The 288,358-nt window shown below is 45.6% G+C and overlaps 1 protein-coding gene, 2 long non-coding RNA genes and 1 pseudogene across 16 annotated transcripts; 1 reads left to right on the forward strand and 3 right to left on the reverse strand.

The window, feature by feature from the left end:
- Window positions 1-32,436: 32,436 nt before the first annotated feature.
- PPP2R5C (protein phosphatase 2 regulatory subunit B'gamma) lies at window positions 32,437-200,430 on the reverse strand. 14 transcript variants are annotated; one of them, XM_031667834.1, is made up of 17 exons: window positions 199,283-199,339; window positions 198,227-198,292; window positions 175,804-175,969; window positions 129,262-129,365; window positions 104,093-104,292; window positions 78,325-78,435; window positions 77,254-77,346; window positions 77,041-77,171; window positions 70,627-70,686; window positions 67,519-67,627; window positions 65,964-66,017; window positions 57,997-58,167; window positions 53,055-53,182; window positions 49,960-50,061; window positions 47,892-47,964; window positions 42,530-42,646; window positions 32,437-35,269 (listed from the first exon to the last, which is right to left on the reverse strand). In XM_031667834.1, exons 5-17 carry the CDS (start codon window positions 104,159-104,161, stop codon window positions 35,138-35,140), a joined length of 1,350 nt encoding a protein of 449 aa, XP_031523694.1. In that variant the 5' UTR covers window positions 104,162-104,292; window positions 129,262-129,365; window positions 175,804-175,969; window positions 198,227-198,292; window positions 199,283-199,339; the 3' UTR covers window positions 32,437-35,137. The 14 variants fall into 14 exon arrangements, with proteins under 14 accessions (XP_031523694.1, XP_031523697.1, XP_031523685.1 ...); XM_031667827.1 differs by lacking the exons at window positions 129,262-129,365; window positions 199,283-199,339 and adding exons at window positions 38,158-38,229; window positions 200,248-200,354 and having other exon boundaries at window positions 35,162-35,269; XM_031667837.1 differs by lacking the exons at window positions 129,262-129,365; window positions 199,283-199,339 and adding an exon at window positions 200,356-200,430.
- LOC116275683 lies at window positions 151,103-154,720 on the forward strand. Its single transcript, XR_004184764.1, has 2 exons — window positions 151,103-151,451; window positions 153,224-154,720. It is a non-coding gene; the product is annotated as an uncharacterized LOC116275683 (long non-coding RNA).
- On the reverse strand, window positions 158,347-158,446 carry LOC116276013 (annotated as a pseudogene).
- A 32,688-nt stretch (window positions 200,431-233,118) lies between the features above and the next one.
- Window positions 233,119-234,619, reverse strand: LOC101006769. The gene is made up of 3 exons (XR_002523561.2): window positions 234,507-234,619; window positions 233,991-234,179; window positions 233,119-233,419 (listed from the first exon to the last, which is right to left on the reverse strand). It is a non-coding gene; the product is annotated as an uncharacterized LOC101006769 (long non-coding RNA).
- Between the last annotated feature and the right edge of the window lie 53,739 nt (window positions 234,620-288,358).

Here is a 288,358-nt window from a genome sequence, read left to right on the forward strand (position 1 = left end):
ACAAAGCTGGGACTGCCTATACTGACTGATTTTTCTCCCTCCATCTCATGTTCCTCCTGCCCGTTCATGCAGGAACCTAGCTTGGTCTGTGGTTCTAGGACTGAAAGTAGAAGGTGCCTGTTGGTCTTTCAGGCTTTTGTTTTTTTTTTTCCCCCAAAAGTCCAAGCCCTTGAGAGTAAAAGGGCATATGGGGGAGAAAGGAGAAAGTTAGAATCCCCCATGTAGGCAAAGCGTGCTGGAGAAGCAGGAGGTGACAGAGCCATAAGACGACTCTCCAGGCTGGGGTGAGGAGAGGCAGGTGAGGGGGCCCTGCTGCCCACCGGCCCCTGGAGAGCAATGCTGGCGAAGTGGGAGCTGGCACCCAGGTGACAAGACCCCAGGCAGGCTGGCCAAAGAGGCCCTCCTACCCATTGAGGCCAGGAGCAGCAGGAGAGGTGTGGGACCAGGGGGCCAGGGTAACCGGTGGGAGACAAAGTAGCACGTGTAAGAAGCCATGTGCGCTCAGTTCTGCTTGCCAGCAGAATTTCACAAAGCCCTGCCCCTTCGGATTCTCTGAGGACAAAACGGGACAGAGCACAAGCCCACGTGTCTTGCTGGAGTCAATCTATCCTTAAAAGATAAATGGCCCTAGCCTTGCCTTTTCCTGCACGTAAGATAATGTATGACGGGGTTAGTGCTGATGATAACCTGATGTGGTTATAAATCTACAATCTATAACCAGATGTACTCTCTCTCTCTTTTTTTTTTGAGATGGAGTCTCACTCTGTCACTAAGACTGGAGTGCAGTAGCACAACCTCGGCTCACTGCAACTTCCACCTCCCGGGTTCAAGCGATCCTCCTGCCTCAGCCTCCCAAGTAGCTAGGACTATAGGCGTGTGCCACCACACCCGGCGAATTTTTGTATATAATTTTATTTTTTAGACAGAGTTTCGCTCTTTTGCCCAGGCTGGAGTGCAGTGGCACAATCTCGGCTCACTGTAGCCTCCGCCTTCTGGGTTTCAAGTGATTCTCCTGCCTCAGCCTCCCAAGTAGCTGGGATTACAGGTACCCACCACCACGCCCAGCTAATTTTTATATTTTTAGTGGAGATAGGGTTTCACTATGTTGGCCAGGCTGGTCTCGAACTCCTGACCTCGTGATCTGCCTACCTCGGCCTCCCAAAGCGCTGGGATTACAGGCATGAGCCACCGTGCCCAGCCTAATTTTTGTATGTTTAGTAGAGACAGCGTTTCACCATGTTGGCCAAGCTGGTCTCAAACTCCTGACCTTGTGATCCGCCTGCCTCGACCTCTCAAAGTACTGGGATTATAGGCGTGAGCCGCCGTGCCTGGCCTATAAACAGATACACTCTTGTACCCAGACTTTGATGTGATTTTGCATGCACTGAACCTCCACTACCTGGATATAAGCTATGATCTGACATGCTGTTCTGGAGCATTCTGACAGTACCTCTCTCAAAGACTTCTCCTGGCCTGTGCAGCCTCTAGGCTTCAGTAAGGCTTCTGAATAAAATTACATGTGTTTAAACGCTTGGGCAGGGACCAGGCACGGTGGCTAATGCCTGTAATCCTAGCACTTAGGGAGGCTGAGGAGGGAAGGTCCCTTGAGACCAGGAGCTTGAGACCAGCTGGGGCAACAAAGTGAAACCCCGTCTCTACAAAAAATTAGGTGTGCATGGTGGCATGGGCCTGTGGTCCCAGCCGCTTGGGAGGCTGAGCTGGGAGGATTGCTTGGGCACTGGGAGGTCGAGGCTGTGGTGAACCCTGATCACACCACCCCAGCCCAGGAGAGAGTGAGACGCTGTCTCAAAAAGAGAAAGACAAAAAAAGTCGAATGCTTTTCTTGCGTCAATACTGGTGTGACAGATGACAGATGACCTGGGCCAGCACGTTCTCCCCAGACAGAGCCTGTCCCTGCTGCGCTTTAGCTGACTCAGGAAAGGGCAGAACCCTGAAACTGAATCCTGGGATGTGCCGGCTGTGGAATTGCGGAGTCGTGGAATGGGAGCCTGGACAGACACTAGACTGTTGCATACACTGGAGAGGGCGGACTTGCGGGCACGCCCCGCTGCTGGAGGGAGAGGCCTGCGTCTCCGGCTGCGTCGTCACCACGCGCCGGGGGCGTCTAACGGCTTCGTCCAGCATCCCCAGATCCACCAGATGGGTTAACTCCGCAATGCAAAAGGCAGGAACAGGTTTGGAAAGGGCAGTAGCTTGCTGAAGTCTCAGAGATAACAGGAGGTTGAGTAGGGGTTCGAACCCGGAGGCCGACTGTGTCTAGAGCCTTCAAGCCACCAAGGGGCATGGGCCAGGTCCTCTCCTTCCATTTACCCCATGCAGAAGGGCTGGGAATCCTCCAACGTTCCCTCCCTCTCTCCCAAACGTCGACGAGCTCTCTGGGCAGCAGCGTCCAGTGCAGAAAGCCGGATGCCAACAGCCCGGCCGGGATGCCCACGCAGCAGCAGCGGGGCCAGAGCATCCCGACACCTGCAGGCCCCCACCAGCGCACAGCACCTGCAGCTGCCCGCTGTACTGGCATGTGGGGCTGGGCCCGGCACCGAGCAGGCGCTGGCAGATATTAACGTAGCCACTTCCCTTAATTCCATGAGACCTTTCCTCCCAGGACTGATGGAGAGGCAGCAGCAGAATCTCCTCCATCTGCCTCGCCAGCTGGTCACACAGGAAGGCCTGGAACCACCTAGAGCAAGCTTGTCTAACCCGCGGCCCGCATGCGGCCCAACACAAATTGTAAACTTTCTTAAAGCATTTTATTTTATTTTATTTTGTGTGATTTTGTTTCCCCGCTCTTAGCTGTCCTTAGTGTATTTTATGTGCCCCAAGACAATTCTTATTCTTCCAACGTGGCCCAGGGAGGCCAAAAGACTGGACACCCTAGAATGACCTAGGTCACTTGCCTAGAACAACCGTCATGCCCGGCCAAGTCTTGGTCTTGTTGCTTAGACTGGAGTGCAGTGGCGCAATCTCGGCTCACTGCAACCTTCACCGCCCCCCAGACTTCAAGCAATTCTTCAGCCTCAGCCTCATGAGTAGCTGGGATTACAGGCGCCTGCCACCACACCCAGCTAATTTTTGTCTTTTTAGTAGAGACAGGGTTTCACTGTGTTGCCCAGGCTGGTCTCGAACTCCTGACCTCAGGTAATCTGCCCACCTCGGCCTCCCAGAGTGCTGGGATTACAGGCGTGAGCCACCGCACCCAGCTTCACTTTGAAGAAATAACTCCCCACTTTACCCCAAAGGATGTGCATATTTCACAGGCAATCCGAAGTTCCCAGAGGCTTGCCTGTGTCTGCAAGACTGGGACTTTGCTGGGCCTCAGGACCGCGGTCACTTCTCACCATGGCAGTGGGGGGACATGTTGACATTTTTAGTGACAAAACAAAACCCTATTTCACCCTTAAAGGTGATAGAACATAAAAGGATTTATCAGAAAATAGTGTTACTCTTTCCCTTATCACTGCAGAATCCCCTGGTGCTGCCAGACAGCCTTATTCTAACTGTTCTTTCTTTCTCTCTGTCTCTCCTGCTTTTGAGACAAGGTCTCTTTCTGTTGTCCAGGCTGGAGTGCAATGGCACTATCATAGCTCACTGCAGCCTTCACCTCCTGGGCTCAAGCGATCCTCCTGCCTCAGCCTCCCCAAATGCTGGGATTACACATGTGAGCCACTGTGCCCAGCCTGTAACTACCTTTCGTGTATATTAAAACTCTTTAGCATTTATTTTCTAAGTGGAGTGAGTAGGAGGCTGTGCATCAGCCACTGACCTCTCTATACTTGACTTCCATTCCTCGAGCATGAGGGGAAGACACAGCGAGACCCTGTTTAGGAGCGCTGCTCAGGCTGGGCGCAGTGGCTTACGCCTATAATCCCAGCACTTTGGGAGGCCAAGGCTGGTAAATGGCTTGAGTCCAGGTATTCAAGACCAGCCTGGGTAACTTGACAAAATCCTGTCTCTATAAAAAATACGTAAAAAGTAGCTGGTCGTGGTGGCATATACCTGTGGTCCCAGCTACTGGGTGGTGATGGGGGACTGAGGTGGGAGGATCGCTTGAGCCTAGGAGGTGGGGGTTGCAGTGAGCTGAGATTGTGCCACTGCACTGCAGCCTGGGTGACAGAATGAGACTCTGTCTCAAAAAGAAAAACAAAAAAAAGTAGCACTGCTCAGACAGCCTGTGAATAGCAACTTGGAGGCCTGAGGCCTGTTGATGGATCTTGCAATGAAAATGGGCTGCTGGGGCCAAAGAGATTTGGGAATCACCGAGTTAGACGAAGCCGAAGGGGTGTCATCACTGCAGCTCCTTTCAAATCCTCTAGGAGGCCCTTCCCAAACTTACTTGGCTATGAGACTATTTTTATTTATTTATTTATTTATTTATTTGGCAGGGTCTCACTCTTGCCACCTAGGCTGGAGTGCAGTGGTGTGATCACAGTTCACTGCAGCCTTGACTTCTCAGGCTCAGGTGATCCTCCCACCTTAGCCTCCCAAGTAACTGGGACTGCAGGTGCACAAAACTGTGCCCAGCTATGAAACTACTTGTCGGTGGAGCATCTGTGGGGCTAGAGATCTACAGGTGACGTCAGCCTGGAGAACACTGTTGTGGAACATAGTATGTGTTTAATAAACACCAGTCACTACTGTAATCTTTTTAAAGAAGGCAAACAGCCCTTCCTCTTGCTAGTCCTCATTTGGACCAGAGGGCTTATTCCACAGGCAGCTGGCAGCCTCCCTCCTGGGCTTGGCCAAGGACACCTCTCTCCTGCTATTGAGGTGACTTTGGAGGAGTCTGGGAGGCCTTGCTGGCACTGACATGGGTGGTGAGAAAGAGCTCTGGTTCTGGAAGGATCCTGGTGCTGCCACTCCCAGCTGTATGACCTTGGATGAGTCCCTTAACTACCCTGTGCTATGTTCCCGTGAGCGTACCTGCCCCGGGGCTGTGTGAAGAACAGATGGCACCACGTGGTACAGCTGCTAGCACAATGATCGATCAATCACAGCCGTTGTTGCTATCGCCATTGTCATTAGCAGTAGCAATGACGGTGGTGATTTAGCCCCATCGGCACCGATCCCGGAACTCCGTTCTGGGGGTGAACCTTACTTGAGGAATGTAAAAGGCTTCCAAGCAACAGACTAAAAAAAAAAATAGTTTCTTTTACTGAAAAGCAAAAAGCAGAAGCCTTAAGTTGCATCTTTATTTCTTGAGATTTTAATTTTAATTTTTTGAGACAGAGTCTCGCTCTGTCGCCCAGGCTAGAGTGCAACGGCACGATCTTGGCTCACTGCAAGCTCCGCCTCCCAGGTTCACGCCATTCTCCTGCCTCAGCCTCCCGAGTAGCTGGGACTACACAGGTGCTCGCCACCATGCCCGGCTAATTTTTTTTTTTTTTTTTGTATTTTAGTGAGAGATGGGGTTTCACTGTGTTAGCCAGGATGGTCTCGATCTCCTGACCTCATCCGCCCACCTTGGCCTCCCAAAGTGCTGGGATTACAGGCGTGAGGCACTGTGCCTGCCCTATTTCTTGAGGTTTTAAAAAAATTGTGATAAATGATGAATAGAATTTACCATTTCAATCATTTGAAGTGTATAATTCAGTGGCATTAAGTAAATCTGTAAAGTTGTACAAGCATCACCACCATCCATTTCCAGACATTTTGTCGTCCCAAAGAGAAATTATGTACACATTAAACAGTAACTCCCCACCACTCCCAACTCAATGGGCAGTGTGGGAAGGGACACTATGCAAGGTGAAGACCCTCCCCAGCATCCTGCTAGTGCCTGCTCAGCTGTCACCCGTCAGGCAGAACGCTGAAACTCAGTCACAAGCTGCTGCTGCCATCTGCAGCATATAACGAAGGGAAAATTCAGCAAGTATGTGCTTCTTTAGCCTCCTCTCTTAATACTACACCTTCAGAATTAAAATTTTGGTGGACAACTAAACGCGATGTGGTGTTCTGCATGGGATCCTGGAACAGAAAAGAAACACGAAGAAAATCTGAACACACTGGGCGTGGAGGCTCATGTCAGCAACTCCTGGGCCAAGGCAGGAGGATCGCTTGAGCCCAGGAGATCAAGGATGCAGTGAGCCGTGTTCATGCCACTGTACTCAAGCCTGGTGAGAGAACAAGACCTCATCACTTAAAAAAAATTATAGGCGGGCGGATCACTTGAGTACAGGAGTTCAAGACCAGCCTAGCCAACATAGCAAAACCCCATCTCTACTAAAAACACAAAAAATAGCTGAGTGTGGTGGCACATGCCTGTAATCCCAGCTACTTGGGAGGCTGAGGCACAAGAATCGCTTAAACCCAGCGGGTGGAGGTTGCAGTGAGCTGAGGTTGCGCCATTGCACTCCAGCCTGGGCAGCAGAGGGAGATTGTGTCTCACAATAAATAAATAAATAAAATCATGACTATAGGCCGGGCGTGGTGGCTCACGCCTGTAATCCCAGTACTTTGGGATGCCGAGGCGGGTGGATCACCTGAGGTCAGGACTTCGAGACCAGCCTTGCCAACATGGTGAAACCCCGTCTCTACTAAAAACATAAAAATTAGATGGGCCTGGTTGCACGTACCTGTAATCCCAGCTACTCAGGAGGCTGAGGCAGGAGAATCGCTTGAACCCAGGAGGTAGAGGTTGCAGTGAGCCGAGATCGTGCCACTGCACTTCAGTCTGGGTGACAGAGTAAGACTCTGTCTCAAAAAAAAAAAAAAATTATATAGTAATGTCTGTTTAACAAAGAAAGTCAAAATTGTCACTGTTGAGCCTCTTGGGGCCCCCAGGTCATGGGTACTGGGGTACGGTACAACATTCCTTCCCTTTCAGAGGGACTTACCAGCAAAGAAAGGGGGTACTATTTTCTTTATGAACCAGTATAATTTCCCCTCCAAACCTCCCCTCATTCAGGCAGCTAGGCCAGAGCTTGCCATGGCTCTTAGCAGGGACTGTTACAACAGAACGCAGAAGAGCAAGAGCCAGTTCCTTGCTTTTGACCTTCCAGAGGTTTGTGAGCACACGAGGCCCATGGTGGCTCAGAGGTGCCTTTGTGGAAATGAGGAAAAGCGCCTCTCCACTTCTTTGTATGCAGGTCCAAGCCAGGACAGGCAATGTGCCAATTTCACCGCCACTGGCTCACTAAACATCTGCATAACCTTGTGGGGCAGCCTCAGAGCTGAGAGCTGAGCCAGGGACGGTGTGGAGGGAAGTGGATACATCAGAGCCAGAGTTTCTCTGGGAATATCCCACAGGCCAGGGTGGGGTCAGGGATGGGAGAATCAGAGGACAGGCAGGAAGGTGAGGTGCTTGAACAGGGGCAGCTGCCCTGGCCTGGGCAAAGATGATAGAGACACTGAGGGTGGTTTGGGGTTCTGGGAGCAAAGGGCATAGCTCCTTCTTGCTCCTGAGAGGTGTCCAGCTCAGTGAGAACAGCAAGAAAGCTGCTGGGGGCTGCTTGGGAAGGAGGCCTGAGACCACCTGGCAGTTACAAGGCAGCAGGGTGTGGAGGCAGCTGAAGGGAAGCTAGATGTGGAGTGGGAAACGCTGTGCCCCGTGTGGACCTTCCTGGAGTGAGATGGCCTCCACAGATGCCAGTGGAGATGGACAAGGTGACAGGGGACCAGACTCCCCACCCACACCACCCATGACTTGGCTGCCACAACCCCCAGAACTGAAGGGTGGGATCCTGAGATTGAGTTTCTGTCCCTCTGTGGAATGGAAACTTGAAGCAAAAGTGAAGGGAAGGTGCCTTCATGAAGAGGAAGAAAGGTTTCCAGGATAGTAGGCCTACGGTTGGTGATCTGGAATGGCATGCATCCAATTCTACCTTTGGAATACCTCCCAAACCCAACTCCTTTCCCCTGTTTGCACTGCTGCCACTGTGGTCCAAGCCACCCTCATCTCTGGATTATCTCTGTAGCCCCCCAACCCTCCAAAGGCTCTCTGCCCCTACTCTGGTCTCAAAGAGTTAATTCTCAACAGACCAGCAGAGTGCACCCGCTACAATGCAGAGACCAGGGCAGTCCTTAAAATCCTGCAACGGCTTTATGCCACTGAGTCCTTTTGGTAGCCACTTATTACCTCTCTGACCACCACCTAGTACTGAAACCCACGCTCACACCACTGCGTGATCACTTCCACCCCTGGGCCCTTGCACACAATGAGCCCCAGGCCTGCAATGCCCTTCCTTCACTTCCTTCATAGTCACCTTCCCAGTAAAGCCTTCCCTGCCTCTTTTGTAAATTTCTCCCCACCCTCTATACCCTTCCCACCTCTCTCCCCATCTTTAGCTTTTCCCTGTATCACTTACTTCAACACGGCATAGATTCTGTTGAAGGCAGGGATTTCTGCCTCTTGTTTAACGCTAGCTGCCCAGTGCCTAGAAAAGTGCCTGGCACCCAGTAGGTGTTCGATAGATATTTATAGAGCTACATGAACTAAGCTTGGGAGGGGTTGTTTTTCTTCGGGCCTTTGCCCATTTCACTCCCTCCTTCTCGTTCCAGCTTCTAGGTTTCTCATTCCTTCTGCTTCTCCTCTTTGCTGGCTCTGGCCTGCAGCCCTCTTGCCCCTGGTGTAAAGGGCTCAAAACACCGGACAGCTCTGCCACCGTGGGGAAGAGACCTTGACTGAGAAGCCAGGGCCCCGGCCTGCAGGGTCACCAGTATCTTGGGCAGGCCGGGCTGTCGCTGGGGCTTGGGTGACTCCACCAGGCATGGAGAGGGTGGGTACTCCCAGCTGGCTCGCCAACCCTCGCTTCTTGGCTCGCAAGAGCAAGCCGGCGGAGGGTCTGTGGGTCAAGCAGGGTCCAGCTCTAGTTTCCCCACCGCCAGGCTGTGCGCCCTCAGCTAGGCCTCTCCTCGCTTACAGGGCTTGCGGACACTTCTGACCCTCACTGAGGTCGTGAAGATGACAAAAGTCAGTGGTCCACAACTGGTGGCGTCGGGCCCGCAGCATACCCACTACGTACGACTGGCCGCTAAGTCAGCCGAGGCCCTGGAGCTTGGCTCCACAACCCAGTCCACGGCCAGCTTTCCCGGGCTGCTCCGTCCCGCGAGGCCATTGCCCCATCCATATTCGGCAGGGCATTTCCACGCGTCCCAACTCAGGCAAGCAAGCCCCAGAGAACCCTTTTTCGGGCCACACTGTGCCCACTTCACTAGAGAGGGAAACGAGGTCCAAGTCACTGGGAGAGGAACACATGACGTATTGAGCTCTTTCCTTAGCAAGTGACCTAACCCGCCTTGCCCAAAGCCGCGAGCAGAGGGCCAGGCAGGAAGTGCGCTAGCTCTGCTGTTCCGAGGCCCGCCAGTCTCCGAACCCTGGTCTCAGAACGAGGTCTCTCTGACCCTTGCCCGCCGCAGCAAAAGCCTTGTTCCAAGACTACACCAGACGGGTCACACGACCCAGGTCGGCTCGGTCACGTGTCCCGCAGTCCGGTCATGTGCACCCTCGGACCAATCCCAGCGGCCAGGAAGGAGAGACATTGTGATTGGTCCATGCCCCCAGGGGGCGGGACTCTTGCTGAGGAGGGCCCTCCCCGTTCTCACAGCTATGTTCCGCGTGAATCTCGCTCTCTCGCGAGATTGGGCGTGTGACTGGTGCCCTCAGGTCCCACAATGCACCGGCCGGAGGCGAGGCGGTCCTGCATTGGCGCAGCCTGGCGCGCCGTTTGCGTCATCTCTCGGTGTCGCCCTTGAGATTGGGGCATGTTTCGCCGAGATCCTGCACTCCGCTCTGGGGAGCCTGGAGAAGAGAACGAATTTGCCCTGGGCCCAGGAGTTTAGGCTCGTCGTCGTCCCCTCCTTGCCTCTAAGGCCCTCTCCTTGCGACAGCCTCTGAAACCGTCGGCTCCTTCCTCGTTTTTGTCACGGCCTGGCTTGCATTCCAAGCCAGGCACTCATTTTATGTTTATTGTTCCAGATGGACTAGGGATTCTTAAACCGTGGTCCGTGGCTGGGCTTCTGGGGTCGTGACCCCCTTCAAGTTATATGCACTATGTGGGTTGTTGTGGGTGCTGCTTTTGGAGGTGGTACGTGGCTGCTATCACACTTAAGTGCTGGGTACCATCACAGGACTGGCAGGGCCCTACTGTGGCCGTCAGTGCGCTCTTTGTCAGCAGAGAGCGTGACGCAGATGTCCAAAAGTGCTGATTAGACAGAAGCGAATATCCCACTGTTACCCTCTGCACACACCTCGGTCTACTCTTTTGGGACTACTTGCTGTTACCTGCACACATCTTTTTTTTTTTTTTTTTTTTGAGACACGGTCTCGCTCTGTCGCCCAGGCTGGAGTGCAGTGGCGCGATCTCGCCTCACTATAGCCTCGACCTCCCGGGCTCAAGCGACACTCCTGCCTCAGCCTCCCAAATAGCTGGGGCTACAGGCCTGCGTCACCACACCCGCCTAGTTTTTTTTTTTGAGACAGAGCCTTGCTCTGTTGCCCAGACTGGAGTGCAGTGGCGTGATTTCGGCTCACTGCAACGTTTGCTTCCCGAGTTCAAGCGATTTTCCTGCCTCAGCCTCTCGAGTAGCTGGGGTTATAGGCGCTCGCCACCACACTCGGCTAATTTTTGTATTTTTAATAGAGACGGGGTTTCACCATGTTGGCCAGGCTGTTCTCGAACTCCTGACCGCCACTGCTTCCCAAAAGTGCTGGGATTACAAGCGTGAACCACTGCGCCCGGCCTAGTTTTTGTATTTTTTGTAGAGACGGTGTTTTGCCATGTTGCCCAGGCTGGTCTTGAACTCCTGAGCTCAAGCGATCTTCCCACCTAGGCCTTCCAAAGTGCTGGGAGTACGTGTGCCACCGCTCCTGGACCTGCACACAGCTTTTGATTGTATGCCTTCCTCCTGTGATCATGCTGTTCTCTGACCGAACAAGTCTCTCTTCTTTCTATCAAACATCGATTGAGCTTGAGCGAGGGCATGGAGGGGTTGAGCACAGTGCCAGACACTGGAGACACGTTGGTGAACAAGACAATCCTGGGCAGTGTTCCCACAGAGCTCACCAGCTAGCGGGTGAGACAGGTTGGAGATGGGGGAGAGGCTGCGGGCGTTCAGATCTGGCGCTAGAGAGAGAGACTCCAGGATAAGCAGTCAATAGCTAAGTCAGGGCCTGGCGCGGTGGCTCACGCCTGTAATCCCAGCACTTTGGGAGGCTCAGGCAGGTGGGTCACGAGGTCTAGAGTTCAAGACCAGCCTGGCCAACATGGTGAAACCCCGTCTCTACTAAAAATACAAAAATTAGTCGGGCATCGTGTCGGGTGCCTGTAATCCCAGCTACTTGGGGGGCTGAGGGAGGAGAATCGCTTGAACCCAGGAGGCGGAGGTTGCAGTGAGCGGAGATGGAGCCACTGTACTCCAGCGTGGGCGACAGAGCAAGACCCAACTCTGTCTCGGGGAAAAAAAAAAAGCCAAGTCAGGGCAAGATGTGAAATAGCAGGTTGGAAGGCTCCAGGGTAAGACTTGACCTGTCACAAGAGGAGAGAAGGTGGCTGGGGCAGCGATTTGCTTTCTGGAATGGTGGTGGCTAGGCAGGGTTCTGAATGGATCAGATGGGTGTTTTTGGAGGATCACTCTGGCTGTTAATGTTAGGGGGTGCAAGGGCAGGAGGGAGTTGGGCAGCCAGAGGCGGAAAGAGAACAGCCAGAACAGAGGCTGGAGGTAGAATTCTGAACATGTGTGGGAACTTTTCTGGGCCTCAATTTGCCCATCTGTGAATTGGGAGGTAGACTCATCTTTGGTAAGGTCCTCCTGTAGCAGGACGAGCCGCAGACAAAACTCCTCAGACACCAGATTAAAGAAGGAAGAGGTTTTGTATTCGGCCGGGAGCGTCGGCAGACTCGCGTCTTAAGGGCCGAGCTCCCTGAAGAAGAAATACTTGGCCTTTTTAAAGGCTTACAACTTTAACGGATCCATGTGAAAGGGTCGTGATAAATCAAGCAAGCGTGGAAAACGTGACGGGGGGCTACATGCATCAGCTAACAGAACAAAAAGTTTTACAGTGCTTTCTCATACAATGTCTGGAATTTACAGATAACACTAGTAGTTTTGGTCAGGGGTTAATATTATTATTATTATTTTAACCACCAGGGCCAGGTGGTGGCGCCAAGGTCATCTATCTTACCTCTGTTTCTTTCCAACTTTTTGCTTTCTCCCCTTTCTCCTGTCTTATAAACTAGGGAAAAGGGGAGGTGGGGAAAAGCTGGGAAGGACAACAGGAGAAGTGGTGGTCTCATTCTATGCTCCCACCTCTGATTAAAATTTAGCAACACTCAGCTGGGCGCGGTGGCTCACTGCTGTAATCCTGGCACTTTGGGAGGCTGAGGTGGGTGGATTGCCTGAGCTCAGGACTTTGAGACCAGCCTGGGCAACACGGTGAAACCCTATCTCTACTAAAATACAAAAAAATTAGCCGGGTGTGGTGGCATGCGCCTGTAGTCCCAGCTACTTGGGAGGCTGAGGCAGGAGAATTGCTTGAACCCAGGAGGTAAAGGCTGCAGTGACGGTGATCGCGGCCACTCGCACTCCAACCCAAACGCATTGCAGGATTTGTGACTCTGTCTCAAAAAAAAAAAAAGAAAAAGAAAAGAAAGAAAATTTACTGGCCGCTGTGGCTCAAGCCTGTAATCCCAGCATCTTTGGGAGGCCGACGGGCGGATCACAAGGTCAGGAGATCGACCATCCTGGCTAACCCGGGTGAAACCCGCCTCTACTAAAAATACAAACTAACCGGTGGTACGCCTGTAGTCCCAGCTACTCGGGAGGCTGAGGCAGGAGAATGGCGTGAACCCGGGAGGCGGAGCTTGCAGTGAGCTGAGATCCGGCCACTGCACTCCAGCCTGGGCGACAGAGCGAGACTCCTTCTCAAAAAAAAAAAAAAAAGAAAATTTACCAACACTTCAGGTAGGTGAGAACTTACAAGTGGTTAAAACAGGGGAGAAAAATAATGGGAAGGAAAGGAGGCAGGAGGGAGGGAGGAAGCAAGGAAAGGGGATACCTGCGAAAGAAGGGACTCCAGTGAAAAATCACAAAGGGTTGATCAATGTCATGTGATTAGGCCAGCTGTCAATTACAGAAGTTAGGATTCTATCTTCCCACAGAGACTGGGAAGTCTAACCTTCCTCATGATTACATTTCAAAAGGACGGCTTTCAGGTCCTTAGAAACACTCCAGAGCTGAAGGAGATACATACATGTCTCAAAGGGATAGAAGCAGGATTCATATTTGCAAGCCATTTTTAGTAAATGCTCGAAGGGAGGTGCCAGGGGTCTGTCATTAGGTGTTGGCTAAAAACAAATAGTAAATTCTGGCATCACTGAGCTTCTCTGGCAGGCATTGTAATGGGGGTGCTGGGGTCACCCTAGGACCTTGTGCTTCTAGAAGCATGCTACTGTTTTGTCATCTCTTAGTGCAGAGGTTAGAATAGAGTTGTCATGTGCTGAGAAGTCTGCAGCTCTTGGTGCACTTTTTTTTTTTTCCTTTTTTGAGATGGAGTCTCACTCTGTCGCCCAGGCTGGAGTGCCATGGCATGATCTCGGCTCACTGCACCCTCTACCTCCCTGGTTCAAGCAGTTCTCCTGCCTCAGCCTCCTGAGCAGCTGGGACTACAGATTCACGCCACCACACCCGGCTAATTTTTGTATTTCTTTTTTGGTAGAGATGGGGTTTCACCATGTTGGCCAAGCTGATCTTGAACTCTTGACGCCTCTCGGCCTCCCAAAGTGCCATGATTACAGGTGCGAGCCACCACGCCTGACCAGGATGCACTTTTATTCATTTAGTAATTTCTTCACGGCTTCTGTATCTTTTTCAATATGGAGAATGGTGCTGTTGTGAGCATTCTCGGGCTTGTAGCTGTCATTCTTTTGTACAAGTGCTGGTGGCTAAATTCCTAGAAACAGAATTGCAGAGTCAAAATGTATGACATTTTAAACATTTTAAATGTTTAGCATTTTAAACATTTTAAACATTACCTAATTACCCTTCCAAAGAGTTGTACAAATCTGCGTAGCCATCAAAATAAACTAAAATGCTGTTTCCTCCCATCTTCTCCACTACCATTGTAATCTCTTGTCCCACCAAAATTCTCTTTAATTTCTTTCTTTTTGTCTTTTTGTGGAGATTGGGGTCTTTATGTGCCCAGGCAGATCTTGAACTCCTGGCTGAGCTCAGCCCCTATCCTCCTGCCTCTGCCTCCCTAGAGCTGGGGTTATAGGCAACCACCACATAACCTCTTTTTGCTCTGGTTGCCCAGGCTGGAGTGCAATGGCTGGCGATCTTGGCTCTGCCAACCACTTCGAGTTCAAGTGATTCCTGCTCAGCCTCTCCCAATGCTGGAATTACAGGCATGTGCCACCTGCGCCTGGCTAATTTTGTATTTTTGAGGCGGTCACCATCTGTCGCCAGGCTGGAGTGCAGTGGCGGATCTCAGCTCACTGCAAGCTCAGCTTCGGGTTCGCCATTCTCCTGCCTCAGCCTCCCGAGTAGCTGGGACTGCAAGGCGCCCGCCACCTCGCCAGCTAGTTTTTGTCATTTTTAGTAGAGAGCGGGGTTTCACCGTGTTAGCCAGTATGGTCTCGATCTCTGACCTCGTGATCGCCCGTCTCGGCCTCCCAAAGATGCTGGGATTACAGGCTTGAGCCACCGCGCCCGGCCCATTTTTTGTATTTTTAGTAGAGACAGGGTTTCTCCATGTTGGTCACGATGGTCTTGAATTCCTGCCCTCAGGTGATCTGCCCTCCTCGGCCTCCCAAAGTGCTGGGATTACAGGCGTGAGCCACTGCGCCCGGTCAGGGCTGCTAATTTCAGTGGACCCCTTTCCCTCTCAGAGCCTTTGTTTTCTCAGTGTGAAAGGGGGATAGGACAATGATAATAATGACAGCAGGTGTTATCTGCTGAGCTTCCTCTGCATGCTTTACGTGATCCTTCCGAAGACATACAGGGTAGGAATCATTATCTCCTTTCCACGGATGAGAGCACTGAGAGGCAAATGGAGCTGAAATTGCAATTCCACTCTGACATCAAGAAACTTCTTGGCTGGGTGCAGTGGCTCACACCTGTAATCCCAGCACTTTGGGAGGCCAAGGAAGGCGGACTGCTTGAGCTCAGGAGTTTGAGACCAGCCTGGGCAACCTGGCAAAGACCATGTTTCTATAACAAATATAAAAATTAGCTGCGCCTGGTGGCGTCTGCCTGTAGTCCCTCAGGACTACCTCAGGGGCCACATACCCCCTTCATCATATTTGCTCCCTCACCTCCTCTCTCTCTCTCTTTTTTTTTTAGATGGAGTCTCGCTCTGTCGCCCAGGCTGGAGTCAGTGGTGCGATCTGGGCTCATTGCAACCTCTGCCTCCTGGGTTCAAGGAATTGTCCTGCCTCAGCCTCCCGAGTAGCTGGGACTACAGGCATGCACCACCACACCTGGCTAATTTTTGTATTTTTAGTAGAGATGGGGTTTCACCATATTGGCCAGGCTGGTCTCAAACTCCTGACCTCATGATCTGCCTGCCTCGACCTCCCAAAGTGTTGGGATTACAGGCATAAGCCACCTCGCCCAGCCCACCTTCTCTCTTATAGATGTATAGATACATTGTCTTTATCTGATCTGATGCCCCGGCACCCTTGATTCCCCAAGTATACCTCCGCAAACACGAACCCTCTCCTACTTGACTTTCTTACGGACCTTGTGTCAGGAAATTGACACTGTTAAAAACAATGTGAATTTGGCTGGGCACGGTGGCTCACGCCTGTAATCACAGCACTTTGGGAGGCCAAGGTGGGCAGGTTGCCTGAGGTCAGGTGTTTCAGACCAGCCTGGCCAACATGGTGAAACCCTGTCTCTACTAAAAATACAAAAATTAGCCGGGCATGGTGGCACGCACCTGTAATCCCAGCTACTCAGGAGGCTGAGGTGGGAGGATCACTTGAACCCAGGAGGTGGAGGTTGCAGTAAGCCGAGATTGCGCCACTGCACTCCAGCTTGGTGACAGAGTGAGACTCTGCCTTCAAAACAAAGCAAAACAAAAGTGAATCAACATCAGACTCCATTCCATTTTACCAGATACGCACAAAGTCTTCTTTCCCTTCTGTCCCATTCTCTATCCAGAGAATTGCATGGTAATTCCTTGCCATGTCTCGTCAGCCTCCTGGCAGGAACAGCCCCTTAGCCTCACTTTGTCTCTTAGTGTCCTTGACAGTCTATCTTAGTCCGTTTGTGCTGCTATAATAAAATACCACAGACAGGGTCATTTATAAAGAAGAGACCTTTGGCCAGGTGTGGTGGCTCATGCCTGTAATCCCAGCACTTTGGGAGGCCGAGGTGGGCAGATCATGAGGTCAAGAGATCAAGACCATCCTGGCCAACGTGGTGAAACCCTGTCTCTACTAAAAATACAAAAATTGGCTGGGCATGGTGGTGCATGCCTGTAGTCCCAGCTACTTGGGAGGCTGAGGCAGGAGAATCATTTGAACCCGGGAGGCGGAGGTTGTGGTTAGCAGAGATCTCACCACTGTAACTCCAGCCTGGGCAACAGAGCGAGTCTCTGTCTCCAAAAAAAAAAAAAAAAAAAAAAAGAGCAGACCTTGATTGCTCCCAGTTCTGGAGGCTGGAAGTGCAGCATCAGGGCATTGGCAGATTTCTTGTCTGGTGAGGGCCTGGCCCCTGCTTCCAAGATGGTGCCTTGACGGCTGTGCACTCCCACAGGGATGAACTCTGTCCTCACATGGCAAACGGGTGAAAAGGGTCAAACTCTCTCCATCAAGCCCCTTTATAAGGCCATCAAATCCCATTCCTGAGAGCAGAGCCCTACGACTCAGTCACCTCCCAGAGGCCACACTTCCCAGTGCTGCTGCCCTAGGGATTACGTTTGTTTTTTTTATTGTCCTTTGTTTTAAAAAATATTTTTTCTACTTTGGGAGGCTGAGGTGGGCAGATCACCTGAGGTGATCACCTGAGAAGTTCAAGATCAGCCTAGCCAACATGGTAAAACCCTGTCTCTACTAAAAATACAAAAAACTGGGCAGGCGGTGGCTCACGCCTGTAATCCTAGCACTTTGGGAGGCCGAGGCGGGTGGATCACGAGGCCAGGAGATCCAGACCATCCTGGCTAACATGGTGAAACCCCGTCTCTACTAAAAATACAAAAAATTAGCCGGGCGTGGTCGAGGGTGCCTGTAGTCCCAGCTACTACTCGGGAGGCTGAGGTAGGAGAATGGCGTGAGCCAGGGAGGCGGGGCTTGCTGTGAGCCGAGATCGTACCACTGCACCCCAGCCTGGGCGACAGAGCGAGACCCCGTCTCAGAAAAAAAAAAAAAAGTCCCGGTGCGGTGGCTTACACCTGTAATCCCAGCACTTTGGGAGGCTGAGGCAGGCGGATCACCTGAGATTGGGAGTTCGAGACCAGCCTGACCAACATGGAGAAACCGTGTCTCTGCTAAAAATACAAAATTAGCTGACTGTGGTGGCACATGCGTGCAATCCCAGCTACTCGAGAGGCTGAGGCAGAAGAGTTGCTTTAACTCGCGAGGCGGAGGTTGCAGTGAGTCGAGATCGCGCCATTGCATTCCAGCCTGGGCGACAAGAGTAAAATTTCGTCTCAAAAATAAATAAATAAATAAAATAAAATCGTTTTCTTTTAAAGATCAGTGGGATAGCAAGGGATTACATTTCAATATAAAATTTGGAAGGGGCAAAAACGTTGAAAGCATGGCATTCTCGGCCGGGCGCGGTGGCTCAAGGGCCGGGCGCGGTGGCTCAAGCCTGTAATCCCAGCACTTTGGGAGGCCGAGACGGGCGGATCACGAGGTCAGGAGATCGAGACCATTCTGGCTAACACAGTGAAACCCCGTCTCTACTAAAAAATACAAAAAACTAGCCGGGCGAGGTGGTGGGCGCCTGTAGTCCCAGCTACTTGGGAGGCTGAGGCAGGAGAATGGTGTAAACCCGGGAGGCGGAGCTTGCAGTGAGCTGAGATCCGGCCACTGCACTCCAGCCTGGGCGACAGAGTAAGACTCCGTCTCAAAAAAAAAAAAAGAAAGCATGGCATTCTCTTACAGAATACAAACCTTTCTTCTGCGGGCTGGCCCCCCCACCTGGGTCCAGGCGATGTGTCCTCATGACCCCATTCTTGGCAAGACAACTGCAGATGTGTGTTCCTGGTGGCGCAGTGCATTGCATCAGGGGGCTCATGTTCTCCTTGCCCACTGCTGCTGATGTTAGCCTCTGTCACCTGGCCAAGGCGGTGTCTGCCAGGTTTCTCCAATGTGAAGTCACCATTCCCCAATTAATTAAATTAATTTATTTACTAGGATCTTGCTCTGTCTCCCAGGCTGTAGTGCAGTGGTGCAGTCATAGCCCACTGCAGCCTTCAACTCCTGGGCTCAAGCAATCCTCAGCCTCCTGAGTAGCTAGGACTACAGGCACTGCCCAGCTAATTTTTTATTTTTAAATTTTTTTTTGTAGTGATAGGGTCTCACTATGTTGTCCAGGCTGGTCTCAAACTCCTGGGCTCAATTCTCCCATCTTGGCCCCTCAAAGTGCTGGGATTACAGGCATGAGCCGCCGTGCCTGGCCCCCACTTTATGTTTGATTGGCATGTTGCAGAGAGAGATTCCACTATTCCACTAATACCTTGTGCCTTATCAGACATCCACCCACTAGCCTTAGCATCTATTGATGAGTCTTGCCTTTATCAACCACCTATGTAGTGGTTGCTATACCATAATGATCTATTTTCATCCTTTTTTTTTGATATTTATTAATTGGCATTCTATCATAAGGAAGACCTTTCCCTTCTCCCTCATATAGTTTTTTCATTCCTTTATTTACTAGCATGGACTCATGAATCTTATTTTGTTCAGTGGGTTGTAATCTGATAGTCTCATTATTTGTATTGAAACTCAAATTACCCTAGATTTGAAGAGTGGGAGAACCTGCAAATTGGCCCCTGTGTCCTTTTAATATGTCCCCATCATTCTTTGAGTACTTCCTTAATTTCTGGTCCCCCCCCCCAAAAAAAAAAAGTTCCAGGGTTAACTTGTAGACTCAGCCATCTCTCCAAGGCACTGTGCTATGGTTTGAATATTTGTCACTCCAAAGCTCATGTTGCAATTTCATCCCCCATGTGGCAGTGTTGAGAGGGGACTGGGTCATGCAGGCTCTGCCCTCAATAATGGAGAAATATATTCATGGATTCCTGGGTTATCCTGGGACTGGGGCAGGTGGCTTTATAAGAAGAGGAAGAGAGACCTGAGCTGGCACACCCAGCCGCCTCGCCGTGTGATGCCCTGTGCCACCTCAGGGCTCTGCAGAGTCCACACCAGCAAGAAGGCCCTCACCAAATGTGGTCCCTTGACCGTGGACTTCTCAGCCCCCAGAGCTGTAGGAAATAAATTCCTTTTCTTTATAAATTACTCAGTTTCAGGTATTCTGCTATAAGCAACAGAAAGGACTAAAACGAACTATGTTTCCTTTTAGTGGAGTACAGAACGGAACAGAATTGAGAGATGAAGTTCTTGGCACTCAGTGTGCTCAGAGTTGCCAGAGATTGGTGCTTCTAGACCCTCTTAGAAGAGGGCTAGGAAACATATATATGTACAAACGCTTTACATATATACACACAATCTATAATTCTTTTGTTATCTTTGTCTGTATATGTGTGTGTATGTACATGTCCTGAATTTGACTGATATTTCTGATTCAGCATCTCCCCGGGATCTTCCTAGCTTCTTCCTGTGTTTGCAAACCCTGTCTCAGTGAAAGATCCAGCTTTTGTTTTTCTGATATATGTATTTATTTGCTCAATCAGCGATCAGTGTATTAGTTTTCTAGAGAAGCAGAAGCAGTAGGTTATATACTGGTAAATATAAACCAGTGGAGAGTTATAATAGGAGTTGACTGGTGTGATTATGGAAGCTAAGAAGTCCCACAGTATGGCATCTGCAAGCTGGAAACCAGGAAAGCCCATGATGTCATTCAGTCTGAGTTTGAAGGCCTGGGAACTAGGTGAGTCAATGCTATAACTTCCAGTTGGAAGCTGAAGGCCAGAGAGATAAGGTGCGGTCACGGGGTGGAGAGAGCAGCCACAGGTATAAATCTCAGAGACTGAAGGTCCAAGAGCCGGGAGCTCCAGTGTCTGAGGGCAGAAGATGGGTGTCCCAGCTTCTAGGCCCTCAACGGATTGGATGAGGCCCACCCACATTGCTGAGGGCAGATCTTTAGTCAGTCCACTGATTCAAATGCTAATTTCCTCTAGCAATATCTTCACAGACACACCCGGAAACAATGTTTTCCCAACTATGTGGGCATCCCTTAGTCCAGTCAAGTCCACACATAAAATGAACCATCACAATTAGTTTATAGTCACACTTAGTGCCTGTGGGAGACTGAATCCAGGACCTCTGTGGATACCAAAATCACAGCCTACACTTTGTCCTGACCAAGGTCTGAAAAAGTTTTTATGTATTTTTATCTTTTTTTTTTTTTTTTTTGAGGCAGAGTCTCACTCTGTCACCCAGGCTGGAGTACAGTGGGTCAATCTCTGCTCACTGCAACCTCCACCTCCCAGGTTCAATCTATTCTCATGCCTCAGCCTCCCAAGTAGCTGGATTACAGGTACCTGCCACCAGGCCCAGCTAATTTTTACATGTTTAGTAGAGACGGGGTTTCGCCATGTTGGCCAGTCTGGTCTTGAACTCCTGGCCTCAAGCCATCTGCCCACCTCAGCCTTCCAAAGTGTGGGATTACAGGCATGAGCCACTGTGCCCGGCCTTCATGTATTTTTCTAATTCTGTAGTTCTTTATGGTGGGAGGGTAATTCTGGACTGCCTATGGGCAAAAGCAGGATTCGGCCTTCACATTTTAAAGCATCCGTGCCAGTTGTCTTGTTGAATTTTGCACAGTCTGGATTTGTCTGATTGTTTGATCATGGTAAGGTTCAGATTGAACATTTTTGTTAAGAATAATGTGTAGGCAGTGCTGGGACTCCCCGCTGCATTGCATGAGGAGGAGCTAATGTCAGCTTGTCTCCTTATTGGCAATGACAAGCCTGCCCACTTGAGTAAGGATATGTTGTATTCCTTTTGTAATATACATTGGATTGTATTTGTTAATTTGCTAAGATTTTGCATCAGTATGCATAAATGAGATTGGTGTATAGTTTCTTTTTGTGTGCAGTCTTTATTGGAATTTGGTATCATCATTATATTTGCTTTATTAAAAAAGCAGTTTTCCTTCTTCTTCTATGCTTCAGATCAGTTTAAGGAAAATTCATATATTTAAAGGTTGGTTAAGGCTGGGCGCGTTGACTCACACCAGTAATCCCAGCACTTTGGGAGGCTGAGGTGGGAGGATCATGAGGTCAGGAGATCAACACCATCCTGGCTAACACGGTGAAACCCCGTCTCTACTAAAAAATACAAAAAAAAAAAAAAACTAGCCGGGTGAAGTGGCGGGCGCCTGTAGTCCCAACTACTCGGGAGGCTGAGGCAAGAGAACGGTGTGATGGTGTGAACCGGCAGGCGGAGGTTGCAGTGAGCCCAGATCATGCCACTGGACTCCAACCTGGGAGACGGAGGGAGACTCCATCTCCAAAAAAAAAGGGGTTGGAAAGATTTACCTGTGAAGACTTTTGTATGTATGTAATTGTCATAAGTAGTTTTTCCTTGTTTTGTTTTTCTTTGCCACTCTGTCAGCCAAACCCTGGCAAATCTTCCAGCCTCCTTCATCTTCAGGTCTTTGAATGCATTCTCTTGCTTGGGGCATTCTCTGCTTTCATCAGGGGAAGCCCAGTGGGAAGCCTCCCTGCAGTGCCCTAGCCTCTCCCCACTGCGATGCCGGCTTCCTGCCATGGAGCCTGACTCACTGGACTGTCTCAGGACATGGAAACTGGGGCGTCTGCATTGGGTTCACTGCTGTCATTGCTTGGCATGCTCCATAGACATTGGGATGAGCGAATGTCCTCCCACGGTTCTGCCCCCTTCAGGCACAGTCACTACGGGGTGTGCATCCTGCTCTTCACGTCTCATTCACTTCACAAGCTGAGCAAGATGTCCCGTGTGCACCAGGGATGGAGCTGGGCACTGGGGCCACTTCCATGAAAAAGCAGAGGAGCTCCCTGCCTCGTGGCGGAGGCCCTCTACTAAGAAATAAATGAAATTACAAATTGTACCAGGGCTCTGATGAAAATAGGGTGCCCTGATAGAGAGTAAGGGGATGGGGGATTCCCAATTTCAGGAGGGTGGTCAGAGAAAGCCCCTTTCAAGAGAAACCACTGCATTTTAGACCTGCCATTGAAAACAGTCAGCGCCGTCACTTTGGGAGCTAGAATAGGAAGTGACAGTGACAGCGTGTGTGAAGGCCCTGGGGCAGGAAGGAGGTTGGTGGGTGAGAAGCAGAAATCAGAGATGGACCAGTGGGAGCACGGCTGGCCATGGCTGCAGAGGTCAGCGTGGGGAGGGACTCAGGCTTTATTTAAGTGCCATGTGAAGCCACTCGAGGGTTTTAAGCAAGAGGGCGACATGATCTCTATTTTAACATGTTCTGGAGAGAAAGCTGTCACTGCAGACTAGGGAAGGGGCGGGGCCGGGGCAGGAGAGAAAGGCTAGGCTAAGATGCAGTCTCTAGGATCTAAGAATCCTAGGAAGGGAAGAATCATGGCCAACCTCCGGGTTTCTGGCTTGGTGAGTCTGCTGGGTGGTGGTGTCAGTTCCTGAGGTGAAGAAGATCACAGGGACTGGGCTGGGGGAGGGTGGGCAGGTGTGACCCATGCTGCTAGCACTGACCCCTCTATGCTGTGGGTGTCCGCTCTGTCTACCAAGAGGGTGATACTGTCCAGGGCATACTGAGTCCCCAGTGCCCACATGTGCCACCCCACAGATACCTGTTGATTGAAATTCTTTTCACTGTCTTCATTTGGGTCAAATCCTCACCAAGGGGGTTGGATTTGATTTTTTCTTCTTCTTTTTTTTTTTTGAGACAAGTTCTCACTCTGTCGCCTAGGCTGGAGTGCAGTGGCGCAATCTTGGCTCACTGCAGCCTTGATTTCCCAGTCTCAGGTGTTCCTCCCACCTCAGCCTCCTGCGTAGCTGGGACTACAGGTATGTGCCACCATGCCTGGCTAATTTTTGTATATTTTTTTGTAGATACAGGCTTTTACCATGTTGCCCAAGCTGGTCTCAAATTCCTGGGCTCAAGGGATCTGCCCATCTTGGCCTCCCAAAGTGCTGGGGTTACAGGCATGAGCCACCATGTCCAGCCGGATTTGAGTTTTGACACCCTAGTTTTTCAAGGTCAACTGGTGGAAAACATGGGTACTTCTTATTTTTAAAAAAAAATTATGTATTTTTTTTTATTTAAAGAGACAGGGTCTTGCCATGTTGGCCAGGTTGGTCTTGAACTCCTGGCCTCAAGCAATTGACCCACCCTGGCCTCCTAAAGTGTTAGGATTACTAGCTGTGAGCCACCAAGCCTGGCTACTTCTTATTTATTCTAGGGCACTTTTTTAAAAATAGAAAATGTGTGACTATACATGACGGAGCATTTCTGGTACATCCTGTATGGTAGACTGAAGATGATTCCAAAGATCTTTTCTCAAGTATTCTGAGAAATTTAGCTTTTTTTTTTTTTTTTTTCTTGAGATGGAGTCTTGCTCTGTCGCCCACGCTGGAGTGCAGTGGCGCGATCTCAGCTCACTGAAACCTCTGCCTCCCAGGTTCAAGTGATTCTCCTGTCTCAGCCTCCCGAGTAGCTGGGACTACAGGTGTATGCCACCACGCCCAGCTAATTTGTGTATTTTTAGTAGAGACAGGGTTTCACCATGTTGGCCAGGATGGTCTCGATCTCTTGACCTTGTGATATGTCCACCTTGGCCTCCCAAAGTGCTGGGATTATAGGCATGAGGTACCATGCCTGGCCAAAATTTAGCTTTTTAATACAGGAAATATTTTCTATGTAAGAAATATCTGAATTTTTACTTGGTAAAGTAAAACATTTCTATATGAGATCCATTGCCTGTCTCAAATAAATCTTTCAAATGTGCATTTTCCTAGACTTTCAAAAAATTCACAACCTAGAAAGAAACCAAATGGTAGTCAAGATAAAGTACTACCCGCCAACATACAACTTTGTGAGTTTTTTTTTTTGGAGATGCAGTCTTACTCTGTCACCTAGGCTGGAGTGCAGTGGCACAATCTCAGCTCACTGAAACCTCTGTCTCCAGTGATTGTCCTGCCTCAGCCTCCCGAGTAGCTGGGACTACCGGGGTGCACCACCATGCCCAGATAATTTTTTATATAGTAGAGACAGGGTTTCACCATGTTGGCCAGGGTGGTTTCAAACTCCTGATCTCAAGTGATCCACCTGCCTTGGCCTCCCAAAGTGCGGGGATTACAGGCGTGAGCCACCACGCCCAGCTAACTCTGTGAGATCTTAGCAGATACACAACAGGGGCTGGCTCACCAGTTATGGGGCTTTCCTTTCTCTATTTCATTTTCTGTAAAACCAGGGTTTGAACTAGACCGGGGTTCCTAGAAATTGGGATTTCATAGGTCTGGAAGCTGGTCAGCATTATCGTACTATTTAAATTTTAAAATGGTATTGCCAACTTTTTTCAAGTGGAGAATTATAAAAGACACTAGTATTTACACTTGCCATTTCCAAAGGTATATTTCCATGCTAAAAGTGGAGGAAGAGCATGTCAGAAAAAGGATCCTTCTTCAAATTGAGTTTCCAGAGGAACCATTCCATTGCTCTTTTCTCTTGTTTTGTTTTTGAGTCAGGGTCTTGCTCTGTCATCCAGGCTGAAGTGCATGGCTCAATGAAGCCTCAGTCTCCTGGGCTCAAGTGATCCCCCACCTCAAGCCTCTCATATAGCTGGGACTACAGGCATGCGTCACCACACCCAGCTAATTTTTTTTTTTTGGTAGTGACAGAGTCAGTGTCACTATGTTGCCCAGGCTGGTCTTGAACCCCTAGGCTCCAGCTATCTTCCCACCTAAGCCTCCCAGAGTGCTGGGATGACAGGCGTGAGCCACCTCACCCAGCCGTCTTTTCTCTTGTTTTGATGAGGACATGGAAACACTGTCGTGCCCGGGGCAGGTGTGCAGACTGGCTGTAGGGACCCTGGCAACCACCAGGTCCTCCTGGTCATCAGAAACCCAACACTGGTTCCCGGGTCAACTTTGGTGGAGCAGATTTAGGGTCTCACCGCGGTACCATATTGACACAAGTGCGGGGCCAGGAGCTGAGAGATTGGGGTCTGCCTGACACTGTTGCTGTGCTAACTAGTGTGGAGGGTATTGGGGTTCAGTGGTCCTGGCTGTCCTCACTCATAAAGCCACGGGCTGCCTAACACAGCCGTGAGGCCTCCTCCCACCCCGAGCTCCTCATGGCGAGATGGAGTCGCGCCGGTCTCCAGGCTGGAGAAAGCAGCTAGGGAGAGCGGCAGCTGTGGTTGCTTTCCTCATCCTCAGCTGGGGCAGGGGGGCCGCGGGTGTTTTGTTACGAATGAGTGAATGCAGTCACAGAAGTTTCTTCTGCCTGAGATTTTTGCCCTCCAGAGACTCTGCTGGGCTTTCACCTTGCTGGAGAGCTCATTCAGGAAGACTCAGGCTCTTGGGTTCCCTGAAAACTTGCCACTCCCCTACAATTTTTTTTTTTTTTTTTGAGATGAAGTCTCCCTCTGTCACCCAGGCTGGAGTGAAGTGGCGCGATCTCGGCTCGCTACAACCTCCACCTCCCGAGTTCAAGTGATTCTCCTGCTTCAGCCTCCCAAGTAGCTGGGATTACAGGTGTGCACCACCACACCTAGCTAAATTTTTATTTTTATTTTTTTTGAGACAGACTCTTGCTCTGTCACCCAGGCTGGAGTGCAATGGCGCGATCTCACCTCACTGCAACCTCTGCCTCCCAGGTTCAAGCAATTCTCCTTCCTCAGCCTCCTGAGTAACTGGGATTACAGGCTCCCACCACCACACCTGGTTAATTCGTTTGTATTTTTAGTAGAGATGAGGTTTCACTGTGTTGGCCAGGATGGTCTCAAACTCTTAACCCAAAGTGATCCGTCCACCTCGGCCTCCCAAAGTGCTGGGATTACAGGCGTGAGCCACGGCGCCTGGCCCCCACTCCCCTACTTATTGCCAATTAAACCATACCAGATGCTTATCCAGCGATGGACACGCTTACCACACATTCACACTCTAAGTTGAGGGGGGGAAATAAAGCTAGGTATACCCATATGTATTTAATGTTGCTATAAAAGAACGCTCATCTCCAAGCCACTTCAAGGTATGGGATTGTTTTGTCTCTGAGTTACGGGGAGTGGTTCACATTCTGAAGGCAGGTTCTATTCCTTCTCCTCTGCAAGTTATTCTCATTCTGGAAGCCTCTCCTTTCTCAGATTCACTGGAAAGCAGACATCGCCATTTAGCTGGGAAGTCCCTTCTTGCTGTGTAGCGGGAAGAACTTTGAGTTAGGGAGGTCCTGGGTTGACTGTGGGACCCCCACATTGCCCTTAGCTACCTTGGCCCAGCAGATGAGCCTCTCTACTCCGGTTCCTCCTGTGGGGAGGACAGCTGTTCAGGAAAGGTTCAACCTTGTCCAAAGAGAGGTCTGGCCTTTTCCCCGGCTTTGCAGCAGCCGAGAGGCCCTTGGCATGCTGTGCCCGGTGAGAGCGCCTTTGTTTAGCTGGGGGCCTTGGGCCCTGCTGGCCAGTCTAGGCAAATGACATGATTTATGCTGGGGGTCTCGGGCCACACAGGATGGCTCCACCTCTGGAGGGGCTGGACACCGAGGCCACCATGTACACATGATAAACCCCCAGTAAAACTGTGGACGCCAATGCTCAGGCGAGCTTCCCTGGTGGGCGATACTCCACGCGAGCTGGTGCACACCGTCACCGGGAGAAGCCAGTGCGCTGCAGGGCTCCACGGGGAGAGGACGGCTGGCAGCTCTGACGTCTCCTGGACAGCCCTGCCCTGTGCATCTTGTCCTGTTCCTGATTTTCAGCAGTGTCTGCTCACTGGCATAATTGTAGCCATGTGTCCGAGAGCTCTGCTCACCCCTGTGAGTCCTCAGAGGGAACTCTTGAGCCTGGGAGTGGTCGGAGACTCTGGGGGGGCCCATGTCCCTCCTCTGCCCCCATGCCAGTCTCACACCGACCTCTGGGCCTTTAATTATGATGTCAATTTTCTGTAGCAGGCTTTTTATTCTAGTCTGTTTGAAACCCACAAAGAAGCAATCCCGAAGGAAGAAACCTCCAGGTTTCCTGGCAAAGCATTTACTAGAGAATCACCTGGGCTCTGACAGCACTGGAAACAAGGCAGCTTCTCACAAGTCATCTGACAGCAACAGGTGATATGCGTGACTGTTTCCTTTAGCTCAAGCCCTGGGATCAGCCTCGGTTTTGTGCGCTGTGGGGCCACGTGGGTCTAAAGAGGCTCCAGCCTCAGCATGGATTCCTGTTTGAAAGGAGGAGGTGACCCTGCTCCGAGCCTCAGGCACGGCGCTCACTCTGGGGTTCGCTCCTTGATTGAGGACCTGTTTTCTTTTCTTTTTTTTTTTTTTTTTTTTTTTGAGACAGAGTCTTGTTCTGTCGCCCAGGCTGGAGTGCAGTGGTGCGATCTCAGCTCACTGCAAGCTCCACCTCCCGGGTTCACGCCGTTCTCCTGCCTCAGCCTCCCGAGTAGCTGGGACTACAGGCGCCGGCCACCACGCCCGGCTAATTTTTTGTATTTTTAGTAGAGACGGGGTTTCACCTTGTTAGCCAGGATGGTCTGGATCTTCTGACTTCGTGATGCGCACACCTCGGCCTCCCAAAGTGCTGGGATTACAGGTGTGAGCCATCGTGCCCGGCCGATTGAGGACCCATTTTCAACAGGCACCTAAACACCCAAGAAGTACCCAGTGGACGGACTCACCTGCGTTGCATTAGACGTGGAAGCTCCGCCTTAGGGCAGCGCACAGAGGGGAACCCAAGGGAGAGTCAGCAGGGGGCTCGCCAGCAGGAAGGGAGCCTTGTTTTGGAGGCAGAAATGAAGACAGATGAGGTCACCACACCTGAGGAAGGGAGGGAGGGAGGACCCGGGGAGAATGTCAGCCTTTGACTTCTCCATGTTATGCTTCAGCGCCAGGATCCGGCCTAATCCTCCCCCTTGCTTGGCACCCTCTCTGATCCATATTCTGATTCGGGGGTGGCAGGTGTGTGTGCGAGTGTGTGCGACACTTCTGGGAGGCAGAAGCACCTGAGCAGCGCTGTTGGCTGTAAAGTGCTCATTTAGCATCTCTGGGGCTCCCGGGCACTGATTCTCCTCATTCCCCCTCCACTAGTCTTTTTCCATCACAGCTGTGCTGCATGTTTGTTCACCAACAGTATCTGTTACTGGTTGCTTTTATTACAGAAATTAAGAAGACAGGTCAAAAAACTCTTGGATTGCCAGGTGTGGTGGCACAGGCCTGTGGTCCCAGCTACTTGGGAGGCTGAGGCAGGAGGATCGCTTGAGCCCAGGAGTCTGAGTCCAGCCTGGGCAACAAGACCCTATCTCTAAAAAACACAAAAGGTCCCAAAACATAAACAAAAACCCCTCTTGGATTGGCCAGGAATCCATTTGTTACATATTATCCTATAAAAATACACAAATCAGTACAGCTGGGCCAGCCCCAGCTTATGTTTATTTACCCGTGTATTTCTAGAAGCCCCTCAAGAGCAACCACCCCACACCAGACATGATCAGGAAGACCTGTAAGTAGGAAAATACGAATTCTAGAGATTATGGAGTTATTTGGCTCGCGCCCCCACCCCCAAGTTCTGTGGAATTTACATCATGCTTTTTATACGAAGCAGAAAGTCTTTTTTTTTTTTTTGAGACGGAGTCTTGCTCTGTCATCCAGGCTGGAGTGCGGTGGCCGGATCTCAGCTCACTGCAAGCTCCGCCTCCCGGGTTCACGCCATTCTCCTGCCTCAGCCTCCCGAGTAGCTGGGACTACAGGTGCCCGCCACCTCACTCGGCTAGTTTTTTTTGTATTTTTTAGTAGAGACGGGGTTTCGGGTTAGCCAGGATGGTCTCGATCTCCTGACCTCATGATCCGCCCGTCTCGGCCTCCCAAAGTGCTGGGATTACAGGCTTGAGCCACCGCGCCCGGCCCGAAGCAGAAAGTCTTATGAGAGTAGGGGACACTTGGCTTCCAGTCAGTGTGGGCCCATCTCTGCACCTCTAGGTCTGTTCCCTTCTCTAAAAAAGAAGCTGAATTAAGCTTAGTGCATTTCAAACTTTTTGACAGTGGAATCCATTTTTTTTTCCTCCAAATGAAATCTTATATAAAACTACATATTAAATAAGAGCTGAACCTTTGATAATTTTATAGGTTCACATTAGTAATATAATGAGAACAGAGGCTAATGTGTTGGTGGTCTCCAAAGTGCTGAAATTTAGCATGTTTGTTTACAAAAATGCTGATGTTTTATAACATCTAAACTTACATAAAAACAAAAGCCTCGGGCTGGGCACGGTGGCTCATGCCTGTAATCCCAGCACTTTGGGAGGCCGAGGCAGGCAGATCACAAGGTCATGAGTTCGAGACCAGCCTGGCCAACATGGTGAAACCCTGTCTCTACTAAATGTACTAAAATTAGCTGGGTGTGGTGGTGCACACCTGTAATCTCAGTTACCTGGTGGGCTGAGACAGGAGAATCGCTTGAACCCAGGAGGCAGAGGTTGTGGTGAGTCAAGATTGCGCCACTGCACTCCAGCCCGGGTGACAGAGTGAGACTCTGTTTCAAAAAAAAAAAAAAAAAAAAAAAAAAGTTTTATAAAATCTAAACTTACATAAAAACAAAAGCCTCGGGCAGGGCGTGGCGGCTCACGTCTGTAATCCCAGCACTTTGGGAGGCCAAGGCGGGCAGATCACCTGAGGTCAGGAGTTCAAGACCAGCCTGGCCAACATGGTGAAACCCGTCTCTACTAAAAATATAAAATTAGCTGGTGTGGTGGCGGGCGCCTGTAATCCCAGTTACTCCGGAGGCCGAGACAGGAGAATTGCTTAAACCCAGGAGGCAGGGTTACAGTGAGCTGAGGTCGTGCCACTGCACTCCAGCCTGGGTGACACAGTGAGACTCTGTCTCAAAAACAAAACAAGACCAAACAAAACAAAACAAACAAACAAACAAAAAAAAATAGCCTCTGAGGAAGGGGGGCCACTGGACTGGAATCAAGCTCTTCTGGTTCTGGGCTCAGGTACACCGTCAGAGCCCGCAGCCGTCACAGCAGTCCCTTGACACTGTCTCCATAGAGGCTGCTTCCCTAGTGCAATGTCGGGGCCGAGCACGGGCTCTGGGTGGCCCTGGGTATCTCCATGGGGCAATGGTTGTGAAGGACAGACCCTGGGGTCCATGACTGTGGTTACCCCTCGACCTTGCAGGGCCCGGGGTTCTCCCCAGTGTCAAGTGATGGTGAATGAAGATGCAAGGGTTTCACGTGGAGTTCAGGATGAGAAGAAAACACTTTTTTCCTGAGGAAGGTGAGCCCCCACGCCCCACTCCCCCTCCTGCCTTGGGAGATCATCTCCTGAAGCTCGCTGTGTGGGCTGCAGACTGGCACCAGTAGCTATGCATGTACCTAACAATGCCACATGTTGGACACCGCATCTTGCGCCCTGTAGTTCAACCACGTATAGCCAATCACTCAAGTGTTTCTGTCAACCAGCGAGAACTCCTGAAAAACCACCTGAGTAACTGCCCCTTTCCCTATCTGTCCTTTCTCTCTGAAGTGCTGAAGCCTCTTTTTCTCCCCCAGAGCATTTCTCAAGGCAGCTCGCAAGTGTTTCCCAGGCTGCAGCTCTCGACCTTGGCCCAAATAAGCTCTCTCCCTGTATCTTCTTTTTGAGACAAGGTCTTGCTTGCTCTGTTGCCCAGGCTGGCATGCAGTAGTGAGATGACGACCCACTGCAGTCTCAGCCTGTTGGGCTCAAGTGGTCCTCCCACCTCAGCCTCCTGAGTAGCTGGGATGACAGACACGAGCCGTGGGGCCTGGCCTCTCCCTGAATTGTCTCCGTTTCTTCCTTTAGGTTGACAATACCATAACTTCACACTGTCCACCTGGGGGTGTTCCTATGGCCTGACATGGTGCTGCGAGCATGTCCCCAGGCCCTCACCTGTGTTCACCATCACCCATGACACTGCCCATCTAGAAGGCATTTCCACCATGTAATGTGATGGTCGGGGCTTGGACCCCAGGCCACACTGCTTGGGTAGCAACCTGGCTCCACTCAGTATTTGCGTGACCTCGGGCAAGTGACTTCACCTTTGTGTGCCTCAGTTTCCTCATTTGTGAATGAGGATAAGAGTAGTAAATTATTTGGTGGGTTGTGAGAACTAAGTAAATTAACCCAGGGAAATGAGGCACCCACCACAGCTCCTGGCATAAAGGCAGTGGTAAGAAATACGAGTTCTCCTTGTCATTACTGCTGATGGCTGCTGCCACAGCACAGGAGACACGAAGCCAGTCGTTTTGCCTTTATGCTTCTTGCTACCCCCAAATAGCAGCAGCGTGCAGCTGGGCTGGAATCGCAGCATGCCTCTGTGAGTGAGTCCTCTCGAACTCTTGTGCTGCAGGAAGTTACTAAACACCAGGTTTCCTGCAGTGTTAAGATGGGGGATAAGGACCGCAGCGGGCAAACATCTAGTCTGCGGAACACTGATCTGGGTACCGGCGCAGGAGGTGGAGTCTTCTGGCTGGCGTGCCCACTTTTAGGTGGAAGTGGAGCAGCAAAGTTACTGGACCCTTGGGCCGAAGACCACACTCTGCCTGGGTCGCAGCCTCGTCCATGTGCCCCAGCTGCAGAGTGACGGCGTCTGCACCTCTGTCAGTGCGAAGGGAGCACAGACACCACTGGGGAGAGAAGGAAGCTGAGGACAAAGCCTGCCCTCCCACGCCAGCCGGCGTGCTGACCACACGCAGCTATGGAAAGGTGAGGTTATAACCACGACACGAGGAGGTAACACTTTAGTCCTGTTTCCATGGGCTTCTCGCGAGAGCATCAGCGAGGATAACGATCTCTCCATTGAGGAGGTGGGTGAACTAGGATCCCAAATTCATACTTCCAGCAATTCCCTATTTTCAAGACTTTCATTTCTATAAATTGTATTGATTCACCTTTTCCTACTCAAAAAAGCCCCCAAACCCAAACCAAACCAAGAGGTGGTCTATGAAAAGGCACACTGCCTTTTCCACTAAGTAAAAAATCAGCGGATAGACTTAGCTTTGAACAGCTGTGGCTAGCAGCTGGTGCAGTCAGCGCTCCAGGCGGGCTGGGTGGAGATGGCCAGCCCCTCTGCAGTCAGCGTCCCTGTGTGCGGGCGGCCCTGACCTAACGGGAACCCGATCACGTCAGAGCCAGCTTGCCCAACACCATGGCTAAATTTAGTTTCATGATGAGCAATAAAATTCACATGTTCTTTATTTAGTCCATATGATACACCGTTTTCTTAGTTTTTGAAAATTAGATAAAAGAGCATATTAAATGGCAGGTGTCTGAAGTTTCTCTTGATAAACAAGGTCAAAACAAAAAGTTCTGAATTACAAAATGTTAAAAAATATGTCGGTACTTAACATTTCACTAATGCATAAAGTTACAGGTATTTTCTAAAGAAAAATAATTGTGCCACTTACCTATATTTGCTGTTTCTATGAATTTTTTTATTCTGTACATAGGACATTTTGTACAAAATATGAAGTCTACATTTTTATTACTTATTACCATAAAACAAAGATACAATGTATGTACAATATTAAAAGGAAGCCATACTAAAGCCACACTAAAAAGACACTTGGAATAGTGACATTTCTGATGTACAGATACATTCTGGAAAGAGTGAAGATGCCAAACGCAGAACTTTATGAAGAAAAACAGTCACCGGTTTATTTTCAGTGTAATACTTTTGAAATCAGTTTGGTACAGAATAAACAGTCTCTATACAATGATATGTAAGCTGACAATTAGCACAGGAGTCCAAGTACTAACTAGGGAACCTTTAGGAGGCCAGAATATTAAGTAATACTCTTGCCAAAGAAAATTGGTTTTCTCTGAAAACTTTTATTTTTCTTTTTGGTGAGTGTTTGTCTTCAATAAAGAGCAGAAAGAAAACCTAGACAAAAAGATGTTCTTACACACTGAGCTTTACACAGTCAACCAAACATTGATATTTTGCTTTTTCCCTAGGGCGAAAAGAGAGTCTTCCCAGAAACCTCTCTCACAAACATACTGAACATCCAAAATCAAGGATATTTGAGAATCTATCAGCTAAAGACGGAAGTTCAAACAATGGTATATCAAAATACATAAGACGCTGCTTTATACAATAAAAAGCACCCTTTTTCCCTCAAAAGGAGAAGGCATCGAAACTGTTTTTTTGAATGATAAGTTTTCAGAATGGTAAAATGGAGAGATACTCGTCAAGTTTCTCAGGAAGTGTTCATCTCACAAAGTGGACTTGTCCACTTTTAGCTGGGGCAGTCTTCCCATTTCATACCTGCACTTGCTCTTAACACAAGAAGTCCCCTCCCCCCAGGTGATTTTCCTCCAAGATACGAGGACAGAAGCATTGCCAGTGGCTTGAAATGACAGCAGTGGGCAGCAGGCACTAGAGCTGCACAAGGAGCAATGTCTGCTTCTCACAATCTTTAAAAGGATACCCGAGACCTCGATGAAAAACTAGATCCTAAAAAAAAGCCAGATTTTGTCTTTTATGCATCAAGACACTTAACATTAAGTTATATAATCTTATGCCAGAGATGAAAGAAACTAGAATCACGTGTTTAGAATAGCAGTACACATCTCAAGTAGCTTTCAAGCAGGATAAATAAGTCAAAATACTGGCCACCCTGAGAGAAATAAAGAATAGACAAAGCACTAAGTTTAAAGATTTTTCTCCTTGTGCTATTCCATCTAAAAAAGCTCAGTACATGCAAGGAAGTCTGTGGAATACATAGCAGCATTTGAAGACCGATGAAAACTCAGACACTGTATTTTCCTTACGAGGTGTTGATAATGTGAGCTCTTTGCAACAGAAAGAGCCCCACTGAACATCATCCTCGCTGGTGCCTCCTCCAAGCTCTCAGAACCGCGTTGCAGCCTTTGGGGAAGGCAGCGGCACTGCCGGTCCCGTGCAACGCTGTTGTGTTACTTTACGCTCAAAGACAGCTGCAGTTTGCGTTAGGCTAAGAACTGGCTTAACTCAAAATGATTTGGCTCTAACTTTCCATCACATGTGGAATTCTTAGAGACTATAATTTTATGAATTCAAGAGCCTTGTTGAAGGGCAACAATGTTTAAGTTGATGGAAATGAAATCTGCAAATAACAATATGAACACATAATTTTTAAACTCCAATTTCTGTCAAGGTAGACAGAGCAAGCTCTTTTAAGATAAATTTCAGAGCAATCTCTTTTAAAATAAATTTCTTCTACAAGCTTACTCCTGGAATCCTGGAGTACCACAGACTTGGAAATATGGCTTTAGGTACACACAAGAGAAGGAGACACGGTATTCATGTCACTCATCAAAGTGAAGAGACCCCTTAGAAAATACCAGCGGTTGAGGATTGTCATTTTCCCAGTACGTTGTGTGAGAACTCGAAAGCAAAGAGCCATTTCACTGAGATTGAAAAACAAACGAGAACTGCTGGCGTAACAATCGCGTGGAAACCATTTCAAAGGCTGTAAAGTCTTAAAAAATAGGTCATACTTTTTAAAGTGTTCCTTTGATTTGGAAAACATTGACGTTATCACAGAACCACCTATGTTAAAAGATCCTAAGTTGCATTTGGGAGAACATGAAGATGAAGGGCAGGGTGCTTTCCTATAGCTCTGACTTTGTGAAATAGTCTGACGTGGACTATGCTGGGGTGGCGACGACACTGTGAGGACACCGTCGTCAACCCGTGGCTCTGCCAGCGGGCTCTGGGAAGTCACCATTGTTTGAACTCCTAATCTCGCGCTGAGGCGGACGCACGTTATTGCCTACAGAACGGGGTCCAAGAAAGCTTTGAGTGTAACTGATTGGTATGGCACAGAAAGTATGTATTTTCTACAGAATCCAGAAAAGAACTGGCGGGCCCAGCCCCGATGCGGCACCCTGGAGGCTAGCGGCCGTCCTGGGAGGCCAGCTCATCAGCCCTGCAGTGAGCTTCCAAGGCTTTCTTGGTGTGGGGGTCCTGAGGCAGCTCGGACTTGCGGCGTGCAAGAGGACGGTCCTTCTTCGGATCTTTCTGTGCCTGGAATTAGAAATGCAATGGCGTTGGCTACAAACTAAGCTATCTGAAAAGCAAGCTTACTTCTGAGGTGGAAGTCAAAGGATAACCTCGAGGCACGTGTGCCTCACCCACTCACTGTCGGCACCCTGGCCACAGGGAAACGGCGTATGTCTTATCATGGAAATTCGCCAAAAATGTCTTGCTACTAAAAATCGTGACTCGTGTGAGGGCCTGTGTGTTCAATACTGGCGTTTTGGTGTTCTGAAATGTGCAGTGCTTATACAAAGGACTCAGTACCTCTAATTTGCAGAATTCATGCATTTTGGTAAATCTCATAAGTAACCTCCTATTTCATAAATGTCATTAAAGCCGTTTCATCGGCATGTCCCCTACAGAAGCATTTCAAGAAGTAGAAATTTCCGGCTGGGCGCGGTCACTCACGCCTGTAATCCCAGCACTTTGGGAGGCCGAGGCGGGTGGATCACGAGGTCAAGAGTTCGAGACCAGCCTGACCAACATAGAGAAACCTCGTCTCTACCAAAAATACAAAAATTAGCTGGGTGTAGTGGTGCATGCCTGTAATCCCAGCTACTTGAGAGGCTGGGGCAGGAGAACTGCTTGAACCTGGGAGGTGGAGGTTGCAGCGAGCCGAGATTGCACCACTGCATTCCAGCCTGGGTGACAGGGCGAGACTCCACCTCAAAAAAAAAAAAAAAAGTAGAAATTTCCTTGGAGGCAAAGAAAAAAAAAAGAATGAAAAACATATTTAAATTGGATTTCAAACATCTATCAAATTGAAAAAAAAAAAAAAACTCTCTTCTCCAATCCATTGTCTTCGTAAAGTCTAGGAAATTTTGGTTTCACTTAAAAAAAAATTAAGTGAATCCCATTTCTGCATGAGGATTTGGATAACTGTATCTGCAATAAAAGGGAAACTTAATTTGGAGAGTTTACATATCAAAGCATCCATTTCCACGAATAAACACATAATCCAGTTTAAAAGTAGAGACACTGTGTTAATACCAATATTTTGAAACAAAACAATAAACCATCTAAATCACCCAAACATGATGTATATGCCAGACGACTTGACGGCCAGTTAGTTAGAAACTTCTCTGGATAAAGCTTCTTAATCAGAGTTAAGTCTTCCTTTTTGTTCAGTGTATTCAAAGAGACTAAGTTACTTTGGTGGTACGTCTAGCAGACAAAATTTAAGTCAATCATTTGACAACAGAAAGAACACAAGCCTCACAGATTCCAGATGTCTGATTTTGGTATGGATGTAAAATACATTTTCCTTCGCTTTAATGAAAAATTCAAGGATCTGCAGAAGTCCTGAATGAAAAGTTCAAATTTTTGCTTAGTGTTTCCCAGCAGGGTTCTCTGCAAATGTATCGATGAAAACAGCAATCATGTCAAGGTTTAAAAAGAATTTTGTGTCACATCACTTTAGGATGATTTCTAGAAATGTTATTGGAATATTCACATTGACTCATGGTAGGGGCAGGACTTTGGATTTTTTTCCCCCTGGAAACCAGCGTGAGGGCTTTGGGAGAACCTTCCACTTCTGGAGATGGTGAAGGTCACGGTCCCCTCACCCGTCACGGTACTTGTGAGAGCGTGTTAGTGTGTGAGGATGCAGAGCATGTCTACCTTCAACCCATGAGAAACTCAGAGGTGAAATCCTACCCTGAATTTTATGCCCATTCTATGTGGATCTCTAAAACAAAGTAAAGCAAAACAAAACCAAGATTTTTATATACTTAAAATATGTAATTACAGCTGCAATAGGCACTCCAAAGAGAAGAAACATTTTCCTAGAAAAAGGCAACAGTAAAAAGCTTGGAGCTGGAACCAGTGAATGCAAACTGAGAACACACACATGACCCCAGAGCTTCTGAAAGGACAGAAAACTGGTGGACATATCTGGGCCTTTCTGCTTAGACATTTTAAATTGAACTGATGTGCAAAGCAGAGAATAATTTTACTATCCACAAGGCAAAAAAATGAGGACAGGAGGCAGGGAGAAGACAGCACGCAGACGGTGGGCGAGGAAGGGCCGGCGGAGGGGATGTGCAGGTGAACATGCTGGCAAGGGCGGAGCGGACCGCGGGAGACACAGGTCAGTGAGAGGCGGCCTCTCTTCTGCAGCCCACGGGCAGACCCGGAAGGCTCAGTGTAAACCCTAAGTGCTGAAAGAACACCAGGGGTTGGGCATACATGGCTATGCAAGTTTTCTTCCTCTTTAAAGGTGTACATTCAAACTTTACTACTTAATTTGGGATAGAAATAATCAACATTTCTTAAGGGACCAAATTTCTTAAAAATTTTTTTTTTTTTAATTAGAGACAGGGTCTTTGTCACCCAGGCTGGAATGCAGTGGCGTGATTACAGCTCACTGTTGCCTCGAACTCCTGGGCTTAAGGGATCCTCCTGCCTCAGTCTCCTGAGTGGCTAGGACTACAGGCATACACCACATGGTTGGCTAATTTTTTTTTTTCTAGAGATGAGGTCTTGCTGTGTTGCCCAGGCTGGTCTCAAACTCCTGGCCTCCTGGGTTCAAGTGATTCTCCTGCCTCAGCCTCCCAAATAGCTGGGATTACAGGCGCCCACTACCACGTCCGGTTAATTTTTTGTTATTTAGTAGAAGCGGGGTTTCACCATGTTGGTCAGGCTGGTCTCGAACTCCTGACCTCAGGTGATCCGCCCACCTCGGCCTCCCAAAGTGCTGGGATTACAGGCGTGTGCCATTGTGCTCGGCCTCCCAGTCGCCAAATTTCTTTGTTTTGACCATCACAAGCTGGAATGACATGGACAAAAGGGAAAATACTTCATGTACATGTTAACTCGTCAGTTCTTTTCCTGGAGAACAGGCCTTCCATGTGCTCTATGCGCTGAATAATGAGTACCTGCACTGACCACCTTCCGTCTCTCTACACCTTCCTTACTTGCATGGTTGGTGATGCTTTTCTCCCGACCAACTGTTAAAAATGAGAATTGCAAACATTTTAAATGTCTGTGATATAAATGCCATTCACATGATATGTGCTAGTTTTCTTTGAATGTTCTGACTAGGGTTATACTAGTTTCTTGAAGGAAACGTAAATAAAGGATAGGTAAATACATGGTTGATTTCTCCACAAAAATCCAGCCTACTCCATCCATCAGCATCAGAGCCTGCTTCCCTCTCTCCAGCTATTCCTTCAACCACCGCTCACACCCGTCCCAAGCCAACCCTCACGTCATCTCAGAGAAATGTGAAATTATTTTGGAAAAATAAAGTTAGCTGAAAATAAAATTAAAAGGGCACTGAATATCTTCAAATGACTATATATAAAAACCAAAAAAGCTTAATTTTTAGCTATAATTTCTTATGTCAATTTGGTCACCAAATTGTGCATATACATTTTTCCTGCATCCTGGTACCTTTTTTTTTTTTAAAGAAAGTTTTGAGAGTCTGAGTCTGGCTCTGTCACCCAGGCTGGAGGGCAGTGGTGCGATCATAGCTCACTGCAGCCTTGAACTGGTACCTTCTTTTTGCTTTAACAATAGTGCTTTTCAGAATTTTAGGAAAACCACTCCAAACATTTTTCAACTTAAGAAAAGTTTATTGGCTGGGTGTGGTGGCTCACGCCTGTAATCCCAGCACTTTGGGAGGCCGAGGCAGGCAGATCACTTGAGACCAGGAGTTTGAGACCAGCCTAGCCAACATGGTAAAACTCTGTCTCTGCTAAAAATACAAAAATCAGCTGAATGTGGTGGTGCCGGTAGTCACCGCTACTTGGGAGGCTGAGGTGGGCAGATTGCTTGAGTCCAGGAGGCCGAGGCTGCAGTGAGCCAAGACTGCCACTGCATTCCAGCCTGGGTGTCAGAGCAAGACCCTGTCTCTCAAAAAAAAAAAAAAAAAAAAAAAAAGGAGTAGAATTTATCATTTCAAATATTATACCTAGACACTGCACTCCATAAAGACCTTCATCTGGATATGCTGAATTCAACTGATTCAACTGATCCACAGAAATCTACGAGGAGTCAGGCCAGGCACAGGGCCTCACACCTGTAATCTCAGCACTTCAGGAGGCTGAGGTAGGAGGATTGCTTGAGCCCAGGAGGTTGAGGCTGCAGTGTGCTGTGATCGCTGTGATCGTGCCACTGCACTCCAGCCTGGGTGACACAGTGAGAACCTGTCTCCAAAAACAAACAAACAAAAACTATAAGAGGTCTTGGAATTGCATAGTGTTATTAGTCTTCCAACTTCATTCTTTTTCACAGTTGTTTTGGCTATTCTACATCCTTTGCATTTCCATGTGAATTTTAGAATTAGCTTTCTCAATTTCTTGAGGATAAAAAGCCTGCTGAGATTCTAATGGAGAGTATGTTAATTTGGGGAAAACTGACATCTCAATGATACTGAGTCTTGACTCAGGAACATAATTCATAGCGATCTAAGGATGAGGTGAGGGAATCACTGTTGTAAGAATGTCAGTCACACAGGAAACCCGGTGACAGAGCACAATGGCAAGAACTGTGAAAACAAGGAAGCAGACATGCTACAGAAGTTCTCCAACAACTGTCCTGCCTGTGTGTGTATTTAGAACTAGACAAGTGGATGGCCACAGGACCTGTTCCTTCCTGTCACCATATAAGGTAACCCTCCCAGGAGGGGACGTGCCCCTTTCCAAGGGCAGTGGACAGACCGAGCAGCTGGAAGTTCCGGGGCCCCGAAAATCACACAGATACTAGGGCTGACTTTCAAATGCAGGACAGAATGCTATTTTGGTTTGCATTCTTGATCAAGTTCTTGATCTACTACAGAGCAGGACCTAAATTGCAAATATGTACATACTTTTCAGGTACATTACATTTTGGACATAGTTTATTCTTTGTCTAGCTTTAATTCTAACCTAAGTCAAAGGCTACACCAAAAAGAAAAATTCCCTAACTCTAAGCTATTGAATGTGTAAGAATCGTTTTTTTGTTTTTTTTGTTTTTTTTTTTTTTAAACCGGAGTTTTGCTTTTGTTATCCAGGCTGGAGTGCAATGGTGCGATCTTGGCTCATTGCAACCTCCACCTCCCAGGTTCAAGCGATTCTCCTGCCTCAGCCTCCCAAGTAGTTGGGATTACAGGCACCTGCCACCACGCCTGGCTAATTTTTGTATTTTTTAGTAGAGACAGGGTTTCACCATCTTGGCCAGGCTTGTTTCGAACTCCTGAGCACAGGTGATCCGTCTGCCTTGGCCTCCCAAAGTGCTGGGATTACAGGCATGAGCCAGCACACCCGGCCAAGAACTGGCTTTTTAACTGTGTATAGCCTCGTGTCTTAACACTAACTGTGATTTCCTTCTGTGTGCAGTAACAAGAGACTGGGGCCAGCAAGTCTTTTTTTTTTTTGAGACGGAGTCTTGCCTCTGTCAAGCTGGAGTGCAGTGGCTGGTCCTGGCTCACTTGAGTTCGGCCTCCTGGTTCACGCTTTCATTCTCCTGCCTCTTCAGCCTCCCGAGTAGCTGGGACTACAGGCGCCTCACCACTGGGCGCCTCGCTCATTTTTGTATTTTTAGTAGAGACGGGTTTCACTGGTCTTGGATCTCCTCCTGACCTTGTGATCCTCGGCCTCACTGCCTCCCAAAGTGCTGGGATTACAGGCGTGAGCCACCGCGCCCGGCCAGCTTACAAGTCTTTAGCAAATTTGAAGCCACAAAATCAAAATGGCAAAAAGCTGACCTTAAATCCCTGAGTTAAAAAAAATATCAAGAAGGGAGAACATTAACACTCCCACAAAGAGAGAAATATACACAGATTTTCATATTTGTGATGAAATCTATTCATTGCTAAGAACATTCATTGTGAGGAAAGTATGGAATCCAACTGAATTAGATAGAATATTAGTTACTGATGTTCGGAGTGTTCAGTGGGCTTTTCCACTGTATTTCCAGTACTTTCAGGCTTTGATGAGCTAAAAGCAGCATTCAGTCATCTATTTTGCTCTTAACCTGAGTTGAGGAATTAGAGGGGCAGAAGAGACCAATGACCGTGGCTACCGTGGGGGCTTGGCACCACGAGCCCCTTCCTGTGCAACTCCGAGAAAGCAGCCGGGACCAGTGCAGCCCCACTGGGATATGGCGCCAGCCATGTGCTAATTCCCCTTCTAGGAGTCACATTCAAAATGTAAAAAAAAAATGGGGGGCATTCATTTAAATAATGTATTTTATTTAATCTAGTAAAGGAATAAAAGAATGGCCACTCCACAGGCAGGGTGCCTACTTTCCCTTTTCACCTCAGAATTTTAGAACAGGATGTCTTCAGGAATTATTTCCCTGGTCAAAAAGAGGTTCAAGTTTCTCAGGGAGAAAGGCCAATGTCTCCAGACCACTTGGGACTCCTTTTTTAGTTTACAGGCATTTGAAACAGGGAGGGATGCTCAGGGAAACACAGCAGTTGAAAGGCTCCTTGAACTCAAGCAGGAACTGAGTAAGTTGTCCTAAGTGTCTACAGGCCCAGTTGAGGAATAAGAGTGGTAGGAGGCTCTCTTTGAATCGGGGTGATCTACATGTTTATTCCACAACAAAGGAAAGAAAACCACTCGAGCAGGGCTGTTACCTGAGCTGGCCTGTGACATAAGCACTGAAAGACAGTGCCCGGGAGGGGGTGAGGGGGGCGAGGGGGGCAAGGGGGGGGGGGCGGGGGGGGCGGGGGGGGTGGGGGGGGGGGGGGGGAAGGGGGCAGGAGCAAGGGTGGTAAGGAGGCAAGGGGGTGAGGGGGAGGAGGGGGGGCGAGGGGGCAAGGCGGCAAGGGTGGTGAGGGGGCAAGGGGGGAGAGGGCAAGGGGCATGAGGAGGGCGAGGGGGGTGAGGGGGGCAAGGGGCATGAGGTGTCCTGGGGAAGGGGTTGTTAGCACCTGCTGTGAAGAGCTAAAAGGGAGCATCTCTGGGCCAAAGCAGAAGCCAGAGGGCTGTGAAGAAAAAAGCGAGGGGTGGATATGGCTGTGAAGCTTTCGATTTTGCTGGAGTTAACATTTAAAGAATAGTTAAGAGTTGGGATTACTACTACTGTTAGTAAATGGAGATACAAAACTTAGGCACATACTTAATCCTTAAAAACTGTTTCTAGTAATTTGATCACTAAGATCTATAGATACAATATTTCCTATAAGGCTAGCAAAATTTAATTTTTAATTTCAGCTTAAACAGAAGGCATTGATGCAAATCACATCGCCTACCAAAAGTATGTGCATTTCTTAAGCAATTATCTGTCATGGGCGCCCAGCTGAGCTCAGTGCACTTTTACCTGATGAGCCTCGTCCTTCACTGTCTTTCTCAGCATCTGCACATCTTCAAATAAAGGCCCATCTGTCTCCATTGCAACCGGAATGCTCACGGTGCTGGCTTGACTATACACTGTGTACTGCAATGCAAAGTGTGGAGTCACTCTGTTAGGTGCCCAGGCTCTGAACTCCAAGCTTCTCATCCTGGCCAGGGACGCATCTCCCCTGCCACCCCGCCAGGGCCCTCTCACTCAGTGGGACACTCGCCTACACTTGCAACACGACGTGCCTTGCTGACTTCTGAAACCAGAAAGCACTCAGTGGAGACAGCAAAGCAGCTGGTCCCCTCCTGGCCCCTCTGCACCTGATGGACAGTGACCCATACCCTGGCCCACACCCCACAGCCTCTGCAGTTCTGACCACGTGAGCAGCCAAGCGCGAGGGCGCGCCCTGGGCTCGGTGGCGGGAGCTGTCTCACCGCTGGAACCCTCACCTCTGGCCGCCCATTCTTTGCCAGCGACCTCCAACCTCATGATTCTCTTCCCTTTCCTCTCACGATCATGTCCTCTCATCAAGGCAGCTGGCATGGTTCTCTCTCCCCTTTATCCCATCTTCCCGGCTTGCTTATGAAACCCTCTCATCACATCCTGGGTGACTTGCTCTCCACCAAAACAAACACAGCCTGGGTGAGCCTGACGCTCCCTCTCCGTTCACTACGGGTGGCCCTGGGACTTCTTCACTCTCCCTGTGCTCTGGATGGAAATGCAGATGGCTCAGCCTGCAGTCACTGGGCCCGGCTGACTCCGCTTCCATGAGTGTAGTGCAGGGGTAAGGCCACCCTGGACGGTGGCTGTGAAGTTTCCATGAGACAGGGTGTGCGGGACAGCATGACTGTGACGAGCGTCTGCTCGCTTTGAGGGCCACAGGCGGAGGAAGCGGCACCTGTGTCTGCTGTGAGCGGGGCGCCTGTTTGTCCTGCATGGTCGTGTGTGTGCTGCCACCCTCACCTGGCTGATGGGGGAACTGGGACATGGAGGGGCTGGTAGCTTGCTCAGGGCCTCTGAGCTCAGGAGAGGGGAGCGGGGGTTCCTGCCCAGGCTGCTCTCATCCACACCCCTCCATTCTCTGCCCAGAGAGTCCCACAGCTTCGGCCTCTTTCAGGCTGCACCCCCGTCACAGCAGCGCCCTCCTGCCGACCTGCTTCACCCCTGCCCCTCACACCCGGCCAGCCCAGAGCAGCTCTGTTCTCAGCCACCGTCCGGTGTCGGCCCTCACCTCTGATGGAGCCTCCTCTGGCATGAGGCCTATGGGTGCCCTCTGGCTGCTAAGCCCTTCCCGGCCTTGCCTCACTGGACCTCTCTGAGGAATGAAGACCGTGAACGCCATTATTCAGCCCTGAACCTGCACCCTCTTGGTCTCTGTGACCCCAGCCTCTCCTCCAGGCATCTTGGGCTCCTTCCTCTGTGGGCCGTCTTCAGCCTTTTCCCAACCCCCTGCCCCTCCTCATTCACCCCGGCTTCCATGCCTCCAGGCCTAGGCCCTGCTGCTCAACTCTGGACCCACCTGGCTTCCCCTTCCTCCCAAAACAGCCGGGGCGCACACCTTCGGCTGGGTTCCTTCCTCGAATGCCAGTCGGACCAGGTCCTCAGCGCCCTGTGCCTTCACTCCCACAGCTCCGCCCAGCACCACGATCTCCACACATCTCCACACGCGTCCCCTACCCCAACGGCCCCAGCACTCCGTCCATGCTGCGCCAGAAGAGCTTGCAAAAATGCAAGTCGGGCTGGGCCATGTTGCCCTTATGGCTCTTTAATATCTGCTCACATTTTGAGGGAATTCTGCTCCCTCTCCACCCTCACCTCTCAGCACATCACACCAGCCCTCCCCATAACTGACACCCCACCAGGGCCAACACTTGCCACCCACCATGTCCCTGCTTTTCTCTACCTCTGCCGCGGGCACCTTCCCTCAAGTCTGACTGGGTGACCCCCTCAGTCAAACCAAGAGGCCAGGCCCCGTACTGTGTGTGTCTTTCTTTAGAGATGGGAACGAATAAGCCGGTCCTGCCATCTCCAGCACACTCCCCCCGGTGTCTTCTTAATACAATCTCATCATCTGAGCTGAATTCACCTGCCTCTCCTAATGGACTGTAAGCTCCCTGAGGCTGGGGGCTATGCCTTGTTCTCATCTTTGTGTCCTTAGAACCACAATTCAGGACACAGCACCTTGTCCTCGAGGGGGCTCACAGTCAGGTGGGGAGATACAGAAACCTAAGTGGCTGCAAGACTCCTGAGACTTGCGGGGACTGTTTCACACCAGCACTTCTAGAGCTTCTGACTACTCCAGGCGACAAGCAGTGCTTTCCACGGGACCCACCAACAGCCCTTGCTTGGAGTTTGGTTCACTTGGAGTTTGTCCTTGGGGCAAAGGACAGTGTCCCCACACGAGAATGCCACCAGATGTTCACAGCAAAATAAACCTTACATAGCGGGCACCGGCAGGAGAGGGTTCCGACTAGGAATAAAAATCTTCACTGAAGGCCGGGTGTGGTGGCTCACACCTGTAATCCCAGCACCTTGGGAGGCCGAGGTGGGTAGACCACAAGGTCAGGAGTTCGAGACCAGCCTGGCCAACATAGTGAAACCCTGTCTCCACTAAAAATACAAAAATTAGCCAGGCGTGGTGGCGGGCACCTGTAGTCCCAGCATACTCGGGAGGCTGAGGCAGGAGAATTGCTTGAACCCAGGAGGCGGAGGTTGTGGTGAGCTGAGATCACACCACTGCACTCCAGCCTGGGCAACAGAGCAAGACTCCGTCTCAAACAAAACAAAAGAAAAACCTTCACTGAGGTGCGTTCCTCACATGAGCTCCTCTCTCAAAGCAAAGGCAGGCATCCATCCCAACCCTACCCCAGGCCGCTCACGGCAGTTTTGGTCGTTGCAAACACTGAGCCACAGCTACTCTGAGTTCACAGAAGTACCTGACTTCATTTCATACGGTTCCCACAAAAGCTGGGGTAAGTGAGTAGTAAAATATTATACGGCCCCTTTTGATGGATTAGGAGAAACACATTTATGTTAGAAACTGCCAATATTTCATGATTTTAGAAAATTAAATCATGTGTGACATTAAAAACCCCAACAAAGCTGCCACAACTGCTCAAACAAGATGCAGTCTTGAGGGCACCGCAGCCTTCCCGGGTCCCCAACGCCTGCTGGGTATGTGCTGTCACGCGTTTGAGTGGATGAAGGCTCAGTCTGCAAGGACGGGGGGCATGGGGGAACACACAGGGAGTCCCTGGGAACCCACCTTAAAAACAAAGCCCGCAAGCCCATTCTCCACAGGCAGATCTGAGATGGAAAACCAAACTTTGAAAACCTGTTTTCACTACAGAAATAAACGGACTGTATTATCCACAAAATTGGTGACTTTTTGTTGCTGTTATAATGCGAAGCAGTGATGAGAATTTAGAGATTTTCTCCTGAGAATGAGAAGCAAGTACGAGGCCAGAGTTTCCAGCTCTGAGGTATTGACCCATGAAGTATTTTCTGTTTTGGAGACCATGTGCCATGCAACTAGAGCATGTGGATGAGACTCATGGGGACTGTGTCACAGATGGTGTCAACACAGAGATGAGGACAAGGCAGGGCTAAGCTCCCAGCATCACAGTTCATCAAAGCTCCTAGGCAAAACCACGGCATGCCTGCCATCACCACAGACGTTTGTAAAGAGAGCAACCAAAAAGCATACATAAAGTTACTTGAGAACATGAAGGAAAAGTTGAGAAAAAGAAAAAAGAGAGCAATACGTATTTCGGAAGAAACACTGGTTATGTACAGTATGTATGGGAGTGAAACTGGGCCATGTTTGTCAATACAAACAACCAGCTCTTGATTTGTAATGTAACGATTTTGTGCAATTTTTTCAATAAGCTATTTCTATATTCTAGGTACATAAAATCAGACCTTCTGATTCGCGTGTGTGTGTGTGTGTGTGTGTATTCATTTCTCACATGTTTTTGAGGCTATTGATTTCAACTGCATGTGTGCTGAGGTCCTTGACAATCCTGAGGACTGTCAGCACCTACTTTGTCTGTGGCTCTTCAGAACAAAGCAAGACAGGCACCGTAGCGCCAGGCAGGGCTGGGCCTTATAAACTTGCCCAGGTTTATAGTGTTACCATGTTTTAAACAAGTATCAGTATTTTAAGCACACTTTCAACATACATTCAATTCATTAAAGTAGATGCCTATAGCTATGTACCTCAATTAAGGACCACACAGTTTTAGACAGTAATCTTAAAACAGCATTTGTATGTCAGTGAGAATAAATACTGCTAGAAGAATGTTGGCTACCGGTTTTAGGTGGACTCAAGGGCTCACTATTAGAAATGTCATTCAGTTTTCCTGATCTGAGTTTCTTGATTGTAGTTTTATCAGAGTATACAAACCAATATGTTGTTATATAGGTAAATATATACTTTTAACTTTATATTCATGTATAACTTTTTATTGAATGTCAGAGAAATTTAAAAACCAACTTAGATAACTGCGCACATCTCTCGCTAAAAGAAACACATTGTCCGGTAAAATCTTTTCTGGAGAGTTGAAGGAAAGCTTGAGAATTCTTAGAGTGGCAAAGATTCAGACAAGAGATTTTCTGAAAAAGATTTTCTTTTTAAGAGGCACTGTTATAATTAGGCACACAGAACATGAAGAAACAACTGTCATAATGCTCTAAGCATTTAGACCAGTGTACATCAAACCCAAAGACCATGACACCGGCAAGCCCTCCCGGACCCCGGCAGCCCCGGCAGCCCCGGGACGTCTGGCCGTCGGCGCGGACTCACCAGAGCACACTGGCACCCGCTGCTGGGGAGGGAAGGAGGGTTAGCTGCTAACGTGGCAGAATACAGCTAATTTTTAATGATAAAAGGCTGGGCTTACAGAAACCTCATACAAAGAAGACGACATCAAAACGTCATACTTACTCTATTTTCAATCTAACTTCCTTTCTTTTAGAAATAATTTCATATGAAAAAGAAAGGGAAATGCTGTTTGAGTGACAGCATCTATGACATTTGAGAGAGGAAGCATAGTCTTGGACTGTATTCGAGTTTTCTTTTTACCACAGTATATTAATCAGATTCAGATCTTATTTAAAAAGCAGAGAAAAAAAGTCAATTCTGTGGTAAAAACGATATGGGGCAAAATAAGTACTTGTACAAGAGGAGGGTTACAAAGTTTAAAAGTACTTTTTATTGCAGACATTTTCATATACAACGTTAGTGAAATCACGTCCCCCCGCCATGGTGAAGACATATATTCCTATCTTATAAAAACATTCAAGTAACCCTGGGCGTTTTCATGTTACTCTTTTTTAGTACCTGGGGATTGGCTTTGGCTAGATTTTCTATTTTAACCCATGCTTCTTCCCGTTCTTTCATTTTTAGCTTCTCTCTGAAAAACAGTAAAATGTCATCTGTGTTAGAGATGAATCAGACACAAGAACACGCTGAAGGGGCGAAGGCACAGGCACGTTGGGCACAGCCAGTGGCTCCTCCCGCAGCCCCTCCGCTCCATCTCCCCACACTGCACAGTGCTCAGCACAGCATGAAGAATGAACCGAGATTTAAACATGAGAAAATATCAGAACATTTAACATGACCAAGAATTGGAATTCTTAAAAGAAATCTAATCTAAGTAAGTCTTATGTCTCCATCCTTGCCCTTCCCCTGGTCGGTTGTTTCTTCATGGGACCTACATACTTCGATGAGAAGCTCATATATCCACTGAAGAAACGAGACTGCAGGACAGTGTAAAGCGACCAGTGTCAAAGGAGCCAGTATTCCCATTCCTACAATATTAAAAAGGAAACGTCTTAAGAGCCAGGAGACCTGGGTTGTTGACTGACTCCACTGCGATAGGCACGTGACTTTCAGTCAATCACTTAACTTGGATCCAAGTCTTTTTTTTTTTTTTTTTTTTTTTTTTGCGACAGAGCCTCACTCTGTCGCCCAGACTGGAGTGCAGTAGCGCGATCTCGGCTCACTACAACCTCCACCTCCCAGGCTCAAGCGATTCTCCTGCCTCAGCCTCCTGAGTAGCTGGGATTACAGGCGCATGCCACGACCGCCCGGCTATTTTTCGTAGTTTTAGTAGAGGCGGGGTTTCACCATGTTGGTCAGGCGGGTCTCGAACTCCTGACCTCAAATGATCCACCTGCCATGACCTCCCAAAGTGCTGGGATTACAGGTGTGAGCCACTGCGCCCGGCCAGGATCCAAGCTTTTTAACCCAGAAAATGTACTACACAACCTTTAAGGTCCTGTTGGGAAAGCTGTGGGATTCCATGAGAGGAGGATCCGCCGTCAGAAGGCCCTGCTGCTTGTGTGCTTCCCACCTGCACACCGCTCTGAGTTGTGTGCTTCCCACCTGCACACCGCTCTGAGCGCTGAGATGAGAACGGACCACGCAGCTGGCAGCTCTAGAGGAGTGGCTGGCCTGTCTCCCCGGCCCTTTCCTGAGGGATCCGTCATCTCTCACGCTCTATGGTTCACTTAGGTGTATTCTGCATTTTTCCCCCCACACTACCCAGAATATAAACCCCAAAAGGGCAAGGATTTTTGTGGGTTTTATTCATTGCTATATTGCCAGAATCTAAAACAGGGCCTGGTGTACAGGTAAATATTCACGTATTTGTCTAAGGAATGACTAAATGGCAGTTGTTTCATATATATATATACACATATACATACGCACATATATACACAGCGTATTTTGAATTACATTCGTGCAAAGCTTATCTACCTTAGCCAGTTAAGTGACAAGCAAAAAATAAAATCTGCCAATAGTCCATACTCAACTTGGAAGAAGACCTCCAACAACTATTTAATCACATTATGACTTGCACAGCCTAGGGACGAAGTACTTTGCCACTTAGATCATCCCTGGACACATGTGGGCTCAAAGACATGAGGGCAGGACCCTGATTTTGCAAAGGACAGACTAGATTCCAGAGAACGCCCACATTACTGAGTTAATTAAATCAGAATAAAGCTACATTGAAATGAAGATTCCTGCTCTCTTGTATAAACCTCACAGGATATAATTCAAATCCCTGCCTTATAAACATGAAAATGGACTACACATTATAGCCTTTAAGCCCAATATAGCCAAGAAAAGAAAAAATTCTGAATGTTAGATTCTTGCCTACATAAGCACTTATTGCAAAGATGATTAATCTGGCAATACAAGGGGGGAGAACTGCTAACTTTAGACACCGTTCTTTCAAAATACGTTATCATAACACAGTTTTAATTTGCTCTCCAAGTATGAGAGGCCTGGTTTTGCTTTCGAGTGAAGAATAACGTTTTAGGACAAAACAGTGGAAGAGGTTTACTTAGGATTAAGAAAAAAATCCTGGAAACAGTAATTTGTGAAAGGAACAACTCACTTTAGTTTCTCTGCTTTGAACTGTTGTGTACAGTCATCAAATAGCTTTTGGTTCATCTCCATGAAGAGCTTCAGGGCGTTGTATATCAAGCCATGTATTGTTCTGTAAAGAAAACGGCACGGTGAGCCTGGGAGCACGTGTTCCTGCTGAGCCCTCGCCTCTCCACACTCAGGCTGCTCCATATTCCAACAGTCCCACATTGCACAGGTTTCCCAAGCTCTAAAAGGCAAGGCCTGCTCATTCCCAGTTATTCATTTTCTGACAGTCAGCCACGCATCCGGAGACTTTCTTCAGCGTGGCTCTCACACAGCCACGGAGGCCACTCCACTTACTGTCTCCGGCTGACAGTGGCCAAAACCCACCTTGCTCAGAAACTGAACTAAAAACATTAAAACCTGAACAAATATAATTAAGACAAAATTATAAAGAGGACAATAATGGCAATACTTTATTTCCTATAAATGTCAGTTTCTTTTCAGCTTATTCCCTGAGGACAGAAAAATTAATTTTAATAATGCCAACACAGAGCTTTGAAAAAGAAAATAAAATTAGCATAAAACAGCTTAATCAATGCTTAGTTCTCAGGCTCTGACACACATGGAGAGGGAAAGAGGCCAAACTGTCCCAGCTGAGCCTCTAGGTGACTCTAGTCCTAGCTGCCATCGGACTGCAGCCACATAAGAGCCCCGATCCCCCAGTAGACACCAGCGAAAGCCTGCACAGCAGAGCCTGCTCGGCCCGTAGGATTGTGAGCAACAATTGCCAGTAGCTAAAAAACAAATACCAAAAAACCTAACCCTCAAATCATAATTACTTCTTAATCCACTTTTTAACAAAACCCAAATCATACTTAGAAAACACTTAAAAGAACATTTTTTTCTTTGCAATGGGCAGGGATTGAGTCAGTTACGGATTGTGCTGACTTTCATACCACACTAAACCACACACAAGAAACACGGCGACGCTCCAGGGGCTTCTGTTGCCATTGTTGCGCTCAATTAAAAAAAAAAAAATCAATGCAAACCAGGCGTGGTGGCTCACGCCTGTGGTCCCAGCACGGTGGGAGGCTGAGGCTGGTGGATCACTTGAGGTCAGGAGCTCAAGACCAGCCTGGCCAACACGGTGAAACCCCGTCTCTACTACAAATGCAAAAATTAGCCAGGAGTGGTGGCTCGTGTCTGTAGTCCCAGCTACTTGGGAGGCTGAGGCATGAGAATCACTTGAACCTGGGAGGCAAAGGCTACAGTGAGCTGAGATTGTGCCATTGCACTCCAGCCTGGGCAGCGACAGAGCAAGACTCCATCTCAAAAATAAATAAATAAACAAACAAACTAATGCTACAAAGAACAGGCTGTTGAGGGTGGATGTGCTGCACTAAAAACTACAACCACCATGCTATGGCCACCAGGGTCTTGGCTGCTGTTCCACTGCTGTCAGCACGGCTGCTGGCCCTACAGACACTAAGCGACAGCAAATGCTTCCTTGGTGCCTATCATAAGCCAGGTACTTTATGCATTTTAACTGTATCGTAATCCTCCAAGTGAAGATTGTTGCAAGGCAAAGCACTTTACTTTCTCAGTTTTTCCGGCTGAGAAAGATCTGGTGAGAGCTAACTTCCCTGGGTAGCTGGTCAGGAGGAAGGCAGGAATGTGAACCAAAGTCGTCCTCACTCTGATCTGCCTGCCCTTCTTTGTTCAATTCCTGGGCGGCAACCCTCAGAGGACTTGATGCAAGTGGACTGGCTGGACCCTTGCTTGGGGGTCTGGCTCAGAGCTCCAGGGCTAACACCTGTCTGGCTGCTGCCCTGCAGAATTCTGGGAAGGAGGCAGTGCCACCGGCAGCCCCGAGCGGACAAGGAGAGAGGGTGCATGGGAGAGGGCTAGTCCGCCGGCAGTAGGGTGACTGTGCAGCACTGGGAGTCAGGAGATCGCACTGGGCCAGAGTGCCGCTCACCAGCTTTGTGACCGCAGACTGGGCTGCGGATGCCCTCCAAGTCTCCCCTTCCTCACCCGTAAACTAAGGGAGGAGGGCTGCTCTTCTTTAAGTTCTGAGTTATAATTACAATGTACATTGGAAAGAGATGAAAGAAGGTGGGGAAAGAAAAACTCAGATACTCATATTTCTTTAAATAACAGGAGTATTAGATGATACCATATTAATAAATAAGATGGCCTGGGTGCAGTGGCTCACGTCGTCCCAGCACTTTGGGAGGCTGAGGTGGGTGGATCACTTGAGCCCAGGAGTTCGAGACCAGCCTGGGTAACATGGCAAAACCCCATCTCTACAAAAAATACAAAAATTAGCCAGGGGTGGCGGTGGGTGCCTGTAGTCCCAGCTACTCGGGACCCTGAGGCAGGAGGTTTGCTTGAGCCCAGGAGGTTCAGGCTGAAGTGAGCCACGATTGTCACACTACACTCCAGCTGGGGGGACAGAGCAAGACCCTGTCTAAATAAAATACAAAATTTAAAAAAGAAAAATAAATAAATAACATGGCACCCATATCAACAGTTTCCTTTTAAAGTCTCAGAAGACTATTGCTCAGTAAACACATTTATTCATCCTCTTTAAGTCAAAAGATGAAGGAGCGGAGGAGGAGGAAATGCTTTTTGCTCCTGGGGCAATGCGGCTGTGTTCAGGTCACCTGGCTTCCCTCTTTTTCTCCAGGGAGTGGCCACTGTGGGGTGGCTCCTGGCTCTCACACAGGGGCTCCTCCAGGGTGCATGTCCGCAGAGCTCAAGAGACACCCCGAGAATTCGGCGGCCACTGTGCCCCTGCGGGGGCTGAGCTCCACAAGCTCCGCGGAGACCTTCAGCTTCTCTGCAGGGTGCTCAGGAAGAGGCCTAGAAGCTGCTGTTACTGGGAGGTGGCTGCAAACCAATGTGCCTCTCTACTGGCTAGGAACGAAGGTGAGGTGGTAAAATCAAAGGCCACAGAAACAACCCACAGTGCTACTTAATTTATAAGTCCACAAAGCAATTGACATTCTTGTTTCTTAACTGATATTTAAAATTCTGATATTTATTCTAACTGAAATAGCAGTAAAACGTGCCACATTTTAAAATGACTGAAAAAGATGGCAGCCAGTTCTTTCTTACTTGTTCCAATGGGTCTTTGAGTTGCGGTACAAGGAAGGAAACATGATGGGCAGAATCTTCGCTGCGTTGTCACTGATTAAACTCATGATGTATTCATTATTCCAGTAATAGAGAGCTCGCTCTGCCACCTGAAAGACACAAGTGGATGGCTTGCTGGAGGTTGTGCCTGAGACATTGGGCAGCTGTCCTTGCTATTAAACCTGTGAGTCGGGTAATGAACTACCTTGGACCAGAAAATTATGAGTATTTCTATAAATTCAAAATATTCTAGACTGTGACCTGTAACCCTGAAGAGCCTTCAACAAAGAGGCAGATAATTTCTGTACATCAAGCAATCAAGAACATTGCCACATATTTCTCCACTTATTCAGTAAACATTTATGCTAGACGCTGGTTAGATGCTGAGGAGACAACTCGAAGTAGGCTGCTGCACCTATCCGTCTGCCTCCCCCATCTGTCAGGTCGAGGGGGTGCGCTGTGTTCTGCTGAGCGTTCGGCACTGAACAAAGCAAGGCAGGAATCCTTGCCTCCATGGAGCTTACATTCTAGAGGGGAGGAGACAGGTGATGGATGATTATTAATTTACTAGAAACGATAAGTCACACACAAAGGGCAGCAGGGCAGGGGGACAGAGAGTGGCGGTGTGTGTGGGGTGGGGCGGCTTCAATGGGGAGGAGGGGACATCTGAGCAAGGACCAGAGGGAGGAGAGGTCCTGAGTTGTCAGCACGGGGCTGGCTGAGGACCACTGCAGAGGCCAGTGGGGGCAGGAACGAGAGGAGGGCAGGGGAACAGGGCCTGAGTGCACTGGCCCTTACTCATGGGAAGCCACTGGAGGGTGGTTCCCCCATTTTTCTTTTCTTTTTTTTTTTGAGATGGATTTTTGCTCTTGTCGCCCAGGCTGGAGTGCAATGGCATGATCTCGGCTCACCGCAACCTCTACTTCCCGGGTTCAAGCGATTCTCCTGCCTCAGCCTCCTGAGTGGCTAGGATTACAGGTGCCCGCCACCATGCCCGGCTAATTTTTTTGTATTTTTAGTGGAGACGGGGTTTTGCCATGTTGGTCAGGTTGGTCTCGAACTCCTGAGCTCAGGTGATCCACCTGCCTCGGCCTTCCAAAGTGCTGGGATTACAGGCACGAGCTACCACACCTGGCCCATCCATTTCTGTTTTTTAATTTTTTTTTTTTTTTTTTTTTGAGATGGAGTTTCATTCTGTCGCCCGGACTGGAGTGCAGTGGGGCCATCTCGACTCACTGCAACCTCTGCCTCCTGGGTTCAAGCGATTCTCCTACCTTAGCCTCCTAAGTGGCTGGGACTACAGGCACGTGCCATCACGCCCGGCTAATTTTTGTATTTTTAGTAGAGACATAGTTTCACCATGTTGGCCAGGCTGGTCTCGAACTTCTGACCTCAGGTGATCTGCCTGCCTTAGCCTCCCAAAGTGCTGGGACTACAAGCATGAGCCACTGCACTCGGCCCCCCATTTTTATTACTAAAACTTTCAAAAACAGACAAAGCTGCAAGACTAATATAATGAGTGCCCCCCACCTCCCTCCACCCAGATTCAACAACTGTTCATACCCTGCCCTATTTGCGTTTTCTCTCCATAGTCAACCAGCACGCATGTGCATGTTCCACGGAACTATCTGGGAGTTCGCGGCAGTCACCAGGACACTTGGCCTGTCCCCACCACAGCATGCGTGCCTCTGGGAAGAGGAGCTTCTCCCGTCTTACTACTATCACCACCTCCATCTGCACACAACTCACAGTAGCACTTGCAGCCTCTGAGCAGCGTGGGGCTGACGTTTCTCCTGCCAGAAGCCTACAGCTTAGAGATCCTGAGGTTGCAGTGCAGTGTGTATGGGTGGGATGCTGAGAATGGCGGGTGAGCCTGTGCCAGGCTCAGGAATCAGGGCCGATTCCTCAGAGGCAGTGAGCTGGGATGAACTTTGCAGAACAGCAGGGAGGCAGGTAATGGGGGAGGGGAGGGCACGCATGAGAGTGAGGTGTGGATTCAAAACAAGGCACAATCGTAGCACAGCTCCTGGGCTAGTTGTTACTTAAGAGTTCAATACCTTGTACTTTAAAAAGCATCCATCTAGGCCAGGTGCGGTGGCTCATGCCTGTAATCCCAGCACTTTGGGAGGCCGAGGCAGGTGGATCACTAGAGGTCAGGAGTTCAAGGCCAGCCTGGCCAACATGGTGAAACCCCGTCTCCACTAAAAATACAAAAATCAGCCAGGTGTGGTGGCAGGCACCTGTAGTCCCAGTTACTCGGGAGGCTGAGACAAAAGAATCACTTCAACCTGGGAGGCGGAGGTTGCAGTGAGCTGAGATAATGCCATTGCACTCTAGCTTGGGCAACAAGAGCAAAACTTTGTCTCAAAAGAAAACAAACAAAAAATAAAACCATCCATCCATCCATTCATCCACCCACCCACCCACCACCCACCAATATATGTGGGGGTAATATTTTAAGCCTGATTTAGAAAATAGAAGCTTAAGATGCTTGATGGTTTAAACTTTAACTTTTTCCAGTTTTTAAGACCAGTACTTTTTTTGGGTGGGAAAAAAACATCTAAAAGTTAAGAATGAGCCGGTGCAGTAGCTCACACCTGTAATCTCAGCACTTTGGGAGGCCGAGGTGGGTGGATCACGAGGTTGGGAGTTCAAGATCGGCCTGGCCAATATTGTGAAACCCCGTCTCTACTAAAAATACAAAAATTGGCCGGGCGCGGTGGCTCAAGCCTGTAATCCCAGCACTTTGGGAGGCCGAGACGGGCGGATCACGAGGTCAGGAGATCGAGACCATCCTGGCTAACACGGGGAACCCCGTCCCTACTAAAAAATACAAAAAAACTAGCCGGGCGAGGTGGCGGGCGCCTGTAGTCCCAGCTACTCGGGAGGCTGAGGCAGGAGAATGGCGTAAACCCGGGAGGCGGAGCTTGCAGTGAGCTGAGATCCGGCCACTGCACTCCAGCCTGGGCGACTGAGCGAGACTCCGTCTCAAAAAAAAAAAAAAAATTAGCTGGGTGTGGTGGTGGGCACCTGCAATCCCAGCTACTTGGGAGGCGGAGAATCACTTGAACCTGGGAGGCGGAGCTTGCAGTGAGCCGAGATGGTGTCACTGCACTCCAGCCTGGGCAACAGAGTAAGACTCCATCTAAAAAAAAAAAAAAAAAAAATTAAGAATGAGTTGGCCTTATGTATATGTGTCTGGAAAAGATTCTGGAATGTACTCTGTGCTGATCAGGTCCTCTAAGAAGCAGAAGCCAAGATGGGTGCAAGCGTGCATGGGGGACACAGATGAGGGCGAGTGGGGGCACTGGGCCTGCAGCTGAAGGTCCGGGGGGTCCTGGCGCTCAACTCCCTCATCAGAGGCACGGCAGGCCACCCTGGCAGCCTTCATGCTCTGTTCTTGGCAGGGATGTGAAGGCTTCTGTGACATGTGGAGTGGCACCCAAGCCCCTGGCAGCTGCATGGCCACCTTGGCTCTGCTTTCCCCACCTGGACTTCCCTTCCTCCTTGCCCTGTCACATGCTTTTATGCAAAACAGCACATTGTGAGTTCGCTCGTCCCTGTCTTCTCTCGGAATTCTGATGTTACCTATGTCGGTAGCTAATTTTGCATCTAGGGAAGGAGTTCAAGTTTTCAGGACACTTCCCACGACTGCCAGTGTCTCCTGTACTTCGACCAGGGCTCTGTGTCGCTGGTCTCTACAGTTTCTAGGAAACCATGCTCCTTTGTGCAAAGTGCTCACACAAGTCTTGAAAAACTATTTTCTCTGTAGGCCAGGATTGATGGAAAACAAAAAAAACAAAAAACCCAAAACATCATTTTCCTTTCTTAGTTCCTAATGTGAAAACTCACTGAAATTTATAAAATGAAAATAACCTGAATATTTGTAATGGAAGAGACCACGGCAGTTCCCTCCTTTAACCCGACTCAGCCTGGCCTCACTTTACTACGGCTGCCCACGCTCCAGAGCTTCTCACTCCTCTGTCACTTGCCTTCTTGTCTTAGTTTTGTTGGTTTCAATGACCTCTTTTCAAAACCATCTTGAAAGACTCAGTTCGGAGGACCCCTCACTCTTGTGGACTTTTTCTAACCGCTTAGACTTGTGCTGAGGTAACTGCTCATGTGCTTCCGAGAGCCTGCTGCACACGCCACCTGGCCTTTCACGTTTGGCTGTAAGGTGGTGGTGTGACACGGTCACCGTCTTCCACTGCGTGGCCTGCTCCCTGGGCACCAGGAGGTCGTGCTCATTTTGTGCCTATTTTCACCTTGTTCATGATGAGTGCACAATAAATATCCGCTCAATGATGCAAAAGCACAGGTGGCTAGCACGTCCAACAGAGGCAGGCAGGCCGGGAAGGTGGGTGGGGGTGGCCTTCCAAAGAGGTGATGAGCTGAGGCTGGCTTGAAGGGTTAAGGAAATGGGGAAAAGAAAGTAGAAAGTAGCTCTGACCAAGGTCGTCCTCTCGCACAGGAATCTGGCAGTGACAAAAGCCAGAGCTGTCAGCCGTTTTGAAAGGTAAAGGGAGACGCATTTACACAATGTCAGGAATGAAGTGCCTCAGCAGCAAGGGCATCTCAGAGCCGAGGCTCTGACCGCCTGTTGTCTATCAACATTGATGCTCAGGTGTGGAAAGGAAGGTTTGATGAACTTGGAAGCACGCTGAACATGAAGACAAAGGCAGCTTTAGAGAAGCCAGATGACTGCTCTCATTGAGAAGTATTGCAGCAGAGGGGACAGGACGTTCAAGGGTATTCTATAGAATTCATAGTTGCAGCATCGTATTTGAAGTATAATTCAAGTAAAAACTTGGATTTTACCTTTAAATTGCATGAGAGGCAAACCATGGCCAGCTACACATGGAACTTTTCCTTTCCCAAATGAACACGGGAACAATTTCATCAGGTCTCCCCAAGCCCCACATACCTGGAAGTGCGGGCTGGAGACACATTTGGCCAACTGCCGGAAGAGGGGCTCCATGATCTTCACAAATTCTGATGGTTCAATGACATCTAAAATCTCTTCTAATTCATTTAAGAACATTACTTCTTTTGGACTGTGAGTCTTTGGCCAGTATTTGAGAAGTGCCATCACCACCTACAAAAGAAATGACACATGGAGTGACTGATGCCCATGAGGCCCCAACACCTGCAGGGGAAGAAGTCTGGGTTTTCACTGAGGTTGCCCCACTGCAAGGCAACACAGGAAGATGCTGCTGTCTTCCTTACAGAGGGAACAGTGACTCAGTCACTGCACGCGATCTTCTGTATTTGAGAAATCAGTCTGTCTGTCTGGTTATCTAACTATCTGATCAATCAATTTATTCAGAGACGGGTCACACCACGTTGTCCAGGCTGGATTCGAACTCCTGGGCTCCAGTGATCCTCCTGCTTCAGCCTCTGAGTAGCTGGGACCACAGGCACATACCACCTGCCTGGCTTAATTTTACATACTTCAGAAATTATACAATTTTAATTTATATAACCCACTTTCTCTGATCAAACACCATTTCAGTAAGAGTCCATTCTTAAAAAAAATAGCAGTTGGGGCAATTTAGAAAGAATAAGATCAACGGAGAAAACACAGAGCATTATCAATTCATATGTACATTTTAGTGTGGAAGCAGCCGGTACTGAAACTGCTGGCCACGTGGACACAACCCATTTCTTTCTCAAATTTATCAACCATCCATATTTATTTATATACAAACATATGTACTTTTGTATGCATAGACAGTGTTTTCAACTGTGTTAAAAAATATGTCAAAAATAGTGATGTGAACTAAGCTGACCTTTTTAACTTGCATCCGCAGGTGCTGTGGTGGGACCCCGGGCAGGGCGCACTGTGCTCTCTGTGCTCACACTTGTAGGCATCAGATGCAACAGCTTGAGCAGTGCTGGGCCTGCAGTGAGCAGGCTGCAGTGGCAGCTGTAGCTAGGACTGTCACCACCCAGAGGGTCTGTGCCACCAGCTCTCTGCCAGGCACAGCCCGTCGGACTGCAGTGGTTTCCCAGCTTGTGGATAGTGGCTGTTTTATGTTCCTTGGCCAAGTCAGACAGCTAGAAAGGACTTCCACTGGGCAACCTTTTTTTCTTTGTATGTTCCTGTAGTCTCCAAACATCTTACCACAATCACACCAGTACAAAATACTGAATTTGAATCCATGCAGATTTCATAATATTTTTACAGTGTAGCCATCTTAGTTCTAAAAAAGTACTACAATCCAAAACAGGCATTTATATATGAAGTACATGTATGAGCTTACATACATAAATCGTACAAGTGCAGTCCAGCACGTTAGAGCAGCTGTTTGGCCCAGTCACAGCAACATCATGGGGCTTCTACGGCTCTTGTGCTGTGCAACTGCCGCAAATGCTGGCCCCTGGGACCACCTGGTCATTTTCACTCACTAGTCATTTCCAGCTCTGTAGATCACACCAACTCATGGCTTAGCAGGCCAGCCTTTTAATCATTACAGTGATTTTTTAAAAAGGTGGACATTTAACATCCATTTAGAAAAATTTTGTTTTGATGCTTTGGCATTGGGCTCCCAGATAATCTTTTATGATATTACACTTTATAAAACTCCAAAATCTACGAAACAAAGGAAATGAGGCTGGGGTGGTGGCTCACGCATGTATGTAATCTCAGGACTTTGGGAGGTCGAGGTGGAAGGAATGCTTGAGCCCAGGAGTCTGACACTGGCCTGGGCACCGTGGTGAGGTCCTGTCTCTACACAAAATTTAAAAATTAGCCTGGTGTGGTGATGGGCACCTGTGGTCCTAGCTACTCGAGAGGCTAAGGTGCGAGGATTGCTTGAGCCCAGGAGGTTGAGGCTGCAGTGAGCCATGACTGTGCCACTGTACTCCAAGACTCTAACAAACAAACAAAAACCCCAAAAAAGCCAAATAAAAATAAAAAACGAAGTGCTGCTAGTTTTGAAGTCTGACATAAAAATCTACCATACAAGTGTCTTTAAAAGGACTTATTTTGGCCAGGCGCGGTGGCTCACGCCAGTCATCCCAGCACTTTGGGAGGCCGAGGCGGGTGGATCACGAGGTCAAGAGATTGAGACCATCTTGACTAACACGATGAAACCCCATCTCTACTAAACAAAAACTGCAAAAAATTAGCCGGGCGTGGTGGCGGGCGCCTGTAGTCCCAGAATGGCGTGAACCCGGGAGACGGAGCTTGCAGTGAGCTGAGATTGCGCCACTGCACTCCAGCCTGGGCGACAGAGCGAGACTCCGTCTCAAACAAAAAACAAAAAACAAAAAACAAAAACAAACAAAAAAGGAATTATTTCTAAAAATGCATCATTTAATGGTTCTCCTACCTCAAAACTATTGAATAAATATTCGTTGTCTTCCTACCACACTCCGTGTGTACTGGAATCACTCTTAAGGATATAGCAGATGCAAATCACTTCCTACATCTATTTCTCTTCATTTGTCACATGGAATTTTATTAGAAGAAATATGTTAATTTGTGAACTATACAACACAACCGATTTAGCTATTCCATTTCTCTGGAAAAGGTATCATTTCTGGGATGGGATTCACACACGGGCCTTCCTGTTCACACCGTTTGGAATGAGCTGTGATTGGTACCAGCTATTTTGTCGCGTCAGTGCGGCGTGCTCTGTGGAGGAGGGTGTCTGCTCAGGGAACGCGAATCCGAGGCAACATGGCTGTGTGCTGCTGGGTTTTCCTTTGGAAGACCAAGGACTGCCCGCTCCCTGCAGAGGGCAGGTGAGCCAGTGGCCCCAGCCTTGAGTCTGGGGGAGCCCCCTTCCTGTCCTGGTAGACTAAGGAGAAAGGAGAGCTGCTACTACGCCATGGAGTAAAACGTGATGAGACTGAAGAGGCAGGTGGGTGAAAACGGAACACAGTTTTACTTCTGTAGAATCTCTGATGAGCTTCTGTTCTTCTTCCAACAGAGAAAGTGCTTCATGTGCCCAGAAAGCTTTTGAGCACTGCACACAATCAGCAAATGAAAAACACTAATTACAGTATTTACTACAAATGGGGCAACACATGTCCTTCATATCTCAGTCTTCTAAGTGGATCTGACTTTAAACATTCCTGAGCCTGGACATTTGATGGCTTCAGGAGTCCCTTTGGTGCAGGCCTGTGAGATGGACGTGGACACCAGGTGTCCTATGTGCTACCAAGAGATGCACACCTGCACAAAAGCCTATACTTTGATCTTATCATTAACAAGCTTTCAATGCTGAAGTAAGACAAAATGGCTTTTGTGTTTTCATAAAATAGGCATTTCAAAAGAGAGAATTTGCTGACATGTGAGTCTGAATGTTCTTAATATGTAGGAAATTATATCTGCTTTCTAAAGCTGGGACAGTACCATTACATTATCTGTACAGCAGGAAACTAAGCAGTGAAGTGTCCCTGGGTGGGAACACTGGGGCCTGGGTTGGTGAGGTTTGTACCTTCTTTGTGCTGGTGCTAAGTCAGAGTCCTGCATGTAACATTTACGCTGGAAGGACCCAACTGAAGCCGGCACCGGGTCTCTTGCCCTCTTTTAGATGTGACTGCAATTAACAGCTCTCACTCTTGCAAAGTGATATTCACTTTATTTACTATATTCATGGGAATTAAAAACATTTACAAACATTCTCTGCTTTTGTTACTTTTCGGTGGAAGAGAGAATAGGGTGGGGATCATTCACTGAGCCCTTGTTGGAGAAGGATTAGGGTCAGGCTGACAGACAGTGGATGGGGGAATAAAGATGCTGGGACAGCGGCTTAGGTGGGAGCAGCCTCTGTCTGTGGTAAATGCAATGTGGCATTTGGTGAATTCTTCAGCCACTACAGGAGTATGAGAAATACGCACAAAGAAAATTCATGAAAGAAAACTGCAGACTTTCAAAAAATCTCTCCTTCCATATCTTTCTTTTCCTTCTATTTGTACTTACTTATTTATTTGAAACAGGGTCTTACTCTGCCACTCAGGATGGAGTGCAGTTTGTGCATTCATAGCTCACAGCAGCCTTGACCTCCTGGGCTCAAGCCACTATTCCACCTCGGCCTCTTGAGTAGCTGGGACCACAGGTACGTGTCACCATGCCCAGCTAATTATTGTTATTATTTTTTCAGTAGAGAGGAGGTTGCCCAGGCTGGTCTCAAACTCCTGGCCTCAAGGGCTCCTCTGCCTTGGCCTCCCAAAGTGCTGGGATTAGGGGCATGAGCCACTGTGCCCAGCTCTCTTTTTTGAATAGGAAAACGTGGGAGAGGAGGGGAGAGAGAAATTTATTTATTTATTTTACATATTACTTTCTCTAGTAAAATCTCTGTGACAGTTAATACTCAGTGCCAACTTGATTGGATTGAAGGATGCACTGGGTGTGTCTGTGAGGGTGATGCAAAAGGAGATTAACATTTGAGTCAGTGGGCTGGGAAAGGCAGACCCACCCTTAATGTGGGTGGGTACCATCTAAGCTGCCAGAGAGGCCAGAATATGAGGCAGGCAGAAGAATGGGAAAAGACTAGACTGGCCCAGTCTCCCAGCCTACATCTTTCTGCTGTGCTGGATGCTTCCTGCCCTCGAACATCAGACTCCAAGTTCCTCAGCTGTGGAACAGGCCTGGCTTCCCTGCTCCTCAGCCTGCGATTGGCCTATCGTAGGACCTTGTAATCATGTGAGTTAATACTCCTTAATAAACTCTCCTTTATATATAATCTATCTTATTAGTTCTGTCCCTCTAGAAAACTCTGAATAATACCACCTCTTGGCCAGGTGCAGTGGCTCACGCCTGCAATCTCAGCACTTTGGGAGGCTGAGGTGGGTGGATCACCTGAGGTCAGGAGTTCGAGACCAGCTTCGCCAGCATGGCGAAACCCCATCTCTACTAAAACCACGAAAATTAGCCAGGCCTGGTGGTGTGCGCCTGTAATCCCAGCTACTTGGGAGGCTGAGGCAGGAGAATCTCTTGAACCTGGGAGGTGGAGGTTGCAGTGAGTCGAGATCACGCCACTGTACTCCAGCCTGGGTGACAGAGCAAGATCCTGTCTCCAAATAATAATAATAATAATAATAGTAATACAACCTCGCACCCTTCAGTGTGGAGAAGACCTCAAATATAGGCAGAAGAGTTAAGGCATGTAACCACTGGTGAAAATACAGTTAAACAAAAATCCCCAATGAGTTTTATTAACACTGTTCATTTTTCTTTTTCCTACCTAAACATGTCTTCAGTCAGTTAAGGAGGATAAAAATAACACCTCCTCACCCTAAGCCTTGACTATGCTTGATGCTGAAGTGTGATGAGATTTGGTACATTTCCTTGGGAGGTCCCCAAAATCTCGGGTGGAGGCATCTAGCGGCGGAGGGAGAGCGTGCAGGGATGCGACCCTCCACGAGGGCCTGGCAGGGCACGGCGGGCCCAGCTCACGGCTCTGTAGCCCCTGCTACCTCTGCAGTCATAGGACAAGAGCTCTTCTTGAATTTTGTTGGTGAAATGGAGGGAATCTACACATAGAATTTAAAAGCTTAGAAGAAAGCAGAGCCCAAAAGCCAGTTTTACTCAGAAATTCAATGTTAAGAATTTCTCATGCAATTGCACTATAAAAATTACAATGTCACAAGAGAACTGTGAAAGAGAGAAAGGGACGAGGAATGACAAGATCTACCTTTTCTAGTCTAACAGTGACTTTTAAAAGAGCACTCAAACATGTGAATTGGCTCCTAACATTCCTTACTTTGACACTCAAATAATTAAAAAAAAAACAAACCCAATTCAAAAAATGGGCAATGGATTTAAATGGACATTTCTGCAAAGAAGATAAACAATTTTTTTTTTTTTTTTGGAGACAGGGTTTCACTCTGTTGCCCAGGCAAACACCATCATGCCTGGCTAATTTTTGTATTTTTTGTAGAGATGGGGTTTCGCCATAATGCCCAGGCTGGTCTCCAACTCTTGGGCTCAAGTGATTCACCCGCCTCAGCCTCCCAAAGTGTTGGGACTATAAGAGTGAGCCACCGCACCCGGGCCAAGAAGGTACACAGATTTTGGTCAATAAGCACTGAAAAGATGCTCAACATCATCAGTCATTAGGGAACTGCAAATCAAAACCACAAGATACTATTTCACACCACTAGGCTGGCTATAATTAAAACAATAGGTTGGGTGCGGTGGCTCACGCCTGTTATCCCAGCACTTTGGGAGGCTGATGTGGGCGGATCACTTGAGGTCAGGAGTTTGAGATCAGCCTGACCAACATGGTGAAACCCTGTCTCTATTAAAAATGCAAAAATTAGCTGGGCGTGGGGGCAGGCACCTGTAATCCCAGCTACTCGGGAGACTGAGATAGGAGAATCGCTTGAACCCAAGAGGCAGAGGTTGCAGTGAGCCAAGATTGCACCATTGCACTCCAGCCTGGGTGACAAAGTGACACTTTCTCTCCCCCCAAAATAAATAAATAAATAGACAGACAGATAGATAGATAGAAAGAAAACAACAGCAGCAGCATCAGCAGCAGCAGCAAGCATTGGTGAGGATGTGGGGAGACGGGAGCCTTTGTGCATTGCTGCGGGGAATGTAAAACGGGGCAGTCACTGTGGAAAACAGTATGATGGTTTGTCCCACAGCTAAACATACAATTACCATATGATTCAGCAATTCCACTTCTGGATATATATCCAAAGGAATTGAAAATGGGGACTATAGCAAATATCTGTATACCAGTATACAAACAGCAGCATTATTTGCAATAGCTGAAAGGTGGGAATAACCCAAGTGTACACTGAAAAAACAATAGATAAACCCAATGTGTTCTATCCATACAGTAGAACAGCATTCAACCACGATGAGGAATGAAGTTCTGACATGCAACACAAGGATGAACCCTGGAAGACATTACGCTGAGTGAAATAAGCCAGGTGTGAATGGACAAGCATTCTATGATTTTCCTTATATAAAGTATCTGGAATAGTCAAATTCAGAGATAAAGCAGATTACAGGTCAGCAGGGGCCAGAGGGAGGGGAACGGGGAGTTATTGTTTAATGGGTAGAATTTCTGTTTGGGACGATGACAAAGCTTTGGAAATAGTGGTGATTGCTGCGCAACATTATGAATGTAATTAACGCTGGTGAATTGTACATTTAACACAGCTAAAATGACAAATTCTATGTTTTACATATTTTACCATTATTTAAACAAATTCAAAATGTAACATATCAAAAATTTTTGAATTGTACTCTTTAAATGGGTGAATTGTATGGTATGTGAATTATATCTCAATAAAGTTGCTTCAAAAATGTATTTAAATGTTTAAACTGGCACCTGACATGTCTCTTAACCCTGGCTATGACAGCCTTTTACTTTTAATAAACAAGATTACAAATCCTCTGACAAACTGATGGAGGCTGAAAAAAAATTCAAATCCACACACAGAACAGCAGTAATCTAACGTTCACTTGTGATTCAATGATCATAAAACAGTTACAGTGTAACTTGGGAAGTATTTTCAAGACGGTAAAGCCTCTTCAGTACAAGAATTTCAAACCCTAATTATAATTCCTCTCATCAAAATCAGTTCAATATGTTGTCAAACCAAGCAGATGTGAAACTACTGAACTGCACACTAAAATTCAGTGGCCACGACTGCTCAAGTGTTTTACGTTTGAAAGAGTAAAGTGCGATGAGGGATAAGGCAGCAATCTCATCACATAAAATAATCACTGTAATAAAGGAACCTGCAATTAAAATGACTATACTTTGAAAACCTATAACCTATGAACGAAATGAGCCTGTTTATTAGTACTGCAATTTAAGATGAAAAAGTCTCAACGGCAATTTGGTGAAGCAGATGTCGTAATATTTACATTTAGTGAAACACACACATCTTACAAGATGCGCTAGCAACAGTACTTACTGGTTCCGTGAGGGTGCTGTCCTTTTCTAAAAACTGCACTACACAGTATGCCAGCTACAAAGTAAAAGGAGAAAGAGTATTACCATTTCAACATAGAAATGCTGCTGTGCTTCTTCTAGAATTGTGGTTAAACAACTTCCCACAGCAAGACAAGGACCCACAGTATAGACAAAGCCCTCGTGTGATCATGATGCTGCCCCCAGGGTGTGCCACCCCCCGGCAGGCCCCACAGGAGGCTCTGAGTGGGACTTTCAGGGAGGGACCCCAGGAGCAATGCTCAACATTCATGTTAAAGGGCATTACCACTAATGCCCATGAATTGGTGATAGATCAGAAAGCTGAAAAATAAAAATAAGAAAAATAAATCAGGAAACAGTCTTCTTAGTCTAACTACCACTAAATCAATCCAGTATGATGGGATTTTCTTATGGTCCTTGTGGAGATTACAATCAACAAGTCACCTAACAGTGCGAAGAACAAATTAAAATCTGGTTCCATCTTAAATCTCTGAACTATTTCTTTTGTACAACAATTAATATGATAATCTGGCTGGATGCAAAGATATTACCAGTTAAGAGCAGTCAGAGAAAATAAATATTTCCGAGGAAGAATCAATTAAAGAATATACCTTTTGTCATTTAGCTCCTACCACAAGCTCTGAACGTAGGGCCTGGCAGAAAGGAGGCTTGTGCGCCCTGCGCCTGTGCTGGGGCGTGCCTGCTCAGCGCCTGGCCCTGTGACCGCCGAACGTGAACAAAGACGCTGACGGCAGCCAGAGTGAAAGAAAATCAAATCTAGGTAAATGCAGCCCACTAACCACGTACTGACCAATTTTTCAGTACAGCTGTACTTAGACTGCTACAATTTTAAAAATTCACAGTTTTGTTTATTAATTTACTTATTTTTGAGACGGAGTTTCACTCTTGTTGCCGAGGCTGGAGTACAATGGCGCGATCTCAGCTCACTGCAACCTCCGCTGCCCGGGTTCAAGCGATTCTCCTGCCTCAGCCTCCCGAGTAGCTGGGATTATAGGCACGCGCCACGACGCCCGGCTTGTTTTGTATTTGAAGTAGAGACGGGTTTTCTCCATGTTGGTCAGGCTGGTCTTGAACTCCCAACTTTAGGTGATCTGCCCGCCTCAGCCTCCCAAAGTGCTGGGATTATAGGCAGCTTTATTTTTTTAAAAAACGTTTTCATAGGCCATTCATTGGCCATGGACCTATATAGGCTTTTCTCTTAAAGGTGCTGAATTTTAGATTACACTACAAAAAACTCCACTCAGAAGTCTTCCTAGACTCCTTTCCGAGAGTTACTCCTTTCTCTATGCTTAAAACTAACTGAAAAATTCTGTATTACAGAGATTTTTCTGAATTTCTTAAAAGGAATCTCTCTTTATCCCCTTACTCTTTCAATTATCACCAGAAGTGTGTTACCAAAGTCAGTAGTGTCGTATAAAGAAGAAAGCACTCTCAGTTAAGGCTGGATTCACTATCTTGTATTCAATCCTGATCAAATGCCAACAGCTGTGTTCCTAGAGTTCCCCACTGCCCCTTACCTGGGGATGGTAGACACTCAGAGATTTCACTTTGTGCAAAGGTAGTAACACCTTCAATAAGAAAATCTTGTGCTCCTCTTTGAGTGGTAAGGCAAATCCATTAATTATACTGTAAAAAGAACATTTATTTGGTTTGAACATTTACAAATTCCAGTATTTTTTTTTTTTTTTTTTTGAGACGGAGTCTCGCTCTGTCGCCCAGGCTGGAGTGCAGTGGCCGGATCTCGGCTCACTGCAAGCTCCGCCTCCCGGGTTTACGCCATTCTCCTGCCTCAGCCTCCCGAGTAGCTGGGACTACAGGCGCCCGTCACCTCGCCCGGCTAGTTTTTTGTGTTTTTTTAGTAGAGACGGGGTTACACTGTGTTAGCCAGGATGGTCTCGATCTCCAGACCTCGTGATCCGCCCGTCTTGGCCTCCCAAAGTGCTGAGATTACAGGCTTGAGCCACTGCACCTGGCCCAAATTCCAGGTTTTAAACAAACATCTTGCTGTTTTTCTTTCAATTTTTGTTGTTTTCACCATCAAAACTCAGCAGGCAAAATATATGTAGCCAAGCATGTTGCCATGCACCTGTGCCCCAGCTAATTTGGGAGGCTGAGGTGGGAGGATCATCTGAGCCCAGAGTTCAAGGCTGTAGTGTGCCATAATCACACCTGTGAAGCGCCACTGTTCCCTAGCCTGGGTAGTATGGTGAGCTCCTATACAGGGGTCTGTGGAACACTTTATATAGCGCTCCGGTCCCCGCAACAGTCTACAAGGGAAATCCGAGGATTCTTCCTATATATATATACATATGTGTGTGTAACAGAAAAAAGAGGATACCAGCAAAAAGTTTAAAAATATTAAATGCCTATGAGGAAGCATATTTATTTTTATCCTTGTAACTACACGATTTAAAAACTCTGGGTTCATAGGTGTTACCCAGAACAGCAGGAGCTCCTGGTGGCAAAATCTTCCTCCCTAAACAGGCCAGGAAGACGGGACAGTTCACGCGGAACCCCCCACCCAGCACCTTCCCTCAGCCTTATCCATCTGTAGGAATTCTTGCTGCCTGGAGTAATTCAGGTACGTTATTCTATTACTGGTAACAGGGACCCGTGGACACTGGATGAGGGCTGGTTAAAAATCAGGGCCAGGCACGGTGGCTCACACCTGTAATCCCAGCATTTTGGGAATCTGAGGTGGGCGGATCACCTGAGGTCAGGAATTCAAGACCAGCCTGGCCAAGATGGTGAAAGCCCGTCTCTACTAAAAACACAAAAAATTAGCCAGGTGTGGTGGCGGGCTCCTGTAATCCCAGCTACTTGGGAGGCTGAGGCAGAGAATTGCTTGAACCTGGGAGGCAGAGTTTGCGGGGAGCTGAGATCCAGCCACTGCGCTCCAGCCTGGGTGACAGAGCTAGACTCTGTCTCACACACAAAAAGAAAAACAAAACAACAAAACCAAAAACAAAAACAAAAATCAGTTAGAAAGCTGTTCTCTTGTGCATGAAAAGGTGGTCCTACCTAGAGCCTCCAAAGCAAAGTTTTTGTCTCAAACAACTAGTTTATTGTCTTGGTTTTGTAATTAGGCAAACGGAAGTGACTGTCACTGAGCTGCAGAAGTAGACAGAGCTGTCTCTAACTTGGTCTTCCATTATTCACTCAGCTCGGCATAGCGGGCAATGCGGGAAGGGCGAGCCTGGAGCGGCCCATCAAGGAGGGTGTGCTCACTCACAGGGTCACCCGCAGGCTCAACCTCTTCTGGAAGAAGGATACAACTAATCAGTTTCTCGGTGGGAGCTGCACGGGGGCCCTACACACACAGGGGCCCTATGCACGCAGCGTGGCGGGCTGTGGAACACACATCATACAGCGCTCCGGTCCCTGCAACAACCTAGGAGGCAAATGCGACGATTCTCCCATCTTATAGAAGTACCTGCCCACAGTCACACATCTTGCAAGAAGCATCCTCTTCACCACTCACTGCACTGCACTGAGGAGAAACCCCACCCAAGTTTGTCTAAACTAAAAGTAGAACTGTCAACGAGGACATTTTTTCAAATTACATCTCAAATGGCAAGAATAGCTTTTCTCAGAACTACTGGGCGGGACCTGATCCACTGTGAGAAGAGAGTCTTGTGCTCAGGAGCTGCAGGGAGTCACCAGGTCCACCCAGAGCGCCAGGCTTCTCCACCGCAGACTCCCGAGAACCCTGAACTGCCCATCTACACTACTTCCCTAAAAAGGTGCAGGAAAAAGCACTTCCACACTTACTAGCCATGGGACCCTGAGGAACTCTGGCAAACAGTGGGTTAGAAGGTCTAATATAAAATCTACGGGTTATCAATTAAATAAAAGTGGCCGGGCCTGGTGGCTCATGCCTGTAATCCCAGCACTTTGGGAGGTGACGCGGGCAGATCACCTGAGGCCAGGAGTTCGAGACCAGCCTGGGCAACAAGGAAAAACCCCATCTCCACTAAAAATACAAAAATTAGCCAGGCATGGTGGCGGGCACCTGTAGTCCCAGCTACTTGGGAGGCTGAGGCAGCAGAATCGTTTGAACCAGGGAAGCGGAGACTGCAGTGAGCTGAGATGGCACCACTGCACTCGAGCCTGGGTGCCAGAGCAAGAGTCTCAAAAAGAAAAAGAAAAAAAAAAAAAGGCGAGTAAAAACTTTACTTGGATAAAGATGATGAAAGTTTTGAAATGTTAATTATTTTATAAATATACATATAAAAACCCAAAGTAATTGAAAATATTAGCATTTACATGATACCCCAAATGCACAATCTATTCTTCTTCCAAGCTTCTAATATAAACCTTCTTAGGTAACTATTTTTAACATTGCTCTTGAGGAAATAACCGGAATTGTTTCCATAGTAATGATATTGAGGTATACGAAGCAGAATCTACGTACAGAACCCATAAAAATGGGAGAGATTTGTCATTTGGCATGTTCTAATCTAAGAGCTCACCAACTCCTGCTCTAAGTGAAATTTTATTTGAGTTCTTTTAGAGAATGGTTTAAACTGCCTTGCTTTAAAGGGGGCAGCCGAACTCAATGAAATGGATCACTCTGGTATAAATTCCATCTACAGCCGTTTGCTACCCATAACACAGAGGCTTACCTTCCCAATATTTCCAGTAACTCTGCTATGCCATTATGATGCTCTGTTTCATAAATAAACCTAGAAAAAACAATTTTCCAATTAGAATTGGACACCGAACTAACGTGAATAAGAAAACAATGCTCTAGGGGGAGCCACGGAGCCAGGCAACAAGAAACGCATCTATCTGTGCAAACACACAGCCTGTCAGGAACCAAAGAAACTCCTCAAGGCCTGCAGCTGTAAATGCCTCAAGGGCAGGTCTTGCACAAATTTTTTTCTCAATATTTTATTTTGAAAAATTTCAAGCATCTAGGAAAACTGAAAGAATTCTACAGTGAACACCCATTTCAACACCCAGATTCGACCACGAGCAATGCGCTCCATCTGCTTGATCACATACACATCTGTTCATCCACCTTTTACTCATTCATTAACCTATCTTACGTTTCTGCCATATTTCAACATAAGCCTATGTCTTAATTTTAAAGCCTGCAATATTTAGCACAGTTCCTGCAAAGGGCAGGAGTGATTCCTGAACACCTCTTATTCTACCTGCCCAGTTTCCCACTGACACCCACAGACATCCTCCGTGCTGCCTCAGGTGTGATCTTTCTGAAGCACCCATCTGCGACAGACCCAGCTCCCTTCCTCTGAGATGTCTCTGTCCACTGTACCTGCTTCTAGGGGACCCCCGGGACATGCACCCCACCCTCTGTGCCAGCCCGTCTCCCTTCAGATGGGGCCACCATGAAGACAGGGCCAAGGACTTCTCGTGACTATGTTCCCGGGACTAGGAGCAAGCCTGGCATCTGTTTGATGATGAAAACACGTCTGCTGAATAAACTGGGGACAAGGAGAGGGAACAGGGACATGTGAGGAAACAGGAAAATGTCCTCCCCAAAAAGGGGTCCTTAAGAAACAAAGAAATCTCTCCCGCCCCAAGCCTTGTGCACCTGGGGTTGGTCTAGAGCAGTCCACGAGGGGTGTCCTGCATGAAGTGAGAGGGTCTGAAAGATCCCTGCCCATCAGATGAAAACCATTTGATTAGAGACAGCTCTAAGTCAAAAATAAGTTTGAGAAGATTAAAAAATTCAACTCCGAAATTTCATTTATTTTGTTTTAAACAAATGAAATAGAGTGACCTTAACGTCCACAGGCGTGAAATATTTTTGAAGAATGGGTCTTAACATTTCTATGTTCCCAAACGATCAGAATGCACTGAGAGGTGGTGCTTGAATTGGGTCCTGAAGGAGGATTTTAACAGATTTTTTTTTTAAATGGCAGTGTGGACAGGGAGAAGAACTCTGGCTGGAACAAAGGTCGGTGATGTGGAGTTGGGTGGGCAAGATGCGTGGAGAGGGTGGAAGGCCAGCTTAGAAAACCGAAATCTGGCCGGGCAGTGGCTCACGCCTGGAATCCCAGCACTTTGGGAGGCCGAGGCAGGCGGAACACCTGAGATCAGGAGTTCGAGACCAGCCTGGCCAACATGGCAAAACTCCATCTCTACTAAATATATAAAAATTAGCCGGGCATAGTGGCACATGCCTGTAATCCCACATATTCGGGAGGCTGAGGTGGGAGGATCACTTGAACCCGGAAGATGGAGGTTGCAGTGAGCTGAGGTGGTGCCACTGCACTCCAGCCTGGGCAACAGAGACCCTGTTTCAAAACAAAACAAAACAAAACAAAACAAAACAAAACAAAACAAAACAACCTGAGATCTGCTCTTGCAGGCGCCAGAAAGCAGAACCTTTAGCAGCGAGACGCAGCAGCACAACAACGCATGTGGCCAAAGCCTGAGAGTGAGGGAGAAACGTCACGAGGGCAAAGCTTGGTGCCGTGGGTGACAGGAACGACAGTGGTGCCATGACAAGAAACAGAAAATGCTCTCCCCTGGTGTCCCTGGGCCTGCGACTACCCTGACGTTTGGAAGCTGCGCCCAAGCAGAGGTCAGTGTGTGTGTCTACACTGAGAGGTGCTTTAATTTACCAAACTCACCCTGCAGGCTCCCTTGCAGCCGTGTGGCTTCAGTTTACTATTCCTCTCGCAGGGGCCTTGGGGAGCTGTGCTCTGGGCCCCTCCGAGGCAAAGAGCCCTGAACCCCTTCTGGTCTAGCTCCATCAGCTCTAACATTTACATGAGGGTGCCTTGCTGTTACAAGCCATTTTGTTTTCCTAAATCAGTGTTACTACATTCTTACTGATAAATTCTTAATTTCTAATTTTTTTTTTTTTCCAGACGGAGTCTCGCTCTGTCGCCCAGGCTGGAGTGCAGTGGCCGGATCTCAGCTCACTGCAAGCTCCGCTTCCCGGGTTCACGCCATTCTCCTGCCTCAGCCTCCCGAGTAGCTGGGACTACAGGCGCCCGCCACCTCGCCCGGCTAGTTTTTTGTATTTTTTAGTAGAGACGGGGTTTCACCGTGTTAGTCAGGATGGTCTCGATCTCCTGACCTCGTGATCCGCCCGTCTCGGCCTCCCAAAGTGCTGGGATTACAGGCTTGAGCCACCACGCCCGGCCAATTTCTAATTTTTTAAACCTGCTTTGAAGTAGGCAGAAGAAAGAGAAAATAAAGACAGTTCTTTTCCTTCTTCCTTTCCCAGCAGAAGACAAACAGGGACACCATGGGAGGGAAACAGAGATTCCTGGGAGCCGCGAGAGCGTTTCTCACTCTTTTAGCAGAACGGGAATCAGACCCCCCAGACACTGAGCTGGGAACCTGCTGGCTATGGGAGTCTCCAGAAGGGATTCTAAACGCCTTTCCTGCCTGTATGGTGTGTTCTGGACTCACGGGAAGAGGCGAGGCCAGAACAAAGAGTAGAAGTGACTCCTGAACACCTCTTATTCTACTTCTTTCTTATTTACTTATTATTCTACTTATTTCTCTGAAGCTGGGCTGTCCTCGTGCCCTGCTTTGACCAATACAAAGGACAGAAGTCACTCTGCACCAGTTCCAAGCCAAACTCTTAGGAGGACTGGGGGCCCTGCTTCTCCCCTCTTGGATGTGGCCATGGCTGTAGAAACTGCCACAACCTGGAGGAGCTCAAGGCATCACAGAGGCAGCGTGCGGACCTGCTCAGCAGCCCCTGGGAACCCTCCGGCCCCAGCACACGCCACGGAGCAGAACCGTCTGGATGAGCCCTGCACAGAGGACAGCAGCACGAGGAGTGACGGACCATGCTGACGGAAGCCACTGAGCTGGGGGCGGGTCCTGACTCCAGGATGGTGTGAGATAGTGGCACATCCTGGCGATGATGGGGACAGTTTGATGGCATCTCTCTGTGAGATAAGAGCATGAGCAGGTGCTGCACAGCCTCGCTGCAGGGCCAGGGTGAGGACGGCGCATGACCCATGGCTGGTTATGCAGCAAGAGAAGGAACGGCACACTGCCCTGCCCGCCCAGCCTCCAGGTCCCACTGTGTGCCACAGCAGGTACCATGGGTTATGGACAGCACCGTTTAACTCACACTTAAGCTGACGATAATGAGAAACTACAGAAATAAACAGCAACCTGATATTTACATTTTCAGTTAAGTTGAACCAAATATGTTCAAAATGTTTTTTTCTTAAAAGACACAGCTGTACGATATTGAACTTAGATGAGCTGGCTGGGTGTGGTGGCTCACACCTGCAATCCCAGTGCTTTGGGAGGCTGAGGCAGGAGGATCACTTGAGGCCAGGAGTTTGAAACCAGCCTGGGCAACACAGTGAGATCCCCATCCCTACAAAAACTTAAAAAATTAGCCAGATGTGGTGGCACACATCTATAGTCCCAGCTATTTGGGAAGCTGAGGTAGAAGGATCCCTTAAACTCAGGAGTTTAAGGCTGCAGTGAGCTATGGAGTATAGCATCACTGTACTTCAGCCTGGGTGACAGAGTGAGACCCTGCCTTAAAAAAAGAGAAAAGAAAAGGCAAAAAAAAAAGTTAGATGAGCTGAATGCATCTCTCAAGATCTTTCTTATTTTTTTCTCACATGAAATGAGGAGGTAGTGGTACCGACAATGAGGACCCAAATCAATTATGGAATCTAGATAGTATGCTTGCTTTTGATTGCATATATCAGGACAATTACAGAAAAGATTAAACGCATGCACAAAGACACAAATGCCATACTCTAGCACCAAACCTTTAGTGAGAACTGAACTAAATCATGTGTAATAACTTTTGAATACTCATCTATATAAGTATTTCATAAGGTTAAGGTATGAAACATTTTCTACTTCTTAAATGCAGGTGTTCAATAGATTTGTGATTCTGCTATCTGAACAAAACCTACTAAGATTAAGAAAACAGAAATAGGTAGAGCTTTAATTTTAGGTCAAGACGACTGAAATTTAAATTATACCTGTTGTATGTTAATTAAATCATGTATATTATGTTTTCATAGACAAGCACACAAGGCAAGTAATGATCTTGTTGAAAAGGAATCATGATACCAAGAAACATAAACCAGAAACATAATGTTTAGGAAAGTGACGCCATTCTCTGTTACAGTTAATGTGTCAGGTCTGGGCTATGCCCGGCACCGGGCTCCATTTTATAAATGAGATGTGGGGAACTTGGAAGGAGTTCAAAGGAAAGTCACACACAGAGTCAAAGGCTCTCATGCCAAAATGCCCTATCAGGTGTGGAGGCCGGGAGGGAACGTGACCCTAATGACCGCAGAGGGGAAGGGCGGGGTGCTCCCGACATGCGATCCCAGCAAGGGATAGGAAGGGCCGGGGCTGTGGGTCTCGGCGGGGGGGGGGGGTCTCATCTGCCATCTGTCTCAGATGCCCCTGTTCTTTTCCTGTGCTTGGTCACTGTGACTAAGAAAGGACCGTGAGGTCTATGTTGGCCGTGGCTGACACCTGGCCCCTTCTCCAGGCCATGGCCCATGCTCTGTCCACACCCTGGCCCTGCAGCGAGGCTGCGTAGGACCTGCTCATGCTCTTATCTCGCAGGAAGACACCGTCATACTGTCCCCATCACCACCAGGATGTGTCACTACCTCGCGCCATCCTGGAGTCAGGTGCCTTAGAGGCAAGCTGACCCGAGAAGCTACAACTTGTAGAAGAAACTGCTCATTTAGTGAACTTTCTAGGAACAGAAAGAAACGACAGGAACTGTTTCCTCTATTAACATTCACTTGGTGCTACCGCAGGGGGCGGGGCATGAAGCTGGCAGTGGGGCGGGGCGTGTGACAGACCAGCCGCGAGACCAGACCCACCGCCAAGTCAGGCAGAGCCTCCCAGTGAAGGGATGTTTCAGGAAACCTGGGAGGCTGAGGGAAGGGCTGGTGAAAAAAGACACCCCAGGAGGCTCAAACACTGGCTGCAGAGCCCTGGCGTGGAAGGAGCCTGGCACCGAGCAGAGGCTGGCTGGGGAGGGGCGGGCCTGGAGGTGGGCCTGCCACTGGACGCTGTCCTCCTCCATCCGCTGCTCCAGCGGGGCTCTCCCTCCCCGGTGCACAGTGGGAGTCTCCAAACCTTTAACCGAGGTGCACAGATCTCAGGCTTTCTACAGATGAATGACATCACTCCTCGCCCTGCCTCCTCTCACTGAGACTCCACGGGAAGAACGAGGTGATGCACAGGTAGAAGGAAAAAGCTAGTGTGAGGGTTAATACTGAGTGTCAACTTGACTGGATTGAAGGATACAAAGTATTGTCCCTGGGTGTGTCTGTGAGGGTGCTGCCAAAGGAGATTAACATTTGAGTCAGTGGACCCATCCCTAATCTGGGTGGGCACCATCTAATCAGCTGCCAGTGCGGCCAGAATAAAGCAGGCAGAGCAACGTGGAAGGGCTAGACTGGCTGAGTCTTCAGGCCTCCACCTTTCTCCTGTGCTGGACGCTTCCTGCCCTTGAACACTGGACTCTAAGTTCTTCTTGCTTCTGGACTCTTGGACCCATACCAGTGGTTTGCCAGGGGCTCCTGGGCTTTCGGTCACAGACTGAAGGTTGCACTGTCCGCCTCCCTACTTTTGAGGTTTTGGGACTCAGCTTGCAGACGGCCTATTGTGGGACTTCACCTTGTGATCGTGTCAGTCAATTCTCCTAATAACTCCCCTTCACATATTCATCTATCCTATGAGTCCTGCCCTTCTAGAGAACCTTCACTAACACAGTTGGATTGGATGGAACCAATTTATCCACATTTCTGGGAAACTAGACCTTTCAGTAGAAACAGGAACGATGGAGGGACCCAGGGTGAGGCACTGGGGAGGCTGGTGGCTCAGGAGGGAGCTGTGGGGAGAGGGGAGGGAGGCAGGGAGGATGAGCCCAGCGGGCCCACCGCACACAGTGCACGAGGGGGTCCACCTGCACATGACAGACAGGCTTTGAGAAACCCCTCCATGTGCTGAGTCCTGTCAGAGACGATGGGGTGGGGGAGCACTGAGGGGGAAGTGAGCATCACCACACGCGAGGACAACGCCATCCACAGGTGACTTACCTATAAAATATATTATTTATCTGTTTTCTGATGTAAGCTCTCAAGCCTAGGAATTTCCCATAGATTCTGTGAAGGGTGGTTTTAAGAAAATCTCTCTCCCGAGGATCTTCACTGTCAAAGAGCTCTAAAAGCTTTGAGAAGAAAAAGACACTTAGTGTCTGGCTGTCACCACTCCGTCAGGGCTTTCAGAGTGTCAGCTAATTTGTACCTTACCTGCAATACAAACTTCTGATCAATATATTTCTTCGCTATATTAGGTTGGAAATCTGGAGACTCTAAAAATCTTAAGAAAAATTCATAAACAAGCTAGGAGAAAAAAACAACAACAACGCGTCAAATAACATGAGATTTTATTGAATGGAGATTAAAATATACCAGGAATTGAATCTTTACTGATCTGCAAATATTAGCCTCTTAAAGCCACATATCTACAGAATTAATGCTAAATTACATGGCTTAATTCAATGATAAATGGTGATGTAACTATTTTATTTGGTGAGACCCACAGACGCTTAAACAGCATTTAAACAAAATGATCTCCATGGCTGATGTCATCAGTTATAGTACACTGTTCAGAGACTACAGGGCACAGACGCCACAAACCAGGCCATGACCCAACTCTGTGGGGGGGATTTGCAGCCTGTCGCCCAGGAGTGTCCCAAAATGCCAAGGCACAGAGCCAACCAAATGCACAGGAACTCTGGGGCTGGCAGGTAAGAGGGCCCTAAGAGGCGGACCCTGAACCGTGGCCTCCTGGAGCTGGGACGATTCTTCCCCTGTGCAGACATACTGGGTAGGACAGCGTGGGAGGCCTGTCACGGGTGGATGGCCCTCCCACTCGCATGCCTGGCTCCTGCTCTGCTCTCGCTGACCCTGGTGCCTCCTTGCCAGCCACCCTCCTGCCTTGCAAATGCCCTGGGGAAAGGCAGTGGCCAGCGCGGGACCTGGGGGCCCAGCAGGCACACATTAAATATGAGTACCAAAAACTGGGAGACTGTCGCTTAGGACCTCTGAGCCTGAATTCAACAGCCATCAACAAAGTGGCCATTTCCACAGAGAGCACACCGACAATTCCACATCTTCACTGGCTGTGTAAAGTGGTCAAACACACGCATTAACTGTATTCTGCCGAAATCCTCTTCTTGTACGTATGGGTTTGCGAGGACCATGCTACTGAGGGGGAGAGGTCCATCTGCCCAGACCTGTGCGCCTGCTCTGTGGACCCCAGGCTACTCCCATGCATCACTGGTGCCCTCCGATTCCGGTCACCCCAGAGCCCCATACCTGTAGATGAGGCCAGGCTGCTTCTAACGTTGGTTCGTCTTCCTCTGGATCAAATTCTGCTCCCGTAGGATTGGAGGAAGGTGGTAATGTTCGAAACATGTTAACTGCAAACTAAAATCCACATATTCTATAATTACAACCAGGGCATTTAAAATATTGACAGAGAACATTTTAAAAAGTCTTAGGTAATTCTAACAGTAGCCGCTTCCCATGGTAACTTAGCTCCTCCATATCCTCAAAACACAGAAGCCGTGTGGGTCCTCAAAGAGAGCCCGGATCAAAACTACAGCAGGAAACGTCACTTTGGACAGGTGAGCATGAAAATTTACCACCAAAGTCATTTGAACCCTTGACTGTCAAACTTTAAATGATAACCAACACCAACAAAGGCTGATGGCACAGTGATGACTTCTGAGGTCTTACACTATCCAGTGGCTACAAGAGCAAGGAGAACGTTCAAAATGAGAGTAAGAAAGGGACGAGATGAAGAAGGACACAGCAGAGATTCACAGCTGAAAATGCTGGAAACAGCAAGGGCTGCATGACGCAGGGAGGACCCGTGTGACAATGGCACCAACACCCTCTGCAAACTGCAACGACGAGGAAAGCAACAGGCAGGGTGGGACGACCTCTGAGTCGGCAGCTAGGATCATTTCCAGAGAAAGGACTGCTCAGGCGCACAGAGGATTGTTAGGGGCAGCACAGCTGTGCGTCCAGGCATGGGCTGTTAGATTTCTCTCAGTCTGTTTGGACTTGTATAACACATACTGACAGATCAGTGACATAAACAGAAAAGATAAGTGTTTCTGTGTCATACATTTATAACTTACTTTTATTCTGTACTAAGTCTATTTATTTATTTATTTATTTTTTGAGGCAACGTCTCCCTCTGTGGCCCAGGCTGGAGTGTAGTGGTGCGAACTTGGCTCACTGCAACCTCTGCCTCCTGGGTTCAAGCAATTCTTGTGCCTCACCCTCCTGAATAGCTAGGATTACAGGCGTGCACCACCATGTGTGGCAAATTTTTGTATTTTTAGTAGAGACGGGATTTCACCACGGTTTCACCACGCTGGCTGGGCCGGTTTCGAACTCCTGACCTCAAGTGATCTGCCCCCCTCAGCCTCCCAAAGTGCTGGGATTACAGGTGTGAGTCACCGTGCCCAGTCCTCTTTTGTACTAAGCCTAAATATGATTGGTTACCTTACTGAATCTCTGAACGGATCATATGCCAGTTATATAACTGGGCTCTGGTGAATGGCTCTTACAGGTGATCACAAAAAGCCCCAGTTCCACCACTCTTAGAAGCACAAAATTAAAACCTTTGACATAAAAGATTAAAATTTGACTCTACAACAACAATGAGAAGATGTTTCTAGAGAGTCCAGGGCAAACTTGGCTGGCTTTAGATACCCAGTCTTGTAAAGACTAAGTTAATACTCAATGTTGCCACTGTTGTTTCTTCCCTTCTTTTTCTTTTTTCCTCTTAAAGACAGGGCGTCACTCTGCTGCCCAGGCTGGAGTACAGTGGCCATCATCGCTCACTGCAGCCTCCAACTTCTGGGCTCACACGATCCTCCTGCCCCAGCCTTCCAAGTGGCTGGGACTACCAGCATGCACCACCATGCTCTGCTAATTTTATTTATTTTTTGCAGAGACAAGAACTCACTATGTTGCCCATGCTGGTCTCAAACTCCTGGGCTTAAGCAATCCTCCTGCCTTGGCCTCCCAAAGTACTGGAATTAGAGGCATGAGCTACCGCACCTGCCTGCTTCTTCCCTTCTTTACTGGTATTGATACTGAATTCCAAACCTTAATATCATTTTTCAGAAAGTCATCAGCTATAAAAGCTCTGAGCATCAAGCATCTGAGCTTGTTCTCTGTGTCATCTGAGAGGGGAGCTGACGTAAAGACCACCTGTAATGACCATCACGGATAGTGTAGAAATGCAGGGATGAAAAAAGGGGCTGAAAAGCCAGAAACAACTAATTGAAAAAACTTTTATTAGTAAAAGTATGAGTAACGTTCCTGAGACACAGGTACAAAGAAAAAAGTCTGCAATCTAAAACCAAGAGTTAGCCTGACTCTCACTGGTGTATGATTTCTGGCAATTTCTACCCTCCAGGGACTGTCCCCTCCTCTGTGAAGCTGATGTGTGTACAGGTCACCGCAAGGAGCCTCCCAAAGAACAGTGATTGCCAGGTGGACGGTCCTGCCTCAGTCGCTGGCCCACAGGCACTCGGTGCAGACGGGGACTAGTCTGCCGCTCCTGGCACCCTGACCCCAAAGCCCACAGATGTGAACAAGGAGATGCTAAGAGCTCAACTACTAAGGAAAGGCCACACACACACTTTGGGCGGGCCGCCGTCTCCTCCCAGGGTGTGTGGAGACGTAACAGAACTGGTCCTGTCAGCAGCAGCCGCTGCCGAAGCTCTCCATATCTTCTAGGGCCATGAAGGGTGAGAGAGGAAAGTCTGAATTGAGTCTTTAGCCCCTATAGGGAGTGTGGCATTCGTGAACTGGGGTTTTCTATCCTCTCTCTCAAAGCCCAAAGATTGGGGTCAGGGTCCAGCCACCCACAGGACAGGGTCACCTTCAGGAAAGGGAGATGGCACTTTGTTATTCGGTGGGTTAGAGCTGTGAGCCCTGCCTGGTACCGACAGGAGCAGAGCACAGTGTGGGGAGGGCAGAGCCTGGGCATGAACTCTGGGTGGCAGAGGAATCTGTGAACAGGACCATGCCCGGCAGGAGACTCTGGGAACAGCCTGTGACATCAGGGCCTGAGGAACCATGGCGCCTGGAAGGAAAGCAGGGCCGCCGCTTCTGAGGTTTCTGGGGCTGCCCATCAGGGATGCAGAGGCCAGAGCAGGAGCTGTAGGGCCACACCACCCAGGAAGCTGCAAGGGAGAGAGATGTCAGCTCACCCAGAGAGGAGGCTGTAGGCCTCGGGGGAGAGGAAACAGCTGTCCCTCTGGAGGAGGCCTGCTGCCGGAGAGTCACAGACATGCCACAGAGGAAGAGACCACCATTCTGGCCAAGGCCACAGGTAGCAAGTGAGCAGAAGAACAGGCAGCTGCCCCTCCCCTCTGCTCCGGGCTCTGCTCAAAGCCCTGGGGAAGGGCGGGCAAGAAGGGCTCGGAGCCAACCCTGCTTCACCTCCTCTCCCATGGCACGTCCCTCCCTGGCCAGGCTGCCTGGGGTGCGGTTTAGATGCCATTTGGAGAGGGTCTGAGAAGAAAGCTTTAACCTAGATTGGATTTCTGTAACCAGGGATTACTAAAAAGTTAACCAACTTGCCCAAGATGTATTTAGGGTCAGGAAAGTGTGACTGCACCCATCATGGTTAAAGGCGATAACTGAAAAAAAGTAAAATGTCCCCTACTGTGCCAGCTGGCCGTATGTGTCAACCTGGCTAGGTCACAGTGCCCAGCTGTCCAAACACTGCTGTGGGTGTTGCTGTAAAGGCATTTTACAGATGTGGTTAACACCTAGAATCAACGGACTTCAAGTAGTGATCACCCTTGAGAATGTGGGGGCTACCAGCCAGCTGAGAAGTCCGTGAGACCCAAACTGCAGCTTCTTTGAGGAGAGTCCACCTGTGGCCTGCAGTGTCCGCCACGGCCAAGTCTCCTGCCCGCTGCCTGTCCGCGGAGTCCAGACCTGCCCGCTGGACTCACCCACTGCAGAAGGCAAGTCCTTGAGATCTCCATCTGTCTCTCGTGCTGTTTCTGTGGACAGCCCTGAGGCACCCAGTCAGCTGAGATTTCTGAGTAAACTGGTGGTTTCTACGAGCAGGAAAGCTAGTGATTAGGGTGTCCAGTTGAAGCTCTCCCGCACAGTGACAGTCAGTCCAGCAGTTAGGCCCCGTCTCAAACACCTGCACACTCACTGAATCCTTGATGCTGAGCTGAGGGCTTGCAAGGCGACTCACATGGCTTGCTCTTAACACAATGTCCTCTCTTCAGCATCTGTCATGGACTCAATGGTTGTGGCCTCCCTTCCTCAAGTTCATGTTAAAGACCTAAACCCTGGTGTGGCTGGATTTGGAGACGGGTCCTCAAAGAAAACAATGAAGGGTGAATGAAGTCATAAGGGGGGCCCTGGCCCTCCAGGATTAGTGTCTTTGTAAGGAGGGATAGTAGAAGACTCGCAATCGCCTTCTCTGCACTTGCTCAGAGCAAAGGCCATGGGAGGGCACAGTGGCCGTCTGCAAGCCAGAATGAGGCCCTCAGCAGGGAACAAACCCTGCTACACCCTTGAGTTTAGACTTTCCAGCCTCCAGAATGGAGAGAAGATACATTTCTGTGGTTTAAGCCACTGAGTCTGTGGTATTTTCTTATGGCAGCCTGAGCAGACTGATACAACGTCCTTGACTGATGACCAAGCTAGGTCCAGGAAGGTTCATTCCAGCCAATTCTGATTGATCGAAAGTCATTTCTCATGTGTAAGGAAAAAATCTTGCACTTCTAACTTCTACACACTTTTCTTACCACATTACATTGCATTAATTTAGTACACATCTCTAGAAAAGGTTAAATAAAAAGTAATATTTTGGGGGGAAAAAGGAACAGAAAGCAAACAGTGTATCACCTCAAATTATTCTCGGGCTTCTAACCTAGCAACATTTCTTAGCACAAAAGCTTCAGGGGCAAATCAGGGGCAGGAGCCTCAGGTACAGAAACCCGGGTCACTGCCATGCTACCTGGATGCATGGATCTGGTCTGAGGAAACAGGGAAGACATCAACATCATGCAGTGAACACCGAAGAAGCTCTGAGGTCTAGGGAGTACTGGGTCTTCTGTGCAGCACACAGGTTCACTGTGATCTCTCACATGAGACCTACGGATCCAGTGCACACCCAGAGGTACGGACGCAGAATCACGCTGCCCAAGAAAGGCAGCACAGCCTCATGGAAACAGTCCCTCTACATCCTCTTCCCACCTAGAAGAAGGACCTCAGAGCAAACAGCCTGCCTGAGCCTCAATTTTCTCCTCTGTTGGAAAGGGTAAAGGCCAGGCGTGGTGACTCATGCCTATAATTCCAGCACTTTGGGAGGCCTAGGTGGGTGGATCACTTGAGGTCAGGAGTTCAAAAGCAGCCGAGCCAACATGGTGAAACCTCATCTTCACTAAAAATAAAAAACTTAGCTGGGTGTGGTGGTGGGTGCCTGGAGTCCCAGTTACTCGGGAGGCTGAGGCAGGGGAATCACTTGAACCTTGGAGGTGGAAGCTGCAGTGAGCCGAGACTACACCACTGCACTCCAGCCTGAGCAATAGAGTGAGACTCCATCTCAAAAAAAAAAAAAAAAGGTAAATCCTTTTTTAAATTTTTTGCATTGGGCTGTAGTGAGAATCACAGAAAACGCATGCAACAGCACGTACTAAATGGGAAAACATTATGCACAAACAGTTAGCATTACACAGCACTTCCCAAACGTTTGTGACTGTTTGACCTGCACACGAAAATAAAGGCACGCACGTGAGTGCACACGTATGTCTGCATGTGATTCACACAGCCCCATCTGTGCCAGGACCGGCTCTGGTTAATCTCAGGAAGCACCTGCTTCTGCTGCCTCCCTGACACTTCCACTTTCAGTACTTACATCAGCCCCGCAGATGTTCTCCAAATTGCTAAATTTATTAAATTAGATGTAAACTAGAATGGCCCAAGAAGCAACTTTACGGAAAATTCTTACAATTCAGCAATATCCTGCAGCCTTTCTGTATGTGTTATCATTCATTACCAATGAGTGAAGTAATAAAATATTTATGCCATAACATAACTGCAGCAGTGTAACATATAAAAATTTTAAGACATGAAGGGATACATTTCAAAAAAAACAAAACACTGATAGTCTAACTTTAGAGGCAACAGGAAAGAAAGGTTTGATTATTTACAGTTCTCTGTTCAAAACCACAAGGGTTATTGTGTTATTTATTCTCTGTTTTATTCATTTCAGCAGGATTTATAACAGACGAATTCATCAAAGACCAAACTACAGTTACTGCAGAGCACTTGCTCCCGTGATAGAACTGTTAGGTTCTACAAGCCACATTGCTAAGAGATACATTTCTGGGAAGGGCAGAATGTGTAAGCCCCTTCACAATATATGTATTTTTAAACACAAAATTGTCATTTGTTTGCAAATGATATAGCTGGAAAACAGAGGCAACAGACAGACCGTCACAACTAGACTACCACATGCAAATATCAAAAATACGAAACCAACAGCAACCACCTCTCCACTAACAATTAAACAATTACAAAAAAGAAACAGAGACAAAGACTCCAGCTACCCAGACACAAAAACTATGAAGTGCCTGGGAATTACTGACCTAGTTATAAGGCCTTGATGGAGGAAGCAGAAAACTCTAATAAAAGGCACTGAAGAATGCCCGAATAAACGGAGGAACCTTTGATGTAGGATGACATCATATTACAAAGATGGAACTTCACAAAGCAATGTAAAAAGTAGACACAATCTTAAACTAAATTTTTGATGAACTCAATGAACTTAACATGTAGGTAGAATAGTAAACATTGTAGTAGCATTCGTAAAGGGAGAAACTACCCCTTTCCCCATTTGTAAAGTGAGTTTGAATCTGCTTTCATGGCGCCAGAACTCAGCTGTCATCTAGAGAACGTAAATGTACAGCAATCCCAGCACCTACCACCGTGCCTGGCACCTAGGAGGTCCTCAAACACTTGCTGAGAGTAAATGGATCCTGGGAAAAGCACACATCAGTCACCTTATTAACTGCAACACCAATTAATTACCTGGAAGCTGTGAAAAATGTCTCATTAAACCTTTACATCTCAGCTGCAAAGTAATTACAGTCCTAATTGGGCCCCTAATTTTAAGCTCTTCCACGATGCTGTACATTTTCTTTGGAATATTTATCTCAAGTACGACTCGGGGGCTGGGAAGTCCCTGGTTTAAGGTCTCCCCGGCGCACAATGTGTACTCGGCAGTGCCGCGAGGCTAAGGGAAAGCAGAGGTTTCTTCCCACAAATCCACCTCTCGCTTCCTCCACAGCAAGAGCTGCTTTCAAAGAATCGATTTCACCTCCAAATAGATGCCATGATGTGACAGTCAAGAAAAGAACCACATTGAAAATTCTTACTTTGAATAACTTGCTATTTTTACAATCTATTCAAATACGTTCCTAAATAGCAGTTAAAAATATGGAAATAAAAATTTACGGGCAAGGTGCAGTGGCTCACCCCTGTAATCCCAGCCAGCACTGTGGGAGGCTGAGGCGGGCAGGTCACCTGAGGTTAGGAGCTCAAGACCAGCCTGGCCAACATGACAAAACCCCGTCTCTACTAAAAATACAAAAATTAGCCAAGTAGGGTGGCGCAGGCCTGTAATCCCAGCTACTCCGGAGGCTGGGGCAAGAAAATTGCTTGAACTTGGCAGGCGGAGGTTGCAGTGAGCTGAGATCGTGCCACTGCACTCCAGCCTGGGTGACAGAGCAAGACTCTACCTCAAATTAAACAAACAAACAAACAAAACAAAACAAAACAAAAAACTTACAAACCTTTGTAGAATACTTAATGAAGGAAATTTAGTCTAAACTTTTCAAACAATGAATATTTTAACTTTCTACAATTTCATAACAATATACGGTATCATCTTCAGAGAGCAAGAAAATAAATCATTTATAGTTATGAGCCTGAGTTTAAATTTTTTTTGAGTTTAGAACATTTATATGTAAGAAATGATTCATAATACTTATAATTCAATTCAACTAGTGTCATTTAAAGATAACACTGGATTTGGAAGTGCTCTTATTTACTCTGGGCCAAAGATTAGTTTTGCATAGATTCTGAATGATGTATTCCCAATGTTTTTATGATGAAAAATTTCAATGCAATAAAGGTGAAAGAATTTTATAGTGAATAGCTATCATCTAGATTTCACCATTAACATTCAAATATATTTGCTTTATCATGTATTCTGATTTCTTTTTGCAGTAAGGTATGAGAAAGTTTAATAATGCTTTAGAATAGCAGAACAACATACTCTGTATCCAACGTGATATAAATCAACTGAGAAGGGAAGTTTCAGAGATAAACTCCTTCACTTCCCAGTCATGTATGCACAGCCATGCCCCCTAACCGCCAAATGATGTATGAGATCATGGCATTATAAATTCTGCAAACAGTCTTTCATTGTGATAATAATTGCTAGATCCCCTGGGTGGATGGAGTTAAGTGTTTATTGAGTATCTATTATAAATGAGGCCGACTTATGCTTCCAGATGAGATGGAGTAACAAGGATGAGGTTTATGCTACTGCCTGAAACAATCAAATATGTGGGCAAAAAAATATAAAATTATGGTTTTCAAGATACTGGATTTCAGACAATGAAGGATAAGGACAGTGATCCCTGAGAGATGTGAATAAGTGAGGTGCGTCCCACACTGCCCCAGGCTCCTGCCTTGATAGATTTTTAGGTTGTAGTACAGGGAGAAAGAACCCAGGTGGGATCTAGCAGTCAGATGGGATTAGAATTTGCAAGGCAGAGTTCCACAAAGGAGACAGTTGCACAGAGAGAACTACAGCGATTTGTGGAAGTCGCTCAACTATTCAGCAGAGTACAGATCAGCATATGTGTGTGAGGAAACTACCAGAGGCTGGGAAAAGCAGCACCTGAAAGGATTAGTGAGAACCCAGTACTTGCTCAGGGCTGGGAACAGTGTCTGTTCCCACCAATCAGATGGGAAAAATTCATGATTCATGGGGCACTGGCTTCCTAATCAGAAAGGTCTCAGTGGTGGAGAATAATTAGTTCTGGTTTTAATATAACTGTTCCTGCCTAAAACATCTTAAAAGCAAGAACTGAAAGGATCAAACTGTTTCCAAGTAACTTAATTGCATCCCCAAACAAATCTCATGAACATCAATAGAGCTATGTAAGCATACAGCACTCAACAAACCAAAATTCACAACGTCAGACATCCCATTAAAAATTACCAGACATGCTAAGAAGCAGGAAAAGGATTTATAATGAGAAGAAAAACCAATCAACGGAACTAAACTGAACTGACACAAATGTTAGAATTAGCAGACAAAGATATTAATACAGCATTCGGTGTCCAAAAAGTTAGGAGGACATGAAAGATATTTTAAAAAGACGCAAATCAAACCACTAGAGATGACGTGACAACAACAATATATACCCATAGATCTCTAGCTGCTTAAGTAAACTCGGTCACTTAATTAAAAAAAAATGTGTGAAATGAAAAATTTACTGTAATAAGAATTAACAGAAAAGACGCGGTGGAAAAGATTAAAGAACGTGAAGACAGCAAAGGAAATTATCCAAATGTAACACAGAAAAAAAAAAAAAAAAGAATTAAGAGAAATAAAGCATCAGCATCAACTCTAAGAAGACTAATACACGTTATTGGGGTCCCTAAAGGAGAGGAAGAGTCATGGGACAGAAAAAAATATTTGAAGACACGATGGTTAAACAATTTCCCAAATTGATGAAAATAATAAACAAGTTCGAAACACAGGAAAAATGAAGTAAACCGTGCCAAGGCCCATCATAATCAAATGGCTTAAAAAGAGCAATAGAAGAGACAATTTTGAAAGCCCCCAGAGGGGGAAAGGGTACATTATGTCCAAAGGAACAAAGAAAAGAATGGCAGGAGACTTCTTGTCAGAAATAATGCAAGCAAGACAACAGGCGAGCAAAAGTTTTTCAAGGATAAAATGGTTGACATGCAATTCTATACCAGCAAGCAGATCTTTCAAAACTGAAGGCAGGACCAGGCTCATGCCTGTCATCTCAGTTCTTTGCGGGGCCAAGATGAAAGGAGTGCTTGAGCCCAGGAGTTTGAGACCAGCTTAGGCAACCTAGTGAGACCCTGTCTCTACAAAAAGTAAAAAAATTAGCTGGACATTGGCATGTACCTGTCATCCCAGCTACTGGGGCAGAGTTGGGGTTGGGGGGGTGAGGTGGGAGGACTGATTGAGCCTGGAAGTCAAGGCTGCAGTGAGCCGTGATTGCACCACTACACTCTGGCCTGGGCAACAGAGCAAGACCCTGTCTCAAAAAAAAAAAAAGGCAAAGAAAAAGAAAGGCTTTTTCAGATACACAAAAGCTAAAAGAATTCATCATCAGTAGACCTGTGCTATAAGAAATATTAAGACAGTCCTTCAAGCAGAAGGTAGTTGATATCAGATGGATATCTGAATCTACACAATGGAATGATGAACACTGAAAATTGTAACTATCTGGGTAAATATAAAAGATTTTTAAAAATCACTTAAATTTCTTTACAACAAAAACAATAAGATTGTGGGGTTTATAACATACTAACTAAAATGTATGATAATAGCGGAAAGGCTGGAAGAGGAGCAATAGAAGTATACTATTGTAAATTTCTTCTAAAGGAAATAATTTTTATTGCTCGGCTTGAAGGTAGAGTGTGATAAGTTAAAGGTGTATTCTAAAAAAGAGTAACAATTAAAATCAAACAATATGGAGTTATCTTTAAAAAGCCAACAAATGAGATAGAATGGAATCATAAAAAGTACTCAATTGATCCAAAAAAAATGCAGACAAAGAGGAAAGAGAAACGATAAACAGGTGGGACAAATAGAAAAAAAAATAGGAACGTGGTACATTTAAACCCAAGTACATTCATAATCATGTGAAAAATTAATAGTTTGAACACCCCGAAAGACAGGGATTGTCTGATTGAATAAAAAAGCAAGACTCAGCCGGGCACGATGGTTCACGCCTGTAATCCCAGCACTTTGGGAGGTTGAGGCGGGCGGATCACAAGGTCAGGAGATCGAGACCATCCTGGCTAACATGGTGAAATCCCGTCTCTACTAAAAATACAAAGTTAGCTGGGTGTGGTGGCGGGTGCCTGTAGTCCCAGCTACTCGGGGGAGGCTGAGGCAGGAGAATGGCGTGAACCCGGGAGGCGGAGCTTGCAGTGAGTCGAGATTGCGCCACTGCACTCCAGCCTGGGCGACAGAGCGAGACTCCATCTCAAAAAAAAAAAAAAAAAAAAAGCAAGACTCAACAAGATGCTATCTACCATAAGCCCACTTGATGTATAAAGATACAAACTGATCAAAAGTAAAAGGGAAGAAAAAGACATACCATACCAACACTAGTCAAAAGAATGCTGGAATGGCTACATTAAGGTCAGAGTAGATTTCAGAGCAAATAATATTACCAGGAATACAGTCATCTCTATTGTGGTAAAAGAGTTAATTTACCAAGTGGATATACACTAAATATTTATAACATGAAGCAAAACCTGATAGAATTACAAGAAAAAAGACAATACACAATTACAAATGGAAAATAAACAGATCTATTTACAATGACAACTAAAAACCAAAATACTAATTTATGAGTCTAAGAAGATATTTATAGCATCTGTTTGCTGACAACTACAAAACAAGACCAAAATGGGGAGACATGCTGTGTACACGGGTTGCAAAGCTCATACTGCTAAGAGGTCAATGGTCTCCAAGTCTACATGTTCAGTGCATGTGCGGTAAACCCCTGGAGAACATTTTGTAGATAACAAGCTGATTTTAAAATTTATATGGAAAGGTAAAAGAACTAGGATAGTCAAAACAATTTTGAAAGAGAAGAAAGAGGTTATAGCAGAGTCACACAACCTGATCTCAAAATTTACTATTAAGTACCACACTGAAGACAGTGTGAGACTGGCAGAGACACACAAACATGCAACAAGACAGAGTCCAGAAGACTCACAACATGCTCAACTGATTTTTAACAAAGGCACACAAACAGTTCAGTGGATGTTCATTAGTCTTTTCAACAAACAGAACAATTGGAAATCCATACGCCAAAGAACGAACTGCAGACAAAATAGATCACACAGACCTAAATGTAAAACGTGAAGCCATGAAGAAAATATAGGAGAAAGATCTTTGTGAGCTTAGATTTGGCAGACTTCTTAGATATGATACCAAAAGCACTACTGATAAAGGACAAATCCTAAGTTGGACTTTATCTAAATTAAACATTTTTGCTCTGTACGAGACACTTAAGAAAAAAAAGACAAGCTACAGACTGAGAGAAAATACTTGCAAATCATTTATCTCACAAAAAAATCTGTACCCAGATACATAAAGAAGTCTCAAAACTCAAAAAAAAAAAAAAAAAAAAAAAGGCCGCCCAACTAAAAAACAGGCAAACGATTTGAACAGACACTTCATCAATGAAGATATACAAATGACAAAAAGCGCAGGGAAAAAATGCTTGGGCCAGGTGTGGTGGCTCACACCTGGAATCCCAGCACTTTCATAGGCTGAGGCGCAGGGGATCACTTGAGCTCAGGAATTTGAAACCAGCTTGGAACAACACAGTGAGACCTTGTCTCTACTAAAAATACAAAAATGAGGTGGGTGTGGTGGTGGGCGCCTATAGTCCCAGCTACTCAGGAGGCTGAGGTGAGAGGATCACCTGAGCCTGGGAGGTAGAGGCTGAAGTGAGCCATGATCGAGCCACCGCACTCCAGTCTGGCTGACAGAGCGAGATCCTGTCTCCAAAAAACAAAGAGACAAACAAACAAAAAAGCTTGGCATCATTAGTCATTAGGGAAATGCAAATTAAAATCAAAATGAGATAAAAGGACTGCTGACACCAAATACTGACAAAGATACAGCAGGCACGAGAACTCCTGCACTGCTGGGGGAATCACAGGGCAGCTACTTTGGAAAACGGTTTGGCACTTCCTTAGAAAGCTCAACACACACTTACCATTCACCTAGCGACTGCATCCCTATGTTTACCCAAGTTAAATAAAAGCTTAAGTCTAAAATCTGTATATAAATATTTATAACAGTTTTATTACCCCAAACTGGAAACACCTCAAATATCCCGCAACTAGGACATGGATAAACAAATGGTGTTATTTCTATATAATGAGACAACACTGAGAAGGAAAAGGAACAAACTGTGTGACAACATGGATGAATGTCCAACGCATCATGCTAAGCAAAAGAAGCTAGACCCAAAGGCTACACACTGAATCCATTTCCATGGAGTTTCCATTCTGGAAAAGAAAAAATGATGTGATAGAGAACAGACTAGTGAGGGGCAGAGATAAAGGACGGGGAAAGCTCTGACGACAAAGTGGGCAGAAAGCCATGTTTCTGGAGGTTAAAGAAACTGTTCTACTCGGGAGGCTGAGGCAAAAGAATCACTTGAACCCGGGAGGCGGAGGTTGCAGTGAGCCGATATTGTGCCACTGCACTCCAGCCTGGGCGACAGAGACTCCGTCTCAAAACAAACAAGCAAAAACAAAAGAAACTGTTCTATATCCTGACTGTGGTGGGGAAGAAATGACTATACACATTTACCAAAGTTCTGAGAACTGGCCACAAAAAAGAGTGAATTTCACTATATGTAAATTAAAAATTAATTAAAAAAAAGTTATGGAAAGATATTCACTAGGTCATAAGTTCCCAAAACGTCTTGGTTCACAATGCCCTTGGTGTCTTAGTAATTTCTTCACTGCACCCCTAGACCAAAAGAAATACCTAACAACTTTGGACATCTGAAAACACCCAGCTTTACTGAGATATAATTTATATACAATTAACTGTACATATTTAAAGTGTACAATTTGATATTTAACATATGCATATACCTGTGAAACAATCATATAAATCAGATAATGAACATACTCATCATCCCAAAAGTTTCTCAGTAGCCTTCTGAAAATACAATAAACATGAATTGGTTGACTGGAGGTAGAGATGGCTAGAACTGGGGAGGGGTGAAGTAGGAAAAAGACTAACTTTTTTTTTTTTTTTTTTTTTTTTGAGACGGAGTCTCGCTCTGTCACCCAGGCTGGAGTGCAGTGGCCGGATCTCAGCTCACTGCAAGCTCCGCCTCCTGGGTTTACGCCATTCTCCTGCCTCAGCCTCCCGAGTAGCTGGGACTACAGGCGCCCGCCACCTCGCCCGGCTAAGTTTTTGTATTTTTAGTAGAGACGGGGTTTCACTGTGTTAGCCAGGATGGTCTCGATCTCCTGACCTCGTGATCCGCCCGTCTCGGCCTCCCAAAGTGCTGGGATTACAGGCTTGAGCCACCGTGCCCGGCCAAAAGACTAACTTTTTAAAATGTTTTCATATTTGTTTCATTTGTTATCACATAAGCATGTATTTCTTTTATAATTTAAAAATATCAAAGGAAAATCTAAAAATCATAAGAACAAACAAACCTCTAAAAAACGGCTTACTTTGGGAGGCTGAGGCGGGCGAATCACGAGGTCAGCAGATCGAGAACATCCTGGCTAACACGGTGAAAACCCATCTCTACTAAAAATACAAAATATTAGCCAGGTGTGGTGGCGGGTGCCTGTAGTCCCAGCTACTCGGGAGACTGAGGCAGGAGAATGGTGTGAACCCAGGAGGCGGAGCTTGCAGTGAGCCGAGATCGCGCCACTGCACTCCAGCCTGGGCGACAGAGCAAGACTCCGTCTCAAAAAAGAACAAAAAACAAAACAAAACAAAAAAACAAAACAAACAAAAAAACAAAAACAGCTCACTGATATTTAAAGTGGAAAAATCATTCTTTGGATTTCAAAAAGTACTTGGGAATGCATGATTTAAAACCTCACTTGAAATAAATTTGTTGACTGAAACTCCATTGGTCAATATACTATCCCTTTTAATTCAACACATTCTTTCCTCTCCCAAACTATCATCACCCTTACAGCAAGTAAAACTTTCCAGAACACACTGTAAATATCAGCTATAAAAATAGAAGAAGGAACGTGCTCTACATCAGTCCCTAAGTGAAGCACAGGACACCCATCTCGGAGTGCAGGGTGTGAGACCTCCCCCAGGCCCTGGCCAAGAGATTCTAAGAACAGTCTCATGCTCATAAAACGTGTAAGTCAACATCAAATCACTTACAGACAGTGCGGATTAAAATCATGTGATGAACTAGTTTTCCGTGGAAACCCACAAGAGTCCTGATAAAAACAGTACTACGATTATATACAGATAGCTTTTTTTTATTTTATGTTTTTAATTAATTAATTAATTTTTTTGGACAGAGTTTCGCTCTGTTGCCCAGGCTGGAGTGCAGTGGTGCGATCTCGACTCACTGCAACCTCCACCTCCTGGGTTCAAGCAATCCTCCTGCCTCAGCCTCCTGAGTAGCTGAAACTACAGGTGCCCGCCACCATGCCTGGCTGATTTTCATATTTTTAGTAGAGATGAGAGTTTACCATATTGGTCAGGCTGGTCTCGAACTCCTGACCTCAGGTGATCCACCTGCCTTGGCTTCCCAAAGTGCTGGGATTACAGGCGTGAGCCACCATGCCTGGCCGCTTGTTTTTAAGAAAGAAAAATATCTTTACTGGTTTTTGATAACAAATGTGGTATATAACTCTTAATTTTTTTTTTTTTTTTTTGAGGCAGAGCCTTGCTCTGTTGTCCAGGTAGGAGTGCAGTGGCACAATCATATCTCATTGCAGCTTTAAGCTCCTGGGCTCAAACAAGCCTCCCGCCTCAGCCCTGAGTAGCTAGGCATACAGGCGCAGGTGTGCCCACCACACCCAGCTATTAACAACTTTTCTTTCTTTTTTTTTTTGAGACAGTCTCGCTCTGTCACCCAGGCTGGAGTGCAGTGGCATGATCTCAGCTCACTGCAACCTCTGCCTGCCGGGTTCAAGCGATTCTCCTGCCTCAGCCTCCTGAGTAGCTGAGATTACAGGTGTGTGCCACCATGCCTGGCTAATTTTTGTATTTTTAGTAGAGACATGGTTTCACCATGTTGGCCAGGCTGGTCTCGAACTCCTAACCTCAGATGATCTGTCCGTTTCGGCCTCCCAAAGTGCTGGGATTACAGGTGTGAGACACTGTGACTGGCCTAAAAATTTTTCTTTGTAGACACAAGATCTTGCTACATTGCCCAGGCTGGTCTCCAACTCCTGACCTCAAGTGATGCTCCTGCCCTGGTCTTCCAAAGTGCTGGGATTATAGGCATGGGCCACTGTGCCTGGCCCATTGAGAATTTTTTTTTTTAAATTGCAAAAGTGTATAATAAAAGGGAAAAGTTCACATACCACCCAAAGGCACCTATTATTAACAGTTTGTACTATATTCCTTCAGCTTTATTATTTATTTATTTTAGATGGAGTCTTGCTCTGTCATCAGGCTGGAGTGCAGTAGCGTGAGCTTGGCTCATTGCAACCTCTGCCTCCAGGGTTCAAGCGATTCTCCTGCCTCAGTCTCCTGAGTAGCTGGGACTACAGGTGCACCACCCCATGCCCAGCTAAGTTTTGTATTTTAGTAGAGAGAGGTTTCACCGTGTCGGCCAGGCCTTCAGCTTTACTTTACAAATCTATTGATAAAATGGAACCAAATCAGTCTGCGGTGTGGACGGTGCTGCAGGGCTGGGTCACTGTACTCTGCAGAGTATTTCACAAGTTGCTTTCTCTCCCTAAGTTTGATTTTATTTTCATGAATTTATTTATATGTTGCAAACATGAAATCATACTTCAGACCATGTATTTTTAATCTTCTGATTACCACTTAAACTAATCTGACTAACTCTTTATGAAGTAGTTCCACAGCATGATAACCTTCTAAATAAGAAAACAGAGGCCAGACACAGTGGCTCACGCCTGTAATCCCAGCACGCTGGGAGGCCGAGGTGGGTGGATCACCTGAGATCAGGAGTTTGAGACCATCCTAGCCAACATGGTGAAACCCTGTCTCTACTAAAAATACAAAAATTAGCTGGGTGTGGTGGTGCATGCCTGTAATCTCAGCTATTTGGGAGGCTGAGGCAGGAGAATTACTTGAACCTGGGAGGTTGCAGTGAACCCAGATTACACCACTGCACTCTGGCCTGGCGGCAGAGCGAGACTCAGTCTCAAAAAAAAAGAAAAGTAACCTCAAGGTATCAGAGTCTGGAGCAAGAATTAGAAATAAGTCCCATACTAATACGAAGAAAGAAGGCTGCACTGAGGCGTCCCCCTGGTAAGCGTTCTGAGAAATCTTGGAGGCTTGTCCCTTTCTGGCCCACTTCCAAGGACACTGACAACTTTGTCACGGGGGCTACCCAGCTTTCCATGTGTTTCCCCTTTCATCCTAGCTGCTCTGAAAGGCAGAAGCATTACAGCTATTTGTCTGCAGCACTAGCGGAAGCTTACAGAACCAAGCCGCTCACTGGAAGTAACACAGTTAGTGGATGAAAGTTGGGTACAGACCCGACCGTCTCATCTGCCCAGAGAAGCACACAACTCCCTCCCTTCTGGGGAATTCTTGCTCCTCGACTCTGTCGCGTGGTTTGGTGGGCACATGACGCAGTCTGAGTCACAGCCATAGTACCCCACCTCCCTAGCTACAGCAATGGGCTCAAGGGCAGGCAGGGGACAGGAGGCATCAGGCCTCTTCTGGCAAGCCAGCAAGGGCCATGCTTTCCTGTCGTCATAGAGGGATGCCCCAAAGAAGGAAGGCTGCATACAGGGAGCGGGGGACATGGGACATGGAAGGAAAAGCTGTCCCTGTGAGTCTGTGGACTAAGTGTGAGTGACCCAGTGTCTGCCTGGTAAACTCCCTTGTGAGGGTAAACCACAGTGAATTGGGTGTTGGCCCCTGTTAACCCAAAGAGCTCTAAATAATGTTAACAGATAACACCCATCTCAGGCCTTTCCCACACCAGGGCCCATGCTGTTTCCCGGAACCAGCATTCCACTTGCTCAAGTCAGAAACCTGCATGTTGGTTCCTCTCTCCAAGTATCTCAACCAAATCCACCCTGAATTGTGTTTCTACCTTCTCAACATCTCTGCATTTGCCCATTTCTCTCTACCATCAAAGCTGCTTGGCTCATTCCACCATTTCTCCCCTGAAATGCTGCAGATGTTGAGCTGGTCCCTTCATGCATTATTTTGACACCCATTCCCATCTATTCTTCACACTGCAGCCAGAGCACACGGGGTGGTCCCAGCTCTCCCAACGAGCTCAAGTCCTCAGTTTCCGTCAAGCTCCCCAGGATCTAGACTCCAGCCCCACCCAATTGGGAGCTCCAGGCTTGGCTCAAACCCAAACACGTCTTACTCTGTCTAGTCTTTGGGCCTTGGAGGAGCTGTTCCTTCTGCTGGGAACACTCCTCTTCCCTTCCCTCCTCTATATTGCTTTCACTGAGCCAGCTAGTCCTGAAGCGTTGGCCGCTGGTGTAGATGCCACTTCTCTGGGGCGCCCTGACAGGGGGTTAGGCCTCCTATGCCTGTGCTCTTACCAGACCTCACACTGACCGCCACTGCAGTCCTTGGCCCTCATATCACAACGTCTGCTGCCTCTTCTCGTCTCCCAGACCAGTAAGGGTGGATATCATACAGGTAGAGACTATATTGTTTTCTTCCTTGGGGTAGCCCCAAGCGGTAGCATGGCGCCTGCAATACACATTTCTTGCATGATTGAGTGAGTACAACAGGCTGCCTTCTCAGTGGTCCAGCACAATAGATTTGGGTAATTCTAGAGAGGTCCACCCTAATGCGAAGTACTTCTGAGTCATCCGACTCATTCAACCACCAATCCAAGCAATTCCTTTTCTGATCTTCAGGTTATTTTCATTGGTGACTATGAAGACTAGTCTTAACGCCCAAGTCTATGCAGAAAACCTCATATCGAATGAATATTTATTGAGTCTATAAAAGGCAGTGTGCTGAATTCAGTGGAAGAAATGCAAGAGCATAATAAGTTGTTCTCTGAGGGAATTGACAATCCAAAGATGGGACAATGCAGGACGTTATTCAAAACAGTTTTTAAAGTTTTGGCTTGCCTGAGGATGACCTGGAGAATAGTGAAAACACACAGCACTGTGACACACCCCCAGAGAGTCCACAGGTCTAGGGTGGACCTGAAGAATCTGCATTTCTTTTTTTTTTTTCAGACAGAGTCTCACTCTGCCGCGCCCAGGCTGGAGTGCAGTGGCGCGATCTTGGCTCACTGCAACCACCCACTGCTGGGTTCAGGTGATTCTTCCACCTCAGTCTCCCGAGTAGCTGGGATTACAGGCACCTGCCACCACACCCGGCTAGTTTTTTGTATTTTTAGTAGAAATGGGGTTTCACCATGTTGGCCAGGCTGGGTTTAGAACTCCCAACCTCAGGTGATCCGCCAGCCTTGACCTCCCAAAGTGCTGGGATTACAGGTGTGAGCCACCACACCCGGCCAAGAATCTGCATTTCTAACAAGCTTAAAGGCTGTTGAAGCTGCAGCCTTTGAGTAGCACTGTTTTAGAAAAGTAGCTCTCAAACTTTTTGGTCTCAGGCCCCTATTAAACTCCTCAAAACAGTTACAAATCCTAAAGAACTTTTGTTTACAAGAATTGTATCTACTGATATTGGCCATATTAGAAATTAAACCAGAGAAATTAAAAAAAAATTCCCAACTTGGGAGGCTGAGGCAGGATGGTTACTAGAGGCCAGGAGTTCAAGACCAACTCAGGAAATGTACCAGACTCCATCTCTTTTTTTTTTTTTTTTTTTTGAGACGGAGTCTCGCTCTGTCGCCCAGGCTGGAGTGCAGTGGCGCGATCTCAGCTCACTGCAACCTCCGCCTTCCAAGTTCAAGCGATTCTCCTGCCATAGCCCCCCAAGTAGCTGGGATTACAAGCGTGCACTACCAAACCCAGCTAATTTTTGTATTTTTAGTAGAGACGAGGTTTCACCATGTTGGCCAGGTTGGTCCCGAACTCCTGACCTCAGGTGATCCGCCCGCCTCAGCCTCCCAGTGGGCCATATCCCATATGCCTTGGGATAACAGGCGTGAGCCACTGCGCCGGGCCCAGACTCCATCTCTTAAAAAAAAAACCAGCTAGGTGTAGTGGCACACACTTGTAGTGTAGACTCAGCTACTTGTGAGGCTGAGGCAGGGGTAGGGGGAGGATTGCTTGAGCTCAGGAGTTTGAATCTGCAGTGAGTAATGACCATGCTGCTGTACTCTAGTCTGGGCAACAGAGCAAGACCTCATCTGAAAAAAAAAAAAAAAAAGAAAAAAAAGAAAAAATATCATGTCTTAGTATAAATGATATATATTTATGCATGATAACTATATTTTCCAAAACAAATAAGTGAGCAAAGTGGCATTGTTTTACATTTCTGTAAATCTCTTTAACATCTGGTTTAATAGAAAAATGCTGGATTATCATATCTGCTTCTGTGTTCAGAATGCTTAGGTTGAAATACAGGATGAAAGTCTGGTCCCACACAGACAACGTAGTTGACAAGGAAGGAGTATCTATCTAATAGTGTTTTCATTGTCTACACCAAAATTCAACCAGTAGTAGTTTATTAGGGTGAGCTCCTGCATGGGTGCTGAAACCCATCAATGAGGGTCTGTCCTTTCACATTCAAATCCAGCACTGGATCGTGCGCTCTGAATGGCTCTCTTGCCACAAATGACTCTGTAACCTCTACTGGTCATTTGGAAAATACTCGTTCACTGAGTTATGTGGCTCTTCCAAGTGGTGACTCACTTCATATCTATTAAAAATCCTGCTCATTCCCATCACCATTGAGCTCAGCAGGAGTGTCTGCAGCTTTGGGAGGCTGAAGCTCACCCTGCTGCATATACATTTTCCAAAAATCAAGATTTCTGGCTGGGTGTGATAGTTCATGCCTATAATCCCAGCACTTTGGGAGGCCGACGTGGGTGGATTGCTTGAGCACAGGAGTTCGAGACCAGCCTGGCCAATAGAGTAGAGACCCTGCGTCTACAAAAAAATAAAAAATATCAGCTGGGTATGGTGGTGCATGCCTGTGGTCCCAGCGACTTAGGAGGCTGAGGTGGCAGGATCACTCACGCCCAGGAGTTCGAGGCTGCAGCGAGCTATGACTATGCCAGTGTACTCCGCCAGGGCAACAGCGCAAGACTCCATCTCTAAAAACAAAATGAAACAAAACTTCCCTAGAAAGCTCAAATTTTATCACTGACAACAAATGCTGTCAGTTATTTTCCTTAAAGTGACTTTCTCATTTTGCTTCTTTTTTCAGAAGATGCCCGCCAAATATTCAAAGTCTGAATAACTGGTCTGTCTGCCAGTTTTCAGGTAAAAACGGTGTTCCATGAAAACAGTAGCAAGTTTGGCCGACAGCGCCACTGCACAAGCGCTTTCCCTCCTGACTATTGCACCAGCAGCGAAGAGTTTTATGAAAACTTCACATTTCATCATAGAGTCCTAAGGCCATGTGTGCACAAGGGTCATGAAACAATAAAATTAATCTATTAATCTATTCTATTGCTTCATTCAGGCCACTAAGTGAAACTGGCAGTTTTTGTTTCTACTGGGTGTGTGGTTGTCAGCTTGGTGCCACCCCTGTGCTTCTTGCTAAGGTGCCAGATGTTGTACCTACTACTGCCTCTGCACCATCGGTGCAAATTTCAACACAGTGAAAAAGTCAATGAAAGTCTTAGCAGTATGATGGAAATAGTTCTAACATCACAGACCCTCTGAAAGGCTCTCGAGGAGACCAGGTATCTCTGATCCCCTGATGTGGATGAGAACCCTGATTTAGAAGATAAGAGACTCTACATTTCCTAATCTGGGGTCTACTGTAGGCTCTAGGAGGCTTGCACCCTCTGAAATCATGTAAAAACTGCTAGATATGTCAATTTTTCAGATTTTGAAAGGGTGCAACCCCTAACCTTAACTCTTTAGTTACCGTTAACAAAGCAGCTTTACTTTTACCACACTGAGTTTTTAAAAAGCTACAATTAGTTTTGCTACTGGTGTTTTGACTATCAGAAGAAGGTCCATGCCCGAGAAACAGATTAACTAGATAATTTAATTGAAAAAAACAGGTGGCTGATTATATTTAAACACGGCTGAAATTAATGATGGAGCTGGTATAACTTAGACCTGGGAAACTGCACGCCAGGAGCTGGCTCCCCTGGGAATTGCTCCTCACCAACCGCATCTCTCTGAACCCAATAAGCTTTTTTATCTGGAAAAGAAAAGGGTCAAGCTAGATGATCAGTATGTTTCCATTAATTTCTAGCTCTAAAGTCTATGATGTATAAAAATACACAACACACAAGGAGCTGCTCAGCATAACTGGCTGTCGGGAAACACACATCAAAACCACAATGAGGTGCACTTCATACCCACTAGGACGGCTGCAATAAAACAGATCATAGCAAGTGTTGAGGAGATGGAGAAACTGGAACCCCCGTACACCGCTGATACGAACGTAAAACGGTGCAGCCACTGTGAAAACAGTCTGGTAGTTCTTTAAAATGTTCAAGTTACCACATGACCCAGCAACTCTGCTCCTAGGTATATGCCCAAGAGATATGAAAACACACGTTCATACAAAAGCTTGTGTATCAGTGTTCACACAGCAGTCATTCATAACAGCCCCCAAATGGAAATAATACGGCGTCCATCAACAGATACATGGATAAATAAAATGTCGTATATCTGTACAACAGAATATTACGGGGCAATAAAAAGGAATGAGGTACTGGCATGTGGATGGACCTTGAAAACATTATGCTAAGTGAAGGAAGGCCGACACCAAAGGGTACATATTCTGTAATTCCACTTATATGAAATGTCCACAACAGGCAAATCCATAGAGACAAAAAGTCAATCAGTGGTTGCTCAGGGCTAGGGGCGGGTGAGGGAGGAGGGAACAATGGCAGTGACTATTAATGAGTGCAGGATTTCTTTTTGAGGGGATGAAACAGTTCTAAAACCAGATGTGAAAATGGCTGTACAATCCCATACTCATATTAAAAATCACTGACTCACACACTTTAAATGGGTGAATTCTAAGCTATGTGAATAATGTATCAGTAGATCTGTTAAAAAAAAACAACACATCTAGCAGTCCAGTCTAATAAGCAGGATACTTAAAAGTAGCAGCATTAGGAGTACAACTATAAAGCTTTGGATTTTTCAAAAAAAGTGGAAATTAATGTCTCTAAAAATATTATGACCAAAATATACACACTCCCACCCCCAACAAGAAACAAACAGAACAACAGGCATGGCTAAAGGCTGCTTAAGTGTTGAGCACACAGGGGCTCTAAGCTGCAGAGCTTCTCACCAGACGTGAACCATAAAAAGGCCCAGGCTTTTGCCACCTGCCACACCAGGCCCAGGCACTGCTTGGGACAGACGCCTTGTACAGGCTGCTTAAATTCTTGACAAGAGGGTCACAAACCACGGCCAGGCACCACCCCACCGCCTGTGTTCTTCCTTCTTTCACTATACTTCTCATCAACTCTGCTGAACTTAGAGCAGAAAGGAAAGGAAATGAACTGTCCCCTGCTTTCACAGTGACCACAGAAAAGCATCTCATGTGCCTCCATCTTCACGGGACAGTCTAATTCATCACCAAGTTTCCACTCCGTGCCTTCTTCCCGCCCACGTGGGCAGAAGGCAGAAATCACATTCCCAGTCTTGCAACTCTGTTTCACCTGGATGACTTTTATTCACGGCATTACTGCAATCTAACATGATATATTATTGGTTGGCTTATTTTATGGTTGTCTCCCACATGAAAATGAAAGCTTTAGGAGGGCAGAAGTCTTGTTCGCCATTCTATTTCCTCACCCCAAAACGTGTCTGGCCCACGGTGGATGCTCAGTCAGTGTCTGCTTACTGCTTAGGGAGCCCGGGGCTGACAACACTCTGCAGTCTGGCGTGAGGTTCGGGTGGGAAACAAGTTAAGACAGCAGGAGGAGAATCAAGTTAGGAAACAATTATAACAGGGAGAGGAGAGGCAATGACGACTTCATCTATAAAAACAGCCTCAAGGGCTTTTAAGTATCCTAAGTGGTGCCAGTAACCCACACTGCTGCTGTGAAATACAGAGGAGAGGCAGTGGGGAGCACACCTGGTTCAAGGGCAGGCATTTGACCTGAACCAGGCCAACAGGAGCCTTGTCATTCTTTGTAGACTCTTTCCTCTTAGGTTAAAGAGTGGGAATCAGAGACTTTCTCAAACACAGGAAAATCTTCCACACACGTAAACGTAATATAGAATTTATATACTTATAAATCTAACATATAATACAATAAAATGAATACATAATAAGGAAGCATTAAGCAACAGGGGGAAATGAAATATTCAATACATGATGTAGGGAGAAATAATTTTTCAATAATTTTAGAAGAAAATAAATTTAAAAGAAAAAGAAGTTCTACCCTAACCCACATCATAAAAAAAAGACAAAACAAAACTGGAATGTCCTAACACAAAGAAATGACAAACGCTTGAGGTGATGGAAACCCCAATTACCTTGATTTGATCATTACAGATTCTATGCTTCCATCTAAATATCACACGCTCCATAAATATGTACAACTATTACATATCCATACTTAAAGAAAAATGATTATAAAATGCAATGTGCAAAACAAAATTATGAAAGTAATAGGAGAAAATATTAAAGATTTTTATGATTCTGGGGCTAGAGTTGGCTTCCAAAGTAATTGAGAGTTAAAATTAATGAAAGAAAAAGAAAGAAAAAAAGCTATTCCTCAAGTGTCATTAGTCTGAACAGGTAAGGTTTTAGGGTTTATATTCTCTGCTCAGTTTATGCCTATAACTATTCTTCAGGCACAAGTCTGGGACAGGAACCCGCATGGCTTTTGCAGTCCTTAGGCTGACTACACAGTAGCCATGCCAGTGAATTCTGAACGTTAAGAGTTAACAACAAGTTAAAACAATCAAGTTGATCTCAGCCTCTGACACAGTAGACTGAACTACAACAAAGAACATTACTTTCATCTTTTTCCAAAGCAAACGTACTAAAGAAGGAAATAAAAGTATTTTAGGTCAAGAAGTCTAGTCAATTCTGAAATATATAGCTTTGGAAAAAAAAATCAGTAACTTAACAAAGAGCTCAATGAAAATTGGATTTAACATTTTACACTAAGCCACACTGACTCCCCAGTAAGTGTGTGTGGGGGGCACTAGTTTCAAAGGCAGATAAAATATCAACACTTCAAGAAAACTCAACAGAAAACTGGATTTCAGTGTCAAACAGCAAATTTTGGTAATGGCACTGAATTAAGTGTTTCCAGGTGGTACTGACTGAGGAATGGGCTGTAAAGTATGACACTTCAGAGGACTGAGATCTGGGGGCTGAAAAAAACCAACACGGAAGTAACTGCAGGATGATAAGACTATCTCAGCCAGTCAGGACCTACTGTCATTGATAGAGGAATGACAGAGGAAGCATTGATAGAGGAAGGCCTTCCCAGCCAATCAGCATGGGCTGTCCTGATCTCAGCACTGACAGGCGGAGGCCTTCTCAGCCAATAAGTATGAACTATTCTGACAGCAGTTTGGTTCTGTCAATATTTCAACTCTATCCCATCATGAGAATTTTCCTGCACATGGATGGACAAAATTTTTACTTCTGAACTATAAAAGGGCACTAGTATATTAATGTTAAATACGTTTTAAAAAAATTTAAAGAGCATAAAATAATACATAGAAATACAAATTCTAACATTTCTACCCCATAGGGTAGTTGTGAGGATTAAATGAGTTAATAAATGCAAAGCGCTTAGACTGGTCCCTAGAAGGCAACTGACTTCCCTTACTATTATTATCATTATAATCCAGGATACAAAGAAAATTTTCATTCTTCAAGTACAACTACAAATTCTGGAACAGGAGGATGCTTCTCCTGGGTAGCACTGTGTTAGGCTCAGATGTCTTGGCCTGTCCTGTTTCTAAACCAGAACCGGGACACACTGGTTAACCTGCAATCACTTACCATATGGACTACTTCTGGGTAAATAGGCTCTGTGATCACATTCCGATTATGGGTGATATATTCCACCATTTCACTTAAAGCAGCTCGTTTTACCTCCTTCCACTTTAGGTCACTTAGTGGATCAGAAACAAAGTCAAAGAGGACGCAACACTGACGTAACTTCTGGATAAAAAGCTTCTCTTGATCAGCAGGAGGAACATCTGAAAAGCAGAACGCAAAGTATATCGATCACAAAAGTGCTTAATGCAAAGTTATTGTGAAACACATTTAAGCTTTCTGCTATTTTTATTTTGGTAGAGGTTCAAGAAAAAAGGAGATGGCGTGGGGTATACAAAGGTTAAATATTCCCTAAAGAAAATAAAAAGAAAAAAACCAGCTAGTTGCTGGTCATACTATATGTTTGGTATGATGAAGTTTTTACGCTTTTTAAGTCTTTCAAACCATGTTGAGAGCACTGTTCGAAATAAACTCCATCTACATGTGTTCATTCAACAAGTACTATCTGAGCAGCAATCATCACAGGCACCGTGTTGGGCAACGGAATGAGAGGCAACCAGTAAGGTCCATGTCTGGGGAAAGGGTGTGGACACATTCACACCAGGTGATAGCTGCAGAATTTAGGTTCAGGCAGGGTAAAAAAGACCAGAGGGGGAAGGGTGCCTCCTTCTGTCTGTCTATAGGCTCTCAGCTTACAACATGGGAAGGGCAGGTGGTTGTCCATGCTTGCTAGATGACAGACAGAGCAACTGGCATCAGTCCAAAGATGTAACAGTCCAAACTGATGTTCCTTCCAAACATTCAAAGAGTTAGCACCTTAGAGCCCCACCAAGCACATTGCATTTCCCTCACCCTGGTCTACAGTCAAGGCTTATCACACACGATGACTGACGTTAATGATGACGGCAATTTAGAAACAGCAGTAACGATAACGATTACTTAGTGAGTGCTTACCTGGGCCAGATATCATCCTAAAAACTTTACACAGATTGACACTTTCTTGTCATTTAATCTTTATAACTGCACAACAGAGATAAAGAAAGAGGTTTAGAAAAATCACTGCAGGGCTGGCAAGTGGATGAAGCTAAATTCAAACCAAACTCTGAATGACTGTCCAGTATTCTGGGAAGTCTGGAAAACTGTCTGCCACTGGGAGTATGACAGCTTCCCCGGGCTGAAGAGGAGATCAGTGGTGATATTAATAAATGGCACTGACTGATACACATACTGAAATGCGTCAAAGATTTGCAAGATGACTTAGGAGATTTGCATAACTCGGTGAACAAGTATTTTCCAAATGATGAATAAATAGTGTTAACACCATTCCAGAGCAAAAGAGCCATTCAAAGGACAAAGTAGACCACTTGATTTAAAGGAATAAAATTTACAGACAGCTTTCACTGATACGGTTTCAGATTCCACATTACAGATTCCTTTAAGAAACTACCCATGCTAAGTTCTGGCGTAATATCAAAGCAAATGTCCACGACTATCTGAAAAGGCTACTAAAATACTCCTCCCTTCCCGACCATGTTTTTCCAAACTTCCACCAGAGCAATATATGGCAACAGACCAAATGCAGAAGCGGACAGGGGAATCCTTGTCTTAATGTCTCTTATTAAGCCAGACATTACAGAGATTTGCAAAAGTATAAAACTATGCTACTTTTACCACTAAATTAGGTTTTGTTTTGGAAAACATGGGTGTTTTCTTTCTTTCTTTTTGAGACAGAGTCTTGCTCTGTTGCCCAGGCTGGAATGCAGTGGTGTGATCTTGGCTTACTTCAACCTCCGCCTCCTGGGTTCAAAAGATTCTTGTGCCTCAGCCTCCCCAGCAATTGTGACTAAAGATGTGCGCCACCACACCCAGCTAATTTTCGTATTTTTAGTAGAGACGGGGTTTCACCATGTTGGTCAGGCTGGTCTTGAACTCTTGGCCTCAAGTGATCCACTTGCCTCGGCCTCTGAAAGTGCTGGGATTACAGGTGTGAGCCACTGCTCACCAGTGTTAGCCACTGGTCAACGTGGCTAAATCATTAAAAATGTGCTATTTCTGTTAAAATGTAATAGGTTTATTATATTTTAATAAATTAATACATGTTTAAACATTTTTCCAGTTTAATTTCAAATTGGTCAATAGCAATAGCTAAATTCACATAAAGAGTGCTCTTTCGGGTCCTGCATAGTTTTTTAGGAGCACTGGGGCCCTGAGACCCACTGCCTCACGCCAGCCTGGCTCCAGGGAGCGTCCTGGGGGTGGCGGGGTTTTCCTGCTTTCCTGCAGCTCCTGCGCTTCCTCTGGTGCTGAGCATTTCCACACTCCTCTTTCCCTTCCCTGCCCCTACTGTCAACTTCCTGTTGAGGTTTCTTCTACAAAGCCTTTCCTTACTGCCTAGGTAAGATGTATGACTCTGAGCAAGTCATTTGGCACTTGTTAGAGCTTTCAACAGTTAGCGCTCTGCTTAGTACCTCTTACTCCCAACTAGATGCTTTTTGAGGGTAGGTGCCGTGTGATTATGTCTTCTAGTTCTCTATATGCCCAAATGCCCAACATTGAGCCTTGCAAATAACAGGCACACACACAGACTCTCCTGTCTGAGCAGACCCATTCTGTAGGAAGCTACCGCTTCAGTTTCCTACACTGCATTCAGAGACCAGAAGCACACACGCAAGGCCACGGGAGTGGAGTGTACTGCCTGTAGGATCCTAAAACACCACGAGAACAAAAACTTGATTCCTAAACACTCTAAGAACTCAGTGGCTGCGCAACTATTTGAAACGAGTAACCGTCATTACAACGTTCAGGACTCTTCACATTCAGATATCCAAGCCTTTTTCGATGAAAAAAGTTCATTTTTGGAATTACCTCTTTGCTTGCCTTCAATTCCCATCAGTTCTACCCCTTTGTATCCTAATTTGCCAGGATTACCTGAAATGAGCTCATGTGTGCTGTCGCGGCCTGTGTATTTGGAGCTGTTTGGCATTCTCACATTCTTGGCACTACGGAGAGCTGAGAGTCCACCATTCCCCCTATGAGCCATGCTATGCACAGCTTGGCTCCTAAGGAGTGGTCAGTTAAGTTCTTCAAGAACATGTCCTCGCCAAATCCTCCTAACAGCAGTCCAAGCCAGTGCCGTTACCCCATCTGGAGGCAAGGACACAGGTACGAGAGCCAGCATAGCTTGCCTAAGGCCGCGCTGCGATGAAGTGGCAGATACAGACACGAGGGCCAAATGTACCCTTTTCAGGGAACTGAAACTCAAAAGGATGTTGGATCATTCAGAGTGGAGTTAAATAACTCATATGCCTTGAAATGCCCTAAAAGCATCCTTCATTTTATAAACACTGCACAGGAACTGATACTCAGAATAAAGACTAAGTTGTCATCCAAACACAAAAGCAAATTTATTACAATTAAGAAGGAAGAGCAGAGTAACACTGTTTTTAATAAAATTTCTATCCAAAATGTTCTAAAAGGCAAGTGAATTTCAATTATCCTAGGCTTCCAGACAGGGTGTTTCTGTACTATTTTTGCTTATAGACTATAAGCAGATACGCTTGTGATTATAATCTCATGAGCTCTTTTTTTCATTTAAAAAATCTCATTTGACCAATTTTTTTTTTTTTAAGAATTTTACTGTTTTTTTAAAAAAACCTGTAACAATGAGTTGGGTACAAAAGTAAAAAACTGCATCCTTGGGCCTATCAAATATTTCCATATTTTTTTTTTGAATGCAAGTTAACAACTTCTTTATCAACATATTTAAAAAATCTTATTTTCTGCTGTGTTAACAGGACTGCAGCACTGGGAAATAAAAATGGGTGAGGTGGTGGAAGGATGTGCTTTATACCATTATGCATTCTGATTTTTAACAGTAAAGTGTTATTACAAATGCCTTATACTTGTATAGATCATTTTAGCTTTTCCCATTATTCTAATTAACATGTTATTGTGAATTTGAGACAATTTCCAAATAGTTCAAGATAAATCCTCAGTCATACCCAGGAGCAATATACATGGACATACTCATGCAAAACCTGTAGGGGGAGAGGAGAAAAGACCCAGGACACCCAAAACGACAGAAAGAAAGTGGAGATAAGAACGTGCTACTCTGGCTGGGCGTGGTGGCTCATGCCTGTAATTCCAGCACTTTGGGAGGCCGAGGTGGACGGATCATCTGAGGTCAGGAGTTCGAGACTAGCCTAGCCAACATGATGAAACCGCATCTCTACTAAAAATACAAAATAATTAGCTGGTGGTGGCAGGTGCCTGTAATCCCAGCTACTTAGGAGGCTGAGACAGGAGAATCGCTTGAACCCAGAAGGCAGAGGTTGCAGTGAGCTGAGATCACACCACTGTATTCCCACCTGGGTGACAGAGCGAGACTCTGTCTCCAAAAAAAAAAAAAAGAGAAAAAAAAGAGAAAAAATGTGCTATTCTTTAAAAAATGTATTTACTAAAAGGAAGCCTGTTATTAATCAGTGATAAATAGAGATGCTTAACAAAGGTGTCCTTTAAAGTAGGATGGGAGCACTCCTGTCTAGCTTTCTACATGCCCCTGGCTCCAACAGTCAGGGAGGCACAGGAATTGAATGCATTTCACTGGCCACTGGTCTCCAGAGTGCGGGGTGAGCCTGGGGGTTACTCAAGATTGGGATGTAGAAAGAAAACAGCAGAGTGTCTATTTATACTTTTTTCTTCTAGAAAGAACAAGAAATTACGACATACTAATACTCAATAGATGAATTTGGACCCAGTGGAGGTGTGTGCTGGAGGTTGTTTTTGCTTCCAGGCAAGCGTGGACAAAAGAGTTTGGAGACCACTACTGGGCGGTGAAGGCTTTTGTAAATGAGTCCTAAATGGTGAATACCACAGCCAGCTTCACTGATGCTGCTAGCAACATGCACCTCAATTACAGAAGGGAGTGAGAGCTGTGACATACATGCTTAGCCACCAAATCACAGACTATGAGGAAGTAAGGCTGAATCACTAAATCGTCACTATGCACCAAGAGGCACCATGTGAACTGCCTGTGGATAGGAAACTGATTGAAAAAAAGAAGCCAAGCTCACATTTACACGACAAGTCTTGGTGGTCAAAAGAAATGCTCCGAGAAACCATAAAGGATCAACTTTCAGCACGGCAGCTGCAGAAAGGCAGCAGAACCAGGACTTTCTGCTGCACAAATGTTGGGGTCTTCCAAATAAACATTACCCCGATGGAGCAAGGAGACACAGCTGCAAAAACCACCAGCCTAGACAGTGACAACTCAAAAGATACCCCAGGAGGTGCAGGCTCATAAGGGTGGGAAGTACTTCCTGGTCACTCAGGTAGTATTCACTAAGCAGCTGACGCAACCAAGTTTCAGACACAGAGACCACAGCGTGATCAGGTCAAGCACCACCCTCAGCTTCCATGTATGTTTTTACTTTTTTAACTAGAGACAAGGTCTCACTACGTTGCCCAGGCTGGAGTACAGTGGTATAATCCTGGCTCACTGCAACCTCGACCTTCCAGGCTCAAGCCATCCTCCTGCCCTCCCTTTGAGTAGCTGGGATACAGGCATGCACCACCACACCCGGCTAAATTTTAAATTGTTTATAGAGACACAATCGCACTGTGTTGGCTATGGTTGGTCCTGAACTCCTGGGCTCAAGTGATTCTCCTGCCTCAGCCTCCCAAAAATGTTGGGATGACAGGCGTGAGCCGCCACGCCAGCCCCACACGCATTCTTCCATGCACGGTGCTCCCAGGGTCCTGGGGAGGTCTATGCAAGTGGCGAGTCCACAGACAAGAGATCTCACGCAAAACAGAAATAAGTGCTCAAGCTCTCGGAAAGGCAGGAGCCAACCTTTAGCGACGGTGCCATCTTGTCTTTCAAATATATTTATTCTTAGTACAAAGCGAGTAGGAACAAAGTTGAACTAACAACTTGAGGCAAATTTGGGATTCGTCATTAATATGTACTAAATTCCATTCCCCTCTGTGTCCCAGATGAGGAAACTTAGCAGAGGATGAGTTTCCCCCACCAAGTAAACAAAAGCTCAGCAGTACTATTTTGTTTTTAAAGATAATATTTACATGCCATTTTTTGAAATGACCATTTCTCCATGACTTCTAGTGTCTCCTCTGTCCTAGAGCACGGTCTGCGCAGACAGGGTTCTCTCTCTTCTTGGCCACTGCCTCATCCTGCACCACCTGGAGTCTCAGTTTCTAGAGCCCTAAAGGACTTAATGTCTGGTTGACTCCTGTGCCTGGTCCTTCCTCATGGTTTCACTGCTTGTGGCCCTTTGTATTTCCCATACAGATCTGGGGAGAACTTAAGAATTTGGCAGGATTGAGTCTTCCAGTGCACGAACATGGACTATTTCGCCAATTACTCAAGTTCTCTTTAAATGTCTCCCAACAAAGTCTTCTAATTTTCTTTCAAAAATGTGCGAAGCATTAATTTTTAGATTTTTAGGTATTTGCTATGTTTTGATGTCATCATCAATGGTATCTTTAAAAACATTTAATTTTCTAACTGCTGTTGCAATAGAGAAAAAATGGTTTTTGAGTATCACTTCTATATGTAGCTATCTTGCTCAACTCTTATGCGTTCTGATAACATATCTGTAAATCCCTCTGGTTTTCCTTTCATCTGCAAGTCCCCACACTGTTCATCTCTTTCTTATCTACTGCGCTGACCAGAACCTCTGCGCAATGCTGACAGGAGCAGTGAGAACGCCCCGTGCACCCATCTCCGACTCAGAGGGCAGCTTTTACTAGCTAACCATTGATTTGATGCTTGCTCTGGCAGCCCGTGGATAACAGTTACCCGAGTCAGAAACTGACCTATGGATTCAATGCTATCCCAATCCATATCCCAACACACACTTCTGTGGAACTGAATACATGGATTCTAAAACGTACGTGGAAATGCAAGGGGTTAAGACTAACTAAGACACCCCCGAGAAGAACAAAGCTGGAGGACTTGCTGTTCTAGAAATCAAGACTTCCTGTAAAGCTTCACGAATGAAAGCAGCCAGGCTCTGTGCTGTCACACAGGCTTGTGCGTAAATCGACACCTGACTTGTGACAGCAGCAGGCTGCAGAAGAGTGAGGAAAAGTCGGCCTTTCAACATGTTGTGTTGGGACAACTAGGTACACAGTGACAAAAAAGAAAGGAAAGAAAAGAACAAAGAAAGAAAGGAAGAAACTGGATCAAATTATATACGTATATATTAAAAAAAAAACTGCTGGTGGGTTAGACTTAAATCTGAAAGGCAAAACTCTAATGCTTTTAAAAAATAATATAGAAGAATGTCTTACGTAGGGAAAGAAGTAGAGAAGGACTTCCTTAGACACAAAGCCAGTAATCGTTAAAAGACTGGTTGATCTATATTAAAACTAAACATTTTTCTTCACCAAGACACCCACAAGGATGAAAAGGCAAGTCACAGGATAGAACTATTTGAATACATATAACCCACAGACTCATTCCCAGAATACATAAACATGTCCAATAACTCAGTAAGAAAGCTTCAGAGTACAAACAGAAAAACAGGCAAAAGTCTTAACCAGGTTCTTCACAAAATATATCCAAATGGCTAATCACTATGAAGGGATCGTCACTCTTAATAATAACCAGAGAAATGCAAATTAAAACCACTACTGCGAACACCAAATAGTGCCTCAAGGAGCTGCTTTGTGGCTGGAGCCCGAACACCACCCATGGGCGGGGCAGTGCGTTATCAGTGGTGTTGAGGATACACGCAGCTGACAGCTAGGACAGCACTCCTGGCGTGCCACCTCAGGACACTCACACACATGTGCATCGCAACTGAGGTAAAAGAATGTCCACAGCACACCGTCCTAACAGCTCAGACTAGAAACAACCAAATGCCCATTAGTGGTGGATTAGGTAAATGCAAATGCAGTCTATGTAACATTCCAAAGCGATAGAGATGAATGAAATACAGCTATACACAATATGGATACACCTTACAGAATACTGTTGCATCAAAGGGGCCGATAAGGAGGATTTATTCAGTATAATTCCATTTATAGGTAGAAACAGGCATCCCTAAAACTATAAAAGACTTACGGGGGCTTTTAGGGTGCCCAGCCTGAGTGGTGGTTATGTGGGAATTTGCTTTATAATTATTCACTACATATTTGTTTCATATGCTTCTGTAAGTAAGTTATATTTCAAATACAAAAAGGCTAAAGATACCTGCATATGGCTAAAAAATGAAAATGGAAAGAACCTAGTGAGACGTGAGTCTCTTTGCACACACCCACCCTCTGGCCTCCCTCTCTTTTCCCAACTCCCACTGTTGCCAATCGGGGCACCCCTGGGCTGCTCCAGGGCTGCACTCAGGCGCAAGATCGTCAGCCATTTCCTGCGTGGTTTTAGATGCGTCAACACCGACGACCTCTAAACTCACCTGGATCTACCTGAGACCGGAAGACACACTTGCACACACAAAATCCCAACAGTTTTTCTCTTTTTTGTTTTTTGTTTTTTTTTGAGACTGAGTCTCGCTCTGTTGCCCAGGCGGGAGGGCAGGGGCTTGATCTCGGCCCACCGCAACCTCTGCCTCTTGGGTTTAAGCGATTCTCCTGCCTCAGCCTCCTGATTAGCTGGAACTACAGGGGCCCGCCACCACACCTGGCTAATTTTTGTATTTTTAGTAGAGATGAGGTTTCACCATATTGGTCAAGCTGGTCTCGAACTTCTGACTTTGTGATCCGCCTGCCTCGGCCTCCCAAAGTGCTGGGATTACAGGCGGGAGTCACTGTGCCCGGCCCCCCAACACAGTTTCTAACGTTCCTCTACATAGTGTTTCATGTTGAAGAATTAAAGCTTCGATTTTTTTTTTTTAATTGAAAAACTTTCCCAATTAAGATAAGGAGATCTAGGTGATCTCTATTTTTTTTTCTATTTATATGAAGATTCTCTCTTAAAAGAAAGATCAGTAATTATGCTCGCAAATGGATAAAATAAAAACTGTGGTATGACGTGTTTATCAGATCTAAAGCATGGGTGGGCAGCAATTGGGATATAAGAACTAAAATCTCAAGGCCAGGCGCGGTGGCTCATGCCTGTAATCCCAGCACTCTGGGAGGCCGAGGCGGGTGGATCACGAAGTCAAGAGATTGAGACCATCCTGGCTAACACGGTGAAACCCCGTCTCTACTAAAGATACAAAAATTAGCTGGGCATGATGGCATGAGCCTGTAGTCCCAGCTACTCGGGAGGCTAAGGCAGGAGAATCGCTTGAACCCAGGAGGCGGAGGTTGCAGTGAGCTGAGATCACGCCACCGCACTTCAGATTGGAGAAAGAGTGAGACTCTGTCTCAAAAAAAAAAAAAACAAGAAAAGAAAACTACAGTCTCAGAGCAGCCCCAACCATGAGGACACAGCCTGCATCACTAGGAAGTCTTTCGCAAATGCATCCCATACATACACGCCAGGCACTGTGCTAGGCACTGATGATACAGAGATACATTAAAACACAGTATCTGACCTAAAACTACCAGAATATGGGAGGTGATGAATTCTGCTGGGAGACCTGGGGATGAAGGCTCAGGGAGAACAGGAACCACAGCTGAGGAGAGGCTGAAGTTGCTGGGAGGGCACTGAAGGCCGCATTAAACGGGGGGACTGTCTAGAGGCACTCACTTGTCAATCATGGGGGGCCTGAAGTTACAGGAGAGATTAATCAGGCTGCATTCTCCTGGAAAATCAATTTTCCTCAAAAGACAGTACCTTAAAAATGAGGACAATTGATTATATTTTGCATACCCCCCATTAATCATACTGGATGCTTAATTATACATTTTCCCAGAGGACGACCTTTTGTCTTTTCACCATTTTTATCCTCGGTATCTAAAACTGGCCAGCACATAGTGGGACCACAGATGTTTGCGGAATGAACAGATCCATCTGAGGAAAACAAACTCAGGAAATTTAAATGAGAGGTACTGTAATTTGAAATATATTTATATCAAAAGAACATCACCTATATCAGAGTAGAATGCAACATCTACATAAACTTTTAAGATAAAACTCAGGTCTTCAGAGAAACTGCTCTTAGGCATTTCTCCTCTGTGGAATCTGTAGTCAGAGGTGCCCTGATAGAAACATCTAAAAAGTACTGTGGGAAGAGAGATTCGAACCAGGGGATCTGAAGCAGATGAGTGATCCAACTTGATCTCCTATTTCAGGAGAGACACAGGAGAACTGAAACCAAGAAGCCAGAGGCAGGCAATTCTTCAGAAGAGAAGGGCCTTAGCTACAGCCCATGAACCCAGCCCTCAGCCCTCTTCTAGGCAATCCCGACTTGCCTTCCTGGGTACAGGAAGGGGTACCTGGGTACCTCATTTTTGGTAACAAGGATCTCTCACTCTATAAATCCAAGCTTCTACCACTTGAAAGCTCTATAAACATAACAATGAAATGCGCACTTCTATATATCTACGAAATGTCAAGACTCACTTCTACCCTGACCCTTAGCACCTAAATAACTTCAAAATTGGGTTAATCTTCTCACACTGTTTGTAACTCAGTTGATGACTTCTGAAATTTACAATAAATCTTTCTTAATTTCAAAGTGCAAGTGTCTTATTTTATCCATTCTAATACATACATTTTCCATATTAATGTTTCTAAAATCAAGTTACATCTTTCACTTTTTTTTTGGTAATTCTTTAAAAATGGTTTGGGCTACAATTAACAGTGCCTTAGGTGTGATGAGATATGGTATCTTAGCTTCCCTACACATGTGACTCTGCTCAGGTTTCTAGATGGATATCATTTCATTCAAATGAAGCCAATGCCCCGCCTCCCTCCGGGTCTGTCTGTACCACCCAATGTGAAGGAGTTGAAGCAAACTGGCTGTAGAAAGCAGACAGGATTTTAGAAGAGGCCGTGCCCACCCTAAGTGTTCCCCGTTCCAGCGTGTGGCTGCCTGCAGCTAGGTCTGTTTGGCCGGGCTCCATGAGAAACCAGGAGAGGCAGTGCACAGCCCTTCCTGTCACCAGGGACGCTGAAACCATCTTTCCACTCTGTGTGGGTAGATTTCGGGCAAAAGGAACAGTACCGCCAGGTACACTTCATTTGGGTATAAATTCGGTAACATGGGGCTGGTTCTGCAGTTTCTGCACTGACACTCTTATTTACATGTTTGGATAGAGACAACCCGTGGCTCACAATCCACCATGAACGTTCCAATGCTGTGGTTTATCCAGCTTTGTTGTACACATTTACCAAGGTTACATCATCTTTCCTGGAAAGATCTGCTAACCACAGGACCAAGCTGGGGTTCCCTCCCAAACCTGAGCTGCTCCTACCTTAAGCCCTTTGGGTTTTTCTGATTCGTTTGCCTGGTTTTACTTGCATACGAAGAAAGGGGTAATATTCACTTTCCCCACAACTTTCTACCACCAACCCCATCTTTCCTTTCTCACGAAATTAACAGTATAATTTAATAAGGCAGAGATTTTTCATTTCAAAAAGCAGTGGTTGAAGCCAAATTCTAGTTCATTCATGCTTTCTGCCCACGAAGACTGGCAGCCTCTACCAGAGAATAGGTGGAGTGGGGTGGAGTGGAGTGGAGTGGAGTGGAGTGGAGTGGAGTGGAGTGGAGGGGCGCCCGGATGGAGAGAGGTCAGGCTGAAACGTGGAGTGGAGTAGGGTGGGGTGGAGTGGGGTGGAGTGGAGTGGAGTGGAGTGCAGTGGAGTGCAGTGGAGTGCAGTGAAGGGGCGCCCGGATGGAGAGAGGTCAGGCTGAAACGTGGAGTGGAGTAGGGTGGAGTGGAGTGGAGTGGAGTGGAGTGAAGTGCAGTGGAGTGGAGTGGAGGGGCGCCCGGATGGAGAGAGGTCAGGCTGAAACGGGTGAAGGCCAGGAGTGGCTGCTTTCCTCGGAAAAGCTCTTCAGTGAATTTTTCGGTAGAGTCATGCGGAAGAGCAAACGGACTCCCCCCGGTTCAGACTCCGCTAAATCAGAACATGGTAAACTCATGAAATTATTCTCAGCTTCAGGCTCCTCATCTGTAAAATCTCCTGTGGACACACGCACATTCAGAATGAACCTTCACTCCGGCTGCAGGACAAGAGAAATTCAACGGCGTTAGCTGAACTGGAAGATTCAGCTTTTTTTTTTTTTTTTTTTTTTTTTTTTTAAACAGGGAAAAGTTAAGACAGGTCAAACAAACTCTTAGGGATAAAGATATAAATCCAGCACAGCATTATGTCCTGATACAGGCCATTATTTCCCACTTAGGACTCTAGTTCTAGCAAGCCTTGTGGAGAACAGACACTCAGGGCACTGATTAGTAAACGCTCAACACCTTCTGTGGAGCCCGTATCGCTTCACCTTCCACTCACACCAGCACGCCTGGTGAAACGCTGACTATTAACACTATTACTGCACCTGGTGACCAGAAGCTCCAGCAATGCAGTAGCTCATTTACCCAAAGAACAACGGCAGGTACCATCTCAGGAAAAGTAACAGCTCTTAACATTTGACAAGAAGATGTAATAATATCTTTTCAATTCCATCTTGAAATTGATTCCAGAACCTTCAGTGTGTTTACCAGCAGACAAAGCAGTGCAGGGGTGTGAAAAAGATACACTGAAAATACACACACATTTTTTTCAGTCCCTTTTTATGTTCTCTACTTCCTTTCTCCATGTCTCCGACAGAGGAGGTTCAAGTGCTTCCTTCTAGACACGAACTCTTGCTGAAGCTTGGCTCTTCCTGCAAATGACGTCCAGCCCGGGAATGGCAGCAGGGAGGGTCGGTGCAGGACACAACCAAATGAGCATGTGGCCTGTGTGCCAGGACCTACTGGGCCCTGGGCTGCTCCCGGAGCTCCAGCCTCACAGAGGCAGCCTGGGGATCAGGGCCACAGAGAAACACAGGTACCATGTCACATGCCAGAAACCACGATATCAGGACTGTGTGCATGTACACGTGTGTCCAATCTCTGGGGAGGTGAGACAGAGAGAAACCAGTGCGAGAGCGCTCCGGCCCCTCCCGCAAGCTACCAGCCTCCTCAAACTTGTCACATACCCACCGCTCCACTCTCTAAGATTCGAATTAGTTACCTGGTATTGGTATTAACCTACTCTGTGTTCCAGCCTCCACCTCACCTGCCTATCAACTCAAAAAAAAAAAAAAAATATGATGACCACTTTAAGATGGATGATGATGAAAATGAGTACCAGCTGTCTTTAAGAACAGTCGTAGGGGCTGGTGCAAAGGATGAATTGTGCATTGTTGAAGCAGAGGCAATGAATGATGAAGGTAGTTGGATTAAGGTAACACTGAGGGCTTTGAAAACATCGGTACAGCCAAGGGCTTCCCTTGGGCTCTGAAATACCACCACCTGTGGCCTTGTGGGTGAAGTGTGGTTCAGGGCCCGTGCGTATCAATGGATGGCACTTAGTAGCTGGGGAGGAAGATGCAGAGTCAGAGAGACAGGAGGATGTGAAACTCTTCAGAATATCTGGAAAGCGATCCCGCCTGGAGGTGGTAGCAAGGTTCCGCAGAAAAAAGTAAAGTTGGCTGCTGCTGAAGATGATGACGACGAAGATGAGAAGGAAACTGAGGACAAATCTCCAGTGAAGAAATCTATACGAGACACTCTAGTCAATCACGCACAAAAATCAAACCAGAATGGAAAAGACTCCAAGTCACCAATGTCAAGAAAAGGTCAAGAACCCTTCAAAAAATAGGAAAATACGCCTAAAACACCAGAAGAACCTAGTTCTGCAGAAGACATTAAAGCAAAAATGCAGCCAAGTATAGCAAAAGGTGGTTCTCTTTCAAAGTGGAAGCCAAGATAATCAATTATGTGAATGGCTTCTGGATGACTGACTGGGGGCTATTGAAGATCTCTGGCAGGGCAGGAAGTCTCTTTAAGAAAATAAACAGTTACAAATTTTCCATCTTATTTCCTATCTCTAACAGTTGATATGTGGCAGTCCTTTTTATAACGCAGAATGAGAACTTTCCCTACTGTGTTTGATAAATGCTGTCCAGGTTCCATTATCAAGAGTATATTGTCCAAAATGCCCATTTGTTTTAGACAAGGTCTTGCTCTGTCACCCAGATGGGAGTGCAGTGGTGTGATCACAGCTCACTGTAGCCTCAACTTCCTGGGCTCAAGCGATCCTCCCACCCCAGCCTTCCAAGTAGTTAGAACCACAGGCACATGCCACCACTCCCAGCTAATCTTTTTATTTGTTTTCGTAGAAGACAGAGTCTTGCTATGTTGCCCAGGTTGGTCTTGAACTCCTGGGCTCAATCGATCTTTCCATTCTGGCCTACCAAGGTGCCGGGATTACAGGGGTGAGCCACCACGCCCAGCCCAAAATGCCTGTTTAGTTATTAAAGACGGAACTCCACTCTGCTTGGTTTTAAGTAAGTATGGAATGTTATGACAGGACACAGTAGTAGCAGTGATCAGACATGGAAATGGCGGGGAGATTAAAAAAAATATGCAAAATAAAACTCACTATTTTAATAAAGTAAGAAAAAAGAAAAAAGACACATCACTCCCATCCATGCCCTCCCGAGCTAAGGCTGGTCTACCCATGCCAGGTGTGAGCAGGCACCACAGCCACGCTGCTATCAGGGGACTGACCGCACCTGGGGAGGGCTGGACACAGATCCGTGATCTGGAGGATGATTTGGGGATAGAAGATAAGCAGGCACCCCTCGGGTGGTGACTGTCGGTGACACGCAGCTCCCCAGGACAGTACCCTCATGCCTGTCGCCAGCACACCTGGGTGGAGACCCTGAGGAGTGCACGCAGAGCACCCCGGTCGGGGCCGAACCCCAGCTTGCTCCTCACTCCCCTTTCCCCAGGATGCTCAGTGGCCGCTCACCAGAGGGAAAGCAAACCAACAAGCAGAGTAGCCACTGAGAGCCCACGGGCGCTCCCGCCCTCTCCTCCTGTTTCAATGGGGACTCGAGGGGGCAGGCTGCACCTGGAAGCCTTGGCTTTCCACCGCTTTCTCAAAGGGTCCATCGAATCAGACTCCCTAAGTAACACGACTGTAATACAGCTGGCAGGTTATTCAAGAGGCTCACCAGCTAAAAGGTTCATTTTTCCACTGGAGAAGAATATGTCACCTAAAGATTTGATATGTTTATTATTCATGGAAACGAGGAACATTCTAGCTTTCGGGTAAGTGTTGAAAGACAGTGGACCCTTTTCTACCCATACGTCTGTGCTGCCACTGAATTCGTTTTCTTGACACAGCAGGGTTTGGTGTGGGGAACCTGCAGGTATAAGGAGGGCTCTGGGGGACCTCCACGAGCTGGACTCTTCAGAGCAGCCGCAAGAGGCGGCACTAGAAATCGGGTGCCAAGAAGCTCCATGGGGAGCTGAGAGCTCAGTGGTCTCTGAAGGAGGTGCTCCCTGCCTTCCAGACTAAGCCTGGGTGGCCTGTGAAGGACTGCATGACTCCAGCCTCCTGGCTGTCCACCTGGCCCTGGAGCCCTGCTCCCTGACCTGGCCTCATTGCCCCAGTTGGCCTCAAAGGGCCCCCTTTGACAGGTGCTTCTCTCCCCTGCCTCCCAGAAGCATGGGCGATCCTCTGCCTTACTCTCTACGGCTTTTCGTGTCTGCGGCTGGAAGGTTTCATTTCAAAAAGAACACCACAGTGACCGTGGGCAACCCCCTCCCCTCGCCCCACCTCCTCAGGTGAGGACTGACCACTCAGCAGGGAGCCTGCTGTCCGGAGGCAGAGTGAAAGTGTCTGTCTGAACACGGAACGAGCCGGCCCCATGTCTTTCAATGTGGAAGCCCGGTTTGGTGATCTGAGAGGTGGTGGCATTTGGGGAAACCTCCACAGGCCGTCCTCTAGATTCTACTTTTCTACATCCAGTACTTCCTAAGATTTGCTCTTTATGGTCCAAGTTTTATAGCTAAACTAAAAACTTAACATTCATGGCCATTACTAGGCACAGTTGCCCCCTTCATTTCTAACTTGGAATCCTTCATTTAGCAAGTATCTGGAAAGCCTCGAAGACAGGAAGCAGCAGTAAAACAAAGGTGTTAAGAACTCGGGCAGAAAGCCGAAACCTGTGGGTTGGAATCCCAGCTCCATCTCTGACTACCTTAGTGACCCTGGGCAGAAAATGATCTCTTTGGGCCTCAGTTTTCTCAACTAGAAAATGGGAATCATTGTCTTTACTGGGGTTGATGTGAATTAAGAGATGTACAGTGCTTAGAAAAATCCCTGAAATATAGCGTGTCCTCAATAAATGTTGCTTTTGTTTTTTGTTAATCATGTATCAAGTGACTTACTAGCATCTGTAACTCAATCTTATTACCTTCCCGATGGTAACGGAAACAACTAACAGAAGCAACATTTTCACCCTCTCCAGGCATGTCCGAGCAGGCCTCGAATGCACTGCACTCAGCAACTAAATTTGTACCAAATGAAAGGCGGAATCTCAATTTGACAATGTCTGGTTCTGCATAACACAATTATGCATATGCCCTGATAAACAGCACAGCAATAGTGCTTTGCTGTTCTTGATCCTGTAACAGGGCAGTGCAATAGGAACTACTTAAATGTTGGCTGAAAGAGGCTGAATGAACCCCAGATCCAATTATTACAGATGTACCCACTAGGTCATGGGGGAGCCAGTCCGTTTGGTGAGTTCACAGACATCTTAGTATTATCAATCTGTGGCATAACTAGATTTGAATGGAAAAATATCCTTAAAGTTGGATAGGTTATAAAAGACCGGTGGAGTGGAGCTTTTTTTTTTTTTTTTTTGGTGAGGCAGAGCAGGTGTTGCTGGAAGCTCACATGGGTAAGAGGATAAAAACCAGAAAGTAGCAAGCAGACGAAAAAGGCAAGAGACGCTGCTATTAACCAGCTGCAAACAGTTGCTTGACCTTTTTGGGCCTCAGTTTCCACATCTGAAAAATGAGGTTCTTTCTGGTTCTTTTGAGACTATGAGAGAAAGTTTCTTTCAGGAGCTCGAGTGCCAGCAGCAAATCCCACAGAGGGCAAAAAACGAAAATACAACAGGGTCTCTAAACAGGAAAAGAGAAGAGAATAATGTGATATATATGTTTTTAAATCCAGGAAAATAACGTACAAGGTGGGCACTACAAGAAGGACCATATAAAAACCTATAAATGAAATCTTTCACTCTGTGTATAGGTGACCATTGGTCTTTACAGGAAACAACTGAGTATTTGATGGCTAATGTGATATGTAAACATGTGTAACTTATTTTGAAGAATTTTCTTTTCAGAAAAATAATACATGCTCACTATAAAATAGAAAAAAAAAAATCCAAACAACACAGGAAAGGCCAACCCAGAGAGAACACTGTGGACGTCCCCGGGTGCGTGCAGACGAGTGCACCACTGGCAGCCAGGCTTCATGGGCTCCTCTGTTCACTACCCACACCCCGGGTCCAGGATGTCTCACACGCCAACAAATAGGTAATGTCATCGTCACCTGTTTGAAATTTCACTTGACATGTGTGCCACGATTCAATAAATCAAGTCGGGCTTCTCATGGTGTTCTTTAAAAAATATTACATCACAAATAACGCTTTGCTTTATGATTACAGATGGAGGATGGAATATTTATCTGAGTCTACTCTCTTCTAAAACCCACTAAAAAGACAGGGAATTTTGTAAAGAGTTTACACTTTCCAGGATGTGGGATCACGGGGCCGGAGGGCAGGCAGGGAGGCAGCCAGGCGCGCACTGATGAAGCCTTACTGGCTCAGGTCAGGGTGTCCACAGGTGCCCGTGGAGTAGGGACACAGATGGGCAAGAAGAGGACTGGCAGGAAGTCCTTGTAGGCTGTTCTCACAGGCCCTGTGCCAGCTGTGATCACATAACTTGACTCTGGAAATGAGTGTTTTTTTTTTTTTTTTTTTGGAGACAGAGTCTTGCTCCGTCGCCCAGGCTGGAGTGCAGTGGGGCGATCTTGGCTTACTGCAACATCCGCCTCCCGGGTTCAAGCAATTCTCCTGCCTCAGTCTCCTGAGTAGCTGGATCACAGGTACATGCCACCACGCCCTGTTAATTTTTTGTATTTTTTCAGTAGAGACAGGGTTTCAACATGTTGGCCAGGCTGGTCTCGAACTCCTGAGCTCAGGCAATCCGCCTGCCTTGGCCTCCCAAAGTGCTGGGATTACAGGCATGCACCACCACGCCCAGCTAATTTTGTATTTTTAGCAGAGATGGGGTTTTACCATGTTGGCCAGGCTGGTCTCGAACTCCAGACCTCAGATGATCCACCTGCCTCAGCCTCCCAAAGTGCTGGGATTACAGGCATGAGCCACTGCCCGGTTTTTTTTTTTTTGTTTTTTCTTTTCTAATTTGAGACAGAGTCTTGCTCTGTCACCCAGGCTGGAGTGCAGTGATGCAATCTCGGCTCACTGCAACCTCTGCCTCCTAGGTTCAAGTGATTCTCCTGCCGCAGCCTCCCGAGGAGCTCGGATTACAGGCACCCGCCATTGCACCCAGCTAAATTTTGTATTTTTAGTAGAGATGGGGTTTCACCATGTTGGCCAGGCTGGTCTTGGCCGATCATGGTCCGCCTTGGCCTCCCAGCGTGCTGGGATTACAGGCATGAGCCACTGAGCCCAGCTAAAATAGTGAAGATTTATACAACCAAGAAGAAAGGACAATACAACCCTCAAGGGATAGGCTGTGTGCAAGGGGCTGCCTCCTCTTTCCCTGGGGCTCCTCCCTTCTGAGAAGACCATGTGCCTGGGAGGCACAGCGCTTTGCTTTTCACAGCCGCCTGGGGCGAGGGGGACAAGAGGTGAGTCCAGGGCCCTGAAGGTAAAGGAGGGGCTGGTAAGACCGCCGGCTTGTTACAACATATAGAGAAATGTGCAGCAAATATGGCAAAATATTGACAAATGGGTGAAATTCGGATTAAATTCTTTACATCATTCTTCCAACTTTTCCATGCTTTTGAAATCATTTCAAAAAGTTAACAAATACGCAAACAAACTACAAATCAGGAATGGAAAGTGAATTTTACCAAATGCCATCTTCAGATTCACGAGACGCTTGCATTTACCTTCCTTCGACGATTACTACTTCTTGCACGCTATGATTTCTCACCGTTTTCCACCCCACTGGCTCCAGGTCTACTTGTCTTTACTCTCCCCACTTCAGGGGCTGTCTGTCCCCTTCCAAAATCTGCTCTTTGGTTTCATTCTCTCTTTTCCTTAGTTGAATCATTTCTGCTTTTGTCTTTAAAGAACACAGTAATTCTTCAACTTACTTTGGTTCTTTTCTACCTCTTTAGTGTTTAAATCATTTCTTTTCATTCTTATTTAATAACAATCTTTACACTCTGTAAGCCATTACCTTATCTCATTTTTTCATACATTTGGAGGCAATGGTGGTTCTGCACATGACAACACAGCCAAGTCCGACAGCCTGGCCTGAATCTCAGTCTCCCACTTATCAGCTGTCAATTCTGGGGCAAGTGACTGAGCCCACCCTTCCCATTCCCCCATCTGTGAAATGGGGATGAGGACAGCACCTTCTTCAAACAGGGACTGTGAGGAGTGAGTGACATAATAAATGTACAATGCTTACAACAGTGCTTTCGACATATTCATTAGGATTATTAGCTCTTACTCATTTAACAAGATTTGTTGAGTCTACTCAGTGCTAGTGTTCTAGAGGTTGAAGATAAAGCTTCCACGAAGCCTACGGTCTTTGCCTCCGTGGACATTTTGCCCGAGTGACGAAGCTCTTCTCGCCCCAAGGGACTCGCAGGGATGCCTGGTTTCTGCCTGTGTGTTTATTTCTATTTTTATTGCATTATAATGTGAGACTATGGTTTCTAATTATGTCAAATTTTTGGAAATCACATCTGTTTCCTCTGTAAACTATTATATATTAAGTTTAAAAACGTATACCATGAGCATTTGTTCTCCAGCCACCAAACCTGAACGTCTCTACTGGCTCACAGTAATAACAACTCACGTCTACTACACGACCTGTAAAGGGCCAAGAAGTCCAGGCGCGTCTCCCACCAGCACCGCACTCACCAATTTTGTCTTTAACTCCCTACACTTCTTGCTTTATATGTTTCAATGCTCAATCATTTAGGCCACACAAATTCATGGTAGTTATATCATCCTATGCACTGTAGGCTTCAGCGTAATGAGTAACCCTGTTTCATTGATTATTGTTTTGTCTTCACAATTTAGCTTTGCCCGGCATTCATGTCATGACCCTTGCTTTTCTTCTGCATCTGCCTGACATATACCTTTACTCTCTATTTCTTTTTAATACTCTTTTATATATTATCTATCTCTTCTTAGGATTTAAAGCCAAAGTTAGAAGATCCATGTTTGTTTAATTTGTTACTTAGAGTAACGCATATATAAAGGTAAATATAACTGAAATTATAGAAATCATCTTTTAAGCATTGCTAGCCTAGAAAAATGCATGCAACACCCCAGGCATTTAAAGTAGGGATATTATATATAAAGAAATTTATTTTGTCTAAACAGTATTTTGAAAAAGAACTATCTGCAGATCCTGGCATGAGACGTAAGTTTCCAAAATAACAGAATGACTCATTTACAATACAAAACCAGTTACAACAGTGTGTGTGAGTCTAGTAGCTCTGATTTTAGGCTAAGGTTGGCAGGTCGGGAGTAGAGAGAGAAGGGCAAGGGAGAGAAGGCTGGCAGCTCCGTCCATGCCTTGGGGGCTGCTGGGGTCTCGCCTGAGCTTGGGTATGCTCTCCCTGCTGCTCCGCAGGTGGCCACAGTCGAAGGTCAGGGACTTCCAACCTTAGCTCAGCTGAAACCCTGCCCAGCTTTATAGCCTCAACTGCAAAAGACCTTTCAGCTGCTAGGAAATCTAACTTTCTTACTGTTCCTTGTGGATTGAAGAATTTCCTTAAGTAATTAAAAAAAATTAGTTTCCCGTTGTATTTTATCTTACTAATGTTTCCTACTATTTTCACCTTTAATTCTTTTAAGGAATACTAATAGTTCATCATTATTGGGTATTCTCTACATGCTGGTAATATATTACCGTAACTTTTCTCAGTCCACTAATCCTAGTAAGAACACACAGAGGGGCTACCATCATCCCCATTAGACAGACAAGGACAGAGGTGTACCGAGAGGTTAAGGCAACACCTCAGATAGGACAGTGCTGATGCCTGAGCCCAGGCAGGGCGGCTAGAGCACCTGGTGACCTGCATGGGCAAGAGGCACCCCATGAGGGGACACCTGTGCAGGCAGGGTGGTCCCACACATGCTACTGGTCCCTTACGGGGAGAAGATGGTCTCATCATTCCTGGTCAAGATGAAGACTGTGTCTGTCCCGGGAGACCTCAGATGCCTTAACGAGAATATTACTTCTAAGACCTTTCAATTCCTCAATGGAAAAAGCCCGTGAATTGAAATCAATGGTTCCTAATACAAATCTGACATGGGCCAGGTTTCCCACTAGCCGGTATTACAGATGAGAAGTGGGAAGGAGCCCTCTGAACAAACGTCTGGGACACCACCTTAACTGCAAATCTGACTTGATAACATGATCACCAACCAAATACCTAAATCATCGACGTTCCCCTCTACTGAGTTCTCCTGAGCACTCGCTGACTGTAAACTGCGTTCCCAGGTGGCAGTCACTGTGGAGTTCAGGCCACATCAGTTCCTCGGTGTGATTCACCCCCCAGCTCTGTGCCAACACCCTGCCCTGGGCTTCCCTTATCCCAGTTCATCCCGCTCCCCCAGCCGCAGGACAGCACCACATCTTTGCTTCCTTAGATGGCCCCAGCTGAGCAGCCCATGCTCCCACCACCGTGAGGAGCAGCCCAGTGTCAGCCTACCAGTTCTAGGGTTGCCGGGCAGTTGGCTGTGCTGGAATCAGAGACTCCCAGTCCCTAAAGACACAGGCTGCATTTTTTTTTCCTTACTGTGAATATGCTTTGAATACTCTCCCAAAAAGTAAACAAAACAAAACAAAACACTTCTCCAAGCCCCTGGCAAGCAGGTGGAGCAAAGCAGGACTCTGGCCAGAGCTTCTCACCTTCCTCTGAGGCTCTGTAGCCACAGGCCCACCAGCGAGCTGGGTATCATCAAGTACCAAGTCAATCTCTGAGATTTGAGGACTTTTTCTCACAGCTTTTTGGCAAAGTCATCTTGGGAGAGGAAAGAGTAGTAGCAATTAGAGCTGATTTCTGACTTTCCCAGCATGTAATAAAGATCCCCTCCTCTCATCCCCATCCAGACTCCTGATAACCAAATTAATATCTTAATAAATCCTCAGTATGAGTATCTCCAAGCAACTTGACAGGCCTGGGGCTTTAAGCATGCATTCTATGACCTCATAATTTACAGAGATTTGGAGGCCGGGGCTGGCAATGAGCCAGTGAAATGTCACCCCCTAGACACTGAGTCTGGGAGGAGAATTTCTCCTTGAGCCATTTCTGCTGGAACAGCCTCCTGATTGCTAGAGGAAAATGCCTCCTCAGATTAACTTGCTGGTGGCCTTGTGAGATACCTCAGCAGCTGTACTGAGACGCCACATCAAGGGACCATCTTTAGTTCCATTTTTTTAGAAGACTTTTTGTTTGGCTTGAAGACGGTCCCCCTGAAGCTGACCCTCAGTGCTGCCATCACTGCTGCAGCCTCAGCACCTCAATGGCCTGCGTGTGCAGACAGGAGAACAGGACCAGGTCAAGGTCCCACCAGTTCTGCAGACAAGGGTCTGCAGTCCAAGTAACCACACAGCATGCCCCGCTCAAATTCTTAGGGTGACTCTTCACATGGGATATAATCTGTCCTGACTGGATCATGTTTGCCACCCAGAGGAAGAGACAATGTTAAAACTTTGATTCAGGCTGGGTGTGGTGGCTGACACTTATAATCCCAGCACTTCGGGAGGCTGAGTCAGGTGGATCACTTGAGGTCAGGAGTTTTGAGACCAGCCTGACCAACATGGTGAAACCCTGTCTCTACAAAAATACAAAAGTTAGCCGAGCGTGGTGGCGGCTGCCTGTAATCCCAGCTACACGGGAGGCTGTGGCAGGAGAATCACTTGAATCTGGGAGGCGGAGGTTAGAGTGAGCTGAGATCGCACCACTACATTCCAGCCTGGATGACAGAGTGAGACTCTGTCTCAAAAACACAAAATGCCAAAAAAAACCCCTTTGATTCAATAAAGCCGGGAAGTGAAAACCCCTAGTCATGTTAGGGAATTTCACATGGCCTGTTACCACAATGCCTTGAAAAAACAGTTTTGGAACAGTGAACTAACTCGGCAATTCATCTGGCTGGGGGTGGTGGAACTCAAGTTTAGGTCCACATGCTCCCTCAAACTGTGTCCTCTCAAAATGGAACCCAACGAAATGCATCCTTTACAAAATCGCAAGGGGGCGTGTCTTTGGGGCCAGACAACAAGAGCAAAAAATGAAGGGAAAATTAAGAACAATGGTTCACCCAAGGTGGTGGTTTCTGAAGAATGATCAAACCATATAATTAAACCAATCATTTTTGGTAACTGTGTGATCCTCTACCAACTTCTGCCAAACTTGGAGAGTCTAGGAATCTTTGGCAACCCTATCTTCTTCAAACATCTGACCAATCAGAGCTGGCCAAGACATATCAGGCAAGACTCCTCATTACCAGAATGGCTGGGAAGCTCCACCTTGAATTAAAACCCTGACACTGGCCATGTGAACAGCAGCACTGGTGGCCTCTGGCCACGGCTGGCCAAGGGGCGGACCTAGGCGCCCATGTTTTTCCTGGACCACACTCCAGGGCGGCTTGGAGCAAGAGTAAACAACTTGATCAAGGACAATGTTTTGACCAAGTCAACGTTTTTCTCCTGAAAATTGAACCTACCAACGACTTTTCACTAGATAGAACATGGGAAGAATCAGGCAACTCTAATCACTGCCAGGGTAGACGTGACTGATTCTAGCACGTTTCAGATGCTGTGCCAAGTGTTCACACCCCAGCCTCCCTGACCATCCACAACTGTCCTGTGAGAGAGAAACTGTTATCACTCCTATTTTACAAATGAAGAACAGCTACTCAACAGTTCAATACTTGCTGGAGGTCCCACACTGCTAACTGTATTATGTCCCTGAGTAAAAGCAAAAGAGCATGCAGAGAAATTACATGGTCAAGTGTGGGGAAGAAGGGGCATGACACACAGAGACTGGGAGTGGCGGGGTGGACAAGGACACAGAGGGGTCACTCACGCTGCTGGAGTCTGGACCCTTCTGGCTCCACAGTCCAGCTCCACCCTGCTCCTCTGTGTGGAGTCCCTCCATGACTGTGCCTTAAAAACACTTGTGTTCATCAAAGCAAGCCCAAGTGCGTCTCCACTGCTTGTAACCCAGGAAAGAGATGGGAAGGTGTCTTCAGAACAGACTCCTCAGGTGGTGCCCAGAGTCACCCACCCTGAGGTTTCTCGTACTTCAGTCCTGCATGAACACCTTCAGATCGTCACAAATCCGTGTACAGTCATGCTTTTATTTACTTGGTATTTTGCTTTAAATGGATACACTTTTTTACTAAGACCTGTCCTAAGTAACAGTAATTCAAGAAACCATGGATTTGATGTGCTAATTATATAGTTTCACATTCATCGATACATAATTATTAAAGTAAAATAATACTCAACTCTGAATCACTTAAAATAACTGCCGTAAGTAGTGGTGTACACTTGCTGCACTTGGAGGAATCCTGGGCTCTCCCACAGCATAAAGAAAGAAGATAACAAGAAATCCTCTATTTGGCCTAAGCTGTAGATTTCTATGTTGACTATTATTGCTCAACAAATCTCCAATGATTACCTGAATGAGGAGCAGGAGAATCACTTTACCTCTGTTGTTCTGTTCTGCTCCTTTTCATTATGAGGACAGACAGACCACTTGCTCTCAGCCTTTGCTAATCCCCTGCTAGTCTTTTGTTCTATACATGCAATACTATTTAGAAGCCCAGGATTAGAATATTTCCATGGATCCAAGGCTATCCATGGGTTCTTTTAAGTTTTGCCTTCAAAGCTGTATCATAATATTGCTGCTTAAATAAGAATGTCTTTGGACAAGTTAAACTCAACTTTAAAGCCAATGTAAGTAACAGACCACAGCGGTCCATGTGGGGGATTGGTTCTAGGACCACCACGCTTACCCAAATCCACGCATATTCAAGTCCCACAGTCGGCCCGCAGAACCCGTGCGTATGAAAAGTTGGCCCTCTGTATACATAGGTCTCGAATCTTGTGCATTTGCAATCTGCATTTGGTTGAAAAAAACCCACATATAAGTGGACCTGTGCAGTTCAAACTTGTGATGTTCAGGGGTCAACTGTAATTCTTGTACTTATTTAAGGAATGTACTACGATAAGGAGTAGTACCCCATCTTACAACTAGACAGGATGATAAGCATCTTCCTTTATGCATCTGCAATGGTTTTAGTACCACTAACTGGAAGGAAGCTTAAAAAGATGCTATGCCCATTGGCCCATTAGTAGCGTAAAAAAAATTTCTGAAACTGTTGAATAGCCCCATTCAAAAGTTGAACTGGTCCTCCTAACTGGCTTCTAGTTATTTTGTTTCCTTTAACACACGGTTGCACATATTTTAATAGCTTAAGCCTTATCAAATTGTTTTCTGGATGTAGCCAAAAATAAACATAATGTCATACATAAATATAAGCATGTTTTATACATTAAGATATCTATGCCAACATATCACAGATAACATATTAAGAAGGCTCATATTTCATTTATGGTAAAACAAGCACAAATAAACAAACAAAAGTCAGCACACCTCTTTTCTCCCCAGGTGTGGAGTGAGGTGCCCTTCTGCTGGGCTCTGTTAATGTCCCTGCGTAGCTGCCAGCCCTGCACATGACACACGATGTTGTCATTTGCACATGGGTTGTTAGTCTACAATTTTCCACCAGCTATAACAGGATCAGACACAAAAGTGCTCGGAAGTGTTTGCTGAATGAAGAAACTTACAATAAAGCCCCAATACCTGCAAATGCTGCTGTGATGGTAATGTACTTATCACTCTAACTGAAGGCAATCTTTGCATCCTCTTGCCCCCTTAATGACACTTCCATTTTACTTTAAATTATACATATTTATGTTCTCTTAGACTGCAAGCTCCCTGAGGGCAGGCAGGTACTATTGCTGCTTCTCTGTATTCCTTGCTGGATGAAACTGAATTTTTTTTTTTTTTTTTTTGAGACGGAGTCTTACTCTGTTGCCCAGGCTGGAGTGCAGTGGTGCGATCTCTGCTCACTGCAAACTCCGCCGCCTCCTGGGTTCATGCCATTCTCCTGCCTCAGTCTCCCCAGAAGCTGGGACTACAGGCGCCCACCACCACGCCTGGCTAATTTTTTTGTATTTTTAGTAGAGACAGGGTTTCACTGTGTTAGCCAGGATGCTCTCGATCTCCTGACCTCATGATCTGCCCGCCTCAGCCTCCCAAAGTGCTGGGATTACAGGCATGAGCCACCGCGCCCGGCCGAAACTGAATTTTCAATTTACATCTTTAAACCCCAGTATCTTATATTTGACCCAACTTAACAGAAGCTGCAGGTTTCTTTTAATAGAATGACATGTTTATATTAATTATAACTAAGTACCACTGCTAGAATGGTACTTAAAATGGTCCAGATACACTTCAGGATGAGTGTTTAGAGCAGAGACAGAAGCCTGCCTCAGGATTCATTCAGGTGCAGGCTGGGGACCTGTTGTCCAAAGCATATCCAATCCGGGGCCCCACCTCGGGTGGATTTTCTGTTGCTCTGATTTATGCTGACTTGGGCCAACACTTGGCTGTCATCAGCCTCAAAGCAGGACTGAATCGGGTCACAACTACCAAGGGTACAATGTAGCATTTGTTTGCAATTCTGAATGGATCATCCTTTGTTAATGTAAGTGAAACCCTGTGTCTTGTCTGGAGACAGCAGTGTAGAGTTCCCAAGTTCTACTTGTGATAACTAAAAGTTTCACTGAAATAAAACTTTATATGGGCTGTAAAATATAAGTTGGTAACAGGAACCCGAATTAATGAACTTGGAAACTCTCATTCTCCTATGGATTAGAACATATTTAAGTCTTGAAAAATGAATGGGAGAACAATTTGGCATTTTTAGGAATTATTTAGATCTACTTTGAATATAGATGCTTTTCTTTACAAAATGGTATTGTACACACTCTGAGGGTTCAGAAAATACCATTCACGTCCTAATCTCGTTTCTGGCTCTTACCAGGAAAGAAAGCTAAGCAATAACTTGGGTCACAGAGGACCAAATAGAAATAAGTTTTGAAAAAAAATTTTTTTTTTTTTTTTTGCCGCTATGGACACTAAAACCAGTGTTCGGTCCCTACGAGTAACATTTCAATACTGCAAAAAAGAAAAATACGACAGTAATAGAACAACCAAACTGAGACTAAGCAGCACCTTTGAAGACACTCAATTTGAAGGCACTGCGTAAGGATGACCTGCGGGCAGGAAGGCCACCGTGTGGAGCTGGATGTCTGATGAGGGGCATCTCGCGTTGCCTGCTCCCGCTGTGATCAGGGTCCGTGCATGGAAAACTGTCTAAACACTGACCAAACACACACACACACAGAGGCAAGGTTAAGAGGAAAAATCGTCTTCCTCAAAAAAATATCCAGCCTTATGGAATATTATAAGAGGTCTTCATGCTCAGTTAAAATTAAGCACAATCAGTATTTTAACTGAAATTAAGGCAACAAGCTCAATTACTTCAGGAAACTAAGAAATCTGTGTTCAGGCTGCCCAGAACCCCAAGTCCAGGTGGGGCCCCTGGCCCGGCACTTTCCTGATGTAGGTTCCTTCTGCTTGGCCTTCTTGCCTGGTAAGAGCTATAAACGAAATCAGGAAATGAATGGTAGCTGGAGATTGAAGAAGGAAGCAGGAGAGGGAGAGAAAAGAGTTAAAAAGATGTTGTACTAAACTTAAAAATAATACAGGGTTGCTTTTTATTTTCTCTTCCTTTCCTTTCTCTTTCTTGGAGGAATGGAGAAGGGGAAGGCAAGTCTCATGCTCCTATTTCAAGGTTAGAACCCCACAGAGAGAACCCCACTGACTAACTTCAGCCTGTGTTGATCGGAGTTCCACTAAATACCAGGAACACATCGACCAGACTCAGCAATAAAAGAAACACAATTCAGATTTATCCTGAAGATATTTTCACAACTTCAACTTTCCAGTGTGAAAGGTTGAAAAACATAGCTTCTGAGGTAAGATAAAGAGTATCTTTTGAGGCCACAGTGGCTCGCGCCTGTACTCCCAGCACTTTGAGAAGCTGAGGCGGGTGGATCACTTGAGGCCAGAATTCGAGAACAGCCTGGCTAGCATAGTGAAACCCCATCTCTACTACAAATACAAAAAATTAGCCAGGTGTGGTGGCGTACGCCTGTAGTCTCAGCTGCTTGGGAGGCTGAGGCAAGAGAATCGCTTGAACCCAGGATGTGGAGGTTGCAGTGAGCCGAGATCGTGTCACTGCACTTCAGCCTGGGAGGCAGAGTGAGCCACTGTCTGAAAAAACAAAAAAAAAGAATATCTGTGAATTTCATTTAAGTGTTAAATCTTTCTGCTTGTCCCAAAGCAGAAAGTTTATTTACCTAATCAGCTTCTAATGATCATACTTAGAAACATAAATTAATAATAGCTATGTTCTTTGTGTATATGTATTTGTGTGTGTGTACAAGCATACAGAGTATCCTTGCCTTGATGTATATCCTCTGAATACAACACTCCCCCACACCTTCCAGTCTTCTTATATATCATTAATCCACTGAATAAAATGGGCTTTACAAAAAAATTGAAAATTTACATAACATATAATGAACCATTTCAAGTACACTTCCGGGGCATTTAGTGCATTTACAATGTTGTGCGATCAGCCCTCTGTCGAGTTTCAAAACTTTTTCACGATCCCAGACGAACTCCCCGTCCCTGTAGGTAATTACTCCCCCTTCCTCCCTCTCCACAGCCCCTGGCAACCTCTGATCTGCTTTCTGTTTCTATGGATTTGCCCATTCTGGACATTTCATGTGAAAAGAATAAAAAAATGGGCTTTTAGGTTACACAAATCATTTGAAATATGATGTGGTTACTACAAATGTAAATGAGGTACAAATCTGGGATTTGCGGTCTAAACTGAAATTCTAGAGTTAGAATTTCACAGACGGGGAACATTTCATAAAGAATCCTGAGGACTGATGCTGGGTTGTCATCCTAACCACAAATAAGATCCGTTACAAAAAAAAAAATCCTACAGAAAAGACATTTTAATACTGAAAAAGACAGTATCTCACTTCCAAGGTTATGGGGAACAAGAAGACAATTTCGGAATAAAAGATAGTCCTGTACATTGTATAAATTTAGCTTAATGGAAAACTCATACGACATCACCCTTATTTTTGCCTTTGACAGGTAAGTCCTGTCACAGAGCACCACAGGCGCCTGGGGTGCCCTCCTCAGCGCACCTGAGCCTGCACTTACGGCCGAGAACTGATTTCCCAAAACAAGGTAATTTAGGAACATAATGGATTTAATCCTGCAAGAGTTCAATCTTTTTGATGGCCAAAATTGACAAGATCCAACTCTGTTTTAAGAATCAGCAGAAAAAGATAGTGGCTTTGAGAGAGAAAGCAACAGCTGTGAGTCAGGTGAGGCCATCTTGCCCAGTGCAGATGGCAGCAGATCCGTGTCGTCTCTGCCCTTTAGTTCGGCTCTGCTAGCTATGGTCTGGAGAGGTCAGAAGGCAGACAGTCAAGGAAAGAACTTTTATAAATCCGAGAACTCCAGCAGGCAGGTTTCTCCCTAACTTGGCCTTTTATGCTGGGGTATGCATTCCGGAGGATGCATAAAGCCACAGGATAAACTCAATATACATCCTAGAATATCAGTTTTCCATGCAGTTGAAAAATGTTAAATAAGGCTGGGTGTGGTGGCTTAAGCCTGTAATCCCAGCACTTTGGGAGGTCAAGGCGGGCAGGTTACTTCAGGTCAGGAGTTCGAGACCAGCCTGGCCAACATGGCAGAACCCTGTGTCTACTAAAAACACAAAAATTAGCAGCGTGTGGTGGCACACACCTGTAATCCTAAATACTAGGGAGGCTGAGACACAAGAATTGCTTGAACCCGGGAGGCAGAGGCTGCAGTGAGACGAGATCACTCCACTGCACTCCAGCCTGGGTGACAGAGCAAGACTCCCTCTCAAACAAACAAACAAAAAAACAAAAAGAAAAAAAAAAGTTAAACATTTTTACACTTAACTATAATAATCATGAAACAGAATACTAAATTCAAATAGCTTTTTACAATAAAACCAGGGATTTCAGAAACTTAAACATTTTAGGGATTCCTCATGGACCATTTCAGATTAAGTACCCAGATGGCCCATGGGTTCTCTACTCACAGTCAGAGCAGCTACTGGGCAGATTCCAGGGAGCACTGTCCTAATCTGATTCTAACCCAGGAAAGGCTACAGAATTAAGAGAAAGAGACAAGGAACATTGCTAAGCTGATCCTAAAATTCACATGGAAATGCACATATCGTTACACCACTGAGTAAAATGGACCCAATATACCAAAAGGGACCCAAAATACCAAAACAATTTTGAAAAAAAGAACAAAGTTGGAGAGTTCACACTTTCTGATTTTAAACCTTACAACAGAGCTATAGTAATCAAGACAGTGTGGTACAGACATAAGGATAGACATACAGACCAATGGAATAGAGAATCCAGAAATAAACCCTATTTATGGTCCACTGATTTTCAACAAGTATGCCAAACCCATTCAATAGGGGAAATAATAGTTTTTTCAATCAACGGTGCTGGGAAAACTGGATATTCACATGCAAATAAATGAAGTTGGACCCTTACCTCACACCCTATATAAAGACTAACATGAAATGGAACAAAGACCAAAATGTAAGAGAGCTAATATTAAAAAACTCTTAGAAGAATGTATAAGAGTAAATCTGGATTCAACAATGGTTTCATAGCTATGACACTGTAAGCATAGGAGACAGAAGACAAACCAAGATAAACTGGTCTTCCTGTAAATTAAAAACGTGTGCTGTAAATGATACCACCAAGACAGTGAAAAAGACAACCCACAGTATGAGAAAAATATCTGCAAAACATATATATGATAAAGACTTGGTTCTCGGAGTAAAGACTTTGCTGTGATAGCCGAGATAGCCACCTCTGACCACGCCCTCTGGGCCACCTCCTACTCTCACTGATCCTTGGTCAGTTCCCTCTTCATTCTTCATGCTTGTCACTTATTGTTCCCCCTCAATTCTCCAGAAGCCTCCTCCCTTGGACCGCCAGAAAAACCAAAGCCATGAGGTCCTATCTTCCCCAACTTCCTTCTTAAGTTTCCCTTCCCGCCCCAGAAGTTTCTGATAATCCCCTCTACCAAAGATGACACTGAACATTTTGATTTTTCAGCAGATCTGGTTTTGACAGCTTTGCCGTTCACCTACAAAAACTGAACAGGTCTGACCGCACAGTGAGAATATCTGAAATACAACAAAACTGGTTCATTCAACTAAATGAAATGCCAACATGAAAGTTCAGTAAAATCCAAATGATGGAATCGGAGTGAGGCCCTGGCTGGGAGGTGGAGTGGTGACTGACCTGCACAGTTCCACCTGCATGCTGTGTTCTGTTGCCCTCACTGATGAATGTGTGCACCCCAAACAGGGTGGGCAAAAGCTGGGAGCGTGCACTCTATGATAAGGACTAGGAAAGTTACCTCTTGGTCAAGTCTCAAATCTTAAACCCATGATCTTGGCCTTTCAAAACTGTTCTAGCCAGTTAAGTGGCTAAAATCATAGTAGTAACTTCTAAGACACAGAAAGATAGTAATGCCCGGATTCTATTATCAGTATATGTCTCCCACTTTTAATGCTATGACTTCTTTATATTTTTTAAATAAGTCATACATTCATCAAGACACACACACACACACGGTGAAAACTCTCTTATCCTATTTCTCTGCCAAAAGTATCACTTTCAGTTTCTTCTGTATCTCTTGAGTTTCATCCTGGAACCAAAACAAATTTATTCTTAGCCCAACTTCCCCTTGTGTAGTGACGAAGATGGTGGCACGAGACACCGCTGCTGTGTCCTGCCTTCCACTTAACTGCTCTCTGCTGCTCTCCTTTCATCAGTCATAAACGGATGCTACTTATTTGATACACACCCTTTTCCAGGATTTCTCTCACCACAGTGCGACACCCACCCCCAACACATATCCCAGCAGGCTACATCATCCCATCTTCCCAACTGCATCCTAGAACCACCAATTAGTAACTTCAGCTAATGCACTGCTTCTCCTGGGAGGCCTTGCTGGGCCCCACAGGGCCTGCTCTCTCCTGAAGCCAGCGCAGACACGCACCCACAGCACCTATAACATGGCCAGTTCTTAGCACTAAGCACAGTTGATTTCTACATATTAGTGAGTGAATGAAATACAGCTTTAGGTGGACATAGGGCAGAAAGTCAAAACTAAATTTTGTTCTCTTCTGTGTTAGGTATCATGTTGTCCTTCCACTTGAAATGAACTCAGAAATTTTTTTAGTCTTAATTTTAACCTTGTTTGGCACAACAAAGGACATAGGGTCACCAACACTTAAATTAGCAACAGGACATACGCAGAGTCAAAAGCAAAGAATGAGGAAGGAAATCTCTGCAGAGCTTTATTAAAATCAGGAACATGCATGCGGAGGTTTTCTTTCACTACAATGTAAACAACACCTCAATTGTATACATCAAGAAGTATTTCTTGATGCTTTCCTACTGTTTCCCCCGTAGACAAATGTTTACACTAAAACACAGCCAGTTTTCGGATGAATGCCTCTCTCCCCCACCCTGCAAGAACTCCATGCTCTATCATTACCAATAAAAAGGATATATCTAATTTTGTACTGAATCCTAAGAATTACTCATTAAGAATCTTTACCAATAGTAAGTTTATGTTTAGCACGAAAATACCCTTGTCAGCTAGGTCTAAAATGCAGCTTGAACATGAATCTCTTGGGATGTGCGAGCTCCTAAAATCAAGTGGAAAGTCAGTCCTGGAGTCTGTTTCTTCAACAGGAGTTCTGGGGCTGTGCCACGGAACAGGTGGGCACTGTGCCTAGTGAGACAATGTAAGGCTCAGATAAGTTAATTTCACCCATAACCACAAACCCTCAAAGTACAGTCTTACCTTCATGACCCAGAATCTGCATCTCTTGTTTTTCTAGATGACACCATAAGATCAACTAACCTGGTTTCAGCTGCACTGCACCCTACACCACTGTAAAAAGCTGAGAGCAGAGAGTACCGTGTAGATAGATCCCTGTGATAAAGAAACCTGCAAGAGCAGGCTCAGTGCATGCTCTGAGAGGGGTGAGCCCAGAACCGTGAGTCAGAAAACCCAAGCGCTGGTTCGGTATCTGGTCTCTGTCACCAGCTCCTTCTCGGACCTCAGGCAAGTTGGAGAACCTCTCTGCTTTGGTTTCCACCACTGTCAAAGTAGGACTAATCATACATGTTTACTGTCTCCTAGGAAAGAGGGCGACGGCTAATGAACCCTTTTGCAAGGAGCTTTGAAGATGAAAAAGGTTCCAGGGTGCTAATGACAAACAATAACAGCCTCTCTATTCTCATTTGGGTATCTATCGTGCTGTGGGGGAGGGGGTACCGAATTACTCCGAGTAAACTGGTCCTCTAGGATTATTTTTCTTTTTCTTTTTTTTTTTTTGTGATCGGTAACAGTTTTTTTTTCTTTCTTTTATTTATTTATTCTTATTATTATACTTTAAGTTCTAGGGTACATGTGCATAACATGCAGGTTTGTTACATATGTATACTTGTGCCATGCTGGTGTGCTGCACCCATCAACTCGTCAGCAGGATTATTTTTCTTATGGCTAAACTATTTTGAAAAACCCTAGAAGAGATGAATGATGCTGTCATGATTGGAATACCGGATAATACAAAAGGAATCAAACATTGGCGGCTGATGCTTTAATTTCACTGGCCTGAACTGCTTTGCCTGGGTTCTGCAGCACTGCTCGCTGGCATAAATCTTGACAACAAATATTTACATCGGCAGCATGTGTTAGTTACTATGGATGCCATAGCTAAGGCTATTAGCTTGGCTGATAAGTCCCCATTTCCTGCCAAAGAACTCTTTACCAAACATGCTTCTTAAACTTTGCTTTTTTAAAAAAAAAAACATTTAAATGTGAAGTAGTGTTCAAAATTATTTTAGGGGTTCCAAGTTTAGTTTACATTTTACTTAAGGGCTCTCCTCCTTTTTACAAATAAAGGGTGAAAAGGCTCAAATAAGCAAATGTCTCAGCCCGTATGTTACACTAAACAAGACTGTAAGACTGAACTGGTTTTTGTAAGTTGGTATTTGGTTTTACATAAACACGTGTGCATATACACAGCCCACCAAAAGATATTTTTCCAATCTATGTAGGCAGTATAATTTATGTTCATTTAATTGGACAATGCCAACTCACACAAAAATGTGACAATTCAAGATTAATATTTTGAAAGTTAACATTTAAATGATGCATAAGATTTAAAAGTAAAAACATGCAGAGTTCATATCCACTGATATTAGACTATTTGAATGAGAAAAGTCAGTCCCCAAAAAGTTTACATGTCTTCAAAAGGTCGGTTTCAATACCTGACAGCCTCATCTGGGATATAAATGAGAAAATAAGAATGGGGTTCTTAAGGGAAGGAAGTAGGGAAGAGAGGAAGGATAAGTAAAAAATTTCCCAAAATCACAACTTTAACATTGGCTTAAATTTAAATGTTGTTTATGATAAATCATAAAAACACTTATCAACATAACGTCATTTGTGACTTTGTGTAAAAAGAAAAAGTATCTGAATTTATTAGATTCTTTAAAACACCCTACCCATTGGATAGTCATTTAAGGTTTCTCCCGGCAGAGCATTTCTCTTAACTAAGAACAACATAAAAGGAGAAATATGTTCATTTTCATTCGTGTTTTCATCTTCGGGGGATTAGATCGGAACACCAATCACAGTCTCTTTCTTCCAATTCCCTTGAAAATAAGTAATTTAATCGAATGCATTTTTAATGTAACTTATTTGGAGATTCAGGAAAGTATCGTGACTTAATCAAGAACCTCAGTAACTAGTGACACTATTAGGCCTTAACCCTGGCTCTGATAGCGCCAGATTCCTGTATGATTTGATGTAATAATTCAGGAAAGGATGTGGGGAGGGGCCGAGGGGGGCTGGGGGTGGTGGTGGTGGGGTCATTAAATTAATAAGATCTCAATGTTTTCAACATCTAGTAAAACACTTTTAAAAGCATCAATGATGTTCTCTAAAGGGAAACAACTCCTCAGGACCAGGTCCAAGAATTGAGAAACAAAATTCCACATTTCCAGCAGCTTGGTGAAGCATAACTGACCTCTGTTCTAAAATCAGACAACATGGTTTCACTCTGGCCTGGTCATTACACCTGTAAAATTAGCCTAGAGCACCCATGCACAGGCTGTAGAGGCTGAGTGTCTGTGACAGCTCCACGTTCCACTTGCCGCCGCCTCCTAGACGCCTTGCTAGTCTGAAAGTTTAAGCCAAATTCACAGAAAAACATGCGAGACCACATTAAGCATTTATGCAATGTATGTATACACAGTATAATACAGGATATATGACGTAACACCAGGTCAGAGCATTAAGAACCGAGAGGGCTAACAAGATACTAAGAACGTATAAAAGGTTTTTGTTACTAAAACTGCTCTCATGTCAATTTTTTAAAGAGATGAAACAAAAAATGCTATATACTCTGTGAATAAATATATATTTATATTATTTATGTGGATACACACACACAAACACACCCCCCACCCCACAGGGAGAAAATGGTCTGGAATGACATACAGCAAACTCTAAGTAGCAGTCACTTTGAGATGTGGGGATGGTAGACCAATCTCAGGGGATAAGGTTAGCGAAAATTTCAGTTTTATTTGCAATGAAGAAAAAATGTAAATGTGGTTGTATTCACATATTAACTGATGACTTGAAAATGGCTTTAAAAAAAAGATTTGACGAACACAGAAGGAAACTGACCAAGGCAGGAGGAAGGACCAGGGTTAGGTGGGCTCCGGATGCTCTCAGCTCTCATGGTCCCAGAGACCAATTTAGATGATTCTGCTGACTACTTAATATTTTTTTTTTTTTTTTTTTTTTCCTAGAGAAAAGAGGGAAAAAACCAAGGAGGCTTGGTAAAAACAGGGTAAGGGTCACATGCAGCCCATTCTAGAAAAATTTCCTAGGCCAAGAGTTTTCCATTTTTTTGGTGTCAAGACCTATTTACGTTCTTAGAAAGTATGGTGAACCCTAAAGAGCTTTGATTATGGGGGTTATATCCATTGATATTGACCATATTTGAAAATTTTAAAAATATTTACTTATTCATTTAAATTAGCAATAGATTCACTTCATGTTAAGTAACATTTTATGAAAATAAACTTATTTTCAAAAAGAAACCAGTGAGAAAATGGCCCTGTTGTACATTTTTGCATGGATCTTCAATACTCAACAGAAGACAGGCGGATCTGCCGATGTGCTTCTGTGTTCAATTTGCTGTGATATGCTATTTTGGTTCAAGTATATGTAAAGAAACACCCCAGGCTCAGACAGACATGTCTGGTGGGAAAAGGGAGGTTTCAATAGCTTCTCAAAAAATTGCCGATGTTTTTCTTTGCCTACGCTAAAATCCAACAAGTGATAGTTCCTTAAAGATTAGTTGCAATGAGGAATCTGAAACCGTATTGATGAACCCGTCAGTTACATTAACACCCGGCAGTATCTCTTACACTTGGGGCGGCTCTTCGCCCACGCTTGTTTGTAGCATCGTTTGTCGGTCACTGAGAGCACACTGCTGCAAGTATTGTGTGGCCTCCCACCGTATACATCAAGAAACTCCACTTGCTAATGTCGCCACCCCTCTCGGCAGAAGAGTCTGTGGCACTGGGAGCTGCCACACTTACACTGGCAGATAAAAGTTCTCCAAAGTTCAGATTTTTCTTGAAAGCTCAAATTTTATCATGGGCCAAAAACAGTGGTGCAGTTGTTTTCCCCTGCATTGATAAGCTCACTTCATAGATTTGCTAGAAAATATCAGCCAAATATTTAAGTCTTAATATCTACCGTTTGTCTGCTTTTTGTTCTGTCAAGTAAAAATGATTTTACATTACTGTTCTCATAATTTATAAGTTCCTGGAAAAAGTGGCTATTTTGGCTCATAACTCACACATGAGCACGGGCGCTTTTCTTCGAGACGCCCATCACACTCCAGCATGCTAGAAGGGCTTTATGTGAACTCTGCATTTCGTCACGCAAAATCAAAAAGGAGGCTGGCTGCAGTGGCTCACGCCTCTAATCCCAGCACTGTGGGAGGCCAAAGCAGGAGGATCATTTGAGCCCAGGAGTTTGAGACCAGCCTGAGCAACACAGTGAGACCCCAGCTCTACCACAAAAAAAAAAAAAAAAAAAAAAGTTGGGTGTGGTGGTGCTTCTTTGTAGCCCTAGCTACTCAGGAGGCTGAGGTGGGAGAGTGCTTGAGCTGGGGAGGTTGAGGCTGCAGTGAGCTGTGATTGCGCCACTGCACTCCAGCCTGGGCAACAAAAAAACCTAACCAAAACAAACCCAAACAAAAACAAAAGTAAAAAGGTATACAAAACAGTTGAGACTTAAAAAACTAGTAACTTCATGCTTCATCAAGGACATCCTTGGTCAGACTGGTGTGCTGCTAGCTGAGCACCGCTGTCCTGCTTGATGAAAGAAAGGCGCCATGCTACTCGCCACTGCCTTTGCACCACCAGGGCAAACATCCACACAGCAAAAGAGGTAAATCAGATCTTGGTGATCTTACGAGACAGTGATGGCCTTGCAAACGCCCTGGAAAGCAGCTCTGTGACCCCAGGGGCCACGGGCTGCCCAGGGTGAACACTGCTCCACGCAAAGTTTGGCTTCAGAATTCCAAGAGAACGATTAACCAACGCTACCCGCCTTTGAGAAGTCTGACCAACTACATAAAGCTGGGGGAAAAAAAACAAAACCAACAACCCATTCCTAATTATACATGGGCAGAAACTGTCTACAAATGTGAACACACATATACAGACACCCTCACCGCCCACCTCCTCCTTGAAGCCCGCAAAGAATAAAGAACCAGCAGCTTGGGAAGAAGTGGAGGTGGTTCTCTGGGGCTTAAGGTTCTCCAGGACTTGTTCCCTAGAGTGAAACATTACTGGTTTCACAAGTTACACGTTAAAATACCATAATTAGAACACATTGCTCGTGAGCAACACAACCAGCAGATAAAAATCCATGTGTATTATAACGAGGTTACAAACGTCGATGACAAAGAAACTGAAAAAACCTAATCAAACACTGTTAACAGCTCAAATTCTACTGAAAACACCAAAATATCAACATTTAAAAACAGTAAGATACAAGGTTAGAGTTGGGATCCCACTTATTTCAAATATTATTTAATTAAAGCAACATCTGCACTTAAAAACAACTAAAGGGAAATGACATGTAAAGTCACCCTATTTGAGATTAACCACAGATATCTGTAATTTTTTTTTTTTTTTTTTTTGAGACAGAGTCTCACTCTGTCACCCAGGCTGGTGTGCAGTGGTGCGATCTCGGCTCAGTGCAACCTCCGCCTCCCAGGTTTAAGTGATTCTCCTGCCTCAACCTCCCAAGTAGCTGGGATTACAGGCACTTGCCACCACGCTGGCTAATTTTTATATTTTTAGTAGAAATGGGGTTTCACCACGTTGGCCAGGCTGGTCTTGAACTCCTTACCTCAGGTGATCTGCCCACCGTGGCCTCCCAAAGTGCAGGTATTACAAGTGTGAGGCACTGCGACTGTAACACTAACTTTTAAATATGAAATTTCTTATGAATGTGATACTGAAACTCTTCTTCTAAAGATGAGGAGGGGAGATGTATATAAATGCTAATTTCTTATTTTACTCTAGACTTCACGGACTGGAGCACAGGAACAGAAAGACTGAATAGGGAGCACTAAGTATACTCTGAACCGAGGCTGTGGACATGTGCTTAGGACCATCTTAGTAGGTAACTATACACAATCTATAAGCAGAACATAGTGCAAACTCCAGAGGTACTGATGATACTAATTTCTTCCAAATGGTGAAATGCCAAGCAAACTGCAAGAGACGAAAAGGCTGGGTAAAAGAGAGAGAGACAGAGAGACAGATGAGCTTTGAGAGAACAAATACAGATAATACAGCTGGAGAAAAAGAAAACAGATCATGGCTAAGTGGCGGGGCTCTGGAATACCACATACAACCTGCGAAAGAGGTAACCACAGACACCACAAACACTGAGTCTCACGACACTCCAGGCGCCATTTTAAGCTCTTTACGTGCATTCACTTAACTTTCAAAAAAACCCCAAAGAGGTAGCTTGTATTATTATTCCCATTTCACGTTCCATTTCTAGAAACAGAGAGTGAGTCACATGCCCTGGACAGCTGAGCTTGCCTGGGGTGGGCGGGGTGGGGGGTGGTGGTGATCTGACCCTGGCATGTGGCTCCAGGTCCTACCCTTAACCACCAAACACCCTGCCTGTTAAAGTGTGCAGGAAACTTTGGTTTTATCTTATCTTCCGGTGTGCCTTAAAGGCAGTTACACTCCAAAAGACCAATAAAAATGGCAATAAACATCAAAAATGGTGATGCATCCCAAAAACGCTGTTTGGTAAGATGGTGCGGTAGTCTGTGCAGCTACTGTGAGTTATAACCAGAGGACCAACACTGGCTGGCAAAGACTCAAACATGAAAGGCCACTGCTCATGGCTTAGGAAACAGTAGCTAAGTTATTACATTTCCTTTGTACGTTGTTTCCAAAGCAGAACCTTTTTAAAGATATTTCCTTCACCAGTGAATATTGAAATGATAAGAGAGCGAAACAGCCTTATTTTTAAAAAATATATTTCTCATCCTGGGGCAGTGGCTCATGCCTGTAATCCCAGCACTTTGGGAGGCCGAGGTGGGTGGAACATGAGGTCAGGAGATCGAGACCATCCTGGCCAACATGGTGAAACCCTGTCTCTGTTAAAACACAAAATACTAGCCAGGCATGGTGGTGCACGCCTGTAGTCCCAGCTACTTGGGAGACTGAGGCAGTGGAATTGCTTGAACCCAGGAGGCGGAGGTTGCAGTGAGCTGAGATTGCGCCACTGCACTCTAGCCTGGCGACAGAGCAAGACTCCATCTCAAAAAATATATATATATATAATATATAATTTATATATAAAATATACTTATATATAGTTTATATATTATATATTTATATATAATTTATATTTATATATTTCTATATATAAAATATATATTTTATATAATATGTATACATTTCTATATATATTTTTATATAATATGTATATATTTCTATATATATAAAATATATATTTCTATATATTATATATAATTTATATTTATATATTTCTATATATTATATATCATTTATATTTATATATTTCTATATATTATATATAATTTATATTTATATATTTCTACATATATAAAATATATATTTAATTATCTCGAACATTATGAAAAAGTTAAAATCTCCATAGAATTTCAATGAATACTTGTATACTCTATATCCACTCGCCTAGATTCAACAACTATTCATGCTTTGACTTGACATACTTGCTTTTTACCCACTTTTCTCTTTATCATTTCAAGTTGCAGAGATCATGATCCTTCACTGATTACTACTTCATTCTGCATTCCCTAAGAATAAGAAAAGTCCCTCACAAAATTTGGACACCTTTTTACATCAAGAAAGTTTGCAGTAATTCCACACATCCAATGTCATTCTGCACTCCACTTTCTCCAGTTGCCTTCAAAATGTCTCTAATAGGTTTGATTTCACACTTTTTAGAACAAGGATCTAATCTAGATTCACTCACTGTACCAAACTATTGTATCTCTTCAGTCTTTTTTTCTTTTTTAAACTAGAAGAGTTTTTGATTTATGTGTAATTCAAGGGCCTAAAATAAAGCCAGACTTCTACCTGCTGTAGGAGTATTGGTTTGTCCCCACGCATTTTAGCCAGTGTCTTTTTTCCAAGATGTCAGTGAGAGAAACGATTTACCCCACGTTTAGAAGTTCTCCACTTGGCGGTCCTATTTCCAGTGCGACAGGGTGAGGAAACAGCGCCTGAGCAAGGCGCGGAGTGGAGTGGGCACCTGTGTCTGCTCTTTCAACCAGCCACCTTGTGTAAAGTCTGGCACCTTTTTGGTAGTTAGTCTTACTCTTGAACTTGGGTATAATGTCTGCTCAGCAGGTTTCTGCCTTGCAGCAAAAGCCATCTCCTATACGTTTTTCATTGAAATACATCAACTGCATAGAGGATTGAGAGAAAAATAAAGTACAGCTTTTTATGAGCTTTTCATTCCACTGATCAGGTATTTATCTAAGAAATACACTAGATAGGCCAGGTGCGGTGGCTCATGCCTGTAATCCCAGAACTTTGGGAGGCCGAGGCAGGTGGATCACCTGAGCTCAGTAGTTCGAGAGCAGCCCGGCCATCATGGTGAAACCCTGTCTCTACTAAAAATACAAAAAATAGCCGGGTGTGGTGGCGGGCACCTGTAACCCCAGCTACTTGGGAGGCTGACGCAGGAGAATGGTGTGAACCTGGGAGGTAGAGGTTGCAGTGAGCCAAGATCGTGCCACTGCACTCCAGCCTGGGTGACAAAGCGAGACTCCATCTCAAAAAAGAAATAATAGTAGATAGCTATTTCCTGAGTGATCACTCAGAAATAACTTTTAATTTTCAATCCACTGACACTAACTTATGCTTCTACTCTAGGAATAATGCTCAGTGTCACCAGAGAACAAGTTCAACAGGACTGTCCTAAGGATACTCCTGATTTTGTGGAGGAGATAAGTCAACAACTACTGGCTGGCAGATTTGGTAAGTGAACTGGGACAGCAGGTAAGAAGATTATCAACTTTCTCCCTGCACACCAAGAACATACGCATGTAAACCTTTAACAAACTCCTATTCAACCCTGAAATGAGTTTTGAACTCCAGACACTCAAATATATTACCACTGTATAGAAAACAGTATAAATCAAAAAGTACCTATGAGGTGAGAGCTTCCACCAGCATCTCTCAACACCCTGATGTCTGCAGAGCAAAGAACATGATCTTTGCTATCAGACTGATTGAGGCTCAAATCTTGTTTCACTACATTCTCGGTGGCCCTGGGCAAGAGGCTCCCTTTTTTTCTCCCGGGGGGGAAAAAAAAGGCAGGGGTGGCAGTGAGTGGGGGAGGATTATAATGCCTCACAGTGCTGGGCAGGTTCAGAGAGAGAACAGAGGTACAGGGTTTCAGCCATGACCCAGCACGCTGAAGGCACTCAATGCACACTGCTTCTCTTCTGGGATAGCCACCAGCAGCAGCTTCGGGACCTCATACTCGGTGCTGCCAACAGCCCTGGACTGGGCCCTCTAGGCTGGGTGACCTTGGGGAGGGGAAATGCTAGGATTGTCCTGCTCACCTGCCAGGCAAGAATGCTGGGAGGAAGAAGTACATGAGCGTTCATAACAGCTTGTCATAATTGGCAAAGAGCTGTAGGATCCAAAAAGAACCACTTTGCAATTTCATTTGACATGTGGAACCAAAAGTTAGGATGTATCCCAAACCACTCTGTCTTTGTGTTTCTGTCTGTTCTTTTCCTGGGTTTAAAAACACACACCCTATTCTTGACTAATAACCTTACCTTTATTTTTCTTTCATTTCTCTACACAACATACTTTAATGAAAAAATTTTAGAAGATAGCTTTTGCTGCAAGGCAAAACCTCCTGAGCAGACATTAGACCCAAGTTGAATGGTAAGTTTTTGTTTTTGCCTCTGAGATTGAGAGCGTATGGATAAGGGAGATGGATGAGAGTGTGTCTGAGCATAAATGTGTGTGTAACGAACAAAAAGGTGTATAGACTTTACACAAACATACCCACCCGTTTCCCCAGAGAATTATCTGTTACTCTGGTTACCTTCTATACCACCAGGAATACAGAAGAAACAACTTCACATATAGGAAACAGGATTGGACACAGGATAAGATACAGGTTTAAGGTTAAGGCTGTATTTCTATAAGGTCACTTTGCAGGGAGCTACAGTTACATAGTACATACATGTTTGTGCAGCAAAAATCTTGAGCTGAGGCACTGTTCAGAGAATCACCGGTCTAATCATTTGAAGAATCTGTTTAGTCATCATTCAAACATTGTTCCTTCCTAATTTTAGGGAATAAAGATAACAAGGGGCACCCATTCTCACTAGGACTTACTGACTTCACACCATGCAGGTGTGTTACTAATTTAGTAACCCATGTGCATTATGTATAATAGCTATTGTTGTTATTATTAATATAGGTTAAGTCACCAGATTTAGTGCAGCAGGAAATGAAAACCATGGGGTTTGAGTTCTATGCTTGCTTCTTGCATGTTTTTAAATGAATTTTTATTGGAAAGGTGAAGACCTTCAACAAACTGGTGACTCAGGAAGTACTTGTGAGAAAATAAACTTTTCCATTAGACCTCCACTTCCCAAGAAAAAACGGGTTTACATCAAAAGAATGATTTGTTCTCCAACATCCCACCAGGCTGGAGCTACTCCTGAGTCTTTCAAAGACAGACTCATCCACTGGATAAGTTTGCTAATGACTAGAACAAGATGAGAGCAGTTAATAACATTCTTGAAGCCCAGAATAAAGGCCAGCTGGAAAAGGCTCAAAACTGTGTGATTCCTCTCTGGCCATTACCATCCTTCTGGCTTGGCTGTCACTGCCTTAAACCTGGCTCCTGAAGTGAGCATGCGCTGCAGGGTGGGAAGCGGGCCCGCCCACCACGCCTCGCAGCATCACAGCTGGCTCAGCTTCCCAGCATAGGGAGGAGGCACTAGACCGAAGGCCTGCAGGAAACATGCTTTCCTATCCTTAACAGGCAATTCCAAAAGTCGAAGAGCAGTCTAGAACAGGGTGGGTGAACTATGGCCCATGGGCCAAATCCAGCCTGTCACCTGTTTGTCAATAAAGCTTTACTGGACCACAGTTAGGCCTATTCATTTACTGTCTATGGCTGCTTTCACCCACAAAGCCAGAACTATTTACAATCTGGCCCTTTTCCAAAAAAAGTTGAACAATTCCAGTCTAGGACTGTGCTGTCCAATATCGTAGCCACTAGATATGTGTGTCCACTTACATTTACAATAACTACAGTTAAAAATTCACTTTCTCAGCTGTACATGTCAAGTGCTCAGCAGTCGCAGTTGACCAGGGGCTGCTGCAGAGGACAGCACAGAACATTTCCACCACAGCAGGCAGGTCTCCTGGACACAGCTGAGGGTAAGGATTGACGTCACCAAGCCACATTCACAGTCATCAAGTTCCAGGTGACTCTCCTTCTACAGACAGAAGGCCTTACACTAACCCTCAAAAATATGTCCCTTTCACACTTGAACTTATTAGGTTATGCAAATTCGCCATTTTAATCGCAAACTCCAGACTACTTGGTAGACAATAACGGTCAAAGCGATCGTGACAACAAATCAGGTGATCACTTTACTTGCTTACTTGGTCCCCACCCCGGTGGATGGTAAACTGGGAAAGCTGGGCCATAGCCCCTGCTCATATCCACATTAGAACCCTGCCTGGCATGTGGTATGGATCAATCAATATTTGTAAAATGATTAAGAAATGAGCCCAAGGTACAAAACTGTTACACAAAAAGAGGCCACCGAGCCAAATAAATGATAAGGCATTGGGGAAAATACCACTATTGTAATCCTGTAGCAAAATATTCTTCAAGCAGCCAACATTCCTGTTTTAAAATGATTTTTTAAAAAAGATTCAAAACGAAACAACACAACAATCTGGGTTTGGATTCTGGCTCCACCACTTCTAGGCTGTGTAACCTTGGGTAAGTTATTTCTCCTTCAGTGGGAAAGACCCCTCCTCCCTAAATAAACGGGAAGGACAGTACATCCCTGCCCCATTCGCGTGGGCAGGGTAGCCCAGGGCGCAGCTCTCCTCAGTTCCTTCTGCTCCCGGCATCACAACACCAGCCCCTGCTCTCCCTGGCACCCTGCCGGTGCGTTCTTGCTCTAGCCCTCTCGTAGCAGAGCTCCTATGCTGGGCCTCTCCATGTAACCATTCGCTCCTTTGGGACAGGGGCTGCGACTTAATCACTTCAATGATCCTCAGCACTTGGCACACAGGAGCTGCTCAATGGATGTTAAGCTAAGACTCTAAGGCCCAATAAATAAATCAAATTTTGCTAACTCTCACATTAACATGCTTGCTGCACAAAGTCTTTATGAGTAAGTCAAGCGTTCTTCAAATTTTGAAGTTAGAAATCACCCCCACTGTTTGAGTCAGAAGTTAGTTTTAGGTCTCCAAAGGTTATCAAAAACCCAAGTCTCTTTCAGGCTAATACATTTCACTACTTTTTCCCTCCACAATTATATAGCAAGCAACAAACTACCCAACCAACAGCAACAAATCCAAACTGACCATAATAAGGTCTTGGAATTAAAAAAAAAAAAGAAAGAAAGAAAATCAATGTGGTTCAAGATACAACACGACATGATTCTATTTCAGAATAAGTTCATAATTCAAAAACTGAGTAGTATATTAGGCATCTAATAAAAACCAGAAAACTCAAACCAAAAAGATTTATGTTATTTGTAAGTGGATACCTTAAAAGTATAAAAATTTACATTTTATATGCAGTCAATTTGTCTTACTGCTAACTAGTTCGTTTTTAAGAACTAACTTGGCAGGGTACAGTGGCTCTTACCTGTAATCCCAGCACTTTGGGAGGCCGAGGTGGGAGGATCGCTTGGGCCCAGGAGTTCGAGACCAACCCGGGCAACATGGCGAAACCCCATCTCTACAAAAAATATTAAAAAATTAGCTGGGCATGGTGGTGCGTGCCTGAAGTCTAAGCTACTCATGAAACTGAGGTGGGGGAAATCAGCTGAGCTCGGGGGGTGGAGGCTGCAGTAAGCTGTGATCATACCACTGTACTCCAGCCTGGGAGACAGAGTGAGACCCTGTCTCCCAAAAAACAAACAAAAACTATTTAACTTAAATCCAAACAATTACATTTTATTCTTGCCCATTTGGTTCTTGCAGCTAAAATACCTGAATGTTACCTATAGGCAACCTTTGCTTTTTACTAGGTGCACTACAAAAACAATAAATTCACAGCCTGCCCTATAATATGGTCATTGAATGCTGGTTTCCACCTTCATGAAAGATGGTGTGGAGAGAAAAGCACCACCCATTTTATTCCAGTAGATTGGGTATGCATGTGCCTGGTACACCCTGCGATCTGAAAAGTCTGGTCTGGCATTTTAGTCAGAGAGATTATTAGTCACCTAGAAATCTTGCTCCCACCCTTCCTTAAACATGTCCTTAAAAGAGATTCTGAGAAACAGTTTTGTTGGGGCACAGCTCTGATACTATAAATTCTAAAGTGATCTGATGAAACTTAAAATCATTTTTCTATTTCACTCAATTATGACCAAAAAAATTCATAGATCTTAAAATACCAAGAATAAGTAGGCTACTACCCTGATGCCTGTGGTTCAATATAACCACTATTAATTACTAGAGTAGCTGTGCTTTTAGGCTCAGTTTTGAAACCAAAATATGCATAAAAAGAGGCAAACTGTAATTATTAATAATGATCTCCATATACCTTGAAAACTTGTTGCCATTTAACATTTTAAAAGTCAAATGGCAATACATAGCCTATTTAAATGCAAAATATTTCCTAATATTCCACGAAAACGTTAACATTTCAAAAACGATGACCCAGGACAGATTTCAGTATTTCAAAGTGGAGCATATTTCTCTCTCAGGCTCCACGGCAAGAATGAAAACAATCCTTTTAAAGGAAGTTCTTTTCCAATTCATTGTGCATATTTTCTGACTGCAATTCATCTTTAATTCTGAGATGTGTCCTCGACAAAACCTTTGCAGCATTAAGCAACACAGATGTAACAGAAACTCTGCGTACGGACAACTTGGCCAGGCGCGACGGGCCCGCCTCTCCTTCCTACCCCCACCCAATACCTTCCCTGGGCAGTGACTTCACATCCTTTGACATCAGCACAGCTTTGAAAGGGGGATGGGAGAGCGAGCAGAAAGCAGAAAAACCAGCTTTGAACTATGCATGCAAGGCCTCTTTCAAGCCTCAAATTCTGTAAGTAGTTCGTAAAATGCCAAACTGCAGTTGACACACCCAACCTCCTCTGCTTCAGTCTGCAGCGAAATGGGGGGAATTCTGCTAGAAAGGACTTCCTGCTTTTCTTATCTGAAGCACAATAGCCATTTATTAACTACCCACGGAAGGTTCCGATTCAGTGAAACACACAATAACTTACCTCGAATATGGAGAAGGGCCACGGGCTGGAAAGGCCCATTGGAGTTGGCCGCATCCACCACCATCCTGCTGCCCGCTTTATTACATGTCAACATCTAGACTTCAGCGGGAAAGGCAATGGGCTCCTTAAGGCAAGAAACCAGCCTCCATTTTAGTTTTAAAAAAAAAGGCAAACTGAAGCTCTCTGCAGCTGGAGGGAACTGGCTGGTTCGTGATGTCAGCAGGCATGAAGCGCGCTGATTGGCCGGAAGCTGCAACTTAAAATGACACTAAAAAAAACTGCAAACGGAAAGAGCGTTCTGTTTGGCTGTCAGTGTGCATTAAAAGCTTGGACATTTTCCGGCTTTCTGCAGCCTTCGTTTCTCAGTAACTTTTAGGCAAAGGTCCCATCTCTTAGGGGAAGTACTGGAGGCCACAACCCTGGCCAGACTGTAAACAAATGATTCCGAGGGAGCTACCAAAAAAAAAAAAAAAAAAAAAAAAAAGTGTGTGTATACGTCTGCGTGAACTTCAGCATTTCCCAGTTAGGGATCCCAAATTCATTTTATACCCACCTGTGCAACTTCGACTTGCTAGTTCTAATTAATATCTGCATCTTAGGTAGGATTCTGGCAACTCAGTGTTTGTTTTGTTTCGTTGTTTTTTAACAAATGGCTAATCAAATATTACACAATTCTAACCATTAGTTTGGACTCTTATTCAACTTCCTTTACCAATAGGACATGTTATTAACTTATGATCCCAAACACTTTTTTTCTTGAGATCTATTTTTTCCTGAAAAAATTAAGCTTAAAAACTTACATAGAAAATGAAAGCTGTTTTATAAATTCCATAGCTAGAAAGTGACACAAATTGAAATATTTGTATCACCTGGCCTTGGGAGTAAAAAGGCATAAAATGAAATTCAGTGTGTTTATTTTTGTATTGCAAAGATGCTGACATATTAAATACTTTTTAAGTTTTAGATATTGTTCAAATTTAAAATTAAAGATATTTCAGTTATTTTTATGGGGCTATTAAAAGCTACTATTCAGATCTTAGTTTTCTATCTTCAAATAAGCTTAATATAAAAAGCTATTCCAAGGAGAAAAACACTATTTCTGAATTGGAGTATTGCAGGATCCCATGAGGGGGTGTGGTGAGATGATTCCCTACAAAAATCAGTGTTATTAGTAGTTCCAAATGAAAACAAACTATAAGAAAAGCCTCTTTGGCAGGTAGAACTGAAAAAAATTCCTCCTTTCTTCACACCAACAAGAAACTTTGTCCAAACTATGGCTCCTCATTTTTAATAGTCTCTCACACAACTCCTCTGCTCTTTTCCCCCACTTGTGAACGATACAAAAGCCCTTTAGTTCCTAAACATAATTCATAGTAGAGTAAGAAACACCTGAGACATAGCTAGGGCTCGCAGTTCCAGCTGAGGGTTTAGCGCCAGGTACATCCAATGAGTAAGGGACCTGCCACCACCCTTCAGGGCTGCTAATCAAGTCCTCCCTCGCAAGAATGTAGCTTTTATTGTATCAAGAGCAATTAAAATAAATAAATAGATAAAAGCAAACCAAATCCCTCTCTTCCCCCTCTTTCCCCAGAGCTGACAAGACACTGCTGGATTCCATAGCTGGCCAGGAGATGATGTGATTTCTGACACATGTGGGCAGTGGGCACGCACCACCTGAGCAGCCTGCTGGCCTCACACCTGCCCTGGCTTCGCTGCTATCTGAAGAGCAGAATTAATTTTTTTTTTTTAAAAGAGCACGTGCTTTCAGCTGGGTAACAGGAATTTAGATCTTAGCTGCTCTTTTGCCTCTGGGCCTTCACTGCTGACCTGTGGGTTGTGTGTCTGGTGGGGACGGCCACCGATCACCAACGACCACTACGAAGCAGTGTTGATGGCTCTCACTGCCACATACCCCAGCCGCCTCCTCCTCCTCCGAGTGATGCCAGATGAACTCAGACACAATTAGGAACGAGGCGTTCAGTGGCTCAGGAAGGAGCCCAGGAGCAGATGCTTATTGAAGATCTGGGCTTTAAAGAGACAGAGACCTGCTCGCCAATGATTTAATATTTCATATGAGATAAGATGAAAAAATGTGCCTAGCCTATGACTGTGCTGATGAGTGGGAATACAGAAATAAGGGGGAAAGGCTCCTGAGAGCTTTATATCTAATATACGGAACAGCAGTCAAAGAAAGTGAAGACACTTTTTGATGTATTTTTCCTAATGATCTCAGATCTAAGGATCTCGCCTTTATTAGTGATTTACCCCACGCTCTTTTGAAACCCTATGCATGTAAGTAGTTCTTTAAAGAATACCAAGGCTGATCTGGCCATCACTGATAAAACAGACTCTAAGATAGAAATAAATTAAATAAACAAATAATATGAGGGAAGAAAAGAAGACTTGAATAAAGGTAAGGTGTACTTCTGAATTGGAAATATAAAAATATAAATACTGCAGCTACGCTGATAATTTTCCCCCAAACTGATCTACAGGTTTAAAGTATTTCCAATTAAAATTCTGGTGGGCCTCTATTTTTCCAGGTACTTAGCAAAAGTATTCGAAAGTTCACCTGCAAAAACTAAAAGAACAAGAAGAATGAGAACACTACTAATGAGAAAGGCTAGTCCTACCAACTGTAAAGCTGTATGAATTAATGACAGTGTGATGGGGCAAAAGAGGCAGATTAATGGAACAGAAGCCACAGCCCCAAACTGAGAAATATGTTGACACAAATGTAATATAATAAAGAGTGTATCTCAAATCAGTGGAAGGGGAAGAATTAGATAATTGCTTGGCAATCTTGGGGCAGACAACTGATTAACTACATGCAGAAAAAAGTCAATTAAAGTGTTTTCACATCACACCAAAATAAAATTTGAGATGGCTTAAACAGTTAAATAAAAATCAATCAAAACCACCACCCCCAAATCCCTATAACTTTTAGAAGAAAGGGAAAGTGAATAATCAATTCTCAAGCAAAAAAAGAACATTTAAATACTTCTGAACAAACCCCTCAGGAAGAGTGCTCATATTAAAAATGACAAATTTCTGTGGTTTGTTTTTTTGGAGGCAGGGTCTTGCTCTGTCACCCAGGCTGGAGTGAAGTGGTATGATCTCTGCTCACTGCAGCCTCGACCTTGTGGGCCCAAGTGATCCTCCTGCCTCAGCCTCCTGCAGAGTCGGGACCACAGGCTTGTGTCACCACACCTGCTCATTTTTTTCATTTTCAATAGAGATGAGGTCTCTACTATGTTGCCCAGAGTAGTCTTTAACTCCTGGGCTCAAGTGATCCTCCAGCCTCAGCCTCCCAAAGTGCTGGGATTGCAGGTGTGAGCCACCATGCCCGGCCTTAAAATCACAAATTTCTGTATGTTCTCTCCAAAAGCAAGCAAAAGGAAATAAAATGCTATAAATACAAGGAGTTAATAATATTATAATGGATTAAAAAACAATCATCTAAAAATTGTGCCACTATTTACAACAGCAAAGACTTGGAACCAAGCCAAATGCCCATTAATGATAGACTGGATAAAGAAAATGTGGCACATACACACCATGGAATACTATGCAGCCATAAAAAAGAATGAGTTCATGTCTTTTGTAGAGACATGGATGAAACTGGAAGCCATCATTCTCAGCAAACTAACACAGGAACAGAAAACCAAACGCTGCATGTTCTCACTCATAAGTGGGAGGTGAACAAGGAGAACACATGGACACAGGGAGGGGAACACTACACACCAGGGCCTGTTGGGGGGTGGGGGGCAAGGGATGGGAGAGCATTTGGACAAATACCTAATGCATGTGGGGCTTAAAACCTAGATGACGGATTGATAGGTGCAGCAAACCACCATGCATGGCACATGTATACCTATGTAACAAACCTGCACGTTCTGCACATGTACCCCAGGACTTAAAGTAAAATAAAAACAAAAAAATAAAAAAATTGTGCTAAAATACACATCAACGCAGAATTTACCATCTTACCTGTTTCCAGCATACAGTTCAGTGGCATTAAGCACATTCACAATGTGTTGCAACCCTCACTACCATCCACCCACATAACTCTTCATCTTGCAAAATGGACACTCTGTCCCCATTAAACAGGAACCTTCCATTCCCCCTCCTTCCAGTGCTGGCAACCATCACTCTATTTTCAGTCTCTATGAACTTGTCTACTCTTGGTACTTCACATAAGGGGATCTTATAGTGTTTGTCCTTTTGGGACTGGCTTACTTCACTTAGCATAATGTCTGCGAGGTTCATCCATGTTGTAGCAAGTGCTAGAATTTCTTTCCGTTACAGGGCTGAGTGACATTCCACTGGCACACACTGAAGTTGTTTATTCACTCTTCTGTTTACGGACACTTAGGTTGCTTCCACCTTTCGTCAACTGTGAATAATGCTGCCACGAACATGGGGCTACAAGTATCTGCTCATGCCTCTGTTTTCAGTTATTTTGGGTGTATACCCAAGAAATGAAATTGCTGGATCATATGGCAGTTCTATTTTTATTTTTTTCCCATTCTATTTTTTATTTATTTTTAATTGATGCATAATAGCGATACATAGTTGCAAGGTATATGTGTAATATTTGGAAGAACTGCCATATTGTTTTCCACAGTGGCTGCACCATTTCACATTCCCACTGACAGTGCACAGGGCCGGGCGTGGTGGCTCACACCTGTAATCCCAGCACTTTCTTTGGGAGGCTGAGGCAGGCAGATCGCTTGAGGACAAGAGTTCGAGACCAGCCTGGCCAACATGGCAAAACCCCATCTCCACTGAAAGTACAAAAATTAGCCGGGCCTGGTGGTGTGTGCCTGTAGTCCCAGCTACTCGGGAGGCTGAGGCAGGAGAATGGCGTGAACCCGGGAGGCAGAGTTTGCAGTGAGCCAAGATCATATCACTGCACTCCGGCCTGGGTGATAGAGCCAGACTCTGTCTCAAACAAACCAACCAACCCTAAAAAACAAAAAACAGTCCACAGCAGCGGTTCCGATTTCTCCATGAGGACATTAACACTTACTTTTTAAAACTTATTTTTAGTTTCTGTGGGTACGTAGTAGGTGTATATATTTAAGAGACACATGAGATGTTTTGATACAGGCATCCAATGTGAAATAAGCATATCATGGAGAATGGGAATGGGGTATTCATCCCCTCAAGCATTTATCCTTTGAGTTACAAACAATCCAATTACATTCTTAATATTATTTTAAAATGTACAATTAAGTTATTGTTGACTATAATCACCCTGTTGTGCTATCAAGTGGGTCTTATTTATTCTAACTTTTTTTGTACCCATTGACCATCCCCCTCCCCACTACCCCTCCCAGTCTCTGGTAACCATTCTTCTACTGCCTCTGTCCGTGAGTTCAATTGTTTTGATTTTTAGATCCCATTAATATGTGAGAACATGTGATGTTTGTCTTTCTGTACTTGGCTTATTTCACTTAACATAAAGATCTCCAGTTCCATCCATGTTGTTGCAAATGACTGGATCTCATTCTTTTTCATGACTGAATAGTACTCCATTGTGTATATATACCATATTTTTTTTATTCATTCATCTGTTGATGGACACTTAGCTATTGTCAATAGTGCTGTGACAAACATAGGAGTGCAGATATCTCTTTGATATACTGATTTTCTTTCTTTGGGGTATGTGCCCAGCAGTGGGACTGCTGCATATATGATAGCTCAATTTTACTTTTTTAAGCAACATCCAAACTGTTCTTTATAGTGGTTGTACTAATTTACATTCCTAACAACAGAGTACGAGGGTTCCCTTTTCCCCACATCCTCTCCAGCATTTGTTATTGCTTGTCTTTTGGATAAGCCATTTTAACTGGTATGAGATAGTATCTCATTGTGGTTTTCATTTGCATTTCTCTAATGATCAATGATGTTGAGCACCTTTTCATATGCCTGTTTGCCATTTGTCTGTCTTCTGAGAAATGTCTTCTCAAATCTTATGCCCATCGTTTGATCAGATTATTAATTTTTTTCCTATAGAGTTGTTTGAGCTCCTTATATATTCTAGTTATTAATCCCTTGTCAGATGGGTAGTTTGCAAATATTTTCTCCCATTCTGTGGGTCGTCTCTTCACTTTATTGATTGCATCCTTTGCTGTGCAGAAGCTTTTTAGCCTGATGTGATCCCATTTGTCCCTGTTTGCTTTGGTTGCCTGTGCTTGTGGGGTACTGCTCAAGGAATTTTTGCCTAGACCAACGTCCTGCAGATTTTCCCCAATGTTTTCTTGTCGCAGTGTCACAGTCTGAGGTCTCAGATTTTTTTTTTTTTTTTTTTTTTTGAGATGGAGTCTTGCTCTTGTCGCCCAGGCTGGAGTGCAGTGATGTGATCTCCGCTCACCTGCAACCTCCACCTCCCAGATTCAAGCAATTCTCCTGCCTCAGCCTCCCGAGTAGCTGGGACTACAGGTGCCCGCCACAATGCCTGGCTAATTTTTTTGAATTTTTAGTAGGGATGGGGTTTCACCGTGTTAGCCAGGATGGTCTCCATCTCCTGACCTCGTGATCCACCCGCCTCAGCCTCCCAAAGTGCTGGGATTACAGGTGTGAGCCACCGCGCCCGGCCGAGGTCTTAGATTTCTTTAATCCATTTTGATTTGATTTTTGTATACAGTGAGAGAGGGGTCTAGTTTCATTCTGCATATGAATATCCAGTTTTCCCAACACCACTTATTGAAAATATGCAACTGCTTCACGAATTTGCATGTCATCTTTGCGCAGGGGCCGTGCTAATCTCTGTACCATTCCAATTTTAGTTTATACGCTGCTGAAGCGAGCACTAGTTTTATTTTTAGAGACAGGGAGGGTCTTGCTCTGTCACCCAGGCTGGAGTGTAGTGGCATGATCTTGGCTCACTGCAGCCTTGACCCTCTGGGCTCAAGCAATCCTCTCACCTCAGCCTCCGGAGTAGCTGGGACCACAGGCACGTGCTACCACACCCGGCTAGTTTTTGTATTTTTAGTAGAGATGGGATTTCACCATGTTGCCCAGGCTGGTCTCAAACTCTTGAGCTCAAGTGATCTGCCTGCCTTGGCTCTTTTTTTTTTTTAAATTAGTAGCCATCCTAGTGGGTGTCAAGTATCTCACTGTAATTTTTATTTTCATTTTCCTAATGACAGAGATGTTGAGGATCTTTTCATGTGCTTACTGGTCATTTGCAGATGTTACATTCTTTGGAGAAATGTCTATTTAAGTATTTCACACATTTAAAAACTCAAGCTGTGTTGCTGAGTTGTAGGAGTTCTTTAGATATTCTGGATATTAACTCCTTATCAGTTATATGATTTTCCGAGTATCTCCCCCATTCTGTGGCCTGCCTTTTCTTGCTGACTGGCCCCTTTAATGCAGAGGCGTTTTACATTTTTATGTAGTCCAATTTATCTATTTTTATTTTTGTCGCCTGAGCTTTTGGTGTCATAGCCAAGAAATCATTCAAATCCAATGTCATGGAATCTTTCCCCTATGTTTTCTTTTCAAACATTAGAGTTTTAACTCTTAGGTTTAGGTGTTTAATCCATTTTGAGCTAATCTTTGTATGTGTTGTGAAGGTAAGGGTCCCACCTCATTCTTTATTTTTATTTTTATTTTTGAGACAGAGTCTCGCTGTGTCACCAAGCTGGTGTGCAGTGGCGCGATCTCGGCTCACTGCAATCTCTGCCTCCCAGGTTCAAGCGATTCTCCTGCCTCAGCCTCCCGAGTAGCTGGGACTACAGGCACCCGCCACCACGCCCGGCTAATTTTTGTATTTTTAATACAGACAGGGTTTCACCATGTTGGTCAGGATGGTCCCTATCTCCTGACCTCGTGATCCGCCCACCTCAGCCTCCCAAAGTGCTGGGACTGCAGGCGTTAGCCACCGCACCCGGCCAGGTCCCACTTCATTCTTTTGTATGTGAGTACCCAGTTTTCCCAATACCATTTGTTGAAAAGACTGTGTTTTCCCCATTGAATGGTCTAGGCAACCTTATCAAAACTCATTTGACCACCTGTGTGAGGGTTTGTTTCTGGGCTCATCTTTATGCCAGTACTAGAGAGTCTTGATTACTGTAGCTTTGCTGTAAGTTTTAAAATCAGGATGTGTGAGTCCTCCAACTTTGGTCTTCTTTTTCAAGATTGTTTTGGCTATGCTTATCTCTTTGACATTCCCTATGAATCTTAGGATGGACTTTTCTATTTTTGGAAAAGAATATTGTAAAAGTTTTAATAGGGATTGCACTGAATTTGTAGATTGCTTTGGGTAGTATTGACATCTTAACAACATTAAGTCTTCTAATCTATAAACAAGAGATGTTTTTCCATTGATTGGTGTATTCTTTTGTTTCTTTCAGCAACATTTCATAGTTTGCAGTGTGCACGTCTTTTCTCTCCTTGATAACTTCATTTCTAACTATCTGACTCTTTTTGAGGGCATGTTTTATTTATGGTTCTAAAATACTGGAAACTACTTTAATGCCAAAGGGATTGTCCCACATACCTAGTGAAATATTCCACATCCATCAGAAATACTTATAAATGTATAAAATGAAAATATAAGTGAAAGAGGCGGTGTATAATCAGAAATAGTATGATCATAGGAAGAATCACTCCCCAAATATCCACAGTGTCATCACTGGCTGGTATGGGTACGAGTTTTTCTTTTTTAAAATTGATATATAATAGTTGTGCATATTTGGAGGGGACATGTGATATTTTGATACCTGTTAACAGTGTGTCATGACCAGGTCAGGGGAACGGGGATACCTAACACCTCCAGCATGTATATTTTCTTTGTGTTGGAAACATTACAATTCTTCTGTTCCAGCTACTTTGAAATAGATAATAAATTATTGTTAACTACAAATCAGCTACTGTACTGTTGAATTCTAGAACTTATTCCTTCTGACTGAATTTTTGTAGCCCTTAACCACCTTCTCTCCCTACCTTCCCTTTCCAGCCTCTGGTAACCACCATTCTCCTCTCTACCTCCATGAGATCCACTTTTTTTTCCCAGCTCCCACGAGTAAGATTACATGGTATTTGTCTCTCTGTGCGTGGCTTAGTTCACGTAACACAATCACCTCCAGTTCCATCCATGTTGCTGCAAATGACAAGTTTCTATTCTTTTTTACAGCTGAATAATATTCCATTGTGTATACGTCCTACATTTTGTTTAGTCATTCATCCACTGATTGACACTTAGGTTGATTCCATTTTTTGGCTATTGTGAGTGGTGCTGCAACAAATACGGCAGTGCGGTGTCCCCGGGATATACTCATTTTCTTTCTTTTGGATATATTCCCACAGCAGTAAGGCTGTAGGATCATATGGATGTTTTTTATTTCTAAAACTTCCCTGTTTTTTTTTTTCAGTATTGCTAAAACAAGCACATATTACTTTCAGAGTAATTAAAAGTAACAATTTTATTTTATATATTTTTAAAATTTTTATTTCATTTTGAGACAGAGTCTTGCTCTGTTGCCCAGGCTGGAGTGCAATGGCACGATCTTGGCTCACTGCAACCTCTGCCTCCTGGATTCAAGCAGTTCTTGTGCTTCAGCCTCCTGAGTAGCTGAGATTACAGGCACGCATCATCACACCTGGCTAACTTTTTGTACTTTTAGTAGAGACAGGGTTTTGCCATGTTGCCCAGGCTGGTCTCAAACTCCTGAGCTCAGGTGATTCCCCTGTTTCGGCCTCCCAAAGTTCTAGGATTACAGGCATGAGCCACCATAAAGTAACAATTTAAAAAAATACATATATTTTTTGAGACAGGGTCTCACTCTACCACCCTGGAACCTAGTGGCACGACCACAGCTCACTGAAACCTTGACATCCTGAGTTCACGTGATCCTCCCACCTCAGCCTCCCAAGTAGCTGGGACTACAGGTATGCACCGGCATGGCTGGCTAATTTTTAAATTTTTTGTAGGGCCAAGGTTGTCCGGGCTGGTCTCAAACTCCTAGACTCAAGGGATCCACCCGTCTTGGTCTCCCAAATTGCTGGGATTATAGGCGTGAGCCACCACACCTGGCCTAAAAATAATTTTTACAAAGAGATATAGATTAAGTCACTGCAGGGAGAATCCCTTAATGAATACTGTCTCTTAGGCACAGGCTAGGAACAAAGGAAGGGCTGTGATGAGAACCAAGAAAATCTGAACCAAGGAAATCTGGATAAATGAGATCAGGCACGTAAAAAACACAAACAAAAATTAGCTGAAATGAGGCATGAAAAATGGAACCAACATAGATTAGAGGAGGTTGACTCCCCGTCTCAAATCAGTTTTGAACTGCCTGGACCTTCTGCTGTAAGCCCGTCACCTTTGCATTGAGACTGTACGCTCACTGAAGCTATCAGGGTTCAACTGGGTCTCCAGAGTACTTTCCTCACTGATGAAACAAACTCTCAATAACTGCAACCCAGAAGAGGCTCATAATGCAACCACGCCCCTCGCACTGGGCCATGTTTTCATCACCTGCTCAGGGAGGGGCTAGACAGGGGGAGCTCAGCATGGGGAGCAGGGCTGCCTTCACTAAACCCTGCTGGTCCTTTCCTCACCTGTAAACGGGCGTATATGTGATCTCCCTACCCCCTCACGTTTAGGTAAGCCAGCGTCAGATACGGAGTGCGCTCTCCATGCTGAGCTGAGGTGGACAGCTTGGGAGGGACTGAGGCAGTACACACCTAAATGCAACTCCGGCCATCAGAGCAGAGTGCAGGAAGCAGTGGGCATTGTCCCACTAGAAAAAGACAGGCCATCAGCCAACAGAAAGATCCCTTCAGCTGCCGCAGGGGGATGCAGCAGAGCCACCTGAGGACAATCTCTGCTTAGATGACCCTCATCCAGGCAGGCTTCCTCTTCCCTCCGGGTCTGTGGCTCGGTCCACAAGCTCTTCCTTGGTCCAGCTCCTAGAGAATGGCTGGCATGGAGATGTTCCGTCAAATGTACTGAATGAATGAATGAATCAAGCAGTCGCACCCAATTCTGATCTTACAAAACCACCTCACTACCCTTTACACCTCTTCCAGGTAGCATATAATTAAGAGGGATATGCCGTCAAATCATCCCAAGAACAGCATTTCCCTCTCCCCTGAACGCAGACTCCATTCCAGGCTTCCCATGATGCACTTGCTAAGGAGTGGACGCCTTCCACTCACCACCTGTGACATGCCTACCTGCCTTCTACGCCGGCCTCACAGCAATGTTCTGAACCTTTCCTGAAGCTGCGGCTGCCTGTGAAGGGCTTGAGCGAGGACCAAGGAAGGGCGCTTTGCTGGGCCCAGCCCACCTAGCATGCCTTCCACAGCTCAATGGGCCAACAAGCCCACAGTGCTCAATATGGTCTCCCATCAAATGCCATAACTACAATAATCTATATACTAGACAATAATGAAGAAATAATTCTTTATTTCATTTTTTTTTTTTTGGACACAATGTCTCCCTATTTTGCCCAGGCTGGGCTTGAACTCACGATTCTCCCCCTCCTCAGCCTAGTGAGTAGCTGAGAAATCAGGCGCACACCACTGTGCCTGGCTTGAAAAGGAATTATTCTTTATTCTTTGATCCCTCTGTCACTGTTTTATTCTTTACGTAGAAACAAACTGCCTGTAAATACATCCCACTGATTTTATTTCTAGGTAGTATTTCTGAATAAAACTTTCAACTTTTCCTTTCTACATCATTCAGCTGAAGGTTTTATTTTTTAAGTCTCTCCAAGCAATTTTGAAGGCAAATTAAATATGCTTCTATTTTAGTGAAGACGTTTTATCGTAATTAACAGAAGGCTGGTGTTCTGAACCTACAGAACTGTGGCATCACGAGCACAGTGCACTGACACTGCGCTGGCCAGCACTATTTTTTTTTTTTTTTAAAACTGGAAACTGTATGAGCATGGATGATGTATGCTTTGTTGGGTAAGAATCTGACCTAAAAAAATGGGCTTCACTTCACAGTTTAAAATAGACTTTTTCCTTAGACAGATCAAAGATACCTAACATTCAGCCATGTTCAAAGGCTGCCAGGGAACCTCTGCTTGCCAACAGCAAGGACACAGGGACAGGCACTTGTTGCTGTGTGAGCGAGGCCTGGGAGTGATTAAAGAGGACGGACGAGCTTGTCCACAGGGAAGCTCAGCGTAGGCGAGTGGAGTAGATGAAGTGAAATCTACCCAGAGTGCTGGGGCTGTGTGTGAGACCTTGGTTACTTTCATACTTCCTACAGCTAGTCTGGAAAACCTTTCAATCCAAAGCAAGTACTCACACTCCTTCCTTGTTCTAAGAATGTAGGGAACCAACACGAAGTAAAAGTATGCATACATCAGAGTGCTTTCATGCTAATGGTTTGTTTTTTTTTTTAATTTGCTGACACCCTTAGGAGCCTACACAGTAGGTCAAGTGAGTCAGAAGCCTCATTTTCCAAGAGGAAATCCGAGGTGGAGGGAGGTGAAGGGAGTGGTGGGCCAGGCTGAGGTTTTGGCCACCCTCTGTGAAAATGGAGGGGGCAGAGAAAGAGGGCAGAGGGGCTAGGAGGGCTTTTCATTCCTTCGGGGGACACACTGTGTGTTTCCTGGGTCCTTGGCAGATGCCCGAATGGACGACCCAGGCAGACCAGCGCACAACTGTTAACACGTATACTGAGTGAATGTGTGTGGTGTGCTCTGCGACCCACGCATCCATCCACTGATGAGGGGATATGCGGAATGGGTCCAACCACACAGTGGGATGGCATCAGCCTTCAACGGGAGCGAGGGTCTGGCACATGCTACAACGTGGGGGGACCTGGAAGATATTATGTTTAGGGAAATAAGCCAGGCACAGAAGGACAGATACTGTACAATTCCGCTTATAACAGGCTGCTACCCTGGGCAAAATCATAGAGACAGAAAGCAGAATGGGGAGACAGCAACTTACTGTTTAATGGAGTCTTTGTTGGGATGATGAAAAGGTTTTGGGTATGGATAGTGGTGATGGGTGTATAGCATTTTGAATGTATTTAATACCACCAAGTTGTACACTTATGAATGGTTAAAATAATAAATAATATGTTTTAACATGTGTATTTACCTGTTTTTTAGTTTTTTGTTTTTTTTTTTAGATAAGGACAGCTTGAGCCAGGACAGTTCAGGAAACACTTGAGGAGCAGAGGCAGCAGGTTCTGGACCAGATAGAGGATGGGAATGTCCAAGGAGTGGTCTCTGTGTGTGATAATGAGCTGAGATTACAGCTGGCATGTGGAAACCAAACCCTGTGGGTGCCACCCAGAAAGAGCTGAGACTGACCATGGAGTAACGGTCAAGGTCATGTGTGTGGCCCCTGGGCCACACATGGAGAGAGGCTGGGCTGGCTGGCTGGGCTCAGGCTGTCTGACAGGCAACGGGCTCCCCAGTGTTCCAAAGAGGGAGCGGCCCTGGTGGTGCCTCTCTGTGGCTTAGAGGGGCTGAAGCTAGAACACCACTGTGACTCTGGGCCCACTGGTTCCCTGAGGGCAAGGGCCACCTTGGGTCATTGCTCTGAACACCTCCCCTTGCTTTGAGCAGCACAGACGGCCAGTGTGCTGCCTCACCAATCCAGGGACTGTGTCCTCTCCTCAAGATACTAGGGGTAATCACGAGAAGAAACAAAAATCAAAACGTGAGAGAAGAAAAGACTAACGAAAGCAGAGGTTCCCTGCTTGGCTCCTTCTAAGCCAACCGGAAGAGCAGCAGGCACTCGATAGCTTCCGCACAGTCCATTTTTATTATTCTTCAACTAACAGGCCAGAAGCCAAAGTTCCTGTAAATATATGCATAATTCATTTGTAAGCAGTTAAATTTATGGTAAAGCTTTCAATTGTATCAGAAAATAGGCAGGGTGCAGTGGCTCACGCCTGTAATCCTAGCACTTTGGAAGGCGGAGGTGGGTGGATCGCTTGAGCCCAGGAGTTCGAGACCAGCCTGGGCAACATGGTGAAACCCCGTCTCTACTAAAAATACAAAAATTAGCTGTGCATGGTGGTGCACACCTGTGGTCCCAGCTACTCAGAAGGCTGAGCTGGGAGGATTGCTTGAGTCTGGGAGGTCCAGGCTGCAGTGAGCTGACATCATGCCATTGCACTCCAGCCTGGGAGACAGAGTGTCTTTTTCTTTTTTTTTTTTTTTTTGAGACGGAGTCTCGCTCTGTAGCCCGGGCTGGAGTGCAGTGGCCGGATCTCAGCTCACTGCAAGCTCCGCCTCCCGGGTTCACGCCATTCTCCTGCCTCAGCCTCCCGAGTAGCTGGGACTACAGGCGCCCGCCACCTTGCCCGGCTAGTTTTTTGTATTTTTTAGTAGAGACGGGGTTTCATGGTGTTCGCCAGGATGGTCTCGATCTCCTGACCTCGTGATCCGCCCGTCTCGGCCTCCCAAAGTGCCGGGATTACAGGCTTGAGCCACCGCGCCCGGCCGACAGAGTGTCTTAAAAAAAAAAAAAAAAAAAAACAGAAAAGAAAATAAACTGCTTTGAATGAGGATGAAGTATTGTATTTGCACAAGAGGAAGGCAAGAGATATAAAATATTTAACTGGTATTCAAAAGCCAATTTTAAACAATTCAAGTAAATTCTAACAATAATGCAACGACTTATTTCACAAAAGGCCAAATACTCAGCAACTCTTTTACCCCAGGGTTTCTAATTAGCCAATAATAAGTCTTACATTATTCCGTTATAACTTTGACTTCTCCCAGTCTTTTCTTTTCTAAAAATGGCCTCAAAAAAACAAGTCCCTGATTAACTTACTCCTCCTATAAATATCTTTTTAAAAAGGGTCTCTTTATTTAACATTTAACTCTTCTACATTCTGGTCCAAAAATGTTAAATGAAGGCATTCATTCAGAATAATATTTCAATGAACAGGTCTGAGGGCTATATTCAACCTCACTGTTAAAAAAAATAAAAATATGAAATACCTTTTTCTACTTATCAAATAACTACAACTTTTACATGATCTCAGCATTGGAGAGATATGATGGACAGGCAGTTCACACACTCTGCGGAGAGTATGTGGTGCCACTCTCTGCAAAGTGTGTAGACAATATCTATTAAGGGTTTTTGAAAATCCCTGCTCTTTGATCCAGTATTTCCTTCATCAAGTTTAAGGAAAGGTTCAAAGATGTGAACAACAATGGTAACAAAAGATTAACAGAACAGTATCATTTATAATGGCTGAAAAACTGGGGTATCCACAGAATGAAATAATAAACGGTTGCTAAAAATAATGCCTTTCATTCCCACTAATGTCAGAAACAAGACAAGTATGCCCACTCTCACCACCACTATGTAACATTTTACTGAAATTGTTTTACTGAATTTTTTAGTAAATTCAACTGGAGACAAAGACATGTGAGTTTACAATTATAAACAGAGGTGAAATTATCTGCAGATGCTCTAATACCTGAATATTCAAAAGAATCAACTGAAAAACTGATGAAAACAATCAGGTAATTCAGTAAGGAAGCACGTTATGAAAGCAAGCCCCCCAAATTCAATAGCCTTCATATAAACAACTAATAACTAGAAGACACAATGGAAGAAAAGACCCCATTTACAACAGCAATGATAATTGATTATCTAGGCATTAGCTTAGTAGGAGACATGCAAAACCTACAAGGGAAACTTAAAAACAGCCATAAAGGACATGAAAGTGGCCTTGGAAAATAGTCACAGCATACTCTCAGAGGAGGCAAACATCACAAGATGCCAGCCCTCCCTCAGATAGTTGCAAAATGTAACAGGATCTCAACAAAAATGCCAACAGTAGCCAGGCATGGTGGTGCATGCCTGTAATCCCAGGTACTTGGGAGGCTGAGGCAGGAGGATCATTTAAGCCCAGGAGTTCAAGACCAGCTTGGGCCACATCACATGGCCCTGTCTCTAAAATAAATAAATAAATAAAGTCAACAGCCATTTCTTTCTGCAATGACTATGGGTCAATTCAAAGTTCCAGCTGTTTGCAGTAATATCAATATTGTTTTGGGGAACTGTTTAAGAGAATATACCCATAATTATATTAATGATGCTAGAAATCAACATTTTCAGTGTAAGACAGAGATAAAACTATGAAAAGCCAAGAAATGAGTGAAAATGATAAGAACAGGAGGCAGGGAAGTTCTGGGCAGAAGAGGGCAGGTCCTCAGTGAGGGCCCCAGCCTCAAGCCGAAAAGCCTGGAACCTTGGCCCAAAGTGAGAACATGCATCCCTGCTTTCTCAATTGAATGTTGCCTTTTCCAAAACCACCAAAGGCTTGCCCCGTACCTCCATCCCGTGCCCATAAAAACCCCAGGCTCAGCTGGCAGAGAGAAGAGAAGCAACTGGACATTGCAGACTACAGTTGGATGTTGGAAAGAAGTGGCTTGACTTCAGAGGGACAGCTTGATGATGTAACTTCAGAGATGAATCTGGATGGAGATAGCTAGACTTCAGGGGAAGATGACCTTCCCACTCTGTCTCCTTTCTAGCTTCCCTTCCCACTGAGAGCCACTTTCACTGGCAATAAAATCTCCTTCATTTACCATCTTCAATTCGTTCGTGCAACTTCATTCCTCCTGGATGCTGGACAACAACTCGGGTGCCATGAGTGAGGGTGTAAAACGTGGTCACACTGACCCTCCACTGAGCTGTTAACACTTAAGTTGTCCATGGATGGCAGAGCTAAAAGAGTATTGCCATACTTTCTCTGGGGCTTCAGGGATCACAGGGACCCCCGAAGACGCTGCCATGGGGCTGGTATGGGGTTTGCTCCTGCTGATGCCCAAAAGTGCTCACCCTGGCTCCTGCACCAGCTCACCTGCCCTCCCCCTCCCATAGGGGGTGGAGCAGCGAGTAAGTGGAGTTCGCCTCTGCTGCTGCTGAAGAGGCCAGCTAGTTCCCACACCCATGCACTCCAGTTTCCGCCGTGAAGTGCTCAGGGAAATAACCTGCTTCAAAAACACTATAATGTTAAAATTAAATTTAAAATATCAATATGAATGTACAATTCAGAAAATTTATATTCTAGCTCCTCCACTGAAAGCATTTAAAAGTAATGTCAGACCAGTAGCAATAAACATCCCTCTGACCCAGATTTTGGTTGCTAATATATTTACCACTGAAAGGAACCTGGGCTCTTTGAAAAATGTCTGATTTGGCCAGGTGTGGTGGCTCATACCTATAGTCTCAGCACTTTGGGAGGCTGAGGTGGGTGAATCACTTGAGGTCAGGAGTTTGAGACCGGCCTGGCCAACATGGTGAAACCCCATATTTACAAAAAATACAAAAATTAGCTGGGCTTGGTGGCACACACCTGTAATTCCAGTGACTTGAGAGGCTGAGGCAGGAGAATCACTTGAACGTCATTCTGCCGGTAGAGGCTGCAGTGAGCCAAGATCGCACCACTGTACTCCAGCCTGGATGAGACAGCGAGATTGTCTCAAAAAAAAAAAAAAAAAAAAAAAAAAAAAAAGATAAAAAGAAAAAAGAAAAAGAAAAATGGCTGATTTTAAGTCTGGGGAAGAGAAGGTACTAAATGAGCCCAAGGGACATCTCACTGTGTCAGAAATCAAGGAATCAAAAATAAACGAGGCTATGTAAAAAAAACCACAGTAGCACTGTGGCACTCAGTGATTGAAATTATGCCATCTGAACACCAGAAAGACTAATGATTTTAGCACACAAAAACGCACTGAAATCAACAATAATACATTAGTCCACAATGATATTAAAACAAAGAGAAAGCTAGAAAAAAGCTTCAGCTGTCACCATTAGAGGGAACTGGTAATAAAAGGCAAAGAATTAGGCTTATCCTTCTTTTTCAGTAGGAGTTCCATTTCAAGATAACCAAGTATCTCTGGTTGGTAAGAAAAATCACTGCTTTCAGAAGAATATTAGAGTAAATGTTGAATTCTCTAGTGAAACTACTGACTCAGGAAAGGATTATCAACTGTTGTTCAAGACATTAGCATATGGTTGACAGGGAATACACATTGGCAGGACGCCAAAATATACACTGCAGATTATTACTAGTACTTTTTGAGTTGTAAAGGGAAATACGTAATTGTTCAATAGAGATATCAATCTATCATCAACTGAATTCACTAGTAAAATTGAAAATTTAGCATCATTTCTGATGATAGGCAACCAGAGGCTATGTATCTCTCACAATAATGACACTATCTCCTAAGTTATAAAGCATTGCCATCGATGTACTTCAGCCAAAAAAAAGGTTTCCATTTACAGGAACCACAGGGGGGTAAGTGGGATGTATTGCAGAACAACTGGGTCAGTTAATTTAACAAACCAGTGTTGTGGTTTAAGGCACTCCCAGATTGGCAGTGCCTCCAGGTATCCGGCAGAGCAAAAACAAATCCCTATTGAACAAGACACTTTGATTCTAGGTTTCAATTTATTTCAAATATCTGAATACAATGACCAATATACAAAAAAAAAAAAAAAAAAAAAATCAGGTACACAAGGAAATAAGACATCATGAACAAAATGTAACAAACACCTCAGATACTAGTATGACCTGACACAGGCTATAAAACAGCTGTGTTTACTATTCTTATGACAAGTTTTGATGGTGTGTTCAAGAGAATAGGAAAATATTTTAAAATGACACTGCAGACTGAAAAAAGAACCAAACAGAACTTTCACCAATGAAAAAAAAAAAAAAAACCCTGAAATTAAAAGCTCAAAAGAAGGGTTTAACACATATAGACACATCTGAAGATTTACAATGAATAACAAAAATTGAGAAGTATGCGTTTTGAAACTTTCATATCAACTTAACAGGGCAATCTTATGTTTACTGAATAATAAAAACCTTGTGGGTGTATTTTGTACTTCACTTCTGTAATAATTTATTTTTATTGTATTTTATTTTCTGATAAAATAAAGGACTCATAGCTGGGATAACATACTCTTATAATTCAACAACAAGAAGACAACCAACTTAAAAATAGACAAAAGATACAAGTAGACATCTCATCAAAGAAGGCAGACAAATGGCTAACAGGCATATGAAAAGATGCTTAATATTTCCAGTCACTGGGGAAATGCAAATTGAAACCACAGTGAGACACCATTACACACCCACAAGAATTAAGCTATAATTAGAAAGACAATAATAATATTGGCAAGAATGTGGACACATCCTCACACATTGCTGATGGAAACGTAAAATAGTGCAACCACTTTGGAATACAGTTTGGCAGTTTCTTTTTCTTTTTTTTTTTTTTGAGACACAGTCTTGCTCTATCGCCCAGCAGGAGTGCAGTGGTGTGATCTCAGCTCACTGCAACCTCTACCTCCCAGGTTCAAGCGATTCTCTTGCCTCAGCCTCCAGAGTAGCTGGGGCTACAGGCGCCCACCACCACACTCGGCTAATTTTTTGTATTTTTAGTAGAGATGGGGTTTCACCGTGTTAGCCAGGATGGCCTTGATCTCCTGACCTGGTGATCTGCCCGCCTCAGCCTCCCAAAGTGCTGGGATTACAGGCGTGAGCCATGGTGCCCAGCCAGCAGTTTCTTAAAAAGCTAAACATAAACTTACCATACAAGCCAGGAATTCCACTCCTAGGTATCTACTCAAGAGAAATGGAATATATGCTCACACAGACTTCTATGCAAATGTTCACAGCAGCAGTTACTCATACCAGCTAAGAAACAGCCCGAATGTCCATTAACTGGTGAATGGATAAACAAAATGTGGTATATCCATCTGACTGAATATGACCCAGCATTAAAAAGAAACAAACTACTCAACACAGATGAACCTCAAAAACATTACAGCAGATGTAAAAGACTACCTATGGTATGATTTCGCTTACATGAAGTGTCCGGAAGAAAGTAAGTCTAGAGACAGAAGCAGATCAGTGGGTGCCTGCATCTGGGGTTGGCGTGGAAATTAATGGTGAATGGGCACAAGGTAACTTTTGGAGGAAGATGGAAACATTCTAAAATAGAACTGTGGTGATGGTTGCACAACTGTATGTATTTGCTAAAATAACTAAATTTTCCAGTTACAATGGGTAAATTTTAGGATATGTAAATTATGCCTTAATTAACTCTAAAAAAGAAAAGCCTATGACTTGAAAAGTTAGGAAAAAAAGAAAATCTAGGGATAGGGCTGAAAGTTACACTCAGAATGCATACATGGCTTTAAATTCTTTTATTATTAAAAAGCAAACTAAAAATAAGTGAACTCTCTACTCAACTTAATAAATGACGAAGAGGTTAAAATAAAAGACACAGGATAATTAAAGATAAAAGTGCAGATGAATAATATTGAACACAAACAGAACAGTCAAAAGAATAAATGAACTTACAAGGAGACATAACCACCACAGATGGGGAAGAGATTAAAAGGGCCGTTAAACAATGACCATGTACTAGTGAACAGACCCCCCCCTTCTAAATGAACCCAGTGTGGAAAGAAGCTACAGATGTTTCATAGAGAAAAGCAACAGGCCCGCTGAGTTCCAAGTCAACCTTTCAACCCTATTTCATGGACACATTCCACATTGTATTGTTTCTGAAATCTGGGTCCATCTCATCATCCCTGTCATCAGGTGGCAGTGTGAGGGAGCTGCGGGAAAAGCTTCTGCAGGGCACCCCAGGAACCATCACGAAGTGCTGGTGACAATGAATCTTAGATGGGACAAAATACAGGTTTATGAAAAAGAAGTAAACCATAGACCAGCTCCATGTAGTAAATATGGAAGCAAATACTCTAAAGAAAATTAGTTCCAAACACTATGAAAACACACTGTGACAAAATTGACAAAATGCAAAGATATTTCAAAACCAGAAAAAGCTGTCTTAAAGAGAAAAATCATGTGGCATTTGACCAAATTCAGCAGCGGTACCCACCCAGCATGCACTGGCATGGCGCCAACCCGCCTGCATGGGTCCAGGAAGAGTCCTGTGAGTGTGGACTCTGGAGCACTGGCAGCCTTGCAAAGACCACTTACCAGAAACCAAGAGCCACTTTCCCATCAAATTAGGAAATGCCGAAGCCATTTACTGAAACAGGAGAAAACAGGAATGCCTGCTATCACCTCTGTTCTAGGTTTCGTTGGTCCTTCTTAGTGGCAGAATAAAATTAAAATAACTGGTGTATGTTGGCATAAATAGTGGAAGAGAGATAAAAGAATCCATTGCAAACAACAGGACTATATATGCAGACTGTGGTGGAAACATTAAGACTAACATGAAAATGTGGTAAGGTGATGGCAAAATATTTAAAAACCAATAGCTCTAGATGAGATTAGCAAAAACCAATCAGAAGTGGAAATGGGAAAAAATATAACCCAGTCACAAGAGTGACAAGCAAAAGCTATAGAGTATTTAGAAATAAATTTACTGGAAAGTTAAAGATTCACAAGAAAACCATAAAATTTTATAAGTCAGAAAACAAGACCCAGAAAAATGGGGGATATATACCATCCTCCTAGATGGAAAAAAGATCTCAATTTTCACCAAATTAATATATAACTTTAATTCCAATCAATTATTTTTCTGAACTAGACGAAATTATTTTAGTATATATACAGAAACATTAATGTTTTAGAACAGCCAAGAAATAATTATCAAACAAGACCAGTGAGGGGAACTGGCTTGATCCATGTGAAATTCTCCTGGATATGTGGATTTACTATGGAGAATTTACTCTTTTCGGGAACAGTGAAAATGTAAGCGTCAGTGGAAGTACATTGCATGCCATTCTTACTAGGTATAATAAAAAATGAAGGAAATGGAAATTGAGAATAGAAAACAGATGTAGAACAGATGTAGAAAGAGGCTTGTGCAGAGACTCCTCAGAAAAGGTAAAGGAAGTATGCTGGAGGCCGGCATACACCGGTACTTGCATGGGCTGTGCCCCGTGCATGGAATAATATACGACGACAAAAGTGACAAATGCAAAGCTGGTTCAAAACCGGAAAAACCTATCAACACAGCAATTATAATCTTAACATCTTAAGGAGAAAAATCATATGGCATTTGACCAAACTCAGCAGCAGTACACACCCAGCATGCACTGGCTGAGGCAGGGCATGCATGGAAAGGTGCAGCACATGGCCAACCTTCTGTATCATGGCAGATCCAAGCCCCAGCTGTGACGGGCATTAGGGACAGGGCTTGGGATACGAAGGCCCAACGATGGTTATACAAAGCCTTTTCCCTCCCTCTGACTCTCGGCCTCTGGAGGGTACTGGAAGGAGGAGTCGGTACCTATCCCTTTCCTTGCTGTCTCACCAATGGGTTGCTCACTCCAGGAGAATAGGGGCTTGGTTTTGTTTAATTCTGTACCCCTAGTACCTAGAATAGCTTACACAGGCGCTCAACACATATTTGCTGAATGAATGAACAGCATGAGAAACGTATATTCTATTTGGGAAGACAAATAAAAAATGACTTAGCATGCATATTATCTACCACAAAGGTAAACCAATTATAAGCCAAATACAATACAAGCTCTAGAAAATGCAAGCGAGAACCTGAATTTCTTTTTTTGTTTGTTTGTTTGAGACGGAGTCTCGCTGTCACCCAGGCTGGAGTGCAGTGGCACAGTCTCGGCTCACTGCAAGCTCCGCCTCCCGGGTTCACGCCATTCTCCCGCCTCAGCCTCCCGAGTAGCTGGGACTATAGGCGCCCGCCACCACGCGCAGCTAATTTTGTTTTTGTATTTTTAGTAAAGACGGGGTTTCACCGTGTTAGTCAGGATGGTCTAGATCTCCTGACCTCGTGATCTGCCCTCTTCGGCCTCCCAAAGTGCTGGGATTACAGGCGTGAGCCACTGTGCCCGGCTGAGAACCTGAATTTCTAGCAAGTGGGGCGCAAGAAAATTCATCAACCCATAAATCCACCCATCCATCCACCCAGCTCCCATCCTCCCTCCCTCCTTCCACCTGGCAGATCTGCCTCCCGTCTTCCCTCCCTCCTTCCACCTGGCAGATCTGCCTCCCGTCCTCCCTCCCTCCTTCCACCTGGCAAATCTGCTATCTGCTTCACAGTGTGCAAGGCCTGGGAATACAGCTATAAACACGACACACTGCTGCTCTCACTGAGTTCATATTTACTTTTTTTTTTTCTGAGACAGGATCTCACTCTGTCATCCAGGTTGAAGTGCAGTGGCATGATCATGGCTCACTGTAACCGTGGCCTCCCAGGCTCAAGCAATCCTGCCACCTCAGCCTCCCGAGTAGCCGGGACCACAGGTGTGTACCACCATGCCCAGCAGATTTTATTTTTTTGTAGAGACAGAGTCTCCCTGTGTTGCCTAGGCTGGTCTCGAACTCCTGGGCTCAAGTGGTCCTTGTGCCTCAGCCTCCCAAAGTAATGGGATTATAAGTGAGAGTCACTGGACTGGTTGCTGAATTAATATTCAGTGGAAATTAATTATAAAAGATCCATTATTATAAATTTAAGGTATGAAAAACGATATTTTATTTAGTATATCTGTCTTATATTTTAGTAATTATAAAGGCTTTAAGAGGTTCACATTTGACTTTAAGGTCCTTACTCTGTTTTCCTTGATAAGGTTTTAAGCACCTCAATCTCAAAATCTAAAGGAAGACTTTTAGGGATTAAACAACCTGAGATGGAAAGGGATGGCTGTGTCATTTGGGGGGAAATTCAAAGTAAAGAGCACTTTTTCCTAATTTCATATAAGGAACGCTTGAGGTAATCCCTAATGACTCATAACAAAGCAAGTCCATAATGTACTATAGCTACAGTCCTTACTTTAGAAACGTAGAGAACTTCAACGATAATTTTTACAATTATTCTACTTGGAGTAATTCCTTTCAGAATTGCTACAGTTCTAAGACAAACAAATGAGAAGTAATTTAAAAGAAAAACTGGCTAGCTTAATACCATAAATAAAAAAATGTTCAGCTTTTCCTGTCTTCTTAGTGTATTATGCCTATATTGTGTTGTTAAACTTTTATCTTAAATAGCTCTGGAACTTAAAATGTTAATTGAGTAAACAAGTTAATGACATGCAACCTAAAAAAAACAAAACAAAACAAAAAACACCTCAATACAGAAAAGACGACCCTGCAAAATACAAACACAGCAAAGGAATAAGTTAGCACACTATCAAAACATTGCTCCTTCACTCCAATAGCCACAATTTAACTTTTAAAAGACAGATAAAAATTACCTTTTAAGGATGGTAGTTTTTGAAGTTCTCTATTATTGCTTGCGCTAAACCTTGAAGAATTTTGCCGTTTGTCTTTCTTCACTATGGGCTGAGAGACTGGTACTTTTATTTTAGCAGATACTGTAGACGGGACAGCAACAAGGCTGTTTTTCCTGACGGAAATTTGCTTCCAAAACAAAAACAAAAACAAATGAATATGTACAATGGTTGTATTTTTTAGCACTATTAAACTATAGAAAAGCATATACACGAGTCTGACTCTGGGGCATTCCCCTGCACTCCATGGAAGACATCATTCCTTACAGTGGCTGGAGTATGGGGCTTATGTCCCACCTTCAGCAATGCTAGACTGAGAGATTCAAAGATACACCTAATTTCTCGTATCTTCCTTCAAACTTTTGATTGCTAAATATTTACCACATAGGTTGATGTGGCAGACTAAATAATGACCCTTAAAAATGTCCACATCCTAATTCCTGGAACCGGTGAATATGGGACCTTGCTTGGCGACAGGGACTCTGCAGATGGGATTCGGTTAAAAATCTTGAGATGGGAAGATGATCCTGGATCATCCAAGTGGGCCCAAGGGAATCACACAGGTCCTTACAAGAGGGAGGCAGGAGGGAGACAAGAGAAGGCAATGGGATGACAAAAGCAGGGGTCAGAGAGAGATCCGAAGATGCTACATGGCTGGGTTGGAAGATGCAGGGAAGTGGCCACGAGCCAAGGCAGGCAGGCGGCCTCTAGAAACTGGGAAAGGCTGGAAATAGATTCTCCTCTAGAACCTCCAGAGCCATCACCACCCTGCTGACACCTTCATTTTGGCCTCATTTCAGACCTGCATGCCAGAACTGTAACATAGTAAGTTTATGCTCTTTGGAGCCGCTGCATGTGTAACTTGTACAGTGGTGCGAGGAGATGAATACAGCTGAGTATCTCACAAAATGCTAGATGCTCCCTGCTGGCTCACCACTCAGCCTTGAACACACGGAGAGCAGGCCTCTGAGTGCTTTCCCTTGAGCCCCAGGAAAAGGCTCTGCTGGAGCGGTTCTGCTGCCATTGTCCCAGGCTCCTGGTGTGTGTGCTCATTCCTAGGCTGCACCATAGCTCCAGGGCTGGTCAACACCCCTGTGGCCAACCTGCAACGCTGCCATCTGAACTACTCAATAGAGGCGGAGAGAGTCTGAGGATGCACGAAGCAGAGGAACCAGGGGTCCCCTGTCATCCACACAGGCCAAAGGAGCTCACCAAGGGGGTCTGTGGAGCTCAGCAATCCTCTGGGCCCCCCAGCTGAAGGGCTCTCTGGGTAGCAAGCAGTGACCTGGCCCACAACTGTTTGCTGCCACCACTGTCCAGCAGTGACAGCCAACAGCTGCTGTGTCGACCGTCAAGATGATTTACACAATGTGCTTGTTGCCCACCCTTCTTGTCTGCCCAAAGAAAGGGAGTCTGTGTCTGCCTATGTGCTCTTTAAAAAGGCTGTCCCACTCCGAGACAGTTTGCTTCTGTGTCCCCACCTAAATCTCATCTCAAATGGTAATCCTCAGGAGTCGAGGGAGGGACCTGGTGGGAGGTGACTGGATCGTGGGGGCAGTTTCCCCCATGTTGATCTTGTGATAGTGAGTTCTCACGAGATCTGATGGCTTAAAAGTGTTTGGCAGCTCCCCCCTCCCTTTCTCTCTCTCTCCTGCCACCGTGTAAGAAGTGCCTTGCTTCGCCTTCGCCTTCTGCCATGATGGTAAGTTTCCTGAGGCCTCCCCAGCCATGTGAAACTGTTAGTCAATTACACATCTTTTGTTTATAAATTACCCAATCTCAAGTAGTTTTTTATAGTGAAAATGAACTAATATAGACTCCATCCTGGAGACACAAACCCATCCAGTTTAGGGTCAAGGAGAGCAGACACACCAACTGCAGCCCCAAACATTAATTTGTTCTCATCCTTGAATGAAATTTTCATAAGCAGTAAGAGCTGCTTTACTTTCTACTAAGGTGCTTAGGAACTCCTGCAAAGCGCTGTCTGATGTGACAGACTGTTGGAACAGCAGGCAGACTCTGACCTGGGAGGCAGGGGCCTCAGTTCCCTTCCCTTCTCTCCCTCAGTCTGTGGCTTTTTTCACAAAAGGTACTTTCTTGGGCTCTGAGCTTGACATCTGTCAATCTTTTATCATGAAAGCCTGGGTCTTTCTTCCCTAAAAGCCCCTCCATAACCAGCTCCTCCACAGATCCCCCAGTTAGACAGTTTCTGCTCCGCCTTCTCTGGGTGCCCCTGGCATTGATTCCACAGTCTGGAGGAGCTGCTCCTAGGAGCTGTCCCGGCTTTAGATGTTCAGTCACATATGTGCGTGCTCCAGTAGATAACCCTCTCCATCTCCTTTTCATTTCACTATAGTGCCAGCCCAGCACTCACAGCGAGGACCTTGGGTAGAGGCCAACGACAGGGCTCCCCCGTGGCTTCTGACCCCAGCTGGAAGGTCAGCCACAAGGAAGGTGGCCCGGCCTGGGTGCTGGGAGGCGAGCCCATGGGTCCTGACTGCCATGGGGACACACTGAGGATAGGCTTCTGCCCCTGAGACAATAAGAAGTCAGCCCTCGGGCACAGTTCTGAAGGGGCCCTTGGCCCTTTGGCCACCACGCCCCACTCCTCTCTCTTGTCAGGGCCAAGGCCAGAGAGAGGAGCCACTCTGCCGGCCCTGCCCAGACCAGCCACCCACTGCCTGCCCCACAACACTGTGACTTGATGCTCCCACCAACTCTGAGGGGACATCTTCCTCCCTGATGGGACATCAGCTCAGGAGGACAGGCTCTGTCTGCATGAGACACTGTCTGTCCCTGGGAAGGTGAGGTCACCTCCCTGAGGAAGGAGCTGCAGAGCTGCCCAAAGCAGATGCCACCAAGAACTTGGGCTCAAAGAGGGGAAGAAGGAGAGAGGGGGAGAGAGAGGGAGGGGGAAGAAAGGGGAGGGGGGGAGGAGAGAGGAGGTGGGGGAGAGAGGGAGGAGGAGGGGGAGAAAGGAGAGGAGGTGAGGAGGGGAGAAAGGAGAGGGGGAGAGAGGGAGGGGACAAGGAGAGAAAAAGGGAAAGATCCGCATGTCGATGTGATGCCGATGATTTTGATGAAATGTGATGATCATTTGCCGATGCGACAATATTACGACGATGATGATGCATCATGATGACAATGACACCGAGATGCCAAAGAATGATGATGCGACAAAGATGTGATGCATTAAATGACGATTAATGATGCAACGTGATGCATTGATGACGACATAAAGAATGATGACGATGATTATCATTGATGAGCATTGTTCATGATGATACCGTGACATGATAAAAGAAATATTGATGATGGAAATGCATTGTCGATGATGGAATGATGATGACGTGACCTGTGACGTCAATACTGGTTATGAGGAGGGAAGAGGGAGACAGATGTGGAGGATAAGAGAAAGGAGGGAGGAAGAAAGGAGAGGGAGGGGGACAGAGGAGGGGGAGGTGGTTGAAATGGGGAGGGGGGAAGAAAGGGTGGGGAGAGAGGGAGTGGAAAGAGGGAGAAAGAGAAAAGGAGAGGAGTGGGAGGGAAGGAACACAGGGAGAGAAGAATGGAGGGAAGGAAGGGAGGGGAAGGGTGGTGGTGGAAGGAAGGGGAATGGACACGGAAGGGAAGGAAATGGAGGAATGAAGGAAGGAAGGAGGCAGTGCAGATCCGCATCCTCTGCTTCTTCCCCGGGGAGCCGGCTCCCCTCCTCCGGGCTCCGGGGCGAGGCGGGACCGCGTCCTGGGGCCCATGCCGGAGGCTCTGGAGGCGGCCGGTGGGAGCTGAGGGTCTCCTTGGAAGGCCGCGACAGACGACACTCGAGAAAACGTGGTTGGGGCAGAGGGGTGCGTCAGGCGCCCAGGAAGGCGCAGGCTAGCTAGGACAGGGGCGGGGAGGCTGGGGGGCGGCAGGAGGGCCCGGCGGGAGCCCACGCGGGTCCGCAGCGACAACAGGAGTGAGGTCGAGCCTGGCCCCCCATGTACAGCGCGCCCGGCAGCCTAGCGGCTCAGGGGCCAAAGCCGCCAAGGTCGCTGTGCCACCGGGAGACGCAGGGCGGGTTGAGGCTTGGGAGGGTGGGGAAGGTCTGAAGGGGTCCCTGGGCAGAGGACAGAAGCCAGGGTCCCGGGAAACACGGTGGCTGTAAACAAGCCCTCCTCCTGGGTGCCAGACACCACCAACACAGCTGGTTCGCGGACAGCCCGGAGGGGACCCTGCCGCAGCCCCGACACCCGGCTCCCTCCCTGCTCCTCGGATGTCCCGTAAAACTACTCCTCCGGTGGCGGCACTGCAAGGCACCTGTAGCTTGAGGGAGACAGCTAGGGAGGAAGGCTGGGGAGCGGCTGCCCCGTGTTATTCCATGGTTCAGGCCGAGCTGGTGCATCCTTAGCTTACAGAGAGGAAAGCAGGGCTCAGGCTGTGGGGTGAGCGCCTGAAATCACCCAGTCAGTGCTGCAGCCAAGCCCGAGCCTCAGTCCCTGGACTCTGGGTCTGGGGTTGAGCCAAACGCTGGGCCCCAACTCCCCCTTACCCCCCACACCCGCGCAAGTCCATGCTCCAGTGCCTCTCAAAATCCTCCCTCTCTGCAATTTTATCATAAACGGAACAAACTGCCACCACTTATGTGCTAAGGACTAAGTGATATGCCACTTAAGAAGTATTTTTAATGCCGGAAAGTCCAGCCTGAATCTGATCAAGCCCTGAGGTCTAACCACCAGTTCTTAGGAAAATACAACAGAGAGGGGAGTGTGTGAACCAACAGGGATGCGATCTGCACACGGGGAACGTGGGGGAATGGCAGGAGCTGTCCTCCCCGCAGCACCCCGCAGTCGCGCCACCACACTTCAGCCCAGGTGAGCCTCCGCTGTGGGCTCTGACCCTTACATGCAAGCAGCTCCCCCCACCAAGCGGTGACAACTAAGAACGTCTCCAAACATTGCCAAATGTCCCTTGGGGGGCAAAATCACCCTTGGTTGACTATCATATCCCTCAAATGTATGGGAACAACCTGATTTAACAATTAAATTTCAGGGAGAAGAAGGAGAGGAGGAACCAGCACATATCACAACCTAGTGTATGTACCTGATTTGGATCTCAGGACTCAATTCAATTCAGGACTCAAACCAATCAACTGAAAGAGGGAGGAGAGGAGAGGAGATTTAATGCTTACTCCTGAGACTAAGCAATTGCAGTTAATATTCTTAGGTGTGACAATCACGTTCTGGTTCTTAGAGTCCTTGCTGGAGGATACCACAAGTGGGACTTACAAATAAAATATGATGACTGAGATTTGCTTCAAAATAATGTAGTGTGGGAAGAGGGCCATGCCCGTGGAGGAGGAGGCCTGGATAAGACAAGCCGGGTTGCATGTGGATGACGGCCAAGGCTGGGCAACAGGGACCTGGGGCTTCCCTATATGATTCCCTCGACTACTGTGTTATGTGAAAATAGTTCAAATGTACACGTTATTCCGCCCTGCATTAACCCCAGCTCCTGTAGACCAGACAATCAGAACACCTTCCCTCATCTTTCTCCCAATCATATTTTCAGTGTTGGTGGTACAGTGGTGACCACAGCTGCCTCCGATCATATTTTCATACGGTTACCGGACTGACTTTTCTAAAGGTCCATCAGACCACTGCCCTGCTCACGAGATGCCAGCGGCTCCCTGCAGGAGAAAGTTCAAACTCCAAAGCATGGGGTTGAGCTCGGCCGCTGTCTCCCCTACACTTATTTTTCCAGGACTCATCTCTCCTTTATTTCAGGAATGCTGGGCCACTCTCAGATTCTCAAATGTCTTCTGACCCTGCCCTGTTTCAATGCCTGTTTCTCCAGCATGAAATGCCCTCTTCTCGTTTCCAAACTCTCACCCCCACACAAAGCTTTTGATCTACTCAGCCTTCAGCTCTAGCTCAAACGCCATTCTCTTTAACGTGTTCCCCACTCCTCACACATGCAGTCAGGCCCCACCATCTCCTCAGTGTTCTTAGGAGGGTTCCCTTACACTTACGTCAGGCTTGGAATCCCACGTCTGCTTCTACAAAGAGATTCTGAGCTTGTTGAGAGCACGGACACATCTCATGTCCCCGTTATCTGGCAACACTCAGGAGGCTCCAGAGCTTGCTGCATCTCCTTCACACAGTCACCGTCACTCAGGTCTTTAATTCCAGCCTTCACACAACCACTTCCATGCACACCTGATGTTCCAGCAATACCAAACTTCTTGTCCTCCCAGACAAAACCTAGTTTTGTATGTCTTTTCAGATATTTTATTTATTTTTAATTAATTTTTTTTTTTTTTTTGAGACAGGGTCTGTCTGTCACTCAGGCTGGAGTACAGTGGCACAACCATGGCTCACTGCAGCTTCAACCTGCTGGGCTCAAGTGATTCTCCTCCTTCAGCCTCCTGAGTAGCTTAGTCTACAGGCACTCGCCACCATGTCTGGCTAATTTTTGTGTTTTTTGTAGAGACAAGGTCTCACTACGTTGTCCAGCCTGGTCTTGAACTCCTGAGCTCAATCTTCCCACTGTGGCCTCCCAAAGTGCTAGGATTACAGGTGTGGTGAGCCACTGCACCCAGCCTCAGATCTTTTAAAAGTGCATTTGGCTCAAGGTAGTATGATACTGGCATAAGGATAGACATACAGACTGATGGAATACAATTGAGAGCCAAGCCCGTTCACTGGGGAAAGAACAGTCTCTTTAACAAATGATGCTGGGACAAATGGAGAGCCACATGGACAAGAATGAAGTTGAATCCCCCCTCACACCACAGGAAAAAATCTAATTCAACATGGATCACAAACCTAAACAGAAGAGCTGAAACCACACAACTCTTAGAAGAATACAAAGGTAAAGCTTCATGACCCTGGATTTGATAATGGTTCCTTAGCTATGACACCAAAGGCGCGAGCAACTAAAAAGAAAACAGATAAACCAGACTTCATAAAAATTAAACATTTTTGTGCAGAGGACACTATTAAGAAAGTGAAAAGACAACCCACAGAATGGGAGAGCATATTTGCAAATTACATAAGGGTCTAGTATCCAGAATATGAAAAGAACTCTAACAACTCAATAACAAAAAGAAAACCCGATTAAAAAATAGGCAAAGGACTTGAACAGACATTTCACCAAAAAAGATATACAAATGGCCAAACAAGCACATGAAAAGACGCCCACCACCTTTAGATGTCAGGGAAATGTAAATGAAAATTACAATGACTTCACACCCGCTGGGATACCTATTCTTTTTCAAATTGAAAAATAACATGTTAGCATGGCCAGGCTCACGCCTCTAACCCCAGCACTTTGGGAGGATTGCTTGAGCCCGTAAGTTCAAGACTAGCCTGGGCAATATAGTGAGACCCCTTTTCTCCATTAAAAAGAAAAAAATAGCCAGTTGTGGTGGCATGCACCTGTAGTCCCAGCTACTCAGGAAGCTGAGGCGAGAGGATAGCTTGAGCCCAGGAATTCAAGGCTGCAGTGAGCTATCATTGTACCATCGCACTCCAGTCTAGGTGACAGAATGAGACCCTGTCTCAACAAAAAGACAAGTGTCATAAAGGACGTGGAACAACAATTGGAACCCCTGTGTATCGTGGTGAGAATGTAAAATGGGGCAGCTGATAAGGAAAACAGTTTGGTGGTTCTTCAGCAAGTTAAACTTAAAATTACCATCCAAAGCCAGGTACGGTAGCTCATGCTTGTAATCCCAACACTTTGGGAGGCCGAGACGGGAAGATCACCTGAGGTCGGAAGTTCGAGACCAGCCTGGCCAACATGGTGAAACCCCATCTCTACTAAGAATACAAAAATTAGCCGGGCATGGTGGTGTTTGCCTGTAATCCCAGCTACTTGGGAGGCTGAGGCAGGAGAATCGCTTGATCCCAGGAGTCAGAGGTTGCAGTGAGCTGAGATAGCGCCACTGCACTCCAGCCTGGGCAACAGAGAGAGACTATCTCAAACACACACACAAAAATTACCATCCATATGACCCAGCAATCTCACTCCTAGGCATATACCCAAAAGAACTGAAAACAAAGTGTTCAAACAAAAATCTGTACACAATGTTCACAGCAGCATTATTCACAATAGCCAAAAGGTAGAAACAACTCAAATTTCCATCAACTGATGAAACGAAATGTGCTATATCCAAACGATAGAATATTAGCTATAAAAAGAAATGAGGGTTTGGGAGGCCAAGGCAGGCGGGTCATGAGGTCAGGAGATCGAGACCATCCTGGTCAACATGGTGAAACCCCCTCTCTACTAAAAATACAAAAATTAGCTGGGCGTGGTGGTGTGCACCTGTAGTCCCAGCTACTCAGGAGGCTGAGGCGGGAGAATCGCTTGAACCTGGGAGGCGGAGGTTGCAGCGAGCCGAGATCATGCCATTGCACTCCAGCCTGGCAACAGAGCGAGACTCCATCTCAAAAAAAAAAAAAAAGGGAATGAGGTATGACACTTGCTACAACACGGATGGACCCTGAAAGCATTCTGCGAAGTAAAAGAAGCCAGACACAGAAGGACAAATATTGCATGATTCCATTTCTATGAACTATTCAGAATCGGCAAATTCATAGAGAGCAGACTGGTGGTTGCCAGAGGCTGGGGGAAGGGGAGTGAGGAGTGACTGCTAGTGCGAATGGGGTTTCCTTTTGGGGTGAGGGGGGCTTTCTGGAATAGGTGGTGGAGAGGGCTGCACTACCCTCAGCATCCTTGAGTCTTCGGGGCTTATGGTGACAACAGCAAGGGCCCCACGAAGCCAGGGAGACACACATGCTTTGGGAGGATCAGCTGTTCTCGGCACAGAGAAGGCATTAGTGTTGGCTGAACGCGAAGTGAGAAACAACAGGTGTGCCTCCTCAGTTTAAGTGCTTACTCCTGAAATAAAAACCGGATATCTATCTTAAAGCGATAAGAAATCGCTGTAAAGAAGTATGATACTGTTTAGCGATCCGGCTTGGGCAACATCTGAAAAAAAGGACTTGATTCTTCCCCATTCGCCCTCTTCTGGAATGCTGGTTATGGGGAGTTTTATTTTATTCTACCCACTCAGTGAGGGGAGAGATGACCTAGAATTTACTTTAGCCTCTTGATGTCTGGCTTAATGATGGGAAATTATTTTTTGAACTCAGATTATCTGTCAAACCCAAATCAAAATAGTTGGCCTTTCCCTTCAGTAGAAGCCACTGAAAGTCGGTGATCTCGGAGGGTTCCAAGAGAGCACTGCGGCCCCCACCTGTCTGAACAGTGGCTGCACCCGAGCAGCAGCTGCATTTTCTAGGAGGAAGGCGGGGGTGGAGTGGATGGGGGGGCACAATCTGAAATGCTATTTGAAACACTTGTCGGCCACTCAAATGGAAGCTACGGGAATAAAGAGGAAGTCGTTCCCTCCCCTTCCCAGAGCCTCTCCACTGAAGAGACACGGGGTCCCTGGGGGTGGAGGTGTCTATTGCTGTGAGGATCTGGGATTCTGGAGTCTGTGGCTGGGGGGAAGGATGTGGTGGGAGTGTCTGGAGAGGATGGAAGATGAGGTGGCCAGTCCACATGGCAAGGCAAGGTGCTGCCCAGATGCGCCTTGAAATTATGCAGGAGTTCAGGTTCCCAGCCAGGGTAGATGAGCTGCTGGCCCTGAGCCCAGCCCCGCTGCCAGGCCCAGGGAGGTCCAAAGGCAAAGGGCGTCGCCTGCCTCAGTGGTACATGGCCCTCTCCCAAGTCTTCCCAAAAAGCGTGGCCGCACTTCCTCAGGTAGAGGAAACGACGCCAGAGGCATCCCTCACGCTCAGGCACAACGTCCCATTAGTTTCTAACAGAGACACAGCAAGTCCAAGTGTCCAGCTGCCCTCACAGCGCACAACCTTCCATGCAGCCAGGCAACAGCACCCCAATATATTTGGAGTAAAAAGGCAATCTGTGCAGCAGATACATGGATGTCTATTAGTCTCTCTACTTTGAAATATTTCATGGAAACAGCAAAATGGGCAACTGGATTTGTGACAAAGCCTCTCTCCTAGATGTTTTATCATGTAAGGGATTACCAAATGAAACAAGCCGTTCTTTCTCTTCATTTAAACACTGCAATTCTAAAAATTCACAACTAGATATAAGATATTTATTGTTCAGGTGGGCAGGGCCAAATCACTGATCTCTCAGTATCTCTTAGATGCTGAATAGAGTTAAACACAAAAGATACCTCTTCCACAGACCATAACTAGTACTGGTTTCAGATACGGGCCCAGGGATCCATAGCAGCAGCTTCTCCAAGTGCTGAACCTGATTTGGATTCCAGTAGGCCGGGGCTGGGGAAGCCACAGCCCATGAGCCACATCTGGCCTCCTGGTTATTTTTGTAAATAAAGTTTTATTGGCATACAGTCATGTCTATTTATCCACCTACTGTCTACGACTTCTCTCTTGCTGCAACAGCAAGAGTTAAGTAGTTGCAGTAGAGACCACGTGCCCCCTAAAGCCTTAAATATTTACTATATGGCCCTTTACAGAAAAAGGTTTACTGATTCTTGTGCCAGGACAACAGTTTCTGGATGAGAGGAAGAAATAATGGAAAACAGGACAGATTTCCCTGATCAAGTCTGATGATGCACTCACAATCAGCAAACCTCCTGAGCCTGCCTTACAAGTGACAGTGAAGGAAGAGGCAAGTTACGACCTCCAGTAATAAAAAGATCTGCGGAGGCAGTCACTGGTGCATCTCAGCATAGGAACAGTCAACAGATGCAACTTCCATCTGGCAACCACAAAGCAGGGTGGGGCTGCAGGGAGAAAGCAGGTGCTCTGTCCCTACAGAATCCCCCTGAGGCCACGCACTCGGAGACTGGGTATAGCAGAGGATAGGAGTGAGATATGCAGCTGAAAAGGAGACTGACGTTAGGTCTGAATACTGATCTGTCCATAGCCACCTTATCCCCACACACCTCCTCTGCAGAACATCAGTAAACTGAGTGGTTGTGACAAGAAAAAGGGATTCTCCAAAGAAACCAGTCTGTCGAGGAAAAACTAAGGCTGCTAATGCAGGAGCCGGCACCTCAAAGCAAATTCTCTGCAGTTTAGTCTCTAGGGGCCAAAAGTCACAAGAGCCAGCTCTCAGCCAAGGCCTCTAAAGCAAGTGGTCAGCTGACAAGCCCGCCTGCGGCCAGCTGTGCCAGTGCCTCATCCTTGCCTGTGTGAACAAAGAAACCCTTCATCTGAGAAGCAGAGTCTTCCAGTTGGTCTCCTTGTTCAGCTCTTGCCCCTTGTTCCCACACAGCAAATAGGAAGATCCTCTTACTTCCCTACTCAAAACACCCTAGTGGCTTCCCTCAGAATAAAAACTCAAAGCCCAACTAGACTCAGTGGTTCATGCCTGTAATCCCTGCACTTTGGAAGGCTGAGGTAGGAGGATCGCTTGAGGCCAGGAGTTTCAGACTAGCCTGGGAGACGCAGTGAGATCCTTTCTCTACAAAAAAAAAATACAAAAATCAGCTGGGCATGGTGGTACACACCTGTAGTCTCAGCCACTTGGGAGGCTGAGGCGGGAGGATTGCTCGAGCCCAGTAGTTCAAGGCTGCAGTGAGCTATGACTGCACTACGGCACTCCAGCCTGGGCAACAGAGTGAGACCCTGTCTCTAAAAACAAAACCCCAGAACAACTCCCCCTCCTCGCCAAAATCCCAAAACCCTGCATAGGCAGGCTGTTTATAAGACCCTACCCCACCTTGTCTGTGCCTGGCTCCCTACCTCCATCCCTCCCGCTCTGCCTACCCTCACTTCTCCTTAGCCAACTGAACACCTGGCAGTGGACACGACACACTCACTTCTTCCATGGGGCCTCTGCACTACCTGCTGCCTCTGGCTGAGTGAATATCTTGCCCTAGATCTTTGCACTGTGGCCTCCTTCTTGACATTTACATTTTCACTTTTCATGTCACCTGCTTGGTGAGACCATCCCTGACCCCTTGAAGCAGCCTCCCAATCTCCAGCAGAGGGGCTGCCAGAGGGTCCTGTCCAGCAGCAGTGTGTGGAGCCATGTGAGGGGTTTTGGTTGTCACCATGGTGTTGAGATCCCCAGGGCCACTGCTCTGCAAAGGTGAGACGCTCTCACGCCCAACGTCACTAGTGCCCTGCGGAAAACACCTGCAGCACCGCACTCTGTTTTTGTGCCCTCACTGGAGGCACAGTCCACGAGTGCAGGAACTCTGCACTCTCCATGGTGCTCAGCACATGCTGGATCTCAGAATGAACCTGCAGGATGACTGAGAATGAAGGAATCCCCTGGAGGGAAGCCGCAATGTCAGAGAAAACAGCCAAGATAAACAGGAACATGATACAGAGAGAGGGTATGATCCCTCCAGGGGACAGAAGGGGGACCTGACTCCAGAGCCCAGCCTCTGCCACACTGCACAGCTTCCCTGATCTGGACAGTGGCCCCATTCCTAATCAGCAGGACAGTCAAAGCGGCTGTGCTCTGTGAAGCAGGTCTGAGAACGGGAGGAAGATGAAGGGAGAAGCTTGATTTCCGTATTATTTATTTATTTATCTATTTATTTTTTGAGACGGAGTTGCACTCTGTCACCCAGGCTGGAGTGCAGTGGTGCAATCTCGGCTCATTGCAACCTCTGCCTCCCGGGTTCAAGGGATTCTCCTGCCTCAGCCTGCTGAATAGGTGGGACAGCAGGCACATGCCACCGCGCTTGGCTAATTTTATTTTTTATTTTTTAAAAAAAATTTTTAGTAGAGACGAGGTTTCACCATGTTGGCCAGGCTGGTCTTGAACTCCTGACCTTAGGTGATCCGCCCGACTCGGCCTCCCAAAGTGCTAGGATTACAGGCGTGAGCCACTGCACCCAGCTGTATTACTGTATTTTTTAACCATGTGTGTTTTGGCCCCAAAATAAATAAATAAATAAGAGAAAATGTCTATAAAAGACTAGGAGGACAAAAGGTCTTAACCGCTCTTGGGTCTGTCCAGGTCCCACTCTTATGGGCAATGGAGTCTTTCTCATATGGGTATCAGGTGTAGGCCAACCACAGACCAACCAGCAGACAGGGCCTCCCTCCCGTCTCACCACACACTCCCTCTTCTTCTCGCTCTTCTCTTTTGCCAATATATGCCTTCTCTTCCTTTAAATTTAACCTTAAATTTGATATTTCATATGAAGAGTGATAGCTAACAAAATACGTTAAACTAAATTAAATACACTCACATAAGAATTATTTTGGAAAATACTGTTAGGGTCTGAAGTAGCTCTGTCCAATAGAACTTTCTGTGAAGCTGCAAATGTTCCACATCTGCTGGTCCACAGAGTAGCTGCTGGCCACATGTGGCTACTGAGCATCTGAAATGTGGCCTGTGCAACTGAGGGACTGAATTATTTACATAATTTTAACTTTCATTAATTTAAATTTAAATTTAAAATAGCCATATGCAGCAAACAATGAACATCTTGGCCAGGGCAGGTCTAACCCCTTCAGAGCCCCTTAGTACTTTGATTTTACTACTGGGCAATGCCAGCCCTTGGTCAGAGCTAACACCTGCAGGCTGCAGGGTATCTGAAATTAATCTCTTGAGGGCCATTTTTGTTGTTGTTGCTGTTGAGGTGGAGTCTCACTCTGTCACCCAGGCTGGAGTATAGTGGTGCAATCTCAGCTCACTGCAACCTCTGCCTCCCAGGTTCAAGCGATTCTCATGCCTCAGCCTCCCGAGTAGCTGGGATTACAGGTGCCTGCCACTGCGCCCAGCTAATTTTTGTAGTTTTAGAGGAGATGGGGTTTCACCATCATGCCCAGGCTGGTCTTGAACTCCTGACCTCGTGACCCACCCGCCTGGGCCTCCCAAATTGCTGGGATTATAGGCATGAGCCACCGCGCCCGGCTGCTCAATCTTATATTAAAAAAATATATACCAGACAGTGTGGTGGCACGCACCTGTAATCCCAGCTACTTGGGAGGCTGGGGCAGGAGAACAGCTTGAACCCGGGAGGCGGAGGTTGTGGTGAGCCAAGATCGTGCCACTGCACTCCAGCCTGGGTGACAGTGTGAGACTCCATCTCAAACACACACACACACACACACACACACACACACACACACACACACGATGAAGAAAAAGCCAAATGTCCTTAATAAAGCAATTTTTTCCCCTTCTGGAGAGCTTAATTTCCAGGCTTGTTCTCTCACTCCCCCAGGTGGAGAACATGAAGATGACAATGTTGTCTGGGTTTGGGAAGCAGCACTTGTTTCACTGCAGGAGCACTGGAGAGTCTCTGCTTAACACAACACACTGATAGGAACGTGCGAGGTGCTTAGATAGGACGTTGTGCTAAACCAGACACCGCTGTGCCCTGCCCTTCGGCAGGTACCCAGTGTTTTAGGAAACACTGGAGACCTGTCTTCAAATGGAAATATTCCAGATGAATCTTCCTGTGATTTAGGAAAACATCACCGCATTTCATGTTGGTGGCAGACGGACTCACTCAGCTCCACTAAGGATGCAGGTGGAAACCCTTCCACCATCACATGGCAGGGCCATAAGCTGCTGTTCACCCTGCTGTTGCTTTAATGTAGGAACTTTGAGCATCTTTCTTGAACTGGAAAACTTCAGATTTCATATCATTTGCTTGATGAGCTCTTTCTAGAATTGCATATACTGTAGCGAAGCTTTTACTGAAAGAGGGAGAGGAATGCTGATCTTATCTACTGGTCTTAACCATAATACACACCCTAGGATCCACTGGCTTTCTGGAGCTCCATAATTTAGTGGTGAGCCTGTGTCTGCTTAGATGCTTTAAAGCATCTGATTTTCTCACCCAAAACTCCAGGTGGCTCTTTACATGAAATGGCTTCCATCTTGTCCCATCCACTCAAGGACAACAAGATCTAACTGAATGGGGGCCAAGTTACTCCTAAGTATACTGGATGTCCAGAAGCAACAGGTGCTACACTTCAAAAATGATGGGAACGGCCAATACTTCCGTTCCTAACAGGTCAATACTTCCTTATTCTTTTTTATCTCCTCAATCCTCAACACAGTGCTCGCACAGAACAAGACGTGCTCAAAACAAAACCTATCTTATAAAACACATTAAATAGATATGTAACTACGCTCTACTGAGAAACATTCCCAAAATAAATTTAAATTAAGATATACAAAGCACAAAAGATCACAGGGAAACCTTTACAGTCACTGCCACATACCAACATTTAACAACAGACTGCACAAATGATGCTGGTGCCTTAGATTATAACACCATATTTTTATGGTATCTTTTCTATGTTTAGATATACAAATGCTTGCCATTGTGTTACAGGTGCCTACAGGGTTCAGTACAATGACATGCTGCACAGGTGTGTAGCCTGGAGTGACAGGCTATTCCCTAGGCCCTAGGTGTGTAGCAGACTGTACCACCTGTTTGTGTTAAGCACATGCCATCATGTTTACAAAATGACAACATCGCCTAACAGCGGAGCTCTCAGAATGTACCCCCCTCATTAAGCGATGCGTAACTGTATTTAAATGGAAATCCTATTTTGAAATGCTTTAATTAAAATAAGATCTTATGAGGTTATACTTTTTACCACTGACCTTTTAACCAAGATCTTATGAGACTACACTTTTTTCCACTAAGTATGTAAAAGAAAACTAAGAAAAAACCAAAATACTCTAGTTTTTAAATTTTTCACCAGACATTAGAAAAAGACCTAAATACCACAATCTTCTGCTTTAGAATAATGTTATTTATTTAAAATGAATTACACTGAATAAAAATTCTACATTAAAATTCCCTTATTGGATCAAAAAAGTGATATATAAGCCTCTTAATAAACAAGTTGTTTTATTGTTGTTGCTAATTTACAGTATCAGAAAAATCAGCAACCTAACTGATTTGAAGCTCTCCTTTTCAGTACTTTCAGAACCCACCAACTCAATACTTCTTGACTCTAGGTCCTAATATATACGGCAAGATCAAAGAAGAATCAAACTCAACTGATGCCTTCGAAGACTGAATGTAGCTAGGAAGGCAAGTCACAGGGGAACAAAGGTCATCTAACACAGGATACGTGGCAGAGAACTATGCACAGCCAGCCACTGGTCTAGTAAGTAATTGCTATAAGCATTTAAAAGATGGAAAACGCATAGTCCAAGATGGTGAGAAACAGCTTCACTGACGTTTCTGGATAGATGAGCTTAAGTTGGAGCTACAAAGATGAAAGGGGCCGGGCACGGTGGCTCATGCCTATAATCCCAGCACTTTGGGAGGCTGAGGAGGGCAGATCACAAGGTCAGGCGATCCAGACCATCCTGGCTAACATGGTGAAACCCCATCTCTACTAAAAATACAAAAAAATGAGCTGGGTGTGGTGGCAGGCGCCTGTAGTCCCAGCTACTTGGGAGGCTGAGGCAGGAGAATGGCATGAACCTGGGAGGCAGAGCTTGCAGTGAGCCAAGATTGCGCCACTGCACTCCAGCCTGGGTGACACAGCGAGACTCCATCTCAAAAAAAAAAAAAAAAAACCCACACACAAAAAAAACAATGAAAGGAGTCAGATGGCCAGCAGAGGATGGGGGAAGAGTATTCTAAAACAGTGGTTCTCAAAGTGTGGTCTGGGGACCGGAGGGTGTCCCTTGACCCTTTCAGGGGTCCACAAGGTCAAAACTGCTTTTATGATAACATGAAGACGTGATTTGCCCTTTAAAGTGTCATTATGGGGAGTTTTTCACAGGCTACACATACAAAATCAGAACAGCTTGCGTGCAGGGGCAGACAGCTACCTTCGACAGAGCCAGATGTTAAAGAGATTTGCAAAAACAGAGCCATGCCACTTTTCTCAGCAAATTAAAAAAAAAATTCTTTCCACATAAATGTTTTTTATGCCGACATGTGATGGGTGTTATTGTTATTATTAGCTGAACTATTTAAAAACTTTCAGCTTTAATTTCTAAGGAAAAATATCAGTATATATACATAACCCACTAAATAAAAGCTCTTTGGGTGCTCGATCATTTTGAAGAGTATAAAGGAGTGATCCCCCTTCTGTGTAAGCACTCACTGCTGTTCTAAAGGAAATACAGTGCTGAGATGTATATGTGCCAGGCATGGTTTGTAAGCAAATGTACATACTCCATAGTGCAGTGGCTCAACAGGGGGCGATTTGATCCTCCAGGAGATGTTAGGCAATGTCTGGAGGCATTTTGGTTGTCACACTTGGTGGGGCCCGTGGGCCACTGGCATTGAGGGGTAAGGCCCGGGACGCTGGTGAATGTCCTACAAAGTACAGGGCCACTGGGCAGCCCCGCGACAAAACATCGCCCCACAGTCAAGTATTCCGTTTGGAACCCTTGGTCTAGAGCGGTGGAGGTCACAAAGGAGGTACCTGGGGTCTACCGACCTTGCAGCTTGTGATGTAGGACGGGAATGGGGGCTAGAGGAGGGAGCCACTTAAGGAAGAACCCACCACTCTCTCATGCCCCAAGGGCAGCAAGCTCAGGACAGCTGCCTGCTAACAACCCCAAAGCTCGGGGCTGCGCTGGGCTGCAGTGGCCATGGGGGATGGATCCGCCCTGCAGCACCTCTTTCCCATGCCCCTGGGCTCTAAGGAAAGACCATGGGGAGGCGCTGGGAAGAGTAAGCCAAGACGCGGCAATTAAAAGCAAAGGATTCCATTTGCTCCATAATCATTACATATGAATTTCAAAAAGATTTTTAAAGTATTATTTCTCTTGGTCTTCTCTGGGTTTCACTGAAGTTCAGCTTAGGGTTATATGGAAAAAGTTGGGAAAAGACTGATGGAAGCGAAGGCATGGGAGGTTCTAGCGCAAGCCCCAAGCTCAGAAGTGAGCCTACAGGGTGTCAGGAGCCCTCCTTGGAGGGGTCATACCGAACAAAAGGACTGTCCTTGTCTTCCTCCCACTAACTCAGGTGAAAACTTGCTACAGAGACTGTGAAAAGAAGGAGTATTTCTTGCAAAGATATTTTTCATAAAAATGTTGTTAACATTTAATGGGTGTATTATTAGATAAATATTTTTTAAATTTCAGTTTTAATTTCTAAAAAAATTACTCCTCGCCTAGCGCCTATGTGACCCAAGGCGACTGTCAGTCTCCCTAGGTCTAGACCATCAGAGTGGTGGCACCGGAATGTAAAGGGAGAGATTATAACAGGAAAAAAGTTGTTACTAAAGGTAGAAGGTGGCAAAGCTAGCTAAGGAGTTGGAGAGAGGACTGTTCTTTCTCTTCAGCAACAGATATTATGTAAGAGTTGCTGTAGAGACTTTCAAACAAAACTCAGCTGAAGCAGGTGTAAAATACATGACAATACTCAAACAACCTTTAATGTGTTTAAAACAAATCACTTTACAAAAAGCATGAACACTTTTAAAAATGTAACATTGGACACAGTACACAAACTTAAAAGAAACAACACCCACCTATGGTCTGATCTTACAAAATGGACTTGAGGAATCTCAGAGCAATTTATTAACATTCTAAATAATCAGAAAATGTGCCTAGTTATGTTCCCACAGATTTGAAAGTTCCACTGAGAACAGATGCTCAAAAGTGAGTCTCCTTTGTTAATCTCCACAGAATTTTCCAACTTCAGGTGACCCATGAGCCCATTTGTTGCCTCGTTCCTTAGACTTCCTATGAAATAAATCAGCAATAAGGAGTGGGAAGAAACTTTTATTTCCAGGACACATGTACATAAGCAACAAGTCAAAATTAACCATTCTATCTGAAAGAGAAGAAACATGTACCAACACATGTCATTCAAAGAGAAGTTTCTAGAATAAGGCAAAAGTTACAGGGCAGCAGTTATGACCTTTAACAGAATTTTGCTACACTGAAAGATACAGCCTGCCATACCTGCAGGGAAAATGTCTTTCAAGAAGGATAGCACCCCATCTGTCCCATACATTTAAAAAGAGCCTAATCTTAAACTCATCCAATCATTTTAGGGATGACAAAACAGGGTCACACAAATTAGGTGACATCATTTATGACAAAGCAAGAATCGGCATGTTTATTTTCTAACCCCCAGGCTGAAATATTTTCCACTCTACCACTCTATCCTGTACTCCAGGACTTTATCTTTCTTACTGAAAAACCCAAACCATCAAATATCCCCTTGTTCTACCCAAGAATTGTTCTGCAACATACGCCACCTGCTTTCTTGCTTTCTACGAGGCTGAAGAATAGCCAGGCAGGATTTTATTATACGGACTCGCCATATACTTGAAGTAGTGTGTTACGTCAACCAGAGGCCAGCTTCTTGAATGCTTTCTCTGTTGGGATTATTTCCATGCCGTCTGGCTGCTCTGCCCCGGGCAGGTCCCTGCTTTGCACATCTCTTAAGGCTGTGAAGCCCCAAGTAGGGTAACTGTCCCATCAGAAGGTGAGTTCACTGGGTAATGGGAGCAACTGCTCATTGTGAAGGTGACATGATGTTAAAAGGCTTGAAAGGGGCTGTGCGTGGTGACTCACATCTGTAATCCCAGCACTTTGGGATGCTGAGGTGGGAGGATCACCTGAGGTCAGGAGTTTGAGACTAGCCTGGCCAACATGGTAAAACCCTGTCTCTACTAAAAATACACACACACACACACATAAATTAGCTGGGCATGGTGGCGGGAGCCTGTAATCCCAGCTACTTGGGAGGCTGAGGCAGGAGGATCACTTGAACCCGGGAGGTGGAGGCTGCAGTGAGCCGAGATCACGCCATTGCACTCCAGCATGGGAACAAGAGCAAAACTCGGTCTCAAAAATAAAATAAAATAAAATAAAAGGGCTTGAAAGCAGCATGGGACTGTCAAGCCTATTTAAACCGTTCAGGTTAAAATATTCAAGTTAAGAGTAATACTGAAAGAGAGGAGAGGGAAAAAGTGTGCAATAATGGTTTAATTCACCTGCATGAGTCAATCATATTTGGTAAGTGGGTGGAACTAGAAGTGAAGCAGTCAGCTGAAGACTGAGGGGAAAAAAAACAATAATAAAAAAGTTAAGGGTCAACTCAAAGGTCAAATGAACAGAAGTGTCCCAATTTGTATTCCTGAAAAACAATTTACACAGTGATCTGCCAAGTGTCAAGCTTAATATGCCATGTTGCCTCTGGTATCCTTATGAGGAAGCAGTGAAGGGCCCAACATTTCAGTATTTTTCAGTGGTAATTTCAAGCTCTGTAGCTCCAGCTCTTAGACAGTAGCACTAGAAAAAATACAAAAAGACAAGTGGGGCATCATACTCAGGCACTGCAGGCTACACCGCAGGTCTTACATGGCTGGCAAACTGCTTTCAAAACACACATTTCACATAGTAGTGGTTTTGGTATCTTTGAGTTACTGACAGACTTTTCAGGTTTAAACTTAACATTATTCATCCTTACAGCCAGGATCTTCCTACTAAAAATAGGAATAAATGAAATATACACATTGATGCTCCTTTGTATAAGGAATATCCCTAAAGTAAGAGGATATAGGTACGTTAGCAAGAAAGTTATGGGGAGAAGAAATCTTAGCAGTTTTAATGAAAGATCAAAAGACCAAAAAAAAAAAAAAAGGCATATCGCATACACCTCCATGAAGCACCTACATTTCGTCTTCATCTAAATGAATTTAGTCAAAAGGGTGACAGGGAAGAAATAAGCAAGTGAAATCCAAGCATGGCATAGTAAACCTCAGTTGTCTGCTATAAAGACAGGGAGGGACAGACTGGCACAAATGATCCTAACTATTGACATTTAAGGAATCTTTTGGATTTATGCTTTTTGCTTTGGGGAGGGCAACAGATTTGCTGGAATAAACCACCTGCTGAAGAGGAGGGAGGTTCAGAATACACCAAGTGATAGAAAAGAGAGAACGCAGAGCTAAAAAAAAGTCCACTGCAGATCATCGCCAGTTCACTGTGCCTCCCAGACAGAACTGAACTCATTCTAATTTGGCTTACAGGAGGAAGTCTGACACTGGCAAATAAATGTCGTTTGTGATAAGACTGGGACCTCAATGATCCAGCTCTGGAGAAATGACACTCTATTAAGCCAATTATCTGCTACCCATGGATTCAAAAGGACCCATCAGCTCTGCCTGGGTCCACGCAGCTCCTGAACCCTTGGCCCCAGGTGCTCCAGTTCAACAATAAGTCACAAGGAAGAAAAGGCAAAGGAAAGTGGTGACTCTGCAAATCCTCTGAAGGCACTTCACGGTGTGAAGGAACAGTATCAACCTTGTTCAAGTAGATGCAGTCCTCACTTGGCATTCCAGCTGTTGCTCAATGAGGCCAAAGCCAAGAAGCAAAGAATTCACAAGTGGCCAGTGCACGCGCGTGCACGCACACAGGCGTGCACACACACACATACAGAATGTGAACAACAATAACATATCAAAATCAGGTAAATTTTTCAAATACCAACATTACGGGGGAAAGAGGCCAAGGAATCATCAACAGAAATAGGGAGCTAGCCCAGGACGTCAGTAGCAGAGATAGTATGAAGGAAAACAAAGGTGATGGAAGAAAAAGAACCAACCACTGAGTCGCCTGGCAGCTTTCAAAGAAGTGGCGGTGGTGGGGGGATGACCCTAAAGCTAAAAGCAACATAGCAACACCCACCATAGACCCCATAACACCAACCTATACAGGAGGGCTGCTGGGTTTGAGGTGTGGGAAATGAACTTAAAAATACCAGTTCCAGGCTGGGCACAGTGGCTCAGGCCTATAATTCCAGCACTTTGGGAGGCTGAGGTGGGCAGGTCACAAGGTCAGGAGTTCAAGACCAGCCTGACCAACATGGTGAAACCCCATCTCTAATAAAAATACAAAAATTAGCCGGGTATGGTGGTGGGCACCTGTAATCCCAGCTACTCAGGAGGCTGAGGCAGGAGAATCGCTTGAACTCAGGAGGCAGAAGTTGCAGTGAGCCGAGATCGAGCCACTGCACTCCAGCTTGGGTGGCAGAGTGAGACTCCATTAAAAAAAAAAAAAATTAGCTGCATGTGGGGGCATGTGCCTGTGGTCCCAGCTACTTGGGAGGCTGAGGTAAGAGGATCACTTGAGCCTGGGAGGTGAGGGGTAGCAGTGAGCAGAGATTGAGCCACTGCACTCCAGCCTGGGTGACAAAGTGAGACCCAGTCTCAAAAACAAACAAACAAAATACCCCCAAAAGACCCACAAACCAACTCCATAGGCAAGCACAATTTTCATAAAATCATTAATAGTTTTCCAAAGCAAAACAGTAAATACCTAAACAACTAAAATTGAGGGTTATGAAAGACACCACAAAAAAAAACAACCTCACAGAGAGAAGCATTTTAGAAGATTCTAGGCTTTATCACTCTCAGTTTTTCTACCTTAAGTTAAAAGCTGTGTATGAAATACAAAGTCAATATTTGATGACAGTTACCTCTGATTCTACTGTGTCTTGTCCTTCTTTTGAACTTTTTCCACTCTTCCCTGCTTTTGGTGATTCCTGGTAAACATCAAGCAAAGGCAATTAGTCTTCTCACTTTTTAGACAGGTAAACATCAGATAAGCCAAATGCAGTTTTAAAAGTGATTTATACAACTTAACGGAGCTTCTGATATTTTTAATTCATCCCATTAGGAAATTCTATATCACATTGTTTAGGATTCCAGCAGTGCAATGCCCCCCACCCCCCATTCAGATTCCTTTCGTTTTATCTGCATTTGAGGTTGAAAACTTCAAGCAGAAAACAGATATATCCAATTTTACACAGTGCTGCTGGCATTTTGAGATCCATATCACATCCCTTTCTTCCTTCCCACCCTAAACCCTATGAGTGAGGATTTCTGGGGTGATAATGAAACGCTACAGAGCTCCACCTGAAGCAGAAACATACCCGCCCCCCTCGAATGCAAACGCAGCACCCTTGCTCGCAGCCCTCACCGCCGCCGCCACCCAGGATAATAATAGTGTTTGAGAGCCTCAGAGCGTCCCTCTGGGGCGGCACAGAATTCCTTACCAGCTTTCAGCGGGGCCCCTTCCCGCTCCCTTTCCCCCGTCCAGGGGTCCCTCCCCAGGAGTCTACAGCCCCCATCCCTGAAGCTCCTTTCCGGGAGACTGCGAGGCTGCGAAACCCCTCGGCGGCCGCACCTGCCCGCCCAGGCCCACGGCGCGCTGTCGGGGGCCGGCGCCCCTCCGACCCTCTCCCCGAGCCGCGCCCTCCCTCCACGCTCAACCCCGGCCCGTCACGAAGGTCCCCGCGGCCCGGGCCTGGGCCCCGCGGTTCCGGCGCGATCCCCGGGCTCCCCGCCCCCACCAGGCTTGAGGGCGAGAGAAGCCAGGGTATGCCTGGCCCGGCCGCCCTCGGGGACGGGGAGCCCGCGGTGTCGGGCGGGGAGGCTGAGCTGGGGCCCGGGCGCAGGACCCCGGTGCCGTCGCGCCCTCCCGCGGCAGTCCCTCCCCGCTACCTCCGTCCCGCGGCCGGGCCCGGACTCACTTTCTCCTTCTTGTTTTTATTCGGCATGGCTGGAGCGGGCCACCTCCGCCGCCGCCGCCCCTGCCGCCGCCTGCCTGCTTGCCCCAGCCGTCCGCTGGCCACCGCCACCACCGCCGCCGCCGCCGCCGGGGACTGGGAGTCGTTCGCTCGCTCTCGCTTCCCCTTTTCAGGCTCCCAAAGGCTGCGGCAGCCGCGGCGGCAGCGGCGGCAGCGGCGGCGGCAGCGGCAGCGTCTCCGCCCTCCCCAGCCGGCCCGCCCGCCCCTCCCACCCCGGCCGGCCGCCCGCGCCCCGCCTGCTCGCCTCTCGCCCCGCCCCCGCGCCCGGGCCCGGCCCGCTGCCCTCAACTGCGCCCTGCCATTGGTCGACGCGCCCCCACGTGCCCTAACGCTCCCCGCTCCCCCCACCCTCTCCGCGCGACCCGTTCACACCCGCGCTCTCCGTCGCGAGTCGCCGCGAGCCGGCCTAAGGCAGGCCGCGGCCTCAGGGCACGGGCCTGGCCGCAGAGCAGAGCCGAGCCAAGTCAGGGGAGGGAGCGTGTGGCTGCGATTGCGGTGATAGGGCCGTGGCCCGCTGTGGAGGCGCAAGACAGAGCGTGAGACGTAGGAAATGCACATTTGAAATGTATGGCAACAACTTCTGCAGCCGGCGAGGCGTGAACCGTGGCCTCCTGGCCTCGCCCCCTCACCACCGCAGGTCTCGCTGCAGTCAAGAGTGCCCCGCACGCTTTGCACTGAGGCGCACAGAGAGGCCCGGGAACCGAGAGAGCGGCTGTTTCGCAGGACCCCGCTAGGCCCCGCCTCCCCTCCCCTTCCCTCCCCTCTCCTCCCCCCCACCCCGCCCCCCCCCCCCCCCCTCCCCTCCCCCGCCCCCCCCTCTCGACCGGCTCCTCCCCTCGACCAACCCCTCCCCTCGACCAGCCCCTCCCCTCGACCGGCTCCTCCTCTTGACTAGCCCCTCCCCTCACCAGCTCCACCTTCCGTAGATCCTCCCTCGAGGTCTCGCCCATCCGACAGGCCCGCCCCTCCCTAGTTGGTCCCGCCCTCCGCAGTTTCTCTCGTAAGGTCCCGCCTACCCGACAGCCCCGCCCTTTCCTGGTTGGTCCCGCCCTCCGCAGCTCTTCCGGCGAGGTCCCACCCACCCGACAGCCGCGCCGCTCCCCGTTGGCCCCGCCCTCCGCAGCTCCTTCCGCGAGGTCACGCCCACTCGTGCGCCCCTCTCCTCCGGCCTCGGCCCCGCCCACTGAGGCCAGGCCTCGAAGACTTGGTGGCCGCTGCGCCAATAGGATTTTATTTTTATTCTTTAATTTGACTGGATCGTAAATGGTAAGGAAACCTCTGCATGATGACTGGGAGTCACCTGATTTCTGTCACCTCGTTAATAGCTGTGAGGAGAGGGTGTCCCAGGGAAAAACGTTAACTTTTTAATACAGTACTTCCGCAGTCCACCTCGTTCCCAGAACTATTGGAGACGCTAATGACAGGCGTCCCGGATTGCGGAAATGCATTAGGTAGTAAGACTCTAGGAGTGTACGGATTTCACGTGCGAGAGGCATTGGTGCTTCACCTGTGATGATGAAGGAGCTACATCTTAACTGGCAGCTTAAAAATCACTGCATTCTCTTAGTCCCTGGGGTTTTGTTCTTGGAAGTTGCCAGGCAGAGCATTTTCGATTATTCTCAGCAGTTCTGCAATGGGAAAGCTGAAAGACAGGGGATAAGAAAAAAAAGATCTAAAGTGAAGAATGTTGTGGGAGGTCCAGAAAGTAAGTTGTGTTTGCGGGTGTCTGAATGTCTATGGGCTCTTAGACGAATATCTGTAGGTAAGCAGGACAGCCTCAAACAGCTATTTGTGTGGAATAAATGGCTTTTTTAAATTAATAATTTAGGTGGGTTAATGGTGTCTCCAAAACAATTTTGAGGATGGAGCGATGCCCCTAGTTAACTTAATAACATTTTAAAAATAAAATACATGCTTTCAATTTAATAAGCCCAAGATATATCCATATCAAAAAAGGAGTAGCTCTGAAACTATTGGTTTATGGCCATGAACTCTTAGGGAGGCTTAGAGGCTTCTCTGAGACAAGCCTATGCCACCAAAATACTTGTATCATAGCTCCTGATCTGGTATTGCATACAATTCATTCATTCGACCCACATTTGTTGGATAACTATTATGTGCAAAGCATGATGCCAGAAATTTCATGGTGAACAAGGCACTACCCTTGTCCTCAAGGAATTCACATGCTTGCATGGAAACAGAAGAAAACCAGCAATCAGAAGGACATGACGTGACAAATCTGCAGGACTGGGATGAGGGGGGTCAGGCTTGGAAGCATGACAGAGCACTGCACAGGACGTTTTGTTATGGCCAGAGATTAGACTGAAGGAACAACGACGCTGAATTAAGACTGGTAGACCTTGCCAACATATTGTACTTCTTTTTGAATGCATTTCAGGGTCACTGACAGATACTGCAGTGGGGAGTGATGTACTCACATTTGCATTTTAGAAGACATCGGTGGTAGGAGTGTGGAGAAGGAGGTGAGGGTGGGAGTAAAAGCAGGAGGCAGAAAGAGCAATCAGCATCCAGCTATGGTTCAGGTAGGTGCCGGGGAAGCATCTCCACAGCAACACGGGGAAGGATCGCTGACGCGACAGAGAGCCAGAATCGAGGATAAAAGGCGAATGCTCATGCTTGTAGTTTGGGCAGCACAGTGAATGGTGAGGAAGGGATGCAAGTGGAGGGCATGTTTGCAAGGGAACAAGACTGCAGTTTGGGACACATCGCTGTGTCCGCAAAAGGTAGGTAGAGGTGTCCAAGATGGCAACTGGAAATATAGCATAGAGGACTAGTTGCATGTCAGGTTAGGGGTTTCTCAGGTCAGTTTAGAGTTTGAGGGAAAGCACAGGGACAAGGTACCAGCAAAGCTGCCTAGTTACCATCCAGTGACCTTGAAACTATAGTAACCAGAGAAATCTGACTCAACACCATTGCCTGTACACCTGCATGTGTACCTCGCCGGCCATTGGACTGGCCTCATCTGCCCACGTTAGGGAGGACCATCTTTAATGACAGTTACCGACTGCTCTAGAAGACACTGGGTTTCATGCAGTGTCCTGAGTGCTGTGGTATTTACAGGAACGCTAAAGATAGATATAGCTCCTGCTTCCAAAAGAAGGGATTCAGGACAGGCTATTGAGATGGGATATAAAGCCATCATGTGGCTGTGCATGTGTGTGCACACACACTTGGGTGCGTTCTTGTGTGTGTGGCTGAGGGTTACCTCTTCCAGGATGGCCCCACATTCCATGTGCATGAAGGCACTGCTCGCATTCACACAAAACTCCTTTTCTTCCAACCCCTGCTCTTCTGGGACACTTTTTTGAGATGGTCCCTGATATAGTTAGGATATTTATCCCCACCCAGATCCCATGTTGAAATGTAATCCCTGATGTGGGAGGTGGGCCTGCTGGGAGGTGTTTGGATCACGGAGGCAGATGCCTCATGAACGGCTTGGGCCATCCCTTTGGTGATAAGTGAGCTCTCGCTTGGCGTTCACATGAGATCTAGTTGTTTAAAAGTATGTGGCACCTCCCCCCACCTTGAGCCTGCTTTCACCATGTGAAGTGCCTGCTCCCCCTTTGCCTTCCACCTTGAGCGAAAACTCCCTGAGGCTTCACCAGAAGCCGAGCAGATGCCAGCACCATGCTTCCTGTACAGCTTGCAGAACCATGAGCCAATTAAACCTCTTTTCTTTATAAATTACCCAATCTCAGGTATTTGTGTATAGTGATGCAAGAATGGACTAATACAGTCTCTAAAAACTCAAACATACTTTTTCCATGTCTGTCTTCTCTGTACGTTGGATTGCTTTATTTGTGTCCCTGAGGTCTCTGGAGGATCAGAGAGGTTCCCACAGGACTGAGGTCTTTGGCCTCACTGCAGCCACCAGCCACAGCCCTACAATGTTCACTGCTTCGCTCTGGATAACATAAGTGGCGCATATGAGCAGCGCAGAGAGAAGGTGGCCCTTGACTCAGAATCAGCCCTGCACCCTTCCCTGTGTCTGCCCTCAGAAACCCTTCCTGCGTCTTCTCTATGAAGATGCCTGCAGCACAGCTGGCCCTGCCTGTTCCTCTGAGGCTGGTGTGGATCTGCCCTGCCCGCCAGGCTACAACTTTGGTCACCCTGCCCAGAAATCTTCTCTCTTGGCTCTCACAGACACTGGCCCATGGGCTTAGGTTTCTTGATGTCGTTCCTAGGCCTTCTGGGCATCCAGGCAGTCTTGCATACTTGGATTTTCAGCTGAGTTTCCTAGGGGCAATGATCATGTCTCAGGCATTCTGTGTGACTCAGTGCCTAGCGTTTAAAGAAACTAATTCTAGCTGGGTGTGGTAGCTGACACCTATAATCCCAGCACTTTGGGAGGCCAAGCTGGGAGGATTCCTTGAGCCCAGAAGTTCAAGAGCAGCCTGGGCGTTGTGGCACGCATCTGTGGTCCCAGCCACTCAGGAAGCTGAGGCAGGAGGATTGCTTGAGCCATCACTGCAGATGGAGGCTGCAGTGAGCCATGATCATGCTGCTGAACTCCAGCCTGGGTGACAGAGCAAGACACTGTTGCATCTCAGACTTGTTTCTGACTTTATGCCACTTTTCTTTAACTGCTGTCTTTCTCCAGCTTTGTAGTGTGCTTATGGGCCCTCCTCTGTCTGTATCACTAGCTCCCCAGCCCCTCCTCCTCACCTCTCCTAGACCAGGGCTACCTGGATTGGGTAGTGATTTCCTTTCGGGCATCCCTGAGGCCTCCCCAAAAACTAGATGTTCATCACATCTGCTCCTCCCAACTTTCCTCACTTCCTTTCCACAAAAATGTCATGAAACACGTATTTTGTACTGAATTTGTATCTATTTATTCATGCACCAGACTCCTTCCACTACAAATTTGTCTGCAGAGTTGGAGTACAGAGTATGTTAAGTCAGATTACATTTGAATTAATTATCCATATATTGAGTGCAGATCACACTCTGGGCATGTATCAAGCACTCAGTAAGTTTAACAAGTGGACCATGATTTGAAGTGAGGTGCCATTTGGTTCTGAGGAGTCCAAGAAAATACCCAAAAGTTAGTTCTTTCAGGCACAAGGGCACCCAGAGAGCTTATTAGACTAAGCCAAGCATCTCGTTTGGCCCCTGTAGAGCTTTGAAAAAATGCCACGAGCCAGTTAGTCCCCAACAGATGGGAATAAATGCTGCAGGTGCCTGGAGTACTTTCCCAATGAGATCCAAAAGGTAGAAAGAAATCTGTGAAAGTTTCAAAAACTGAAAATTTCATAGATTATTCTAAAAACTGTGGAAGTTCAAAATAATTCTAAAAATGTCTTAATACAATTTTGTATCCAAGTATTGAAGAAAAATGGAAAACAACACAAAATAATTCATTTTCATATACATGGAGTGAAATACAATCCCTTTCTTTTTTCCTCCCAAATCCCCAAGTCCAGTGGAGGAGATAAGACAGGACAGAAATAACTTAACCCAAGGTGGCGGGAGAAGCGCACCGTAAGAGCATTAGCGAGCAGGATTGGGGGCTTTCAGAGAGAGGAGACATATTCAATAGAGCAGCAGAGAGCTTGCTGGAAGGGAGGGTGTGGATAATCAGCTGCAGCGTGTTCACCTGCTGACTTTCAGTTCTTGTCCTAAGTTTGGGTGATGGTTTTAACAGGCTGGAACAGATGACCCAGTCAGAGGATTTAATTGGAAATAAATGAATCAAAGGTCCATGCACAGAGGCATGCAAAGGCCACGCCAGGGACGAGGGAGTGGGAAGCAGGCAGGGGCAGTGGCTGTGGGAGCTGCCCTTGTTCCCAGGCATCACTGGGCAGAGGGAGGCAGAGGTCATGCCAAAGCCTGGTATAGCCAACTCATTGTCATAGTCCCCATCGGTGTGCAGGGATGGAGGCCAGGACAGGTGAAGACACACCCCACCCTCTCGCTTCTCCCCTCCTCTCTCTCACCAGTGGCTCCCATTTTGCTGACCCACTTGAGCCAGAGAGCCAGGAAGCCCAGTGAGGCATCCCTTGATGTCCTGCTCTAGGGAGGAGAAGGGTGGGGAGTGGCTGTCAAGGTGGCCTTAGGTGGAGAATAACTTGGTGTCATGGCAGAATGGGAGATCTGGAATTAGAAGACTTGGGTTTGTGCAGACTCTGTGTGCGTCTCAAAACCTTTAACCTAATGGTTCTGAAACAGGAGTGATTCTGCCCCCCAGGGGACACTGGTGATGTCGGGAGACATTTTTGATTGTCACAACTGGGTGGGGGGGAGGGCTACCGGCATCTAGTGGGTAGAAACCAGGGATGCCGCTATATATCCAACAATGCACGGGACAGCCACACACAACAGAATCCTCTGGCCCAAAAGACACTAGTGCCGAGGTGGAGAACCCCTGGTCTAAACTCACGAAAAGCAGATGTGACACAACATGCCCTGCCCTCTCTGCTGGTTACCAAGAGCATCACAGAAAACAGTGGGCATGGAAGCCAGAACTGTGCCACAGACTTCATTTAAGGAGAATTTCTTGGTCTGGATGGAACTCCACAGTTTGCTGAATGCACTTCACTGCCTATCCCCCACCCCCTGCCATTGTCATCTTTCCTGCCCTTCATGTGGAGAAAGAGAAAACCTCCACTGCATCTTCGAAAGAGAGCAGCCCCCTGCTCCAGTGAACAGGATTCTCTTCCAGGTCACCACTCCATCCTGGCAGACCTGAAGAGATTGCCTTTCTGCATGAACTGGCATCCAAGTTATAACAGAGAACTAATGAAACTGCCTTTAATTTTGTAGAATTATGACAAAATACATACAGCATAAAATTTACCATCTTAACATTTTTAAGTGTATAGTTCTAAGACATTAAGTACATTCACGTTGTTGTGCAAACATCACCACCATCCACCTATGGAACTTTCATCTTCACAAACTGATATCTGTTCCAACCAAACCGCTCCTCATTGCCCCTCTCCAGCCCCTGGCAACCACCATTCTACTTTCTGTCTCAATGACTGACTACTCCAGGTGCCTCAAATGTGGAATTATGCAGTATTTGTCATTTTGCGATTGGCTTATTTCACTTAGCATAATATCCTCAAGGTTCATCCATGTTGTAGTATATGTCATAATTTCCTTCCTTTTTAAGGCTGCTATTCCATTGTATGAATATTCATGTATTGTATTTTTTATTCAGTCATCTGTAGGTGGACACTTTGGATGCTTCCACCTCTTGGCTATTGTGAATAATGCTGCTGTTGTAGCAGGACGAGCCACAGACAAAACTCATCAGACACCGGATTAAAGAAGGAAGAGGTTTATTTGGCTGGGAGCTTTGGCAGACTTGTGTCTTAAGAGCCAAGCTCCCTGAGAAAGAAATTCCTGGCCCTTTTAAGGGCTTACGACTCTACGGGGTCCACATGAAAGGGTTACGATAGATTGAGCAAGCATGGGGAATGTGACTGGGGGCCACATGCATCAGTTAACAGAACCAAAAGTTTTACAGTGATTTCTCATACAATGTCTGTAATTCACAGATAACACAAGTAGTTTTGGTCATGGGTTAATATTATTATTATTATTTTAACCACCAGGGCCGGGTGATAGTGCTCAGGTCGTCCGGCTATTTATCTTATTTCTGTTTCTTTCCAACTTTTCGCTTTCTCCTTTTTCTCTTGTCTTATAAACTAGGGAAACAGGGAGGGGGTGGTGGCGAAGAAGGGAAGGTCAGCAGGAGAAGTGGTGGTCTCACTCCATACTAGTAATATGGATGTGCAAATATCTTTTTGAGATCCTGCTTTCAATTCTTTTGTGTATATACCCTGGATTAGTTCATTCTCACAATGCTGTAAAGAACTACCGGAGACTGGGTAATTTATAAAGAAAATAGATTTAATTGACTCACAGTTCTGCAGGCTGTACAGAAGGCATGACTGGGACGGGGGGGCTCACGAAACTTACAATCATGGCAGAAGGGTGAAGGGGAAGCAAACACGTCTTCATATGGTGGCAGGAGAGAGAGAGAGAAGGGGGAGGTGCTACACACTTTTGAACAACCAGATCTCGTGAGAACTCACTATCACAAGAACAACAAGGGGGAAATACAACCCCATGATTCAGTCACCTCCCACCAGGCCCATCCTCCAGCATGTGGGGATTACAATTTTACATGAGATTTGGGTAGGGACACAAAGCCAAACCATATTATACCCAGAAGTGGAATTCCTGGATCATATGGTAATTCTATTTTAAATTTTTTGAGGAGCCTCCATACTATTTTCTACAGGGCCTGCACCATTTTATATTGCTACCAATCACATACAAGGTTGAAGGAGTGGCCTGCCCTTCCACACCTGTGGGTATATCTCATCAGGTGGGACGAGAGACTGAGAAAAGAAATAAGACACAGAGACAAAGTATAGAGAAACAACAGTGGGCCCAGGAGACCAGTACTCAGCATACCAAGAACCTGAACCGGCACTGGTCTCTGAGTTCCCTCAGTTTTTATTGATGATTATTTTCACTATCTCAGCAAGAGGAATGCCACAGAAGAGCAGGGTAATAGTGAGGAGAAGATCAGCAAGAAAACATGTGAGCAAAAGAATCTGTGTCATAATTAACTTCAAGGGGAGGTACTATGCCTGTATGTGCACATAGGCCAGATTTATGTTTTTCTCTGCCCAGACATCTCAGTGGAGTAAAGAATAACAAAGCAGCATTGCTGCCAACATGTCTCGCCTCCCACCATAAGGCAGTTTTTCTCCTATCTCAGAACTGAACAAATGTACAATCGGGTTTTATACCAAGACATTTAGTTCCCAAGGGCAGGCAGCAGACAGTGACCTTCCTCTATCTCAACTGCAAGAGGCTTTCCTCTTTCACTAACCCACCTCGGCACAGACCCTTTACGGGTGTCGGGCTGGGAGACGGTCAGGTCTTTCTCATCCCATGAGGACATATTTCAGACTAACACATGGGGAGAAACCTTGGACAATATCTGGCTTTCCAAGGCAGAGGTCTCTGCGGCTTTTTGCAGTGCATTGTGCCCCTGGTTTATTGAAACTAGAGAATGGTGATGACTTTTACCAAGCATACTGCTTGTAAACATTTCGTTAACAAGGCACGTCCTGCATAGCCCTAGATCCCTTAAACCTTGATTCCATACAACACATGTTTCTGTGAGCACAAGGTTGGGGCAAAGTGGCTGGGGCAAAGTTACAAATTAACGGCATCTCAGCAAAGCAATTTTTCAAAGTACAGGTCAAAATGGGATTTCTTATGTCTTCCCTTTCTACATAGACACAGTAACAGTCTGATCTTTCTTTCTTTTCCCTACACAAGGTTCCACTTTCTTCACATCCTCACCAACACTTGTTATGTTTTGTTTTTTCAATAGTAGCCATCCTAATAGATGTGAGATGATATCTCATTATGGTTTTTATTTGTGTTTCCATAATGATTCGTGATGTTGAGCATCTTTTCATATGCTTTTTGGCCACTTTTACATCCTCTTTGGAGGAATGTCTATTCACGTCCTTTGCCTATTTTTAAATTGGGTTATTTGATTTTTCTTCCTGCTGTTGTTGTTGTATTGTAGTAATTCTTTATATATTCTGGATATTAATCCCGTATCAGATACATGATCTACAAATATTTTCTCTCCTGTAGGTTGCCTTTCACTCTGTTACTTATGTCCTTTGAGTCACAGAAATTTTAAATTTTGATGTCGTCCAATTTATCTATTTTTACTTTTGTTACCTGTGCTTTTGGTGTCAAATCCAAGAAATCATGGCCAAATCCAATGTCATGAGGCCTTTCCCCTATGTTTTCTTCTAAGCGTTTTACAGTTTTACCCCCCATATTTAGGTCTTCAGTTTATTTTGAGTTGATTTTTGTGTATGGTATAGGGTAAGGGTCCAACTTCATTCTTTTGCATTGCATATCCAATTTTCACAGCACCATTTGTTGAAGAGACTGTCCTTTCCCCATTGATTGGTCTTGGCACCTTTTTCAAAAATCATTTGACATTTTACTTCTGGGCTCTCTATTCTATTACACTGGTCTATATATCTGTCTTTATCCCAGCACCACACTGTTTTGCTTTCTGTAGTATGTTTTGAAATCAGGAAGTGTGAGTCTTCCAACTTTGGTCTTCTTTTCCAAGACTGTTGTGACTATTCAGCATCCCTTTAGATTCCATATGAGTTTTAAGGTGGAGTTTTCCTCTGCAAAAACTGCCATTAGGATTTTGGTATGAATTGCATTAATTAGGTCACATTGGGTAGCATGAACACCTTAACTATTACGTCCTCCAAATTCATGAGCACAGGATGTATTTCCATTTAGTTGTCTTTAATTTTTTTCAGCAACATTTTGTAGTTTCCAGTGTACAAGTTTTTTGCCTCCTTGGTTAAGTTTATTCTTTTTATGCTATTGTAAATGGAATTGTTTTCTTAATTTCCCTTTTGGATTCTTCATTTTTAGTGTAAGAAACACAACTGATTTTGTGGGTCGATTTGGTATCCTGCAACTTTGCTGAACTCATTGATTAGTTCTAACAGGATTTGTTTATGTATTTGTGTGTGTGTATCCGTCTGTGTGTGTAATCTTATCATCTGCAAATGGAAACAATTTTACTTCTTCCTTTCCAATTTGGATGCCTTCATTTCTTTTTCTTGTTTAATTGTTCTGTGTAGGACTTCCAGTGCTATGTTGAATAAAAGTGGCAAAACGAGCATTTTTGCCTCATTTCTAATCTTAGAGGAAAAACTTTGTCTTTCACCATTGAGTATGATGTTAGTTGTCTGTTTATGTACAACCCTCATTATACTGAGGTGGTTTCCTTCTAATCCTAGTTTATTGAGTGTTTTTATCATGAAAGTATGTTGAATTTTAGCAACTGCCTTTTATCCGTCAATTGAGATAATCAGGGTTGTTTTCCTTCATTCTGTTAATGTGGTGTGTTACAGTGATTGATTTTTGTATGTTGAACCATTCTTGCATTCCAAGAATGAATCCCATTTGGTCATGGGGTATAATCCTTTTAATGTGCTGTTGAATTCTGTTTGCTAGTATTTTAATGAGGCTTGTTGCACTGATATTCATCAGATATATTGGTCTGTAGTTTTCTTTCCTTATAATGTCTTTGTCTGACTTTAGTCTCATGCTAGCTTCATAGAATGAGCTAGGAAGAGTTCCCTCCTCTTCAATTTTGTGGAAGAGTTTGAGGAGGGTTGGTGTAAATTCCTTAAATGTTTGGTAGAATTCACCAGTGATGCCATCTAAGCCTGGGTTTTTCATTGTTGTGAGGCTTTTGATTACTGATTCAATGAGGCTGCCTTCTTAGAATGAATGTTATAAATGTTATGGCCAAACAGATTTCCTTTTAGAGGAATAGTTCTTTACTTTGGAAGGTGATGTACGTTTTATAACTATGTGCTTTTCTCAGATTTTTAGAATATCTTTTTGGAATAATAAGTTTTGATGACTTTATTGCCCTAGTTTGTTGCTATTACTTCACTTCATTGCCAGTTTGCTTTCTTTTTTTTTCTTTTTTTAGACAGAGTCTCTCTTTGTCGCCTGGGCTGGATTGCAGTGGCATGATCTCGGCTCACTATAGCCTCTGCCTACCAGGTTCAAGTGATTCTCTTGCCTCAGCCTCCTGAGTAACTGGAATTACAGGCGTACACCATTACACCTGGCTAATTTTCGTATTTTTAGTAGAGATAGGGTTTTGCCATGTTGGCCAGGCTGATCTCAAACTCCTCGGCTCAAGCAATCCACCTGCCTCAGCCTCCCAGAGTGCTAGGATTACAGGCATGAACCCCGTGTTCGGTGCTGCTCTCTTCTTCAACAGAAAAAAACCAAGTAAACCCAGACATTAGTCTCTACCTTATGCAACTTGACACACAGTACTCTTGGCTCTTGTAGATACCAAATCCACACTTCAAGATGAAAATTTCCCACAGTTTCAGCTATGTAACAGCACGTGCTACAGGCTTGTAAATGAGTTCTAGCTCACAGTAAATTAACTTTTGACTAACAACAGATGGGTCCTTCGAATGGCGAGCGCTTATGTAAGGGCGTCCAGAGGCCCTGGATGGCGAGCGCTTAGGTAAGGGCGTCCAGGGCCCTGGCAGCCTTGACTTCATGGGAAGGGTAGGGAATCAGCTGAGGGGGTCCTGCACGAATCCAGGTTCTGCCACTTGCTGCCTGTGCCATCTGCGCAGGATTGCAGGGCAGAGTTTCTGTGGTTTCCCAGAGCTGTGCCAGCCTGGACAAAGCAATATCAGAAAAAACTGCCAGACCCATTCCACTGATTGTAGCCCAGCTTACCTTCTAGAGTTCTCAGGGGTGTCCCTCATGTGAACTTGTAGAGTGAACAGAACACTGGCTTTGAAGTTAGGGCTATCTGCCGCTTTCGTTCATTCATCTACTCATTTATCCATTCATTTGTTACTGAGCTCTGGCAGCTGGGCCTTGTTCACTTAATCACCTTGGGGCTCAGCGTCCTCATCTATTCAATCGAGATAAAAGTGTCCCCCTCAAAGGGCTTTGTGAGATGAGGAATAGCGTATATAAAGTTCCCAGCAGTGTCTGGTCAGGGTCTGCTTTAGGGGCCTGCTCCCTGTGCAGTTACGTAAGGCACTGTGCTCAGAAGGGCCCTGCACTTCAGTGTTCAGATATTACCATCCTGAATTTTTTTTTCTTTTTTTTTGAGACGGAGTCTCGCTCTGTCACCAGGCTGGAGTGCAGTGGCACGATCTCAGCTCACTGCAACCTTCACCTCCCGGGTTCAAGCGATTCTCCTGCCTCAGCCTTCTGAGTAACTGGGACTACAGGTGCGTACCACCATGCCCGCCTAATTTTTGTATTTTTAGTAGAGACAGGGTTTCACTACATTGGCCAGGCTAGTCTTGAACTCCTGACCTCAGGTGATCCGCCCGCCTCAGCCTCCCAAAGTGCTGGGATTACAGGCGTGAGCCACTGCGCCTGACCTTGAAATTCTTAAGATTTTTAAAACAAGTGGCCCTGCGTGCTTATTTTGCACTGCCCCCCCAGATCATGTAGCAGTCCTGTGTCTGGGCAGAAGCTGCACTGTGGTGGAGGGGTCATTGATATAGCCCTCTCTGTACCATCTAGTAGTACCTGCCTGTCCTTTTCCACCTCTCCCCTCTGGACTCACTGAGTTCTGAGAAGTGTCTGGAAAGTCCACAGGGCCTGCTTCAGCCACTGTGGACTGCAGTGGTATGCCATGGCCTTTAGCTGTTCCCTGAGCCATAGTGTGTGCACACCCCAGTGTCGGAGGCCAGGACGGCCCTGGAGCCTGTCCCTCTCTCTGCTGGGCTCTGCTTCCCAGTTTCAGGGCAGGGCTGCCTCTCTGCCTTGGGTTCCTAGGGCCTCACAGAGATTTCAGGGAAGAAGTGTTTCTGATTGTTACTTTCCTTGGGCTGTGGGCACGTGTCCACCAGAGAACACCTGAACCATGGTATGACAGCAGCGTGTACCAAAGCAGGGCCTCCTGCTCACATGCAAGATGGAGATGATCATCGTCAGCCCTCGGATTGTTGTAAGCCTTGAATGATATATGAAAATGCCTGGCATGTGATTAGAAGGTACTCAGAGAACACTGTAACAAGATCAATAAAATCAGCTGCTGTTTCATCAATGATACTGTGTGTGTGTGTGCGCATGCCTGAATCAGTGACTTACATGGAAAACAAAATAAAAATATTAAAAGCTAGTTACATTTTAATCCAGTGAAGCCATTCTATAAACATCTCACCAGCCTTTTCCTTTAAATGTGTATTGGAACTGATTTCCAATGTACCAAAAGTTGCAAAAATAAAAATAGTATAGAGAATGCCACACACCTTTTACTCAGATTCACCTATTGACATTTCACCCTATTTGATCATTTTCTGTCTCTGTCTGCTTGTATCTGTTTATCTATCTACAATTTGTTTCTGAGCCATTGGAGAGTAGTTGCTTATATTATGGCCTTTTCTCCCCAAATACTTGAATTTGTATTTTGTAAGAAAAAGCCTCTTCTTTTACTGAAGCGCATAAATGTGCATTGATACAAGACTTTAACTGATTGCCCATGTTCCAGTTTCATCAGTTGACCTAATACTAGGTTTTACAATATTTTCTTTTTTTTGCCCTCCAGTACAAGATCCAACCTAAGGCCAGGCATTGCATTAAATTTACATCTCTTTAGCGGCCTTCAATCTGAAACATTTCTATAGCCTTTCTTTGTCTTCTATGATATTGATATTTTAAAAGAGAACTCCCCCACCCACCACCACTTTTGAATATAACATTGCTCATTTTTGTTGTCTGATTTTTTTTAATTAGCTCAAGGTGATGCATTCTTATGCCTTTCTCAGGGTAACTTTGGAGGCACACAATGCCCTCCTCAGCTTTTTAAACGGTGCCTCCAGATGCTGGCCCAAGTCAAAGTTACGAAGCAAGAGTTTGGGTGAGCCTCATCTGTCTTGGTATGTTTCTTTCCTACCTAAGTGACGCTAATGCAACCCTGGTAGATGAGGAGAATTTGTAACCCATGCATCCTAGTACAGAAATAGGACAGTTGAAAACGTGATTTCTGTCTCCATCCTTTGCCTCTTTCCTTCTGAGGGAACCCTGTCCCGAGCATGCACATAATATTGCTTAGGGTTCTTTGCTTCCAAGTAACAAGAACCACTCTATCCCCACTTGAATAAAAAATGCAGACTTGTTGAAAGGGTGCCGGGAGTGAAAACAACCACGCTTTGCAAAAGACAGAAGTGAGGGGTCAGGATCTCCACAGGAGGGGTCCAGTGCGGTGTTCCGAGCCCATGGCTCTCTGAAGGACTCGACTGCAGCAGCTCCACCCTAGGTGTTCTGGCTTGGGATTCAGACTCCCTAGAGAGCTGGGGAAGAGAGGGGAATGGGAGCCATGTTTGACAGCCCCCCTGCCCCTGAATTACCACGGAATTAGGGAAGGACAGTTTCCGAAACGAAGAGGAGCAAGACAAACACAATGATCACAGATTCCAGGCCCCGTACTTCACCACTCTCTCGGCCTTTGGGATCTGGGATATGCAGGCACTGGCACTTCGTTTGCTCTGCTGCTCACGACTGCGGGGCATGTCCACCATGAGGCTTGCCTTATTCTCAGGGACATTTGGTTCTACATCGTCCTGCAGCCATAGCTCATTGGCTCAGAGCTAGGAACCTGAATTTAAGAGGAGCCAATCTGTGGTCTGGGCAGCAATTTAGGATGGGTCCTGGTGTGAGAAGTTGTGTGAACCCATCACAACCAAGAAATTTGGAGAGAATGTGGCAGACAGCCAAAGGACCTAGACCAGAAGAACCTGGAAGTACCTGGGAGTTGGATAGGCCACATCAGCTACATTCAAGCCCGAGTTAGGAGGGGCAGAAGGTAAGAGGGAAGGTATGGCGATGAGAGGGTAGAGAAGCCAGTTGGAAGAGAGACTGGGAAACCCCCAGACATATTGGAAAGAGTTCTAATTGCAGAGGTTTCCAGAACTGTCTAAGCCTGACACCTGCTCTCTAGTCCCTGGGGTTCCCAGCCTAGCCCCTGTCCTCGGCTTCCCCTGAGATTCCCTCCTCCACACATCTTTATAATGATCTAACATTTTCTTGAGCTAGTCAGACTGAGTTTCCATCCCAGTAACTAAAAAGCCAAATGGTAGATTGCATGAAGGCCCCCCAATTCCTCTTTCCTGCCTGTGCCCACACCAGTTATCATGTGATTTTGCAGGGCTCTGTGACTTTGGGCTCAGCTGTGGACTCGCATGGGCTAGTAGAATGAGACAGAAGTGATGGCGTTTCAGTTCCAAGCCTAAGCTTTGAGAGGCCTTGAGGGCTCTGTCTGCCTCTTATGTTTTGGCCATTGCCCTGGGGACATCACGCCCAGGCCTGCTGCTGGTCTTTGGAGCAGGGCCAGTCCCGCCAAACCTCATTAGCCACCCCCAGGCAGCTGCACATGTGCAAGTGGTCGCAGCTGAGCCAGCCTGGGGGGTCTGCTGGGCATTAGGTAACCCTAAAGTAACCCAGACACCTGTACGATTAAAAGATGTTTCTTTGAAGTTATCGAGTTCTGGGTTGTTTTTGTTACATAGTGTATTTGGCAACAGCTGTATGATACAAGATCTAACCAAACTACAAAAGTAAAGATAATAGCCTACAAAGTCTGTCTTTTCTCCTACTATTCATTTATCATTTATTGCCTTCCTACTGTGTGTTTTGGAGCTGGAATTATAGCAGTGAAAAAACAAGCCCCTTCCCCTGTAGAACCTACATTCCTTTTTTTTTTTTTTTTGAGACAGAGTCTCGCTCTGTTGCCCAGGCTAGAGTGCAGTGGCGCAATCTCAGCTCACCACAACCTCCACCTCCCAGGTTCAAGTGATTCTCCTGCATCAGCCTCCTGAGTAGTTGGGATTACAGGTGTGCACCACGCACCTGGCTAATTTTTTTATATTTTTAGTAGAGACTGGGTTTTACCATGTTGGCCAGGTTGGTCTTGAACTCCTGTCCTCAGGTGATCTGCCTGCCTTGGCCTCCCAAAGTGTTGGGATTACAGGTGTGAGGCACCATGCCCAGTCCCAGAACCTACATTCTAATGGGGGAAGACAAACTGTAAATTTGTAAACAGTTGAGAAAGATAATTTCAGACAGTGATATGCTATGAAAACAGAAACAAGTGGGTAATGGTTTGGCCTATGCTGTCTATTATGCTAGCCACTTGCCACATAGACATTTACTTTTAAATTAGTGAAAATGAGAGATTCTGTTCCAAGATGGCTGAATAGGGACAGCTCCGGTCTGCAGCTCCCAGTGTGATTGACGCAGAAGATGGTGATTTCTGCATTTCCAACTGAGGTACCTGGTCCATCTAATTAGGATTGGTTGGACAGTGGGTGCAGCCCATGGAGGGCGAGCTGAAGCAGGGTGGGGCATCACCTCACTGGGGAAGCGCAAGAGGTCAGGGGATTTCTCTTTCCTAGCCAAGGGAAGCTGTGACAGACTGTACCTGGAAAATCAGGACACTCCCACCCAAATACTGTGCTTTTCCAATGGTCTTAGCAAACGGCACACCAGGAGATTATATCCCGCACCTGGCTTGGCGGGTTCCAAGCCCATGGAGCCTTGCTCACTGCTAGCGCAGCAGTCTGAGATCAACCTGTGATGCAGCAGCCTGGTAGGGGGAGGGGCGTCTGCCATTGCTAAGGCTTGAGTAGGTAAACAAAGTGGCCAGGGAAGCTCAAACTGGGAGGAGCCACCACAGCTCTGCAAGGCCTGCTGCCTCTGTAGACCCCAACTCTGGGGTTAGGGCATAGCTGAACAAAAGGCAGCAGAAACTTCTGCAGACTTAAACATCCCTGTCTGACAGCTCTGAAGAGAGCAGTGGTTCTCCCAGCATGGTGTTTGAGCTCTGAGAAAGGACAGAAGACTGCCTCCTCAAGTGGGTCCCTGACCCCTGTATAGCCTAACTGGGTGACACCTCCCAGTAGGGACCGACTGACACCTCATACAGGAGGGTGCCCCGCTGGGATGAAGCTTCCAGAGGAAGAATCAGGCAGCAATATTTGCTGTTCTGCAATATTTGCTGTTCTGCAGCCTATGCTGGTGATACCCAGGCAAACAGCATCTGGAGTGAACCTCTAGCAAACTCCAACAGACCTGCAGCTGAGGGACCTGACTCTTAGAAGGAAAACTAACAAACAGAAAGGAATAGCATCAACATCAACAAAAAGGACATCCACACTAAAACCCCATCTGTAGGTCACCAGCATCAAAGACCAAAGGTAGATAAAATCACAAAAATGGGGAGAAACCAGAGTAGAAAAGTTTAAAAATTCTAAAACCCAGAGCACCTCTTCTCCTCCAAAGGATCGCAGCTCCTCGTCAGCAATGGAACAAAGCTGGATGGAGAATGACTTTGACGAGCTGACAGAAGTAGGCTTCAGAAGGTCTGTAATAACAAAATTCTCTGAGCTAAAGGAGGAAGTTTGAACCCATTGCAAGGAAGCTAAAAACCTTGAAAAAAGATTAGACGAATGGCTAACAAGAATAAGCAGTGTAGAGAAGACCTTAAATAACTTGATAGAACTGAAAACCATGACACAAGAACTATGTGACACATGCATAAGTTTCAATAGCCAATTAGATCAAGTGGAAGAAACGGTATCAGTGATTGAAGATCAAATTAATGAAATAAAGTGAGAGGAGAAGTTTAGAGAAAAAACAGTAAAAAGAAATGAACAAGGCCTCCAAGAAATTTGGTACTATGTGAAAAGACCAAATCTACATTTGATTGGTGTACCTGAAAATGACAGGGAGAATGGAACCAAGTTGGAAAACACTCTTCGAGATATTATCCAGGAGAACTTCCCCAACCTAGCAAGGCAGGCCAACATTCAAATTTAGGAAATACAGAGAACACCACAAAGATACTTCTCAAAAAGAGCAACCCCAAGACACATAATTGCCAGATTCATCAAGGTTGAAATGAAGGAAAAAATGTTAAGGGCATCTAGAGAGAAAGGTCGGGTTTCCCACAAAGGGAAGCCTGTCAGACTAACAGTGGATCTCTTGGCAGAAACTCTGCAAGCCAGAAGACAGAGGGGGCCAATATTCAACATTCTTAAAGAAAAGAATTTTCAACTCAGAATTTCATATCCAGCCAAACTAAGTTTCATAAGTGAAGGGGAAATACAATCCTTTACAGACAAGCGAATGCTGAGAGATTTTGTCACCACCAGGCCTGCCCTACAAGAGCTCCTGAAGGAAGCACTAAACATGGAAAGGAACAACTGATCCCAGCCACTGTAAAAACATACCAAATTCTAAAGACCATCAATGCCTGCAAGAAACTGCATCAACTAATGGGCAAAATAACCAGCTAACATCATAATAACAGGATCAAATTCACACATAACAATACTAACCTTAAATGTAAATGGGCTAAATGCCCCAATTAAAAGACACAGACTGGCAAATTGGATAAAGAGTCAAGATCCATCAGTGTGCTGTATTCAGGAGACCCATCTCACATGCAGAGATGCACTTAGGCTCAAAATAAAGCGATGGAGGAAGATCTACCAAGCAAATGGAAAGCAAAAAAAAAAAAAGGAAAAAAAAGAAAAAAAGCAGGGGTTGCAATCCTAGTCTCTGATAAAACGGACTTTAAACCAACAAAGATCAAAAGAGACAAAGAAGGCCATTATGTAATGGTCAAGGGATCAATTCAATTCAACAAGAAGAGCTAACTATCCTAAATATATATGCATCTAATACAGTAGCAACCAGATTCATAAAGCAAGTCCTTAGAGACCTATAAAGAGACTTAGACTCCCACACAATAATAATGGGACACTTTAACACCCCACTGTCAATATTAGACAGATCAATGAGACAGAAGGTTAACAAGGACTTGAGCTCAGCTCTGCATCAAGCAGACCTAATAGACATCTACAGAACTCTCCACCCCAAATGAATGGAATACACATTCTTCTCAGCACCACATCGCCCTTATTCCAAAATTGACCACACTTTTGGAAGTAAAGCACTCCTTAGCAAATGTAAAAGTAGAAATCACAACAAACTGTCTCTCAGACCACAGTGCAATCAAATTAGAACTCAGGATTAAATTCACTCAAAACCACACAACTACATGGAAACAGAACAACCTGCTCCTGAATGATTACTGGGTAAATAACGAAATGAAGGCAGAAATTAAGATGTTCTTTGAAACCAATGAGAATAAAGACACAATGTACCAGAATCTCTGGGACACATTTAAAGCAGTGTGTAGAGGGAAATTTATAGCAGTAAATTCCCACAAGAGAAAGCAGGAAAGATCTAAAATCGACACCCTAATATCTCAATTAAAAGAACCAGAGAAGCAAGAGCAAACAAATTCAAAAGCTAGCAGAAGGCAAGAAATAACTAAGATCAGAACAGAACTGAAGGAGATAGAGACACAAAAAACCCTTCAAAAAAATCAATGAATCCAGGAGCTGGTTTTTTGAAAAAATCAGCAAAATTGATAGACCACTAGCAAGACTAATAAAGAAAAAAGAAGAATCAAATAGATGCAATAAAAAATGATAAAGGGGATGTCACCACCGATCCCACAGAAATGCAAACTACCATCAGAGAATACTATAAACACCTCTACACAAATAAACTAGAAAATCTAGAAGAAATGGATAAATTCCTGAAGACATACACCCTCCCAAGACTAAATGAGGAAGAAGTTGAATCTCTGAATAGACCAATAACAGGCTCTGAAATTGAGACAATAATTAATAGCCTCCTAACCAAAAAAAGTCCAGGACCAGACAGATTCACAGCTGAATTCTACTAGAGGTACAAAGAGGAGCTGTACCATTCCTTCTGAAACTATTCCAATCAATAGAAAAAGAGGGACTCCACCCTAACTCATTTTATGAGGCCAACATCATTCTGATACCAAAGCCTGACAAAGACACACAAACAAAAAAAAGAATTTTAGACCAATATCCCTGATGAACATTGATATGAAAATTCTCAATAAAATACTGGCAGACTGAATCCAGCAGCACATCAAAAAGCTTATCCACGATGATCAAGTCGGCTTCATCCCTGGGATGCAAGGCTGGTTTAACATATACAAATCAATAAATGTAATCCATCACATCAACAGAACCAACGACAAAGACCACATGATTATCTCAATAGATGCAGAAAAGGCCTTGACAATATCCAACAACCATTCATGCTAAAAACTCTCAATAAACTAGGTATTGATGGAACATATCTCAAAATAATAAGAGCTATTTATCACAGCCAATATCATACTGAATGGGCAAAAACTGGAAGCATTCCCTTTGAAAAGTGGCACAAGACAGGGATGCCCTCTCTCACCACTCCTATTCAACACAGTGTTGGAAGTTCTGGCCAGAGCAATCAGGCAAGAGAAAGAAATAAAGGGTATTCAATTAGAAAAGGAGAAAGTCAAATTGTCCCTGTTTGTAGATGACATGATTGTATATTTAGAAAACCCCATTATCTCAGCCCAAAATCTCCTTAAGCTGATAAGCAACTTCGGCAAAGTCTCAGCATACAAAATCAATGTGCAAAAATCACAAGCATTCTTATATACCAATAACAGACAAACAGAGAGCCAAATCATGAGTGAACTCCCATTCACAATTGCTACAATGAGAATAAAATACCTAGGAATCCAACTTACAAGGGATATGAAGGACCTCTTCAAGGAGAACTACAAACCACTGCTCAACAAAATAAAAGAGGACACAAACAAATGGAAGAACATTCTATGCTCATGGATAGGAAGAATCAATATTGTTAAAATGGCCATACTGCACAAGGTAATTTATAGATTCAATGCCATCCCCATTAAACTACCAATGACTTTCTTCACAGAACTGGAAAAAACTACTTTAAAGTTCATATGGAACCAAAAAAGAGCCCACATTGCCAAGACAATCCTAAGCAAAAAGAACAAATCTGGAGGCATCAAGCTACCTGACTTTGAACTATACTACAAGACTACAATAACCAAAACAGCATGGTACTGGGGTACTAAAACAGAGAGATAGATCAATGGAACAGAACAGAGGCCTCAGAAATAACACCACACATCTACAACCATCTGATCTTTGACAAACCTGGAAAAACAAGAAATGGGGAAAAGATTCCCTATTTAATAAATGGTGCTGGAAAAACTGCATAGCCATATGTAAAAAGTTGAAACTGGATCCCTTCCTTACACTTTATGCAAAAATTAATTCAAGATGGATTAAAGACTTAAATGTTAGACTTAAAACCATAAAAACCCTAGAAGTAAACCTAGGCAACACCATTCAGGACATAGGCATGTGCAATTTCATGACTAAAACACCAAAAGCAATGGCAACAAAAGCCAAAATAGACAAATGGGATCTAATTAAACTAAAGAGCTTCTGCACAGCAAAAGAAACTACCATCAGAGTGAACAGGCAACCTACAGAATGGGAGAAAATTTTTGCAATCTACCCATCTGACAAAGGGCTTATATCCAGAATCTACAAAGAACTTAAACAAACTTACAAGGAAAAAAACCAACCCCATCAAAAAGTGGGCAAAGGATATGAACAGACACTTCTAAAAAGAAGATATTTATGCAGCCAACAGACACATGAAAAAATGCTCATCATCACTGGTCATCAGATAAATGCAAATCAAAACCACGATGAGATACCATCTCACACCAGTTAGAATGGTGATCATTAAAAAGTCAGGAAACAACAGATGCTGGAGAGGATGTGGAGAAATAGGAACACATTTTACACGTTGGTGGGAATGTAAACTAGTTCAACCATTGTGGAAGACAGTGTGGTGATTCCTCAAGGATCTAGAACTAGAAATACCATTTGACCCAGCCATCTCATTACTGGATATATACCCAAAGGATTATAAATCATCCTACTGTAAAGACACACGCATATGTATGTTTACTGCGGTACTATTCACAATAACAAAAACTTGGAACACCCCAAGTGTCCATCAATGATAGACTGGATTAAGAAAATGTGGCACATATACACCATAGAATACTATGCAGCCATGAAAAAAGATGAGTTCATGTCCTTTGCAGGGACATGGATGAAGATGGAAACCATCATTCTGAGTAAACTATCACAAGGACAGAAAACCAAACACTGCATGTTCTCACTCAAAGGTGAGAATTGAACAATGAGAACACTTGGACACAGGGTGGAGAACATCACAAACCAGGGCCTGTTGTGGGGTGGGGGGCAGGGGGAGGGATAACATTACGAGAAATACCTAATGTAAATGAAGAGTTAATGAGTGCAGCAAACCAACATGGCACACGTATACCTACATAACAAACCTGTACGTTGTGCACATATACCCTAGAACTTAAAGTATAATAAAAAAAGAAATAAAATGTAAAATTCCATGTTTAGTTAACACTAGCCATATTTTGAGTGCTGATAGCCACATGTGGCAAGTGGACAGCATAGACACAGAAGAGTCTCATTGTCACCGAAAGTTCTATGGACAAAGCTGGATTAGACTTTATGAGGTGTGTGCTAGGGGGTGTTGGCTATATTAGCTACGATGGTCAGGGAAGGTTGCTCTGAGTAGGTAAATTTGAACTGGGACCTGACAAGGGATTCAGCCATGTGAGACACTGGGAGAGAGCACTGGCACCTGAGGACCAGCTGGTGCAAAGGCCCTGGGGCATAGACAATATCTAACTTAGGACATCAAAGGAATGCTCTGGCTAATGGGTGGGGGGGATGTATATGAAGGTGGGATGGGATAGGGTGGGCAGAGGAAGCAGGGATGCTAGTTTTCAGCTTTCATGGTGGTCTTGGCTGGACATAAATTTGACTTGGGCTATTTTCTCTGCTACATATTGCCACTCCTATTGCCCTGGATGATTTTTTTGTTCTCATCCTGCTACTGAGACGATACCAACCAGCATGATACTACTGTGTTCAAAAACTGCTGTTTGAATCAGCTTTGCTATGGAGAGGAAGAACCTGTTGCAGTTGTGGGCTTTTTCTGCTTTTTTCAAAACTTAACCGACTCCAAAAGTAAAATATTTACTGCACAAACCTTAGCAAGTGCAGGTAAACAAGAGAAAGGAAAGTTAAAAAATTTATAATCCCATCTCCTAAAGGCAATTATTGTTCTCATTTTTTGTATATGTTTCCACTTTTTTCTATGCGTTTTTAAATTTGTTTTTTGTTTTGTTTTGTTTTGTTTTTGAGACAGTCTTGCTCTGTCGCCCACGTTGGAGTGGAGTGGCACTATCTTGGCTCATTGCAATGGCTCCTGGGTTCAAGCAATTTTCGTGTCTCAGCCTCCTGAGTAGCTGGAATTACAGGTGTGTGCCACCACGCCCGGCTAATTTTTTGTATTTTTAGTAGAGATGGGGTTTCACCATGTTGGCCAGGCTGGTAGGCTGGTCTTGAACTCCTGACCTCAAGTGATCCACCCACCTCAGCCTCCCAAAGTGCTGGGATTACAAGTGTGAGCCACCGTGCCCAGCCTCTATGCATTTTTTTTTTTCATTGACACATATGTAATTATACTAAACCTAGTTTTGCGTCTGAGTTTCACTCAACATACTCTGAGAAAGTGGTGGCACCCTTAACTCACTGCCATGGACCTTTTGGATGCTGCTACTGGGGAAATTGCTTTTTTGTTTCATCTTCCTCCCTCATAGCATTGTCCTAGTTACCCTTTTGGGGTACCCAGTTGGAGGATCAACAGTTTTTTCAAATGATCCCATCTCTCTGATGATTTCTTACCTGATTCCCTTCTCTAATGAATTCTGCCTGTGGTTACCAGTTACTGTCCTCTACATGGGCTGGATCATGTCACATCCCTCCTCAGGAACCTTTGATAGCACCTGATATGGTTTGGCTCTGTGTCCGCACCCAAATCTCATCTGGAATTGTAATCCCCACATGTTGAGGGAGGGACCTGGTGGGAGGTGATTGGAATGTGGGGAAAGCTTCGCCCATGCTGTTCTCGTGATACTGAGGGAGTTCTCATGAGATCTGATGGTTTTAAAAGTGGCAGTTTTTCCTGCGCTCTCTCTTTCTTCTGCTTTGCTGTGGCAAGACATGCTTTGCTTCCCTTTTGCCTTCTGTCACGATTGTAAGTTTCCTGAGGCCTTCCCGGCCATGTGGAACTGTGAGTCAATTAAACCTATTTTGTTTATAAATTACCCAGTCTCAGATAGTGTCTTTATAGCAGTGTGAAAATGGACTAATACACAGAATTGGTACTGGGAATGGGGCATTGCTAAAAAGATAATCTGAGGCTGGGTGCGGTGGCTCACACCTGTAATCCTAGCACTTTGGGAGGCCAAGGTGAATGGATTCCCTGAGCTCAGGAGTTTGAGACCAGCCTGGGCAACATGGTGAGACCCTGTCTCTACTAAAAATATAACAACAACAACAACAAATCAGCTGGGGGTGGTGGCCCATGCCTGTAACCCCAGCTACTTGGGGGGCTGAGGCACGAGAATTGCTTGAATCTGGGAGGTGGAGGTTATAGTGAGTCAAGATTGCACCACTGCTCTCCAGCCTGGGTGACAGAGTAAGACTCTGTCTCAGAAAAAAAAAAAAAAAGTATAGCCTGAAAATGTGTAAGTGACTTTGGAACTGAGCAATGGGCAGAGGTTGGAACAATTTGAGGGTTCAGAAGAAGAGAGGAAGATGTAGGAAAGTTTGGAACTTCCTGGAGACCTGTTGAATGGTTTTGACCAAAATGTTGATAGTGATATAGACAGTGAAGTCCAGCCTGAGGTGGTCTCAGATGAAGAAGAGGAACCTGTTGGGAACTGGAGTAAAGGTCACTCATGCTATGCTTTAGCAAAGAGAGTGGTGGCATTTTGCCCCTGCCTTAAAGATCTGTGGAACTTTGAACTTGAGAGAGATGACTTAGGATATCTGGTGGAAGAAATTTCTAAGCAGCAAAGTAGTCAAGATGTGACCTGGCTTATTCTGAAAGTGTTCAGTTATATGCATTCAGAAATAGATGGTTTGAAACGGGAACTTATGTTTAAAAGGGAAGCAGAGCATAAAGGTTTGGAAAATTTGCAGCCTGACCATGTAGAAAAGAAAAACCGATTTTCTGGGGAGGAATTCAAGCCAGCTTCGGAAATTTGCATAAGCAATGAAAAACTGAATGTTAATAGCCAAGAAAATGGGGAAGATGTCTCCAGGGCTTGTCAGAAACCTCCATGGCAGCCCCTCCCATCAAAGCCTGGAGACCTAGGATGGAAAAATGGTTTCTTGGGCTGGGCCCAGGGCCCTGCTGCTCTGTGCATCCTCAGGAGTTGGTGTCCTGTGTCCCAACAACCACTCCAGCTCCGGCCATGGCTAGAAGGGACCAAAGTGCAGCTTGGGCCATGGCCTCAGAGGTTGCAAGCCCAAGCCTTGGCAGCTTCCACATGGTGTTAGGCCTTTGGGTGTGCAGAAGACAAGAGTTGAGCTTTGGGAACCTCTGCCTAAATTTCAGAGGATTTGAAATGTCTGGATGTCCAGGCAGAAGTCTGCTGGAGGAGTGGAGCCCTCGTGGAGAACCTCTATTAGGACAATGCAGAGGGGAAATGTGAGGTTGGAGCTCCCACACAGATTCCCCACTGGGGCACTGCCTCATGGAGCTATTAGAAGACAACCACTGTCCTCCAGGCTCCAGAATGGTAGATTCACTGACAGCTTGCACTATGTGCCTGGAAAAGCTGCGGGCACTCAATGCCAGCCTGTGAAAGCAGTCATGAGGGCTGTACCCTGTAGAGCCACAGGGGTGGAGCTGCCCAAGGCCTTGGGAGCCCACCCCTTGCATGAGCATGCCCTGGATGTGAGACATGGAGTCAAAGAAGGTCATTCTGGAGCTTTAAGATTTAATACGTGCTCTGACTGGTTTTGGACTTGCAAGGGGCCTGTGGTCCCTTTGTTTTGGTGAATTTCTCCTATTTGGAATGGGAACATTTACCACCCCCATTGAATCTTGGAAGCAACTAAATTGCTTTTTATTTTACAGGCTCATGAAGGCAAGGCAGAAGGGACTTGCCTTATCTCAGAAGAGACTTTGGACTTGGACTTTTGAGTTAATGCTGGAATGAGTTAATACTTTTGGGGAACTGTTGGGAAGACATGATTGGTTTTGAAATGTGAAAAGGACATGAGATTTTGGAGGGGCCGGGGTGGAATGACATGGTTTGGCTCTGTGTCCCCACCCAAATCTCATCTCAAATTGTAATCTCCATGTGTTGAGGGAGGGACCTGGTGGGAGGTGGTTGGATCATGGGGACAGTTTCCCCCATGGTGTTCTCATGATAGTGAGGGAGTTCTCATGAGATCTGATGGTTTAAAAGTGGTAGTTTTTCCTGCACGTGCTCTCTCTCCTGCTTCACATGGTAAGATATGCCTTGCTTCCCCTCCACCTTCTGCCATGATTGTAAGTTTCCTGAGGCCTCCCCCACCATGTGGAACTGTGAGTCAATTAAACCTCTTTTGTTTATAAATTACCCAGTCTCAGGTAGTGTCTTCATAGCAGTGTGAAACTGAGTAAGACAGCACAAATAAGATGTATCCAGCTCCTCAGCAGGCCAGCAGGGCCCTTTGAGCTCCGACTTTGCTTCCACTCCCTCTGCATCCTGCAAGGCCCCTCGTCCTCCCTGGTGTCCCCAGCCCACATGGGCCTGCCTCTGCTCTTGCCTGCCTTTGCACTGGCCTTTCCCAACTTCCTCACCTACTGAAGTTCCACTCCATTCCAGATGCCTCTGCCAGTCTTCCTGTTGGAGTCACTCCCTCCTCTGGGTTCCAAGGACAGCATCTCTGCACCTCTGGGAAGTGTTTTCTGTGTCCTCTCCTGAATCCTTGCAGGCTGCTTGCCTGCATACCCCCCTCACCTCCTGCTCCATTGTGCTGAGATGACTATGCCAGCCCAGTGTGCACAGCCAGGCTATGTTCACACCCACCTCCTCCACTTCCTAGTCCCCTTTGCAAGGAAGTGACTGAAACTGCATGCCACAGTTGCTGCATCTGCAAGGTGGGCGAATGATTGTGCCGCCTTTGTAGACTGCTATGAGAATGAAAGGAAAAGACGTGATTTGTTATGAATCTCCCTTTTCATGAATCTATAATCCCTTTTGGGGTAGGAATTGATGGAATATTCACTTTGGTGCCTCCATCTGCACCCCCAACCTCGCACAGCCCCTGGTGTACAGTAGTCACTCAATAAACGATTGTGGCGCTGGGCTGTCTGTTAAGGTTGTACACTCCTTGTGTGACGAGCCCTTCCTGTATCTCCACAGGACCTGGGATATTTTAGGTACGCAGTAAATATGTTTTGAATCAAACACGGACGTATGCTTCCCTGGAAATTGAAAACGTGCCCTCATTTTTTTTCTCACAGGTCAGGATACTGTGGCCAGTTGCTAATTCATGCTGGCTTCTTTGCCCTGGAGGAGAAAAGAAAAGTGGCATGAAGACAAAAAGGGGCCATATGCCCAGCAGATTTCACTGAGACACTTGGCATCTATAATTATTCACTGTTTGCAGGGAAAAGACGACATTATAATTTATGCACTTGGCATTCTCATTCTTGTCGTGCTGAAAACCTTCTGCCCAGCAGCACACAATGTCCACATACTGCAGGGACTGATTTTGCCCCAAATATGCCGTCCTTCTCTCTCTCCTCCTTCCTTCCTTTTCTCCCTCTCCCCTCTCTGTTCTCTCCTTTCCCCACTTCCCCTCCCCCTTTCCACTTCCCCCCTCTTTCCACTTCCCCCTTCTCCTCTCTCTTTCTTTCTAATAACGCAGAACTCTCAAAAGGCCAGTTTAAAATGACTTTCAAATGAGCTCCTAGAATTATTAAGATCCTGCACGATGCATTACAGAAAATATCTTTTATCTGAAGTTGGTTACGCCCAGAAAATGTAGCCTCACCTCAAAAATTGTCTAAAGCCATGATCTGTATCCGTGCAAGAGGGGAGGAGGTCATGAAAGCAAACGAGATGCCATCCCTTTGGGCTTAATATTCTACACCCTACAGAACCGGACAAGCCTGTCGTGGTACTAAATAAATGAGGTTATTTTGGACTCAAACTTTGATTAGTTCTTCTGGATGTTGCTAAAGACTATAAAATATTAGCACGCCCAAATTCAGACTTGTACATGGAATAATTTGTAGCCATTACGAATCTGTAGTAAATCAATTATTTAGGCATTTATTAAGCACCTACAATGTGCTTAATGATTAGCTAGGAGCTGTGAAGACTGTAGCAGTCTGAGATGATTCCACTTGCATGGTGGCTAGGAGAATAACTTATGTAAAGGAAGCAAGTTAGGGACTTTATCTAAGTTGGTGGTGCAGACCCCTAGCGCTCACGCATGGTCCCTGGCACACTGTTGGTGCTCAATGATTGCTCATGGCCTGAATGAATCCGCAGCACTTGCCCTTTATGCAGCACTGCCGTGTGGCTCTCTCATTTCAGGAAGTCAACAGGGCAGGTGGGTTTGTTGCTAGGGCTGCCTTAAGAAAGTCCCACAGATGGGGGCTGAAACAGCAGACGTTTATTGTCTGAAAGCTCTGGAGGCTGGAAGTCCAAGATCGAGGCGTTGGCAGGGCTGGCTCCTTCTGAGGGCAGTAAGGGAGGGTCTGCTCTGGGCCTCTCTCTGTGGCTTGTAGATGACATCTTCTCCCTGTGTCTCTTCACATCATCTTCCCTCAATGCCTGTCTGTTTCCGTGTCCAAATTTCCCCTTTTTGTAGGGACGCCAATCATATCACACTAGGGCCCATCCTAATGACCTCACTTTACCTTGATGACCTCTGTAAAGACCCTATGCCCAAATACGGTCACATTTTCAGGTCCTGGGGGTTAGGACTGCAACAGATCTTTTTTGGAGGAACATAACTCAACCCATAACAGCAGGGGAGGTTACTTGTGCTGTGGGGTGCAGGCAAATTAAAAGCTTGTCTAGGGTCACATGACTAGGCTGAGCCCACATTGGAGTCTTTTGTGGGGAACCTGTGCTTTCCCCACTTCTCCTGAGGCCCCTCCATGAGGACTAGCCAAAGGGACCTCAGTGCAGAGTGGAGGTGCAGAGCAAAGGCCAGCCGTGCCGGGAGGGAACAGGAGCCACTGGGAGGAGACCCCCAGTGGGACCCCCAGTGGGACCCATATAGCGCTCAAGATCCTTTCCAGACTCATGTCAAAATCGAGATTGCTGGAACAGTTTCTTTCAAGGATGAAATCCTTTGTGATCAGGTTCTAAAATTAGGGTTAGCATTTGGGGGTGAGGAATTCCAGGATCCCAGATACCCGGTGTGGGCTCCCAGTGGGCTTGCGCCCTTGGCCCTCCCAGCTAAGTGGCTCTGCTGGAGGTGGTGGACCAGAGTGGAGCTCTCCATGGGGCTGATGTGATCCAGGGGTTGAGGGAGAATAACTGAGCAGTTTAGGTTTTTTACAGGGGAAAAAGGGGGGAGGGAGATTGACTGGGAGCCCAGAGTGGGGTTGGGGGAATAGGATATTGAGAAAGTTGGTCAGTCCTGAGTCTCTGGTGCTGGAAGTCTTGGAAAAGTTCAAAGTCAAGCATTCGGGCTGCAGAGAGAGGTTTCCTGGAGAAGAGAAAATAGAAGGCAGAAGGGACTTCTCATGCACAGTGAAAGCCCTGGGGAGAAATGAATCCTGAGCTGTCTTTCTAGGAAGGTGGGTCAGGCTAAGGGAGAGCTGGGTGTGTCCCCAGCATCCAGGTTGGCATAAGGGTCTCTTGGGAGAGGTCCCGCCCAGCGGGCCAGGAGCACTTCCTGCCCATCAAAGTGTGGGTGCCCCAGGTGGGAGCCTCAGAGTTCCTGCTTCCCCCTGCTCTGTCCTCTCTCCCACCCACAGAAGTGAGGGGGGATGCAAGCAGAAGGGGATGATGGATTGCAGCTTCTTGCAAAGTGCTTGTGACCCATTAGGAAAGCAGTAGTTTGGAGGCAGGCATTGCTCTGTGTAGCCTTTGGCAAAGCGCTCACCTGGAGAACAGCATCAGCTTCCCAGCTGGGTCCCAGCCAGGCCCCTGCATCCGTTAGGCTCGGGACCAGGCATCTCATGGGTCTCCACAAAAGTCAGGGGCCAAAAACAAAACAAAACGACAACAACAACAAAAAAAACACATACGGGGTTAGCTGATTTTATGTCGATTTCTCGAATTGGTTAAATTGAGTATTAACATAAAGCTATCTTGAAAACAATCACTGGGTTAAATTTTCCTACTTCACAAGGATTCCCGAGGATAAAGTATCACTTTTAAACTTGAGCATTTGGGGGTCTTGGCCCAGGGCTCTGTGCCCTTGAGGGTCCCACTCTGGTCCGCCTCCTCCAGCAGAGCCACTTAGCTGGGAGGGTCAAGGGCACGAGCCCACCTGAAGCCCACACCAGGTATCTGGGATCCTGGGATTCCTCACCCTCAAACCCTAAGCCTTTTTCTAAGGACTGTGCAGGTGTCTTCCCTGGGTCTCCCCTGTGGGCAGACCACACTGCTGGAATGTCCACCCTGGACCTCAGGTGGGGTGGGGTTGGGAGAGTTGTTTAAGGGCTAGGGGAGCTCGGACATGAGGGCTGAGAGGCTCACAGCCATGCATGTGAGGCCTTTACAGATGTGGGACAAGCCTCCGTGGGTACCCTTGTCCCAGCCTCACGAAGATGAGGAGTGAGTCTGTAGGTGTGCACAGTCATTGTCCACAGATCACAGCCAAGAGTTGATGAAATGTTTTACAGCCAAGGAACTTCAGAAAAAAATTAAAATAATTTTTTTCCAAATACATATTCTAGCATGGAAGAATGACATTTCAAACATAGATTGTGGTGTTGACCAACAGAAAGAAACGGAAGTGAAATTAACACAGGTAGAGAGTTTATTTGGGCCACAGTTGAGGACTGCAGTCCAGGAAGCACTCCCAAGTTACTTTGGAAAGTGCTCCAGAGAAGAGAGGCTCGAGTTTTTAAACAAAAGAAGACAAATCAGGAAAGGGGCGATTGCAAAACTGTTTTTCAGGAATTCTCATCAGTTTACAGAAATAACATTGACGAGTGATTGTCTATACGTTGTTGAACTACAGGGTACGAGTTACGGTGTCCGGCATGTGGCATTGTTAGGTTGATGCATAGCTACTGGTACCAGTCAACCTAGAGCCCACACAGCAAGCGGCTTCAGGAGATTTATTTTCTCAGGTGGGGCAGTGAGCTGTGACAGCTGTCACATCTGTGCCTCTCTAGGCCTGATCATTTAAAGGGGGCTTGCCTTCCTCAGATAAAAAGTTTCTTTTCTTTGTAGTGGATACATTTGAACGTGCTGGGTCTGATGCACACTGGGGCTTCTCAAACTCTGAATCCTGCAGCTTCTGCAGTGGCCACCATGCCCTCCCTACAATCCACTTCTATCTCCTTCAATTCCACTGTGCCCAGCAACCAGGACCACCCCTTGAAAACCCAAATCTTAGCTGAGTGCGGTATTGCACGCCTGTAATCCCAGCACTTTGAGAGGCCGAGGCAGGCAGATTGCCTGAGGTCAGGAGTTCAAGACCAGCCTGGCTGACATGGCAAAACCCCGTCTCTACTTAAAAATACAAAAATACAAAAATTAGCGTGGTAGTGGGCGCCTGTAGTCCCAGCTACACAAGAGGCTGAGGCAGGAGGATCGCTTGAACCCGAGAGGTAGAGGTTGCAGTGAGCCAAGATTGCACCGCTACACTCCACCCTGGGTGACAGAGCGAGACTCCATGTCAGAACAAAACCCCGAAACCAAAAAAACACAAAAACAAAAACAAAAAACAAAAAACGAAAACTCCAAAATCTTATGGTATTACTGCCCTCCTGAAATCCCTTTAGCAGCTGGCCACGGCCCTCAGGATGAAGCTCCACCCCTGGCTCGGCTCCCCAGGCCCTTGGCCTTCTGGTTTCCACTGACTTCAGCCTCATCTCTTCCCCTCCCCTCCCAGCGTTAGTTACACCGCTTGCAGCGCTCCTTGGGTTTCCACAAGCTGCACCCCTGCTGGAGGCCTCATGTCACCCCACGTCCCCTTGCGTCTCCCTCATCCCCCGGCCTCAGCCCGCTCTGGCTGCTTCCTTCTCTAACACCTGACTCAGGCTTTTCCTGGGTTCCCTTAGCCCTGTTCTTCCCTATTCCCTGTTACCGCCTGTTCCTGTGGGCAGGGATGACTCTTCTCCACCCACCTGTGACCTGTGGAGGGCACAGCTGTGTCTGAATCCTCTCCCTACCCTGGGCACAGCTTGGAGCACACTCGGAAGTGGGTCTTTAGTGCTGAGGATGGGAGTCTAAAAAATGCATGAATTCTAACCCAGTGCATTTGCTAGAAGACTAGAAACTAGCCTAAAAAATGATCTTGCATGAGTTTCCTTTGGGAAGGAATGGCCTTGGCATAGAGCCCCATGCTGGTTATGGGAGGAACCCTCACTGTCATGCTGGGCCACACTGTGTGCAGCCTGTCCCCCAGGTGGAGCCTTTGTTGTCTTCTGTGTCTGGTGCGGCTCTGAGGAGCTCTGAGTGACCTGAAAGTCCTGAGCATGCTGTGCACTCGCCTTCTTTCCTTTCATGCCACATCTCTGCCGATTTGACTCTCAAAGAAGTAGCCCAAGGCTGCTGCATGTGAAGTTGAACTGCCAAGGCGGTCAGATCACCTGAAGTCAGGAGTTCGAGACCAGCCAACACACGGTGAAACCCCACCTCTACTAAAAGCACAAAAATTAGCTGGGCGTGGTGGTGCATGCCTGTAATCCCAGCTACTTGGGAGGCTGAGGCACGAGAATTGCTTGAACCTGAGAGGCGGAGGTTGCAGTGAGCCAAGATTGTGCTGCTGCACTCCAGCCTGCCAGCCTGGGCAACACAGTGAGACTCTGTTACAAAAAAAAAAAAAAAAAAAGAAGTAACTGAAATAAAATGAAAATGGTGCTTGTAGGACGTGAACCAAGCAGATACCCGCAGTTGATTTTGTACCGTTGTTTACACAATGCACGCTTCTACGTGCACGTGTACCTTGCATATTAGACACATAATTACATCTGCCCCACTTAATTTTCAGACGCTCTCCGAGATGGGTGGGGGGTGTGATGGCACAGAAATGCATTACATCATCAGAGTCAAGGCCCCACTGGCAATGCGGTGCTCATTAGTTAAGCAGATATTATTAGGCATGTTTACCTGAGAGGAACATTCTGTGAAATAATGAATCTGCTGGTTTCTATTCTTCTCCCTTTGCAGACTGAGTTTTTATTATTTTGATCCCAGTACCCATTAGAAACACACAGTGTCTAAATATTGAAATGCTTTGCTTCAAAAGCTGCTAAGATTCAGTGGCAAAGGTAGCCTTGCAACGACGTTTTATCTCCAGAGTCCCAAGTTTTGGAGACAAATCCAACGACGCAGGTCTTGTGGTCAAGGGTGATGCAATGGCGCTCTGGGAACAATATCAGGCTCTGTGACTTGGGTGCCTTCTGGGTGTGTGGTGTGTTGTCAGTCTGGCAATTCCTAGAACAACCCTACAAGGTGGTAATTATTATTCTCATGCTACAGGGGATATCTCCCACCTCCTAGGTGGACTCAGGTCTCGTGGGGCTTAATGCTTAAAAATTCGAGCTGCCGGCCGGGCGCGGTGGCTCAAGCCTGTAATCCCAGCACTTTGGGAGGCCGAGACGGGCGGATCACGAGGTCAGGAGATCGAGACCATCCTGGCTAACACGGTGAAATCCCGTCTCCACTGAAAAATACAAAAACCTAGCCCGGCGAGGTGGCGGGCGCCTGTAGTTCCAGCTACTCGAGAGGCTGAGGCAGGAGAATGGCGTGAACCCGGGAGGCGGAGCTTGCAGTGAGCTGAGATCCGGCCACTGCACTCCAGCCTGGGCGACAGAGCGAGACTCCGTCTCAAAAAAAAAAAAAAAAAAAATTCGAGCTGCCTTTTAAAGGGAAAAGACTACAAAATTATGAATACAAAATGAGGTTAAGGTCTTGGGAGGGGCCGTGCAAGCTAGGGGCTCTGCAGGTAAGCTTGTTTAGCTTCCCAGCAAATCCACCTCTGAGCTTGCAAATTATAAAGCTGGAATTTGAACTCACATCTGCTGGATGCAAAGTCCGAGGTCTTCCTGTAGCATGACTGTCTTCCTGTGTGGTGAGAAACATCAGGCTGCCCAGGCCAAACAGTGGGTGCGTCGCTTTCCAATGAGGCAGGTGTGAGGGACAGGAAGTGGGAGGGGCTCCTTGCAGGGGAGCGGCTGCTGGCAACGTCTCAGCTGGTGCCTGTTCCTAAGAACGGTTTGGCAGGTGGGGGCCATTTGGAGTCTCTGCTCCTACACCCTCTCACCCCTCCCGGGCTGCTTTCAGAGGAGGGCAAAGGGTATTCGTTCCAGCCTCCAATTTCTTCCTCCCACTCCTCGAAAGCATTTAAGTGAGGAAGGGAGGGAAAACGTAGATAATTCTGCTATTGAGAGGAGGCCTTTTTGTTTCCCCTGCTGGAAGTAAAAGGAGGCATTCTAGCTGGGCAGCCGGCCCCACTCTCCAGGGCTCCCTCCATCTGGCCTGGCTGAGGCTGGCCAGCCCCTGCTGTGCCTGGAGGGGTGCTGGGAAGCCTACCTTGCTTCACACTTTCCTCTTCCACACCCAGCCTGTGACTCATGCCTGAAACGCCTCCGCCTCCGTTCAAGCAATTCTTCCTTTTATTGAGAAGCGCTGCTCTCTTCCGGCTCCTCCCCTAAGTCACCACAGGGGAGATTTAAAGGAAAGGTTATTTCTCCACCGTGTTCAGGGACAATCCTGTGATCATGGTTTTGGTCACACAGCTTTCAAGTGAGTGTTGTGCAAACGTTTGCTAGGATCTCTCAGGGAGCGTGTTAGAAAAACTCCTGAGCCTGCTCCAGATCAGCAGCCTGAGGTGGGACCAGACTCCTGTCTTTTCAGCAAGCCTCCCCCACCTTTGAGGATGCACCCCAAAGCCAGAGAATTCCTGCTCTGAGCCATCACTGGAAGCACCAAGAGCCAGGTTTGGGGTTTGTTTTTTGGAATTACACCCAGGTACCTGAATAATTGCTGTCTCTGGAATCAGTGCAAAGTTACCAGGAGCTGCAGAAACCCAGACAGACTAGAAGGAGGGGAGAGCTTGGCTCTAACACACGCAGCCTCCCCATTGCCCACGTCCACCCCCAGACCACCTCGCTGCAACCAACCATGAGCTTTGCAGAGGGCAGGCACGCCCCAGGGGCTCTCAGCATCACCCCCCTGCCCCTACCTGTGACCAGAGGCTCCCTGAATTCTCAGCTCTGTCTTCCCAATTCGAGGAGCCTGCCAGGCCCCACCTGGGTAACCCTGTCCATGCTGTGGCCTGGAAACCCTCTCAAGAAAGGAAGCTGGGTTAATTGCAGGCTCACTTTATTTTCCACATTCTCAGAAATCATTGTGCCTAGTTGCCTGATATCCAGTGTATTAGTCTGTTCTTATGCTGCTGATAAAGACATACGTGAGACTGGGTAAATTATAAATAAAAAGAGATTTAATAGGTTTAATGGACTCACAGTTCCACGGGTCTGGGGAAGCTTTACAATCACGGCAGAAGGTGAAAGGCACATCTTATATGGTGGTGGACAAGAGAGAATGGAACCAAGTGAAGAGGGAACCCCCTTATAAAACCATCAGATCTCGTGAGACTTACTCACCTCCACGAGAACAGTATGGGGGAACCACCCCCATGATTCAAATATCTCCCACCAGGTTCCTCCCACAACACATGGGAATTATGGGAACTACAATTCAAGATGAGATTTGGGTGGGGACACAGCCGAACCGTATCATCCAGTGTCTCGAGAACTCTTGTTTTATACATTTGGTTCAATTTATTTTGATTTTTTCAGGCAGGAGAGGAAATCCGTTCTCTATGATTCCATCTTGTTTGGGAGTGAAAGTGTCCATTTTCTTTTAAAACAGACAATATCCTTCCAAATCTATAGTTACTTCACTCATCCATCACTCATCCATAACCACTGTTAATATTTTGGTCTACATTCTAAGATTTTTTTTTTTTTTCTGTGCATATGTGTGCATGCAGCAGGGTCACAAAATCACTCACAGTACATCAGATATGCAAAGATAATAGAGTGTCTTCATTTTCCTACTTAATTAATCTGATCTTTCTTGAAAGGTATTCTTTTCTGGGTAATACAATGCGGAAAAACATCCATTCTAGTAACCTTAGTCTAATACAAACATTTACACAATTCCTCGAGCAGCTCACCATTCTGAGGCTGAAGTGGGGCTTCTGATGGCTGCCACTGTCTACTCCTCTACTCCAGATTGGGTCTGGGCACATAGCGGGTGGGTTGCAGGATTTGGGGGTTCTTTTGGTAGCCAGGAGGAAGGAATCCTCTGGTCCACACATGTTCTCCAAGTTTCCCTGACTTTGGCTGCAGAGTAGTTGGCCTGGGCTACTTCATGGAATGGAGTGGTGGCTGCCGAGGAGCAATGGATAATGGGAGATCAGGTCACGTAGGGTCTTGTGGCCACTGCGAAGACTTTGGCCTTTTTTTTTTTGTTTTTTGACACAGGATCTCACTCTGTCACCCAGGCTGGAGTGCAGTGGTATGATCTTGGCTCACTGCAGCCTCGACCTCCCAAGTTCAAGCAATCCTCCTGCCTCAGCACCTCAAGTAGTTGGGATTACAGGCATGCGCCCTGCACATGGCTAATTTTTGTAGTTTTTGTAAAGATGGGATTTCACCCTGTTGCCCAGGCTGGTCTTGAACTTCTGAGCTCAAGTGATCTGCCCACCTTGGCCTCCCAAAGTGTTGGGATTACAGGTGTGAGCCACCGCACCTGGTCAAGACTTTGGATTTTATCCCAGATGAAATAGGGAAGCCACTGGAGGGCTTCAGTGTGGTGGTAGGAGGCAAATATTGATTGAAAAGCATTCAAGAGAAAATGGGAGGAGAGAAATTGAAGATAGTAATAGATACTTCTGGCTGGGTGCAGGGGCTCACACCTGTAAGCTCAGCACTTTGGGAGGCTGAGGTAGGGATTGCTTGAGGCCAAGAGTTCCAGAGCTGCCTGGGCAACATAGCAAGACTCTATAAAATTTTTTTTGATGGAAATCTTGCTCTGTCGCCCAGGGTGGAGTGCAGTGGTGCAATCTCAGCTCACTGCAACCTCCGCCTCCCAGGTTCAAGTGATTCTCCTAACTCAGCTGCCTGAGTAACTGGGATTACAGGTGCCGCCACTACACCTGGCTAATTTTTTGTATTTTAGTAGATACGCGGTTTTACCATGTTGGCCAGGCTGGTCTCCAACTCCTGACCTCAGGTGATCTGCCCACCTTGGCCTCCCAAAGTGCTGAGATTACAGGCATGAGCCATTGCGCCCAGCCTACAAAAAATTTTTACAAGTTAGCTGGGCATGGTGGTGCGCACCTGCAGTCACAGCTACTAAGAGGCTGAGGTGCGAGAATTGCTTGGGCTCAGGAGATCGAGGTTGCAGTGAGCTGTGAATAGGCCACTGCACTCTGGCCCAGATGGATACTTCCAAAGAGTCTTGCTATAAAGGAGAGCAGAAAGGGAGAGAGAGATTTTATTAGTCCGTTCTCACGTTGCCAGTAAAGACATACCTGAGACTGGGTAATTTATAAAGGAAAGAGTTTTAATTGACTCACGGTTCCGCATGGCTGGGGAGGTCTCAGGAAACTTACAGTCATGGCAGAAGGGGAAGAAAACATGTCCTTCACATGGCGGCAGCAAGGAGAAATGCTGAGCAAAAAGGGGGAAACGCCCCTTATTAAACCATCAGATCTCGTGGTAACTCACTCACTATCATGAGAACAGTAGCATGGGGGTAACCACCCCCATGATTCAATTGCCTCTCCCATGACAAGTGGGAATTATGGTAACTACAATTCTAGATGAGATTTGGTTGGGGACACAGTCAAACCATATCAGAGATCAAGTTTTAATTTTTTTAATGAATTAATTATTATAATGGGAGATGATGGAATGCTCCAATAGGGAGGACAAATCAACAATTGGTGGTGGTGGAGCGATGCAGAAATGGGGAAGCCAGCGCCTGAGTGGAGGGTCAGAATCTTTGCGTGTTTTCCTTCAACCTTGTTCAGCTTAACAGGTGCTGGCACAGTGTTGTAATTGACCAGGTTGGAAGTTTTTTCCAGGCCAGTATGAGAAATTACAGAAAGGTGAGGGGGCTGAAGGTGCACAGGAGAGAGGGGCGGCACAATGGACCATGGAGTCCACATGGAAAGAAGGGGAATGAGGACATGAGGTAGAGGAGAGACAATTATATTCTATTTAACCCAAATGCATCCCAAATGTCACCTCAACATGTCATCAACATTCAGAATTATGAGTGAAGTATTTTACATTTTTTCCCAAACTATGGCTTTGAAACCTTGCATGTAGTTTACACGAACAGTGCCTCTCATTTTGGACCAGGCTCATTTTGAGGGGTTTGTGGCCACTCTGTTGGACAGCACACAGGGATCTAGAGAAGGAGCGTGGGAGAGGTGGCCGAGCATGGGTAGACGGCAAGATCATTGGAGGAGCAAAGGTCAGGGAAGGAGGAGGATCATCTCTGTGGAGATTTAAATTGCCACGAATTAGGACAGGGATTTAGTGAGAGTGACAATGAGCTGGGAGTGGGAATCTTCCAGGAACAAGACGGAGGGGAGTAGGGTCTGCAGAGAACCAGACAGGAAAGGTGGCACAGAGCATAGTGTGATGGCACCAGCTTCAAGGTTGGCGAGTTTGGGGAAGGTGGGGGTTGATCTAGAAGTAACCACAATGGAGGATGCTCCAGGGGCCCAGGTTCCAGTCAGAGCAAGCAGGTGGAGAGAAGCTGTGGGAAGGAGGAGCTTTTGCTCATGGCATGTCTCAAGCTCCAGAGGAAATAGGGAGGGTTTTTGAGAGTAAGGAGGCCTGGAGGTGGGGCTGGATTAGGAGGTGAGCATGGCCTTACTGGGATTAGGGCACAGTGTGAAGTGACAACCTGGGCGTCCTGTGTCTTTGGTGAATGAGGAGAACAGGATTTGCAGCTGTGCACTGAGGCTGAGTTAGAGTGCACTCTTTGGCCTGACGTGTAGGCTTTGCCACTTTCCACGGTGTAAATACTCCCACCACAGCTCATTTCAAGCTACCAGTGGTTTAACAGCAGGCTCGTGGAATATTTAAACATTTAACAATGGGCTCTTGCAAGCTGGCACAAGCCAGTTCCTGTAGCAGGTAGCTGGGTATAGGGCACCATGGGATAGGTCCTGGAGGTCTCCACAGCAGATGGGGGAGGGATGTGAGGGGGGGGTGTGAGTTGGGGGAGGGAGGCATGGAGATCTTGTCAGAATTACTCAGAGCTCTAACACCCTTTCTTTTTTTTTGAGACAGTGTCTCGCTTTGTTGCCCAGGCTGGAGTGCCGTGGCATGATCATGGCTCACTGCAGCCTTGACCTCCCTGGCTCCAGTGATTCTCCTGCCTCAGCTTCCCAAATATCTGGGATCACAGGTGCATGCCATCATACCTGGCTAATTTTAAAAATGTTTTTGTGAGTTAGGGTCTCGCTCTGTTACCCAGGCTGATCTCAGACTCTTGAGCTCAATCAATCTTCCTGCCTGAGCCTCCCAAAGTGCTGGGATTACAGGCGTGAGCCACTGTGTACGGCCTTTTAACCCCCATTTGACCTCTGTCAGGGAGTCTGCAGAAATGGACTGCACATCACAATGGCTGCTTTTTTTTTCCAATTTTTTTGTTGTGGTAAAATATGTATAACAAAACATTTACCATCGTAACCCTTTTTAAGCCTACAGTTTGTAATGTGCAAACATCACCAGCTATCTCCATAACTCTTTTCATCTTGCAAAGTGGAATTCCATACCCGTTAAACACTAACTCCCCATTGCCCCTCCCCAGCCCCTGGCCCCCACCATTCTCCCTTCTGTCTCTATGTTTTTGACGACTCTAGTGCCTCATATAAGGGGAATCATCTAGTATTTGTCTTTTTGTGACTGGATTACTTCATGTGACATAGAGTCCTCAAGGTTCGCCCATGTTGTAGCAGATTGCATAATGTTCTTCTTCTTTTTTTTTTTTTTTGAGATGGAATCTCGCTCTGTTGCCAGGCTGGAGTGCAGTGGCACAGTCACTGCAACCTCCGCCTCCTGGGTTCAAGTGATTCTTCTGCCTCAGCCTCCCAAGTAGCTGGGATTACAGGTGCCTGCCACCAGACCCAGCTAACTTTGTTTTTTTTTTTTTTTAGTAGAGATGGAGTTTCACCATGTTGGCCAGGCTGGTCTCAAACTGCTGACCTCGTGATCTGCCTGCCTTGGCCTCCCAAAGTGCTGGGATTACAGGCATGAGCCACATGTCCTTCTTTTTTAAGGCTGAGTGATATTCCCTTGTCTGGATGGGCTACTTTTCACTTATTCACTCATCCATCCACAGACACTTTGGACTGCTTCCATGTTTTAGCTATTGTGAATACTGTTGTTATGAACATGGGTGTGCAAATATCTCTTTGACTGCCCGCTTTTAATTCTTTGGGGTGTATACCCAGAAATGGAATTGCTGGATCTTGTAGAAATTCTATTTTTAATTTTTGAGGGATACCTATTATATTAGTCAGGGTTCTCTAGAGGGACAGAACTAACAGTATATATATATACACACACATATATATACACACATATATACACACACATATATATACACACACACACACACACACACATATGTACAAAGGAGAGTTTATGAAGGAGTATTAACTCACACAATCACAAAGTCCCACAATAGGCTGTCTTCAGGCTGAGGAGCAAGGAAGCCAGTCTGAGTCCCAAACCTAGGAACTTGGAGTCCAATGTTCAAGGGCAGAAAGCATCCAGACGGGAGAAAGATATAGGCTGGGAGGCTAGGCCAGTCTAGTCTTTTCACGTTCCTCTGCCTGCTTTATATTCTGGCTGCACTGGCAGCTGATTAGATGGTGCCCACCCAGGTTAAGGGTGGGTCTGCCGTTACCCAACCCCTTACTCAAATATGAATCTCCTTTGGCAACACCCTCACAGACACACCCAGGAATGATACTTTGCATCCTTCAATCCAGTCAGGCTGACACTCGGCATTAATCCTCACACCCATGTTGTTTCCACAGCAGCTGCACCACTGTAATTCCCGCCACCAGTGTACAAGGGGTCCAATTTCTCCACATCCTCCCTAACACTTATTTTCTGTGGTTTTTTTCTTTTTTTTTTGATAGTACGTCTTAGTGGATGTGAGCTGGTATCTCATTGTAGTTTTGATTTGCATTTCTCTAATGTCAGTGACTTTTAATTTTAATTTTTATTGCTTTATTTTTAATTTTTTTCTTTTGTAGAGACAGGCTTTCACCATGTTGTCCATTCTGGTCTTGAACTCCTGGGTTCAACTGATCCTCCTTCCTTGGCCTCCCAAAGTGCTGGGATAACAGGCATGAGCCACCGTGCCTCTGGCTTTTAATACACATTTTTGTGTATCTTCACTGTGATGAGCCACCTAGATCCCCCTTCTGGGAAGGACTTGTTACCCCAGCTGCTTGGGTGCCTTCAACTCTCAGTCCCTTCAGAGACTGTCCAGCTACAAAGAGCCACCCTGTCCAAAGCCGGGACTCTTCCTGGCAGCTGCATTCAACGACACCTCAATGTGGGGGTCATCTCTGCCCGAGTCAGGAAGGGCTCCCGGGGCCACTCTACTCAGAGGCTCCTGTGGGATCTTTGGGGCTATCACTGGGTCTACATGGAAGTCTGCCTTCTCCTTCGTCCGATCCTGCTTCTTTCTCCTCCTTCCACCAATGCCGAGGCAAGCCCCTCGTAAACATCCTGTGGTGCCTCCCTAGGAACCCAACATGCTAGGCTCGCGCTTTACGTAGACTGGCATGTGAGTCAGCTTGATGGGGTGGGAAGATGTCCGTTTTAACTTGCATCTCTTTGTTAACTGTTGAGGTTGAACTTTTTTTTTTTTTTACAAGCATTGACTGAATGACTTCCTTTGTGGATTGCCTTTGCGAATGACTTCCTTTGCCTGTTTTTCTACTGAGATGCTTGTCTTTTTCTTATTGGTAAGAGTGCACATATATATTACCGTAATAAAGATATAATCTTTGCTTTTCGGATATGGTTCACAAAATGTTCTCACGTTCCCCACTCGGCCGTGCGCCTGTTACTTTTGTGGTTCGGGGCACAGGCGTAGACACACTGCCCCGCCACTTCCTAACTCTGTAGCTTTGGGTGCATTGCTTCACCTACCAGAGCCTTTGTAGTACCTTGCAGGTTTGTTGTGGGAATTAAATGGGTTAATAAAGTACTTATAACAGGGCCTGGAATACAGCGAGTATGAGATAATTATTTGCTATTTTTATTAGTGTCTATATTATTTTTCTTATTGGCCATATATATAGTATTATATTTTATGCAGTTAAAGCTATCTTTTTTGTTTTTTGTCTTTGGAGTGATATGTAGAAATAACTTCTTTATTTTTATTTTATTTTATTTTATTTTATTTTATTTTATTTTATTTTATTTTTGTAGAGACAGGGTCTCATTATGTTGCCCAGGCTGGTCTCAAACCCCCGGGTTCCAGTGATCCTTCTGCTTCAGCCTCCCAAAGTGTTGGGATTATAGGCATGAGCCACCACGCCCAACCAGCTTCTTTATTTTAAGATTATATAAGTATTTACCTCCATTTTCTTTCTAGTACCTTTATTACCGGTAAAAGGTGTCCAGGTTCTTGGCGTCTTGAACAAATAAGTGGACAAAATGCACAAACAAAGCAGGGAAGGAAGGAAGGGATTTATTGAAAATGGAAGTACTCCCCACAGTGTGGTGGCAGGCCTGAGCATAGGGGCTCAAGGGCCCCATTACAGAATTTTTGGGACTTTACCCCCTAGAGGATTGCACTGGTTACTTTGGGTATACCTGATGTAAATGGAGAGAATGAAGTAAAGTTACGAAGTCATTTAGGGCGTATGCCCTATGGAGAGGATATATCCTATTATAGCTGACGTGTGAATCAGCCTTCTGTTCCCTGCCTCCAAAACCCTATTTTCCTGCCATGAAACCCTCATGGTTTCATTAAAAAAAAAAAAAATTATATATATATATATATAGCTATATATATAAATATATAATATATATTATTTTTGTATATGTCCGTATATATGTGTGTGTGTCTATATATGTGTGTATATATATATGGAGAGAGAGAGAAAGAAGAGACAGAAAGAAAGAGACAGGGTCAGAGTCGCACTCTGTCACCCAGGCTGGAGGGCAGTGCTGTGATCTAGGCTCACTGCACCCTCCACCTCCTGGTCTCAAGTGATGCTCCCACCTCAGCCTCCCAGGTAGCTGGGACAACAGTCACATACCACCATGCCTGGCTAATCATTAGTATTATTTTTTATTTTTTGGTAGAGATAGAATTTTATTATGTGCCTAGGCTGGTCTCGAATTCCTGGGCTCAAGCCCATCCACCTGCCTCAGCCTCCCAAGGTGCTGGGATTATAAGCGAGAGCCACTGCGCCTGGCCTAAAAATATGTATGTTTGGATCTTACATCCATCTGGAATTCAGAACATATTTTTGATGTGAGGTTTAATAGATCCATATTTCTTGAGTATCTAACATTCCTTTTCGGCCCCAACTTGGCCCCCTCTTTTTAAATAAACCTTTTCTTTGAGGATAGCTTTAGAGGCACAGAATCATCGTGAAGCTAGTACAGAGCATTCCGTACCTCTCACATGATCTCCCTTATTACGAACACCTCACAGCGTATGGTACATCTGTCACCATTACCGCACCGTTATTGACACCTTAAGTTCACACTTTATTCAGATTCCCTTAGTTTTTCCCTAATGTCCTCTTCCTGTTCCACGATTCCACTCAGGCCCCCACGTGACATTCAGGTGACATGCCTCCTTAGGTTCCTCTCGATGGTGACAGTTTCAACGTGACAGTTTTGAGGATATGTGGCCGAGGGCTTTGTAAGATGTCCCTCAGTTGGGATTTGTCTGATGTTCTCATGGTTAGACTGGGGTTATAGGAGGCCATTTCATCACATCGAGGTCAAGGGTCTGTGCCATCCACGCCACTTATCCCTGTTGATGCTGGCCTTGACCACCTGGCAGAGGTCATGTTTATGGGATTTCAATAAAAACGGAGCACAGGAAGGGGAACATCACACACTGGGGCCTGTCATGGGGAGCAGGGAGGGGATAGGGATATCATTAGGAGATATACCTAATGTAAATGACGAGTTAATGGGTGCAGCACACCAACATGGCACATGTGTACATATGTAACAAACCTGCATGTTGTGCACATGTACCCTAGAACTTAAAGTATTAAAAAAAACACACACACACACACAAAACGGAGCTCCTCCCCCTGGCCAGCCCCCGTGCTGTCCTCTGGCGATGCGTCTCTTAGTGCAGGCCACGCTCAGGAGCCGGGAGTTCTGCTGCTCCTCCCTGAGGGAGGTGTTCCTGCATACATTAGGTGGAATTCTTCTGCGGGAGATTCACCTCCTGTCCCCTCTCCAGGTGTTTATCCAGTCACTCATCTGGATCCCCACAGACTCAAGGACGTTTGCTTTCTGCTTTGGGTCATAACCCAGTACTGTTTTATTTTGTGGCCCCAATTGTCCCAGCCTAGGCCATTGAGAGCTCCTTCAGGGGCCTCCTGGGTCCTTCATCATCACTGTGGGCTCCTTCTGAGCTCCCTGTTTCATGTCTGGCCCCTGTGATCCACTGTGTCCTGTGTCCCGTCATCCCTGTGTCCTGTGCCTTGTTGTCACTGTGTCCTGTCATCACTGTGTCCTGTCGTCACTGTGTCCTGTGTCCTGTGGTCACTGTGTCCTGTGTCTCGTTGTCACTATGTCCTATCGTCACTGTGTCCTGTGTAAACTGCTGCTTGGCCTCTGTGAGTCTCTCAACACCTTAGCCCTGAGCTTCTGGAGGGAGTGCTTCCTGTCTGTGGAAGTTGCTGAGGGGACAGGCGCACACCTGGAGAGTCACTCCAGGACAGAACCCAGGGAGGAGAGGGCCGCTGGGAGAGGCATTTGTGGAAACAGAGAGAGATGGGGCCCGAAGAGCCCTGGAGACTGCTGCGCCCAGATCTATGCTTGGCCTATTCAGTTATTGAGCTAAGAATCCTTCCTACTCCCCTCCCCTCCCCTCACAGCATATGGTACATTTGTCACCATTATAGCACCATTATTGACACCTTAAGTCCACCTTTTATTCAGATTCCCTTAGTTTTTCCCATGTCCTCTTCCTGTTCCACGATTCTACTCAGGACTCCACGTGACATTCAGGTGACATGCCTCCTTAGGCCTCTCCCTTCCCCTCCTTTCCCCTCCCTGCCCCTCCCCGCTCCTGTCTTCCCCTCTCCTCTCCTCCCCGTCCTCCCCTCCCTTCTCCTTCCCATCCTCCCTTCCCTTCTCCTTCCCTCCCCTCCCCTTTCCTCCCCTCTCCTCTCTTTTCCTTTTTATTGACACAGGGTCTCACTCTGCCACGATCTTGGCTCCAGCCTGAACCTCCAAGTCTCAAGCAATCCTCTCACCTCAGCCTTCCAAGTAGCTGAGACTATAGGCATGTGCCAGCACACCAAGCTGTTTTTTGGTATTTTTTGTACAGACAGGGGTTTCACCATGTTGCCAAGGCTGGTCTCGAACGCCTGAGCTCAAGGGATCTGCCCACCTCGGCCTCCCAGAGTGCTGGGATTACAGGTGTTAGCCACTAACCCCAGCTAGAAATTTTCCTTTGGTTAAAGTGGTTTAAGTTTCTGTCATTTGCAAGCAAACGATTTAATAGCTAAGGCTCTGGGTGGCATTTTCTTCTGCTCAGGCTGCCATAAGAAGTGCCACAGACTGGGTGGCTTAAACAGCAGAAGCTTGTTTCTCATAGTTCTGGAGGCTGTAAGTCCACATCAGGGCACCCGTGAGGTTGGTTTCTGGGAAGGCCTCTCTTCCTGGCCTGTGGGTGTCATCTCACGGCATCCTCCCATGGCCTCTTCCCTGTGCACGCTTAGAGAGGGGATGGTATCTGGTGTCTTTCCTCTCCCCATAAGGACGCCAACCTTATTGGCTTGAGGCCCCACCCTTGCGGCCTCATAACCTTAGTTACCTCCCTGATGGCCCTATCTTTGAATGTGGTCGCATTGGAGGCCAGGGCTTCAGCACTGGAATTTCTCAGAGAAATTCACTCTGTAACAGGTTGAATTGTGTCTGCCAAAATCCATGTGTTGGAGTCGTAGCTCCTAGCATCTCAGAATGTGAACTTATTTGGATACAGGGTCATTGCAGATGTATGGAAGTGAAGATGTGGTCATTAGAGTGGGTCCTAGTCCACCTGACTGGTGTCTTTATCCAGAAGGGGAAATTTGGACACAGGGACGCACACAGGGAGAGTGCTACGTGCGGACTGGAGTTCTGCTTCCCCAAGCCAAGGCACCAGCAGAAGCTCTGAGGGAGGCCAGGAACAGGCCCTCCTAGCGCCCGCAGAGGGAGCACAGCCCTGCCTGCACCGTGGTCTCAGACTTCTGACCTCCAGAACCGTGAAGGGGTCATGTCTAGTCCAAGCCACGATATTAGCCAGCCAGGGCTGCTCTAACAAATCCCACAGACGCGGGGCTTCAGCCACAGAAATGTGTCCTCTCACGGTTCTGGAGGTCAGAAGTCTGAGACGAAGGTGCTGGCAGAGCTGAATTCTCTGGAGGCCTCTCTCCTTGGTTTGCAGGCGGCCGCCTGCTCGCTGCGCCCTCACATGCTCTATTTTTATGCACTCACACATCCCTGTTGTCTCTTTGTGTGTCTGAATCACCTCTTTTCTTTTTTTTTTTTTTTTAAGGACGTCAGCCAGGTTGGATTAGGGCCAACCTAAGGCCTCCTTTTAACTGAATCACCTCTTTAAAGGCCCAGTCTCCAAATGCAGCCACATTCTGAGGTACTGGGGGTGAGGGCTTCAACATAGGAATCGGGGGGTGAGGGGTGGCTGGGGGACACAGCCTGTGAGCTTTGTTATGGCAGCTCAAGGAAACTCTACCGCCTCTAGAGGATTTGTCTTTAAGGGGCTGGTCCCTCAAGCCGGCTCTGTGCAGTCTCAGGGAGGTCTCCTCTGGTCCTGCCCTCTATGCTGACCCTCATACCACAGCCTGGCCTGTGACTCCCAGTGCCACGGCCCCTCCCTTCCTTCCTAACTCCTCTCCACTCCCTGCCCACATTAGTATCTCCCCAGCTGCCCATTCACAGGCACCTCCTGCATCCCCACTTCCACTGTGCCCGCTGGATAACTGCACCTGTCCATTCTAAATAAAGATGCATTTATTGAGTGTCTAGGGATCTGCCCTGGCAGTGCCCATGGTCTAAAAAGGAAGTCAGACAAGTAAAGACTGCGGGTTGTGAGATAATTACAACTGGGCACTATCTGGGGCAGACACGTCACTCCACAGCCCATGTCCTGCGGCCAGCAGGGGCGCCTTTTCCTTGTTGGCACAGAGACTCCTTGCAGGCCAGCCAAAGAGGGGGCACAGGGTGGCATTCTGGGAGCTGAGGGTGGCTCTGCTGAGGAGTGGACATGGAGCTGGGTGTTGGTGAAACTCTCCTGTTGAGAGGCTGCCCGGGTGGCCGCGGGCAGCAGGGAGCTCCGACTGGGGAATGTGGGCAGGTGCAGCGGCGGGAGAGCTGAGGGGTGCAGCGGTGGGAGAGCTGAGGGGTGCAGAGCTGGGTCAGGGGCCCGTGAGAGTGCAAGGGAGAAACACACGAAGGCATGAGCCGAGGCAGCCACTGTGGGAACGAGAGGTTGACACGGGAGCCAGAGGAATGGAGAGCTGGTGTCCTGCAGGGGTGAGTGGGGCAGGAAGTTACCCCCTGGCAGGCCTGTTGAGGGGCTGGGATGGGTACGGTTAGTGTCGGGTCAGCGGTTCCGCTGCAGTCTGCGTCAGTTTGAAATTCTATGCCTGCGGAAGACGGAGAGCCTCCAAATCTTCAACACTGCAGCCAGCAGGGGAGGGGATGCAGCCCGGTTGGCGTCTTGGGGTGGGGCAGGCAGGTCAGGGGGTGTTGCTCAGACCCAGTGGGCAGACCTCGATGAGTTCTCACCAGTGTGGCTGTTCACGCTGCCTCCCACCGGCCCTCACTGACCACGTCCTGTTCCATCCTCAGGTTTCTGACCCATGATCTGGTTTGGACCTGTGTCTCCGCCCAAATCTCATGTGGGATTGTAATCCCCAATTTGGAGATAGGGCCTGGTGGGAGGCCGCTTTGCCAGGCCTGGAGGTCACCATCTGGTCAGCCATGGGATTTATTCATCCCAAAGGGGGCTCTTGGCTTAGTGCGGGGTGAATGTCCACAGGTCCCAGAGGACCCAAGAGCGGAGGCTGGAAGTGGAGCTGCCCCTGGAGAGAGGCCGGCACTGGAGTGCTGTAGTCCGTTCTTGCACTGCTGTAAAGAACTACCTGAGACTGGGTAATTTATAAAGGAAGGAGGTGCCATTGGCTCGTGGTTCCACAGGCTGTACAGGAAGCATGGCAGCATCTGCCTCTGGGGAGGCCTCAGGGAGCTTTGACTTATGGCGGAGGCCAAGCAGGAGCACCAAGGGGGATGGTGTTAAACCATGAGAAACCGCCCCATGATCCAGTTACCTCCCACCAGGCCCCACTTCCAGCATTGGGGTTTGCAATTGCAGTATTCCCACCTCTGCCTGGACTTTCCCGGACAAACACTTGAAGATCTGCAAGACAGAGAAGCAGACGCCCCCGAAGCTTCCACTCACAGCCCTGCAATACCTGGGTTGCCTGCCTTCCTCCGTAGTATGACACACATTTAACTCCTCAACTCAAGAGTGAGCTCAAGTTCCTCTTCACTGCTTGTGCACGCATGAGGGGAGGGCGCCTACAACTCAGATGATCCAAGCACTGGCACCAAAGGCTCAGAATCCTCTGGACCAGCTCTACCCAATAAGAATGTCATGTGAGCCACAAGTGCGAACCACATAGGTGATTTAAAAACTCTTAGTGCTCACATTTAAAAAGTAAAAAGAAAAAGGTGACATTGATTTTAGTAATATATTTAATGTAGTCCAAAATAATGCTCAAAACATTATCACTGCAACATGCCATCAAAATAAAACTTATGAATGAGATATTTAGCCTTCATCCTTTTTTCTTACTAAATTTTATTTTTAATTGAGAACAGAGGCTCACTCTGAAACCCAGGCTGGAGTGCAGTGGCATAATCATAGCTTACTGAAGCCTCGACCTCCCAGGCTCAAGGTATCCTTCCACCTCAGCCTCCTGAGTAACTGGGACTACAGGTGCTTGCACCATGCCTGGCTAATTTTTAAAAATTTCTACAGAGACAGGGTCTCGCTATGTTGCCCAGACTGGGAATTTTTTTTCTAGAAATGGGGTCTTCCTATGTTGCCCAGGCTGGTCTCAAGGGATCTTCCCACCTCAGCCTCCAAAATTGTTGGGATTATAGGTGTGAGCCACTGTACCCGGCCTTTATACAGAATCATTACATTCCAGTGTATATTTTGCATTTTATAGCCCAGCCCAATTCATACTGGCTCAGTAGTCACATATGGCTTGTGGCTGTGTCTTGGTCATTATAGGTGTTATGGACTACATGTTTGTCTCCTCCAAACTCATGTGTTGAATTCCTAACCTTCAATACAAGGATATTCAGAGGTGGGGCTTTTGGGATGTAATTAGGTCATGAGGGTGCAGCCCTCATGAATGGGATTAGTGCCCTTATACAAAGAGACAACGGAGTTTGCTCCTCCTCTCTCTGCTGCCCGCCATGTGAGGACACAATGAGAAGGTGGCTATCTGCAAACCTGGAAGTGAGCTCGTATCAGACAGCGGATCTACCAGCACCTTGATCTTGGACTCCCCAGTCCCTAGAACTCTAAGAAATAAATCTGTTATTTAAGTCACCCACTTAATGGTAGTTTGTTACCACAGCCTGTCTTAGTCCATTTACTGTGGCTTATAACAGAATACCTGAAACTGTGTAAGTAAAGAAACAAGACTTATTTCTTACAGTCCTGAAGGCTGGGAAGTCCAAGGTTGAGAGGCTGCATCTGGTGAGGGCCCTTATGCTGGCAGGGACTTTCTGCAAAGTCCCAAGGCAGCCCACGGCATCACAAGATGAGGAGCTGAGTGTGTGAGCTCAGTTCTCTCTTCTTGTTACGGAGCCACAAGTCCTACTCCCAAGAACATCCAGTAGCCCATTACTGCCTGAATGGAGTAATCTACTCACGAGGGAAGGGGACATATGACATAATCACCTCTAAAGGCCCCACCTCCCAATACTGCCACTGTGGGGATTAAATTTCAACATGAGGACGGAGACAAATATTTAAACCATAGCACAGTGCAAGCCAGGGAAGACAGTAGGTCTAGTACGGCCCAGGATAAGAAGGGAACTGCTAAAATCATGCATGAGCAGAAGACAGCCAGTGAGACACTAGAACCAGCCTTTGTAGCCACAGCAATGGACCAAGAACACCCAGCATCTTCTCATATACTTGTCAAGACATTAGAAAGAAAAGTGGTGCTGCAAGATTATAGTTGAGTGGGGAGAGATCCCAGTGGGTGGGGTGAGATCTCAGTGGGTGGGGAGAGATCTCAGTGGGTGGGGAGATATCTCGGTGGGTGGGGTGAGATCTCGATGGGTGGGGGTGAGATGACAGTGGGTCGGGTGAGATGACAATGGGTAGGCTGAGATCTCAGTGGGTGGGATGAGATGACGGTGGGTGAGAGTGATCTGGGTGAGATGACGGTGGGTGGGGAGAGATCTCAGTGGGTGGGGAGAAATCTCAGTGGGTGGGCTGAGATGACAGTGGATGGGGTGAGATGACAATGGGTGGGGTGAGATCTTGGTGGGTAGGATGAGATCACGGTGGGTGGGGTGACATGACAGTGGGTGGGGTGAGATGACAGTGGGTGGGGTGAGATGACAGTGGGTGGGGTGAGATCTCAGTGGGTGGGGTGAGATGACAGTGGGAGGGGTGAGATCTCAGTGGGTGGGGTGAGATCTCAGTGGATGGGGTGAGATGACGGTGGGAGGGGTGAGATCTCAGTGGGTGGGGTGAGATTGCAATTAGGAAGTGCTGAGTTCTGTCCTCTGTGTTTCCCCTGAGGACTTGGCCTGTGAGGGGACAAGGCAGGAGTGGCTGTCCCTTAGCCACAGTGGAAGCTTCCAGTCAACCTCTGCTGAGTGTCTGGACCCAGCCCCAGCTGCTGCTCCCTTGTGGCACTCCTTTGGCCGCCACCCCTCCTCACACAGGCTGCCTCCCTTCTCTGGCCCTGCAGCTGGGGCAGCAGGCTCTGTGTGTGGGGGGGTCCTCATGCCGCCTCTCTGCCTGCCTCCCTCCCTTCGGGGAATGAGTGTGGGTCAGTGGCAAGGGGTTCAGGGAACAGAGTGCTGGAAAGAACCTGCCTGGTGTTTATGTTGTTGTGGAGGGTGGAGGCAACAGGGTAAAGGAGGAATGCTTTTTTCTGTGTCCTGGTGCTACATGAAGCCGGGAAGGGAGGTGACGCCTGGGAGGGGTGAGATTCTCAGTGGAGTGGCTGGGCTGTCCTCTGGGACATTCAAACATAGAGCTCCTTGCACTTCGTCATGGGTGAGAGCAGATGACGAGATGGGGCCTCCACAGGCAGGCAGGGGCCCGGCTGTTTCCTTATCCCCAGCACTGGATGGCTGGGTGCCTGAGTCAGGGGGGTGGACAGGCAGCCCCAGGGGATGTGGTCTGCAGGGTTCCAAGCCTCTTGTCTTTCTGAGCCCTCCCCAGAACCGCCCTTAATGATTCATAGCAGTATAGGGGTTTCCTGGCAGGTACCCCAAACTCTTACAGTTCCAAAGCTGCTTCCACATTTTTAAGCATTTGTTACAGTAACACTCCCCATCTTGGTACCAATTTCCTCTTAATACCATCGCCTGGGAGTTAGGATTTCAACACATAAATGTTGGGGGAACCATTCAGACCACAACACCCCTTCCTTTGAGTTACTTGCATTTTTTTGGGTGAGCCATTGAGAGGCAGGTGGTGCTGATCCATCGGGTGCCTGTCCTGGCCTCATGCCTGGTGTCTGTAACCCGGCAGTCACCGGAGGGGGACAAGCCCAGTGAAGGAGGCCAGTGAGGCTGCTACCCAACAGCTGCGTGCCATTGGGTGTATAGTGGGCCTCTCTGAACCTCAGTCTCTTCTTCTGTGCAAGAGGCGTAGTGATTCTGGCCTCACAGTGTGGTTTGAAGGAGTGAGTGGGCTCCCAGCATTCTCACAGGCAGTGGGCCCCCGCTCCTAGTGAGGTGAAGACTAAGTGGGCTCGAGGCTCTTCCTCTGGGCAGAGCAGCGCTGCTCCTGCCTCTTGGTGTTTGGGTCCCCCCGAGATGTTTGTTGGAGAGGAGTCTTCTGGACCCCAGCTCATCTATACTCCCTCTCCAAACACCTCCCATGGGGAAACAGATGCTGATTGGATTGGTGGACGCTGAGTCCCTGGCTGGTCTGTGTTTAGCAGTGGGTGTGGCCAGCAGGTGTGGTCGGTGGGCAGGGTCACCACATAAAAGGCACCGCCTCCCCACTTCCGGCTTCCTGGATCCCTGTGCTGACCGACAGGAAGAGGGACAGGTCCCGTGTGCTGGCCTGGGCTATAGGTAGGGCCTAGGATATATCTGGGGCTGATGTATCCTTCATTTCCTCCTCGCTGAAGCCCAGACCTCTCTCCTGCAGCCTCAGCTGGTCTAGCAAAGGTTCTGGAATGGGCGTGGTAGCTGTTGTTGGCCAGTTGGGGCCGACGTGAGGTTATGGAGTCAGGGAGACCTCATTCCAATAGAGGCAGAACTCAGCTGTGAGCTGTGTGTTGGTCAGTAGACCGTTTGGTGACAGAGGTTTTGTTTTTTTTTTTTAATCTCCATATCCTTTATCTTCGAGGACTGTGGCCTATGGTGCCTGAGAACCCGAGACACCAAGCGTTTGGAACCTAAGTGTAGGGCACTGCTAGGTGGCACTAGGTTGGCCCCTCCAATGGAGTCCTCCTCCTTCTGTTGGCACAGCATCTCCAGTCAGGGAGCGAGCTGTTCTGGGGGGCCCTTTGCCTCCACCGATGCCACCACCACATGTTCTCAGCTCCCCTCTGACCTCAGTTCTTCTCTTTACCTACACTGGCCCCCGTGGAGATCCTACCTGCGTGCCAGCAATGCCCACCCACCTCCGGCTGTCTACTCGATGTGGCTGATGATGTCGAAAATGCCCCAAAACTTCAGTCCTTGCCTTCTGTCCCTCCCCCATCCCCCACCCCTGGCCTGTTTCCCTGCATCCTCCTCATCTGAGAATGAAGGCAACGGAGGCAGCGTGGGGCTGGTGTCCAACAGAGCTGCCCAGGCCTGCCCTGCTGCATCTGGGCGGTGAAAGGAGGCGCTGGCAGACAGGACTCCTCCCCAAACATTTGTGCAGTGGCAGGGTGGCAGAAGCAGCAGACAGATACCCTGGGGCAGGCTGGGATTCAGGGTGGCAGGACTGTGTCCTGGTGGGGATTATTTTCCTGTGTGTTTAAAAGCCATCTAGACCGTGCTCCTTGGCACTGAAGGAGAGGGCCTGATTTGGGGCGGCTTTCTTTCTGCCGTCTGGACGTCAGCCAATGGCTCCTCCAAGGTACTTGGGCTTTCAAACGTGTCCTGGTCCAAGTTGCTAAACTGCATGACGCTCTGATTCTTCACTCCTTTACCTGAACGCCTCTTGGTTCCCCTGCCCTCAAGACCTTTTAAAAGTGCAGTCCGACCATGCTGCCCCTTATGGGCAGTAGTGCACTTATGTGTAAACGTTTAACGACTGCTCTGGATAAAAAGCCCTGATTGGCAGTGTTTGCCAGTTTCCGTGGTGTCAGTCTGCCTGTCATGGCCAATTTCAAACTACCAATCTGAAGTCACTGACTATGCCGTGGGGAAGAGATCAGTGGCACATCGTCACACAGGCTCTACTGTGCAGATGCACCGCCCAGAGATAACCTCAACGGCAGAGGAAACAATACAGTATAGTAAAATGTTAGAAAGTTTTGGGTATGTATTACCTGTTTTTGAATATACTGTAATCTTTAATAATGGCTGTGCGTAACAGCGATCTGCAGAATTCCTGAAAACGTAACAGTCTGCTTGTGAGCTGGCACAGGGTCAGACCCAGACTCCCGGGACAAAGCCTAAACGGGTGGCCCACTGCTGTCCAGACTCACCCTCCTCCACAAGCCGCGCCTCATGCCAGCTCCCTGGATCCGCTTGTGGGGCCCAGATGAACTCTGCTGGTCTTTGCCCTTCCACCCTCTGTCTGAGCCTCCCTCCCTTCATCCTTCCCTTTGTCTTTCTCACCCTCTCTTTACCTCTGAGTATTTACGGAGCCCACTGCTATGTGGCAGGACTTTGCAAAGCCGGAGGATGCAAATGTGGCCTCTGCCCACTGGAGCTGGTGTCAGAGCTGGGTCTCCAGAACCATATGAAGCTTCCAGGTTTGGGTGAATAGGGAAAGACTCCTTGGCTGGAGCCATGAGGCCCTTTCTCAGCTGCTAACCCTACAGCAGCCCCCATATCGGGCCCAGGACCCCCTCACTCACCTGGACAATACCCTGTGTGTTTCCCTGCTCTCCGAGCCCACCCTGGGGCATGCAATTCCAACAGCTCAGAGGCAGAGCTCCTGGGCGTATTCCCTTCCCAGATGGCCTGCGTGATGGCTTGGGGAGGTCCAGGATGGCTGTCCTCGGCGATCAGGAGCATGTGAGCACTGGTGGGATGAGGGAGCCCAGAGGGTCCTACTACGCACCCCGCACCGTAATGGTCTGCTTGTGAGCTGGCACAAGCACACCCTACTACAGGGTCAGACACAAACTTCTAGGACAAAACAGAGGACTTTCCTCTCTGCTGCACTGTGTGCGCCTCTAGCATTTCAAATTAAAGTTTGGCACCTTATACAGGGAGATATTTTGCTAGAACATGAACTTAAATGCATGCAGTATCATACAGGTCGAACAGGAAGCAGTATGGGGGTGCACAGTGCAGCCTCTGGAGACAAGACCTGGGCTCGGTCCTGCCTCTAAGAGTTACTGCTGTGTGACCTCAGGCAAGTTACTCAAATACTCTGAACCTCAGATTCTCGGCTGTGTAAGGGCAACAACAAATACTTCATGGTTGGTTGTGAGAATTGAGCTGACGCAAGAAACACCTAACAGTGGCTTGCATGTGCTGAATGCGCAGGAAGTTTTCTGCTGCGTAATTTGAGATACTAAAAGCAAAGATGATGATTGAGCGCCCTCTGGCGGCCAAATGATACAATTACACCTTAGATTACGCCCAGCTCAATTTTTTACGCGGGGCTCAAGGACTCACAGGCCCTGCTGGTGGTGAATTGCCTGGGGCCCCTTCTTGCTCCGTTTCAGTTCCTTGGCCCCTGTGGTAGGCAGCCTCCTCATTAAAGGGGAGGATTTCACTGGACAGGCATCTTCACTACACCTGTCCCGGACTCTTCAGAACTAGCTCCTGTCTCTGATGCCTCGAGGGGGATCATCGTTCAGCTAAGGAAGCTGGTCCCTGCTGCAGCTGGGCTGAGGACTGCCAGGGATTCGGGGCCTTCGAAACGGAGACGACAGACCCTGTTTTGTGTGCGTGTGTGTGCGTGTGCGTGTGGCGCCAGACCCAACCCTCATGCCTCCATGTGAACGGCAGGGCCTCATTCTGGATTTTAAAAACCTAGTTGTTACCGGGCCTGCAGGTCGGCTGTATCCCTGCGGTTCTCTGCAGCCCCTGCCCCTGTGGGCAGTCATTCTGTGTGCCAGGCACTGTGCTGGTGCTGGGGATACGGCACAGCACCTGGGGCTTAGGTTAGAGGGGGAGCTGGAGGGGAATTTGGGCGGGACTTCTGGAGTCCTGTCCCAGGGGGTGCAGGCAGTGGGTGGAGAGGTCTTCCCTTCCCCCAGCGCTTCCTCATGCACAAGGCCTGTGCTGACACCTGGGCCACTCTGCCATGTTCCCTGCGGCCTTGAACTCAGTGACAGCCAATATTTACCAGCTCTGTCCAAGGGCCATGCGTGGTAGGCGTTTCCTTGAGCCCTCGAGATGGCCTTGAGGTCGGTACAACCTCCTGCCAGCACCATGCCCTCCGTTCTGCGGTGGAGGAATCGGACCTGGAGAGGTCGTGTCCACCGGCCAAGGGAAGTGAGGGTCAGGCTCTCAGAGCCCAGAAGCTCTCACCCCTCGGGCTGTGGTTCCTGCTGCCGCTGCCCAGTCCTTCCCTTTTTCCCGGGGAGCCTCCTCTCTCGGCCTGGGCCTCCTGAATTTCTTCCTGAAGGGAGTTTGGGGCAGGAATCCGGCGCCAGCAGCTTTTCACCCCACCCAGGGCTGCATGTCAAGCTGGGGCGGAAGAGGAGGCCCTCGGCGCACGTGCCTCCAGCGCTGCCTGCGGCGGCCTCGCCCAGGAAGTGCAGCTCAGCGGGAGCTCGCCCCTGTCCCTGCCCCCGGGGCGGTGCCGCCACGGCCTGGGAAGGAGGCCGAACCCCTGCTCCCGCGACCCCTGCGTGGGCGGGGGAGGCCCCAGGCCCTAGCTGAAACCAGGCTCCCGAGTTTTCAACGAACTGCCGCGCCCTGCCCTTCACCCACGTGCTTTCCCTGCGGCGGCTCAGCCTGCAGCAGGCGGGAGGGTGTGCGTCTGGTCCTGGCTCCCCCTGCGCTGGGGACAAGCGGCCCCGCGCCCCCCGTCACCCCACGGAGGCCTTCACTTCCCCGTGCCCGGCCGCGGCGGACCGGGGGAACTGGGGGCGGGCCGCAGAGAAGGCTCGGGGCACGGCGTGGGCCCAGGCCCGGGCTCCAGGGAGGGCGCGGAAGACGGCTACCCCCGCCGGCTGCGGTCCCGGCTCCTTGTCCAGGTTCCGGCCTCGGCTGCTCCCGGAAGCCCCGGCGGGGGAGCGGCCGCCTGCGGGGAGATCTCGCGTTCCGCCCGCTGGGCTGCGCCTCCTCCAGCCCCGGCCCGCAGGGTCCTGGCTTGGGCACCGCCCTCTCTCTCCCCGGGACTCAGCTCGAGGTGCTCACCCGTGGTGAATACGCGCCGGCCACACAGCACGGGGCAGGCACAGAGGCCACACTGTCATCTCTGGGGACTGGACAAAAATGTCCAAATCCACGGAAAAACGAGATGCCCAAATAATCTCTCATAATTCTTCACAGTTAACATTTTGCCTTCTTTTGTCACGTTCGCTCTCTGTCACTCTTCTTATATATGTACCTTCCCCCCACAACCCCCTGGAAAGTAATATTCAGACACTGTGACACTTCGCTTCTAAATCAATTTCCCCTTAAGCATTTACAGCATTAAAGATAGAACATTAAAGCTTTCTATTAGAAACAAAGAAAGGTCTCTCATCAATTATCCAAGCTTCTACATTAAGAAACTAGGAAAAGAAGAGCAACAGAAGTCCAAAGCAAACAGAAAGCAGGACATAATACACAAAAGGCTACACGCAGTGGCTCACGCCTGTGATCCCAGCACTTTGGGAGGCTCGAGGCGGGCGGATCACCTGAGGTCAGGAGTTCGAAACCAGCCTGGCCAACATGGCAAAACCCGTCTCTACTAAGAATAAAAACATTAGCTGGGTGTGGTGGCAGGCGCCTGTAATCCCAGCTACTACTCGGGTGGCTGAGGCAGGAGAATCACTTGAACCCTGGAGGCAGAGGTTGTAGTGAGCCGAGATTGTGCCACTGCACTCCAGCCTGGGCAACAGAGTGAGACTCTGTCTTAAAAAACAAACACACAAACAAAACCCCCCCAAAATTAGTCGGGCACGATGACGCACTTCTGTAACTCCAGCTACTCAGGCGGCTGAGGCAGGAGAATCGCTGGAACCTGAGAGGCGGCACTTGCAGTGAGCCGAGATCGTGCCACTGCACTCCAGCCTGGACAACAGAGCAAGATCTTATCTCAAACACAAAACAAAACGGCTGGGCGCGGTGGCTCACCTCTGTAATCCCAGCACTTTGGGAGGCTGAGGCGGGTGGAACATAAGGTCAGAAGATCGAGACCATCCTGGCTAACACAGTGAAACCCCGTCTGTACTAAAAATACAAAAAATTAGACGGGCATGGTGGCGGGCGCCTGTAGTCCCAGCTACTCGGGAGGCTGAGGCAGGAGAATGGCGTGAACCCGGGAGGTGGAGCTTGCAGTGAGCCGAGATTGCACCACTGCACTCCAGCCTGGGCGACACAGCGAGACTCCGTCTCAAAAACAAAACAAAACAAAATCCACCAAAAAACAAACAGAAAAACCATACGAGAGCAGAAACGAACTCAACTGAAAACAGAAAAGATAAAATTTTTCTAAAAACATGTTTACTATTTAGATCTACAATCTGTCTAGACTAGATTGTGATATAGGAAAAGCAAGCCCCCAAATTGGGGCTTAGCCCTGGGAGGGGAGTCCTGGCTTCCGCCAGGTAAGAATTCAAGGTTGAGCTGGTGGTGTTAGCCAGCAACGTTTATTGAAGCGGCAATGCACAGCAGTGGCGGAGGGACTGCCCCTTGCAGAGCAGGGCCACCCCTTAGACAGTGAGCCCAGAGCAGCAGCTCAGAGGCAGGTCTGCATTCACATTTACACCCATGCTTAATTATATGCAAATTAAGCGGTAGTTTATACAGAGATTTCTAGGATGAGGGCGGTAACTTCTGGGTTATCAGGTTGTTGCTACGGAAAGAGGTGGTAAATCCCTGGTGTTGCCATGGCAATGGTACACTGGCATAGCACACTGGTGGGTGTGTCTTACATGGAGGTGCTTTGGTCCTGGACCCGTTTTAGCTAATCCTCAATTTGGTCTGGTGTCTGAGCCTCATCTCTGGAGTCTAATCCCGCCTCCTACCTCAACTGTTAGGCATGATTTGAGTCGGGGGTGAAGATACCTTTTTTCCCCAAATAAATACCCAGTTAACACCACCATTTACTGATGAGACCCTCACGTCTCCAGTGCTCTCCTGTGTCCTTGTTGTAAATCAGGGGATTGTATATTTTTGAATCAGTTTCTAAACTCTTTTTCTGTTGGTTTATATTTCTACCTTTGTACCAGTCACAGTGTCTTAATTACCTTTAGTTTTCCCCTTCTTATCCTCATTGTCTGCCTCCTCCTTCTTCAAGATCACCTTGGTTATTGTCAGCCCTTTGCATTTTCATACACATTTTAGAGTTAGGTTATCATTCTCCACCAAAAGTGACTTCTCCTGGGAATTGGATGTGATTATACGAAATATTTAAATGATTTTGGGGAGAATTTCACATCTAAAAATATTAAGCCTTTCAATGACTAACATAGTATATATTCTTTATTTAGGGTTTAATTTCCCTTAATAGTGTTTTGTAGCCTTCAGTGTAGAAGTCTTATACATCTTTCATTATATTCATTCACCTAAGAGCGTTTTATGTTTTTCAAAGGCTTTTCTAAATTTCTAACATTTGTTGCTGGCATATAGAAATACAAGTGCTCTTTGTATACTGACCTTGGATACAGCAACGTTGCTAAATGCACTTATTACTTAAAATCATTTATTGGTAGATTCATTTGGATTTTCTAATACACAATCATGTTATTTGCAAATAATAACAGTTTTGTTTTTTTTTTTTTTTTTTTGAGACGGAGTCTCCCGTTGCCCCCCCGGCTGGGGGGCGGGGGCGGGTCTCAGCTCACTGCAAGCTCCGCCTCCCGGGTTCACGCCATTCTCCGGCCTCAGCCTCCCGAGTAGCTGGGACTACAGGCGCTGCCACCTCGCCCGGCTATTTTTTGTATTTCTTAGTAGAGACGGGGTTTCACCGTGTTAGCCAGGATGGTCTCGATCTCCTGACCTCGTGATCCGCCCATCTCGGCCTCCCAAAGTGCTGGGATTACAGGCTTGAGCCACCGCGCCCGGCCATAATAACAGTTTTATAGTTTTCTTTTCTATCTGGATGCCTTTCATCTCCATTCCTTGTCCTTCTACACTGACTAAGCCCTTCAATACAATATTGAATAGAAGTGGTGATAATGGACATCTTTGTCTTGTTCTTGGTTTCAGGGGGAAAACTCTCAACATTTTACCAATTCATATGATGGTTTCTGTAGATTTCTTTTTCAGATCATGGAAGTGTTATTTTATTCTTAGTTTTCTAAGAGTTTTTAATCACTAATTTTGTTAAATGCCTTTTCTGCATCTATTGACATAATCATGGGAGTTTTCTCCTTTTTTTCTTTCTGTGAATGTGGTGTATTAGGGTTTTTCAGAGAGAAACAGAACTAATAGGATAGGTAGATAGATAGATATAGAGATAGATATAGGTATAGGTGGATAGATATAGATAGGTAGGTAGGTAGGTAGATAGACAGATAGATAGTGTATCAGTCTGTTTTCATTCTGCTGATGAAGACAGCCTGAGACTTGGCAATTTACAAAAGAAAGAGGTTTATTGGACTTAGCATTCCACATGGCTGGGGAGGCCTCACGATCATGGCGGAAGGCAAGGAGGAGCAAGTCACATCTTATGTGGATAGCAGTGAGAGGTGAAGCTGGCTGCGCTTCTGGGTCGGGTGGGGACTTGGGGAACTTTTCTGTCTAGCTAAAGGATTGTAAACATACCAATCAGCGCTCTGTGTCTAGCTAAAGGTCTGTAAATGCACCAGCCACCACTTTGTAAAAACGGACCAATCAGCACTCTGTAAAATGGACCAATCAGCTCTCTGTAAAATGGACCAATTAGCAGTATGTGGGTGGAGTCAAATAAGGGAATAAAAGCTGGCCACCCGAGCCAACTGCCGGAACTGCTTGGGTCGCCTGCCAGTCTGCGCGAGGTTTGTTTTCTTGCTCTTTACAATAACTCTTGCTGCTGCTCACTCTTTGGGTCTGCACTACCTTTATGAGCTGTAACACTCACCACAAAGGTTTGCAGCTTCACTTCTGAATCCAGCGAGATCACGAACCCACCGGGAGGAAAAAACAACTCCAGACGCGCCACATTTAAGAGCTGTAATACCGTGAAGGTCTGCAGCTTCACTCCTGATGTCAAGCGAGACCACAGACCCACCAGAAAGAAGAAACTCTGGACACATCTGAACATCTAAAAGAACAAACTTTGGACACACCATCTTTAAGAACTCTTAACACTCACCGTGAGGGTCCACGGCCTCATTCTTGAAGTCAGCGAGACCAAGAACCCACCAGAAGGAACCCATTCTGGACACAGCAGCTGGCAAAGAGAGAGAGAGCTTGTGTAGAGAAACTCCTGTTTTCAGAACCATCAGATGTCGTGAGACTCATTCACTATCATGAAACAGCATGAGAAAGACCTGCCCCATAATTAAATCATCTCCCACTGCTTACCTCCCATAACACGCGGGAATTATGGGAGCTACAAGATGAGATTTGGGTGGGGACACAGAGCCAAACCATATAATTCCGTCCCTAGATACAATGAGGGTATAGGTATTGGGTAAATACAACCATTCCAAAGGGGAGAAATTGACCAAAACAGAGAGGCTACAGGCCCCATGCAAGTCCAAAATCCAGCAGGGCAGTCAAATCTTAAAGCTCCAAAATGATCTCCTTTGAGTCCATGTCTTACGTCCCGGTGATGTGGATGCAAAAGGTAGGTTCCCATAGTCTTGGGCAGCTCCGCCTCTGTGGCTTTGCAGGGTGTGGCTTCCCTCCTGGCTGCCTTCATGGGCTGGTGTTGAGTGTCTGCAGCTTTCCCAGGCACACGGTGCAAGCTGTCAGTGGATCTACTGTTCTGGGATCTGGAGGATGGTGGCCCTCTTCTCACAGCTCCAATAAGCAGTGCCCTGGTAGGGTTACAAGATGAGATTTCGGTGGGGACACAGAGCCAAACCATATTAGATAGATAGATAGATAGATAGGTAGAGATTTGCTATCAGGAATTGGCTTATGTGATAATGGAGATTTAGAAGTCCCAAGATTTGCAGTGGGCAAGTGGAGACCCAGGCGAGCTGCTGATCCAAAGGCCAGCAGCCTCAAGACCCAAGAGGAGTAACGTTTTTCTCTGAGCCTGAAAGCCTGGAAGACCAATGTCTCAGATCAAGTAGTTTGGCAGGAGGCATTCCCTCTTAATCTTTTTATTCTACTTAAGTCTTCAGTTGATTGGGTGAGGCCCACCCACATTGGGGAGGACAATCTGTTGTGCTCAGAGAATTCAAATGTTAATGTCATCCAGAAACATCCTCACAGACATAATCAGAATAATGTTTGGCCAAATATCTGAGCCACCTGTGGCTCAGTCAAGTTGATACATAAAATTAACCATCACAAGTGGCGAATTACTCTGATTTTTTTTTTTTAGAATTACAGAAAAGTTCAAAGATGACAGAGAATTTCTCATATGCCCTTCATTCAGTTTCCCCTATTGTTTTTTATATTTTATTTATTCATTTATCTTTATTTTTAATTTTTGTGGGTACATAGTAGTGTATATATTTATGGGGTTCATGAGATATTTTGATGCAGGCATGCAATTTGTAATAATCACGTCAGGGAAAATGGGGTGTTCATCATTTCAAGCATTTATCATTGTTTTGGTGTTACAAACAATCCAATTGTACTCTTTTAGTTATTTAAAAAATGTTTAATACATTATTGTTGACTTTAGTCACCCTGTTGTGCTACCAAATACTATATCTTGTTCATTCTGAGTATATCTTTGTACTCCTTAACTGTCCCTACCCTCCACCCCTTTCTACCCTTCCCAGCCTCCAGTAACCATCATTTTACCCTCTATCTCCATGAATTCCATGGTTTTAATTTTTAGCTCCCACAAACGAGCGAGAACATGTAAAACTTGTCTTTCTGTGCCTGGCTTATTTTACTTAACATAATGTCTTCCATTTCCATCCATGTGGTTGCAAATGATAGAATCTCATTGTTTTCTGTGGCTGAATAGTACTCCATTGTGCGTATGTACCACATTTTATTTATTCTTTTGTCTGTTGATGGACACCTAGGTTCCAAATCTTGGATATTGTGAATAGTGCTGCAATACATGGGCGTGCAGACATCTCTTTGATTTACTGATTTATTTTCTTTTAGTTATATCCCTATCAGTGGGATTGCTGGATCATATGGTAGTTCTATTCTTAGTTTTGTTTTTGTTTTCTGATTTTCTTTTTCTTTTTTGGGATGGAGTCTCACTCTGTTGCCCAGGCTGGAGTGCAGTGGTGCGATCTTGGCTCACTGCAACCTCCAACTCCCAGGTTCAAGAGATTCTCCTGCCTCAGCCTCCTGAGTAGCTGGGATCACAGGCACGCACCGCCACACACGGCTATTTTTTGTATTTTTAGTAGAGATGGGGTTTTGCTGTGTTGGTCAGGCTGGTCTCGAACTCCTGACCTCAGGTGATCCTCCCGCCTCGGCCTCCCAAAGTGCTGGGATTACAGGCGTGAGCCACCGCACCATGTCTATTCTTAGTTTTTTGAGGAAATTCCATGTTGTTTTCCAAGTGGCTGTCCTAATTTACATTCCCACCAACAGTGTACGAGGGTTCCCTTTCTCAACATCCCAGCATTCATTATTTCCTGCCTTTTGTACAAAAGCTACTTTAACTAGTATGAGATGATATCCTATTGGAGTTTTGATTTGTGTTTCTCTGATGTTCAGTGATGCTGAGCACCTGTTCATATAACTGTTTGCCGTTTGGATGTATTCTTTTGAGAAATGTCTATTCAACCTTTTGCCCATTTTAAATCAGATTATTAGATTTTTTTCCTATTGAGTTGTTTGAGCTCCTTATATATTCTGGTTGTTAATCCCTTGCCAGATGAGTAATTTGCAAATATTTTCTCTCATTCTGTGGATTGTCTCTTCACTTTGTTGATTGTTTCCTTTGCTATGCAGAAGCTTTTTAATGATGTGATTTTTAAAAATGTGATTCCATTTGTCCTGTTTTGCTTTGGTTGCCTGTGCCTGTGAAGTATTGCTCAAGAAATCTTTGTCCGTACCAATGTCCTGCAGAGTTTCTCCTAGGTTTTCTTTTAGTAGTTTCATAGTTTCAGGTCTTAGATTTAAGTTTTTAATCCATTTTGATTTGATTTTTGTGTATGATGAGAGAGAGCTATCTGGTTCAATTCTTCTGCATATGAACATCCAGTTTTCCCAGCACAATTTACTGATGAGACAATCCTTTCCTCAATACATGTTCGTGAAAGCTTTGTTGAAAATCAGTTCACTGTAGCTGTATGGATTTATTTCTGGGTTCTCTATTCTGTTCTGTTGGTCTATGTGTCTGTTTTTATGTCAGTACCATCCTGTTTTTGTTACTTCGTTGCTGTAGCTCTGTAGTATAATTTAAAATCAGGTAATGGGATTCCTCCAGTTTTTTTTTTTTTTTTTTTTTTTTCTCAGGATGGCTCTGACTGTTCTGGGGCTGTTGTGGTCCCATATACATTTTAGGATTGTTTTTTCTATTTCTGTGAGGAATTTTATTAGTACTTTAATAGGGATTGCATTGAATCTGTAGATTGCTTTGGGTAGCATGGACATTTTAATAATATTGATTCTTCTAATCCATGAACTTGGAATATCTTTCCATTTTTTGCTGTCCTCTTCAATATCTTGCATAAAGGTTTTTATTGTAAAGATCTTTCGCTTCCTTGGTTAAGTTTATTCCTAGGTATTTTGTTTAATTTGTAGCTATTGTAAATGGGATTACTTTCTTGATTTCTTTTTCAGATTGTTTGCTGTTGGCATATAAAAATGCTACTGATTTTTGTATGTTGATTTTGTATTACGCAACTTTACTAAATTTGTTTATCAGTTCTAATAGCCTTTTGGTGGAGTCTTTCATTTTTTCAAGTATAAGATCGTATTATCTGTAAATAAAAATAATTTCACTTCTTCCTTTCCATTTTGAATACCTTTTATTTCTTGCTTTTGTCCGATTACTCTAGCTAGGACTTCCAGTACTATGTTGAATAACAGTGATGAAAGTGGGCATCCTTGTCTTGTTCCAGATCTTAGAGAAAGGCTTTCATTTTTCCGCATTCACTATGATATTAGTATGATCAACTTATATATAAAATATATGAAAGTTGCAGGATGCCAACCTGGGTATAGAAGAAACATGCCTCAACACAAAAGTCATGCTTTTTATTGTGTTGAGGCATATTCCTTTTATGCCCAGTTTTTGAGGGTTTTTTTTAAATCATGAAAGGATGTGGAATTTTGTCAAATGTTTTTTCAGCATCAATTGAAATGATCATATGGTTTTCCTCCTTTATTATGTTGATATGATCTATCACATTGATTGGCTTGTGTATGTTGAACCATGCAGGCAGTCTTGGGATAAATCCCACTTGGTCATGATGAATGATCTTTTTAATGTGTTGCTGAATTTGGTTTGCTAGTATTGTGTTGAGTATTTTTGCATCAATATTCATTGTGGATATTGGCCTGTAATTTTCTTTCTTTCATGTGTCTTTGTCTGGTTTTCATATCAGGGTAATACCAGCCTCATAGAATGAGTTTGGAAGTATTCTCTCTTCCTCTGGTTTTTGGAATACTTTGAGTAGGACTGGTATAAGTTCTTCTTTAAATGTTTGGTAAGATTTAGCAGTGAAGTCATTGGGTCCTGGGCTTTGCTTTGCTGGGAAATTTATTATTATTATTATTATTATTATTATTGTGGCTTTGCTCTCATTACTTGTTATTAATCTATTCACATTTTGCATTTCTTCATGGCTCAATCTTTGTGGATTGTATGTGTCTAGGAACTTATCCATTTCTTCTAGGTTTTAAAATTTATTGGCATATAATTGATCATAATAGTCTCTAATCATCCTTTGAATTTCTGTGGTATCAGTCGTAATGTCTCCTTTTTCATCTCTGATTTTATTTATTTGGGTCTTCTTTCTTTTTTTCTTACTCTGGTTAAAGGTTTGTTGATTTTGTTTATCTTTTCCAAAAGCCAACTTTTTGTTTCATTGATCTTTTGTACATTTTTTATTTCAATTTCATTTACTTCTGCTCTGATCTTTATTATTTCTTTCTTCTACTAATTTTGGGTTTGTTTGCTCTTGCTTTTGTAGTTCTTTAAGATGCAATATTAGGTTGTTTATTTGAAATTTTCCTGCTTTTTTGATGTAGGTGCTTATTGCTGTAAACCCTCCTTTGAGTATTGCTTTGGCTGTATCCCATAGGTTTTGGTATGTTGTGTTTCTATTGTCATTTCTTTCAAGAAAATTTAAAATTTTCATCTTAATTTCCTCATTGACCTACTAGTCATTCAGGAACATATTGTTTAATTTCCATGTGTTTGTATAGTTTCCAAAGTTTCTCTTGTTACTGGTTTCTAGTTTTATTCCATTGTGGGCAGAGAATACAGTTGATATAATTTCAGTTTTTTTTGAAATTTTAAAGATTCGTTTTGTAACCTAACATATGGTCTATCATTGAGAATGATGCATGTGCTGAGAAGAGTGTGTATTCTGTAGCTATTGGATGAGATGTACTGTAAATATCTGTTAGGTCCTTCTGTTGTGTAGTGTGGATTAAGTCTGATGTTTGTTTGTTGATTTTCTCTCTGGATGATCTGTCCAGTGCTGAAAGTGGGGCATTAAAGTCTCCAGCTATTATTGTATTCGGGTCTATCTCTCTCTTTAGATCTAATAATATTTGCTTTATATATCTTGAGGCTCCAATGTGGGGCGTATATATATTTGCAACTATTATATCCTAATGCTGCATTGACCCCATCATTATATAGTAAACTTCTTTGTCTCTTTTTACAGATTTTTGTCTTGATATTATTTAATCTGATATAAGTATAGCTACTGCTGCCCTTTTTTTGGTTTCCATTTACATGGAATATCTTTTTCTATCCCTTTATTTTCAGTCTATGTGTGTCTTTATATGTGTTTCTTGTAGGCAACAGATCATTGGGTCTTGTTAAAATCCATTCAGCTACTCTGTGTCTTTTTTTTTTTTTTTTTTTTGAGGCGGAGTCTTCACTCTGTCGCCCAGGCTGGAGTGCAGTGGCGCGATCTCGGCTCACTGCAAGCTCCGCCTCCCGGGTCCGCGCCATTCTCCTGCCTCAGCCTCCCAAGTAGCTGGGACTACAGGCGCCCGCCACCGTGCCCGGCTAATTTTTTGTGTTTTTTAGTAGAGACGGGGTTTCACCGTGTTAGCCAGGATGGTCTCGATCTCCTGACCTCGTGATCCGCCCGCCTCGGCCTCCCAAAGTGCAGGGATTACAGGCGTGAGCCACCGCACCCGGCCTACTCTGTGTCTTTTGATTGAAGAGTTTAGTCCATTTACATTAGGTATTATTGATAAATAAGGACTTATTACTGCCATTTAAAAATTTATTTTCTGGTTGTTTTGTGGTCGTCTCTTCCTTCCTGTCTTCCTTTTTGTGAAGGTGATTTTCTCTGGTGGTATGTTTTAATTTCTTGATTTTTGTGTATCTGTTGTAGGTGTTTTGATTTGAGATTACCATGAGGCTTGCAAAAAAAATCTTAAAATCCATTATTTTAAACTGATGACAACTTAACACTAATTGCAAAAACAAACTAGCAAATAAGCAAAGAGAAAACAAATAAAAACTACACTTTAACTTCATCCCCCCATGTTTAAACTTTTTGTTTTTTTCTATTTGTATTGTATTATACTGTCTATATCTTAAAAAATTGTTGTTGTTATTATTTTTGATAGGTTCATCTCTTTGTGTTTCTACTCAAGATATGAGTAGTTTACATACCATAATTACAGTGTTATAATATTGTGTGTTTGTGTACTTACTATTACCAGTGAGTTTTGTACCTTCAGATAATTTCTTATTGTTAATGTCCTCTTCTTTCAGATTGAAGAACTCCCCTTAACATTTCTTGTAGACAGGTCTGGTATTGATGACATCCCTTGGCTTTTGTTTGTCTGGGAAAGTATTTCTCCTTCATGTTTGAAGGATATTTTTTGCTGGATTTACTATCCAAGATAAAAGTTTCTTCCTTCAGTACTTTAAATACGTCATGCACTCTCTCTGGGCCTGTCAGTTTTCCACTGAGAAGTCTGCTGCCAGATGTGTTGGAGCTCCTTTGTATGTTATTTATTTCTTTTCTCTTGCTGCTTTTAGGATCCTTTCTTTATCTTTCACCTTTGGGAGTTTGATTATTAAATGTCTTGAAGTAGTCTTATTTTGGCTAAATCTGCTTGGTATTCTATAACCTTCTTGTACTTGAATATGGATATATTATGGTAGATTGGGAAAGTTCTTTGTTATTACCCCTTTGAATAAACTTTCTATCCTAATCTTTCTCTCTGCTTCCTCTTTAAGGTCAGTAACTTAGATTTTCCCTTTTGAGGCTATCTTCTACATCTTGTAAACATGCTTCATTCTTTTTTATTCTTTTTTCTTTTGTCTCCTCTGACTATTTTCAATCAGCCTGTCTTCCAGCTCACTAATTCTTCCTGCTTGATCAGTTCTGCTTTTGAGAGATTCTGACGCACTCTGCAGTATGCCAGTTGAATTTTTCAGCTTCAGGATTTCTGCTTGATTTTTAAGAATTATTTCAATTTCTTGGTTACATTTGTGATAGGATTCTGAATTCCTTCTCTGTGTTATCTTGACTTTTGTTGTGTTTCCTCAAAACAACTATTTTTAATTTTCTTTTTCTTTTTTTTTTTTTTTTTTTTGAGACGGAGTCTCGCTCTGTCGCCCAGGCTGGAGTGCAGTGGCTGGATCTCAGCTCACTGCAAGCTCCGCCTCCCGGGTTTACGCCATTCTCCCGCCTCAGCCTCCCGAGTAGCTGGGACCACAGGCGCCCGCCACCTCGCCCGGCTAATTTTTTTTTGTATTTTTTTAGTAGAGACGGGGTTTCACCGTGTTAGCCAGCATGGTCTCGATCTCCTGACCTCGTGATCCGCCCATCTCGGCCTCCCAAAGTGCTGGGATTACAGGCTTGAGCCACCGCGCCTGGCCTATTTTTAATTTTCTGTCACATATGTCTGTTACTCTAGAATTGGCGATTGGTGTCTTATGTAGTTCATTTGGTAATGTCATGTTTTCCTAGATGTTCACTGATGTCCACCTCGGCCTCCCAAAGTGCTGAGATTACAGACATGAGCCACTATGCCCGCCAGCTTCCCTCCCCCTTTTTCCTATTGGGAATATCCAAAACTTGTTGCAGAAATAATTATCTTTTAACATAAACAAATATGTGCCTGGTATCATTTCAGATCACTTACCCTAATCTTTGAACAATGTTTGAGGTAGGAAAAAACTGTAAGATGAAAGAAATCAGACAGAGTTTCAGATCTTCTATAGTGATATGACTAGACAGGCAGAATACAGGTTTTCAAATACACATGCTAGCTCTGAAGTGTATGCTCTTAACCATCACATTAGGCTACCTCTCTTGAAGTCATTGCACTTTACAAAGAAGTGTTCTAGAGATTATATAGAGCATCTCCCTCTAAAAAAGTTTTTGTTCAAGTGTTACATATATAAAGCTACACAAGATACAGGTATACAGTTTGATGGATTTTATTAAATAGACACACTTCTGTAACCAGCATGCAGATCAAGGAAGATAATAATTACCAAACCACCAGGGGCCCTCCTTATGCCATCTTAAGGTTTTTAAACCTCCCAAAGGGTGATCTCTCTATAGATGTCCAACATTACAGATTATTATATAATAATTTTGTCTGTTTGAACTTTACATAAATAGAATAAATTTGTACGTACTCTTCTGTCTGTCTTCTTCTCTCAATACCATTAGTTTGAGATTTGTCCATATTGTGTGTAGTTGCATTTTGTTGATTCTCATTGCTGAATAGTATTGCACTGTGCAAGTAGGACGCTATCTATTCATCCTTCTGCAGATAGACACCTCTTCAGTGCCTAGGCAGTAGGGCTAACATGCAGAGTTTCATATATACATCATGTAAGTCAAGCTTGCTGATTTGTCGTTTAGCTCTCTTATATCTTTACTTATTTTTTGGTTCGTTTTAGTAGTTATAGCTGTTTGTTTTTGTTTTCGTCTTTTTTTTTGAGACAGGATCTTGCTCTGTCACCCAGGTTAGAATGCAGTGGCACGATCTTGGCTCACTGCAGCCCCCACCTCCCAGGTTTGAGCAATTCTCGTGCTTCAGCCTCCTGAGTAGCTGGGACTACAGGCATGTGCCACCATGCCCAGCTAATTTTTTTGTATTTTTAGTAGAGATGGGGTTTCACCACATTGCCCAGGCTGATCTTGAACTCCTGACCTTAAGTGATCCACCTGCCTTGGCCTCCCAAAGTGCTGGGATTACAGGTGTGAGCCACTGTGCCTGGCTGTTATAGCAGTTTTAAAATCTTATACTCTGATGATGAATTTGTTTATTTTTCCTGTTAAATATGCCAATTTTTGTTTCACTTATTCCAACTTGCGTTCTTTTGGACCTCTAGATTTAGGATGTTGATATATTCTTGGTGGATTGACCCCTTTGTTTTGGTGAAAAGTCCTTCTTTTTCCCTAGTAATGGTTCTTGCCTTAAATCTTATCTGGTATTAGCATAGTTGTACCTGCTCTTTCCATCTTGTGTCTGTCTACTAGCCCTTTTCTCATCCCTTTTTTTCAACCTGTTTGTGATCTTAAATTTGCATTAAAGTTGTACCTCTTTTTTTTTTTTTTTTTTAGAGACAGGGCCTTGCTCTGTCCCCCAGGCTGGAGTGCAGGGGCAGAATCATAGCTCGCTGCAACCTCAAATTCCTGGACTCAAGCAATCCTCCCACGAAGCTGGGACTATAGACACATATCACCATGTCCAGCTTATTGAAAAAAATTTTTTTCGAGATGGAGTTTCGCTCTGTCACCCAGGCTGGAGCGCAGTGGCTTGATCTCAGCTCACTGTAACCTCTGCCTTCTGGGTTCAAGCAATTCTCCTGCCTCAGCCTCCTGAGTAGCTGGGTCTACAGGCACGTGCCACTACATCTGGCTAATTTTTTGTATTTTTGGTAGAAATAGGGTTTCACCATGTTGGTCAGGCTGGTCTCTAACTCCTGACTTCAGGTGATCCACCCACTTTGGCCTCCCAAAGTGTTGGGATTACAGGCGTGAGCCACTGAGCCTGGCTGAAAGTTTTTTTGTAGAGATGGAGTCTTGCAGTGTTGTCCAGGCTTGTCTCAAACTCCTGGCCTCAAGCTATCCTCTCACCTCAACCTCCTGAGTTGCTGGGATTACAGGCCATAATGCTCGGCTGTGTCTCTTCCACATATTGTATGTTTGGGTTGTTTCTTTATCACGTCTGACAATCTTAATATTTTTCTTGTAATTACTAATATAGTTAGGTTTACATCTATGATACAATTATTCATTTTGTATTTTACTCACCTATTTTATAGTCTTTTTTTCTCTTCTCTGACTTTTTTCCAATTTTTACAATTATTCTGTTTTTCCTTCTATTTGCTTGTAAGTTATATATTCTCTTATTAGCCTTTTAAAAGTTACCCTAGAGATTACAGCACTTTTTTTTTTTGAAACAGAGTCTCGCTCTTGTCGCCCAGGTGACAATGGTGCAATGGTGCGATCTCGGCTCACTGCAACCTCTGCCTGTTGGGTTCAAGCAATTCTCCTGCCCCAGCCTCCCGAGTAGCTGTGATTACAGGCACTCGCCACCACACCTGGCTAATTTTTTGTATTTTTAGTAGAGATGGGGTTTTGCCATATTGGCCAGGCTGGTCTCGAAGTCCTGACTTCAGGTGATCCACCTGCCTTGGCCTCCCAAAGTGCTGGGATTACAGGTGTGAGCTGCCACACCTGACTGAATTTTTTTTTTTTTAGAGATGGGATCTTGCAGTGTTGCCCAGGCTTGTCTCAAACTCCTGGCCTCAAGCTATCCTCTCGTCCTGAGTTGCTGGGATTACAGGCCATAATGCTTGGCTGTGTCTCTTCTACGTAATGTATGTTTGGGATGTTTCTTTATCATGTCTGACAATCTTAATATTTTTCTTGTGATTACTAATATAGTTAGGTTTAAATCTATGACATGATTATTCATTTTGTATTTTACTCACCTCTTTTATGTTCTTTATTCCCCTCTCTGGCTTTTTTTCAATTTTTACAATTATTCTATTTTTCCTTCTATTTGCTTGTAAGTTATATATTCTCTTATTAGCCTTTTAAAAGTTAACCTGGAGATTACAGCACATGTTTTTTTTTGAGATGGAGTCTTGATCTTGTCGCCCAGGCGACAATGGTACAATGGTGTGATCTTGGCTCACTGCAACCTCCGCCTCTCAGGTTCAAGCGATTCTCCTGCCCTAGCTTCCTGGGTAGCTGTGATTACAGGCTCCCGCCACCACGCCCAGCTAATTTTTTGTATTTTTAGTAGAGACGGGGTTTCACCATGTTGGTCAGGCTGGTTTTGAACTCCTGACCTCAGGTGATCCACCTGACTCGGCCTCCGAAAGTGCTGGGATTACAGGTGTGAGCCACCGCCAATGGCCACAGCCCATATTCTTGACTTGTGATCTAGTACAGACGTTTACTCTTTCGTTTCACCAATAATGCCGGGCCATCAGAATATTTTTAACTCTATGATTCCTCCCCATTTTTTGCTTTATTATTGTAATATATTTTCTTTCTGCATGGATTTTAAACCCAACACAATATTTCTAGTTTTGCTTGGCACAGTCAATATTCATGTAGATTTGACCACACAATCATTCTCTCTAGTGCTCTTCATTCTTGCCTGAGTTTCCATGTTGTTTTGTTCGCATCATTTCCATTGATCTGAGGAACTCTATTATTTCTTTTAATGCAGAACCTACTGACAACAGATTCCCTTAGGTGTTTTTTTTTTTTTTTTTTTTTTTTTGTCTGGAAGTGTCTTCATTTATCAGCCCTTAGTTGCACCCAGATTGGCAAGTGCTCCCAGGAGAAAGTGGTTGCAGCTTGTTAGTGTCAGCTCATACTCCTGGAGGTTTTCACTCTCACTTGTCTTCTGGGGCCTTCTCCAGTAGGTCTTTGTCACCTAAGCACCATGAGGTTGAAGAATATTCCACTTTGCTTTTCTAAATTTGGTGAATTATTTAGCCTCTCGCTTGTGAAGCTACAGGATCCAGCCTTTTGAAGTCCCTACTCTTGGATTTTGTTATCTCAGCCTCCCATGACCACTCGTATCTCTGCTGGTTTTGCTTTTTGCCACAATTGACCTGATTCCTAGGCCAATCTAAGATGGACCAAGTTGAGATTTTACCTTATTTATTGTCCTAGAAGCTGTGAGGGGAGGAAGCTGTGTAGATCTTGAGGAAGGCAAGAACCGTCGTGCAAAGCATTTGCCTCAGGAGTGGGCTTTGCAGGGTCTTTAGGCCAAGGAAGGTAGCTACCCTTTAACAAGCAGTGTGCATGATTTCCATAGGACTGGAGGATACGGGGCACTCTGGGTGTTCAAAGTTCCCAAGTGCACCCATCTGATGTCCTTATCCCAGGTTTTAGGGTCCCACATCTCCCCTGGCAGAGCCTTGCATGTGGCAGAGATTTGCCCGGGATATGACGCTGGGCTTCTCTCTAATTCTATCCCCTTCAGCATCAGGTCTTGCCCTCCATCAACAGGAGAGGAGGTCACTTTCTGCATCTTCACAGAGGCCTCTGGCTCTACATCATTCCCTGTGTTAGTGTTTGGTTGACTTGAGCCATCATTTTCTCCCCTGCGCACATCTCTGGCACTTCACAGCATGCAGACACCTCCACCGCACTGAAAACTTCCCATTCCCTCTGCATCTCTCTCATGCTATGGACATTTCACAAATATAAAGGGATAGGGTTTGGATTTGTGTCCCCACCCAAATCTCACGTTGAATTGTACTCCCCAGTGTTGGTAGAGGGGTTTGGTGGGAGGTAATTGGGTCACGGGGTGGATTTCCCCCTTGCTGTTCTTGTGATAGTGAGTTCTCAGGAGATTTGGTTGTTTAAAAGTGGGTAGCACCTGCCCCTTCGTTCTCTTCCTCCTGCTCCAACCATGTGAAGATGTACCTGCTTCCCCTTCACCTCCCCAGCCATGCTTCCTGTACAGCCTGTGGAACCATGACCCAATTAAACCTCTTTTCTTTATAAATTACCCAGTCTGTCTTTATAGCAGTGCAAGAACTGACTAACACAGGAAGGTACAACTTTTTCTCTCTGTATCTTCTCCCAGTTCAGCATAGACAGCCTCATGATGGCAATGCTGTGATGTGCCCCATAGGGTGATGACAACCCCAATCACACCAGCGATCCTGTGGCTAGTGGTCTAATTCCAGGGCCCCACTAGAGGATCTGCCTCCTACTCCCGGCTGCAAGAGTTGAAGAAGGAAGAAAGAAACATGAAAAGTGGCTGAGTAATCAAAGACAGGTTTATTTCAGAGAATAAACCTGAGAGGGCCTTCTGGCTGAGTTAGGTCAGGAGCACTCTCTCTTACAGACTAAGAGTGTTTAAGGGTTCAGGGCGGGAGAGCTTATCACAGGCTTCAAATGTTCTGTGTCTCTTTGTCTTGCTTATCAAGGAGGGAGAGTTTTGTGTCTGTTCCCATACACCTTCCTGCAGCTGCAGGCTGCCCCCGAGTTTACTTTTAGCTTCCCTATCTTAGTGCACCTAAAGCGAAAGGAATGTGTTTATTAGGACCCACTGTTTTACTGGGTCCCATTGTATGAGTGTGAAGCTCGGTGGTTACCCAAGAGACTTTCCCCCCTCCCTCCTGTGCCTGAGCGGTCTTATCTGTGTTTTACTGTCTGGTCTTTCTGCCTGCTTGTTGTTAGAAGAGAAGTGATTTCCTTGAAATGCATGAAGTTAGAAAGGGAGCTGGAACTTAAAATGGTGGCGTTTGTCCAAGATCGCGGTGCTTCTGCTCTGTCACTGACACCAACGGTTGTAGATTGCGTCCTTCCCAAAGTTGATCCTGAGATGAAAATTTGAGAGCAGGATGTTTATTTGGGTGAAGAAGTGATACCTGGAAGGGGATACAGCCAATCAAAGTTGTGTCATTAAGCCAGCCACCACAGGGGAAACCAGAGCTTAACACTGTTGGGAGATGCTGGGAAGTTGTGTAACACACATGCCTTAGAGTTATCTCACTTGGAGGAGGGCCAAGGGAGCGGAAATATTTATGTGCCAACTTTCATCAGTCGTTGGCACAAGCTCTTTCAGAGGGTTGTTAATAGCCCGGCACTTCTGCTTCCCCCAAGCGTGGGCAGAAAGCCCCCACGGTGGAGTTGCTGAAATGGCAACGGAAAGTCACCTGGAGCATAGTGAGTGGAGAGTCTGAGGCAGGTGGGTGGGGCAGTGATGATTCGGCTCCATCCAACCATCTTTCACCTGGTGCTGTTATTCACTGATGGCCCTCACCTGAATCAGTTTTTACATTGGTGGTTGCAAAATTGTGATTTTCTAAATTCATGACTTCTGGATGAATTAACTGGCATTCTTTCACAAAAAGCTCTCCACCTTTTTTTCTTTCTCTTTTTATGAACACCACTATGGATGAACTTTGCTTTACGCAAATTGTTCATCAAATGTGGTGTCAAGCTGGCTTCCATGTCTTTTTTTTTTTTGAGACAGAGTCTCACTCTGTTAACCAGGCTGGAGCACGATCTTGGCTCACTGCAACCTCCGCCTCCTGGGTTCCACCGATTCTCCTGCCTCTCAGCCTCTTGAGCAGCAGGGATTACAGGCACATGCTACCACACCCAGCTAATTTTTGTATTTTTAGTAGACATGGGGTTTCACTATGTTGACCAGGCTGGTCTTGAACTCCTGACCTCAGGTGATCCGCCTGCCTCGGCCTCCCAAAGTGCTGGGATTACAGGCGTGAGCCACCACGCCCGGCCAGCTTGCATGTCTTTTTGGCAAGAACCAAATAGCCTTTCACTTCTTCCTTGATTTTAGCACAGATGCCCTGACCTATCTTGGGCACCCCCTGTCTTGCACCTCAAATCAGCCACTTCTCTAAAGAGCCACTGACGGGAAGGATTCAGTCTTTAAGATCGGTTGCTCACTGTGCTCACTGGAACTGAGGAATTATTGCTTGTAGTCTTTTCACGGGCCCTCATATTGATGTTTTTCCAGTGATCTCTGTTAGTTGTAACAGTGGCCTTTATTCCTTTAAACATTTTGCCCACATTTTTTTCTTTTGTTTTGAAAATATTGTTATTTTGAATAATATAGCATAAATTAAAACTTTTAGGCTGGGTGCGGTGGCTCATGCCTGTAATCCTAGCACTTTGGGAGGCTGAGGCGGGTGGATTGCCTGAGCTCAGGAGTTCGAGACCAGCCTGGGCAACACAGTGAAACCCCGTCTCTACTAAAAATACAAAAAAATTAGCCGGGCATGGTGGCGTGTGCCTGTAGTCCCAGCTACTTGGCAGGCTGAAGCAGGAGAATTGCTTGAACATGGGAGGCAGAGGTTGCAGTGAGCCAAGATCATGCCACTCTACTCCAGCCTGGGTGACACAGCAAGACTCCATCTCCAAAAGAAGAAGAAGAAAAAAAGACTTTTAAGAAACTTAAGTACATATTTCCAGTGTCAATATCTTTTGTTTATTTATTTTTTAATTGACAAGTAGAAATTATATATATTTGTGGTGTACAACCTGATGTTGTGATACACTATGGAATGGCTAAATCAAACTGTTTAACATATGCGTCACCCCACATACTTATCATTTCTTTAGTGTGTGGTGAGAACACTCAAAATCTACTGTCTTAGGAATTTTCAAGTATATAATACATTGTTATCAACTGTAGTCACCATGATGTACAATAGATCTCTTGAACTTATTTCTCTTATTTCACTGAAATTTTGTGTCCTGCGACCAATATCTTCCCAATCCCCCAACCCCCAGCATCTGGTAACCACTATTTTACTCTCTGCTTCTATAAGTTTGACTTTTTTACACTCCACATACACTTAAGTGAGATTACGTATATGTCTTTCTGTGCCTGGCTTATTTTACTTAATGTAATGTCCTCTAGGTTTATCCATGTTGTTGCAAATGACAGGATTTTATTCTTTTTAAAGCTGAATAAAATTTCATGGTGTACACATACTGTATTTTCTTTATTTGTTCATCTATCAGTGGACACTTAGGTTGACTCCTAACTCGATTCTTGTGAGTAAACGCTGTAGAACATGGGAGTGCAGCTATCTCTTTGACATACTGATTTCATATCCTTTGGATTTATACTCAGTGTTGGGATTGTTGGATCATATGGTAGTTTTATTTTTAATTTTTTGAGGAACCTCCATGCTGTTTTCCATAATGGTTGTACCAAATGTAGATGCTTGTGTATTGTACCTTGTACAACAGTGTACAAGCTTTCTCTTTTCTCCACATCCTTGCCAACATTTATCTTTTGTCTTTTTGATGAGAACCATTCTAACAGGTGTGAGGGGATATCTCACTGTGGTTTTAATTTGCATTTTCCTGATGTCTAGTGATGTTGAGCATTTTTTCATACACCTGTTGGCCATTTGTATGTCTTCTTTTGTGAAATGTCTATTCAGGCCCTTTGTCCATTTTCATATCAGGTTATTTGTTTTCTTACTATTGAGTTGAGTTTCTTTTATATTTTGGGTCTTAATCCCTTACCACATGTATGGTTTGCAAATATATTCTCCCGTTCTGTAGATTATCTCTTCACGCTGTGAAAGGAAAATAAATCTTGGGGCCCCCAAATCACTAAGCTAAAGGGAAAAGTCAAGCTGGGAACTGCTTAGGGTAAACCTGCCTCCCATTCTATTCGAAGTCATCCCTCTGCTCACTGAGATAAATGTGTATCTGATCACCTCCTTTTGGAAATGCTAATCAGAAACTCAAAAGAATGCAACCTTTTGTCTCTCACCTACCTGTGACCTGGAAGCCCCCTCCCCACTTCGAGTTGTCCTGACTTTCTGAATGGAACCAGTGTACATCCTACATATATTGATTGATGTGTCTTGTCTCCCTAAAATATGTCAAACCAAGCTGTGCCCTGAGCACCTTGGGCACATGTCATCAGGACCTCCTGAGGCTGGGTCACAGGCGTGTATCCTCAACCTTGGCAAAATAAACTTTCTAAATGAACTGAGACCTGTCGCAGGCATTCGGGGTTCACATTTTGGTAACCACGAAGGGATTTTCAGTGGAGGTGCCCCTGACGTTTGACAAATCTCCTATCAGTGCTTGGTACTGACTTGAGCTATCTTTATGGCTGAAACCAATGGGACAATTTGCTGAGGCCTGGAAGTTCCTCCTCCAGAAAATCTCTGATCTCCCAAAATTTGGTAGAGATATAAAGTTTATTTTGCTGTACGACTCCTGTTTTGGAGTTTTACTTGCTTCCAACACAAGGAAGTCAAGTTTTTCTTGCTTCCATCACGATGGAAGGCAGGCAACTTTTGTATGGAGTCTGAATTCGCTTCCAGCAGGGAAGATGAGTTAGTGTTTTTTCCTGCTTCTAAGATGGAGGAGAGCAGTCTTCAGCCTGAGACCCATCCCTAGCTAAGTAACTGAATGGAGGTTTGTTTTGGTTACAGTTAGATGAACAACCCGCTGCTCTTAATTTCTCCTTGTCATTAGAGCGCTCAGTAATCACACACATTGTGTGATCATTTGTTTCATTTAATTTTTTTTTTGTTTTTGTTGTTGTTGTTGTTTTGGTCTTTTTCCTTGATCACATCTGAAGGAAAGTTCCAAATTATGGAGAACAGGTCCTCTGAACTGGCTAAATTCCACCCCTCCACCAACACACACAAAAGGCGATGTGGTTGGGAGAGAAAAATAGCCAGCACAAGGAAAAAAAAAGGAAGGATTTTTTATTTTGGCCCCTTAAGGGGCTTTATTTATTTACGTAACAGGGCTATGTTTTTGCTAGCCAGTCCAAACTGAAAGAGCAATGGCTGTCACCCCACGCTGCAGTTTCATAGCTAAGGTTCTGCCTTCTTTTTTTCCACTATGACAGCCTGACTTTGGTTCCTAAATCAAGCCCTTTCTGGTTTGATACTTGGTACTTCTGAAATAGCAGCAATTTGTCCTAGCTAAAATATGGTAATGAGGTTTAAAAAGATTTTTAAAATAGGAGCTCAATGGTTAAAAGCTTAATTGACAATAACATCCAAGATGTGTGTGTGTATGTGTGCATGTGTGTATGTGTGCATGTGTGAGTGTGTGCATGTGTGTATGTGTGCATATGTATGTGTGTGCATATATGTGCATGTGTGTATGTGTGCAGGTATGTATGTGCGCATGTGTATGTGTGTGTGTGTGCGCGCATGTGTATGTGTGCATGTCTGTATATGTGCACGTGTGCGTGTGTATGTGCGTGTATGTGTGCGTGTCTGTGTGTGTGTCTGTGCGTGTGTCCACATGTGTGCATGTGTATGTGTGCATGTGTATATGTGTGTGCATGTGTGTACGTGTATGTGTGTGCATGTGCATGTGTATGCATGTGCATGTGTGCATGCATGTGCATGTGTGTATGTGTGCATGTGTGAATGTGTGTATTGTGTATGTGTGTGCATGTGTGTGCATGTATGTGTGCAGGTATGTGCGCATGTGTATGTGTGTGCGTGTATGCACATGTGTATGTGTGCATGTCTGTATGTGTGCACATATGTGTGCGTGTGTATGTGCATGTATGTGTGCGTGTCTGTGTGCATGTGTGCTGTGTGCGTGTGTGCAATGTGCATGTGTGCACATGTGTGCATGTGTTTGTGTGCATGCATGTTCATGTGTGTGCATGTGTATGTGTATATTGTGTATGTGTGCGTGTGTGCATGCACAAGTGTGCATGTGTATGTAGGCATGTGCATGTGTGTGCATGTGTGTGCATGTATGTGTATGTGTGCATGCATGTGTATGTGTGCATGTGTGTGTATGTGTGCGTGTGTGTTTGTATTTAACAGGCTTTCATGTTTTTGTTTTTTTCCCTCTCCTAGGACCTTGTCTTTTTTTGAGCAAAAGTTTTTTCTTCTCAGTTGATTGAATTCTGTTTTCTCCATTCACTTCTGCTGTCTCTCCTTTCTCCTGCATGCTCTGCTGCATGAGGGACCTCAAATAGTTTATAATAGCCTGGGATTCCTTAAAGAAAATGAGGAAGGCACCAGGCTCCCTGTTTTTCCTTATGCAATCCCGAGAGTGTAAACAGACAAGTTTGTCTCAGCTCTTAAACTGCTTGCTTTTGTATTGTGTTACCTGATTTTTTGACTAAAATAGCTGTTGTAACAGAGGCTACTCTTGGGTTTTTAAGGAAGACTGTAGTTTAGACACTTAGAAATGTCTTTAATTAAAATTTTTTTAAAAAGTGTACTGTAAAAACATCACGTGTTCTAGCCTTAAGTCTCCCTTTTTGGAGACCCAGGATTCAGTGTGGGCTCTGCCCAGAGCTCAGAGATCCAGTTAAAAGATAGGTAGTTTCCATCTAAATAAAATTGGTCTCCTTATACAATCCTATCATAGATTTCTATAATTTCATGTTTGATTTGGCATTCATCTTTAATCTCCCTCTAGCTCCACCACATCTTTTCTCTCTGTACCTTGAGATGTACGTTTTGCCATCTGATTTTTCTTCTAAGAATTATTTCCTTCAATACGCAGACTGAGGGCTATTTAGCTGACCACTGCCAGGGTAATGAAACAGATTATCAAGAGTTTGAAAGTCTGAGGTAAGAAAAAAAAGGTTTTAGGAATCTATAAGATGTACTTCTATTGGCATGCCTAATACATTGATATATTTATGTGTTGGGTACACGTTTAACTACTAAAAATATATAAAAGATCTCTAATTAATTGGCTTAAAGGAAAATAAAAGCACTTAAATCAGATACTTTATCAGAAAAAAGGAAATACTGGTCAAATGCTTTTTCAAGTTTACATGACTTAAGTAAAATCTTTAATAAATAAGCTAGCTTTAAAATTATTGGTAAAGTAATATTAGAAATGTCTTAAGAATTTCCAGCATACATTTTTGTTTGCATTTATTGATTAAGCAATTTCATACTTACCCCTGCCAAATACTATAAGGTGTCAAAATTTGGCATCAGGATTACAAAACTATAAACCCAGCCCCAAACTGAATGATCTTTGCTTGTGTAATTGTTACTGGTTTAGTGAAAACAGTCATCTTTAATTATTTAGTAAAATTACCATAACTTTTAATCTTGTGGCTTTAGCAGCCTAGTCCACAGGCAGAAAGGAGATTTATTTTGGGAAAGGACAGTTATTGTCTTTGTCTCAAACCTAAAGTATAAACTAAGTTCCTCCCAAAGTTAGTTTGGCCTATGCCCAGGAATAAATAAGGATAGCTTGGAGGTTCAAAGCAAGATGGAGTCAGTTGGGTCAGATCTTTTTCACTGTCTCAGTTATAGTGGTTTCACAAGTTTAAATGATGACTATCACAGTTTTCACAAATAATCTAGATAAATGATTAAAATAATTAGGTAAATTTAATGGGATAAATACTTGTAGGCAAACTTGTCATAATTTAGAATCTAAAGTTAAATTAAACATTAGATATTTCGTTATTTGGGTATTTTCCATAAAAATATATTGTAGGAAAACATGCTTTCTAAAAAAAAGTCCTTTTAAAAAGGTGAATTGTTTTTGTCTGATTCAAAGCTTATTTAGAGGTTATGTATAAAACAAGGTAAAAGGAATCAGGAAATAAGAGAGATGTGAAGAAAGTTATAGAAATAAAGAGGTTTTTTTTTGGTAAGAAAGCTTAAAGAGAAATAATTTTAAATGAGAAAGAATCTTGTATGGTAAATTTTGTCCTAGAATAAAATGACTGGTTGTTTAAGAAAGAGGGTGTTCAGGATAAATCAGAAAGTCCAAACATGTCATGAATGGTCTAAGTCACAATAAGTGGATTTATTTTTAAAAAAATCCTTGAATGAGTTCATGCCCATTACAGGATCATGGATAAAGATGGAAGCTGTTAGTTAGCAAACTAACACAGGAACAAAAAACCAAACACCCCATGTTCTCGCTCATAAGTGGGAATTGAACAATGAGAGCTCATGGACACAGGGAGGGAAACATCACACACCAGGGCCTGTCAGGGGCTGGGGAGCAAGGGGAGGGAGAGCATTAGGACAAATACCTAATGCACACAGGGCTTAAAACCTAGATGATGCATTGATAGGTGCAGCAAACCACCATGACACATGTATACTATGTGACAAACCTGCACATTCTGCACCTGTATCTCATAACTTAAAAATAAAAAAGAATTAATTCAATGAACTAATAAATATACCAAAAAAGCTTTAAAAGAAAACAAAAAAAGAACCCAGAAAGTTTTATATGATCAACTTGTCTACAACTAAAGGGAAATTATAATGACCTTTCTAGAGATTGGGTTTAATGTAAAGAAAATCACTTATACATTAAATAATTGGTTAGAACAATGAAATTTTCTTAAGGGGTTGATTTACTCTTAATAAATTATAAGGTATTTTATTTATTTATTTATTTTTTGAGATGGAGTCTTTCTCTGTTGCCCAGGCTGGAGTACAGGTGCACAATCTCAGCTCACTGCAACCTCTGCCTCCCAGTTCAAGCAATTCTCCTGCCTCAGCCTCCTGAGTAGCTGGGATTACAGATACATGCCACAATGCCCAGCTAATTTTTTTGCATTTTTAGTAGAGATGGGGTTTCACCATACTGGTCAGGCTGGTATTGAAGTTCTGACCTCAAGTGATCTGCCCACTTTAGCCTCCCAAAGTGTTGGGATTACAGGCATGAGCCACTGCGCCCAACCGATATTTTACTTTTTAAAAATTTTAATTCAAAGTTCAATTTTTATTGCATCTCATCATTTTTGGTTTCCTCTCCCCTTTTAAAAGGTGCAAAATAACACTGTCCTTCAACTCATTTTTCAGCTCGTGTAAGTTTTTTTTTGCATTGGGTTCTGTTTGTTGTGGCCTGATGCTAATAATGTTTTCTTAAGGGTCTAAAGAAAATGTTTTCTTCCAACATATATTCTGTGCACTGCAGAAGGTCTTTCTTTTGCCTCTTGGTAACTGGCCTAACAGATTTTTACATTTTATCAAAATAATTCCTATGCCATTATTATTAAGTTTTGATTTGCTTAGAAAAAAACTGAGATTAATTTTTTTAAAAAAATTATGGTTATTACATCTGTGTATCTTTATGTATGTGCTTTTAAAGTCCTTGTGACATTGAGTTATGGGGCTTTGACTTCTTGGCCCAAAAAGGACACCAAGTCCTGCTAAATCTTAAACGCTGACAACAATTAAAGCCTCATCTTCAGGCCTGGTGGGGGGTGCCAATCAAAATTAACTGTGTTCCTGAGACACAGGGGCAGAAATTAAAGCTATTCAACTCCTCAAGGCCCAGGGACTATTGCAGAAGAGGTGGGTGTGTGAGATTGTAAGGGCTGATTTTGAGAGATAAAATAAGTTCAGTTTTTCTGAACTGAATTTAACCATTAATGTCAAAGACCCACTGATGCAAGACCAGCAAATGGGCCCCCATGTCAGATTAACAAGTTTTCCTTGAAGCATTAACCAACTCCTTAATAAAAGTTATAAATGGCTTATGAAGTTATACCTTAGGGTCAAGACGAACATTTTATAGATTGCTTATAAAATTTTAAAAAACAAATTTAATTGGCTTCATGCTGATTTTATTAGGGCTTATTGCTTGGAAAATTAAGTCTCCTGTCTCAAAGAATGAAGATTTTTGCTTTTTTCTTTTTTGAAATCCTTAAGTTATCACTCTAAATGAATCACTTATTTTACAATGACCTGTGATCCTATTTTGTGATATCAAGTGTTTTAAACCTTTGATATTTGACAAACTTTCCAAAATAAAATTATAAATTATATCTCTTTCTGACCTAATTAATCCTTTAAGATATTAGATTCCCTAAAGTCCAAAATGGCATATTTGCCTTGTTTGGTATAAAATGTATACAGGAAGCATTGTCAAATATGAAATGGTGTTTGGTTTTCTTTGGGTTATATTTTTATGAATATGTTATTGGTATGTGTTCCAAAATTATGAGAAACTCCTGTAATTCTGATATGACTCAGTATACATTATCAGTAATAACTATAATTGCTGTGTGAAATTATTGTATGCCACAGAGGTAACAAACTTCCATGTCAATTGTGTCTTTGACTATGGGTGCCCTAAAACCTTTTGTCATCCATGGACAATTGTCTTGTTTTGGTCCTCTTTAGAAAGTGGTTTTATAATCAGCTATAAAATTCTAACAGGCACTTTTGAATGCAGGTTTCTGAAAACTTTGGAGATGGTGACATTAGAATAGAGAAAAACCTTTCACGACTCCTGGAAAGCTGAAATGTTCATGAATATCAAGCAGAACTGCATGGACTGAACTAGTAGAAAACTGAAGTAGTCTTTTTGACTTTTTGCTTAAAATGTTGCTGATCCTTTGTTTCGTTTTTCAGAGTCAAGGAAACTTTTCTTTTGAGCTATTAATAGCTTTTAACACTTAAATATACTCTATGAACAAAATTTGAAGCATATTTGTTTCTCTCTACCTGATTCTCCAGAATTTGGAAACTGTGAGTATTCTTAACTTATGGCTATATAGTTATTTGCAAAAGTGCAGTGTGAATCTGTTTTCATTTGTAATAGGACACAACTGGATAAACTGGTTATTTTACCAAGCCTTTGACTGGAATGGTGTGCTTTCCTCTAAGGAATCAAACTTGACTTATAGAGCCAATAAAAGCCCTTTGGAAAAACTGGTCTCATACCTACACAGTCCCTGTACAGGGTTCCTGACCTGTGGTAAGTAAAGAATGTCACTTTCTGACAGGCCCAGGAGCCCCAGGTTATCTTGGGATCTCAAGAGGAGAGGAATTCACCCAACTCATAGGTATTTGATGATACAAATATGTGGTTGGGCTTGGCTTTAAAAAAGTCTAATCTGAGATTCCTTCTATGGAACAAAGTTCTATCAAAGCCAATTTAAAATGCCTATGTGAAAAATCATTATTCTTGCTGTACTTTGTACAAATAATCTGGCCAAGTATAACAAAGCAAATCAATCATAACATGATTTGTCTTTGTAAAAATGGGAAACTGCAGAGAGAAAAATTATGTTTCAAAAACTATGGTACACCTGTTGTTAGAGTCTAGTCTTGCCTAATGTTTTTAAATTTTTATTATTTTTCTACAGTCTGGATTGAATTCTAATTTTTCCTGGCTACAAGTCTCCAAGATAATGTTTTCAATTTTTTTCTTCTTTCTTTTCCTTATTTCCCCCACTTTTCTTAATTTGAAATCACTGAAAACTAAGCTGTGCTTTCTTAAAGCCTTACAAAACTGACACTAGACAACTTAATCTCTGGAAGAAAATAACAGCAACATTTTACATACATAAGCCACTTTTATACCTGTCTATTGATGTATGGACTTTACAGTAATATGACCTATATTGATTTTCCAGGATTGTTCTTTTGTTTATTGTTGTTTTTCTTCCTTCCTCCCCCTATTTTCTCTTCATATGACATGAGACTTTACAACCTGCTAAAAATGAGCTTTCCTAATAACTTGGAACCTACCCATTTAGGAATAAACCATCCTAGCCATGAGAGATCAGATGAAACCTGAGACCAGAGACTCATTTTTTTCTAAAATGCTTTCTCCAAAAGATTTTAAAAAGAAAAGGGGGGAAATGTGAAAGAAAAATAAATCTTGGGGCACCCAAATCACTAAGCTGAAAGGTAAAGTCAAGCTGGGAACTGCTTAGGGCAAACCTGCTTCCCATTCTATTCAAAGTCATCCCTCTGCTCACTGAGATAAATGCATATCTGATTGCCTCCTTTGGAAAGGCTAATCAGAAACTCAAAAGAAGGCAACCATTTGTCTCTCACCTACCTGTGACCTGGAAGCCTCTTCCCTGCTATGAGTTGTCCCACCTTTCTGAATGGAACCAATGTACACTAAAATGTATAAAACCTAGCTGTGCCCTGACCACCTTGGGCACATATACTCAGGACCTCCCAAGGCTGTCTTATGGGCTCATGTCCTCAACCTTGGCAAAATAAACTTTCTAAATTATAATTATTAAATACCTGTCTCAGATATTCTGGGTTCCCAATTCTGTTGGTTGCTTTCTTTTTTTGGTGTGCAGAAGCTTTATAGTTTGATATAGTCCCACTTGTTTATTTTTGCTACAGTTGCCTGTGCTTTTGGGGTCATACCCAAAAAAATCATTGCCCAGACCAATATTATGTAGCTTCCCCCTATGTTTTCTTATAGTAGTTTTACAGTTGTAAGTCTTATGTTTATGTCTTTAAGAATCCACCTTGAATTCATTTTTGTATATGGTGTGAGGCAAGGGTCTAATTTCATTCTTCTGCATATCAATATCTAGTTTTCCCAGCACCATTTATTGAGGAGACTGTCCTTTCTTTATTGTGTTTTACTGGAATCTTTGTCAAAATGCTGTTTTGATTACTATAATTTTTAAAAAATTTAAAACAAAATTAATTTTTTTAATTTTAAAAAATCCCCTGGGTTTACCATACTATAACTTTTTAGTAGATTTTGAAATCAGATAGTGTGATGCCTCTAACTTTGTTGTTTTTGTTCAAGACTGCTTTGGCTATTCAGTGATTTTTGTGGTTCTATGTGCATTTTAGGATTTTTTTCTATTTCTGTGAAAAAGTTCATTGAAATTTTGATAAGAATTGCAATGAATCTGTAGATCACTTATTTTAACAATATTAAATTTTTTTTTTTTTTTTTTTTTGAGATGGAGTCTCACTCTGTTGCCCAGGCTGCAGTGCAGGGGCGCGATCTTGGCTCACTGCAAGCTCCACCTCCTGGGTTCACACCATTCTCCTGCCTCAGCCTCTGGAGTAGCTGGGACTACAGGCGCCCACCACCATGCCCACCTAATTTTTTTGGTAATTTTAGTAGAGATGGGGTTTCACCGTGTTAGCCAGGATGGTCTCGATCTCCTGACCTTGTGATCTACCTGCCTTGGCATCCCAAAGTGCTGGGATTACAGGCGTGAGCCACCATGCCCAGCCCAACAATATTAATTATTTAAATCCGTAAACATAAATATCTTTCCATTTGTTTCTGTCTTTAATTTTTTATCAATGTTTTAATTTTTAGATTACAGATCTTTTATCCCCCTGGGTTAAATTTATTTCTAAGGATTTTTCTTTTAATAGCAATCGTAAGTGGGGTTGTTTTCTTGATTTCTTTTTCAGGTAGCTTTTGTTAGTGTTTAGAAACACTACTTATTTTTGTATGTTTACTTTGTATGCTGCAATTTTACAGAATTTATTTATTCTAAGAGTTTTTTGGTGGAATCTTTAGGATTTTCTACGTAGAGGATCATGTAGTCTGCAAACAGACAATTTAACTTTTTCCTTTCTGATTTGAATGGCTTTTTACATCTTTCTCTTGCATAATTGCTCTGGCTAGGACTTCCAGTACTCTGTTGAATAGAACTGGTGAGAGTGGGCATCCTTGTCTTATTCCTGATCATAGAGGAAAAGATTTACTGAGAATGATGTTAGCTATGGGTTTGGGTATATGGGCTTTATTGTGTTAAGGTAAGTTTCTTTTACGTCTAATTTGTTGAGAATTTTTAGGATGAAAAGATGTTGAATTTTGTCAAATGTCTTTTCTACATCTATTGAGATGATCATATGGCTTTGTCCTTCATTCTGTTAATATGATGTATCACACTTATTGATTTGTATATGTTGAACCATACTTGCATCCCAGGGATAAATCCCAGTTGATCATGGTGAACGATCCTTTCAAAGTGTTGTTGAATTCTGTTTGCCAGTATTTTATTAAGGATTTTTGCATCTATATTCATCAGGGGTGTTGGCCTGTAATTTTCTTTTCTGTAGTGTCCTACTTGGCTTTGGTATCCAGGTAATGCTGGCCTTATAAAATGAGTTTGGAAGTATTCCCTCCTTTTCAATATTTTGGAATTGTTTGAAGATAATTAGTATTAGTGTTCTTTAAATGTTTGATAGAATTCAGCATGGAAACCATCAGGTCTCAGTGGAAAAGTCTCAAACGTGAGACTTTTTATTACTGATTCAATCTCCCTACTCATTAGTAATCTGTTCAGATTTTTAATTTATTCATGATTTAGTCTTGGCACATTGCATGTGTCTGGAAATTCATTTCTTCTAGGTTATCCAATTTGTTGGCCTATAAATGTTCATAATAGTCTCTCTCTCTCTTTTTTAGATGGAGTCTTGCTGTGTTGCCCAGCTGGAGTGCAGTGATGTGATCTCAGCTCACTGCAAACTCTGCCTCCCGGGTTCATGCCATTCACCTGCCTCAGCCTCCCAAGTAGCTGGGACTACAAGTGCCCACCACCACGCCTGGCTAATTTTGTTTTTGTATTTTTAGTACAGATGGAGTTTCACAGTGTTAGGCAGGATAGTCTCGATCTCCTGACCTTGTG

Source organism: Papio anubis, chromosome 7 (assembly GCF_008728515.1).
Source record: "Papio anubis isolate 15944 chromosome 7, Panubis1.0, whole genome shotgun sequence".
Taxonomy (NCBI): domain Eukaryota; kingdom Metazoa; phylum Chordata; class Mammalia; order Primates; family Cercopithecidae; genus Papio; species Papio anubis.

Bases quoted from the DNA above. Each gene is read 5' to 3' on its own strand.
- PPP2R5C (XM_031667825.1), bottom strand. From the start codon at position 200,289: ATGGGCGAGACCTCGAGGGAGGATCTACGGAAGGTGGAGCTG. The intron at 175,970-198,226 runs GTAACTGTCATC...TTGTTTTGGAAG, and splicing joins AAGACACAGTAGAATCAGAG to CAAATTTCCGTCAGGAAAAA. The intron at 77,347-78,324 runs GTATGGGGCTCT...TTTTTCTCCTAG, and splicing joins CAGCCTGGCCTCATCTACAG to CTTGTTTATGAATTTTTCTT.